The sequence below is a fragment of the Crassostrea angulata genome, chromosome 8, assembly GCF_025612915.1.
Source record: "Crassostrea angulata isolate pt1a10 chromosome 8, ASM2561291v2, whole genome shotgun sequence".
NCBI classification, from domain to species: domain Eukaryota; kingdom Metazoa; phylum Mollusca; class Bivalvia; order Ostreida; family Ostreidae; genus Magallana; species Magallana angulata.
In genome coordinates, this window is record NC_069118.1 from 28,798,579 (window position 1) to 29,086,936 (window position 288,358).

At 33.0% G+C, this 288,358-nt stretch overlaps 18 protein-coding genes and 1 pseudogene across 23 annotated transcripts; 14 read left to right on the top strand and 5 right to left on the bottom strand.

The window, feature by feature from the left end:
- The first annotated feature begins 17,515 nt into the window (after positions 1 to 17,515).
- Positions 17,516 to 59,616, top strand: LOC128158559 (potassium voltage-gated channel protein Shal-like). Of its 2 annotated transcripts, XM_052821438.1 has the most exons (5): positions 17,516 to 19,411; positions 51,018 to 51,180; positions 55,174 to 55,359; positions 56,458 to 56,622; positions 57,777 to 59,616. In XM_052821438.1, the coding sequence occupies exons 1-5, from the start codon at positions 18,306 to 18,308 to the stop codon at positions 58,104 to 58,106; spliced, it is 1,950 nt and encodes a 649-aa protein (XP_052677398.1). In that variant the 5' UTR covers positions 17,516 to 18,305; the 3' UTR covers positions 58,107 to 59,616. The 2 variants fall into 2 exon arrangements, with proteins under 2 accessions (XP_052677398.1, XP_052677399.1); XM_052821439.1 differs by lacking the exon at positions 56,458 to 56,622.
- Positions 59,617 to 60,428: 812 nt separating this feature from the next.
- LOC128158557 (inter-alpha-trypsin inhibitor heavy chain H3-like) lies at positions 60,429 to 123,792 on the bottom strand. Of its 4 annotated transcripts, none has more exons than XM_052821435.1 (13): positions 123,710 to 123,792; positions 93,223 to 93,380; positions 91,951 to 92,061; positions 91,012 to 91,259; positions 90,562 to 90,725; positions 89,982 to 90,247; positions 68,444 to 68,463; positions 66,818 to 67,512; positions 66,380 to 66,464; positions 65,785 to 65,874; positions 63,054 to 63,167; positions 62,093 to 62,452; positions 60,429 to 61,367 (listed from the first exon to the last, which is right to left on the bottom strand). In XM_052821435.1, the coding sequence occupies exons 1-13, from the start codon at positions 123,776 to 123,778 to the stop codon at positions 61,126 to 61,128; spliced, it is 2,622 nt and encodes an 873-aa protein (XP_052677395.1). In that variant the 5' UTR covers positions 123,779 to 123,792; the 3' UTR covers positions 60,429 to 61,125. The 4 variants fall into 4 exon arrangements, with proteins under 4 accessions (XP_052677395.1, XP_052677396.1, XP_052677393.1 ...); XM_052821436.1 differs by lacking the exon at positions 123,710 to 123,792 and adding an exon at positions 109,667 to 109,749; XM_052821433.1 differs by lacking the exon at positions 123,710 to 123,792 and adding an exon at positions 99,696 to 99,795 and having other exon boundaries at positions 65,785 to 65,871.
- Positions 94,070 to 96,157, top strand: LOC128158562 (uncharacterized). The gene is made up of 2 exons (XM_052821442.1): positions 94,070 to 94,130; positions 94,343 to 96,157. The coding sequence occupies exon 2, from the start codon at positions 94,345 to 94,347 to the stop codon at positions 96,004 to 96,006; it is 1,662 nt and encodes a 553-aa protein (XP_052677402.1). The 5' UTR covers positions 94,070 to 94,130; positions 94,343 to 94,344; the 3' UTR covers positions 96,007 to 96,157.
- On the top strand, positions 102,266 to 104,515 carry LOC128158561 (uncharacterized). Its single transcript, XM_052821441.1, has 2 exons — positions 102,266 to 102,344; positions 102,568 to 104,515. Exon 2 carries the CDS (start codon positions 102,570 to 102,572, stop codon positions 104,232 to 104,234), a length of 1,665 nt encoding a protein of 554 aa, XP_052677401.1. The 5' UTR covers positions 102,266 to 102,344; positions 102,568 to 102,569; the 3' UTR covers positions 104,235 to 104,515.
- On the top strand, positions 114,592 to 115,833 carry LOC128158569 (uncharacterized). The gene is made up of 2 exons (XM_052821450.1): positions 114,592 to 115,009; positions 115,274 to 115,833. Exons 1-2 carry the CDS (start codon positions 114,676 to 114,678, stop codon positions 115,600 to 115,602), a joined length of 663 nt encoding a protein of 220 aa, XP_052677410.1. The 5' UTR covers positions 114,592 to 114,675; the 3' UTR covers positions 115,603 to 115,833.
- Positions 117,771 to 119,997, top strand: LOC128158560 (uncharacterized). The gene is made up of 2 exons (XM_052821440.1): positions 117,771 to 117,819; positions 118,042 to 119,997. The coding sequence occupies exon 2, from the start codon at positions 118,044 to 118,046 to the stop codon at positions 119,712 to 119,714; it is 1,671 nt and encodes a 556-aa protein (XP_052677400.1). The 5' UTR covers positions 117,771 to 117,819; positions 118,042 to 118,043; the 3' UTR covers positions 119,715 to 119,997.
- A 3,648-nt stretch (positions 123,793 to 127,440) lies between the features above and the next one.
- On the bottom strand, positions 127,441 to 143,675 carry LOC128160163 (inter-alpha-trypsin inhibitor heavy chain H3-like). Its single transcript, XM_052823434.1, has 12 exons — positions 143,320 to 143,675; positions 136,706 to 136,863; positions 135,666 to 135,776; positions 134,785 to 135,032; positions 134,195 to 134,358; positions 133,371 to 133,656; positions 132,534 to 133,228; positions 131,453 to 131,543; positions 131,095 to 131,214; positions 128,866 to 128,979; positions 128,114 to 128,479; positions 127,441 to 127,898 (listed from the first exon to the last, which is right to left on the bottom strand). Exons 1-12 carry the CDS (start codon positions 143,389 to 143,391, stop codon positions 127,654 to 127,656), a joined length of 2,670 nt encoding a protein of 889 aa, XP_052679394.1. The 5' UTR covers positions 143,392 to 143,675; the 3' UTR covers positions 127,441 to 127,653.
- A 2,926-nt stretch (positions 143,676 to 146,601) lies between these two features.
- Positions 146,602 to 151,858, top strand: LOC128160164 (39S ribosomal protein L46, mitochondrial-like). Its single transcript, XM_052823435.1, has 6 exons — positions 146,602 to 146,736; positions 147,298 to 147,514; positions 149,303 to 149,442; positions 150,216 to 150,358; positions 150,837 to 150,971; positions 151,683 to 151,858. The coding sequence occupies exons 1-6, from the start codon at positions 146,652 to 146,654 to the stop codon at positions 151,833 to 151,835; spliced, it is 873 nt and encodes a 290-aa protein (XP_052679395.1). The 5' UTR covers positions 146,602 to 146,651; the 3' UTR covers positions 151,836 to 151,858.
- Positions 151,859 to 152,584: 726 nt separating this feature from the next.
- On the bottom strand, positions 152,585 to 163,124 carry LOC128161370 (CXXC-type zinc finger protein 1-like). 2 transcript variants are annotated; one of them, XM_052824648.1, is made up of 15 exons: positions 163,058 to 163,124; positions 162,523 to 162,780; positions 162,046 to 162,146; positions 161,674 to 161,780; positions 161,344 to 161,436; positions 160,315 to 160,383; positions 159,730 to 159,815; positions 157,494 to 157,575; positions 157,047 to 157,145; positions 156,628 to 156,797; positions 156,166 to 156,373; positions 155,473 to 155,580; positions 153,868 to 154,011; positions 153,334 to 153,486; positions 152,585 to 152,739 (listed from the first exon to the last, which is right to left on the bottom strand). In XM_052824648.1, the coding sequence occupies exons 2-15, from the start codon at positions 162,645 to 162,647 to the stop codon at positions 152,596 to 152,598; spliced, it is 1,689 nt and encodes a 562-aa protein (XP_052680608.1). In that variant the 5' UTR covers positions 162,648 to 162,780; positions 163,058 to 163,124; the 3' UTR covers positions 152,585 to 152,595. The 2 variants fall into 2 exon arrangements, with proteins under 2 accessions (XP_052680608.1, XP_052680609.1); XM_052824649.1 differs by having other exon boundaries at positions 163,047 to 163,082.
- A 6,524-nt stretch (positions 163,125 to 169,648) lies between these two features.
- LOC128160868 (toll-like receptor 4) lies at positions 169,649 to 179,921 on the top strand. Its single transcript, XM_052824176.1, has 4 exons — positions 169,649 to 169,673; positions 170,460 to 170,507; positions 177,367 to 177,474; positions 179,395 to 179,921. The coding sequence occupies exons 1-4, from the start codon at positions 169,649 to 169,651 to the stop codon at positions 179,919 to 179,921; spliced, it is 708 nt and encodes a 235-aa protein (XP_052680136.1).
- A 5,936-nt stretch (positions 179,922 to 185,857) lies between these two features.
- Positions 185,858 to 190,480, top strand: LOC128161795 (toll-like receptor 6). The gene is made up of 3 exons (XM_052825198.1): positions 185,858 to 185,903; positions 187,233 to 187,340; positions 189,264 to 190,480. The coding sequence occupies exons 1-3, from the start codon at positions 185,858 to 185,860 to the stop codon at positions 189,785 to 189,787; spliced, it is 678 nt and encodes a 225-aa protein (XP_052681158.1). The 3' UTR covers positions 189,788 to 190,480.
- A 3,593-nt stretch (positions 190,481 to 194,073) lies between these two features.
- LOC128160869 (toll-like receptor 4) lies at positions 194,074 to 201,320 on the top strand (annotated as a pseudogene).
- A 7,363-nt stretch (positions 201,321 to 208,683) lies between these two features.
- On the top strand, positions 208,684 to 212,950 carry LOC128160165 (toll-like receptor 4). Its single transcript, XM_052823436.1, has 2 exons — positions 208,684 to 208,884; positions 208,981 to 212,950. The coding sequence occupies exons 1-2, from the start codon at positions 208,833 to 208,835 to the stop codon at positions 211,533 to 211,535; spliced, it is 2,607 nt and encodes an 868-aa protein (XP_052679396.1). The 5' UTR covers positions 208,684 to 208,832; the 3' UTR covers positions 211,536 to 212,950.
- Positions 212,951 to 216,819: 3,869 nt separating this feature from the next.
- Positions 216,820 to 220,026, top strand: LOC128161471 (toll-like receptor 4). Its single transcript, XM_052824748.1, has 2 exons — positions 216,820 to 216,871; positions 216,963 to 220,026. The coding sequence occupies exons 1-2, from the start codon at positions 216,820 to 216,822 to the stop codon at positions 219,497 to 219,499; spliced, it is 2,589 nt and encodes an 862-aa protein (XP_052680708.1). The 3' UTR covers positions 219,500 to 220,026.
- Positions 220,027 to 230,871: 10,845 nt separating this feature from the next.
- On the top strand, positions 230,872 to 232,543 carry LOC128161263 (uncharacterized). Its single transcript, XM_052824517.1, has one exon. The coding sequence runs from the start codon at positions 230,893 to 230,895 to the stop codon at positions 232,489 to 232,491; it is 1,599 nt and encodes a 532-aa protein (XP_052680477.1). The 5' UTR covers positions 230,872 to 230,892; the 3' UTR covers positions 232,492 to 232,543.
- Positions 232,544 to 237,383: 4,840 nt separating this feature from the next.
- LOC128159641 (potential E3 ubiquitin-protein ligase ariadne-2-like) lies at positions 237,384 to 252,009 on the top strand. Its single transcript, XM_052822790.1, has 14 exons — positions 237,384 to 237,447; positions 238,802 to 239,020; positions 239,379 to 239,446; positions 239,648 to 239,711; positions 240,086 to 240,236; positions 240,663 to 240,784; positions 240,901 to 241,010; positions 242,025 to 242,142; positions 242,348 to 242,398; positions 245,523 to 245,696; positions 246,213 to 246,356; positions 247,066 to 247,134; positions 247,423 to 247,506; positions 249,294 to 252,009. The coding sequence occupies exons 2-14, from the start codon at positions 238,802 to 238,804 to the stop codon at positions 249,363 to 249,365; spliced, it is 1,446 nt and encodes a 481-aa protein (XP_052678750.1). The 5' UTR covers positions 237,384 to 237,447; the 3' UTR covers positions 249,366 to 252,009.
- A 2,036-nt stretch (positions 252,010 to 254,045) lies between these two features.
- Positions 254,046 to 256,385, bottom strand: LOC128160870 (uncharacterized). Its single transcript, XM_052824177.1, has 3 exons — positions 256,378 to 256,385; positions 256,074 to 256,267; positions 254,046 to 255,773 (listed from the first exon to the last, which is right to left on the bottom strand). The coding sequence occupies exons 1-3, from the start codon at positions 256,383 to 256,385 to the stop codon at positions 255,442 to 255,444; spliced, it is 534 nt and encodes a 177-aa protein (XP_052680137.1). The 3' UTR covers positions 254,046 to 255,441.
- A 1,951-nt stretch (positions 256,386 to 258,336) lies between these two features.
- LOC128157857 (uncharacterized) lies at positions 258,337 to 259,385 on the bottom strand. The gene is made up of 2 exons (XM_052820515.1): positions 258,603 to 259,385; positions 258,337 to 258,452 (listed from the first exon to the last, which is right to left on the bottom strand). Exons 1-2 carry the CDS (start codon positions 259,131 to 259,133, stop codon positions 258,381 to 258,383), a joined length of 603 nt encoding a protein of 200 aa, XP_052676475.1. The 5' UTR covers positions 259,134 to 259,385; the 3' UTR covers positions 258,337 to 258,380.
- A 7,138-nt stretch (positions 259,386 to 266,523) lies between these two features.
- Positions 266,524 to 277,115, top strand: LOC128159364 (uncharacterized). Its single transcript, XM_052822428.1, has 3 exons — positions 266,524 to 266,925; positions 270,770 to 270,979; positions 276,039 to 277,115. Exons 1-3 carry the CDS (start codon positions 266,592 to 266,594, stop codon positions 276,707 to 276,709), a joined length of 1,215 nt encoding a protein of 404 aa, XP_052678388.1. The 5' UTR covers positions 266,524 to 266,591; the 3' UTR covers positions 276,710 to 277,115.
- The last annotated feature ends 11,243 nt before the right edge of the window (positions 277,116 to 288,358 follow it).

Consider the following 288,358-nt stretch of genomic DNA (forward strand, 5'->3'; position numbering starts at 1 on the left):
GGGGGCTCAAAAGTCAATTGGAAATTTATTGGGAATTTAAAAAGAATTCTTAGTTCTTAAAACTACATTGCTTCAATTTCTGATACTACTATGCACGCATTCATTGTAGATTCTTGATTGTTCAAAACTTGATTCCAAGACCAATATTTGGTTGCCACGAGGGGTTCAAAAGTCAAAATAGATATTAAAGAAAAAAAGTTTAAAAATCGTTTTAAAATAAACTAATTTGTGTTGTAATAACATGTATTAAAGCATCCACATTACAAATAAATTCTGCTAAATCATTCAAACCCTGATCCCAGGCCTAGTATACAGAGGTCCCATTGAGGTTAAAAGTCAAGTAGAAATGTCTTTTAAAAAATCGTTTCTTCTTAATAACTACAATGTAAAAAACATGTAATATTATTATGAAAGCATCCTCAGATAATGCAGTTTCTAAATTGTTCAAACCGTAATCTCCAGGGGTGAAAAGGGGGGGGGGGGTGTAAAAATCATTATAGAAATGTTCATGGAAAATTGTTCAAATATTTTCTCCTTAAAAAACCTACAATTTGTTATGTGTACTATGCAAGCAACTCCTAAACTTGAGATTCATAATAGTTTAAATTGTGATCCTTAGACTAATAATAGTGGTTCAGAGTTCGACAAAGAAATTTATAGGAAAAATGTTTTTTGGGAGTTGATTTTAATCAACTCTCCTATCCAGTTACTCACACAAACCGAAAGTGAAACAGTGTTTGGACCTCAGCACAAATCATCACCGCTGACAAGACTTAGTTCTTAAAAATAATCGATAAATTCAATGTAATGTATGCTGAAGCATTGTTTTTCAAGGAAACTTATTTATAAATAACTTGAAAGTAGTCAGATTTTAAATGGTACGAACAATTTGAATATTTTTTGAAGTCGTATGTATTCCTACGCCAGAATTCAATATTATTTAGTCTCGTTCAACTCGACGCTCGGCTGTCCCCGTAAATCCTTGTCGGAGGTTTACGGTGTCAGCCGAGCGTTTGGTTGAACGAGACTAGAGTTCAATATTGCTTGGATCAATACAATTTTCGAAAAATATTTCTATTACTGATACATAGTTTGATTGAATAATTTTATCTTTAAATATTATTTAACATGATTCATATGGGGGTTTCTCGACATTATTGTCGAAAAAGTCCAAAAATTCATATTATAAAAATGTGCGTTATTCAAATTAGAAACTACATGCAAAATAACATATCATTGATTTTCAAATAAATAAACATCGACAAAATCAACTCCCGTCAGTTCTTCAGTACTTTGATTTCGAGAGTTACAATGCTATAATTTGAGAGATTAGTATGCAAGCATCCTCATATAGTATAGTTTTCAGAGCAGTCAATCTGTGATCATAATAACCATTTATTATTTGGGCCAATGAGGGGTTAAAAAGTAAAATAATCAAAAAATTCAAAAGGGAAAATCTTTAACGAACCTCACACCTCATCCATTTTTTAGATATCCTGTTTTTTTTTTGGTTCGTACCATAAATTTACCTTTTATATAAACAAATCTAATACGTTTTAGCTCATATGAGCTGAAAGCTCAAGTGAGCTTTTCTGATCACATTTTGTCCGTCGTCCGTCTGCCTGTATGTCCGTTACCTTTTCACATTTTCAACATCAAATTTCAACTAAGCTTGGCACAAAGCACCCTTAGGCAAAGGGGATTCAAAGTTGTGAAATTTAAGGACCAAGCTCTTTTTCAAGGGAGGTCATTTGGAATTATTTGAAAATTTTGAGAAATTTCAAAAATTTTCTTCTCAAAAACCATTTGGCCAGGAAAGCTGAAACTTTTGTGGAAGCATCCTCAGCTAGTGAAGATTCAAAGTTGTAAAAATAATGACCCCCGGGAGTAGGGTTGGGCTAGAGGAATATATAGAGAAATTCTTAAAAATCTCTAAAACTAATCAGTCAGGAAAACTGAAACTTGTGTGGAAGTATCATCAGGTAAGGACTGGGTAGATTCACGTTTGTTCTTATTATGATTCTCGGGGGTAGGATGGGGTCACAATGGGGAGGCGGACGCAGACAAATTTTTACATAGGAATTTATGGAGGAAAATCGTTAAAAATCTTCTACAAAACCATTTGCCTAGAAAAGTTTTAACTTTAGTTAAAGGAACTTTAAACAGTGTAGAATGATTTAAATTCGTTGAAATCAAAATCTTAAGAAGTAAGGGTGGGGCCACATTCATGATCCTATTTTACAAAGGAAAACATTTTAATTCACAAAAACTAAAATGTTATAATATATGGGTTTACTTATATGCAAGCATCTTGGCTCCTGGACGATTCTTGGGCCTCACAAGGAGTTAAGAGTTTGATGTTAGTTTATATCCCATGTATAAACAATTGTCTAGGATCTTGTTGAGAACTGCGATGCTTAACATGTGATATAAGTATATTTACATTTTCCAGTGTCTTTGCCTGTGATAACACTACGTATTGATTTTGTACTATATAACCCATAATTTCTAATGACGCCAAATTAAGGCGCCAGCGGAGTTTGCTTATTTTTATTTAAATATATAATCGTACGATGGCTTAAAATCATATAAATATAAGTAATAAGGAATCATTCTTAGAATATGATGAGGTGATAATTTCGGTCGGAGAGTGATCAAATCTATCATAAAGCCCTTCGGGCTTTATTGGATTTGATCACTCCCGACCAGAATTATCAGCTCATAATACACAAAGAATGGTTCCTTATTCCTTATATAAAATCATTCTGTTAGATTAGGGACTTGATTATAAACATAAGAATATCCAAGGGAAAAAATGGTTTTTATTTAAACAGAATCTTCATGTATTATTCTACATTGTCCAGAAATTTTGTATTATGACTTCATTCAACTGATTTTCATGCCCATTGTTGCTCAGGTGAGCGATGTGGCCCATGGGCCTTTTGTTTTAGTGTTAATATTACATGCAAGGATTCAACGATCTGCTTAGCGGTTAGTGGTTTCAGGGAGAAATTCGACCCGTCGATGCAATGATACAACAGGCTTTTTTTTTTTTAATTTGATCTCAACTTGTTTATTCCATATAATATCTATCATGGGCAAAATTGTAATAACTTCGTAAAATGCATGGATACCATCAGTAAATTTCTTTTTACTTCATTCCATTTATAAAGTTTAAAGGATGAAAAACTTTTTTATGATGCAAAAATACTTTGAGGCTGAGGATCGGGGGACCTTAAAAATCCTCGAGAGCTACAATGCTATATTTTGTGATATAAGTAGACAAGCATCCTCCATGTATATAGTGAAGATTCTTTAACTAATTGTTCAAACCCTGACTCCCAGACCAATACTTACGACCCAGGAGGGGTTTAAAATTAAAAATAGAAATTCATAAAAGGAATGATTTTCTTACGCTGTATTTTAGTGCTACAATGTAAGATATTAGTGTATTACATCTTCATAAAGTGTTGATTACAAAATGTTTTAATCGGGACCCTTGGACCAAAATTGGGGACCCAGGAGGAGTGCAATGTTCAAAATAGAAACGTACATAAAAATGTTTCAAAATCACTTAAAAACTACAATGATATAATGTACGATAGTAGAAGCATCTTTGTATATTGCAGATTCTATTTTTTTTTCAAACCTAGCATCCTAGAAGGGGCTCAAAGATAAACTTAAAATCATCAAGGGAATATGTTTAAAAATCTTGTTCTCAAGAATTAAAACATTTTGTTATATTACAATGCAAGCATTATTTACATGTACTTTATTTACCTCATTTTTTTCTACAATGCTAGCTACCATTATACTCGCACGAAAAACCGCAAAAAGCATTTTAATATTACTTAATAAGGAAATATTTTTTAACCAAATCTGCATAAGATCAATTTTTTTCCTTTTAAAACTTTAAAATGAAAAAAGCATATGAATATGGAAATGCAATCAGTTTGCAGGGAGTACTGAACATTTATTTCATCTTTGAATGTCCCTAGAAGTGCTCACAGTGTGTTTTAGCATCTGTTCAGCGGGCCAACATTACAAATTTGGAAGAGGACTTGGGCTAGTTAAAACTGTTATTAGCAATTTATCAGTAAAAATAGATGCAAGTGCAAAACCAAATTAACAAAGGAATCAATCTTACGACAGATCTTTACAATATAGCATCACTTTCATTTTAGATTCTAATTTAGCCCGTTCAACAGAATGACAGTGACAAAATGGTGAATGCTTTAATTTCTTTTTACGACTCAGACCTAAATAAAAACCAATTGAAAGCCAGGTCATTGGTAAATGGTGATGATTACATTTTTAATATTTTGTAACCTTAATTGGATTTATTGGAGAAATGATACAGATAATTATAATATCATTAACGAATATACAATAAAACAGCGCGTCCCTTCCAGCGTTGTAAACATACGGGCATTCACGGATGATAATCTAGTAAATAGTGTGTTTGTCAACAGGGTTGCTTGTGAGTGGAAATTATATTGCGTGCTGATTCTTCTTCGTTGAAATACATTTACAAACAATGCACTTTGGGATAAAACACAATTTGTATCGCCAAATTCAATAAACGGTTTTTGTTTGCGGAGGGACTCGGAGTTGATTATATATGTTGGTAGATTGTATTAAGTAAAGAACGTTTAAAAACTAACGGGGGAAAATGGCCCGGGGCTCCATTTTTGTCAAATAGATGATCACGTGTAGAGATTGCTAGCAGAGAACAAAGAACATTTTGTTTGTAATGTCGATCTTTGCCATGTTCGATGGTATAAACTATCAGATTATTTTTCATAGTTCTGAAATAAATTTTGTTGTTTATAAAGCTTCGAATATTGTTCAAGAAGGATTTAAATCGGGCTCATAATTCGCATTTTAATTAACCCAGACATCGTGTTGAATACAACAAATGCACTAACAACCGGTTAAAAACCGCAGTTCTGAGTGGGTTTTTTCATATTGCCATTAATAACCACAAATTAGCTTAGCTTTAATTTGAAACAGTGGATTTTACACAAAAATTGATGCCCTCGAAAATTGACGAAGCCAAATTTATTAAGTTCATAATAATAAAAAATGAAGTGATTTTGTTTAAATTTCTCTTCTTTCTTTTTTTTTTTGGCAGCAAGTTTATTCTCACCTTAGTAGATAATGAATTCTATTGTTGGGTTTCATGAATAAAGGTTTTTTAAAATAAATTCCCATGGTTAAATACACATCATTATTATGACATATATAGAAAACTTAAAACCTAGTAAAAACATTCGTCAGTGGAATCTTATAAAAAAAAAGCAATATTGCTTTAAAAATCAGAAATTTGCAATAATAGAAATTGAACATACATGTAGGCACTCAAACAATCACAATTAATTTAAAAACCTTATCTATTCAATTAAAGCAGACGAATCTGAGACGAGAATCTCTATTCAAAAAATGTAAGTGATTTATTGTGCAAGAAAAAGGAGCAATACAATTAGATTTTAAAATATTTCACCAGCCTCGCACAACAAAGCAATGGACTATACTAGAACTCTCACTTACATATTAAGTATTTGTCCGTATCTACATCTATTTAACTTTTAAAACCTTTGAAGTTTCATCAATGCTTCAGGTTACAGTTAGGAATTTGGAGCGAAAGTGTTATAGGTATTCGCAAAATATATATATTTTATTTTTCCTCGGAGTAATTCCCCTTGACCGCCATCTTGTGAATCAAGCTTCTTTTGGCAACCAATTTCAAACGAGTATACAGGAAAAATCCAAACGATATCACAAAAAAAAAAATTAAAAAAAATCCCCCAAAATGCCCAGAATGACAAGTTGGAACTGGTTGAATATTAAGGATTCTAGGCAGTTTAGCCTACAACATGGTCGCCAAAGGGGCATAACTCCTGCTAATTTTGTTTTACAGGGAACCATCGTTTGTATGGATCCACAAATTTTTTCCCTTTGGGACATGGTTACACTTTACAAGTTGAATTTAATTTTTTCCGGTTTCGAAAACACATTGTCTTGCTATCGACTCTAGCTCATAGATATTGAATAGTTGAAAGCAGACAAATGAAGTCAAAAAGACACACATAGTTGTTAGGTATTTTTTATTCAATCTTTGTATTAGATTTAATGAAATTAACAAACAAGTTTTATTCAAGACATCTAAATAAGCTTTTAATGTTCTTTTAAGAATAATTTAATTATATTTTTCTAATGGATTTTGTAGAAAGATTTGTGTTCAATAACACTTGAACAATTATGAACGTCACATTAAAAAATAAATTTGGAGAAAAAAAGAAAGAAATCACCACTTTTTAGTGCGTGTATGAAATTTCAAACATTCAGGAAGTCGTTAATTTCTAGCATTTCTGTAGTTATTAGAAGGAAGTTTTTCATTTCAATGTCTCTTGGACCACCAAAGCAATGACTTTGTAATAACGCTTTATATCTTAAACATTATGTGTTCTCCGTTAGAAAAGACTTTAACAATAAACTCAATTCAATTCAATGTTAGTGGGTCTTGTAAATACCACACAATGCAATATTACATAACCTGTCTATTATTAAAAAAAACATTTTTTATTTCATATCAATTTATAACAAGTTATTTTGATTCTGTAGAGAGGAAAGTTATTATATTTTCGACATTTTTGGTTTCGTGATTTCCTCATTAGGAAAAAAAATCCAAAACACATCTTAGTGATATTTCAGTTTAAGAAATCATGTGAAAATCCAATTTTATGATGTAGTCACGAAAATATCAATTAGATTTGCAATTGCAATATAATCCCAATGGATTATCTTCTCCATGTTTTAGAACTGTTGATACTCAAAATTGATTATAATAACAATAGTGGTAGCAGTAGCAGTATGGTATTGAAAGCGGTGGTACCATCAATAGTAAACTTATTTACTATACAGTAGCATTCAAGAGCATAGTAGTATAGTGTTGATGCAAAGTGATTGTATTTTTTTAGTGGTATAACAATATTAAAATGGTATAAATATTGATACCGATTGATGTATTGGTACATGAACTTAAAGAGGGTGATATCTTTAGCTATGGTTATGACAACAGACAAAGCATTTATCTAGTAAAAATTGGAAACAACAGCAGAACATAAATGAAGGAGAAGTATCAAGTCTGTTGCAACAGAGATCGTTCAGTTTTATATACAATAGTTTTAGTATCAATAGGTATATGGATTGTATTAATACGGGTAGTCTTTCAACGCGGTAAAATATATTGAAAGTTTACTATTAAATGTTAAGTATAGGAAAGACCAATCAAATATCAAAGACTTTACTCAATACAACTCAATCCAGTTGCGCATGATAATTTTCGGTTATTTAAAATTTAAGACTGCATTTAACAAAACGGTTTAGGAAAATAAATGAAACGAATAAGTACATGTACATGTAGAAATAGATTTGATATTATCACAGTAACATGATAAACTAATTACAGGGTTTTTTCTATGTTTAATCATGGTTTTCCCTTTATATCTTATGAAATATTTTTCTTTCACTGTTAAATCATATATGTCGCTTGTCGATTTTTCTTGCCATTTATGAAGATTAGACTCGTTGCAGCATCTAAGGGCTTTACTAAATTGTATTTTAGAATTGAATTTCTATCGTTTGCTTTTACATGCAGTTTCATTTTATTGAATCCAGAAAATATTGCAAATGGTTGATAGAATACGGCAAGAAGTTTTTTCCTTCCTCACTATTAACCGACTTCTAGGATAAAGCCAATTATTATTTTTTATCTGACGTACCATTAGCAATGAATGGTTTTGTGCTATTTCATTTTCCACAGAACACGTTTTCTTCAATAGAAAAACACCATTAATTCCAATTCAGTTCTTCAAAGCCCGATTTGCGAGACAATCCTCTCAAAGGTATTTATTGGGAATAATATTTCGTGAAGATTATAGGTGTTTTTTTTTAAATATATATTTTATTGCATATACAGAGTTTTGCATATAAAAAAAGCGATTGCCGGAATTCAGTTGCTCTAGATTTTATGTTTTTATCATCTCCCAGTCTGTAAGCCAATTGTTTGAATTTATAGATTTCTAATTATGTAAAGAGAATACCATCTATAAATTTTAGAATGAGACAAAATTTCTTTTAACTTCGAGAGTGTAGAGCATTTTGGAATTGTACTCCATTTATAACTTACGTACCCTTTTTACATGTATCTCGTTTTTAGGGGTCGGGGGATTTTTTAAGGGGGGGGGGTCAGTCTGAATCAACCAAATCACTGACCGGTTGGGTACTCATAGTTCCCCTAAATAGCAATAAAAAAGGTTTTTACATTTGATAAGACGGGTAGAAGAGACAGATTCAGCAATATGCCACCTGGCCATAAACAGAAGTAAAGAAACATTCCAAATATGTTAACTTTACAATTTGAATGTTTTCCTTTAGTTTTTCACAGAGATCTTCTTCTCACGGAGATTCATATAGTCTAAATTAGCCACGACTATCGGGCCCCCTTTAATTGAGTGCCGTCAGAAATCGGACAGAAGAGAGGAATGTAAGCATTTTTGAAGCGTGTGTAGCTATAAGGATAAGACATATTCTTTTCACATATTCGAGAGTTTATCAATAAAATCGATAGACCTCCATGCAAAACTTCTAACTATACATTGTATATATATACAATATTGATGAGGTCATATTTTATTCAACAAGGTTAGAGCGAGCGAGCGAGCGAGAGAGAGAGAGAGAGAGAGAGAGAGAGAGAGAGAGAGAGCATTGCAATATATGGGTTAATTATTTCAGTCTCCTTGCTTTTTTATTTGCTTTTTTCAGTTTTGTCTTAGTTTCATTTAAATCCTATTATCCTGAGTATTAAAGCTTTCATCTTGACACTGTTGACTTATGATGTATTAATTGGGTCAAAATGTGTGAGCCGTTTGTTGATGGTTCGTTGTTGATTGCAGGAAGGATTTAAAAAAAACTACCTGTATATATTGTATATGTTCTAAACCTGGACGGTGCTAGCTCTAATGTACATGTACATCGTCCAGCATAATAATATTTCTAAAAGATTAAAAAAGAACCCTTTTTTTTTTAAACGTTTAGCATATAGGCATGTGTTGAATGGAGAATTACCACAATTGCACGTTTTTACAGCAAAATAAGGTTACGGAGAAAAAAGATCATACTAGTAGTGTGCAGCCATGTGCAGTGAATAAATACAACATAATATTCGGCATTAAATAAAGAACATGTAACTATTAAAACAATTTTTTTTGCTTTGCCCTGAGAATGAAAATAATATGGAAGCAGATAATTAAAATATGAAACTATTGTGGGAAATGAATCAATGCTTAAAATATAGTATATGTGTGCAAATTCGACCTTGGGGCTCAATATACTGCACAACTACTTGTATTGAGGAATGCGCAGCGCTGAGGTGTAACGCTAATTTGTTCTCAACGAAACACAGCTGTTGTCTTAGATCTATGCAACGTGACAATGAGAAAGAGAGAGTGCATTCCTACATGCAATGAATTTTCTTCGTTATATATAATGTAGAGATCATGTCTTGTTTACAGTATTAGAAATTAATAATAAATCCAACAGATTTGTTGTCAGGTGGTAGGCACCGTTTTAACTATACATAGACAAAGTGTGTGGTGGGGGGGGGGGGCAAAACTCGCGCTTAAGGGTTCTGGTGATATTCAATTATAAACTCGTGGCTAGATTATAGTAACGCTTTTTGTAAAAATATCGACAGGGTAAGATTTGTCAGAAAAAATGCGAAGTGACACTTTCCCGCGAGAAAGAATCACTACAAGCTGTAGCTTGACGTCATCATTGAACGCTGGAGCCGGCGCCAAAATCTACAACTAATTATCCCAGAGCTCCTGTGGGCATTACGAGGAAAAAAGATCGCGCATGTGTTGTAAGATGTATATTTTTGTGATATGGTATTTTTTCGGTGCTTTCTGTATATCGGATATCTATCTATGCTTTTAGTGTGCCTTAGGTGGCAGGGGACAGTTTTTTTGATACAGTTCATTGTAGCCAAGGGATGCATGTCTTCGGAACTCTGTAACTAGAATTTCCTTAGTTCCCATTCAGCACAAATACCTTTAATTCACTCTTTATAAGGCCAGTCACCAATTTCTGAAGAAAATTACTAGTCAAAACCTGTAAAATTCTCCACATACTGGTTTTTATGAGATTTTGACCCTTTCATATTTTGCTAATTTTTCATGATTTTTCAGCTTTTTAGACCTCCCCCAGCTAATTCCCTGCAGAGGGTTGACCTTCCGTAACGCGTGCATGTTGCACTATCACATGTCAGAAACTTACCGGTGTATAGTTTACAATGTCCCATCCACCTAGTTTTCGTGTTATTTTACCTCCCGTCTGTAACTTGCAATTTCACTGTGTAAAGTCAGCACAACAGTCATAGCCGCAGGTTTCGCATTTTACTTCTGATTCTCATGTACCTAACATAAGGGGCCTACATATTGCATATCAATTTCAACAAGAGACACCCCTCTAACTAATGATAATCATTAAAAATCATTTCATGAATTTTAGCAACACTCATAAGCCTTCAAGTACAGCAATTCTCAATTTTACAAAAATATTGACGGGTACTTTATTCGAAACTGTCCCTTGCTACCTTTAACATACACTAACATTCTCTGAAAAGTCATCTTGTCTTAAAATTAAAAAGCTTATGCTATTCTGAAAAAAAGTACACCACATTTTGCCAATTCCATTGAGGTTTAAGAAAAATATGGCCATTTAAGTGAACCCACCATTTCCACTTTCCTCTATTTAACACAGATTCACAGGGCTCTCCATAAATAAAGCATCTTTACCTAATCTTTTAGAGGTCAACTGTTGTTCAACCTCCTTAAATAAGAAACCTTATTCAATACTACATACATCTGCTTGATATTATCATGATAAAAGCATCACATCACTTAGAAATACCCTTACATGTATACCCTCCCCCTATCTTTTGATTTTCACAAGAAGTATTAGTTTGAACACTTTAACCTAATATTATGAAACTTGTGGCAGTTTCCTTGAGTCATTTCTTACACATATTTGAAAACAACCATCACTGATATTTAAAATTGATCTTTTTTTGGTAAATGGATAATTTGTAGCATTTTCATTCACAAAAAGTCATGTCGCCCTACATGTGATTTCTTGTTTTCATGAAAAACTAAGCCTATAATCATATTTAGTGGATATCTTATATATTCTGGTTTCTAGTCTCCTTTTAACTTTGCTAAATTAGTAAGACTTACGAGTGTGATGTGTGCGTTTAATTAAAATGAAATTCAAAGACATCCGGGTACCTGGGGACGGTTGAGAATTCCATGAAAAATGTTCAAATTGTTCATGTTTTTCTACATTTTTGATGCATTTATACAATAAAAGGGTAAAAATATGTTGTTTTTTGTTCATTTCAAGAGTAATTATCATAGCAGATGTTATTTCAAGGTCAAATGTACATTTACATATCCTACATGTAATGGTAATGGAGTCCATTGGAACGAGGGGGTGTCTTTTTCAATTCTGTAAATACATCTAAAATACCATTTTTTTATTGGTAGGAGCAAAAACTTGAGTTTTTTGACATATTGTATACTTTGATAACTGCATTTGTCTACATGTAAAGTTCATTCGAAATAAAAATATGCTGTTTTAAAAATATTCGGTGATATAAGTCAGGTAGCTTAATGTTATTTCATAAAATCAGACAGCAAAATGGCTGCAAATTCATAAATTTAATGATTTAATCGATAAAAACTGTTTTAAATTATTTATTCTTATCTCAGAAGTTAACTTAAGCCTATTAATTGTCATCAGGATAGGAAATACCTACTCTCTTAGCCAATTTACTCTAGTGGTGGTCATTCTACACATTTAAGAGGGAGTTACTCCCCTTGAATATTTTAGCTAATAAATCATGTAATGACATCTATAGCAAAGAAAATCATCCATTTTCACAAAATGTATTACTTATGGTACAAAATCCACTCAAAATTACACTTAAAGGAGAAATATGAAAATACCATGTAGTCTTGAACATACACTAACATTCTCTGAAAAGTCATCTTGTCTTAAAATTAAAAAGCTTATGCTATTCTGAAAAAAAGTACACCACATTTTGCCAATTCCATTGAGGTTTAAGAAAAATATGGCCATTTAAGTGAACCCACCATTTCCACTTTCCTCTATTTAACACAGATTCACAGGGCTCTCCATAAATAAAGCATCTTTACCTAATCTTTTAGAGGTCAACTGTTGTTCAACCTCCTTAAATAAGAAACCTTATTCAATACTACATACATCTGCTTGATATTATCATGATAAAAGCATCACATCACTTAGAAATACCCTTACATGTATACCCTCCCCCTATCTTTTGATTTTCACAAGAAGTATTAGTTTGAACACTTTAACCTAATATTATGAAACTTGTGGCAGTTTCCTTGAGTCATTTCTTACACATATTTGAAAACAACCATCACTGATATTTAAAATTGATCTTTTTTTGGTAAATGGATAATTTGTAGCATTTTCATTCACAAAAAGTCATGTCGCCCTACATGTGATTTCTTGTTTTCATGAAAAACTAAGCCTATAATCATATTTAGTGGATATCTTATATATTCTGGTTTCTAGTCTCCTTTTAACTTTGCTAAATTAGTAAGACTTACGAGTGTGATGTGTGCGTTTAATTAAAATGAAATTCAAAGACATCCGGGTACCTGGGGACGGTTGAGAATTCCATGAAAAATGTTCAAATTGTTCATGTTTTTCTACATTTTTGATGCATTTATACAATAAAAGGGTAAAAATATGTTGTTTTTTGTTCATTTCAAGAGTAATTATCATAGCAGATGTTATTTCAAGGTCAAATGTACATTTACATATCCTACATGTAATGGTAATGGAGTCCATTGGAACGAGGGGGTGTCTTTTTCAATTCTGTAAATACATCTAAAATACCATTTTTTTATTGGTAGGAGCAAAAACTTGAGTTTTTTGACATATTGTATACTTTGATAACTGCATTTGTCTACATGTAAAGTTCATTCGAAATAAAAATATGCTGTTTTAAAAATATTCGGTGATATAAGTCAGGTAGCTTAATGTTATTTCATAAAATCAGACAGCAAAATGGCTGCAAATTCATAAATTTAATGATTTAATCGATAAAAACTGTTTTAAATTATTTATTCTTATCTCAGAAGTTAACTTAAGCCTATTAATTGTCATCAGGATAGGAAATACCTACTCTCTTAGCCAATTTACTCTAGTGGTGGTCATTCTACACATTTAAGAGGGAGTTACTCCCCTTGAATATTTTAGCTAATAAATCATGTAATGACATCTATAGCAAAGAAAATCATCCATTTTCACAAAATGTATTACTTATGGTACAAAATCCACTCAAAATTACACTTAAAGGAGAAATATGAAAATACCATGTAGTCTTGAAGGTGGCAGGGGACAGTTTTTTTGATACAGTTCATTGTAGCCAAGGGATGCATGTCTTCGGAACTCTGTAACTAGAATTTCCTTAGTTCCCATTCAGCACAAATACCTTTAATTCACTCTTTATAAGGCCAGTCACCAATTTCTGAAGAAAATTACTAGTCAAAACCTGTAAAATTCTCCACATACTGGTTTTTATGAGATTTTGACCCTTTCATATTTTGCTAATTTTTCATGATTTTTCAGCTTTTTAGACCTCCCCCAGCTAATTCCCTGCAGAGGGTTGACCTTCCGTAACGCGTGCATGTTGCACTATCACATGTCAGAAACTTACCGGTGTATAGTTTACAATGTCCCATCCACCTAGTTTTCGTGTTATTTTACCTCCCGTCTGTAACTTGCAATTTCACTGTGTAAAGTCAGCACAACAGTCATAGCCGCAGGTTTCGCATTTTACTTCTGATTCTCATGTACCTAACATAAGGGGCCTACATATTGCATATCAATTTCAACAAGAGACACCCCTCTAACTAATGATAATCATTAAAAATCATTTCATGAATTTTAGCAACACTCATAAGCCTTCAAGTACAGCAATTCTCAATTTTACAAAAATATTGACGGGTACTTTATTCGAAACTGTCCCTTGCTACCTTATGTGTTTGGTTGGGGGTCGATGCCTCTTAATTAGGCGTTTGCATGCAATCTTTCGAACCCAACAACACCCAATTTGGCCAACAATGCTCTCTCTTCTTTTGGCCAGACTTGTGGATTCATCATTCCTTGCGATCACTCTGCAGACTCATTTTTGTCAAACAGGCGCAATGTTTTAATCCTGTCTATGGATGTATGTCCATACACGTGTTAGATTTATGCTTCGTAAGATCGAAATATGCTTCGTAAGATCGAACTATACATATTTTTATTTTTTAAATAATGTCTTGATAATAAACAATCAACGCACTAAAAATCCATGAGGTTGGATGGTCAACAAGCCAATCATCTATTACCAGATTACATTTATTTTAGATATGTTCCTTTTTTTAGCCCATAAACCTATTAGTTTTGCTTAAAAATTGGAATATTTCCCTTTTGTATTAGGAAGCTCTCCTTCTAAATGAGGTCAATATGGTCTATTAATACCCTAGATCATTCATCACTCTTAAAATTTAATTTTTTGGAATTCTGAAAACATTCGACAAAAAATGTGATAGAGCATCGACGCTATGGATTTTTTTTAATGTGCATGAAATTAAATTCAGTTGGTTGTAAAGTATACAGAAAAATACATTTAGTCAAATATTTGTGTTTGCCTATCGTCGACTTCGTCTTGCTTCGTTATTTACCCAATTGCAAGCGTGTAAACGAAGTCGGAAAAATACTCAGGCGGTTAATTGGTCGCTGGGAAGTCGCTTTACACTCTTGTCCTACAGTTTGCATTATCATCGTACTCATCTTTCTGACCTTCTTATTTAAGCGACTATTTTTAGTCCTCGAGTTACATAATTTATAACAGTTGTTCGATCGATGCAACTTAGGATTTTCAACGCAATAGATACAGTGAATATACATACCATTAATATGCACTAACGGAAACTGGAGCAAAAACGATCGGATAAAATTGATATTTTTATTTCCGGCGAAATAGAATTAGTAAAGTCTGATGTCTGAATTATTAATCATTAGTCTACTTGTCATTCTATCGAGAAAAGCTGGGGTTTTTTTTACGAAAAAGCTGAGAATATATTTTATTGGTTCAATTCAGGGCATTTGATACCATGCCCACAAGTTATTGATTGCTTGTTTTACCCCCTCATCGGATGTACGACTCGATGTCAAAACACCTGTTTGTATAAAATCCTCGAAGGAGTGTTTCGGAGGAGAAATATTGCTTCGAAATTCGATTAAACGAGATCGGAAACTTGAATTATTTATGTTTGTAAACAAGGTTGGTTCCGAAAATAAAAATCTAATTGGATTCAGGAGAGAGAGAGAGAGAGAGAGAGAGAGAGAGAGAGAGAGAGAGAGAGAGAGAGAGAGAGAGAGAGAGAGAGAGTGAGAGAGATTTTCGAAAAGAAAAGACTTCTACAAGTTCTGAATTATTAAAATCCACGAGCACCATGTGATACTATATTGTTACATTGTAACCCACTTCAAAAAATATGAATTATGCATACAGGGTTCATAATTTTCCGGATTTGCGGATGCCATCTGTGCGGTTCCCTCAATAAGAACACTACAGTGAAGGTGAAATTGTATCAATAAGCTTTCAATTATTTAATAAAAAATTGATTCCATAAATAAAGGCTTAATTTGCCAAGTTATAAATAATGACTTCAGCACCCCCCCCCCCCCCCACCACCACTTTCAATCCCATGAATAGGATCAGTAAACTGGTGACCATATATATACATTTATGATATACATTCACTGTTCTACATGTAGCTGAGTGTTCGATTAATCGTGTGCGTCGTTTTTATCTCTTGGTTTTTTTAATATTATCATTTTTAGGGAGAGATTTGAGTAAAAAAAAATTTTTTTTTTTAAAACCACACAGTACAATTTTTATGTATACATACCGAATTTCCCGTCGAGTTGGAATTTGATTTTGCGGATTCACTCTAAAAGTTCATTCAGGATATCATATAGGATGATGCGATGGTTTAGAAAAATGCGTGATAAACATAATTATCTGTTGTTTATCAAGCACTGTTAACTGTATACAATTCAAAATGATGTCGAAGTAAATTCACTGACATGTACCTAAATTCTTCACAATCTTCACCCACTCACCCATTCACCCAATCCCGTCCCTAGTCAGACAAATGAGCCTAAAAAATACAAACCCCACGATGCAGTGCAACACGCCAGTTTACAATCATGTATTGACAGTCCCAAAAATTAAAGATTTAAAAAATTATATTCATGTACATGTACCAGGTTTATCGTTTATGATTGTTCATACAATATATATTAACCTTGCATTGATTGTTTTCCTTATCTTTACTAATTGATTGACTTGGTTAAAATTATCTATTCATTTCTTGTATTCATGCATTATAAATTAAAGTTGATAATTAGTTTGAACTGACCACTTGTCCGGTGTGAAATTTCGGTTTATATGATATAGATTTTTATTTTTACATTTACGGCGAGGAAAGAAAACAACAACCATATACCCGAAGCACATCAACAAAGCTATTTTCCTCTTAATATTGCCTCGCTGATTTCGATGTGGCAAGTATTGAATTTTCTTTGAAATTAAAAATTGATACTTAGAAAAAAATCGATAGTGTGTAATGTGGTCGCTTGAGTGATTAAATATTCAATGGTTCTTCTTAGAGTATGTACATCCGATTAACAATCAAATAGGTAGACCCAATATATCGGGACTTCGACTTTCTCCGGATAGCCCCGTAATAGTAACGTTATCGATTTTCTATATTATACACCCCTTGGGCAGATGCTACTTCCTGTCTCAAAGTAACATGTAGCCTGCATTTACCAAGCACACTATATACTTTTATTATGAAATATAGATCCACAGACGGTTTGACTGAAAATCAACATGGCGCAAAATCGATAAAACTCTGAAAACAATTTGCTTTATTGAATATTTCGTCTATTCAATTTAAAAATGTGCGAATTTTTCAGCTGACTGGCCCAGGAGCTTTGGGCTAGGATATATATTATATGTATGTATATATGTATCTGAAACTGCCATGTCGATAATATGTCAGAGAATTTGCGCGCTGAATAATATTTGATCCCCTCCTTAATATTTAATCACAGAAAATCATACCCCGCTGAGAGTTCTTTTCACACGACATTTTTTTTTTGGTACAGTTTTGAGACTATGTCCGATAATTTTTATTCAAATACATATATACAGTTTTGTGCCCCCCTTTTTTTTTGAAAAAAAAAATATTGATCGAGAAGCGAAATGTTCCGTAGCAAGCGAACAATAAATAATAGTGGAAAAAAAATCAATGGTTTATATCACGGCGGTGTACATTAGCACTAAGAGCAGCATTATAGCTTAGGCGTCTAAAAATACCGCGCATTCCCTGTATGCTCATTGCTCAGTACCGGGTGCAATACAGAAGTACTTTGGGGGGTGAAGATGAAGGGGATTCCTGGCTGTATGGACATGTGAGCTAGGCTTCTATTGACTCCTTCTCCCAGAGATTAACTAATTGTGTCTACCCCGCCTCATTGTATACGAGCGATATATCGATCGCCTGTCTGTACTTGCAGTGTTGTTTCGTATGGTGTAACGAGAGGCAGAAACTACAAAACAGAATTTTTCCCTATTGTATGCAGAGTAAAGGCTCACGCAGTGATGGAGGCGAACTCTCCTCCGCAACGTCTCAGCGAGGAGTAAAAACGTTCTGAATCCCCGTTCGTCGTGGAGGCCAAGAAATGTTGAGAGATTTCAAACGGAGGGATTTTTACATGTAATCTCAAGTGATTGCGAAGTAGAGAGAGAGAGCGAGTGAGGAGAAAAAAATATATATCAAAAACCACCTTGTTGAAGTTAAGGAATTATGGATACTGCTTCAACCGTGATATGTAGACTGGTACGGGTTAATTGGAAGAATTAATTAATATGAATCATGGATTTCAGCGTTAATGATTCCGAAGCATAAGAGATGGTAAGGTCGACATGTTTAATGTTTTTTGCAGTTATAGGGTCATTTTTTGCATGACCTTTGTGAATACCATAACATATTAATAAAAAAAAACAAAAATTCAAAATTGTTTTCATTCCGCATTTTGAGTCTCTTCCATCGAGTAAGGGGAACGTCATGGCGTCGGTCGCGGCATGGCTACCTTTCGCCCGGGCTTCCGCCATTGGGTGGGTACCAGTCGCCTCAAATCCCCTCCCCCCTCCCATGGTCCGGCAAGAAGACAGACGTGGGGACGAGAAAATCACCATCAACGTCAGCGGGAGGGTTTTTGAAGTATGGCGGACGACGCTCGAAAAATACCCAGATACCCTTCTAGGCTCGAACGAAAAAGATTTCTTCTACGATGAGGAATGTAAGGATTATTTCTTCGATAGGGACCCCGAGCTTTTCCGACACATTTTAAACTACTACCGAACAGGAAAACTACATTACCCTAAGCACGAATGTCTAGCGGCATACGACGAAGAACTGTCTTTTTTTGGTATCCTTCCAGACCTTATAGGAGACTGTTGCTATGAGGACTACAGGGACAGAAAGCGCGAAAATCAGGAACGTCTAATAGACGACAAGAACTCTGAAAATGGCCACTTGGAACCTGTGGCAAATCTCAGGGAGCGAATGTGGAGATGGTTTGAAAACCCCCACATCGGGACCGCTGCCCTCGTCTTCTACTATGTAACGGGATTCTTTATCGCCGTATCTGTGATGGCCAACGTTATAGAAACTATACCATGTGGGGTCATTAAGGGCACCCACGAAAACCCCGCCTGTGGGGAACGATTTGAAGCAATATTTTTCTGTTTAGATACCGCTTGTGTGATGATCTTTACAGCCGAATATTTACTTCGCCTTTATGCAGCGCCAGACAGGTGTAAATTCATGCGCAGTGTCATGAGCGTAATAGATGTTGTGGCTATTCTTCCTTATTATATAGGACTCGTCATTACTGATAATGATGACGTCAGTGGCGCTTTCGTCACGCTTCGAGTATTTCGTGTATTTAGGATCTTCAAATTTTCCCGCCACTCGCAAGGTTTACGAATTCTTGGATATACGCTTAAGAGTTGTGCAAGTGAGCTGGGTTTTCTTCTTTTTTCACTGACCATGGCTATAATCATTTTTGCTACGGTGATGTTTTACGCCGAACGAAATGTGGAGGACACAAAATTCATAAGTATTCCCGAGGCATTCTGGTATACCATCGTAACCATGACAACCCTAGGGTGAGTACAGCATAAACAATGGGTTTTGGCACCATTACCCAAATTGCATGACATTCTCTTATTGTTCTACACGTGAAGTCTGTACGATGCGTAGCACAAACAAGATACAGTATCCAATGCCCGATTCTTGTCCGTCAGATCTAGATCATTATTACGATCCCCCCTTATTTTTTCCCCCATCACCTTCGCCCTACTAACAATAACAATAACACAGTCCATCATTTATGCTTGTATTTCATGACCATGTGAGAAAGAAGCGATGTACATGTTTGTTTGTTATCTTTATACCATGCAGCACAACTCGGTTAAACTGACACATACCAGTTATATACATCCTCTCTTTTTGAAGCTAGATGTCTTCTCTCCTATTGATCACTTAAAATAATAGACCTGTGTGAAGCTTGCGACTTACGACAGGTGTGTACGACCAAATCAAGTAGAGGAGAACATAACTTGTCTCCGCTCGTTGCAAAGGCCCTTTTTGTCGTTGCTGCAAAGAGCTAAAAGCTTTTAGTATCAAATAGACAAGATTAAGGGACTTAAAACATCTGATCCCCTAGAGGCTAATAATATTCTTATCATTTTCAGTGCAGTCTGTCTAAGCTGAGCTTCTTTTTTTTTTTTTTGCTTTTTTTTCATTAGGCCTGGATGAGAGTCACTTACGTACTTGTTATGTGTGTCACACAGAGAGAGAGAGAGAGAGAGAGAGAGAGAGAGAGAGAGAGAGAGAGAGAGAGAGAGAATATGTAATTCAGTTTCATATATTTCTTGCTGTTAAATAAAAAAAACACTATACAAAAATGCACGAAGCTGAGGATATTGTCGTTTTGAATTACAAGTTTGTATTGTCAGATCCAAAAGGAAAATAATGAATTTTTCATTACAAAATAATGAAGGACAAGAACGGGGTTTATAATTCAGAACGATAGCAAATCCAGGCCGTGTATACATCTTATTATTGAAATACGTTTTTCATTTAATTTAAATGAAACTGTTTTTAACGATGAAAAAAGGTTTGGGCGATTTATGTGCTGCACTATAATATAATTGATTATTCTTAATATTAAAAAGGCAATATAAACGAACAATAAATATAGATAAACAAGTAGTTGTTCCTTGTAAAAGGCGGATCAAAGAACCGATAGGGCGGCTAATTAACCTCTGTTTATCGCAAAAACAGTTTTTTCATCGTCTGAGCAAGATTACCCAACCTTGTGCATTAAGATCCAGAGAAAGTTGTAAGTACGTAAATCTAAGACGATGCGTGCGCGTTACAAGCTGGGGGGGGGGGGGGGGAGTTCGATTCATCTTGCCTTTCACAATCTCGGCAGTATATAACGTGATCGAAAGACAGGGAAGAAAAGTTAATTCACAGACAAACTGGCTAACGATTACTTCTCCGGGAATGGCGTCATTAGATTTCTCTTGAATGACTGGTTTTTCAGCCTTTCCCCAGAAAAACAAACAATAATTGTACTATCGGCGTATACATTATTAATTTCTCCGATATAGATGTATATGCTGGTTGGTAATTTACAGCAAAATAAACAAGTGTAATAAATTCAGCAGCGGCAGTTTTGAGCGCCCAAGCAGCTCGGAATCAATAGTGATATTTTTCTGCATTGCATTAACTCAATCACATTTATATTTTATTAGAATAGAAATAATGAATTACTGATTCTGCATACTACTCTCATGCCATTGTCGATATTAGGCTCAAATGACATCATATTCATTTCGATAAGATGGAAGAAATATTAAGATTTCGGATGGGTATGGTGCAGGATGGATTGTGACGTGGTGCAGGATTGTGACGTGTTGAAGTTTAAATAGTCCGTGCAATAAATAATTCGACAAATATATTAATATATATATTTATATACACCTGTCCACTGTTCACTTACTGTGGATAATTCTAGGACACGTATTTAGCACGTCTGGCAGTCCCATTGCATATATGAACAACTGCATAAGTATTTTTGCATTTTCTTTGCGTTGATATTCACTCTACCAATCATGTACAAGCAATATTTTACATATACATATACACACGCAGGTGGTTATTTACTTGATTTTTCCTTTTTCAAGTTCCATTCGATTGTATCCTTGTCAGTGTGTTGCATTCCGATAAATCGATAGATTCTGCTCGTTCTGCAACACATGACCCGCAGATATATTTCATGCAAACAATCCATTTTGTTATGGTTTTGTATCACCCTGAAAATGGCGAAATTGTAAAACTACCCCAAGCAGCATCTTTTAAAAATAAAGAATAGAATATATCAACAGAACTGGGAATCGATGAAAACTTTTAACTGGGATTTACGAATATCAATAGTTAAATTCAATGTGATGCAGCCAGTGTATTTATCACTTATTCATAAATGTCTGATATTATTAGAACTTCCCGTTGCTTTCAATGTGTTGGTGGCGGAGGGGGGGGGGTGCGAGCTGTAACCCCTCTTCCGAATGATTAAGAATAAAATGATTCAAGTCAACATGTCAATTCAGAGAGAGAGAGAGAGAGAGAGAGAGAGAGAGAGAGAGAGAGAGAGAGAGAGAGAGAGAAATCCTTCATTCTGGATGCACCATCATGTCCGGTTCTAGCCTTTAGATGATACCTTTAATCCCCCCGATGTTCGTTAGCGTTTACGCCAGAATTACCAGCGTTTAATTGAATGCTGCGTCTATATTTATCCCCCGAAACATGTGGTTTTCGTCGGCGAGTTTACCTTGAAAGTTGTTCATTATGGATACACAAGATGTGTACTCAGTGGTTGCCGTAATAAGGGGAGCGGTAATTATCACTACCCCGATCTTGTACACAAGTGTTAATTCTGTATCAAGGGGTGTAACGCATCGAAATTTAATCCAGCAATTTTTTTTTCCAATTCTTAATTTTTGATCTATTTTTTTTCCCACAAATTGAAATTATTATTTTTTGTTTATTTCCATGATAAAATACAAAATTTGTTTATTAATATTAAAAAATGTGCAAATGGAGACAGATGCTTGGAATCTCTCCTTTTAAAATACAGAAATAATTGTTACAAGGATTGAATTTAGACAAAAAAGACGTGGTCGTTACTTTTTAGCTGTATTTTTTACCGATTAAATTAAGCGAAAACTCTATTGTATTGTGTTGCAAGCATGGTAGAATGGTTTTGGTTTTAGCCAAGTTTTCCCCGATGTATTCATACGCTGTCAAGGGCCGATTTGATGTAGATGAACGATTAAATTACAGATTTTACGAGAATAGGTTGCTTGTGTTAAGGGAAACTGATACACTTCATATATGCCCTGGGCTTCTTTTATTCAGTACCCAGGGATTTTGTGACTTATGTAAACGCATGTTATCTAGAGCATTGACTCTTTCACAGAATAGAAACTCTTCAAGGTCGTTTTTCACATTGCTCGGGCTCGGAATAAAAACGATTTTCGTTTTATTTCATTCGCTTCGCGATCTGAAAAGGACACTCGAACTGTGTTTTCCCCCTCTACAAATAGTTCGCCACGGCGCAAAGTTTAAGTATCGGTCCTATTAATTTTTATTGATTTTGACACGAGAAAGCAAGATAGAAAACAGTTATTGCAGCCCCGTAAATAACATTGACTTGTTTATACAGTTTTTTGGGGGGCGCTTTTGTAATCTTGTAGCTGATGGTCACTATGCTGTCATGGTAATATCGTTGTTTATTTTATATCCTTCTTCTTCTTCTTCTTGTCAAAGGAAATCCCCCCAAAATTGTGCAATATCTTAATTTATAGATAGAGTAATGGAAAGCAATTTTATATAGGTCAACCCTGTAATAATTGCTTTTAAATTGCGCATCCTCGCACGATCCTAGTAAAAATTGATATCCCGAGTGGCTAATAGATTTCAGTCATGGAAGGAAAAATAAAACATTTCAAATATTCTGCCTTTGAATTACCATGCAGCTAAGGTCTGGAAGCAGTTGGGACGGAAATAGCGGACATTAGGCTCGCCTTCATATTCATTATAGCCTATGTAGGAGTTGAATAAAGCAATGTTTGGTGGGCTTTTATTGATAAAGAGGTTCGGATACTTTAGGGGAAGTAAGGCACATGAAGTTGTACATCTGAGAGATGCGGCGCGATTTGATTGAGTGTTTCCATTGAGTTGGATGAAGTTCCGAGTGCTGGGTGTCTCGCAGAATGGCTCTATAACTCCTATAGTATGGCCTTTAATGCAACGTGTCATGTTGAAGGAAACAATTTCATGTTTGATTGGCAACTGGTGAAAAAATTTATAGTTAAAGAATCTCTCTCTCTCTCTCTCTCTCTCTCTCTCTCTCTCTCTCTCTCTCTCTCTCTCTCTCTCTCTCTCTCTCTCTCTCTTGTAACATTTATTCAAGAATTCATAAGAACTCCAAGGCTCACAATGATATATACCATAAGCCATACCGATTGTTCTATACAGATCTGTGTTAGTGGTATAGAATGTTATCATTCCGCAAAATGAAGGTCATATTTATATAGAATCTTTTGTTGGCAAAGTGGTGGGGGCGCAGCCGATCTTATGCAGACATACATCTATTTCTCTCAGTTTTTCTTTATTGTTGTCTTTAATTTTTCAAACAGTTTTATCCATTGTCGCATTTTAAATAAACTGCACTGGAAAGGCTCGTGGCACAAATCTTTACATGGATAGAATATTATTTACATGTTTAATATTCACTTGTATGTAACATAAGTTTCACGTGAAATATTCTCACTGTCATGTTAAATTCGTTCGAGCGTCCTTCTCACGCGAATAACTCGTGAATTTCATGTGAGACACAATTGCCCCTGTACCATGAAACGAAATTAAATTAATCGATTGCATTATTATATATTTTTTGTCTCTATCCCGAGGAAACCGAATGGAATAGTTTGTTGTGATGCATGCACGCAACCATCATCTCGTATAAATGTTACATAACTGATCGTACCCTATACACTCCCGATAACGAACACAGATAGTCTTTCATCTCGGACTCACGTTCAATGTTCAACAGCAATTTGAAGTAATTTTCTGTGTTAAAAGTACCAATATTCGAGCTTGCAACAGACCGAAAACCGGTAACTGGTGGCATTTAAAAAACTCAAAAGATTTTTTTTTAGTTTTGTGGTCATATGATAGTCCCTTTGTAAAAGAATTTTATGTCGCAGTTTAATGCTAGGTTGGTCAAAACTACTTTTTTCCTCTTTCAAATACAAAGTGGAACTCTTCATAAGTTTCACCTGATCTTTTTCCCACCCAACTGACAACAAATGTCGATATTCAGTGTCGAACTTAAAACACTAAAGAAAGTCAATTGACACAGATCTGTATGATAATACATGTATTTGCCATCTTTGACCTTTTCACGACAACCTTTTGACTGTTTTCGAATATAAAGATTGCGACAATATATGGCGCCCGATTAGACCTTTTTGCGGCAACAAATCTGCTTACTTGACACTTTTTGATCGTTGTCGTGACGTTTCAACAACATTCACACAGTGTAATAAAGCATCATTATAATAGTGCTAGACACCGTATTGTCATTCCATCACTTGACCAAGAATTCGCAGCCACCCTACAACAACACATCGTCTGATAACTTTTATATATATATATATATATCATTGGAATGCGTTTGACAATATAGATGCACTCGTCTAGTGTGTCTTGTTGTCTGTAACACTTCTTCTCATCTTGGAGGAGAAAAAAGGAAAAAAATCGTTGCTCTGTCAAGAGATGTAATCTGGAACATATGTTTCCTCTAATTTTAGTTCTTGTACAGATCTTTTACCTCCTGAACCCAATCCAACAGAAACAATGAAAAAACCGGCGTAGACATTTCATAGTTTGTTGCATTTGACGTAATGGAGATTGCAAAAAGTAAACTCAATGTGTTGTGTGTTTATTTGTTCTTCTGTGTTGGTCCTTGGGTCAGATTTGAGTTTCATTTGTTTTAGATTAAATCTAGAAGCTGTTGGTAATTTACAATAGGCATTTGGAACACATTCATTTCACTACAAGAGGAAATAAGAGATGGTGAACGTTGTTTTGTGTGTAATGTTTTTTTTCCCCTGTATAATAAATATCGGTAGCTTCATGCATTATACTATGTGTTTTCTTGATCAAATGTAAAATATAGCTGATATGAACACAAGTAATTTTGCTTCTATATCTCTGGAATGTTCCTATGAGATTATCCCAAATGGTTTTTCATTTATTATTTATAGTTCATATTCTATATTTATATGCATATGTGATTTGGAACTTTTCCCTCATGGCCCGACATGATATTTATTGCCCACATCCATAACTATAATTAATTCAAATTCGTCAGTCTTGATGAACATTTCGAATATATACACTGTACAACATATTCGTTAATTAAATTTTGCTCCAAAAAGACACTTTTTTTGGGAATAATTATTGAAAGAATAAACTTATTGTCAGTTTGAATTATTGTTTTAAGATATAAAGGACATTAACCGATTTTTATTTTGTTCATGTGCAGGTTCATGAATATTCATTATCGGGATAGGTGTTAAATACGAACTTCCTGTAGTAAAAGATTATGGTGGATTTTTACACCTTTTGGCGGCTGTAGTATTCAGATTATGAAGTCCAAACTATAAAGCAGATTATCACCATACGAGTCTTAGTAATTGTTTTAGAGGTCCTTTCCGGTACAGTCATATAAAATCAGAATGGGTGTTTAAAAAAAATGTGACGTGATTACCAGATTGGTACAACAGCCGTGCTGGATCCGGAATGGGTTCGACTTTTAATTCATTTTGTTGGAATTTATTTCAAGCAAGGTTTTACACAAGACAGAAATTGTAATTGTTTTTAATTGTAGACTGGTTGCAGCCATCGTTGTCCTGGGTTATTTTAATGCAGACTTGACATTTCATGTTTATTTTTGTAAAAAGCCTTCTGAATTCGTAAACCAAAATCAATGGTCCATGCAAAGTGCATATGTGAATAGGGTTGGGTTGTAGAACCAGAAATAGAAGAGATATTTTTTTTCTTTTTAGCAGACCATCGCATGGAACTCATTTGGATTTGTCATCCTTATCTTCTCAATCATCTAAATCTGTTTTAAATGACGAAAGGATAGTCTTTTCATGTCAATGGAAGTCCTCAATCGAAACGTCAAAAATCTTTTAAATTACATGGCAGATCGCAAGAGGTCGTGAATTAGATTTGAGTTGAGCATTGCAATAATTATTATAAAACATGATGACGAATTCTATTTGAGAAGGTGGAACATCATTGTGTGCATGAGTTTTATTGTAAACTGAGCTTTGATTACTCCCATTCTTTTTATTAAAAAACTTTTTTTTTGCTGCCTTGTTTTGGTCCGTTAAGTTTTCTTTTGACTTCAATTTGTAAGTACGAACTTATTTAATTATTTTTGAAAAACATATTGACATTCGAAAGTTGTTCTTTTTCATTTTGTAATTATCTAAATCTAGAGCGTTTCGTAAAAATTAATTTATCATGATGCTTATGTTATAAAACTTGAATACATATCACCCCTAAAAAACTTTCCTGGTTTTCTTTACAAGCAGTATGGTTTATTTCAAGGTGATTTTGGAAGGGGGCGGGGATTATACATGTAGCATACCGGTATGTAATATTGGAATATCGCTGATTAGGGGCAATAGATATGAATTTTTTTTTTTCAAATATTAAATTCTTTACTATTCTTAGAGATGGAGTTTTTTTCTTGAAATCATTATCGACTGTTTGATATCGCATGCAATGGAATGTGCTAGGAATTGTCCGTTTCGGAACAATTTAGCACCATTCGTGCGAGCCATGCATAATTCAAGATTCACCCATTTCTAATTAGTTATTTTTTTGGAACTTAATATGGAAGCCTTCGTGACTTTCTGTTGCATTGCTTCCTTCAGTCTGAGAATGATTGGCTACTTCCTCAGGATCGAAGAAATCTCTCTCTCTCTCTCTCTCTCTCTCTCTCTCTCTCTCTCTCTCTCTCTCTCTCTCTCTCTCTCTCTCTCTCTCTCTCTCATACGTTAAGCTTAATCTCAATTCGCTGGATACGATCATGATCTCGGCAAAACATTTGCAATGGGCTGAGATAGTCTTTATCTGCAACCACATTGCGGCAGCTCCCCATTACAATTGGATTTTTTTGTTTTAAATTCACTTACAGCCAATAAGAATTTCGCATGAGGATATTACGTCAATTCAAACTTGGATAGAATTGTTGCCTCCTTCTTCTCTTCATACCGTCAAAACACGATAAAAGTTCATAGTTGTAATAGATTTGTAATTTTTAGCATGTTTTTATTTCACCATTAAGTGTGCGAATATATTGTTTGTTGGTGTTTTTAAGGACTAGATAATATTGTCGTAGATAAAGGAATAATACAAATCTATACATGAAACATTCCTCCCACGAGATATTGCACTGCTTTTTATATTTTCTTCTAAATATGTTTCAAGAGATAAGCTTGTTTACACACCGTCGTGAATGAAAAATTTTCGAAGCTAAAATTTATTTGAATCATCGTAATTCTTTCATCAGACTGTACTGACCTTATGAATATCATAGAACATATTGGACACATTTTAAACAGTGAAACGTTTATTTATTTGAATAGCTCTCGTGTAAAAAATACACTGTGCTAGTTAAAAAGAAATTGTTTCTCAAGAAAACAAGGTAATATATGTGGACAAATACAAATTTACGGACTTTGACCTTATTACCATCAAGTTCTTGATAAGTCGTACATGCAAAACGGCTTTAGAGCCACTGCTGATGGATTAAATGGGGCTTTTTTGTTTTTCGCTATTTAATTCAAACACCAAAATCGACTTTCAGATTGTTTTCAACGACTGTTCCCATATTGTTGCTATAAGGTGTGTAAAATTCGCAGGTAAAACTGTCCACAGCATGCGTCAACATCAATGGCTAAAAGCTGTCGTCTGTTTACATTTGAGAATGGGTATTTATCATAAACTAAGATTTTTATCCTAAAATGTGATAATTTTAGGGAAATTCTTGTATCTAATGAAATTTTGGATGGTGGATCTACGATATACATGTACCTGCTCATACGCTATTTAAAGAATTTTTTACTTCAATAAACTGCAATACCTAGTCCATCTTGAAAGCAGTATAGAAAACTAGATACGATCTCGTTACGAGTAACGAGTAGGTCTTCCGTTTAATTTTTTAAACGATTCGATTAAAATATCAATGAAATTTCAGAATTCTCCCTCAACCACCTCCTTTTAGATAATGTATACGATTGTCAATATCCTTTAAAATGCTTAACAAAGAGTTTTGCTTTTTAACATACAGCACATTAAAGATTTAAGATTTTAGTCCCCTAAAATCTCGAATTACGTCATCAATGGGTTTGGAAATGAGTTTTACAAACAGATATTGCTGCTATCAACAACTTTGCTTCAATAATGCATTACAAAATCTTGATCATTTTTAAGGTATGAGTAATAGAGTTTAGAAGTCTATTGGCACCTAATTTAAGGGGCCAGCCCCTTTTTCTTGATTTTATACGAAAGGTCTCATGAATACTAACATTTTTTGTTCTTACATCCATCTAAAATTGTTGATCACTTTTGAGATACAAATGATTGAATATTTTAGGGGCCACCCCTTTAGATCCTTAATGGGGACAGAAATTCGTCTTTTGATAAGTGGAATCAATTTAAATCATTTTTTCAAACATTTTCTTTTCTATGATGTCTAACAAAATATGTATACTTCTCTAGTTATTTTTCGTCAAAGTTTAAGTACTTTGGCCCCTTAAAATACCTTATTACGTAATAAATTGGCGTGGCAATGATTTTTTCAAATAGATATTGGTACGATCAACAACTTTGCTTCTATAATGCATTACAAAATCTTAATCGTTTTTAAGTTACTTGTAATAGAGTTTACGAAGGCCTTGGCCCCTAAAAAAAGGGACCAGCCCCTTTTTCTTGATTTGTGTGAAAAGGTCTTAAGACAAAATATTTTTTGTTCTTACACCCATGTGAAATTGTTGATCATTTTTGAGATACAAATGATTGAATATTTTAGGGGCCAGCCCTCTAGATCCTTAATGGGGACAGAAAATCGTGTTTTGATAAGTGGAATCAATTTAAATCATTTATTCAAACATTTTCTCTTCTATGATGTCTAACAAAATATGTATACTTCTCTAGTTATTTTTCGTCAAAGTTTAAGTACTTTGGCCCCTAAAAATCCCTAATTACGTAATAAATGGGCGTGGCAATAATTTTTTCAAAAAGATATTGGTACGATCAACAACTTTGCTTCTATAATGCATTACAAAATCTTTATCGTTTTTAAGTTATTCGTAATAGAGTTTATGACTGTCTTGGCCCCTAATTTAAGGGGCCAGCCCCTATTTCTTGATTTTGTTGAAAAGAACTTTTGATTATCTACCACTTTTGTTATATATGTTTTAACAAAATATCAACTCATTAAAAGATACAGATCAAAACGTATGAAAAATTTGATTCGAAATTCGTACCCAATTTTCGAGCCTATGCGAGCTCATAGAAATGGCGCCACTGGCGCAAAAAAACTACATTGTGCACAACTTCAACCTATAGTCTACCTATCCTGAAAATTTCATATTCCTATCTCTGATAGTCTCTGAGTTTATGTCTGCACAAAATTAGTCGTAAAAACTTACAAAATCGGCCGTAAATCGGAACCGGAAGTGCCGATTTCAAAATTTAAAAAAACTTCTAGAATTATGACCACTGGCAATCATCTGAGAAAAAATGGTCGAAATCGGCCGAATAGTTTTCGAGAAATCGCGTGCACAAAATTCGTGGAAAAAAAAAATAATAATAATAACTAGAGCAAAGCTCGTTGCAAAGCAACGAGTGGGTCTTCCATTAATGTCGAAAGAAAAGCTAGATGCAGAGCTCTAAAACCAATACTAGGAGTTTTAAAACAAAAAGATATAAAAAATCGAATAATTCTTGGTACGACTTAACAAAATCCGAATGACTTTAAGTACGAATTAACAAAAACCTTAACGATTTCAAGAACGACTTGACAAAAAAAATCCGAATATGTTTAAGAACGACTTAACAAATATCGAATCATTCTAGGTACGAGTTAATTTAACTTTGAACATAACACTATTTTCTTAACCAAGAATGTGGAATCAAAATTTCCGGAAAAATCAATTTTTAAACCCCTATATCTTTGTAATGCATCGTCCAATTTTAAAACGGATTTCAGATTTAAATTAAGCTTAAAAAGTTAAACATTTTTGCTTCAATAATATATAACAAATTATTTTTCAGTAAATAGTTATTTCTAAAAGACTTTGTAGCCCTTCTGGCCCCTAATTTGAGGGGCCAACCCCTTTTTCTTGATAACACATGAAAGGTCTTGCAAATATAAACATATTTTGTTCAACAACTGTTCACGAATTGTTAACCGTTCTAGAGATATCTGAACATTTGTGTTTTAGGGGCCGACCCTTAAACTCCTTAATGGGGCCACCAACAAAAAAGGTTTAGGTATTATATTATTAAAAACATTATTTTGAGCAACTTTTCTTCTACAATGCTTTTCAAAATATTTCTCCTTTTCTAGCTATTAGTGATCAGAGTTTTGGACTTCTGGTCCCTTGAAACCCCTAATTACGTAACATATGACTTAGGTATGGTACTGTATAGATAAATAGGTGTACAAAGAATATTTTTGCTTCTATAATATAAAACAAATTATTTTTCAGTAAAAAGTTATTATTGATAGACTTAAGAGCCCTCTTGGCCCCTAATTTAAGGGGCCAGCCCTTTTTTCTTGATATCAAATGAAAGACCTCGCAAATATAAACATATTTTGTTGAACAAGTGTTCACGAATTGTTGACCGTTCTAGAGATATCTGAACTAATGTGTTTTAAGGGCCGACCCTTAAACTCCTTACTGGGGCCACCAACAAATTTTTTTAGGTAGCATATTGTTGAGAACATTATTTTGAGCATTTTTTGTTCTACAATGCTTTTCAAAATATTTTTCCTTTTCTAGATATGAATGATCAAAGTTTTGGACTTCTGGCCCCTTGAAACCCCTAATTGCGTAACATATGATTAAGGTGTGGTAATGTATAGATAAACAGCTGTACAATAAACATTTTTGCTTCTATAATTGATAACAAATTATTGTTCAGTATAGAGTAATTGCAAAAAGACTTTAGAGCCCCTTTGGCCCCTAATTTGAGGGGCCAGCCCTTTTTTCTTGATATCAATTGAAAGCCCGTGGAAATTGAAACAACTTTTGTATAACATGTTTTAACAAAATATTTATACATCAAAAGATATTAGAGAAAATGTTTGAAAATTTCGTGAAAAAATTTGGTCCTAATTTTCAGGTTCAGGCGAGCTTCGAGGCCTTGCGCAAATTTAATAATTGAAAGCAGGGAGGTACAACTTCAGACTTTAATCTACAATCCTGGAAAAATTTCAAGCTTCTATCTTGATTAGTTTCGGAGGAGATGCGTGGACAAAATGACCCTTAAATATTATCAAAATCGTCAATATCTGAAACCGGAAGTGAGGTCATCATTTGAAAATTTAATAACATGTAGCGCCGATGATGCTTAATCAGTCCTGAAAATTTCGTGCAAATCGGTTGAATAGTTTTTGAGAAATAACGCTCCAAAAAAGTCAGAAAAAGAAAAAAAAGAATAACTAGACACGATCTCGTTGCGAGCAACGAGGAGGTCTTCCGTCTGATTTTAGAATTTGAGATATATGTTCTATCTTGATTTTGCTATTTAACAGCTAAACATGATTTAGAATAAAAAACAGGGTCTACATTCTAGGGGACCAGATACTATTTTGTTACAGGTGTAAGAGCTTTGTTCAACAAGCATTTAAACGTCACTGTTCTTGAGATATCTTAGAAGAAAAAGTTTTAGGGGCCGGTCCCTTATATCCTTATTGGAGCCGCTGAACCAAATTTTGAAGATTGCATGTTGTTAAGTACATCATTTTTAGCATCTTTTCTTCTAAACTGTATTTCAAAATATTTTTTCTTTTTGAGATATAGGTTGTCATAGTTTTGGACTCTCGACCCCTAAAAAAAACCCTCAATACATAACACATGACATTACATTGCTTGGATACATAATTGTAAGATAAACATATTTGCTTCTATAGCCTTTCACAAAATATCCCTCAGTAAAGAGGTACAGATGAAATACTTTAGAGCCCTGTGGTCTCCTAATTTGAGGGGCCAGCCCCTTTTTCTTGATATAAAATAAAAGGTCATCTAAATTTCAACACATTTTGTGAAACAAGTGTTCAGAGATTTGTTACCGTTCTTGAGATATATGGGAAAGAACGTTTTAGGGGCCGATCCCTTAACTCCTTATAGGGGCCATTAAACGAAATTTTGAAAATTGCATATTATTTAGTACATCATTTTGACTATCTTTACTTCTATACTGCATTTCAAAATATATTTCCTTTCTGAGATATGGGTGATCAAAATTCTGGACTTTTGGCCCCTAAAAAACCCTAATTACGTAACACACGATAAAATCATTACATTGCTTGGATACATAACTGTAAGATAAACATATTTGCTTCTATAGCCTTTCACAAAATATCCCTCAGTAAAGGGCTACATATGAAAGACTTTAGAGCCCTTTGGTCCCTTAATTTGAGGGGCCAGCCCCTTTTTCTTGATATCAAATAAAAGGTCATTTAAATATCAACACATTTTGTTCAACAAGTGTTTAGAAATTCGTTACTGTTCTTGAGATATATGGGAAAGAACGTTTTAGGGGCCGATCCCATAACTCCTTATAGGGGCCATTTAACGAAATTTTGAAAATTGCATATTATTTAGTACATCATTTTGAGCATCTTTACTTCTATACTTTATTTCAAAATATTTTTCCTTACTGAGATATGGGTGATCAAAATTCTGGACTTTTGGCCCCTAAAAACCCCTAATTACGTAACACACGATAAAATCATTACATTTATTGGATACATAACTGTAAGATAAACACATTTGCTTCTATAACTATTCACAAAATATCACTCAGTAAAGAGCTACAGATGAAAGACTTTAGAGCCCTTTGGTCTTTTAATTTGAGGGGCCAGCCCCTTTTTCTTGATATCAAATAAAAGGTCTTGTAAATATAAATCTTTTTTGCATTACAAGTGTTAACAAAATATTTTTCAGAAAAGAAATTAACTAAGAAAACCATTAAAAATTACGACGTTTTTTAGTCTCAATTTTCGGGACCAGGCGAGCTTAAACGCCTTTTGAGCATGACAAATATGAACGCCAAATAGCACATCTACAATCTCTTGTCTACAATCCCTGAAAGTTTGAACTCAATATCTTTTACCGTTTAGGAGGAGATCCCTGGACAAGCCGACCCTCTGAAAATCGTTAAAACGTCATTTTCTCAAGAACGGAAATGACGTCATCAAAATAAAAAAATGTATATTAAGTTCGGATTGATATCTATTAGATCTGAAAGTTTCACGAAAATCGGCTGAGCCATTTTCGAGAAATCGCCTGCACAAATTTTGTAAGAAAAAAAATAATAATAATAGGGAAAAAGAAACCGAACGAAAACAATAAGGTCTTCCGTTGGAAAACGGAAGACCTTAATAAAGAAAAAGAAACCGTAGAATAACAAGAGGGTCTTCCGTTGGAAACGGAAGACCCTAATAAGAAACAGTACGAAAACTATAAGGTCTTCCGTTGGAAACGGAAGACCTTAATAATCCATCAAATCTTTCGTATCCTTTTGTCCATTTGACAGGGCCGATTTCGACCCTTCATGGGCCTAGCTTTTTGTGTTGTTTATAGGCCATGCAGTATATCTGATACTGTTTTATTTTTATTTTCATGTTTAGCGTAGAAAAGGGGGGTCATGGTGTATTTTGGCCGCGGGTCTATGTTGAGGGCCTGATGATAAAAATTAAAAAAAAAATAGCATACATGCTTAAGGAAATAAAAGCAGGCAAGTTCAGAAAATTAATGGATTCAATTTTGAGGAAAAGCATCGGCTGACCCGAGGGAATTTTTGAGTGGTTTATGTAAAATTGGTTTCAATTTTGATGATGAAAAGCAAGACAATGGGATTATCTGTCGTCTGTATTGGTTCTGAGGCAATCCAAAAAAACAAAACAATGATCTTCTTTTTCCAACAACGCATTTCCTTTTTCTTCCGTTTCTCGCCATTTTTATAGAACTACTTTATTTCAGTTGAGACAAAACCCATGCATAAAATAATACAGTTTTTATAATTCAATATTTGTTTATATGACATGCATACATGTTGAATTCAAAACTGTTGGGATAAAGCGTAACCGTTTAGATAGCTGATATTCACGCTTGTTTTGTTTGTTCTTATAACAGAATTTAGAATACGTATATAAAAGTGTGAAAGGTATTACGAGCGAGCTTGAATATGATGCTGTGAATGTACATATATGTGTATACAAGTTTGGGTGGGGATGTAACAACGGGGGGGGGGGGGGGGGGTGGAGGTGTCATGATCAGTTTTTATGAATTGAGAAGACCATTCTAACAGCAAGATAATTAATTCAAAAACTGCCATACTCTTTTCTCTTTTACGATCTGAATCATCATGCACCCTACAGTCATTTAATTCACCTGAATATGTACTGAAGTATGCTTTATAGTCTTTCACGTCCTGAAATTCAACTCACCCTAATTATGCACTTGAGTATGCTCTTTTTATTCTTTCATTTCCTACAATTGTTAACATGTAAATACTAGTTAGACAACCCATTAGCGGTTTTAAAGACACGTATGCTTTAATCAAGAAATAGAAATTATAAGACTCAGAACTTGTATGCTACTTTTACATTTTACAGAAAAAAACGGGTTCAAACGTTTGTGTTGCATGTTATTTTAAAGCCGAAAGATGAATAATGTTTATATAAATAGAACTTTAAAAGATCTTAATTATATATACTGTATTTCACTTAGAAGGAAGATTTGCTTCAGTATATAGAGCATATAATGTATAGTCAAAGAGTTGTCTGGTATGCCCACAGGTCATCGATTTGTTCGTTATTCAATACTGTGTACATGCAATGATATAACAGTTTGTCTTGCGACATGTGAACACACATTTTCTTTGAACTGAACAAAACTACCACCGTTCTCGGATCAATTGCTCAAATATTTTAATTCACAAAGTCAATGTGAATCTGTCCTCCCACATGAATCTTGATCTTTACTTCTGTTTGTCTAGAAACACATCGATGGTTCAATTTCGAAATTCTTCTAACCCTCCTTCTCTCCTCTCATTCTCTCTCTCGTTCATCTCTCATTCCATCTCTCTCTCTCTCTCTCTCTCTCTCTCTCTCTCTCTCTCTCTCTCTCTCTCTCTCTCTCTCTCTCTCTCTCTCTCTCTCTCTCTCTCTCTCTCTCTCTCTCTCTCTCTCTCTCTCTCTCTCTCTCTCTCTCTCTCCAATGTAATCCACAGTACAGTTCTGATCGTTATTGAAATGTAACTTAAAACATACATTTACATGGGTCCATGTATGTTTGCTTTTGCACCGAATCTACACACTATCTTTAGAAATTGATGAGAATTATTTCCAATAACAGAGGTCGTTGCATTATTGGAAATCTTCCGCTAAAACCAATCTATATAATTACACAACAAATAATAGTACTGGAGAGTAGTTATGAATATACAATTACTGCTTAATATTACAAGTGTCAAGTTATTCCTGCTTCTTCGTTAGGCGCTAATATTAGGTTGGAAATATCTTATCTGTATTCCGTAGTATACGTATGCTGTTGTTACATGCTATATGAGATATCATTAGTGCTTATATTTATATAAAAAAAAAAAGAGATGAAACATATATAGGTCAGATATATAACTTAGGATTTCAACATAATGATTAATTCTGGTTGTATATAAAAACTCAAAATCATGGAGGTGGAAAACAAAATAATATGAGAAAACGTGTATTTGCACAAATATCCCTCCAGGGTATCGAACCTATAGGAACCTGTGTTTTTTTTGGATAAACTAATCAAATAGATGCATATGGCTCCTGCGGCTTAGGAGAATGAAAATGATATATACGGGTCCCTCTTGTAATGTCCGGTAGAACGTTAGTTTTATCATGGACTAACTAAATGCTATGCTAATTTATTGGTTCTTTGGGGGCTAAAGATAAGGATGGTTTCTAACGGAAGTTAGAAAAGGAGATGCTAATGTGCGCGATCCGAGGGAATAGGAAGATGGCGGCCAGATACCTATAGTGGTGATAAACGATTTGTAACATGTTCTGGAGGCGCTCGAATCTACGCAAACAGAATCTTCCTAACAGTCGGATATGCAAAATACCTCCAAGAAATGGAATTATTCCTCCTTGAAATATCGATAATGACTTTAATTAAGTGACCGCTACCGCCCGGGGTCCCGTGATTAGCGCATTAACACGGACGTACGTTGTGGCGTGCTTCGGTCGATAACTCCGCCGTTCGGGGGGACGGATGTGGTATGTATATGAATCCCCGTCACAAAATGTCCTTCATTAATCGGCCTTTATTCTAGGTGTCACAGAAAAATCAATTATCTTGCTTCTAAGTACAGACGAAACATTTTTATTCCGTATGGACAATTTTTTGCACGAGAATTAAGTAGCTCGCTTTTGGGACTATTTTATTCGTGCGGTAATAGAATTCAAAGCATCAGCGGAAACTCTGCGTAATTTGATTATGAATGAATTGAAAGTCGACAATTAAGAATGCAGTGTTTGTATTTAATGTCAATGAAAGGCTATAAATATAATTATATGAAAAATTAATGAGTGACTGAAAAGTAAGCTTTCAGATACCAGTTTACATGAATCTTTAAATGAACCAATGTGAAACTTTTAGGTTATACGTATTTAATTATTTTCAATTGTAAAATTTCATCTCTCTTGATTAAAAAAAAACCCTTGGCACTGAACACAACATACGAGTCCTTTATGCGTTTTCTGTTATGCTCAATGCAAAAGATTCCGCATCGGTTCGGATCTATAGAAACCTTAATAATTCCGAAACCTCATAAATTCCCCGGAACTTTGAGTGGAATGGTGTAATTTATTCTTTTTTCTGACAATTTACGGTGGCAGGCTTCTTAAACCTTTGACAATTTCCATATCAATCACAAAACGAAATAAAAAATACAAATAAAACGGCCAAGTCAGTGTCGTCTGCAAATGAATCAATCTCCCTGGAAATGAGCAACTGTACAAGGACAGAGCCACACATTGAGAGCGAAATGCCAATAGTGTCTGAAATATTAAAGAAAATGGCTCCACCATGCCTTTTGGTTCTTTGTTTATAAACAGGGTGATAGACAATATACCAAAAAACATTAATGTACATTAGGCCAACACGACGGAGAGGATCGAACAATACAAAAATCCCCCAATTCACTTGAAGTTGTAAAGAGAAAGAATGTGGAAAATCATTGCGTGCAGACTTATTGAATGGCTGCTGCAGAATAAAGTTGTTGTAAACATTTCTGCATGTTGCATATTGTCAAATGATCTGGCAATCTGCATTTTTAGGTATAATCGTTTTTGGAGTGTGTATCAATACTGTATGTCAAACAGTTTGCTTCTTTTTACATATATCAAAAGCTTTAATTATTTTTCTTCTAAACACCACCACCACCACCACCATCATCATCATCATCATCACCATCATCATCATCATCATCATCATCATCATCATCATCATCATCATCATCATCACCATCATCATCATCATCATCATCATCATTTTTAATAAAGCCGTAACAGCCCCAAGATGAGGAGAGCATTATAAGTTTGCATGATCTTGACTATTGGTTTAATTGCGATTCATTATTTCTCTGACAAAATAGCTTTAAATTTACTTAATTTAAAGAAGCACTGTTGCAATCTTTTTTCCAAAAGGTATATCATGTTTGTTTTCGTTTGAATACTAGTACTAGTTATTCGTGTTACAGTAATAATTATTCATTGCTTTATCCAATCAAATTAGGCAATTAAATCTCTTCACTCCATTGCAAACCACACGTACCAGAGATAATTCCATTTCCTCGTCGCAATTTGTTTGAAAAAAAATGCGCATAATTATTCTGATTCACAACTTTTCCGTCTTACTATAATTATTATTCCTTTGCTCCAGTTGTGTTGGAATTTCCCCCGACAGGCATTTATCGGTAATCTTCTTGTCGCTAAAATCCTTGAGAAAAAAATTATGATTTCATTTTTTTCCCCTATTTATTAGAACTTCCTATTGGCTGTTGCATTCTCTATAAAATGTTGGTTTTCCATCTATAAACCTATTTACCCATGCGCAACTGTTTTATATCATAGTGAAAGGCGCACTATTTCCTTCCTGGATTTTTCCGACATTTTAATTGTGGAAACCCTGGAAGGTTTTCGTTTTTATATCTCTTGCTGCATTTCCGCTTTGAAAAAAAAAGAAATCGTACTAAAGCTGAAATAAATGCCAGGCGAGTGATGTTTGATATTTTACTAGTTGTCATATTCAGAAAAAAAAATCTTTTCTTTTTGGTTTCATCCAGTATCAGCTATTGCTTTTCTATGATTCCTTCTTCAATTTCGTTTCATGTATGCATATAAGGTCTTCCGTTCTCATCAGTCAAGTGTATTTTCTGTCCTAATGCTTCGTCATTGCAAATATATGGCATATAAATGAACAAAGTAATGATCAAACTGAATAAAACCATTTTTAAATCGAAAATTTATTTCACATATACGTACCATCTATTTACATGTTGTCATTAGTCGTAGATCTACACAAATCGAATTAGTCAGAATTAAGAATCAACATTTCATAAATATGCGTTTTATCCGCAAGACATGAGTATGAAATGTATTATAACTGTCATATTTCCAGACAATTAATTTTGTCATTATCTTTATCTCAGATTATGTGTGTGGTGAAACGTAACATAAAGAAGAAAAATATTGTATTAATCTATTATGCAGTTGTTTTCTTTCATTAATTTGGTTCCACCATCTAGAAGATGATGATCAACAAATTAACCATCTGATTTTTCTTGAATTTTCAGATATAATTTGTCTATTAATAATAGTCTGTCTCAAGTTATTGCTTCCATCATTTTTTGATGATTTTTAATAAAAAATCACATACCTGTGAAAGAAATACAATTGAAATCGATGAAAGGGAATATATCCACGATATCTTCATTGAACAATTATCCCTTTTCACTCATAAAATTTCACAGGAACGAAAACAATTTTCTTACGGAGATTTGTAATGGGAAATGTTTACATCTTTTCTCCATTCGGAATACACTCGTAATACATCGCGCAATTTTTTTAACATTATCATCCGGGCTTATTAATGGCTGATGCAATGCAAAATCTCCGTAGGCTTTCAATTTTTGGATACGATTTGAAACCTGAAACGGTAGAGGGGGCGTTTCAAAACAGATAATCTGAACATTTTTCATATTAGTGGATGAACGTAGTTTGAGCACAAAGGTATTTACTATCATTGAAATATCAAGCAAAAAGTGGTGGTAGCAAAAACTCGGGACATAGTATAGACATAATTTATCATTGAGTAGATAAAAATTTCCGAACATTTGCTATACATACATGTATGTATTTTACCAAAGAGATCTTCTTCTTAGGAGAATAAAACAGTCTACATAATGGCCCATCATCCAGCCCTCTTAATCAAAACTTGAAAGCAAGGTGTAAACAATCTTGTTTTTATTGAATGTATATGAATGTACTGTAGACTGACGTCATAGTTTTTATTTTACCTGTTAAATAGGTTATACAACCACTTATTGGATCACTAGGTTAATCTCTTCAGAGATAAAGGAATAATATGCTTTAATGTGCAATATTTTTTCGAATAAACATCAAAACTGAAGGATTGCTGTAAATTTACCTATTAACCATTAACACCTTGCGATAGTGTGTACGAAAGAAAAACGAAAATATATAATTCAAAACTTGCAATGATAAAGTTATGTAGAATAGACCAAGTACATGTAAAGGTTAGATTAAGAAAAGGTTAAGACAACTGAAGCAGACACGGCATCAGTGTTAATTAAGTCACGTGATGCAACAATTTTTTAGAACAAAACACTTGTACTGAGTATTAAAAGGCATTTATTAAATGAAAAATTAAAGATAAGTGAAATCTTATTTCTGAGAAAAGTGTACTCGATGACAACAAAACCAGATAGCTTTCCATTTTCAGTGCATGATTTTCTAAATTTCCTTTTTGGTTTTATCTAAAAAAAATCAACCTCATTATATTATCTATAACGATAAAACTCTTAATTACCTCGAAAATGACAGATTTAGTGTCAGTTCGCAAAATGAATTGAACATGGATTACGATATCAATCGGATGATGCGCTTGATAATATGTTTTTGCGGAAAAACTACACTTTTCTTTTTTCGGGGCGCTTATGACATTGATCAAAGAGATTTTCCATCTCTGGTCTCCAATCAAGCTGGCGTTACTTCGACGTTGCTACTCCGTGGAGGTCTTTGATATTTATAAAATGTGTTATTACCATGTATAGAAATGCTGATAATCCCCGCAATCAAGGGATAATTATTTGTTTTTGTGGGTCGACACCCATTCTATTCTTCACTGTCTGTCGAGTGTATCATTAAGGCAATCGCTACCCAACTCTCGGCCTCCTATTCCGCTAAATAAAGCTAAATCCGTCATAAATCTATGACACTTCGGATCTGTCCTGTAATGACTATTTATGGCGCCATAGAACATTTACTGACATCGCTAACATTGATAATGACTCTCTCTCTCTCTCTCTCTCTCTCTCTCTCTCTCTCTCTCTCCTAATCAATCAATAGAAAAATCAGGACAAATGACGATTATTACGTGCTTTATGATAACGTTTTGTGTCTTTTCAAACTTGTATTTGCAACTGAAAGTCAGTATATATAACATTTAACCGTTATTGTGTTCAGTACAATCGTGATGACGTCATCACTTATGAAGGAAGCAGCAGTTTGTACATAATATCTAAGTGTAACATACACAAACATACTGCGTCTTTATCTCAATGAGAACCTGAAGTTGCGTCAAAATTATGATATATACAAACGTACTTTCATATGCATGTATAAAATTCTAACAATTTTTCAACTGCGTGTTCTATATACTGCAAGTTCATGCTGTTAGTTGAACATTCCTTGTCATAACCCAATTAATTTTCTTTGTAATATGATGGATTAACTGTCGGTTAATTCACAAATTGTTAAAGAAAGATATGATTAACTGCCTTAGAAGATAGCAGAGATAAAAAAGGTAGATACTGAATTATTAATGCCATGTTAGAATGACACCTGGCATCAAAACAAAAGGTACATCACCATCTCCAATATTCAAATCCATATTTGGCATTGCAAGATAATGTGTAATTGTGCAGATCACGTGAGAGGAAATGAAACATGTGTGTCTACTTTCTGAGCGCATACGATATTGTCATTCCGTATTGATTAACTATAAAAACCCGGGAACAGGTCGCATTACGGTTTATTATTATACACCTATTGTGTTTGTTCGATTATCATCTGGCGTCTGTGTATTAGGTACATTATTATGTCCTCTCCAGCGTGCGAGACAGTCTCATGGGTGCAGAATTAGGGAATTAGACTTGATAGCACCCTTGTTCTTCATGCAAACAAATCCGATTGATATTTCTGCTGAGGCCGATTGCATAATTATGCACGAGATAGAAAACCACCACATGCATTTCACCATAACGAGAGAACTGTATGAGAGTATGACGGTTTCTAGAGTAGCGTCAACAATTCAGTGAAATTTTTGAATGTATATTTTCTTATTACTGATTTTGAAATTTTGAATAAACATGACATTTTTTTCCGAATTTTTAGAACATGTAGAAATTGTAGCATCCAATTACATCTTACAATTTCTGACATAATTACAAAATCTTGGGAAGCTTTATTATGGCAAATAGGTATTTTTTTTCGCTTTATTTATAAGAATGTACATGTAAACATTTGAATTCGTATGCTGATATTTGATCAGTATTTGTTTTTAACAAATGAACGACGTACATGCAGATCTGTGTATAGTGGCGTGACGAATGTAATATTTTGTACACTTGGGTTGTAACTTTAAGTTCTTTAAGTGTATTTTTCTGTCCATCATTATCATGTACTGGAATACTTGGCTCATTACAAATATATTAAAACACATCTTAGGAGCAGACTTCCTTGATGAACGTGGTTAATCTAGATGTTAGGTACACGACATATGCCTCTATACAAAATTGAGTGCAATATTGCGATGGTTTTTTTTTTTTTGTAATGATATTTCACGAACCTCCCCAAAAACATCAAAAGATTTATTGGCTACTCTGTCAAAATAGCCCCCACAATTCTAACTGAAGAAAAACAGAACCTGTATCAAACTTGCCTTTTTCAGATATCTCGAATTCGCAAGAGTCTAAAACTCGTCGGAATATGCGTTCTTATGTGGAATGATGTATGTTTACATATCTCGACATCGCATGAAATTATAAGGTAACGAAAATTAATCAACTAATTAACCAAAATCGGCGAACTCCCTCGATCCGCCATCAATCAGGTCTGAACCTCTTGCTGGTATTTAGCATGCCCCTGGACGTGTCTCCGTTATCGATTTCGCTCCAACGAAACATGCACCCACACTTTGTTTCTCGCTGTTAAGACAATGCGAATGGACAAATTAATCTTTATCATCGTGATTCAATCAAAGACCTGCTTATTTCAGTTTTGAATCCGGTGGGTTGGTATCTCCTATCCTTTATTCTCAAGTTTTTAACGCATGGTACCAGCCAACCTTCGATTCGTTATCTAAAGGTTAATCTTATTTTTAGCACAACGCATCAGACTAGGGGTTTCGTGTACGTTTAAGTGCAAAAAATATTATGATTGTTATTTTTATTTCATATTTTGTATCTTTTTTTTCATAAAGTTGGAGTTTCAAATATAGTAATTGTAGCAAAAATCTTCATCGTCATAAGTATAATTATTAGTACGGATAATTGAATTTGGTGATTTATTTTCTTATCTTCAATATGCTGTTGGGAAATTGAAGGCTTTTCATCCATAATTTTTTTTTCTCTTCTTGAAATATCCATTGTTGCATGATAGTGATCAACGATAAAATATAAAGTTTTCAAAAAAATATATATAGTTTTTATTAGATTAACAAATACGGCAAAAGTTCTAAACCTACGACCTACATATGTATTCTTTTAACAGATTTGATAAGAAAAAAAAAACCCGATTATTGGGTGATAATCCCTCTCAGCCGATATAGCCAGGGGGTCTCGAAAGAAGCGTGGTCGCTATTTGATTCAATAAACCGGGAGATTTTGCAGCCAGTGCTGATTGAGAATTCTAGTGCATCTGCTGAGAAGAATTTTCGATCTTCATTAGATTATACGTGTCTCCTGATCAATGCTAGTATAGAATATAGACCCACAATTTTATTCCGTCCGGCTGATGAAGAGGCATATTGATCTTTCCATGTTTGTCCAGTGTGCGCTCGCAGCGCGCACCTGTTCCGGAGAAGGGGGAGTGCATCGCACGCGCGAAACATCTTGTTTTATGCTGGCCTTTACGACCCGTAAGTCGGGTAACAAGAAACACGTGGGGCATCGTAGGAGGGTGAGGGTGGGGTTATTTTTGGCGATAATAAGGGAGGGTCAACGTCAAGTCAGCCATTAGTCACGTGGTTCATGTTCTGAATTATTTTTATATATGAACTCGAAAAAAAATATCAATATAAATTACAGTTGCCGAGTTGGGCCAGAATAATTAAGTCTCAACAGGTACTGTTGCAGTCAGAATTTGACAAACATCGTACGCCAGTAATTAATTTTGTGTCAGCATGCATGGCTTTAGTGTAAATGTATTAAAAGAAGTTTGGATTCTACATTCTAATTAGCTTCATGAAATACTTGTACAAATGCCGACCACCGATGCTGAGTACATGTACAAGTACCTTAAAGTCAATATCTAAATATCTGTCCTTGAATCGCGTTTTAATTAACCCAGTTTTTTCCCTCTATCCTCTACACGGATATTTCCGGACCTGTTTGTGGTTTTCAGATCCTCCATGTTTTAACTGATTTACCCAATATGTGTATAATTCCAGTTGACGTTGGTAGCCCTCTTTACCCGATCGTCCGGTGGTTTTTAACGAGTTCCAAAGGATAATGTAAACATAGGATACCCGATATTGACTTTTCCCAAAGGTCAGAGTATTTCTCGGAAGGCACCGTTTGATGCCTTTATAAAACCTGGTTAACCCGTCTGAAATTGCCACTGTCTTTCTCTCCACTTTCAGATTGGAAATGCCAGCAGGTGCTCGGGTTTAATGTGGTGTTGGTGCATATTTTAGAGACTCTTCAGTTTACTCTCTTGTTTTTTTTTATTCTCCCGATACCATTAACAGTGTAGAGAAACTCCATTGATTCTCCCCGACTCAATTCAATGGATCGGGATTCGATTCTAGGGAAAGGGAAAGGGATGACTTATCAACAGTTCTAAGCCTCTTTTCCCCTTACTGTCAAGACAAATCTAATAATCTAATATATTCTTATTAAATGTGGAAGTAATAACCGTGTAAAATCGCGAAAATCATTCCTCGCGGATTTTAGATTCTCGCTTTCATTTTTTCAGAGGGTTGTAAAAAACGATATGATTTTATATGTAAGGTTGGTGCTCGCGATTTTGTATCCTCGTGATTTGATACAATCCTGATTGAATCAATAAGGAGTCTACTGTACTTAGTCTAGTCAAGAGCTTGTCAGTACGTCAGAAAAAAAGTTATCGTGCAAACTAAGACCCGATTTCTGTATTGTAGAGAATATTTTAACTTGATGTTAACTGCAAAACCATATGCCTGTCACTTAAATATTTTACATGTACAGTTGCATATTATTTTCACAAATACATTTTTAATTCATCGATATTGTTGAATGAGGTTAAATTACATTATAAAATATGCTATAAAAACCTTGCAATTCAAAGAGCCAACGATTGGGGGAAAATGTAAAATTTATAAGGTAAATCATGCCGTATCTCTTATTTGTATGATGGGGAATAGAGTGAATGAAATATTTATGAAAATGATACAATAGTCACGTACTTATTATTAATTAATAATTAGCGTATGCGATACATGATTGATATGAAAGAATACATTAACCATGCACGTAACATATGCCCTAATTAAGGCATATGACGGAACCTTGACATTTCAACACTGTCTAAGTAATCTCCAACAGATCCATTTCAATGTATCCATGCATCGTGATTTTGTGGTTGTTGCACGAAACATCTGGCCCCCTTGTACATTTGAAAACCAGATAGTTTCCATCGACCGAATACTGCTTGCAATTTGCAGAAACAATAAGGGGGAGGGGGAACGGGGGTGGGGGTGGTTCAATAACATCGTACAATGAACATGGATTTTCTGCTTTGGTCCCAGGTATGTGGATGCTCTATCACCCCTATTCCATGTACCTGTAGTAATTCTCTCACCCCCAGTCCGCATACATACATACGAACAACCTGTAATTTCGGCTGAGACTGTTTACTGTCTGACGTTTGCAAGAGCTTTATTCTATGTATTAACGGGAAACAGACGGATTGCAGGTTTTATTAAGTGGTTTGTGATGAGAATGAGCCTTCTAACGAGTCAGCGATATGTCGGTGGCATATTTTGTTAATAGCGGCTGGTATTTCACCATATGGCTTCTATTTTATGCACGTGCGAAAGAGCTAACCGTAAAATTATACTTGTCCTGGCGTTTCAGCTCAATGCATTCTGTATACCAGTATACTTTTTTTAATTTACCAAAAGTTGTATGATGAAGATATGAATGAATTATTTACATTCAACGTTTCCGAATTTAAAAATAGTATGTGCTGCATGCAAAGTATCTTATTGTTATCTGGGATGCCTCGTAAGATTAAGATTTTAAGTTTTAAGGGAGCTTACTACATCAAGGCTTATACTTGATATGACACAACGTCACAATCAAGATGGCGATTTAAATGTTATATCGATTAATTTGTTCGAATATCATTATAGCTCAATGGTTAAAGTATCGGGCTTGCGAACTGTATATTCTGGGTTCAAGTCCGCCTGAAGCTTTTGTTCATATTCACTACATCAAATTTTGGATAATCCCATTTCCCCGAACATTACTTACTAGTACTTTTCGCCAAGATGACTTACAAACTTCTTTTGCATCATGCTTTCTTTCATAACCAATCGTTTTCTGCTGATTTGAGCAACTATTTCAGAGTGTAGTTAACCGCCTTAAATACAGCTGACACCATGTAGCTAAACAATACCAAAGTTTTATAAGATTTTGATTGATTAAACAACAAATGAAAAAATAATCGTAATATATTTTTCTAAAAAAGTCATCAACCATAAATATCTTTGACATCAATAAGAACGATAAGAAAATATAATGCGCATTAATTGTTTTCATCTTAACTACATGGTATTGTGTTTTCCCCGACTCTGCAATTTTACGATCCAACAGTGGTGTGTATTGTAGTTAATTCTATAGAACGGTTTTTCTTTGCACCGAGCGCTAGTTGCCCTCAATTTGACATCTCATTAGAACTCATTATAAAGAAAAGAACGAGTTTTTCAGCGGGCTGCTAATCATGTACAATCAAGATGTTCGGAAACCCGCGCGTGCACGGGCTTAGTTGGGGAGGATAAAGGGTTCTGTCCATACATAATAGTTGGAGGCAAAGAAATTCGAACCTTTTCTCGATTGCAACAGTTTAATACAATTACTTGTCTACCAGAGTCTCCTCGGAGTATTTGACAATTATCGCGATCGAATTACTCGCTGGAACGTTACAAATATAGAATTTTGTCGCTTTTTGGCATCTCATAAGATTTTTGTTAAGTTCGTTCTGTTGGGGTTTTTCGTGATATAAGGGGCCTCAGGGGCCACTTATGTTTTTGTATGGTATGGTAGTTTTGACGTCATTAAGGGACTATTATGGACGCTGAGTCAATATTAGGAGAGTTATGCAAAATTGTTTAGCATTGACCCAATACAAATACGGTGTAAATTGTATGGGTGTTTTAATTGGCCCCAACACCATATGTCGATTTGATTGTCAATAAAGAGATTTTGATTGTGTAGACCTATTTTGTCCTCCAAAATATCTTGAGGTCTTTGTTAGAGTATTGTTTTCATTTATAAACAAGAACCAATGAGGTATAATATGGGTCAGTAGGATTTCAAACCTATCGAACAATCCATTAATATTGCAAAAAGTACCAGCGATTCAGATTAGTGCAGCGCAATAAATACTAGCATTGTTTTTTAATAATTCTACATGTAATTTGTTAAAAAAAAATTAACTCTAGCACAAATATCGCATATGTACGGATGCAAAAAAATCCACATTGTGCAGAAACTAGATTATACACTCAAGTAAATTACTCTGGTATATTTTCATTGATGAAAGGAATACAAGCACTAGAGGAAATTATTGGCCATTGTTCAATCCATTTTTCTTTGTATTTCACAGAAATAATCTTGGTATCTTTTTTTCATCCTTGAGTTTGATTAAATCATAGGTTTGCTGGAAGCATCTTTCGAAATGAAGACTCAGTTTTATAATCGTGTTCGAATTGCTCATTGCTTTGTAACCCTATCTGTACCGCCAGAAGTTTGCAAACAATTACGATCAAAGAAGATATTGCGTAATTATCAATTCCGAATATAACATCTGCCATCGAAACATACATGCAACATACACTTCCGCAATCTTCCCAGAAGTGTTTCTTTTTGACATCTCAAGACTTTGTTCTGAAATGGTTTTGCAATTGTGTCGTCAATTTCAACAAAAAATCTTGCCTGTTCAACTTCGTATCAATATCTTTTTCTGTAGTTGACATTATTGTAATGCGTCTTCGACCTGCCCTATAACTGTTATATTCAGATCTTTGTGAATTACATGTGGGGTGTAAAGGTCAATTTTTTTTTTCAGATTGAAATGTGTATAATATATTACATCAGGACCACATGTACGCGATAGTGCTTCTAGTGGCATTTGACCCTGGTATATATCACGTGCATGAGTCTTGAATAATGACATTGAAAGACAAAACCAATCTAAATGAACTTCCCTTTTTATCGTGTACATTCGTGCACCGAAGTTAATGTCAGAGTGAAATAAAGCCTAAAGTTTTCTTCGTTGCCCATTTTTTTTATATTGATGAGGCCTCAAAAACATATTGTGTATAGGGTAATCTGACCTAACCTACAAAAAATGCCCCGATACAACGTGTACCATTTTTAGATGTCTGTTTTTATCCTATTGTAATTTTCATTTCGTATTATTCCCTTTAAAAACCCCGTTTTTAAATATGACACAACAACATTCTTAGAAATTTTATATTTGTGTCCTCATGCGAAAAAAAAATATTATGAAATAAAAAAAAGAATCCTCACCTACCTAACCTAAATTTTTCACCAGTGTTACCCTAAACACACAATTTTTTTCTTAGGCCTGACTAGGATGATGAAATCCTGCGGCTTCAGTATGAAGGTACATGTATGAGTAATTACATGTAATTGAGTCAGCTTAAAGTAATTGCATTATCGTTGGATTTCAAAATAAAAGAGTGATCCAATATGCACATTCTTGTCAAAACTTGCAGCGTGTTGGACTAAATTCGTGACTAATGGTTGTTGCTTTCCACCTCCCAGTCTCATATATCTCTTTATTGGAGGCATTGATTTTCCCTCCCGATGATACATTATTTTAATTATTATATGTTCTAAAAGCACCCCCGAGTAGTTGTTACTACCATTAACTATTTGAAATATACATGATGGAGTGGTTATTTTGGCAATCTTAATTTCTAGAGTACTTTTGGTCACGTGGTTTTGGGATAGTTGTACATGTAATTTGGGAATAGAATACGTAAATGTGTAGCAACCGGGAAAATTATTTATAGCTTTCGTTTTTTTTTAGCTCACCAAGTTATATTGATTGTTATCATGAGATATAGAATCAAAAATGATCAATAAATTATGATTTTTTCTGATTTGTTCGATCAAATTAAAATTTCATACATTCTCAGAAATTATGAATATTGATCTTAAACCCTATGTGGATTGTTATGCAGAAAAATTAGAAATCCTTGTGTAATGATAATAAAATGGACACATGTCAAGTTTGAAATAAACCGGAAAAAGGATCTAATGAAATAGTTTTTTTTTAAACTTCAATCAAAAGAAAAAGATTCGAATAGTAACCAATAATATCTACTATACTCTCGACGCAACATGTGATCTTTGAGCCTTATAAAAAATATTTAAAAAATGAAAAAATATCGATTATTTTGTATAACTGAATCAAAATGATGTGAGAAGAGCCATTTTTTATTGGAACAAGAAAAATGTCCAATTCTTAGCGTTCACGTAATGATCACTTGTTATGATAATGTACCTGTAATATTAAATAAGCAATAAAAACGGCAGATAAAACAAAACATATAGTTGCAGACATGTCATTGGATGACATCTGTCCATCTGAACTTTGTCTTCGATCGATCCCCGGCAGCCGCTAAGTAGCGCTGCTGTTCTAACCTGCTATCTGGCGATGTCGATACACCTGAATGGTATAAATATCTGTCTATGTCGGTGACACGTTTGTTTAGATGATTGTGTCAATTAAAAATGATTAATGCCCTAAAGAAAAGTCTCGTTAATCTAGCTAGCGTATTTAATATTAAGGCAGATAATTTTGTTTTGTCAAATTGGGGTTTGCAATATGATTGATTTCGTTTTTTGTAAGAAAATTTGACAAAACGAAAAATGTATGTTGTTAATCAAATAAAGTGAATAATCTCATATTTGATATATATTTATTTGTTTACATTTGACATGAAAATTGCTGGTTGTTTAGACATTAAATACAAGCATTTGGAAAACTAAAATACGATATAATAGTGAAAAGCTTGGTTTTGAGCTCGGATCGACTTTGTCTGCTGTTAAGTGATAGGAGGGATGAATTGATTGTATTGTACAAAGCAATGCATATTCTACGAAGCATGTCTTCATGATAAAAAGAAAAAGTCATAAAAACTCCACAAATTTTTATAGTTGTTTAAGAGTAAGGTTGATTATCTATATGAATCAATATACTGTACTTGTGTGTTTTTTCCCAATCAAACCAACATATTTTCGAACTATCGGCGTATATCTTCTAAAATCTAGTAAATCTATCTATCCATCACCGTCTCTACTCTATTGTCAGTAATGACGAGAGTCGGTATATCAAAACATTGCAACCCAAACCATTTGCAAAAGTGCATTTTCTTCCCCAAATTGCAATAATTGAAGCAGGTCTCTAGCGAATTGCCAGTACTTTGATAATGCTGTTATTTTGTTCCGAAAACAAACTGCTGCATATTTTCTTTCATGATAAGAGTACACTATTTGGTTTCGTATTTTTTTCAGTTATGGTGATATGGTGCCAAAGACGATTGCCGGAAAAATAGTTGGCGGCTTGTGTTCCTTGAGCGGAGTTTTAGTCATCGCACTTCCTGTTCCTGTTATTGTGTCCAACTTCAGTAGAATTTATCATCAAAACCAAAGAGCTGATAAACGAAAAGCACAAAAGGTAATATGTAAGGAAGGCTAAATAAAGATGAATTCACAAGCAAAATAATTAATTAATAAATATGAATCTGCCTTGAATTACAAACTTGTATCAAGGCGCATGATACATGTACAGTCACAGGGGATCGCTTGTCGGATTATGCAGATCTTTATTGTTTGTTTCCAAAGACAAAAGTGATAAATTGGTAATTTTACACGTATTTTTGTGTATTGCAATAAAAACATCCGCTAAACCCCCCTCCTCTTTCAATCATGTTAACCACGTCTTTCTGTGTACATTTAATAAAGCAAAGGGATGACACTCGCCATCTTAAATTGAGGTTCTCGGTTCATGCTATCTTTTTAACAACTTTTCCTATTTGTCCAACGATTTCTGACGTTATCTAGGTTGAATAATGAATTATCCCTAGAAACCTTTGACCATATCTGGTGTAACGCATACTAAACGCATTGTGTCGAGATGCTTATCGAAAGCAACAGTAGGTGATGCAAACTCTTCTTTAAATCACTGTGGATATCCGGAAACATACGATAATTCAAGAGAGTTTTTGGCATTCTCTAGATTTATCATATGCTTTCGGAACATCTCAGTGGTTAAATGGAGAATTCGTGTCACTCGTCGACTTTGATTTTGTCGAGTATCTTGTTGGTTTACGCGCTAAATAAAAAGGCTAAATGCATGTACATGTATCTGACAAACGGAAACTAAGGAATTTTTGTTTTTAAAAATCCAGAGAATGATATATTGAGACCTTAAATATATACTGCACAAAATACTACAGTTATGTGATGAAAGCGGCACGCCATATCTTTGGTAGTGTGAATCTCATTGCGGAGAAAGTGTGTATCAAAGCACAAAAAAATCCCATCGGCAAGATGTTTTCTCTATCCCATTATTGATCAAAGCAGCACTTATTCTTCCCACGAGTCTGCTTAAAATACCAAGTCACAGTTCATTAAAATAATTAGCTTAATAAGCGAATATTGAAGCATAGAAGAAAATCCAGCCAATAATTTTCTTGGATTTTTAAAATGAGACTCCCTGTTAAATTAAGACGAAAATGTTAACGTTCATTAATTATCTTTAAAAGCATTTTTTCTAAAGGTTTGGATTTGGTGAGAATATTATGAAAATGTCAGAAGGAATTATAAATGTAGTCTCTATTTCATAATTTCCTGTCGTGTTTTATTGGACGATGAGAATGGAGATTTATGTAAACTTCAAGGTTTGCATTATGCAACCTCCCTCCCCCTCCCAATAGAAGAAGGGAATACGTTTTGAATTGAACGATTACAACTCTGATGGACTATTCTCGCCTGCCGAATTTTAACAGCCTTTGATAATTAAATCATATTTCGTTAGAGACCCTCCCTTGGCTTTCAACCATAAAAAAAATGCAAAGAAGAATAACACACACAGTCATATTTTTTACCTTAAAAAGTCATTAGTGCGGACCTACATGTAAATGTAGAAATTTCCAAATATTAACAGCTTTCCAATAAAGCAGTGGCGTGATGGAATTTGTAAAGTGGGGCGGTTGGTGGCAGTGGCGTCGAAAGCAAATTGAAAGTGGGGGGGGGGGGGGGGGGGGGGCTAGAGGCTAGACTAATCCTCAGAAATTTTGACAAGCAAAAAAAAAGGGGGGGGGGGGGTTTACCTATTGTTTCAAACAAAATTCTTACCTACCAACAAATTTCCCTTCCCCCCAAATCATGAAATTCCTAATCCGGGGGGGGGGGGGGGGGGGGTAAATGGGAGAAAAAGATAGCGCAAATGCCCACTTGGTTTAGTCGTAAAATACAATTTGAATTTTTTTTTTCCAACTGAATATATTTGATAATGTTATAATAGAAGTTTACAAAAGCACAATTTCTAACGATATTCAGTTTTGAATATTTTGATAAACAATAAGAAAAAAAAAAGAAATTCTAAAGTATCGAACCCACAACCTTAAAGCCCCGACTCTATACTTTTTCCTATTGTCTGGTGCTCTAACCACTGAACCATTTCAGTCACAACATTCATTGTTAAATGCTAGATCCGACTTCAACCACGAATTTACGGACTTGTATTATTTTTCTAAAACGTTCAAATGTGGCGGTACAAAATGACAATTTTAAAGTATAGTGGGTCATCTCTCCACGTTTTTGTTGATTGAAATCGGTTTTATTTCCTTTAAACCTTATATAGACTATGAAAATAATATGGAGCTCAGACCAACTCTATAAAAGAAAAGGCATTGAAGTTCTAAAAATGACACTATTTGGATGTTTTGACACACATACTCCAGTTTAAATCAATATATTTCAAATATTTAACATATTTAAGGGTTATAGATCAATGTTATGGTAAATATACATTGTTTTCAATAATTAAGAAAGAAATTATGAGATTGTTGTCATTTTAATTTTATCATATCTTATTTATCCTCATATAGGCAGTTTACACGCCTTATTCGCCCATCTTCTTTAGGAACAATTATATTTGCTGCGAGAAAAAGTGGGGGTCTGAACCCTCTATGATGCTATGTGCCTAATGGTTAGGTCTAACTTTGCCCCCGGTTCCGACGCCTATGGTTGGGGTTTTTATAGAATAGATGGTTCCCACATGTAATTAGTAAAAACAATACGTTGACAACCACTCAGTATATTGGTTCACAATACAACATGACAATACGCTTGTGAAGAACCCGAGAAAGAATAATTGCAGATGTGATTTTATTTCAAAATTGAATACCAGCACGATCTTGTTTCAAGATAAATGCATTTAATACCCCCTCCATCTTTGTTTTTTTCCTGGTCTTTTAATGATTGCACCACTTTATATATATAAATATTAATATTTTGGGTCTAATTGGATTAAAATTTACAAATACTATAAAGTACAGAAAAACGGCTCTGCGTCAGCTCTTTCACATGTGTGATTTGAGGAATATAAATTAAAACAAGGCGAAACCATCACTTCCGGCTGAATACAGTATAATTTATATTTTTATATAATTATTTTTATACTTGTATGTAACAGATGATTAATAAAGATTCCACTGTACAGTCCACCTTCCTGCTACTATGACAAAGATTTTGAATCTTTCAGGTTGCATATAAGACCTTTGCAACCATATACTATTAGACACATATACATTTGTATATTCATGCTTTTCATAGAAATCAAGTTTCAGGTTAAGGTCCGAGACTACTTTTTTGTTCTATTTGGGCAATTATCTTACCAATCTTTTTTTGCCCCGAATTCAATCGTAACTTCTCGGACCTTTCCGACAGAGCTCGGGAAGTTGTTTTTCTGTTTGTCGGAAAGGCCTAATGAGAAACACAATTCATAAATGTGTATATGTATAATTTTCCGAATTTTGAATGCCAAAATTTGTGACTTTTTTTTTTAACAAATGCAACTATCATTATTAATCTTGGTTATGTGCCTGTACAAAAATTGTGGCATTTCCTTGAATTGATCGATTAAAACCGTTGCATGCAAAGAAGTTGTCAAACGATTTTAAGTCGTAAATTGTTAGAAATGGGATATGCTATTAACATCGACCAAAAAAAACCATACCAGTGCTTTTCAGAACATGATGATATACAAAATAGATCACATATCATTACATTATTGTTTACCAGTATTACATAATCTGTTTTAAAGTTGTTCGCATTTGTGAAAGTTAGCTTGTACATGTTGTTATACGAATGAGGGAATGTATACACAAGAATACTTTTTGGAACGTAAAATATATCCAATCATCATTTATGGACGTGTACTTTTTTCACCTTTGTCAGTTTTCAATATTTCTTCAAAGGGTTCAGGGAAAAATTAGAAAAAGACTTATATGTCAAATTCCTGTTGCACTTATTAAAGAAATTATTAAACACTGCATAAAATTTTAATGTATTGTGCTTTACTACACGTATTTTCGGAATAACTAATAATAATTATCAATTAACTTATTTATGATATATGCATGTACTATTTTTTGTTTAACAGAAAGCGAGAATCGCCCGTATTCGAATGGCCAAAAACGCCAGTGGTGCCGCCTTCATCAGCAGCAAGAAGCGAGCAGAGGAGGCCATGCGAGCCCGCGAGAGCGGACTAGAAGTAGAGGACCTGAAAAATCAAGACACACTGGAGATGCAGCATCACCATTTACTCAGCTGCCTGGAGAAAACCACAGTACGTTCTTATATCAATTGTAAGAGAGGAAAGTGTAACTATCCTCTCTAATTAAGCTTACGTCACTACGTGTTTTAACCCATTACGTCATTTGTATATAATTGTATCTATATAGATCAGCTTGTAGTGTCATTATCATAATCAATATTATTCGAATGGATTATGTTTTAATTCACGTTTTCTCAGTATATTTAATGAAATTAAGGCTTTCTGAAGTTTAAGTTTTTAAATTTTAACGTCCTTTTTGCAAGATAGTATAGTGCTTATTCCCTCCCCTTGTTTTGCAAAGAACTCTTCCATTAGTGCTATTACAGTAGTATAAAGAACCTATCACAACGTTCAAATTCTTACAATCTGAAAAAAAAGAGAATTAAGCAAGAAAACTAATTAGATTGTATTTCCCATTCTAATCAGTGAAGATTGCTTATCACATTTAACAAATAACACGCTAAGAATCCTGCTTTCAAAATTTCGATATAATTGAAACAACAAAGGGTAACTGAAAAAACTGCACCGAATGAATTTTAGGGGCAATGCCTCTAGAGTAATTGAATTTACCAACTCTTGGATATTTGAATGTTTGCCGTGGTTTGCATGTTAGCATTTAACAGCCATTTTGCATAGAACTGAATGAAATCTGACGTGCAACAACTGTATCTGTCTGGCTTTTGCTTGGTCTTATTTAACAGTTTACCCCTCTAGATTTTTTTTAATTGAACCCTTTTTGTTAACTTAATAGTATTTATGTATGGCAAAACTATTCGTCGTCTTCGATCAATCTGTTACTTGATGTCTTTTGCAATTGTGAGTAAAAACAAGAAACCCAAACCTTATAATTTTTCAAAAGTACTAATGACGGCATAATGGAAATGATGAAAAAAAAAAGTCTAAGCTTAAAGTGGCATATTACTAATTCTAAAAGTCGTTATGTGCTACTAATAGATAGGTAGTTCGGTCATTAGTGACAAACATATATAATCTGTGATCTCCCTAAACAATAAATTAAAAGCACTCCCCTCTTCTCTCCTTACCCCAAATCCACCCCCCAAAAAGGTTAAATCTAAAATTTGAGAGGTTGAATAAGGCGTGGTTTTGCAGGACCGAGAATTCGTGGAATTGGATATGGCGTATAATGGGGCTCCTAACAAACCCTCTGAGACACCCCCTCCCTCTCCGGACCCCTCGCTGACGTCACTAGACCGGCGGAAAGGCACTGGGTGCTGCGGTCGTAGGTTTTCTCCACATCGAAGATTTCTCGTAAAGGTAAGCGAAAGACCTAAAGGGAATCCGAAGTGGCTGAGGGACGAACAGCCATGTTGTAGCAACCACAAGTGACCCGAAAACCACTATTTATGGACGCGTTGCATAAGCTCTGCACCTGTTATCAATCAAGCAAACCAAAATAGACATATAAATAAATAATCACGTATATTGCTTTTAATTCTCTCGGGAGCATTAATATTTCCGAGTTCAATGTTGACCTCAAAATGGCGCATGTGCTATGAATGAATACATTTGGAGGTAAAACATTTCTTTGCCAGATCGGCATGGTACTGTTCTAAAAGGCACCACATATCGATATACCAATGTAAACTCTTGCACAAAACTGCACACTTTGTTTATTCTTTCTAAAATAGTGGTTTGTGAGTCTTTAGCGGTTGCTACAAACCCAATACCACACCCCTATTCTTACCTGATGTTGTGAGACACACTGAGAATTTTTTATTTCAATCCAACACTTCCCTGACTAATGATTTTTTTTAAACCCATTTTGGAATGTTACATGTATCTAAATCAAAGTATAGCTAATGGTGCAGGTATTTGCCAGAATATAATAAAATGTTATCTTCAATATTTTCACATTCATAGACCTTCATTATATGATAAAAAATAACTCATGATGCATATATATGGTGACAATTTGTTCATAACATTTCATTTTGACAGAAATCATGTATGCTATTTTGAAGAAGAAAAAAAAATGATTCTGTGTAGTGCCTAAATAAGAGTCCAAACAGTATATTATGCCTCTAAGCTGTATGCATCCACTGTTAAGGGGTTTGGGAGTTTTTGTGTATAATAAATAAAAGATCGTTTGATATCTTTTGGTGTTGTAGAGAAGGGTGTATAGTATGCTTATGTATCACTAACAAGGCTTGGCTTCTAACGCTTTAAGCTGTTGTGTTCAATTTGTAATTATATAGTCTAACATAATTATGTTTGGCTATTGAAATGTATATGTGAAAGTCGTTTTTGTGTGTTGCGTTCGTTTTTCATAAGAGAATATTATGAAGAGGAACTTGTTGGAGGACATATCCATCATCTCTTCTCTAAAGGGATTTTTTGAAAACTGTAAATATATGATATGAATTTTTAAAAAAAGTTATTAAGGATTTATTTTTTCATTTTCCTTGCAGCGAAGAAACACTGATTCTGATCAAGATGACCTGAACGATATTCAAATTCGACTTCCAACCATCAACCGATCCTCCAGATCGAATCTGAACGCCGTCAGCGGCGGCGGCGGCGGCGGCGGGGGCGGGGCGACAACTCCAAACAGTAAATCCAATAATCTGACTGTTACTACAGCCATTGTTACACCACCAACGCCGAGCACAACTCCAGAGACCGAATCACTCCTGGCGCAAACTGATCAGTCACCGCCGCCGTATCCACAGACTTCTTCTACTCAGACACCGTACACTTCACAAAACCCAGGAGATGTGGTTAAAATATCCTCATTGTGATAATTAATCGTGTGTTAGCTAAAATCTTCACGTCTCACAATGCTACTATGATATATTTAAAATGCAACTCTAGACAATTGGACATCGCAAAACATTTGCACCGAATCGGCATTGATGATCATGATGATTTATGACGGAAAATTATTGGATAACTATACCTCAGTGTTAAAGAATGAACAGTGAAGGTGTCAATGAAGGAGCTTCAATCAAAATCTTTATGCGATGACGAAAAATAAGTAAAACGGATAAAAAAAATCAAACACGAAGAGGCGTGAAGTATTTGCTACGAAATCTGCCCAAATAATTCCATTTTATTCATTTTTCAATGGATACTGCACTGACCACAGATATTGCGGAATGTTATTTATAGTGTGATTTCTTTCACCAGTTTACCACGTGATTCTCTTTTCCCGCGGAGAAAATACATGGGATATGACAAACTTATCACGTGATACTTTCCAGAGCGATGAATGGTTGATTTTTTTTTAAATTATGTCTATAGAAAATATTGCTCACGTATAGTGTTAAGTATGTAGGTGTGTAGAATTTGCAATTTTGTATTTGCATCAGATCTCACATCATTTTTTGCAACACATCCGTATTCATGCAAAGTGCGATAACCCCTGAATCATTTCAGCATTTCAAAAAAAAATTATGTCTATCCTACTATGCATAGTAGACTTAGAGGATTGTAGGAAAGGAAAATAAACCAAAGAATAAGGAAAAAAAATCTTTTTCAGAACAAGTTACATACATCAGGATATACAGACGTTTTGATTAATTTACATAAGAATAAAATTGTTTGGTGAAGAAAATCTTTTTTCGTAAGTATATTTAAAGGCAAAAATCAACACTTAATTATACAATCATGTTACATCATTGCTCAGTGTATTAATTGTGGTGTTCATTATCTCGTAAACTTTGCCTAGCGAAAGTTCTAAGTTAAAAGAAAATGAAACAAGAATAGCCTTGAATTTCACGATATCACTTTGTTAGTAAAAAAAAAAAGAATAACATTCTACACTCTACGAACCATTTAAAAAACCACTCATTGACGTATATCGTTATTCATTTGTATATAGACCTCAAATGCGATATCACACTTTGATATCCACCTTTAGTACCAAAAGAGAATTCATTTTGAAATGTTCGTAAGAATGGGATGTATTTATTTACCATATGCGAAAACTGAATGTTGACTTATTCCCGCAGACAGGGCTTTTTTCGACCCTTTATGTTTGCCCAATCACGGTTATAAAAGATTTCGTCTCCTTTTAAATTACATGTAGCTCTTGCGCAGTTGTGGCTGTAGAGAATAGCCCTTTTTTTAAATGCCCCGTTTAAAATTTCCCACACTGTCAATTAGGCTGAATTGGGCAAAAATAAAAAAAAGGGCGAAAATATTAAGAATTGTTTACCCTATATAGTTAACCCATATTTTCAGGTTTTTAATCTTTTACTTCATTTAGTGTCTCATCCATCCAAATCCTCTTTTTTTTTTTTTTTTTTTTTTTACAAAATTAAGCATATACACCAAGCTAGCCTATTTCTATATTATTTACAATTTGAAGCGACGATTCTAAATTCGTACAGCTTAGATAATCATTAAGGGCGAAAAGCGGCACTTATGTATAAAGGTATTTTTTTTTTTGGTTTCAACTCGCAAGTCAAATGAAAATATATAATCTCTTACAAAGCATGAAGTTTTTTAGAACTATGTGATCGATCGCATCGAGTGCTTTTAGATCTGTTTAACCAAAAAAATGATATAGATGTCTCACAAAATGTATTCTTCCGCCGCATGTTTACAGCGCGGATTATTTGAATTGTAAATGTCATTCATGGTATGTTTTTTTTTTCTCAAACGAATTTCTTCATTGTTTCCATTAATATATATGTAATTTTTTCCCCACTTAGTAAGATCAACTTTGTCGGATACTTTAGTAATACCTTAAACACACATTACTTTGTGCAACTCATTTTTTTTTTCAAAATCATCATTTCTGTACAAAATTGAAAAAAACCATTTACCGCGGATGTATTAATCCGCGTTTTGTTTTGAATGCGGACTATTTGATCCTTGTGTGTGACCGAATGAAAGTGAAAAGTCCATCGTGAAGTTTTGTTTCTCTCATTTCGAGGAGCTGCTTCGTATGAACACTTTGGTGTTGAGTGATTCTACTTCGTTATACTCTGCTTTGAAGGACAAGGTCGTGACCTACCTTTGACCCGTGTGTGAAATGATCCGTAACTCGGGGTTATAGAGTAGGTTTAGCACGGGTTTACCCGTTGTTACTGTTTTATTACTACAATAAATTCCCATTACAATATCTTAAGACAAACGTCTTGTTTTTTATTGACTAAGAATTTATCTGGGCTATGATTTCATAATTGATTTATACGAGTATTGTATAAACAATGCACATGTACCTAAGTCCTGTAAGTTTAAGAGCAAATGTATTATACAAAGGATAGCAAGCAAAGAATGAATCTCTCTCTCTCTCTCTCTCTCTCTCTCTCTCTCTCTCTCTCTCTCTCTCTGGTAGGTCACTTGATCTAAGAACGTGTATTTATGATTAAGGGGGCTGGGGGGTGGCTGCCATTTTTGACAATATTGATCTCCTTTAAAAGAAGAGCTCCATATAAAAATAATAGAAAATGATAAAATTTATATCAAAATATATGAAATTTTTCTTTATCAAATAGTAGTTGATAGCTTCAGAAATCGCATATAAAATTTTCAAATAAATCTGATGGTTTTATATTACATTATATTTCGACCCCCCAGCCTCCTTAAATATACATTTCAAATTCAATCACTTTAATGTGATATATACATGAACTGTATGAAGCACAAATAGAGACTGGCATTGTTCAGTCTTTCACTTTCTATCTCGGCATGTACAAATACATGTAGTTCAAAACGAGGATGATACATGTTCTTAATATTGAAATATTAGGAACAGAAACAGAGAGAACAGTTAGGTTCACAAAAGAATCGGCATTTTAATACATGTCTCTACATTTCCATGATGTCATCCACGAAAAAGTGTTGGACACTTTTGGCAGTTTTGGTTATGCCATTGTGAGCATTCCAGCACAGTTCCAGATTCCCTGTGACTTCATCTGGCTTTTCTTTGAGATAAGAACGAACGTGCTTGGTTGGCATCCCGGCCTCTTCGATGAGAATATCTCCGACGATCTGATTTTTCCTGTTTGTCCCCCTTTGGTGGACGGTAACATGTCGATGTAAAAACTGACCTGGTAAAAAAAATCCACTTATTTAAATATTGGCATGTTTTTTGCTTCTCTAGGAATTCGTGATTTTTATTTACAAGGACTTGGAAAGTTTATATAGCCGCACATTAAGCATGTTCTTATTCAATTGTTACAAGATGATAACAAACACATATTTAGGTTATAAGTTGCTCATATAAACACTGTAGTTATTTTTAAACTCTTAATCTCTCTTTAAACACCATACTAGTAAACAGTAACATTTAGAAATAGTACGAATTTTTATCGCCGAAATTTGTGTAAGGATCCCCATATACTACATGTATATATAATGATAGATTGCACTCCAACATGTCCAAAAATCTCTAACTTTGCACTCCAGTATGTCCAAAAATCTCTAACTAGTAATTCTATAATTTTTTTTCCGGTAGAGTGATTGTCCATTGACTTGAATTAACCATTTTCGAAACAGATCAAATTTTGTTTTCAATTCAGGTAATTTAAGTTTTTGCACTAAGCTTCCTATTGAAATATACAAGTCTTACAATTTTGCTTGTGGAAAATGAAAATAACCTTTAAAAAACCTATTATTAAACGTACATGTATTTCTAAACTTTCATTATTTTTAGTTGGCTACTTAATTAACAATCACTTAATGACAATATCATGTTTTCATGAATAACTGGCACAGTGCACATTCATACAGAAAAATACACTCGATTTCTATATCAAGAAATCGTGAAACTTACCAAGCATTCCACTCGAATTTTCCGATAGTCCGGCCTCGTTTTCAATGTACACATTCAAGTAATCGACCGCCATGTTACCGTAAGCAATCGTCCTTTTAATGGCGATCTGTACATCATTACCGAAGTCGATTCGAAGTACTCTGCATCTTTTTATGGTTACAACCTCAACTGTGACGTCATTCAAAAAGTAAGGATTCTCATCACCCCAGAATAATTCCGCACCGTCATACACAATTTTGGTCGGTGTCACTTTCATCACGTGAGATTTGAACAAAATAACGATTTCTCCCATAAATGTTTTCATACGATGATGAGTGTCAAACTTAAATGACGGAACAATCCCTGCGTTTATGAATATGCCTGCAGCAACAATAAAACACAAATGAAAAAAAGTTCAATTTTATCCGATTATTACATTTTGACAATACTACACTTTTTTAAACTAGGCTTGTACAAAGAATAAATGTTACATAACACAAACAATAAGTTTATTATTGATCGAGGTTGATAAGTTTAAGCAAAATAAACCGTGTCTCTCAAAGTTAAGAAATTGAAATACAGTTAAGTCTGATAATAACTATATATCATTAATTCATTGTTCAGTGCTATACTTATTATCAAAGATGATTAAAATTGAAACATTCATCTTGGTTTCTTTTTCGCTGCATGACTTTATGATCTGATCTAAAATGCACCGAGGTAAATATACCACCAAAACAACTGCATTTAATATAGTGCAATGTTTTCTGAAAAGGGCTCTAAACTATATTTCATAATATTATTAAAATAAACATTTGATGTGAGAAATTGCATTTACTAAGCTATAAACGCAATCGGTACCAAGTCTTGTAATTGACACAGGGCGACGACGGCAGGTAAGTGCATGCAGGTATATATAATATATGACGAGATAAAAAGATTGATAGTTGAAAATGAAATGATTTTAAGTTAGTGTGTGTACCTGATTCCTGATCGGCAAGTATACGCAGCACATCCCCTGGGTTGGCATGTAGATCGAAACACAGCGGATACTCCATCCCACGGATTCTTATCATGAAGTGAGGATCGCCACCAGCTACAACAAAAGTCAGAAAGTAGAAAAATCCAATCTTAATTTTAAATGGGCATGGTCACAATTTTGGTCAAATAATTTTTCTGTTTTTATTATTTAAAATGCTTAAAGGTCCATTTCCATTGATCAAATGAAATTTGAGAGTCATTCGTAGATCGAGTTTTAAGCAAGATACAGGGCTCACAATTTTTTGTCATGTAAACAAGGCTCGTGTCCTGTTTTTGTTTACATAGTTTCAATATACCAGTAGAAAACATTTTTTTTAAGCTAATTAGTCTTTTTTTTTTTAAGCATAAATTAACAGTTATTAACGTTTAACACATTCAATTTAATTCTAAAACTGGGATTTTTACTTCAACATTCAAAATATAAACAAAATCCTTGTTTACATAGCGAAGAATTGGAAGTTCTGTAACTCACTTATAACTCAACTAATGACACTCAAATTTTGGTTGCACATCGAAAATACTTTACCAAAGCAGTGTGCACATTTAAAATCGGAAAAATAATTATGATCAAAATCGTGACCATGCTCCTTTTAAATGAAGATAAAAACCATGGAAAAAGGGAATTCAAAGAAGATGGGTGGATAAGGCGTGTAAAATGCCCATACGCGGTCGGACAGGCTACTGAAAAATTAAAGTATTAATAAATCTGATGGGTTTTTTTTTTTAAATCAGTGAAAACAATATATATTTAAGGAAGGAGTCTTTTCTGGTTTTCGACTTGTCAAACGTAAATTTGATTAATTGTTCATTAAATCAAGATGAAAGGAAATTAAAATAGTATATTTTTCTTTCTTTTTTACTATCATACAACTTGGCATAGAAAAATGTAATCAATGTTTAGAATGGAACAAGGACTATATTTTTGGCGTAGGAAAATATCACATGTTGCGCAATTCAGAATTGCTGCAGATTATATATATATAATGAGTCTGTTTTAGCATTTTAAAAACAATAACAATAATGTTGGATTTTTTTTTACTAATGTGAACTAATAATATGATACTTGGGTTTCAGAATATGTTTTTAAAATATGATTTGCCTATCAAATAATATTTTTATAAGCTTTTTAAAGCGCCCATTCTATGCATTGATTTTTGTGAAAAAATCACTAAAATCAGTTTTTCTCTTTTATGAAACGGTCAATATATTAGCTTTTCTGTCAATTTATATCTTTATATAAAGTCTTCATAATACATAAAAATTAGAAATATTTTATTATTGGAAGCATAAAAAAATAATCAAAATTTCTTCAATATTTAAGAAAATTAGAGGAAATGCGGGCTAAGCAATATCAATTTTAGTATAAATATTTATTCCAATTTAGTAGTATAAGCTGATAGACACTCTCATGGTCTATGATTTCATTGAAGATTTGAATCTTCAAATCTTAAACAAATCTCTACAGAACTATAAAGAGCTACACTTATTTTTATCACTCTTTACGTTGAGGAAAAAGGTAGTGACCTTGACCTGACCTTTATCCGAAAACAAAAAGGTCAAATTTAATTAAACTGATATAATCATTAAGTAATATGATCCGTTTGACTGTGTCAAAATTTCATGCATTTCTTATTATAAGACGTATGTTTGATAATAAAAAGACTCCTTCCTTAACGAATCATTGATTTTTAACCTATAGGTATGTTCAATACTTGGAATATGTTGACTCAAACAGGCGTGTACGTAGCAAACCTTGCAAATACTGTCATTTTTTAGAACTTCAGGGCATTTTCTTTTATAGAGTGGGTCTGTGCTCCATATTTTTCTCATTGTTTAATGAAGGTCTATTGGAAAACAAACCGATTTCAATCAATAAAAACGTGGAGAGATGACCTTAAAAATATCATTTTGTATCCCAACAATTGAACGTTTTGAAAAAATAATACAAGTCCGGTAGTTCGTGGCCTTAGTCACACATAATATTTAAAAAGCACACATTGTTGTGTCTGAAATGGCTCAGTGGTTAGAGCACCTTGCATAAGCTAACCTTATATATCTAGGGTTTTTATGTTACGGGTTCGATACAACCAAAATTACCGACAATATTTTTTGTCTTATTTTTTGTTAAATATATCAAAAACTGACTATAGTTAGAAATTTTGCTTCTGCAAAGTTTTATTATAATATATTTGAAAAGATTTAAATTGGGGAAAAAAATTCAAAATTGTATTTCACTACTAAACCGAATGGGCATTTGCGCCATCTTATTCCCCCATCTTCTTTTTTAAGAGGGCTCGATGGGTGTGATAATTTTAAGACTGTATTAATCATTCTCTTTGAAAGAAGAACTCAATATAGACATTAGGTAAAATACCCAAATTTAAAAATTAAAAGTTAAGGATTTTTTTTCTTTTTATAATATTTCATAGGTAATCAAATCAAATATGAGAGTGTTTTGTAGATCTGATAATTAAATTGCTGACCATCGAGCCTTATTTTGCTCTTAAGGTTTTTATTTAATTTCAAAACTTTTCGATTTTTAAAAGTAGTGTTTACAGTATATTAAGTTTCTGTTAATTTAATAATTGATTCAGGCTTAACTTCAAACGAACATGGTTTTTGAGTACTAGTATTTGATAACGGTCAGGATGTTGTGTAATACGTGTACTTACCCCCTCCCCCGTATGAAGTTCCTGGAGGACCACGGTTGTATGATAATGGTAAGCTCCCTCCTTGTGGAGGGGGTTTACTGTCTGCCACTGCTATTCAAATAAACAGCTTATCTTGTATTAATATTTATAATACTAGGTAGCAACAAATACAAAAAACCCCGAAATTGTTGAACTGCAACTTCAGTAAATGTTAAACTTTCTCATATCTTCTGATTTATACCACAATTGATTTCTTTCTGTAGGTACATATAGATTAGTACTGTTTGTGAATAAAAATCAAAAACAAAAGAAGAACGAAAAATCTGAAGTATTGTTACAGTGTATATCCCTTATATTAACATTAACAAGGTAAAGGCGGGCATTATCAATGATATTGGTTTTGTCGCCATCCCATGAAAAAAAATCAAGTTTAAGAGAAAAATTGTGTATTTAAGAGAGGTTGAGATTGTTGGTATTTACGGGTACATGTAAGTATAAGAAACAAAGGAAACATTGAACGAAACATTCGACTATATTTTTAGGGAATTCAGCTACAAGAACTACACGTAACCGTGAAAACAAACAATTTCAAACTCTCTAACAAGATTTCACAGACCGTCGTCTTCTTCTTCAACACTAGAAGTTTCTTTCTTCTCGGGTTTGACGACAACCATCGATGTCAGCGGTGTTACAAACTTGTACTAAAACGACAACAAAATTTTCATTAAAATTTTGTTTGTTTAAAAAACATGATAAAATAGATTGTTTCCAAACATACTTGACTAAAATATATATATTTGACCATAATCAAATCTTTGACCTTCCAGTATTCGCCCTGTCTCGTATTAAGTCAAAAAAGTAGAAACATAATGACAAAGGAGCGAATGCATTGGAGAAAAGGTGCATGGGTGAAGTAAAAAAGCAAACAGAAGCGAGAGGAACCAATTTCAATACCAGGAAAATATTAGATTCAAAATTTCTCTCTCTATCACATCAATAATGAATGGTTTTCGGCTGTCCTTTTTACCAATGAAAAATAAACAGAAATCGTAACCTTTAGAGAGAGCTCCAACGCCTGTTTCTTTATGTCCTCTTTAACAGTTGGATCTGTTTCACCGACTGATTTTTCGAGAAGCTGCTTGATGGTCAAGTACGCCCATATTTTCTCTGTGATTTTTACATAGTCACCCGGTTTGGTAAGCTCAGGAAACGAATTATCATCCAGATCCGCAGAAAGAGAAAGTTCTACTGTACCTTGAGATCCCAAACCTTCTACTGACAAATCAAGCACCTTAACATCATTGTTCTCGATTTTTCCAGCAACAACTATTTCTGATCCCAATAGATATGAAGGAAAAGAAATCTTTGTCAGGTTTTGTACGCTTGATGCATTGTTTAAATATTTGAATGAAACGTCTTTTAACACAGCCGCAGAAACTTCGTCGTAGAATCCTTTAATCTGGAGTGTTGCATCTGAATCCTCATAGATCTTGCGACTCAGACCGTTGTTTTGTATGGCAACTTTTTTGATGAAATTGTAGTCCGCCCCTTGACCAAACGCTAAGCTGTATATGGGAAAAGCATTCGAGTTTGCAATTCGAACATTTTCTAGAATTTTATTTAGATTTGTCTCCCCTGAAGAAGGCTGCCCGTCTGTTAGAAAAAATATGACCTGCGCTCTTTCTCTGAAGTTCTCCGCCTTGTTAAGGAAGTTGCTTCCGTCCAGGAGAGCACTATTTATATTTGTTCCTTAGAGATTAAAGGTAAGAAAGAAAATAAAAATGCAGGATATTTAACAAGAGATTATAATCAACCGTGTTAAAATTTGGACCTAAACATCCTCCTATATCTTAATTTTTTATATCGCTACATGCAAAAAACATTTTGAAATAGATCATTGTATATTAAAAATTTAATTCAAACACCGTGTTGAACATCGATTACTAAAATCATTTTATTGTTTATACAAGCTTGCTTCCTAAATCTTTGATATTCTGAGCAAGAACTATGTTCTATATTAATTCTTGCAGGGGTCATGTTTGAAAAACAAAGTTAATTCAAAACATTAACTACAGCCTCTTTCTAAGTTTAATGTGTAATTTCTTTCTTGCGAAAAAAAGTTTCTCTTACTGATCACAGAACTCTTCTCTAGTGTAACTAAATGCAAAACTGGATAATATTATTAAAATATATCTTATGGCAAATTTAAACCGCTTGCACCGATTATCTAGTTTAGAACAAAATAGGGTCCAAACTCGTACTTATTCTATCTGAAAAACCATTGCATGCTTCTCGGCAAAGTCAGTTACTCCTTTTTGATAAATTTGATAAAAACTTTTCAAACTTTAGTTTTTGTCAAATAAATGGCCTCCATGCTTTCATAAGTGTTGTCATTATTTATACTAGCTTTACATCATAATAAAGTTATAAACAATCGCCTGAAAAACTCAGTTGTCTTAGATAGAATTAACACTGCAAAAACTCTTCAAAAAAGTCTTCAAAAGATCAAAGAGTGCCACCTTTTTACAGAATCATCGCTAATTTGAGTTATAAAAATCCACAAACATTTAATTGATAATTCTTAATGTTTTAAATTCGTCTTTTAAAAAAATGAAATTTAGCAAACTATTTCGACGTCAAAATAAAACACCATACACATTACATGCATTAATTACTGTACCTCCAGCTGCAACCATGTTTTTAAGGTCTTCCGTTTTCAACGGAAGACCTTATACTGATTCTGTTGATAATTCTTTTTATTCTTTTTTTTCTTCTAGACGTTTTTTAAAACTCGAATATCTTGCTTATTTGTTGTCCTATAAAGTTCAAATTTTCAGGGCTTATTGGTGATTACTATTTCTCAATATCTACGGAAAATCGTTGAAATCAACACTTCCGGTACCGAGTTATTCCCCTTTTTAAAGAAAATATAGGCATTCTTGTGCACGCATAGGCTCAGAAACCGTCCATAGCATGTGTTTCAAAGTCATAAATCTTGAAAATAGAAACTTTGAACGTTGTCCTCCGACTTTTGTTTTTACGATTTTCCTCATGTAAAGTATCCAAAAAGTTGTTGAAATTTTATGTTTTAAAAATGCTGATTTTTGGTGTTGTTTTTGATTCGTAACTTTTTAGTTTGAAATATTTTCTTAACAGCTATAGAACAAAAAATGTACAAAATGTCAAGAACTTTCATTTGACATCATTAAAAAAGGGCTGGCCCCTTAAAGTAGGTGGATAGCGCCCTTAAAATTCTTCGCTTTTTAACTAAAAAACGGTTAATATTTCGACATAACTTTCACTGCAAAAGTTTTTCATTATTATCTTATTAATGTCGTTACATTATTATTTTGTTCGATTATTGCGTAATGTGAATGTAAAAAGGTTGACTTGTTAACATGACGCTGTTTTCATTTGGCAAGTAAACGTATAGTCTTTGTACTTATAAATGTTATTAATTAACAACTGAAAGTGTACCAGCATATACGGGATGCTTTAAACCACAACAAAAGGTTTTTTTTAAAGTATCCATGCATGTCTTACACCTTTCATGTTAAAACAATGAGCTACTTTTATTTAGTTTTTATATGTATTATTGACAGTCCTTTAAAAACGAAAAAGAGAAAATATGTATATTCTTTTCTTATCTAGCGAAAAACATTATGGATAAAAGAAAAAATGATATACTTCTATGTAACACATTTTAGTCATTATCTTGCGAGCATTTCAAATATCCCTGGGTTCTGAGCTGTGTGTACAATTACGTAACATATCTCTCGGGAAGATCGGTCGCGGCTGGACTAGCTAGCGGTCAGTGCTTACCTAATACACAAGTGTTGCGTCTTGCGTACATGGGTTTATTTAGCCACAAATACAGAATTTTTTCATTTTTAGCCTTAAAAATTAAACTTAACATGTAAACTTATGCTTTTTTGCATCATATAATTGATATAAATTCGGGATATAAACAAGAGCTTTTCATGAATGTTACTAATATCAAATTACAACAAATAATCTATTTCACAACACAAGATGATATGTTTGTTTTAAATATCAAATACTAGAATTTAAAACTTGTCTTTGTTTCCTTTTCCGCTTGATTTTTCTCTGTGTGTGTGTGGGATGGGGGGGGGGGGTATTCTAAGACAACAATTCGCTTGAAAACGGCAACATGAGATTTATATCAAAAATGAAAACAAACTAATCAATGAATCATTTTTAAATAGATGCGTATACATGTATATGAGTTTTGTTTTTTTATTTGTACATAAGCACTAAAAATTGTCATTAAACTGCACGCATTTACCCATCCAACTCGGGATCATGCGAGAGTGGAAACATAAATTATTATCTACACATAAGATCCGTACGCTTCAATGTGAATAGATTCATCGTGCAAACATAAGTTCAAGTTCTTTATTGAAAGAGACAAATAGATCTGATAGGTTGAACAATATATAACTTGAGTTTTGACGTTCTCGAAATTCAATGGCACAGAATGTAAAGATCGATTAATTATATAAAATATCGTCTAGCTAGCTTTGATGAAGCAAGAATTTTGATTTTGTTCAAACAAACACGTAATAAAACTATTTTTCCACCTTTACTCGTAATATTGTCTTTTTTCTTGACATTTTGTCGCATCTATAGTCATTTGTTTACATAAGCTGCGTATAGCCGGTCTGTGGCTTTTCTGTGTGTAGTTTGTGTGTGTGCGCGCGATACTTCGAATTTTTAAACCTGTGTCCTTTTAGTGGCCATCGATCCTCTCCCGTGTACATACGTATGTAAAGTTTGTCCTTTCAAACTGAGTTATATGGGAATCTTGAATGTCAAATTTTAATATATAAGATATTTTGAATTTCAAATTCAAAAAGAAATTTTGTTTTGCTTTTTACACAACTTTTAGTGTTTTAATTAGTTAATTACTTTAAAATTGTTTAGGTAAGGCTTTCTATTAATTAGCGATGAATCAAAAGATGCAATCATTTTCTGCAAGGATCCTCGCTGAACTTTTCGTAAACAATTATTATGTAACCATGTTGAGTCATTTGGCCTACGATGTTCCCTGTGCTTCAACAGTAGCGACCAACCGTTATGTAATACCCATACCCTAACCAAGATAGCTTTTTAACCTGTATTCCCCAAAGCCGCAGTGAACTCTTCCATTCTATTTCACTTTAGGCCAAAATTGTAATATACGCATGCGTTTCATCAATCAATGCTGTAGATAAAATTCTATGTAGTTGTATGAAACAACTCAAATTAATACAAAAAAATCATTCTGAGACGAAATTCATGTAATTTCTATTAAGAAAAGTAATATTTAAAATCACCTTTACCTGGAAACATGTACTCATGCTCTGATTTCAGTAAATAATAATAAAATGATATTTTATGGTATAATGAAGCATTAAAAAATTGATAACAGTATTTCTATTTAACATTATTTGAGTGCACATGGGCTTTTACATCAGCTCGGTATATATGATACATTCAAATGCATCTCTTAAACTGCACGTTTATGTATGATATTCTTACTTACGGTAAATGCTATGATAAATACATATCATATAAACTGAAAGAAATAAAAATTGTTAATTGCTCTGTACCCATTTCATACGCGAATCAAGAATTTTTTTCAGAGAGAGGGCCTTGGAAAGTGCATGTCTGTCGGACAGCAGACTCACCCAGATTGACAATTTCCTTTTCCAGAGGGGGGGGGGGGGGTCTGAGGCCTTTAATACTACATGCGTTTAAATTGGAATTTTCCAAGAGGGGTTTCGGACCACTGACCGACCCCATCTTAATCCGCGGCATGCAATCCAAGAATGCGTGACACGTGTTTGTAATATGCAATGCGTAAATTGGAGCTGTTGTATATCATCGCCCCTTCAATGATAATTTTTTTTTTATCCAAACGGCTACGTTTTCATTCTAAAATTATTTGTTTATAGCCCATTCAATTATTTTTTTTTAACATTCAATTTGTTATATTGGACAACACTTAACCGGCAAATTTTCCGAGACTAACGTTAAATGGTAAGACTGGTCTTGCGAATATCCAGCAGGTCCTAGCATATTTTTGTCATTAAGTTTATATAATATTAATGATAAAATATTTTTTATAAATTATGGCATTGTGTAATATTGCGAGGGGTTCGAGTGATCATGTGTGCGAGTTATCTAGCGATCTAATGTAGTATTCAGGCGCCATCTAGCGGAGATAAAGATTCAAACTCTGAGACAGATTGAAGTCTGAAACGCCAAACAATTTTACAACGGTCAGTCGTGATAAAAATTGATGATATAACAGAAATATCGTCGGCCAAGTGTTGATATTCACAAGCTGTAAGTCTTCGGTGTCTGTTTAATGATCATAAAGTGTTTATCAACGATAATGTTTCTTGACCATTGATGGTTTACATACACCCCCCCCCCCTCCCGTTGTTTTATATGACAACGTATGCGATCTTGATGCTTTTCTATGAAGGTTGAACGTGGATTTTCAAACAGTATTGTATGAGTTAACTTCTTTATATTCTTGTTATGGTGTTGTATCGCTAAAAGGATATGAAAGTGTTGTTCCAACCTTCACCCCCCATTTATCAAGAATGAACTCGTCCAGAGGTTAACGAAACGCGGGTGGGTTCGGGATATCGTTTTTTGATTAATATGAATTAAATCGATTTATTTTGCATTAAGTGAAACAAATGGAACATATTACAAACCCGTTAGTTGTCTTTGCAGGCTTCACCATAAATACTATGCTTTTCAATAGATGTTGTAATCAGCTGGTAATGATAGATTGCCAGTTTCCCAACATCCCTGACCATTTTGACAAGCAGAAAGTAATCAAAGCTGCTCTCTCTCTCTCTCTCTCTCTCTCTCTCTCTCTCTCTCTCAATCTCTTCATATATACAAAGCAATATATACATATATTTATTACAGGGTTGTCTCTAAAAATTGAATAAGAAGGATGGAATAAAAAAGTAGTAGGGTGTCTTGCTTATAGCTATATTGTTTGAAATGCAGTAATAGCCAGGTAATTACTAATTAAGGCATTATAGGCGGGGGAATTCCCCGCCGCCCGGGTCTTAGAGACAACCCTGATATTATCTGCTAAAATTTGAGCTAAGAGTTCAGTTGATTGACAAATATTATATGTAATATTTTTGTATATATGTATATAGAAAAAATAATATGTAGGCATCCAGGCTGTCTAAAAAAAATGATATTAAGTTAAATGAAATGTCCCTTAGCAGGTTAACTTTTGAAGTTAAATTTTGATCATATTTAGAATACAGCTTTGAACTGTTTGTAAGTATAACTCCTATAAAACTGCACCACAAAGTTTTGTGCAACTTCGTAGCTATTTAGAACACTATGTGCAGTAAATCTGACATTGTTTTTTTACTTTTTTAAAGGAAATACTGCCCTGCTTTGTTAAGCATGCTTAGTTTTAAATATTGTCTGTCCTATAACATGATTCATACCTGGCGTCTTGATGATTTAATGTCTGCATGACCTGATGGGTTATAGGACTAACTGGCAATATTTAAAAATAACCATTCAATGCATATATTTACGTTTATATTTATATTCATAATGATATATTTGTGTGAAATATTTTTGTATCATTGCTTTAAAGCCATGAAACATATGCTCTAGTCTTTGTCTGGGATATAAATAGTTGATGGAAAAGCCATAAAACATGTTACCGGTATTTAGTGAGCTTCTGCAACTAAAAATACAGTGCCAGATATTATGCTGGGAAAACACTTCTTTTTGAGATCGAAAAAATATGATTTAATGATTATTTTTCAAAAGAATTAGCTTTATTTTAAGTTTCATTTGAAGACACACGAGACATTCCTCAATTTTATATAATTTTCCTTCATATTTTACTCCTTATTTATTAACATTTAAACCTGTTAATTTCCAAAAAATTCAGGGTATATTACGTGGCTCTTTTCGGAGCTAGAATATTTCAAATTTTCCTTAAAATAGCATGCAAAATGCATTTGAATGCTTGTAAATAAAGTTATACTATACTATTTCAATTGAACACTTTTTATCTAAATAGAAAAAAGAATCATATAACATGAAAATATAATTATAAATTTACTTAGTGGAAATCTTCAGATTGTGGAGATAGGAAAAAATAGAAAATATGAAAGATAGTCGTGTCTGACCTTAATTGTCCAATTATATGGCAATAACAAATTATTCAAAATTGATGTCACATCTATTTGTGATCATACATGATGTATGATCTTGAAAATTGCATGTCTCAGGTTTCTAATTCTAACATAAGGGGAAATATACACCAAATGTAAATATTTGTTGTTAAGACAGAAATATAGATAGGCATATTTGCAATCAGCATGAAGTTTTGGTATGTTGATTTAGCAGGAGTTATACCCCTTATTTGTTATTTTTTTGTTTTAAATTGGTACGCTGCAATTCATTATGTCTATTATTGTCAATCATCTTGATTGGGAGAATATGGAGTATGTGAAGGTTTTTGTTGTTGTAAATTTCAGTGCTAATATTGAAGTTGGCTGATAACATATATTAAGTTACTGTGCCATATTAATGTTAAAATTATCACAAACCACAGTCAAGACTTCTGTTATCTACAAAATAAAGCAAATACCCTGCATGACAGTTGTAATTGGGTCAAAGGGCAGAAATTTTACATGTACTCTAAAATTTAGAAGGTAATTGCTATTTTTCAACAAAGAATAATTTTATTGCATGTTTTATATAATTTAGGTTTATAAAATGTATCACTATGAACATTTACAAATTACAGAACTTTAAGCAATTATTTAAACAATAAAATGCTTTCTTTGGTGATTCATTTGGGATATGAAGGTAGCGACATTGCAGAAAAAATATGTAATCCGCTATGTAAATTTTTGCTGCAATGATCGCTACCTTCATTACCCAAATGAATCATCAAAGAAAGCATTTTATTGTTTATATTAACATCTTTCTTTTAGCCAATTGATAAATTGATTATGAAAAGTAAGTAAAATTCACTAAATTAATGTTAATGTACGTAAGTATGTTAACTAAAAGAAACAGCCAAATCGTCTCCTGTGAGACTTTGAGTCTGACGTCGCCATGATTATTTCGTGCGGTCCGTGATTTTTCCAAGGTAGTCGTAGGTCTCGACCAATCGATAAACTGGGCGTGTCAAGTTTGGTCCTGTCAGTTTCAGCCGCTGTAGATTTCGACCAATCAATAAACGGGGCATGTAGATTTCAATCTGGCTGTTTCTATAGAGCTGTGAATTAACTATAAGATATAAAGGGAGTAATACTTGGTAGATGTAAATATTTAGCATTGATATCATTTTTGTGTGCAAAGTTGTGTTTATATATTTTTATGTCTAGAACACTGCTGATTTGAAATTAAGTTTAAATACTGTGACAGTTTAATGTAAATCACTAATTACAGAGAATAAAATTGTAAGAAGCACATCTCATATTTTTTAATCTTGCTTCTATTTCTCAGATGTAATCTAAATGAAACTATTGTTAGAACAAAATTTAGCGTTCACAATTTTATATTCTAAGGATTTGACGCAAAATTATTGAGATTATAAATTTAGTCAAATAATAGTAATTGGGGGTCAAATTTTACATAGGAATATAAAGAGTAAATCTATAGAAATCTTCTTCTCAAGAACCTTTGATCGGGGAAACTGAAACTTGTGTGGAAGCATCCTCAGGTAGTGTTAAGTTGTAAAAATCATGATCCCTGGGGGTGGGATGGGGCCAAAATGGGGGTTGGGGGGGGGGGATTGAATTTTTACATAGGAGTATATCTATAGATTAAATCCTTGAATATCTATTTCTCAGAAACCAATTAGCCAGCTAGGAAAGCTGAAACGTGTGTAAAGACATCCTCAGGTACATGTGGTGTAGATTTAAAGTTGTGAAAATCATGACTCCCAGGGGTAGGGTTGGCCCAAAATGGGGGATCAAATTATACGAAGGAATATATAGAGTAAATCCATAAAAATCTTCTTTTCAAAAAGCAATCAGCCAGGATTTAAGCTTAAACTTAATTATATTGAGAAATCCCTAAGTAGTGTAGATTCAAAGTTGTGAAAATCATGACTCCAGGGGGTAGGGCGGTTCCACAATAGAGGGGTTTGGAAATTTTACATAGGGATATATAAAGTAAATTTTAAAAAATCTTCTTTTCAAAAACCAAACAGCGAGAAAAGCTGAAACTTATGTCGAAGCATCTTTAAGTAGTGTAGATTCAAAGTTGTGATAATCATGACTCCCGGGGTAGGACGGGCCACAATGCGGGGGGGGGGGGGGGGTCAAATTTTTACATAGAAGTAAATAGTGAACAGTCTGTTAAAATCTTATTCTCAGAAACTAATCAACCAGGAAAGCTGATACTTGTGTGGAAGCATCGTCAGTATGTGTAGATTCAAGTTTGTTCAAATCATGGTCCCCGGGGGTAGGATTGGGTCACAACAGGGGTTGGGTGAACACATTTTTATGTAGGAATATATAAAGTAAAATCTTAAAATCTTCTAAAAAATCATTGCCTTGAAAAGCTGTAACTTGGGTGAAAGCAACTTAAGATAGTGTGGATTGAATCAAAATTTTGAGGGGTAGGGTGGGGCCACATTGGGGATCTAGTTGTACAAAGGAAGTCATTTTGAGGGGTAGGGTGGGGCCACATTGGGGATCTAGTTGTACAAAGGAAGTCATTTTGATTATTCACAAAATGTATGGGTTACTTATATGCAAGCTTTTGACATATAGCTGATTCTTTAAAATTGTTTTAGTGTGATGCCTCTTGTTCCAAAAATAAAATGCATCGGGGTCTGCCATTTTCAGAGGGGTGGGCGGGGATGAGAATTTAAAAGTAAATTTTTTGTGACATATCAGAGAAATGAATCTTTCTATAACTCTGAAACATCTCCCTATATATTCTTGAGGAAGATCTCTTATTAACCTGGGCATTTTAGAGAAGAATTTCAATTTAAACAATTTACAATTCAATTTTGACAATTCTATAGACCCTGGGCCCTGATATAAAAACTGCTGTCTCTGTTTCTCCAACGTCATGAAAAGATTTAATGAAAGTTTAATGAGAGTAGTATGAAATGTTGCATTTATTTCATGTGCAGACCTCAAAAGAATTGTATTGTTTTATATCAGTGCAAACAATTGAAACATTAACATCAACGATTTGATTCTTTGTCGATGGCAGTCTTACATATACATGTATGGTACATTAGATATGGTCCGTGGGGTTATTCCCATAACAGTCAGGTTTGGGAAAATGCCTGTAGCTCAAAAACTTTTGACATCCCCACCCCTTAACAATATATATTCTTTCTCCTTGTGTAAAGGGAAATCACATGGTATATAGTTTATGGCCATATGGGGTGATTTCTTCCTCCAGAAACAGGAAGTTCCCTCATATCTCAAAATCCATTGAGATCCCCACCCTCAATCTATATATATTCTTGTTCATTGTATTAAGGTGGTATGGGACAGTTCCATGTTGTGACGTATTGTTTATCGAAATAAACAATAAAATAATGTGTAATTATATACATTAATTATATAAGTAGTTTCTTTCCCAAAATGGTCACCTAACTCCGTAGCGCAGTGGGTTAGGGGGTTTACTACGAACCTGTAAGTCATGAGTTCGAATCCCGCTGGGGGTTTTACAATTTTTACCTTTTAAAATATTTTTAAAATCTAATTTTTGGGTTAAATATTGTAAAATTTGAAAATTCTAAACCGGTTAAAGTTTTTCAATTACATAGTACTTTAATCCACATTTATATCGACAGATGTCCCATACCACCTTAAGGGCCAACAAATGATAAGTAGTTCATGGGTGGTCCTGACCCCCCACAAACAGAAAGTGCCCAAATATCTTAAATACGGTTGATATACCCACCCCTAAACCATATATATATATATATATATATATTTATATATATTGTGTAGGTCATGGACCCCAGGGTGGTCCTGACCTCCCCCCCCCCCCCCCCCCCCCCCATAGGAAGTACACAAATAATCTTGAAAACAGTTGAGATCCCCACCCAGAAATCATATACATTCTTGTTCCTTGTCTCAAATGGCATATTGGTCATGAGCCCGGGAATGGTCTTGAACCCCCCTTTGAACAGGAAGTGCCCAAATATCTTGAAAACAGTTGAGATCCCCACCAATACTTATTTATATTCTTGTTCCTTGGATCATGTCGGCTCACCAGATAGACAGTAAATTACCCCTGGGGAATATCATCAATCGATATCATATAATCAAGTATCAGCAGTAAATTATATTGTCTGTAAAGTTTAACCCATGTGGGTAATCCCTACCCCCAATGATGTCCTCATTCATTTAAGAGACTTTATAATTGCTCTGATTGCAATTACTTCTTGTTGTGGAAATGTTATTAACTGTAACGTTACACGTATCTAAGTAATGATTGTTATGTGCCATCCTTTCCAGAAGGGTGTTTTCCATAAATTAGTAAAGCAAACTATTGCCTGTTTTCCTTTACTTGTTTGTAGACAATTTCATTTGTCTGTGATAACTAAAAAAAATGCATTATTTACCCCAAGAAAAATTGGAAAAAAACTTGGTCTTGATCTATCATCCAAAGTTAGAAAAAATCTTGTGATTGGTCAATTTAATCATAGATTGTTTATTTGCCCTTTTATTTGCATTGGAAATCTGCTATTTTCAATTTCCTGTAGACACACTTAGCCTTGTCATGACGCATGAGCACAAGTATAAATGTCATCATGCGTTTTGAATATATAAATTGTAAGATCAAATGAAACATTTACACCTACATAATCAACTTGTAAGTATTTATGAAAAACAATCGTCAAATCATATCTATTCTTTGATAAAAGAGATTTCTCTTGACAAAGTTTAAGACTTGGCACTTTATCTTTTTAGCACAGAACCCAACTAAATAACATGGTTCACATTAAATTACAATAATCATTTCATGTTAACTCACAAACATGAGAACTGAATTAATTTTCACTAATGTTATACTACCTGCCCTGCAAGATGCTAAAAGTAAAATTGAATTGTTTTTCAGTGAAATGTCCACAAATGTACATTTATAATTTATTCAAATATATATATTACAATAACATATTAATAATATAATACTCCAACCACAGTTTGCAGTTATTTGTATAGTCAGACTTCAAATCTATCTTGACTAATGATAGTGTCAAACCCTGTCATAGTGCTGAAATGGAATGTGTCAAGGCTTTCTAAAATCATCATATCAGTCCTGTATCTTTATTTCTATCATACTTTTATTTTCAGATGCCCCCAAAAAAGAAAATAAACCATAGATCCAAAAAGCTGAAACATAGAGAGCAGACAAGAATCAGGAGGTTTGGACCAAAGCTCCATGAAGAATCCTGTAGTTCTGACCATGACTTTCATGGGAAAGTCTCCACAGATTTGTGTACGGACACAAGTAATCCCAAAGCCCAGATTCAGGCTTCTCCTAGTGAGAAAATGTTTCAATCAAATGCCTTGGGGGTTGCATCATCCCAAGGAAGTCTGAGTACCGTATACGTGTGTACGACACCGATCTCTGATTCCGTTTCATTGAGTACTTCTGAGGAAGTATCTGTCTCTGACTCGGTCTGTACTCCTCTGAGGGTACCCTGGCACAATGATGGCTTAGCGCCATGCCTTGCAGATCAGACGCAACCATTACTATCATTGCAAGATAGTATGGTTATGAAAAAAGATGCTAAAATGTCTAACTTGGTAACAGAAACTGAACAGTCTAACTTGGTAACAGAAACTGAACAGTCTAACTTGGTAACAGAAACTGAAAAGTCTGACTTTATGATTAAAAAGAAACAGTCTTACATGGTTACAAATTCAGAACAGTTCTGCAAAGATGGAAAAGAGTGTATATCTGATGATACAAACAATTCTGAAATTATGATGCAGATGAGTAACATGTATACAGCAGTTCAAGGTAATTTTCATCAAGCAAATGGTATATTTGGCTTAAATGCTGGGTTACAATGTGTTCCAAATTGTTTGTCAGCTTTGTCATACCACAAACTTAAAGAAGCCCAGCTTTGGCAGCCCCCAGACTTGGACAGAATTCTTACCACTGGCAATGAATTGTACGATACATTACAGAGATATACAAACATTGGCCATCGATATTTGCTTATATCAGACCTACCACGCATCCTTGACATTCACTCTAAATTGTTTTCCATGTCATTTTCTGAATCAGTGGCCAGTTTGATAACCACATCAGAGGTAGAAGCTTTGCCAGATTTAAGTTTATTCAATGCCAAACCATTGCAAGAAGCAATTCAAAGGGGTCTTGAAAACACGGATGGATGTTTTATCTGCTTTGGTGGAAATACATTGCTGTGTGGTGTTTTAAAGCATGGGTTTTTCATGTTTGATTCTCACTCCAGAACACCCTCTGGAAAAATGACAGCAAATGGCTATAGTTTATGCAAAAGTGTCAAAACTGTTGATGATGTACAAATGCATATCATTGAATTGGCGCAATCTATGGGTTTGTCTAATGCAATAGAGTGTGAAATAACTGGAATTTCCATCAAACAGATAGGTTCTCACGAGGATACAGAAAGCAACTTTCTTGAAGCTCATTCTCAAACTTCCTCTTGTGAGGATATCATCAACATAGAAGATGGGGATTTTCCAAATACAGAATTTGTACTGATAACAGAAAACTCAAAACTGAAGCTATGCTCCAATCTTCAAATACCAGTTTTCCAAAAAAATGCAAGTCACGTTCAAGGTGTAAGCAAAGAACCTGCAGGGTCACCATTGCAATGCCACACAATTATAGGTGATGGTAATTGTTTTTTTCGAGCTATATCTTTTAGCTTGACGGGGTCTGAAGATGCACATGGAATTTTAAGATCCAAAATGTGTAAACACATAAATAAAAACCCTACATTGTTTAAAGGACTTTTGAGGTCATCAAACCAATCCCTTGAAAACTACATTAAAAAAATGAGTAATGTTGGAACATGGGCAACTGAATTTGAAATAATAGCAATGTCGCATATGTTGCAAATCAATATTTTTACATATTCTGATTATGCTTGGAAAAGATATTCAGGTAGTCTCGTAGACAGTCATTTTTCGCCCATTGAGGGAGGCATTTACCTGAATCATGTTGATGGAAATCATTACAACGTAGTTGAATCTGTGTTGAACTCAAATGTTATTTCAAATATCAACACAGACAGATGCAACCCAGTGGATGATACTACTGACAGAAATCTTAAAAGGACTAAAGGAAAAGAAACTTTTGAAGATGATGCAAGTTTAAGAAATGAGCGTGGAAAGAAACGAAGGAAATTGTGGTTTCAAAACCAGTACACAAACAATGATCAATTTAGAATGAAAATTTTGTCTCAGAGAAAAGTTGAATATCTCTGCCAGAAAGAGAAAAAATTGAACAAGTTGAAAACTAAATACAAGGAGATGGAAGAATATAGAAGTAAACTAAGGAAGTTCAACAGAGACAGATATAACACGAATGAAAAACACAGAGAAAACTTGAAAAAACACAGTGAAGAAAAGTACAGAACAAATGCCAAGCATAAAGAAAAAAAGAAACAAGCTAGTAAGAAAAAATACAGAAAAGATATGAAGCATCAGAAGCAACTGAAGGAAAAAATTACTGCAAAGTACAAAGATGATGCATCATTTCGAGAAAATGTTAAGAGATCGAATAAATTGAAATACCAAGATAAAGATTATCAACTTAGAAAGAGAATGTACACCAAAAAAAAATACGAACAAAAGCCAGACTTGAAGGAAAAGATTCAGTTATGCATTAAAAATAAGAAAGAAGTAAAACAGAAGAAATGTCAGGAGACCAACTATGTTTTGGAAAATTTTCAACATAAAGCTTCACAGGGACCAAATTATGCATGTTCTTCATGTCACAGACTTCTCTTTCGAAATCAAGTGCAACCTTGTGTGCTAGACAGTTATAAAGAAAAATCACAAAGCATATGGCGTGTTGCAAAGCAATGCATTTCCAACAAGTATAGACATGAGTGTGTGCAATCTTGTCCTCAAAATTGTACATTATCTTCACATTGGCTATGTAAAACATGTCAAAGGAAAATTGTAAAAGGACAAATTCCAGAACAATGTGCTGCTAACAATTTGCAGTTATTTGATATTCCCGAAGAGCTTCAGATTCTAAATTCATTAGAAAAGCATTTGATAGCACTACACATACCCTTTATGAAAGTTGCTTCATTGCCAAGGGGAGGTCAGAATGCGATTTATGGCCCTGTTGTTTGTGTGCCTTCGGACACAAAGAAAGTTGAAGCTTTGCCAAGAAAGACTGAGGAAGACATGGTAATACGAGTGAAGCTTAAACGTAAGCTAACATACAAGGGACATTATGAGTACCAGTTCATTAATCCATCACATGTTGACGCAGCATTAACTTACCTTAAAAAACATAATGACTGGTATTCTGATATAGCTGTAACTGAAAACAACATATTTGAAATTGAAAAATCAGATCAAAGTTGTTCAGAGGGTGAAAAAGAACAAACAGATGTTGAAAATGATCCAGAACATGATGATGAAATACAATCTGGAGTACAGTATGACACCTGTCTTCAGCCTGTTGACATTGGCCAGGAAGTTCTCGACCACTACTTTGATGACATTTACAATATAGCACCAGCAGAAGGAAAAAATCCAGTGCGAATGCTTCAAGAGAAAGGTAATGAGGCAAAGTCATTTCCACATTTATTTCCAAATGGGAAAAACACATGGACAGAAAGTAGAGAAAAGAGGATAACACTTTCAAAATATTTCAATAACAGGTTGATGAGTGCTGACAACAGGTTTGCTAAGGACATAGATTACATATTTTTTAGTCAATATCTGTCGGAATTAAAACAAGTAATTGATAAAACACAAATATCAATCCGAAAGTCGACAGCTCGAACAAATCAAGGCTCAAACATTACAGTTGAAATGCTGCACGATCCAGAAGTTTTGAAGAAAATGTTTAGATCTGATGAAGCTTTTCGTTTCCTTCAACCAATACGTGGAACTCCATCATTTTGGCAAGGTGTTCAAAAAGACTTGTTCGCTATGTTAAGGCAGTTAGGAATACCAACTTGGTTCTGCTCATTCTCATCAGCGGAGTTCAGATGGCATGACATCATTCATGTTTTAATGCAACAACAAGGAGACACTAGACAGGTTGACGAGCTAGATTGGACCCAAAAGAGTGAAATACTGAAGTCAAACCCTGTGACTGTCGCACGCATGTTTGAACACAGATTTCATATATTCCTTCATGAGGTAATATTAAGTCCAGCAGAGCCGATAGGGAAAATTCAAGACTACTTTTTTAGAGTAGAATTCCAACAGAGAGGCTCACCACATGTTCATTGTCTGTTTTGGGTTCAAAATGCTCCAAATTTAAGTCAACATGGAAAACAGGCTGTGTGTGAATTTATTGACAGGTACGTCCCCTGTTCAATACCAAAAGCGGATGCTGATTTGAAGTTGAATAATTCTGTTCTCCAAGTCCAGCAGCACAGTAAAAATCATTCCAAATCATGTAGAAAGGGTGGTAAAGAATGTCGATTCAATTTTCCAAGACCACCATCAAGCAGAACTTTTATATCATCTCCTCTTGAAGATGAAATTTCAGAGAAAGATTCCATTGACACTCAAGACAAAATAAAGCTCCAAAAGACAGAAGCAAGGAATATTCTGCAAACTATTTGGGAAAAAATTCAATCCAATGATTTTGACTGTTCGAAAACAACAACAGAGTTACTGAAAGATTTAGAAATTACACAGGATGTGTATGAACAAGCTTTTCAGATGATAACAGCAAAGCAATCTATTGTTCTTCAAAGGAATCCTAATGAATTATGGATCAATCAATACAACCCATTTCTTTTAAAATGCTGGGACGCAAATATGGACATACAGTTTGTTCTAGATCCATTCAGTTGTATTGTGTATGTTGTGTCATACATATCAAAAGCGGAGAGAGAGATGGGCATGCTTTTGAAGCAGACTAAGATTGAAGCCAGTGAAGGAAACTTGAATGCTAAAGAAACAATGAAAAAAATCGGATCAGCTTATTTATCTCACCGTGAGGTTAGTGCTCAAGAAGCAGTATATCGGATATGCAATTTGAGAATGAGAGAGTGCTCCAGAAAAGTGTTATTTGTCCCTGTTGGTGAAAACCCGACAAGGTTGAGCAAACCACTCTCACAATTGACCAAGAAAAAGGGAAATGACCATGAAGCTAGAGACTATGAATCGGACAACCAGGAGGAAGAGGAAGATGATATATGGATGACAAATATTGTTGAGCGATATCAACTGAGACCTGCCTGTGACCCATTTCCAAATATGTGTTTAGCTACCTTCTGTTCTGAATACAGAGTCCTGTCTAAATCACAAATTCCAAAAACGAAAAAAGAAGGAATTTATATGTTGCAAAACGGCAAAGGTTTTGTTAAGAGAAGAAGTAAAACAGATCCTGCCGTCATTCGGTATCCAAGATTTAATACTGAGAAAGACTCTGAAAAACATTACCAATCTCTGCTGCAGTTGTACTTGCCATACAGACAAATGACTCATCTTAAACCACCAGGATTTGACTTGTACAGGACATTTTATGAAACTGGGTATGTTTCCCTAGAAAAATCTGACAAATTGGAGTCTGTAAAACAAATAGTAGACTCAAATTGGGCACAATTTGCTATCAGTGAGCAACTGCTAGATGAAGCTCAACAAATATATGAAACAATTGGTGATGTTCAAGATGCTTGGGCTACACTATGTCCAGAAACAGAAGTTGAAAGAGAAAATTGTGACATTGAAAGAAGAAAGCTTAAGAACCATGCTGATAACCAGGCTGAGTTCGTGGCTGACCTTGAAAACTGTGAAGGTAAATGTAATATTCCATACACAGTGACGGTTATGAACAGTGTCAAGGAACAAATGGTACCTCTGTTAAGATCGCTAAATGCTAAGCAGAAACAGATTTTCTATTGTTTGAGGGAGTGGTGTTTGAAAAAAGCATCAGGAAAGAAACCAAACCCATTCCACTTATTTGTGACAGGGGGAGCAGGAACTGGTAAGAGTCATCTAATCAAAACCATCAATTATGAGGCTTCCAGAATATTAAATAAACTCAGTCCTGGACCAGAAGATACTACAGTTTTGTTGACAGCGTTTACGGGAACAGCTGCATTTAATATAGGTGGTTGCACACTTCACCATGCATTTTCCTTGAATAAGTACATGCCAATTCCTTATGAACCTTTGAAAGAGCAAAGTTTAAGTCAGATCCGTGCTAAACTGGAGAATTTGCAAATACTGGTCATAGATGAAGTTTCCATGGTTTACAAGAAACTTCTGTACTACATCCATGAAAGACTAGTACAGATTAAAAAAAATAAGGATCCATTTGGAGGTGTGTCCATACTAGCTGTTGGAGATTTCTTTCAACTCCCACCAGTAAAACAAAGCAGAGCGGAATGGTTGTTCAAAGAGAATCCGTGTTATCCATGTGACTTTTGGAATGAATATTTCCAACTAGTAGAATTGGATGAGATCATGCGTCAAAGAAAAGATCTAGAATTTGCTGAAAACCTCAATCGTTTGCGCACTAGAACTTCTAATGAAGAATTAGGAGAACACGTTTTACAAATGCTGAAACGCTGTGTCAGAGGTGGAAACGAAAATTCCTTGCATGTGTTTGCAACAAATGTTGAAGTAAATGAGCACAACCTGAAAATGATAAACAGTACGTGTACAGATTTACGGGAAATAGTGGCAAAAGATTTTGAGAGGGATAAAACAAGCGGTAAAATGACATTAAGGGAAAAACCCTTTGTACGACATAAGACAGATGGGATGTCAAGTGTACTTGTTCTATCAGTCAATGCAAGGGTAATGTTAATTCGCAACATTGATGTGTCAGATGGACTAGTGAATGGTGTTATTGGAACGGTCTTAGAAATCTCAGAGGAATCCAATGGAGACATCAAATCAATAACAGTTTCCTTTGACAACAAAAAAGTTGGAGAAAAAACTGGATTTAAGAGAGGTTCATATTTTGCTGTTCAGATTCATAGATGTGAGGAAGAAATGAAAACAACATCAAACAAAAGTTTCACAAGACATCAATTTCCACTTCGACTAGCATGGGCTTGCACGGCACATAAAGTCCAAGGATTGACAACAACAGAAATAGCTGTTGATTTAAATAAAGTGTTTTCTGCTGGCCAAGCATACGTTGCATTAAGCAGAGTTACTTCTGAAAAAGGTTTAAGTATCTCGGTTTCAAATGATGGTGTGTTAAAGAGCAAAATCTATGCTGATAAGGAAGTGTCTGAAGCTCTGTCAAAAATGCCGCGGTTTTTCACTGAGAATAACAAGGACTTGTTGTATAACAAGTATATCAGAAAAATAATTTTGCACAATATTCAGAGTCTTCGCCAACATTTTAATGACATGACACATGATTGCAGATTTAAAGACACAGATGTGATCTGCCTAACTGAAACTTGGTTGTCAAATATCGACCCTTTAGAGAATTTCCATTTGGAAAAATTCCATCTCCATCACTTGACAAGATGTGAAGCTTATGAAGAAGCAGATGAGATGTTCAGAAAGTTAAAGAGGTCAAAAGGAGGTGGCATTGCTGTATATTTAAAAGATACATGCAATATCACACGAAAGCAGCTTCCAGTTCAAAACATTGAGGGAATTCTGTTAGAAGATCACTTGCATAGCATTATATATGTTGTTCTTTACAGACCCAATGTATATGCTTTGCAAAAATTTCTAATGAACTTAGAAATGCTGCTAAAATCATTGGATAAGAGAACAGAGGACAAGGTGGTGATGGGAGATTTCAATGAAAATATATTAGCTTCCAATATTTCAACGATCAAACTCATGAAAAGCTATGGGTATCAACAGACAGTAGATTTTCCAACTACTGAAAATGCTACACTTATTGATCATGTTTACACAAAACTTCAGATGTCAAAAATTCAAACAACACCGTTGCCAACATATTATAGCTACCATGAGGCTATCTCCATGAACCTTTATAATGCAACATGATCTGAATAATGGCTTGAGGTCTGTAGAATAGTATGAAAAGGAAAGTATCAATGTACAATTTAAGGTAAATATGCCAGTGCATGCAAAATGAAAGACTTCAGAGATATTTATTTCTGAATCAGGTTTTCATTTCACGTTCTCAACAACTGGTGCAAGACCAAGTTTAGAAACAACAATCGATGCATAAAAAAGTAGAGTACCAAAATGAAGAAAATTATATCATGCGAAAGAAAATTTAAAAGTTGATGAGACAACGAAGTTATTTGCATAACTTTATCCATGAATGTTGATAACCTGTTTTAGGCTAACATCCATCAACACTAGCAACATTTTAAATTTATTGATATACTCATTTTTCTTGAGGATGGGTGAACAAAACAGCATGAGACAAACCCCAGTATTCTTAGTGCCTGATGTCATTCCATCTGAAATTTGGAATAAGCTACAAGTAAATAAAAAACGCCTCAATTGAAATTGATGCATCCAAAATGATTGAATATGTCATTGAAAAATGAAATGGGGAGACTTATAAAACTGTGTGTTTTAGATTAAACCGCCACCCTTCCGCCGAAAAGAAAATGGAGCTATTATTTTCTAAACTCCTAGTCAATTATTCAAGTGAATTTATAGTTTTTGCATTAAAAATACTGAGTTCTTTCAAGATACAGAAGTCTCATTCTGGCAGTAAGTAAAATATAAAATTAATACAGCATAAGAGTCAGCGGGTACCAAATCGGCCACCGTTTTTTTCTTACTAATTCGCAACCTGTTACATCAAATAGTGTTGTCACTTTAGGCATCACCATTTTTGCTGCAATGTTTACCTTCAAATTTGAGTTGCAACAATAGGTTTCCTTTAACACAATTATTCTAATTACATACACCAATAAATTTTATTAATATATTTTGCCGTTATGTTCTAGTTCATTCAAAACACTTTTTCACTCCAAGTTTGCTAGACAAACTGCATTGCTGAGTCAATTAAAATCAACCATCAAATACCATGAAATTTACCTATTAAATTTCAATATCTCCCTATGTTTCAAATGGAGCTCCCCTTTCAGAGAGAATCAATACACAATCAGAGTATGGCTTCAATATGGAGAAGTCTCATACCACATATCAGGTAAACTTTGATGAAAGTTCAAAAACAGAACCGATTTCAATTTAAAACGTTCGGGCATATTTAATTAGTGATTGACACTTTTCGGACTCTATGTGTGATTACAAGGAAACAGAGTGTCACGTCTCAAGGACTGCTAATTCCTTAAAACAACATTGTGCAATTATCAGTTTTTCATGTTTTGGACATCAAAGACTCATAAGAGTTTATTTCATTATTTTATATCTGTGAACCTTTCACTCAGATTTCAAATGTCATCACCTGTCAATTTATACTCATTGTTCAGATTCTTATATATAGTTATGTACAATTGTCAATCGGCAGTCCATCACATTCCATTATTTGAAAATGTTTCATAAAATGGTAAGAAATAAAGGACTATGTGCGGTATGGTCAAATATCTGCCCCCGATTTCAACCAATTTTTAAATTGTATCGTATAAAAATAAAATCTTCACAAATCATTGTAGAGAGGATTCCTATAACTTTGATGTTGATTTTAGTCATCATTGCTCATTCGCTGTTTATCTATGACGTCACCTAAATGACCCAATTCCCGCAAATTTGCAAATAAATGAAAATATTCTCATTTTTGCTCTATATTTTGCATTCGGAAGTATAGAGCGCAGGTCTGCTCAAGTGCGATTTTAACATATGTTTTTCTTCAGATAGTTATACACATTATACTAAAAAATGGTACTTGAGCAAGCCTGCGCTCGATGATTCCTAGTCGAAAAACCATCGGAAAACACCCATATTTTGCCACAAATCATCAATTTATCAAAATAATGCAATCTTCATGACGTCATTTCTACATTATGATGTCACTGTGGTGATAACCATTTACACATTTATTTCAACATGATTTTAACTATCTTGTACCTTATTTTTAAAGCTCTTTCTTAAACTTTGATTTTGGGGGCAAAAAATGCATAAAACCGCACTTAGTCCTTTAATAATCCATCACATTCGAGTATCGAGGAAAAGTATCGAGATAAAAATTGACCGAAAACCTTCATCAATTCAATACCATAAATCAAGATTGACGTCACGATCTGCATTTTATTTGATACATCTCCGGGAACGTATCGTAACATAAAAAGTAAATTATATGGAAACAGTTCTAAGCTCTCATTTCCTTTATATAGATGCTGAAGCAAATGCTAAATGTACAGAATTCATTTATATCATTAACAGTACCAAATAATAGACTGATTAAAAGCTTCAAGTAAAAAGACTATTTATAAATCAGTGGTTTGGAGACTCTCCCTGCTGTATGTAATCAACTAATGAACTGATGATTTTTTAAAACAACTAGGCACCGGTGAAAGATCAATACAATTCTTTAAATACTTTACTTAAAATTGTCAGAGAATATAAATACCAATGTGAATCATGCTTGGGAAAACAACGGATATACCCCAATTGTATCTAAATTGCTTTTAATAAGTAAAAATGTTCGTACCTTCGTTTGATAATTTGATGAAATGTTTTAATAATATCTTTAAAAAACAAAAATTCCATGTCAAACCCAATTGCAAGCAAGAACCTCAAAGAATATGACATGACAAGGATATTATTAAAAAAATTATGATTTAATGTAATCAATCACCTGCACCGCTGCGATATAATTAGATAAATTGCAAGGTTATGATATGCTCGACACGTGATAACGAAGTCCATATGACGTAACAAAAAATGCATGAAATATAATGTTTAACATTGTTGTAAATATATGTTATTCAGATTTTAAGGAATACTCCCTGACAAAGTATATTTATGTTGATCAACAAAGTATCGTTTTCCAGCCGTATTTTAGTGCCAGGACACCATAACATTACTGCGCCATTTAACCACCCAGCTCCGGCGGAAGACCTACTCGTTGCTTTGCAACGAGCTCGTCTCTAGTTCACGTATATTTTTGCCTCCCTCACAGTTTTCTTGTTCGCTATCACTGAAGATTCCTTGTAGAAGGAAAGACTAGAACTGAATTTCAAGATATTAAAGCGGTCACCTTCGTGCAGGTCAATCAAAATACCCAATACTGCGTCCTTCATCTGCTTTAACTTGGTACCATACATTGATCCACTAACGTCCAAAATCAAGAGTACGTCCTTTGGAATTTCTTCCATGTCCGAAGGAGCAAAAAAATGTACGAAATAGCCATCAACAACCTGAAATAAATACCTGAGACCTGAGACTTGGACCATCAATTTGAGCTAGATAACTGATGATCCTCGCCTGTTTTTTTATATATATATATAACTTTTGTTAAAATGGGACTTATATCAGTAGTGGGCTTAGTTACGGTTTATGGCACCGAAGTATGAAATATTATCATTTTAAGATACGATTAATGTTTGCATTACAATACTATTATTTGTAGTTTTAAAAGCTATCTACATGTATTTTCTTATTTTAAAACAATAAACAATGTAAGAAATCTATATAACTGATTTTTAAAGTAAGTTGGGTGAATTATATTTACCATAACATCGCCAGCGCTTGTTTCCCTGTCTATGTCGTATTCAACAATGAAGAGCCCGGATATTCCCCGCTCCGAATCCTGCCTTTGATCCGCCTCTGAAGGACTGTATGAAATCCTAGCAGATTTTGTGGTTGGCCTACTTACAACCGCTAATGAATTGTCACCTGTGAATGGTTTATTTACTATTAAATTAATTTTTTACAAGTTATCGCGCCGTAATTATTATTTGTTTTAGATAAAAGAAAATACAAAAGGCTTTTTTAACATGCCAATCTTAGAAATGGGTCCAAATTCTTCTTTTTTTTTACCCACACATTCCTTTAAATATGGATTACTGTATTGCACAGGGAAATTATTCGAATCGGAACAGAAGTTTATCTTTAGAAGTACATTTGTTACAGTGTGAACACACTAACGGTTGACTGAGTGAATCGTTTTGCACAACCATACCTTTGATTTCCAAGTTTTGCTCCAACTCATTACGTATTGGAGGGACTCTCACACCAGTCAATTCCCTTGATTCTTCAATAGAAACGTGAATTTGAAAGTCGGCCACTATCTGTTTGGGATTGATGTATATCACGTGTTCATACGAGCCTTGTTTGCGTTTTAAAAGCTCCTGATAGGTCAGATTAAAGACAACTTTTTCTTGAGCCCCAACGTTGACTTCCACTGAGAATCTGTTTGTATTTCGTGGTCTGAAAGAACATATATTATGAATCATTTACAATTGGAATGTTATTCATATTCTACTATTTAAAAAAAGATGTCCAATTAGAACACTAGAACCAACCACGTCCTGTAGTTAATAAAATTGGTGTCCAGTTTACACCAAAACTTTGAGGTATTAGTAGTTTTAGAATAAGTTCAGTAGTTTTGAAAGATCGCCATAGAAACATAAGTACTTACATTTCAAATGATAAAATGATTTTTTATTATTTATTACTTGTGTGGATTAACTTTACTCACTTTGGATTATATATATATATATATATATATATATATATATATATATATATATATATATATTCGAATGTTAATATTTGATTTGAATATCAATATACGCATACATTTGTACGTAATCATTTGTACAATGTGTTAAAATGTGGCGGAATATGGACTTATAGTTTTTAAAATATCAAAAGAACCCGTGAATTTATCACTTTGTTTTGGTATTTTAATTTTGTTGTATTTGGTAGTTAAATGAAATAACATTGTATAGGATTATATCAAGAGTGTTATTAAAATTGTTCGACGGAATGGATAAGAAAGATAAATAGCGAGAAAGAGGGACTCTAACCACCTAATTCTATCGCAGTTCTCAAAACGATCGCAAATTTTACTCATCCAACGGCTCAATATGGGTGACGGGTGAATATTGTGACCTACTTTTGTTTGACCTGTCCAGCACTCTGTCCCTTTTTCTTAGCTGCGTCATACTTCTTCTGTGCAGCAACTTTCTCGTTTACCTCACCGGGATAAATCTTTCCCCCAATCTCCCTAAAATTTCGAGAGCATATTGCAATAACTATAACATCTTTTCTTTTAAATACAAAATTAGGTTATCATGATGCACATTACAATAAATAGACCTTCGTTCAATTTATGTTAGAAATTTAAAAGTTCTTCTATACAGTCATACGTATGTTGTAAAGCTAAATGTCATTAGATCAATTTTTATAATATTGTTTTAAACTTTAAAAAACACCAACATTTAATCATATACTTAAATGTAATAGTTTTTTTTTGCTAATTACTAGTATTATAACTCAATCGACCATGCAAAAATGCATCCAATGGTTATAATTGTTAAATTTGTAGTTTATCTTTAACTCTAAAGCTGTAATCTTTTAGAGGGGGTATAAACTAGTCCACTGCTTAATATGTCTCATTACCAAAACCTGTTGCATTGGTACAAGGGTCGACATCCCACTCTCTTGAGATTTATTTTTAGACTTCTCAATATTGACATGTATTTGCCTAGGTCAAGATTATTTCTAATAGTCAACCAAAATGTCAGTGTCAGTTGTCAAGATACATGCATTTATAAGCGAGATACAGAGCTCTTAATTTAATTCTTAAATAGGTAAACAAAGCACACTCCAGGTGATGTTTTTGTTAACTTTTTGAAAGTTGATAAGAAAATCCCAAGTTTAAACCTAAAATGAATGTGACAAACGCTACAAAATGCGTTTAAAACGGATATTAAGCAGATAGGAAAATCAGTTTTTAAAAGAACTTTTACCGGTATATTTAACCAATGTAAACAAAAACATGACACAGGCCTTATTTACATATATAACGAAGAATCGTGAGATTTGAATCTTGCTTATAACTGTACGACTGATATTCAAATGTTGTTAGATTATTAGAAATGTAATACTAACGCATTCAATTGTAAACAATAAAAAAACAAAACGATTTTAAATGTAAAGTCGACAATAATGTATATGTAGTATTATATACGCTTATGAAAAAATGTAAGTCAATAGATGAATTTTGTAATTAAAAATATTATACATAGCTGTTAAGTCATCAAACATTTAAGATACAGTGCATTGTTAATGAAACTTTTCATCCTTAAAGAATACATTCAACAACCAAAAAAGATCAGTAAAACAAAAGAAAAAACCCAGATGATCAGTGTAAAATCTGACCTACATTTGGAAGTCTGATATGAAAGCTTCATTTGGAAGTGTGACGTCAAATCTGACTTCTTGTGACGTGTTGGCAGGATTAGCAACTTTACTGGTGACCAACGTGGTGGCAAACCGAAACCGGATGTCAGACATCACATGAAGGTAATAAATCCGTGGCTTCTACAATCGATAAAATTTAGAGATATACTGTAGAATCATCATTGTTTGTTGAGGACCAATAACGTGTCTTTCGTTGGTAACCATTGGTATTTATCTACAAAATAAAATAACTACAAGCGAAATTGGGTCCTCACGACCGAGGAAAATTTTGGCTACCCACAAACATTGAGCCCCACGAATATAAATGAGTAAGTAGTATTAATATATTACATGTACATTGTAATGACTTTGCTTGATTTGATAAGCATTGCTGTTTTTAAACCGTGATAATATAATAACCAAGCTGACTAATTTTGAAAAAAAATATTTCAGAGATCGATAAAACTTTGAAATCAATGCATCAGACGGAGAGTAAATGTTTCTCTTCTTTTTTTAAATATATATATGTTTCTCTTTTTTTTACTGTGTTTATTTCTTCGTTGGAGCGGCGATGACAACGACAATCTGTGGGATATATGAAAATTGTTCGTTAGAAATTTAAGAGGGGGGGGGGTGAACAAAAAAGCACTTTTTGACCATTTAGTTATTTAAATTAAGTTTACAATATTACTTAAATGTAACTACACGCCCCTCTCTTTGAAGAGCATTCGATCGTTTCTGATATTTTAATGTAACTGGGATAAAAGAATGGAACAGTTCTAAAATCGAAAGTGAATTGTGAGACACGGGAAGTAACTCTAAATAAAACTATAAAGCTACCGTCAGGTGACATGTCCAGCCATGTTTGAGACAACGGACCTGTCTGATTAGGTAAATATATGATATCTATCATATTTTTGATTTCGATGTAATCATATCCTACTTTTTTTATTTTAGCAAATCAAGAAAGTGTGATGCTGTGTATATCCAAATTGAAAACAATGTGAATATAATATATGGGTGTACTTTCGTTTTAGTGTTCTAAATTATAACTTTTAAATTTTTGTAATCATGATTTAATTTATTTTGATTTTTTTTTACAGCCATGGATCCTCGCTCTAGTGCCCAGGATATCCATCGATGTGACCTTTGTGAGACCGCCATAGTACACAGCTACTGTGACTTTTGTCATGTCAACCTCTGCAAGACTTGTGTAGTAGATCACATCTCAGGTGAATATGATAAGCACAAAATAGTCCGATTTCAGGATCGAAGATCAACCTTGATTTATCCAAAATGCGTAACGCACACACACAAAAACTGCAAATATCAATGTAAGAATTGTGGTAACATTTTTGTTTGTTCTTCCTGTACTGCATCCGAACAACACAGGGGACATATATTTGTTGATATTTTAGAAGTTTACAAAGCGAAAAAAGAAGTTATTGAAAAGGACACAGAGAAGTTACAAGATCTTATTACCCCTAAATATGAAGAAATTGCACTCGACGTGGAAAATCAGCTTGCTAGTCTTGACGGAGGATATGAGAAACTTACAACAGAAATTTTAAAACAAGGAAAGGAATGGCATAGAGAAATCGACATCGTTATCAACAAGATGAAAACCGAATTGAGCGAGATAAAAGTGATACACATAGAGATTTTACAGAGACATTTGAATGAAATTAAACAGACGCAGTCTTTCATAGAGAAAGCGTTACTGGCTATGAAGGAAACTAAGGAATCTACAGAAGTATCTCCAACCATTGAGTACAGCTGTAAGATCAAGGAGTTCAACAAGCTTCCACCCAAAGTTAAGGTTACATTGCCATCATTCATTCCAAAACAAATAGACCGTGAGAAGCTGTATAGCGTGTTTGGATGGATCACCCCACTATCTACTGATACAGAACAAGACCCCCAGTCACCAAACCAACTGCAAACATTAGTCAAGGAATTACTGAGTGAACCTGTTCTTGTTACCACAATACAGACGGGGTATGGCTCATTATATAGTGTCGTACGTCGGAATGAAGACAAGATATGGACGAGTGGATTGTCCAATGAAATAAAATGTTTCAACATTAATGGTTCACTGCATCAAACAAACACCACTAAATCGAGAAAACGGCCTAAAGATATAGCTGTAGACGTTAATGGAGATCTTCTGTACTCTGATGATACGTCTAATACAGTAAATATACTAAAGAATGGTCAGACAGAAGAGATGATCAGATTACATGGATGGGTGCCTCTCAATCTGTGTGTCACATCTAATGGTGACCTCCTGGTTACCATGAACGGTGATGATAAAACTCAATCCAAAGTTGTCCGGTATTTAGGATCTACAGAGAAACAAATAATTCAATTTGATGATAAAGGTATACCTCTGTACTCGGGGAATAGTTATATTAGATACATCACAGAGAACAGAAACCATGACATCTGTGTAGCTGACTATAAGGCTGGTGCAATTGTGGTGGTTAATCAGGACGGTAAACTTAGATGGAGATACACCGGTCATTCTTCAGTTACCAAAAACAAACCATTTGAACCTTGTGGTATCACAACGGACAGTCAGTTTCATATTCTGACAGCCGATAAAGACAACAATTGTATCCACATTGTGAATCAGAATGGACAGTTTCTCCGTTACATTGATAACTGTGATCTGAAGTATCCTTATGGTTTATGTATGGACAATAATGACATTCTGTTTGTGTGTGAGTGTTACGGCAATGTCAAGAAAATTAAATATTTACAATAGGCAAAATGTTTGACAGTGTTTAAATTAACTTAACAATATCATATCATTGAGACCTAATACCGGGCATTTAGTGAAATTAATTTTATATAAGACATATAAAGTGATTTAGTTTAAAAAAAAATCTTTGCGTTGTGAAAATATCTTCTTGAACATTTTTGCTGTCTTTCAATAGTGATTTACAAGGAAACCTGATGTATAGCAATGTTAAATGGAAAATTCCTTCTATGTATTTGTTTTCATTCGAATTCAAAGATTTTTAAAGGGGTCTAATCATTTTTTATTCAAATTCTCTGTTTTTTTTTATATAATAATATTTACAATGCCCAAAGGTAATATTAATGGTCTGCCAAAATAGTAGCACCAGTTCTCTCGCGCTCATTACTTGACAACTGACGCTGCAATTTAGGTTGACAACTAAAATGATTAGTTAAGCATTGTTAACGTTCACATTTTAAAAGTAAAAATAAAATCACCCTTGCCATTCCCCTTTAAAATCTAAGGTGTAAAATTAGATATCTTTAGTCGAAGAGTTCACTGGTATACTGTGAAATCATCATTGTTGTTTGGGGACCAATGTTCGTGGGTTTCATGGGTAGCTCTTGCCCAATGACTTACATCATTAATCATTATTTTTAATACAATCGCCTTTATCCACAAAATAGAATTGCTACTGATGAAATGACCTCCCCAAAAAACAAAAAAAAGTTTGACTACACACGAATATTGACTCCCAGGAAAAAAAATGATTCCATAGTAGCTTGTTAAGAATAGTTATATAAGGAATAAGGAATCATTCTTTGAGTATTATGAGGTGATAATTTCGGTCGGGGCGTGATCAAATCCAATAAAGCCCGAAGGGCTTTATGATAGATTTGATCACGCCCCGATCGAAATTATCACCTCATAATATTCAAAGAATGATTCCTTATTACTTATATTTATATAATTTTAAGCCATCGTACGATTATATATTTAGATATAAATAAACAAACCCCGCTGGCGCCTCAATTTGGCGTCATTTGTATTATGAGTTATATAGTACAAAATCGATACGTAGTGTTATCACAGGCAAAGACACTGGAAAATGTAAATATTATGTTTTAAAGTCTTTGAATAAAAAGTAAATTTAAAGAGAAGATTTATAACGATAATGTTTTTTTGCAGTGTACAATGCAAAGGTGTCTGTTGAAGCCAAACATTTAGAATGTGCAAATATCATAAAGTCTGTTTTGTTAATGTCTGACTGGATTATAAATCCATTTACAATCTATTACTGTATACAGGGGAATATTGGCCACCATTTTGTTTTCGCCCTTTTTGCCTTCGCTGGCAGCTTGGCGAATTCAAATATATAAAACTTTTTCTCAAGTGTAAAAAGGTGAAAATTACATGGGGTGAAAATAACCCTGTATACAGTAATAGACAGACAACATTGCTGGGTTAGTTTTAGTGTGTCATATCACCATTGATAGAAGTTATTATTTAAATTTTATTCTCAGAGATAGTTACTCTCAAAGTAAACATATTCTACTGGAATTCAGACGGTAGTTTGGAATAATTCTTTTATCGAAAGTCATCAAATTCCGAAAAAAAATCCCTGTCGTTTTTGAAAGACAGTTCTATGAGAAATATTTTTCTATTAGGTTTATATATCACCTGTATGATTTGTGAATAATCTCCTACATTGTAAGGCGGAGATATTTTCATAAACCCTAGGTTTTGATAGGTTCATGGCAAATGTTTGAGGGTGAAAATAAGTATCAATTGAGTCAAACAACAATTATTTTGTATGTATGCTACAAACTTGTCAAATTTTCAAAATATAAATGTTCATCTTCTTTAATGTCATTGTTCTACGGTTTTGCTATACCAGTAAGAGTTAGATGCAGTTAGATGCATAGTCGATGTAAATAGTCAGCAGCTTGCAAATAAATTTGTATATCTGTTGTATTATATTTTGAATAACTTATTCATTTCTAGTAAAATTCTGTGATTTCCAGTGTACCTGGATGGTTAGTGTGTTACCTGTTGATTTCATCGTCTTGTAATTATTGTGCATTTTTGTTAATACTAGTAATCAGACTCATAAATTAAAAAAAAACAAAAAAACAAAGACAAACAAACACACACAAAAACCAATACGCGTCGTATCTTTGATATTTATTGTATACTGTAAAACTTTTGGAATTTACTTTGTACATTTTATGTTTCAGCACCTAAGGTCTAAACAATTTTTAAAAGCAAATTATAGAATGATACAAACAAACAATATTACATATGCAAAAAAGTCATAAGCGAAATACTTGCAAAGAGTTCTCTATATAGATGAACAATAAAATTTCCATAAATTTAAGTAGGTCATTGATAAAGAAATGAAGATCTACATGTATAACGGTGCCTGATGATAATTTCGAAGCAATACTATGCAAAACACAGAAGATTGCAGTTGCAGAATAGGAAATAATTTTGTAGTAATTTACACAAAGTCAGAAAAAAAATCCCCTAAATTTTCCTGTCCAAAAAGTCACATCTGAGATTGTAACCCATGACCTACTTTGCAGTACATTTTAAACAGTGATGTTATGGCGTCTTGGTCCTGATAATACTTATCTAAAAGGCATCAATGTGTTGTTTAGATATTAACGCTTTCTCACGTATTTAGTTCAGACTTCAAGGTTAGTGTTTAGAATAAGGGCGCTGTTATATTAATGATACATATCCTACTTCAAAGTCAGTGTAACATGTACTAATCTTACACTTGATCTACTTAAACTTGTGTCAGAAGGCGCTTAATGAGCATCATTCATGTTCATGTACAAAGGATTTGTTGCAGTGTAAGTACAAACAATCGAAGAAAAAATTGTAAAGCAAGTTCTGTATTTCACGATGTAATGAGAGATTGCAAGTTGAAGAAATTGCGATAAAATAACAGATAAAGTTCCAAACGTGTGACGAGATCAGGCAAATAAATAACTGAAATTTCTCTGCTCTGATTGTGGAGTTTTAAAGTTTGTAAACAAATGCAGGGGGAAAAAACTCACTGAACTACGGAGGCCTATCTAGCTCTACAAACATTGCTGTCCACTTTTTCCTTTAGGTTAATTATGGAAAATTAATACTTAAGCCGAGATATACTCAGTCAAGCGTATAGCAAGTTCTAATTACAATTTGATTTGCCATACAAACAATGAGTTTATTCGGAATAACAAGCTAATACATGTAAGTCCTTTTAATATGCTAATAATTCGTACTAACGGCATTACATGATGTGTGCACAATACATATAAAAGCACACGTCTGACATAATAAGTTAAAAATCGAGACCATTCTTAGTCATAACTACAAGATCTTTACACAAGCTTATAAGATCTTTTATAACATTACTCGCTGTTTTAAACATTACTGATCATCTAATTCAATTGGCAGAATTAAGCTTTCGTATATAATCTCCATAAGATATATTACATTTTCACGGATAGTTATACGATGGTTTATTTCATAAATCAAATGAAAATTTTCGTTTACTTAATAATACAGTAAAAAAGAAGTCGTGGTTACTCTTTACAGTCAAATACGGCCCAAAGCTTGTAATGTATTGTATTACATAGCCTGCATTTAATTACAACAATAATTTAAGTCGTCTTTGAATCAGGTTATATTTCAGATGCTACATGTATAATATTACATACCTTTAAAATCTGGCCAGCACATTGATGCACATTGAAAGCAGCAATACAAAGGTAAAGTATCACTATTTTTGACATATTCGTTGTATCATGGAATTCGATGAGATGACTATTGTGTTGTGTACGCAGGTCTTACAGCAAAACAGTACCAATAACTCTTGCATGCATCTGTTTATCAGCCTGAGAGTTTATTATCAAATATACGCATGTTTATCTTATTACTTACTCTTATGAATACCTACTCCAAAAATTAGATCTTTATGAGAATAAATCCGATACGCAATAATTACATGTACTTCAGTCTTTCTTTTTTAATAATGTAATTTTCTTGGTGTACAGTTAAACTTGTTTAGTACGAACACAGATTAAGCGATTTCTCGGATATATCGAAGTTTTGTTGAATCCCCGATCAAATTCTTAACAAATCTTTGCAAACTTTTACAGTTACAACGAATTCAGATATAACGAATTAACGGATATAGCAAAGTGATTTTGAGTCCCGTAGAGGTGAATAATAACGAAATTTAACACTATTATAACAAATTTCTTTACAGTTAAAAGGTTTGCATTACCATTTTGCATAATAGATTGAATGAATATATATATATATATATATATATATATATATATATATATATATATATATATATATATATATATATATATATATATATATATATATATATATATATATATATATTTCGATTCACAGTCTGATTATTGAAAGTATCAAAGTTACTGTAATGCATTATCATTATTTTAAGCTTCAGTGTCTAGTGAGAGAAAACATGTAAATAGTAAATTCGCAATACTTATTATTACGAATTAGTTATACGGATATATCAAATTTCGGATAAGACGCAGTAAATCCATTGGTCCATAGGACTTCGCTATAACCGAGATTTATTGTACTTAGTTCATTTATCAATTTTGTTGAAAATGATCGAGTTTAATAGATAACTTACAGGTCATTTCATGAAAATCACTTGCATTGCTTATATATGACTGTTGATATGAAAAAAAAACCAACATTTTTTTTTAATTAAAAAAGTTAAAAATGAGATTCGTTTTAAAACAAAACAAAACAAATATTCAAATTAAAGAAATAACTTTATAATAATATGTTTAACACACTTTATTTCAAGTGCATCTGTATTTAAACATAATTTTTTTTTTACATCGCTTTAATTTATAATGTCATTTCTATCCGATCTCGAAAACAGGTTAGTTGAAAAAACAGTACTACTACTTCTACTACTACTACTACTACTACTACTATTACTATTAATTGTTTAATGTACACTTAGTAAGAAATGCGAGTTATACCCTTTTCAAGATGAATGAAATCCCTCAATTGATCGAAAATCGGATCACGCCTCCCGTCGGCGATATAGTTCCTCAAGTAAATATTCCAGCTATATGAATATATACATGTTTTAATCCAAACTGATGATCTTCTGGGAATGATGATAATACAACACCAATTATTACTTACATTGTACTGTGATAGACAATATGTAACAACTTGTTGCGATGACTCCCTCCTTTCACCGTTTAAATATGGTTAATCTATTTTTAAATCAGGAGTACACACGTGCATGGTTAACAGCCCTTTTATTTGAAAACTTTGCTTATTGTTGCTTAATACATTTCAACATTTTCATCAATTGTGATTGTAAATGTTGACAAATATGAAATTAGACATGCATCGGTTTACCTGTTTTTTGAAATTTCTTGATATTGTTTGCTCCCACTGTCCTCACTGTTTCAGAGAAGGCAGCTTTCAAACCTTAGATATATGCCTGATGTCACGCAATGACACATGCTAAAATGTTGAACCATATCTTTTTTTTCGTATATATACTGTGTCCGAATTTTTCTTAATTGTTTTTAACCTTTTTTAAAAATTGAAAAAAGATACATAGTTGGATATTTATACCGAGGGATGAAAAAATATAAACTGTAGTGGAAGATAAATGTACATCAATGCATTTGACGGGCAGTATAAGTTTCTCTCATGCAGAAAAAGCCATTGGCTATCTTTAAATCAAGCACGGTTGTTTTGCAGGTATTTTGTGCAAGACCATGTCTGCAATAGCAAATGTTGTATTATTTTATGCATAAATGAACATGAGTGACACTCGCCGCCCCAATGATTTTGACAAAAAGAAAAAAGAAAATGAATTTAATTTAAAAAAAAATAAAAACAAAATAAATAATATTTATGCCATAAATGAAGATCGATATCAAATAATATTACGGTGTTTATTTGCTCGTCGGAGCGGCGATGATAACGACAATCTGTGGGATATTTGGAAATTGTTCGTTAGAATTTCTTAGGGGGGGGGTGGTTTACAGAAAGGCACTTTTTTTTTTACCAATTAGTTATCATAATTAAGTTTAAAAATATTTCTTAAAAGTAACACATGTCCCCTCGTATTGGAGAGCTTTCGATCGTTTCTAATATTTTAATGTAACTGGGATATTTGAATGGAACAGATCTAACATCTGCAACTCGTATTTGTATTAAAAAAACTCCATGTATTTACTTGTTTAATTGTGATAGACGGGAAGTAACTCTAAATAAAACTATAAAACTACCGTCAGGTGACAAGACCAGCCATGTTTTAGACAACAAACCTGTCTGATTAGGTAAATATATGATATCTATCATATTTCTGACTTCGATGTAATCATATTCTACATTTTTACTTTAACAAATCAATAAATTGTTATGCTGTGTATATCCAAATTAAAATAATTGTGTATATATCTAATTTAAAATATATATGTGTGTACTTTCGTTTTCGTGTTCTAAATTATAACTTGAAATTTTTGTAATCGTAACTTAATTTAATTAGATTTTTTTTTACAGCTATGGATCCTCGTTCTAGTGCCCAGGATGTGCACCGATGTGACCTTTGTGAGACCGCCATAGTACACAGCTACTGTGACTTTTGTCATGTCAACCTCTGCAAGCCCTGTGTAGTAGATCACATCTCTGATGAATATGATAAACACAAAATTGTCCGATTCCAGGATCGAAGATCAACCTTGATTTATCCAAAGTGCGTTACGCACCCACATAAAAACTGTAAATATCAATGCAATAATTGTGGCAACAGTTTTATTTGTTCCTCTTGTACTGCATCTGTACAACATAGAGGCCATATATTTGAAGACATTTTAGATGTTTACAAGGCGAAAAAAGAAGTTATTGAAAAGGAAACAGAGAAGTTACAAAATCTTATTACTCCTAAATACGAAGAAATTGCACTCGACTTGAAAAATCAGCTTGCTAGCCTTGACAGGGGATATGAGATACTTACAACAGTAATTTCCAAACAAGGAGAGCAATGGTACAGAGAAATCGACATCGTTATAAACAAGATAAAAACCGAATTGAGCGAGATAAAAGTGAAACACAAAGAGGTTTTACAGAAACATTTAGATGAAATCAAACAGACGCAGTCTCTCATAGATAAAGCGTTACTGACAATGAAGGAAACTAAGGAATCTACAGAAGTATCTCCAACCATTGAATACAGTTCTAAGATCAAAGAATTCAGCAAGATACCACTTAAAATTACGGTAAGAATGCCAACGTTCATTCCAAAATCAATAGACCGTGAAAAGCTGTATAAGTTATTGGGACAGATCACCCCATTATCTACTGCCACAGAAGAAAATGCCCAGTCGCCAAACCAACCGAAACCTTCAGTCAGGGAATTAATGAGGGAACCTGTTCTTATTACCACAATACAGACGGGGCATTCCTTTACAGGGAGTGTGGCATATGGAAGTGAAGACAAGATATGGTTAGGTGGATTGTCCAATGAAATAAAATGTTTCAACATTAATGGGTCACTGCATCAAACAAACACCACAAAATCGGGAAGCCTGCCTAAAGATATAGCTGTAGACGCGAATGGAGATCTTCTGTACTCTGATGAAACATCAGATACAGTTAATATACTAAAGAATGGTCATACAAAAGAGTTGATGAGATTACAGGGATGGAAACCTAAAAATCTGTGTGTCACCTCTACTGGTGATCTCCTGGTTACCATGTACAGTAATGATAAAAGACAATCAAAAGTTGTCCGGTACTCAGGATCTACACAGAAACAAACAATTCAGTTTGATGATGAAGGTAAGCCTCTGTACTCGGGAAATAAAAAAGTTAAATACATCACAGAGAACAGAAACCATGATGTATGTGTAGCTGATTTTGAGGCTGGTGCAATTGTGGTGGTTAATCAGTACGGGACACTTAGATGGAGATACACCGGTCATTCCTCAGTTACCAAAACTAAACCATTTTTACCCCGTGGTATCACAACAGACAGTCAAAGTCGTATCCTGACAGCAGACAGTGACAACCATTGTATCCACATTCTGGATCAGAATGGAAAGTTTCTCCGTTACATTGATTACTGTGATCTGGAGGATCCTTTTGGTTTATGTGTGGACAATAATGACAATCTGTTTGTGTGTGAGTTTTTCAGTGGCAATGTCAAGAAAATCAAATATCTACAATAGGCAAACATTTTTGACAGTGTTTTAATTAACTTAAAAATATCATTGAGACATAAAGACCTAATCTTTAGTGAAAACTATTTCTATATACAAAAAAACGTTACAACAAATTCTATTTTACAAAAAATCTTTGCATTGTTAAATATTAAATTTTAATACTGATTTACGATCAAGCAATGAAACGATATCTTCTTGAACAATTTTGCTATCTTTAAGTTGTTATTCACAAGGAAATCTGATGTATTGCAATGTTGAATATGTTTATATTATGTAGATAAATGGAAAATTCCTTCTATATATTTGTGTTTCTTTCGTATTTAAAGATCAGCTTTTTAACGGGCCTAATCATTTTTTGTTTATATTGATTTCAAATAACATTTACAATGCCCAAGGTAATATTAATGGTCAGAGAAAATAGTAGCACCAGTTCTTTCGCGCTCTTACTTGACAACTGACGCTGCAATTTCGTTGACAACTAAAATGATTAGTTAAGCATTGTAAACGTTAACATTTGAAAACTAAAATTTATAAAAATCCTGACTATTCTTCTTTATAATCTAAGGTGTAATATGAAACATCTTTAGTCGGAAAGTTAACTGGTATACTGTGGAATCATCGTTGTTTGGGGACCAATGTTCGTGTCTTTCATACTAGGTAGCTCTTGCCCAATGATTTACATCGCCAAATATCATATATAAAATCATTAATTTAATACAAGCCTCCTTATCTCCAAAATAAAATTACTACTGATGAAATTACCTCACCACAAAACAAAACAAGGTTGGACTTCGCATGATTATTGACTCCCACGAATTAAGATGATTCCACAGTAGCTTACTAAGGATAGCTGTAATGCTTTAAAAAGTCTTCGAATTAAAAGTAAATATAATGAGAAGATTAATTACGATAATGTCATTTATAAGATATTCTAATTTGCAGTGTACTATTCAAAGGTGTCAGTTGAAGTCAAACATTTTGGATGTCCAAATATCATAAAGTCTGTTTTATTAACGTTTGACTGGATTAAAAATCCATTTGTATCATCAAGTAAACATATTCTTCTGGAATTCAGACGGTAGTTTGGAAACATTCTTTTATCGAAAGTCATCAAATTACGAAAAAAATCCCTGTCGTTTTTGAAAGTCAGTTCTATGAGAAACTCTTTGCCGCTTTGGATCATTGTGACGTTACAGCAATTTTACGTCAACCTTTGTTGTATGACGTTACCCTTTCCCCCACAGTTCACTCGCGATAACGTGTAGAAGAAACGTGATTTTTTAAAGTGAAGTGTGTCGTGCGTATTTAACAAATTCAATCTAAATATAGGTGGTCTTTTTAGCTCGTAGTTTATGAGATCATGTAGAACTTGAATTTGAGTTAATAAAGTGTTTATTTGATAACATTTGTATTTGTTCAATAAGTTGTCCATTTGTTTTTGTTTTCTAAACGGCACAAGTTATTCCAGTTAAATTTACTTGGAAAAATTGAGTAATGTGTTTTGTAAAAACTCAGTACAATTTTAACGTTTCTAAAAAAAAATTGATAAATAAGACAAAAAATTATGAGTTATCGGAGCCGTAACAGTCAACAACAAAAAGTGCGTTAAAGTGCGTGATTGCAGGGAAAAGGTATATGCGTCAAAATGCGTGATTTTGGGGCAAAGGTATATACGTTAAAGTGCGTTACTGCGGGGAAGGGGGTTAGTTAAAAAGCCATTTAAAATTCATTACAGTAAGCATGGAGATATTGGCCACCGTTTTGTTTTTACCCTTTGTGTTTAATTCGCTGGCAGCTGAGCGAATTCCAATATATCCAACTTTTTTCTCTTTAAACACAAAAGTGTCTGAGCGAATACAAGAGGAAGCGTAACAGTTTGCAAGTCTAAAAAGGTGAAAATTACATGGGGTGAAAATAACCCTGTAAACAGTAATAGACAGACAACATTGCAAGATTGTATTCTCAGAGATAGCAACTCTAAAAGTAAACATATTCTGCTGGAAATCAGACCGTCTTACCGAAGTCTGGAATAATTCTATTATCAAAAGTCACCAAACTCCGAAAGAAATTCCTGTCATTTTTAGAAATCAATTCTATGAGAATTTTTTTTCTACTAGGTTTAGATATTACCTGTAAGATTGGTGAATGATATATTTTCATTAACCATAGGTTTTGACTGCAGGTTCATGGCATATGTTTGAGAGTGAAAATAAGTATCAATTGAGTTAAACAATCATGCAATGTTTGTATGTATTAATTTTGTATGTATGCCACAAACTTGGTAAATATTCACAATATAAATGTCATCATTCTGATATAATTGTTGTTTGGCTTTGCTATATCAGTAAGAGCCAGATGCAGTTAGATGCATATTCGATGTTAATAGTCAGTAGCTTGTTATTAAATTTGTATATTTGTTGTATCATATTTTAAATAACTTATCATTTCTAGTTCTGTGTTTTCTTTCTAAATTAATCTTTTCTTTTAATGAACAGATTTAACGAAGATTAAGTCTCATTTATTCTAACTCCTTTCAAAATAAAAACAGCAATAACGCTTGTTGATTAATAGAGATATGTAACGGAACGTCCAGTGTACCTGGATGGTGAGTGTGTTATCGGTCGATTTCATTATCTTGTAGTTATTGTGCATCAGAAACATATAAAAATCTAAAAAAAAAAATCAAACCAAAAAAAAACAAAAACAAAAAAGGTCAATACGCGTCATTTCTATGATATTTATTGTATACTCTAAAACTTTTGGAATTTACTTTGTACATTTTATTTATCAGCACCTAGGGTCTAAACAATTTTTAAACGCAAACTATAGATACATACAAACAATATTACATATTTAAAAAAAGTCATAAGAAATCAGAGGAAAACGAAGTTCTGCACAGTTCTAGTAAACCATAATTTTGAATGAATCATAAATCATGATTGCATTTGCGAAATGCTTGCAAAGGGTTCTCTATATAGATGAACGATAAAATTTCCATATACTAGTATTTAAGAAATTGATAAAGAAATGAGGATCTACATGTATCACCATGCCTTATGATCATTTCGGCGCAAGACTGCAAAACATAGAAGACGGCAGTTGCAGAATGAGAAATGATTGTGTAGCAATTTACACAAAGTCAGACACTAATTATAGAATTTATTAAATTGGCATGTCCAAAAAGCCAAATCTGACATTGTAACACATGATCTAGTTTGCAAAACACTTTAAACAGTGATGTTTTAGGGTCTTGGTCCTAATAATACACATCTAAAAAGGCATCAATGTGATGTTAAGAAATGAACGCTTTCTCGCGTATCTAATTCAGACTTTAAGGTTAGGGCTCAGAATAATGAGGCTACCATTTCTAGGGCGCTGTTATAATGATACATATCCTACTTCAAGGTCAGTGTAACATATACTAATCTTACACTTGATCTACTTAAACATTGTGTCAGAAGGCGCTTAATGAGCATCATTCATGTTCATGTAGAAAGGATTTGGTGCAGTGTAAGTACAAACATTCGAAGAAAAAATTGTAAAGCAAGTTCTTCTCATATATTTAACGATGTCATGAGAGTTTACCAGTTGAAGAAATTACGAGAATATAACACATAACTTTCTAAACGTTTGACAAGATTAGGCAAATAAACAGCTGAAATTCCTCTGCAGTAGTAGTGGAGTTTTAAAATTTGTAAACAAATGCACGGAAAAAAAAACTCGCAGAACTACGGAGGCCTATCTAGCTCTACAAATGTTGCTGTCCTATTTTTTCTTTAATTATGGGAAATTAATACTTAAGCAGAGATGTATAGCAAGTCGTAATTACAATTTAATTTGTCATACAAACAATGAGTTTATTCGGAATAACAGGCTGATACATGCAAGTCCTTTTAATATGCCAATAATTCGCACTAACAGCATTACATGATGTGTGCAAAATACATACACATGTATAAAAGCACACGTCTGACATGTTAAATTAAAAAAAAACCAAGACCATTCTTAGTCATAACTACAAGATCTTAACACAAGCTAACAAGATATTTTATAACATCACTCGCTGTTTTAAACATTACTGATAATTCAATTCAGTTGGTAGAATTAAGCTTTCGTACATTATCTCCATGAGATATATTACATTTTCCTGGATAGTTATATGGTGATTTATTTAATAAATCAACTGAAAATTTTCGTTTACTTAAATAATACAGAAAAAAAAGTCGTGGTTATTCTTCACAGTCAAATACTATGGTGTTCCGATGGGGCCACTTCGACCTTCGCACTTTCGCATTTAGGTCGAAGATGCGAGAGTGCGAAGTTGCGAAGGCGAAAGTGCGAGAGTGCGACGGCGAAGGAGCGAAAGTGCTACTATTACTATCTATATTACTATCGCTCCTTCGCCTTCGCAACTTCGCACTCTCGCCTTCGCCTTTTTTGATAGCATTCAAAAAGTCTCGGTCGATTACGTAGAATTTGATGCAGACATCGTACTCGCCAAGGTTTTCCGATTTATCCATGATATCATTGGTATGCATGCCCTAGGCCATTGTGCTTAGTATGAATGTTTATAAATATTTAAATGTGTATATGTGACATATATCATAATGTTTACCAGTGCTGGCTATGTCTTATCATTAAATACTCCATTTAAAATGTTATGTCCGCCATTATGTATGCATATGCACTTCCATACTCCTGTCACTTACCAGCTGTCTGTTTACCGTCGATCAAACTAATTTCATTATGCGACACTCCTTGCTGATGTATGGATCCAGAGGGGGAGAGGGGGTCCGCCCCCCCCCCCCGGAAAATTCAAAATCAATTACTTCACACATGCAGTAAAGGGAGAGAGAGGGTCCGGACCTTATCCCCCCCCCCCCCCCCGCAAAATTTAATTTTATTAATTATATATAATAAAATCTCCAAAATATGTCTCGGAACCCTCCCCCCCCCCTCCCGACAAAAATATAATTATCCATCCACCACCCCCCCCCCCCCCCCTTAGAAAAAGTAATGGATCTGCGCAGGCTGTTGAAAATAAATTCTAAAAAGTTCATCGTCTGCCTCAGATGTCCTTTTATACAGCTAAAATTGTCTTTAAACGATAGAGAGCTCCACAATTATAAAAAGGCGAAGGCAATGCAAAAGTGCGAAGATGCGATGGCGAAGGTACGATAGTTGTATCGCTTCTTCGCCTTCGCAACTTCGCACTTTCGCCTTCGCATCTTCGCGCTTCGCCGTCGCAACTTCGCACTCTCGCACCTCGACCTAAAGGCGAAAGTGCGAAGGTCGAAGTGGCCCCATCGGAACACCATAAAATACATTCCCATATCAAATACTTGCAGTGTATTACATAACATAAATTGAATTACAACTAACAATAGTTAAGTCGTCTTTAGATCAGGTTATATTTCAGATGTTATATATTTACATACCTGTAACATCTGGCCAGTACATTGATAGAATACAGCAAAACAGTGGTAAAGTATCACTATTTTTGACATATTCGTTGTATCATGGAATTTGAAGAGATATATGATTTCTTTCGTTTGAGGGACGAATTAGACAGAAATCAATTTCTACTTGGTATAATAATGAATTAATTATCCGGATATATAAGGTTTTCATTCGAATACCTGTTTGTGTCACCTGGTTCTTAAGAACCGGTTTATTAGCAAGGCTATATAAAGAATTGCTCAGGTGTTAAATACCAGTTTAGGACGACACGTACAGCGGAAAGTTTAAATTCGGCATGCAGAACGAGGAGATGTCGGGCGGGGCTCAGGCAGACATGCTACAAGCCATTCTCAACAAAATGAATGAACAGAAAATGGACATGGAGAATACTATGGCAATGCAACTTGATAATTCTAAAAGAGAATTACAGGGGGCAACTTCCTCCGTATCGTCTGAAGTGAAGAAGTTAAAGTCAGAACAAGCGATAGTCTGGAAACATCCAGGTAACAAAGATCAATTTGAACATAACGAGAAGATTATTGATACGTTGACGCAGGCTTCATGGGCCTTGAATAACAATAAATATGATTATTGCAAGGAACTTATTCATGAATCAGTTGAACTTTGTAATAAACGTAACAAACTTATCAAAATGGCTGATGCATCACCTTGTGGGTGGAGTACAGTGAAAAATTATGTAACCAATCCATTGGCTGATGATTCGGATGACGAAAAACGAATGTTTAAAGCGGAAAATAAAGCCATGAAAGAAAGAAAGAAAAGGAGAAGCAAAAAGAAAAACTGAAATCTAAGAGTAGCTATTCTAATGTTAGGAGCAGTGCTCCTTATTTTCCTTTTCCAGCTAGACAGCCTTTTCGTGGCCCAACGCCCTTTGGCTTCCCCATCATGCCAGCTGCATCCAGATTTCCCATTGGCTGTTTCCACTGCGGAAAACCCAATCACCAAAGAAAAGAATGCCCAGAGCTTAAGTCCGCTAAATAGAGAGGCTAAACAGTCTAAAGAATCATCTCTGATAAAAGATAAGTATTATGATGGAAAAAGTTGTGTTGATGAGTTTAACGAATGCTATGAGTATAAAGAAGGTGGCAAAGTCTCTGTTAGAGGGCGATTAAAATCAAATATTAAATTTTGGAAATGCATTGATGCTTGTCATTATATCATAGATACTATTCAGGATGGTTATAAAATACCTTTTTATTCTTTACCACAGCAGAGCTTTTCGCATAATAATAAATCTGCTTTACAGGAAGATGTTTTCGTACATTGAGCAATAATGGAGCTATTAGAAAACGGTTTGATATCCGAACAAAATACAGAGTTTTTGGTTACTACTCCTCTTTCTGTTTCAGTGAACTCCAGTGGGAAAAGAAGGCTTATATTAGATTTAAGGGAAGTTAATAAGCATGTATGGAAACAGTCTGTGAAATATGACGATATAAGAACCGCTCTTATGTATACAAATAAAAATAGTTGGTGTTTTAAATTTGACATCACAAGTGCATATCGCCATGTAGATATTTTTCCTGACCATAGAAAATATTTAGGATTTTCATAGAAATTTGGTGTTCAAGATCGATATTTCTGTTTTAATGTTTTGCCATTTGGTCTCACATCTGCGCCATATATTTTTACTAAACTCACACGACCCTCAGTTAAGAAATGGCGTAGAGAAGGTAAAACTGTACTTATGTACTTAGATGATGGGTTTGGCTGCCATAGTAAGTATGACGAAGCATGCAAAATATCCAAAGAGGTACAGTATGATTTAGTTTGTTCAGGTTTTGTGCCTAAAGTGGAAAAGTCCATGTGGATCCCTTGTCAAGTTATCGAGTATCTTGGTGTTGTTTTGGATTGTAATATGGGAAAAATTTACATTCCTGAAAAGCGTGTATTTAAGATTCAAAAAACAATTTTCAAAATTGAGCATTTTATGAACCAGAATTGCAGAATAAAGGTAAGACGACTAGCAAGTTTAGTTGGACAAATCATATCTATGTCTGTTGTTATCGGAAGTGTAGCCCAGTTAATGACCAAATGTCTTAGTATTGACATTGTGTCTGCTCCAACATGGAATAGCATGATTTTAATTTCTGAGGAAAGTAAAAAACAGATAAGTTTCTGGAAATCGTCTTTAGATATGTTGAATAGAAGGGATATGAAAGTTAAACCAAGTTCTAATCTGGTAGTGTACACAGATGCAAGTGATACTGGTTATGGCGGTTATTGCGTACGGACAGGTAAAAATGTTTCTCATGGTTTATGGGAAGAATCTGAGAGAATTATGAGTTCCACATGGAGAGAATTGGCCGCGGTGGATAGAGTTCTTCAGTCATTTGTACAATTTCTCAAAGGTGAGAATATAAAATGGTTTACAGACAACGCAAATGTTGTTTCCATTGTTCAAAAAGGGAGTATGAAAAATAACTTACAAGATCTTGCAATGAACATTTTTCAAATTTGTTTAGAATATAAGATTGGTATTGAAATTGAATGGATACCAAGAGAACTCAATGAGCAAGCAGATTATTTGAGCAGAATTGTCGACTTTGATGATTGGGGTATCGTGAAAACTGTTTTTGATGACCTATCACGGGAATGGGGTCCGTATGATATTGATTTATTTGCTTGTGATTACAATGCAAAGGTAGATAAATTTTGTTCCAGGTATTGGAATCCTTTTACGTATGCAGTTGATGCATTTACTATTAATTGGACAGGTTTGAATGCATGGATCGTACCGCCATTTTATCTTATTCCAAGAGTTTTGGAGAATTTGAACGAATGCAAAGGATATGGAACATTAGTAGTTCCGCTATGGGAATCATCAGCCTTTTGGCCAATATTAATTTCTGAAGTTTACAGGTCACATATTGTAGATTGGAAAGATCTTCCAGTAGCAAAGGAGTTTTACACACGTGGTAAACTCGGATCTGGTATTTTTGGTAATATAACCGCCGGGTTTGTACCGTATAGGGTATTTTCCGTACCGGGCGATTCACCATGTAAAATGTATATTCTACATGTTGCGAACATTTTCTATAGTTTAGCTTGTTGGTAAATTATCGTTATTTACTCTTCTTAATTATCATGAAATTCCTCCTGACTGTGATGTGATAGAATGTAAATTAGTGTTTATCAAACGTCTTAACTGTAACAAAGAAATAGGACATCAAAGTAATCAAGTGTAGCTTTGGGAAAGATACTTATTAGAAAGGCAGGATTGAAGGACAATGGTTTCAGCTAAGAAATGTGTGTTTGACACTAATAGAGTTAATGCAATTACATAACAATTAGCGGATTAACGCAGGTGAATAAATGGGCGTTTACCTGGACGATGGTCAGTTAGGATTAAGAAATATATTCTCTGATTGGGTGATTTATATATGTCAATTATTTAGAGGGTCACGCCAGTAAAATAATAATATAGGTTTTAGAGATGATTTCAAGTTAGTTGAATAGAGTAGAGGGTCAGAGTTCGATAGTTAGAGGTTAAGAGCCAAGGTACAAGTCGTCCGTCTAATCCGTTACGTTTTCCCTCACTGTAATATGTAGGTTAACATTAAGTTAGAATTATTTATAAGCGAGTTTCCCCTTTTTAATGTGTACGGAGTGGAGAGTAACTGTTTATATAATTGTGTTATTAACTGGAATAAATGTGGAAAATACAGCGAGTGTTGAGCTAATTCCCTAGTAATCGCCCGGTACGGAAAATACCCTATACGGTACAAACCCGGCGGTTATAATTGGTGGAGAATCCGGGTATTTTCCGTACCGGGCGATTACTAGGGAATTAGCTCAACACTCGCTGTATTTTCCACATTTATTCCAGTTAATAACACAATTATATAAACAGTTACTCTCCACTCCGTACACATTAAAAAGGGGAAACTCGCTTATAAATAATTCTAACTTAATGTTAACCTACATATTACAGTGAGGGAAAACGTAACGGATTAGACGGACGACTTGTACCTTGGCTCTTAACCTCTAACTATCGAACTCTGACCCTCTACTCTCTTCAACTAACTTGAAATCATCTCTAAAACATATATTATTATTTTACTGGCGTGACCCTCTAAATAATTGACATATATAAATCACCCAATCAGAGAATATATTTCTTAATCCTAACTGACCATCGTCCAGGTAAACGCCCATTTATTCACCTGCGTTAATCCGCTAATTGTTATGTAATTGCATTAACTCTATTAGTGTCAAACACACATTTCTTAGCTGAAACCATTGTCCTTCAATCCTGCCTTTCTAATAAGTATCTTTCCCAAAGCTACACTTGATTACGTTGATGTCCTATTTCTTTGTTACAGTTAAGACGTTTGATAAACACTAATTTACATTCTATCACATCACAGTCAGGAGGAATTTCACGATAATTAAGAAGAGTAAATAACGATAATTTACCAACAAGCTAAACTATAGAAAATGTTCGCAACATGTAGAATATACATTTTACATGGTGATAGTAAAGAAGATTTAAAGTTTAGAATGCTTGCATTTGTTTTTGATTTCAGAGTTTGATTTCAAAATTGTTTTTTGGCAGTTTTAAATTCTTTAAAATAAACAGATTTATTGATTAATTGGGAATTATTTCCCATAAACTTGTATGAGAAATATCAGGCAATTTGCGCTATGTTGTAATAGAGATAAATATTTTATCACTATGGATTTACTGAAGTTTCTTTCACCACATTTGTGGTTTGCCATTTGGCAAGTTTGGTTTTTTATCAAACTGATATCTTCATTTCTGAAGAAAATGTGCTGAATATCTTAATTAAGCTGATATGTAGATATAAATATATGTATTTTTATACATATCCGGTAGATAATTTCAAAGCGAAAAAATATTCATTGGTGTTACTTTACAAATTTGTTTTTTCAGGTATTTGAAAGAGATTTGATTCAGTTGCCTTCAAAGTTGCGTGAAAAGGTGTATGCACTTCCTGGGATTATGCAAGCGTCACGAGCGGATTCAACTATAAACAAATATTGTAACAGTTTCCTGAGATTTAAGAAGTGGGCAAAAGAACAAGGAATCGAGGAAAGTGAATTATTTCCTTCAAAACCTTTACATGTATCTATTTATTTAGCATGCTTGGTTCAACGGGCAAACTCTCCATCCCCTGTTGTTGACGCATTCTATGGAATCAAATGGGCTCATGATCTTGTGGGATTCAATTCTCCGACTGACAATCAGTTTGTTAAAAACATTATGGAAGGTGGGAAACGTATAGTGGCAAAACCTGTTCAAAAGAAAGAACCAATAACTGTTGAAAATTTACGTTGTATGTATTTGAAACTGTTTGAATGTAATAATCTTTATAATCAAAGAATCATTTGTATGGTCTTGTTGGCATTCGCTGGATTTTTACGTAGCAGCGAACTCATAAATATCAAGAGATCTGATATTAAATTTTTACCTGATCATATTGAAATATTCATCGAGTCTAGTAAGACTGATATCTACAGAGACGGTACAAGAGTTGTTATAGCAAGAACATTTTCATATATGTGTCCTGTTTCTAATTTTGAATTGTGTCTTCGTTTAGCTGGGATTCAAGACGATTCAGAGGAATATGTATTTTGTGCTATTTCGAAATCGGGAAGTGGTTACCGGTTGCGTAATCGTGAAAAGCCTCTGTCTTACACCAGGGTTCGTGAATTATTCATCGAAGCATTTACAGGAATTGTAGATAACATCAAAGTTTATGGACTTCACAGTTTGCGGTCAGGTGGAGCGACTACGTCGGCAGTGAGGGGAATTCCGGACAGGATATTCAAGAGACATGGACGTTGGCGTTCGGAATCTGCTAAGGATGGATATGTCCAGGATCCGCTTAGTGAACGTTTAAGTGTTTCCAAAGAACTTGGTTTATAATAGTTGTAATCATGTTGTTTATTGATTATATTGTATTTTTTTGTATTGATTTTTCTGAAAATATATGAAGTTGGATTACGTTATTATATCCTATATTAATAGTAGCATTAGTTCCCCGTTCTTTATATTTACATAGCTGCAGCGTGTCGTTGCTAATTCCACACAATGTGTTGTTATTTACTAGTATCATAGTATTCAGCTTTCATTTGGAAAGTAATGAATGGATTTAAAGGAGAAGACTATTGTGTTGTGTTCACAAGTCTTCATGCAAAACAGTAACAATAACTCTTGCACTCATCTGTTTATCAGCCTCAGAGTTTATTATCAAATATATGCATGTTTATCTTATTATTTTACTGTTATGAATATCTATTCCAAAAATTAGATCTTTATCAAAATAAATCCGATGCACAATAATTAAATGTATTTTAGTTGTTGTTTTTTTAATAATGTAAATTTCATGGTGTTCTTAGTTCTTTAATCAATCTTGTTGAAAATGACCGAGTTTAATAATTAACTTACAGGTCATGTAATGAAAACCACTTGCTTATATATGACTGTTGATATGAAAAGACCATTTTTTAAAATTAAATAAAGTTAAAGATGAGATTCGTTTTAAAATAAAACAAAACAAAAAAAACTCAAATAAAAGAAATCATTTTAAAATAATATAAGTTGAATTAGTACACTTTATTTGAAATGCATCTGTAATTAAACACACATTTTGTTTTACATCGCTTTAATTTATAATGTATTTTCTATCCGATCTGGAAAACAGGGTAGTTGAAAGAACAGTACTTCTACTACTACTACTACTACTACTACTACTACTACTACTACTACTACTAGTAATTGTTTAATGAACACTTAGTAAGAAATGCGAGCTATACCCTTTTCAAGATGAATTAAATCCCTCAATTGATCGAAAATCGGATCACACCTCGCCTCGGCGATATAGTTCCTCCAGTAAATATTCCAGCTATACGTATACATATTTTAATCCAAACTGACGATTCTTTGTGAATGATGATAATCCAACAGCAATAATTATTTTAACTTATATTGAACCGTAATAGACAATATGTAACAACTTGTTGCGATTACTCCCTCCTTTCACCGTTTAAATATGGCTAATCTATTTTTAATTAAATCAGGATTACACACGTGCATGGTTAACGGCCCTTTTATTTGAAAACTTTGCTAACTGTTGCTTAATACATTCAACATTTTCATCAATTGTGATTGTAAATGTTGACAAATATGAAATTAGACATGCATCGGTTTACCTGTTTTTTGAAATTTCTTGATATTGCTTGCTCCCACTGTCCTCACTGTTTCAGAGAAGGCAGCTTTCAAACCTTAGATATGCCTGATGTCAGGCCATGACACATGCTAAAATGTTGAACCATATCTTTATTTTCGTATATATACTGTGTCCGAATTTTTCTTAATTGTTTTTAACCTTTTTTTTAAAATTGAAAAAAGATACATAGTTGGATATTTACCGAGGGATGAAAAACTCTGAACTGTAGTGGAAGATAAATGTAAATCAATGCATCTAACGGGCAGTATAAGTTTCTCTCATGCGTAAAAAGCCATTGGCTATCTTTAAATCAAGCACGGTTGTTTTGCAGGTATTCTGTGCAAGACCATGTCTGCAATAGCAAATGTTGTATTATTTTATGCATAAATGATCATGAGTGACACTCGCCGCCCCAATGATTTTGACAAAAAGAAAAAAGAAAATGAATTAAATTAAAAAAAAAAATAAAAACAAAATAAATAATATTTATGCCATAAATGAAGATCGATATCAAATAATATTACGGTGTTTATTTGCTCGTCGGAGCGGCGATGATAACGACAATCTGTGGGATATTTGGAAATTGTTCGTTAGAATTTCTTGGGGGGGGGGGTGGTTTACAGAAAGGCACTTTTTTTTAACCAATTAGTTATCTTAATTAAGTTTACAAATATTTCTTAAAAGTAACACATGTCCCCTCGTATTGGAGAGCTTTCGATCGTTTCGAATATTTTAATGTAACTGGGATATTTGAATGGAACAGATCTAACATCTGCAACTCGTATTTGTATTAAAAAAACCCATGTATTTACTTGTTTAATTGTGAGAGACGGGAAGTAACTCTAAATAAAACTATAAAACTACCGTCAGGTGACAAGCCCAGCCATGTTTTAGACAACAAACCTGTCTGTTTGGTAAATATATAATATCTATCATATTTCTGACTTCGACGTAATCATATTCTACATTTTTACTTTAACAAATCAATAAAGTGTGATGCTGTGTATATCCAAATTAAAATAATTGTTGTATATCTAATTTAAAATATATATGTGTGTACTTTCGTTTTCGTGTTCTAAATTATAACTTGAAATTTTTGTAATCGTAACTTAATTTAATTAGATTTTTTTTTACAGCTATGGATCCTCGTTCTAGTGCCCAGGATGTGCACCGATGTGACCTTTGTGAGACCGCCATAGTACACAGCTACTGTGACTTTTGTCATGTCAACCTCTGCAAGCCCTGTGTAGTAGATCACATCTCTGATGAATATGATAAACACAAAATTGTCCGATACCAGGATCGAAGATCAACCTTGATTTATCCAAAGTGCGTTACGCACCCACATAAAAACTGTAAATATCAATGCAATAATTGTGGCAACAGTTTTATTTGTTCCTCTTGTACTGCATCTGTACAACATAGAGGCCATATATTTGAAGACGTTTTAGATGTTTACAAGGCGAAAAAAGAAGTTATTGAAAAGGAAACAGAGAAGTTACAAAATCTTATTACTCCTAAATACGAAGAAATTGCACTCGACTTGAAAAATCAGCTTGCTAGCCTTGACATGGGATATGAGATACTTACAACAGTAATTTCCAAACAAGGAGAGCAATGGTACAGAGAAATCGACATCGTTATAAACAAGATAAAAACCGAATTGAGCGAGATAAAAGTGAAACACAAAGAGGTTTTACAGAAACATTTAGATGAAATCAAACAGACGCAGTCTCTCATGGATAAAGCGTTACTGACTATGAAGGAAACTAAGGAATCTACAGAAGTATCTCCAACCATTGAATACAGTTCTAAGATCAAAGAATTCAGCAAGATACCACTTAAAATTACGGTAAGAATGCCAACGTTCATTCCAAAATCAATAGACCGTGAAAAGCTGTATAGTTTATTTGGACATATCACCCCATTATCTACTGCCACAGAAGAAAATGCCCAGTCGCCAAACCAACCGAAACCTTCAGTCAGGGAATTAATGAGGGAACCTGTTCTTATTACCAAAATACAGACGGGGCTTTACTTTACAGGAAGTGTGGCATGTGGAAGTGAAGACAAGATATGGTTGAGTGGATTGTCCAATGAAATAAAATGTTTCAAAATTAATGGGTCACTGCATCAAACAAACACCACAAAATCGGGAAGCCTGCCTGGAGATATACATGTAGCTGTAGACGCGAATGGAGATCTTCTGTACTCTGATGAAACATCAAATACAGTTAATATACTAAAGAATGGTCATACAGAAGAGTTGATGAGATTACAGGGATGGAAACCTAATAATCTGTGTGTCACCTCTACTGGTGATCTCCTGGTTACCAAGTACAGTAATGATAAAAGACAATCAAAAGTTGTCCGGTACTCAGGATCTACAGAGAAAGAAACAATTCAGTTTGATGATGAAGGTAAGCCTCTGTACTCGGGAAATAAAAACGTTAAATACATCACAGAGAACAGAAACCATGATGTATGTGTAGCTGATTTTGAGGCTGGTGCAGTAGTGGTGGTTAATCAGTACGGGACACTTAGATGGAGATACACCGGTCATTCCTCAGTTACCAAAACTAAACCATTTATACCCCGTGGTATCACAACAGACAGTCAAAGTCGTATCCTGACAGCAGACAGTGACAACCATTGTATCCACATTCTGGATCAGAATGGAAAGTTTCTCCGTTACATTGATAACTGTGATCTGGAGGATCCTTTTGGTTTATGTGTGGACAATAATGACAATCTGTTTGTGTGTGAGTTTTTCGAAGACAATGTCAAGAAAATCAAATATCTACAATAGGCAAACATGTTTGACAGTGTTTTAATTAACTTAAAAATATCATTGAGACCTAAAGACCTAATTTTTAGTGAAAACTATTTCTATATACAAAAAAAACTTTACAAAAAATTCTTTTTTACAAAAAATCTTTGCATTGTTAAATATTAAATTTTAATACTGATTTACGATCAAGCAATGAAACGATATCTTCTTGAACAATTTTGCTATCTTTAAGTTGTTATTCACAAGGAAATCTGATGTATTGCAATGTTGAATATGTTTATATTATGTAGATAAATGGAAAATTCCTTCTATATATTTGTGTTTCATTCGTATTTAAAGATCAGTTTTTTTAACGGGCCTAATCATTTTTTGTTTATATTTATTTCAAATAACATTTACAATGCCCAAGGTAATATTAATGGTCAGAGAAAATAGTAGCACCAGTTCTTTCGCGCTCTTACTTGACAACTGACGCTGCAATTTCGTTGACAACTAAAATGATTAGTTAAGTATTGTAAACGTTAACATTTGAAAACTAAAATTTAAAAAAATCCTGACTATTCTTCTTTATAATCTAAGGTGTAATATGAAACATCTTTAGTCGAAAAGTTAACTGGTATACTGTGGAATCATCGTTGTTTGGGGACCAATGTTCGTGTCTTTCATACTAGGTAGCTCTTGCCCAATGATTTACATCGCCAAATATCATATATAAAATCATTAATTTAATACAAGCCTCCTTATCTCCAAAATAGAATTACTACTGATGAAATTACCTCACCACAAAACAAAACAAGGTTGGACTTCGCATGAATATTGACTCCCACGAATTAAGATGATTCCACAGTAGCTTACTAAGGATAGCTGTAATGCTTTAAAAAGTCTTCGAATTAAAAGTAAATATAATGAGAAGATTAATTACGATAATGTCATTTATAAGATATTCTAATTTGCAGTGTACTATTCAAAGGTGTCAGTTGAAGTCAAACATTTTGGATGTCCAAATATCATAAAGTCTGTTTTATTAACGTTTGACTGGATTAAAAATCCATTTGTATCATCAAGTAAACATATTCTTCTGGAATTCAGACGGTAGTTTGGAAACATTCTTTTATCGAAAGTCATCAAATTACGAAAAAAATCCCTGTCGTTTTTGAAAGTCAGTTCTATGAGAAACTCTTTGCCGCTTTGGATCATTGTGACGTTACAGCAATTTTACGTCAACCTTTGTTGTATGACGTTACCCTTTCCCCCACAGTTCACTCGCGATAACGTGTAGAAGAAACGTGATTTTTTAAAGTGAAGTGTGTCGTGCGTATTTAACAAATTCAATCTAAATATAGGTGGTCTTTTTAGCTCGTAGTTTATGAGATCATGTAGAACTTGAATTTGAGTTAATAAAGTGTTTATTTGATAACATTTGTATTTGTTCAATAAGTTGTTCATTTGTTTTTGTTTTCTAAACGGCACAAGTTATTCCAGTTAAATTTACTTGGAAAAATTGAGTAATGTGTTTTGTAAAAACTCAGTACAATTTTAACGTTTCTAAAAAAAATTGATAAATAAGACAATAAATTATGAGTTATCGGAGCCGTAACAGTCAACAACAAAAAGTGCGTTAAAGTGCGTGATTGCAGGGAAAAGGTATATGCGTCAAAATGCGTGATTTTGGGGCAAAGGTATATGCGTTAAAGTGCGTTACTGCGGGGAAGGGGGTTAGTTAAAAAGCCATTTAAAATTCATTACAGTAAGCATGGAGATATTGGCCACCGTTTTGTTTTTACCCTTTGTGTTTAATTCGCTGGCAGCTGAGCGAATTCCAATATATCCAACTTTTTTCTCTTTAAACACAAAAGTGTCTGAGCGAATACAAGAGGAAGCGAAACAGTTTGCAAGTCTAAAAAGGTAAAAATTACATGGGGTGAAAATAACCCTGTAAACAGTAATAGACAGACAACATTGCAAGATTGTATTCTCAGAGATAGCAACTCTAAAAGTAAACATATTCTGCTGGAAATCAGACCGTCTTACCGAAGTCTGGAATAATTCTAATATCAAAAGTCACCAAACTCCGAAAGAAATTCCTGTCATTTTTAGAAATCAATTCTATGAGAATTTTTTTTCTACTAGGTTTAGGTATTACCTGTAAGATTGGTGAATGATATATTTTCATTAACCATAGGTTTTGACTGCAGGTTCATGGCATATGTTTGAGAGTGAAAATAAGTATCAATTGAGTTAAACAATCAATGTTTGTATGTATTAATTTTGTATGTATGCCACAAACTTGGTAAATATTCACAATATAAATGTCATCATTCTGATATAATTGTTGTTTGGCTTTGCTATATCAGTAAGAGCCAGATGCAGTTAGATGCATATTCGATGTTAATAGTCAGTAGTCTGTTATTAAATTTGTATATTTGTTGTATCATATTTTAAATAACTTATCATTTCTAGTTCTGTGTTTTCTTTCTTAATTAATCTTTTCTTTTAATGAACAGATTTAACGAAGATTAAGTCTCATTTATTCTAACTCCTTTCAAAATAAAAACAGCAATAACGCTTGTTGTTTAATAGAGATATGTAACGGAAAGTCTAGTGTACCTGGATGGTGAGTGTGTTATCGGTCGATTTCATTATCTTGTAGTTATTGTGCATCAGAAACATATAAAAATCTAAAAAAAAAATCAAACCAAAAAAACAAAAACAAAAAAGGTCAATACGCGTCATTTCTATGATATTTATTGTATACTCTAAAACTTTTGGAATTTACTTTGTACATTTTATTTATCAGCACCTGGGGTCTAAACAATTTTTAAACGCAAACTATAGATACATACAAACAATATTACATATTTAATAAAAAAAGTCATAAGAAATCAGAGGAAAACGAAGTTCTGCACATTTCTAGTAAACCATAATTTTGAATGAATCATAAATCATGATTGCATTTGCGAAATGCTTGCAAAGGGTTCTCTATATAGATGAACGATAAAATTTCCATATATTTAAGAAATTGATAAAGAAATGAAGATCTACATGTATCACTATGTCTTATGATCATTTCGGCGCAAGACTGCAAAACATAGAAGACGGCAGTTGCAGAATGAGAAATGATTGTGTAGCAATTTACACAAAGTCAGACACTAATTATAGAATTTATTAAATTGGCATGTCCAAAAAGCCAAATCTGACATTGTAACACATGATCTAGTTTGCAAAACACTTTAAACAGTGATGTTTTAGGGTCTTGGTCCTAATAATACGCATCTAAAAAGGCATCAATGTGATGTTAAGAAATGAACGCTTTCTCGCGTATCTAATTCAGACTTTAAGGTTAGGGCTCAGAATAATGAGGCTACCATTTCTAGGGCGCTGTTATAATGATACATATCCTACTTCAAGGTCAGTGTAACATATACTAATCTTACACTTGATCTACTTAAACATTGTGTCAGAAGGCGCTTAATGAGCATCATTCATGTTCATGTAGAAAAGTTTTGGTGCAGTGTAAGTACTAACATTCGAAGAAAAAATTGTAAAGCAAGTTCTTCTCATTTATTTAACGATGTCATGAGAGATTGCCAGTTGAAGAAATTATGAGAATATAACACATGCATAAAGTTCCAAACGTTTGACAAGATCAGCCAAACGAGGAGCTGCAACCCCTTTGCTCTGTTTGTAGATTTTTATAGTTTGTAAACAAATGCAGAGGAAAAAAACTCGCAGAACTACGGAGGCCTATCTAGCTCTACGAATATTGCTGTCCACATTTCCCTTTAAGTTCATTATGGGAAATTAACACTTAGGCCGATATATACTCAGTCAAGCGCATCGGAAGTCGTAATTATAATTTGATTTGCCATACAAACAATGAGTTTATTCGGAATAACAAGCTAATACATGTAAGTCCTTTTAATATGCTAATAATTCGCACTAACGGCATTACATGATGTGTACACAATACATATAAAAGCAGGTTATATTTCAAATGTAATATATTTACATACCTGTAACGTCTGGCCGGTACATTGATAGAATGCTGGAAAACAAAGGTAAAGTATCACTATTTTTGACATATTCGTTGTATCATGGAATTGAAAGATATGACTATTGTGTTGTGTACGCAAGTCTTACTGCAAAACAGTACCAGTAACTCTTGCATTCATCTGTTTATCAGCCTGAGAGTTTATTATCAAATATACGCATTTTTATCTTCTTACTTTACTCCTATGAATATCTACCCAAAAATAAGATCTTTATCAGAATACACAATAATTATTCAGTCTTTCTTTTAAATGAATAAATGTAATCGAGTTTAATAGATAACCTACAGTTCATTTCATGAAAATCACTTTTACATAAGTGACATTGGAAAAGACGATTTCACAATTAGGAAAGTTGAAAATGACATTTTTTAAAATAAAAAAAAACCATTTAAATAATACTTTAATAAAAATAATTAATATATATATATATATATAAATATAAGTTTAGTACAGTTTGTTTAATATGCATCTGTCTTGTTGACACTTCAAAAAATGGCTTGTCAAAACATTTAAACTGTCATTTAATGGCAACAGTAACATTCTTTACATCAAATGAATGAGTGAATAATAATTGAAAAAAAAACCCACCATTTATCGCAAAAATCAATTAAAGATATATTTATCGTTGATAAGATAAATAAAAATTAATATAATTTCTCCCACATCCAGTGTTTTTTTTATATAAAATTTGATCATAATTGGGTCACATACCATTACATTACCATACCATCGATATCGCTGACCAGGAATTGTACTCATCCCTATATTAAGAAAGATATTTTCTCCACATTATCCCTAAAATTTTTACCTTTAACACTGATAATCCTTAGACTCAGGTACACTTATATGCTTGTGACATATATTGCCTTTTAATATTTTATTATATTTTTTGCAACAAAACAATGTTCACACATATGTTGCATCTGTTATATTTCCATGTCACGTGTAGATGAAACTGTCTTACAGCCCACCGATATGAGTAATTTGCATTGTTTATTCCCCAGTCCATTGACATCAATTGTTTTATAACTAAATCAACACACAACGTACGGTTTTGAACTAATTCTTTTGTTTTAAACTAATTAAACAATTTTAAAACATTTTGATTAAGATGCCATTTCTTTACTTGCCTTTAATTTTAAACACCCTTCCAGCCCCGTAGGGTGAAACAATGTGGTTTTGTTTTGTTTTCAAGATAAATTGGCGACTCTTGATTCTAACGTGAACATACTTCAAATTCGAAGTTCGTGTAAGGTGAAAACATTCGAGAAAAGTAAATTGGTGTATCTGTAGGTTTACGGTTCGTCAACCAAAACTACCATAAAGCTACAGTTTTGCAGCTACACATTTTTTTAAAACAAAATATTTGCAATCTATCAAACTCAAAAGAAGGTATAATTATAGAGTTTACAAATAAATCTGACACTGGAGTAAGTAAAATGTGTACCTATTTCATTGTTAAAAGTTTTTTTTGCATTTTAAAGAAAAGGTCACAGAGTTGTAATATTCTTAATGTCTAGACGTTTAATTTCACAGATCGTTCACACAAATACGATTATCAGAGTCCGTCGATAGAATCAATCTTTGGCTAATAGCTACCATTTCGACACAAAGGTTGGTGATTCACTGAGTTGTAATTGAAGGTGTTATATTTACATTTCTTTAGATGATACTATCTAATCAGTTATTATCCATACATGTAGCTTTAAATTAAATGCAATTATTATCCGCAATTATCTCGAGCTCATGGTAATTGTAAGAAAGGACATCAAGCAGTTCTATACATAATTTATTTTGATATTGACATTTTAAAACCAAAGGTCGTTGAAGCTGCATTATAAAATGTAGAATTTCAAAATTAGTAATCGTCAAAGCACAGAAAGATTTGATAAACTAGACCTTAACCTCCAGATGAAATTATTCTTTTCAAAAGAGAATAACTGTTTATAAGTAAAAGACGCAAACTTGTCTTTGGCCTTTTTCTGCGTACATCTATCATAACATTTTTGTAAGTGTATAAGAAAATAAAAATTGCTATTAACTATATAAAATCAAACAAAGTTCTTCATTTTTCAAAGCAAAAACGTAAGGTTCAATGCGAGCGGGAATATTAATTTAAATATTATTGATATCTTAGATTTGATCCTCGTTAAAAGTGTACACGATAGGTTTTATTTTGTCAGTAAAGAATATATGCAATCAATTGATCCGCTTTTTCTACGCAACAAATTTTGCAAGTGGAATCATAAACATAAATGTATGTTTAGAATACTTGGGAGTAACAAGTTTCAATAAAAGCCACAAAATTCCCTTTCATCCTGGCAATTGTGCATTTCGCAATTATTAACACGGCGACCTAATTGACGAAATCTCGGAAATAGTTAGTTGCTGAAAGTAACAATTTCCGGTTTTTTTTCTTTAAAGGTGCATGTCAACAATTTGTTTTTATATACTCACAAAAACAAGATGATGGTGTTTTTTGCTATTTTATTTCGAAATGTTTCAAACGACAATCTTCATTAGGTTCACCAGAAAATCTTGTAATCTCTCTTGAAGTAAAAAAAAGAAATTTCCCTCGCTGTTCCGCATTTGATTTTATTTGTACTCACCATATAACGTTGTATTTTTACGGAATCTTGTCTGTTTTCATTGTGCACTTTTTTGTAGGGCAAGCTGCATCAAGTTCAAGGCAAATGAGAGAGTTTCTCTCACTGCTCTCCAACTCAACAACACTGTAGAGTAATGTTTGTCTGCAGCTATGAGTGTTTTTTAGCATGTTTTGACACATAAAAAGGTTACATAAAATAACATCTATATAATTTCAATTTTGTTGTAAAAGTTCACACTCAAATAAATGAAAGCATGCCAAAAATGATGTTGTAGCGTATAAAAGATTGGTACAAGCACATTTCCATTGCGTTACGTCTGAAAGTACAAAAATGATTGCAATTTGAGGAAGGTGATACACCACGAAATTACGAGTGAAAGACCTTGTGCTATTGTTATCCTATAGGATCCTATAGGATCAAGTGTGTCTGTGGTTATTTGGCAAGAATAAGTATTCTAAGCAACGGTATAGTTTAAGTTGTATTTAAAATATAATTAATATGTAACACAGGTAAAATACCACCCAGGAGTTTAATATATACGGATTTTTTTTAGGAAAGCGTAAAAAACAATATCTCGCTGAATCTGATTTAAAAAAAGATTCCCACAGATCTAGAACATTTAGGTTTTACGGTGTGTTAAATCGAAATGAAAACTTTTGTGGGATGCATAGCAAATGTAAACACTTTCAAAATAGCTTTTGCTTTTTTTTTATTCTTAAATGACACAAAGTACAGTAAGATGATATTGTACAATCATGTATTTTTATGAAAGCCAACAATATCCATGTGCATCTAAACATTTTGGAACGTCCCCGTGCCTGCAAATTCTGACTCTAAAATAAAGTTATTTTTTCTATAATTACTTTAAAGCAAATTATTATATCCATATATTGGTTTCTGTGTCAGCCATTTGATTCGAATTACTTGTAATGTAAATGTAAATTCAAATGTAATTTAAAATGTTATTTGACATGTACAAACATATATGTATTTGCAGTTGATGGATGCAGAATGTTTATTATCCGCTGGCATTCATTATGTTCAAAAATTGCTCAGACAAAAACAAAAAACAAAACCCAGAAAGTTGAACACAGTTTTTGCAATTATTCACAAATACATAAATGAAACATGATAATGGGCCTAAAATGAAAACCGAACGTAAACGTGGTTTATTATAGATTACATATATTCTCATTTCATGAGTGTCCAATACAAAAACTATTATGTACATACATGCAAGATAAAACTCGACTATAAACAAATAATGAAAGAAAAAATGTAGGAACGTAACGGGTATTATGTTTGCATAATATCTTTTATGTAGAAATCTTGGACATTTCTATCAAACACGTCTTTTAATTTGGAATGAATATTCCAACACGGTTCTCGCTTGGCCGTGATTTCATCTGGTTTCTTGACGAGGATGGCTCTCATCCTGGTGGTGTCAAACCCCGGTTCTTTGATTTGAAGATGGCCGACAATTTGATCCTTTTTATTACTGCGTTGTTTGTAAACCGAAATATATCGATGTAGAAATTGGCCTAGAAAATCAATAAATGAATAATTTAAACTTACACTTACTTATCTTAATAAATTTAAAATTGATGTTGTGCATAATGCATAACAGTTAACGTTAATAGTATAACTGTTTAAATCTTCAATCATTAATTTAAAATAAAAAAATCATTATTGAGTTTTCATTGTTTTTATTGATTGGAAATAGACCAACTTAATCACTTATCATTGATTGACTTACCAAGAATTCCGTCAGATGCTTTGGAAAGACCAGCCTCGTTTTCGATGTACATATTCAGGTACTCTACACTGGAATTGTGAAACCTTGAGGCGTTAGTTTTCTTGATGGCAATTTGTACATTGTTTCTGAAATCCACATTCAGAACTCTGTATCCACCCACTGTAATGATTTCCACCTTAACGTCATTAAAATCATACGGTAAGCTATCTTGCCAAAACAGATGAGCACCATCGTAGATTATTTCTGTTGGTGTAATTTTCATCACATGACTTTTGTATAAAATAATTATTTCTCCCATAAACGTTTTCATTTTTCCGTGTCTGTCAAACTCGAACGAAGGAATAATTCCAGCATTTACGAATAAACCTGTCAATAAAAAATGCATATTATTAATCTGCACTTCTTAAAAATATAGAAACATCTTCATATTTTTATGAGTTCAAGCAAATAATTACTTTGAATAACTTATTATTGAAATTTTAAAAAAGGCTTATAAAATAACCAATAAATTAGAAAGGACGCCATCTTCCCAATTATAATGTATGTGCATGTTAATGAATAAAAATCAATCAAACTCAATTACTTATTTTCATATGTAAATACAATAGATAATACAATGATGATTTCTAAATCATTTTTTTTTCTTTTATAGGATCGTAATTTGTGTTTGGCAATTTTTTTTTTGTGAAAAGTTAAAAAAATTATAAAATAGTTCATTTATGATAAAATGTTGAAGCGAATTTAACACGAACCAGACTTTGTATCTGAAAGCAGCCGAAGAACGTCTCCAGGTTTTGCAGGAAAGTCAAAACAAAGAGGATGAGTCATGCCTTTAATTCTGATCATGAAATGTGGGTCACCGCCACCTAAAACAGAATTATTTACATTTATATACGTCGTATGCTGGTATTGTGATACATATATAGAATAACGATAAACCATGATTAATTACTTGCTTTTTCGTTGTCTATATGTCTAATTTCTAAAAAAAAAAACAACCCAAAAAACCCAATTCCTATGGATGAAATGTCACCAATTCGAATGTGTTATACTTATAAGAAATATATTTAACAAAATGTGTTTGCCTTTTTAACTACAACTTTTGCTTTGTGTTTCTCTGTCAGAGATGAAGAAATAGATGGTTCTTTTTTATGTTTTATCTCGGGAGAAGAAAAAGATTTTCTTCAAAATTGAATTTCTTACCAACATTCAAAATATTCAACTAGATAAAAAGCTTAAATCTTTTTCCTGGTTTTTAAATAAGTACATATACTTTATACATGTATTCCACAGATACTTTCAATGGTCTATGAAGTATTTTTTTTTAAAGTTACTTCAAAAATATTACGAATATTATAAATATATCAAAAAATAATTAATATTTGAGTTACTAAAATTGTTTTTTCTGTGACTTTATATAAATAGTGCCTGTTTGGGAGGGTAAGAGTTGAAATTGACACCCCGAGAAAACCACTGCTTTTATATAGGAATGACGTGAATACCGCGCATGTAACAATTCGTTGTGTTACCCGTTGCCAGGTGTGTTGCTAACGCTGAGGGTAATAGAACGGATTATCAACTGTGTCTAAACCAATACGATTTCAGTATTTAACATGAAAGTATAATAATATGTGATATTATGTGTTTATGCACAATCAATAAAAACACGATTCTGCCTTGCATTGTGCAACATGTTTACCTCCTTTAGCAAAAAATTCTCAAAAATACACTTGTGTATACTCCATGGCCCGTAGGCATACCAATTTAAAATTTCGAAATGCATCTAAGAATCTTTATTTATTTCGCAACGCATAAACATATACAAGACGACCTTCGTTTAGTTGTCGGAGAATCCTGAAGGAATGCATAATTATTAACGCGAATGGGGAATTTCCTTGGTTTTTCCTTCATCAATCTGATAACCATGTCTAAACATTGATTTCTTATTTGCATTGCAAATACTTCATTCAGTGCACTTTTCAATCCTTTTTATGATACAGACCAACATTATTGGTTTTATTTTTCGAAAAAATTGACCAAAAAACTTTTTTTAAATTTATAAAGAAGTTGTTATTATGGTGTTTGTTTGATTTTCTGACTCAGTATTTGTAACTTTTCCTGGTGAAAATTTGATTTAAATCATACTTGATATTAACTACATTGTTTTTTTCTTCAGATTTTATTAATTTTTATCATATATAACCGATTGTTTTCATCATAGCGTGTCGTTTTGATTAACGGCAAACGAGAAAAAAATAGAAGATGCACACATTGACTTGATTTATTTTTTTTAAAAATAAATAGAATGTAGTACTATTTGCTTCTTTGCGAAAGGGTGGTGCGTCTGTTTTTGTACATATCTTGTAGCCATTACTACCAAAATTCGACTTAATTATAAATGTTATCTATTAATATTCAAATAAGTTTTTAATTATACTTGATGGCATAGGGAACAACTCATAATTAATGTTTTTAGTCTTATAACAACAACTTTTTTTTATTTTTTTCTGTCAGAGATAAAAAAGATTGTATCATTTGATTTATTATGCCGTGCCTTGAAAGAAGAAAAGGGTTTTTTTTAAAATCGAGTTGGTTACCAACCTTTAAAATATTCAATTTACGATTGTATAGCTTATCATATTGTTTCCTGGCTTTAAATTCAAACTTTGTGATTAATCATTCATCTCGGAAATGAAGAAGCGCTTTTACTAACAAATTGACTTTCAAAGCTTTCAAATTCTCTGAGTTAAAATTCAAACGTTAAATGATTAAGCATAAAGTATCTCGGCAGAAGTTTAAAAAAAGTTTTCATAATTGAAATACTGTATACAGAGAAATATTCGCCCCCATTTTTTTTTCGCCCCTTCGCTCTCGTTGTCAGCGGGCGAATTTATGACTGAGCAAACTCCAATTTCTAATTTTATCTCTCAAGGGTGAAAATAACACGGGGCGAAAGTAACTCTTTTTACAGTATAGCTCACCTCCCCCTCCGTATGATCCGCCGCCTCTACCTCCACCTCCGCCGCCTCGACCACCCCCGCCGCCTCTTCGGATAGGTGCCGTTAAACTATTGCCACTTTGTGAACTATCTTCATGAATCACTTCAAAGTAAAAGATTTTAAAATCAAAACTATGTCTCTATGATGTAATGTCTTCTTTGTTTAAATATGAATTAAGAATATGTTGCAAACTGGAAAAAATTTAGACTGAGGTATTTGCGTGATATTATAACGGCTCGTATATGACAAGAACAGTTTACCGTCGTTCATCGAATACATTTACATATCTAATTACTAAGAACACATTTTTTGTCATTTATTTTAAAAGAAAACAGTTTACGTTCGGCGTCCTCCCCTTCTCGAAGTGTCCCGACGCTTTTTTCCTCGGGTTTAGTAACAACCATTGATGTTAGAGGCGTAACAAATTTATACTGAAATCAAAACAGGAAAAAGTCCAATTTTTTTTATACATGTAATACTTCCAGGCAAAATTGACACTGTCAAAAAGAACTACGGTTAATTCTGATAGACGTCTTGAAAATTGATAAATAGTAAGGCTTTTTAAACATTCATCTTCCTATCTGCACTTATTTTTAAATTGACACGAAACAGGTAAAATCGCAATCTCTAGTTCATAGCAAAAAATATTACAGTAACTCAAAAATAAAAAAGATAAAATGTGTGAATAATTCATTATAGAATGCATTATATCAACTTAAATGAGTAAATTAATGATTAATTATCAGTGACTTTGTTTTAGTGGATTTATATTGTACTTGATTGGATTAAAATGCATTGTGTCTACTGGAAATTGACCAATATTAACTCCAAATGCACGCCTTAGTGCGATACAATGTGATTTTAAAATCATTATCGTCTAAAGAAAAACACCTTATGTCATCAAATTTCATCTATTCTCTGTCCTGAGTTTTTGCTTCCACCACTTTTTGCTTGATATTTCAATAATAGTAAATACCTTTGTGTTCAAACTACGTTCATCCACTGATATGAAAAATTTCCAGATTATCTGTTTTGAAACGCCCCCTCTACCGCTTCAGGTTTCAATACACATCCAAAAATTGAAAGTCTACGGAGATTTTGCAATGCATCAGCCATTAATTAGCCCGGATGATAATGTTAAAAAAATGCGCGATGTATTCCGAGTGTATTCCGAATGGAGAAAAGATGTAAACATTTCCCATTACAAATCTCCGTAAGAAAATTGTTTTCGTTCCTGTAAAATTTTATGAGTGAAAAGGGATAATTGTTCAATGAAGATATCTTGGATATATATTTCCTTCCATCGATTTCAATTGTATTTCTTTCACAGGTATGTGTATTTTTATTAAAAATCATCAAAAATTAATGGAAGCAATAACTTGGGACAGACTATAATATATACAATCTAAACTGTCTATTACCTGCAAAGAAAGCTGTAAAGCTTTGTTTTTTAATTCTTCTTTTGTGGTTGAATCAGTTTCGCCGATTGACTTTTCGAGGAGTTGCTTGATGGTCAGGTACGCCCATATCTTTTCTGTAATTTGCTCATAATCCCCCGATTTTGTAAGCTCTGGAAACGGTTTCGATTTGACGTCAGCCGAAAGAGCCAACTCTACAGAACCTGTGGAGCCAAGACCTTGCACCGAGAGATCAAAAAGTCGCACTGCGTTGTTTTCAATTTTTCCAGCAACCACGATTTCTGATCCAGTGAAATAGGAAGGGAAATTAACTGTGGTCAAATTTTGAACGCTTGACGCATTGTTCAAATATTTAAACGTTACGTTTTTCAGAATGGCAGAAGACACTTCGTCGTAGAATCCTTTTATCTGAAGTGTTGCATCTGAATCTTCGTAAATTCTGCGACTTAGCCCGTTGTTTTGCACGGCCACCTTTTTGACGAATTCATAATCTGCACCTTTTCCGAACGCTAAACTGTATACAGGAAAAGCTTTCGAGTTTGCATTTCGAATATTCTCGAGAATTCTACTATTATCTGTAATTCCTGATGTAGCCTCGCCATCGGTCAAGAAAAATACTACTTGGGATCTTTCATTGATATCACCTGACGTCTTCAGAAAATCAACTCCTTGTAACATACCAGCATTTATGTTTGTCCCTTAAAAAACAACAAAATTCCTTGCTTGTACATTGTAGATTCAAATGACAAGTGATTTTTTTTAAAGTTTTGAATAACAAATAGAATATAAAAGGACCTTCACATTTTTACAATTTTTTTTTTGGAAGACTTTGACATGTACCTCCTGTTGCCGACAAAGATTGCACATATTTCTTTGCGTCATCTATTGACTTCTTATTAGCATAAACCATCGACTTTTTGTAGTATTCTACACTGTCAGAAAACACCAAAATGTTGAATCTGTCACCCTCGTGAAGATCCTTAAGGACACCAATGACCGCGGCTTTCATTTGCCCGATTTTCCTCCCACCCATTGAACCACTGCAATCCAAAATCAGGAGAACATCTTTCGGGATTTCCTTCATATCCGATGGAGCAAAAAAGTGTACAAAATAGCCATCAACAACCTGAAAGATAGTCAATAGTACTAAGTATTTAAAATATCATTAGTTAATAAATGGAACAAAAAAATATACACATCAATGAAAAAAAGGTTTTGTTTCTTGATCTTAAATTTAGTATTCTTTTCGCTTCCTTAATCACTGGAATGACAAAACTTTGTTTAACAGTTATATATGCATGTGCATTTAAAAATAAATACACCAAATTCACTTGCGATGAGTGCACGATTAAAAGAGTGATTCGAATCAATATATTTGTGAATATTTTGAAAAATCTCATAGGTTCCTTATCAAAAGTAAGAAATTGATATCCTCTTCAACTGTGTTTTAAATAAGCACTCCTCGCGGATATAAAACCCCATTATTGTGGATTTTATTATCGGTCAGTTCTGAGCTGTATATGTACTGTATTAAAATACTAGATGTTTCGCATCTTTAATTTTATGTTCGAATTTCTCGATCGTGACTTGAAATAAAAAGGTGGGATTAGGTATTCGTGTAAAAAAAGGTAAAACTATATAAAGTTTCAATGTTTTCAATTTACCAATACGTCACCGGCGTCTGATTTTCTGTCAATATCGTATTCCACAACAAAGAGCCCGGATATTCCTTGACTCGAGCTTAGCCTCTGATCTGCTTCCGAAGGGCTGAATGAAACACTTGCTGAGCGCTTAGTGGGTCTTTCTATCACAGCTAGAGAATTTTGACCTTAACCAAAAAATAATTCTTTTTCTTATTTTGTGTACATGCCATCATCATTATCATCGTCATAAAATGTGGATAATAAGATGAAAATCAATATTCGCTTCAACAATTAAAAGAAAATAAACTATATGGAAGTGATCACTTTTATACGATCTAAAATAAATATATATTATTTAATCTGATACCTAATATTTATGTTGTTTTTATTAAATTGGCCACTGAAAAAATAATAATAACGATAATGTTATAAATTGCTTAGAAATAAAAAAAAAAAAACCTGAAGACTGAAAGTCTTAAAGTATTAATTGTTGGCATTGATAATAATTTTAAATTATTAACATTGAATATGAATGAGGGGAAATATTAGTATTTCTTCAAATATTTTAAAGCAAGTGACACCGGCTATCTCATCCATTAACCAATCTGTACCTGTTTGATTAACAGCTTGCTCCAAGTCGTTCCGAAGTGGCGGAACTCGAACAGTAGTTATGTCCCTTGATTCTTCTATGGAGACGCCGATCTGAAAGTCTTTAACAACCTGTTTTGGGTCTATGTAGATCACGTGTTCATAAGAGCCTCGTTTTCGTTTCAACAGTTCCTGGTAGGTCAGATTGAAAACGACTTTTTCTTGAGCACCAACGTTTACATCAACCGAGAAACTGTTAGTCTTTCTTGGTCTACAATTTTATCATTGAAATTAAGGTTTACATAAAAAAAAGTATGACGAAACAAGAACAACACTGACGCAAGCATCAAAAGAACGGCCGCAAACTATTTGTTGTTCTAAACAAAAAAATATTTGAAGTTATAAAGATCGAGTTTTTGCTGTACATTAAAAAGTCCACTCTCAAAATATGGACACATGTGTAAATCACTTAATTGCTTGTGGAAATGAATAAAAAGTAAAAACATACTATAACATTTTTCACTAACACATTTTACATTTCATTGGTTTTGAAAGGATTTTTTTTCAGTTTGATCTTGTTCAATTACACGTTCTTTCTGGAAAAAAAAACAAAGTGTCTGGGTGAACTTGACGTTTACATTAATACATGTAGCTCCGCAAAAATGCACAACTTCATATCACATATGTTCCTTTGAATTCATGATGTCATATATGTTTTTTTGCATGCAAGAACAAATATATTTTTGAACAAAATGTGTGAACTCGAGTTTGAACCATATCGAGTGTTGCTTGATGCTAGATTAAATAAATGCGATTCTGTCCATTTTTTTTTTTTGGTTCTTCGTATTTCAATGATAACATAGTCGCGTGAAGTATTAACCTTGACCTAGTGTTTAGTACTTACTGTTGCTTGACCTGTCCTGCACTTTGACCTTTCTTTTTGGCGGCGTCATACTGTTTCTGGGCTGCCGCCTTCTCGTTAATTTCTCCAGGATAAATCCTACCCCCGATCTCCCTACAAATGTTAAATGAACACGCCATTAATTTCATATGCTAACTTACAAATGTAGACATCATCAAACTCCCATACTGTTTAACATAGGATACAAGCAAAACCTTACCAAATTAAAAGTTTGACATTAATTAAAAAAAACTACAATCTATCAAACTTCCAAATATAGGTCACCATTGTTGACTAGCTATAAGGACCGCCATATACTTAATGATGTGTACTTCCGATCGAAATAAACAATGAAATCAAGCATAGTTTCATACAGTTGTCCTTTTTCGAAATAGTTACTCAAAACGTAGCGCAATTGGTTCTATGAATCTGTAAGTCATAAGTTTCTGCTTAGGCCTTTCAAAATTTTAAAAAACAAAAAACATATTTTTTGGTCAAATTTTGTAAAATTAAAAAAAAATTAACGATTAAAGTATCATGATTACAGTGTACTTTTATTCACGTCAATATCGACAGGTGTCTAAAACCACCTTAATCAGACATCGTTTATTAAACAGTGAATAGAGTCAAACGGGGGGAAAAAACAAAGAGAGCTTAAAATTGCATTGTTTAAAGGACTGAGGTTGTTGTCTTGTGATAATGTACTTAGTCTAGTATATTACTTGAATGGTTCAAAATATATCTGCAAAGATTAAATCATCTCATATTTGATCCATTTATTAAATCTTTGATATTGATTAATATCATGTTTAAGTTTTAATAACCAGGTTAACTGGATATTACTATGAAATAATACCGAGGCGCCAATAGATTTCTGACTCAATCAACCCATTCTTAATTTAAACTATTCGGGGATATTAAACGAAGAATATTACACACGCAACATTAGCCCAGTATTTCAATCCTTAAATATTCGTATTAAAGATTGTTTGGATCTCAAAGATAATTTCTTAACCAATTTTTTAAATGTCCAGTGAACTCACATTTTGAAATCTGATATATAAGCTTCATCTGGAAGTGTGACGTCAAATTTGACCTCTTGTGACGTGTTGGCGGGGTTCGCTACCTTACTCGTGACCAGGGTGGTTGCAAACCGGAACCGGATGTCGGATGTTACGTGCAAATAGTATATGCTTGGTTTCTGTAGAAAAAAAAAAAAGAAAGAAAAAAAAGGTGAAATATTAATAGCAATCCATTTTTATTTTTTAAGAAATACTAGACTTTTTGAAATTAACATCAATCCTAATAACAGGAGAGAACTGTTCATTCTCATTCAATGTATTCTTATATACTTGAATAAAATACTTATGAAATTAAATTAGAAACATTAACATGAATGCGTTATGTTGTTTTTGTTGAAAAAATCACTATAATGTTGTGTACAACATTCACATCAAATACGGTATATAGATCAATTTATGCTTTATACTGTGATTTTTAAACTGATAATTTAGTGCTAGTTTAATGATTAATTAAAGATATGATATACACAGAATTTTTTTTTCTAAAACAAACAAAATAGAAAAAAGTGAATATGCTACCGTTGTCTTTCGTGAATCGTTTGAAGAGAGAGTGACATAAACCTAAGACATCTTTCACAGACTAAAACATCATAGTATTTCTGGGAAACAACTTATTGTATTGTGAGTTAATTGCGTGACAGAATGCAGAAAGTTGTTCTTAATACATATATCTTTATATCAGCTTCAGGATCCACCAATTTCTTAAAGGATTCTATAGGCACTTTTTATTCGTATCGTATTTTGATGACATATACACATAAATTATATGAAAAAAAACCCAGTATGACTCTGCTGGTTGCATCTTCAATTCAATGTTATCAAAATATATCGTTTCAAAATCGGGTTTAATGGTTTTTAGCTAAGTCTGCATGGCAATACGGGGTCTTTGTAACACATAATTTATAATAGAATCTAATTGTCCGGCTTTAAATATCAGGGTTTTTTTTAACGAAAGCATGGTGTGTCTTATGAAGTAAACGGGCCAGAACATACTTATTGAGCTAATCGAACACTACTCATGGACTCTTTCAATCGCAACTTCTCGGGCCTTTCCGGCAGGCTCGGAAAAACACCTCGAATATATTACCTAGGCGTCCATGACAAACCCCCTTTTTTATAAAACTTGATATAAATACAACACATTTTACGATCTGTTGAGATGTAAGCTAGACTTCATTAAAGTAAATGATATACCCTAAAATATAACACAGAAGCGACTTATAAGGCTGTCTAGCCGATATATATTTTAATGGGAAGCGACTCCATTTTGTATGAAATTCTAACATCCGGTGATGTTGATACATTCGAGGTGTTTTTCCGAGCCTGCCGGAAAGACACGAGAAGTTGCGATTGGGACTCTTTATCACTTGGCTCGTATATCTATTTCATTGGACAACTTTTTTTTTTAATCTACAACACATTAAATTAACTAATCTGCGTACCACGAAATAGCTTCTAGGAACTTGAGGTAAACAAAGCTATTGTTTGAATCAAGTTACAAAGTATGCTTAGATATACCGTGTTATTTACGATGTGTATTTTTTAAAACAATTTAAAAGAAATATTTTTATAAAATGTTTTAACTTTTCTAATTTCCAGTGTTGGTTTTTAAGCTACTAGTATTGGTTATACATCTAGATATATAAACATTTTTAACAATCAATCAAAAAAAGGTCTCTGTTTTGCACTTTGCAACATTTCAAACTTCTTATGTCAAAAATTCTAGTGAAAATCTACTTCAATCTACAGTGGTCCTTAGAACTGAAACAATTAACAAGTCTACAATTTCGAAATGAATGTTAGAATCCTGAATAAAGAATTCATTTCGCAACGCCTATACAGGGCAACCTTTATCGAGTAAAGTGCAGAAGCTCGAAGGAATGCGTATCAAATCGAAAGGGGAATTCCCTTTGGTTTCCCCCCTCATCAACCAGATTCCTCCTACAAACCATTGCCTTTTTAACAAGTACATCCAATGTTTGTATTTTTCGCTGAAAAATAAAATCATCGGCAATTTTCTTTTTTTTTTGGCATTTTCCCCTCTTTAAACATGCAGTTTATTATCTTTTTGACTGAATAAATTTTATAAATTTTAAACAGTCATTACGATCCTATTTATAGGTTCGAGACTGTTTTTAATTTAATTCTCTTACAAAAAGTCTTATTTAAATCGTGCCAGATATTAACTCCAACGTCTTATGAATTAATTAACTTATATTTATATCCACGACAAACATCGTCAAGGCGTTTCGTTTTGGATAAAGTCACACGAGAATATAACCTCTCTCTCTCTCTCTCTCTTGAAAAAAAAAACTAAACGAGTGGTAGCATTTTAGAATTAAAAAATATCAGGATGAGTTTGTCGTTCCTAAAGTAAATTAAAATATGAAGGAATGAAAATGATAAATTAATATAGCGTACTTTACATGTAGATGTACGTCGTTATTTGTTTTATTACCTAATCAAAGGCATTTCATATTAAATATTTTCGTCCATTTTATGTGTTTGAAAGTGATCTATTGAACTGACAGTCAATATACTGCGATCTATCATAGACCGCCGGTCAATAGACTGTGATCTATTAGACCGTAGGTGCAATAGACTGCGATCTATTGGACCGGCAACGTATTTTAGAAAAAGTTAAACTGCTACAAGATTAAAAGATAACATTATTATGTTTATTTTACTATTGTTCTTAAAATTTATCTTTTAGGTCATCTTGGTATTGATTAGCAATGACCTGATGCATAATGGTATGAAAACCTTATTAAATATGTAATTTATAATTGTGAACACAAAAAACAAAAAATGGAATTAGGTAATAAAACAATTATTTAATGCCTGAACAGTCAATAGACCCGAATTTTTCCCTTGGTGCAGGGAACAGCTCAGTATGATCTATTGCCCTCGACCGTTGACTTCGGGCGATAGATCATACTGAGCTGTTCCATGCACCTCGGGAAAAATATTCGGGTCTATTGACTGCCCAAGCATTAAATAATTGTATAATATTTTTTAGCCATAACTCTAAACAAATAAACAAAACAAAACATAAAAAAACTCGACTTTATGTTAGGGCTTTAACGTTATCTAGCTTTGTTGAAATTAAGATATAACTGTGTCCCAAGGTTTTTACAAAACTCCTAGTTGATTTTACATACTAGTAGTCCCAATATAACAATATAAAACTTGCATCAGTCAAAATCGAACTTTTCCTTGGACAACCCCTATAGAAATAACACAGTTACCTATGGTCTTAATTACAGTGAGTAAATGAGTTTGTCCTAAACTTAGATATATGTACACCCGTCTTTCATGCAAGGCAACAAAATATCATAGATGAGCAAATGCGGGACTAAATCGTTCTTAAAAAAAACAATGAATTTTTTTTTACAGTTTTAATGACATCAGATTATGTACACAACAAAGTGTTACGTGTAATTTGAGGGTTGCACATGAACAATTTGATGTTGGATTTCATCCTGGTGTTTTGCGAAAAAAAAATTCAACTTACATACAATTTTTATTTTCTTTTGAGAGTCCTTGAACATGTCGTGAATTAACCTGTTTTTTAGCCTTTAATTAAACTTATCTGGGCTACTGATCGTTCCACGACTCAGACATTGACCTTAAGTTCTCTTCCTACGTTCTGTTTTTTTTTTGGCCCTCTGATGATTTTGAAAACTGCATCGCAGGTCCAGAATATTAAAAACAAATGTCTGCAAATCTATATAGTGCAAATCGGTTGAATAGTTTTTGAGAAATAACGCTCCAAAAAAGTGAGAAAAAAGAAAAAAAGAATGGGTTTAATGTTACTTTCCATGAAATAAAGTTTGAATGAACTATATCTTGTTTTTCTTCGCAGTTTGTTTGACTTTATTTCCTTGTGTGCAAGTTGCAAAGGCAAACTTTTTTTTCAATATATCATAAAAGAACCCATCACTGCCTTTTTTTCATTTGCATTTTTTCAATGCAAAGATTTCCTGGACGCTAGAAATATATCGATCCATACTGTAAAGAGCCTCGATCTCTCTGTATTTAATTACTCTTTGAAGACACTTGGGATAAAATTCCGGGCGTTTTGTTGTTGTTGTTGTTTAAAATTTATGTTTTTTAACATATGACTGTATAATGGTTTCTTGAAGATTAATTTCTCTTTTTTTTTTAAAGATAAACATTAATATTTTGCCTGCCATGATAGAAATAAAATTTGCTAAGGATTGAATTTTACGGAAGCTTATTGAGGCCAGTTCAGTAAATAAATTAATTTATATTGCGTTAAATCGCAATAGTTATTGCGTTTTAATGCAATCTTTTGCGTTTATTCGCAATGTATTTTGCGTTTAAACGCAAAAGATTGCGATAAAACGCAAAAAGTTATGCGATTAAACGCAAAGTGGATTGCGTTTAAACGCAAAGTTCTGCGTTTAAACGCAAAGTATTGCGTTTAATCGCAAAATCATTGCATTTAAACGCAAAACAAATATTGCGTTTAAATGCAAAACTATTATTGCATTTAAACGCAATATATTTTGCGAATAAACGCAAACGTTTTCGCGATTAAACGCAATAATTTTTGCGATTAAACGCAAAAATTTTGCGATTAAATGCAATGATTTTGCGATTAAACGCAATGATTTTTGCGTTAAATCGCAATTAATTCATTTGCTTATATACATTTAGTATATGTACCAAGTATGTGAGGCACTTCTAAGCACACGTATCCTAAAATGAAGGATCGCGCTATAATAAATACAAGAGAGAGAATAAGTCTTTGCTTATGTTTGTTTCCAAATTCTTCCTTAGAGATGACATGGAAAATGGCTATTGATGGATTCACCAGTGATGTTTGCTTGCCGGATACTTTGTATCTAGACTGTGAGAAATAGTTGGATTGAAAAAACGGAAAAGACTCCATCGCAAAGAGCATTATGCCAAGTTTCATTTGCATTTGCAACAGTTGCATTGACGGCTATACTATGAAAATTTATTGTCTCCAAGATATTACCAAATTGAATAGGTTATATAACCTTTTCAAAAAGTAAAATCATCAATTTGAATAGGTGATTCCATCTATTCATACTGAAAGAGTGATACATGTATCATTGTTTTCAAATATGTGATATCCCTTGTTCACATCACGAGATAAATAAGTGATTGATAGGTAATAATTCCAATTCTAATAAATGCTATCACTTTTTCAATAGGTGATATCAGAGATATAACAATTACAATAAATGCCAAATCAGTTCGTCATATTGAATAAACAGTATCACTTTCATTTGACAATGATATAATAAAGCATTATGGATGGCAGTAATACAGTGTATGCGCGGACTATTTGATTTTATTGAATAATTAAGATTCGATTTATGAGAAACAATATGAAAAACCATTAGAAATAGAGGAGAGAGCACGACGAAAAAAGCGAGAAATGTCTAACATAACGTTTAATGAACAAATTGACGGATGATTGTGGCATAACATTAATAGTATGTCCTACTTATACATAACATAAGTATGTCATAAACCCCTTCTTTTGGTCTGAAAAGAAAAAAGTCATGTTCAGATTTTAAAAAAAGTTTTGCAATAAAACGCAATAACTATTGCGTTTAAACCCAATACTTTTTGCCATTAAACGCAACGATTATTGCGTTTAATCGCAAAATTGTTGCGTTTAACCGCAAAAGCGTTTGCGTTTATTCGCAAAAATCATTGCGTTAAAACGCAATATTACCTTTGCGTTTAAACGCAATAATTTTTTGCATTTAAACGCAATACTTTTGCGTTTAAACGCAAAACTTTGCGTTTAAACGCAAACCTTTGCGTTAAAACGCAATTGCTATTGCGTTTAAACGCAATTGCTATTGCGTTTAAACGCAAAACTTATTGCGATTTAACGCAAAAGATTGCGATTAAACGCAATAACTATTGCGTTTAAACGCAAAAGAAATTATTTTTTCTGCTAAGCTGGCCTCAATAAGCTTCCGTAGAATTTCGATACACACTACAATGTATAAATGTTATCAACGGTACGTATTAAATACCCCATCGAATACGTCTTCTTTTACACTATTTGTGCCTAAAATTTAACATATACATGTATATATACGCGGTACCAGGAAGTTATAGCATGCATTTCAATATGTACAACCCTTTTTTGCTTTATGCAGAACACATTTACGGGTACGGGTGCAATGAATAAAGTTTGTAGCTCGTAGCTTGAACCTCGGTCGTTAGTAAATGTCATATGAATCTTGAGTTTTATCATGATCGTAAAATTTCTACCATTCATTTATAAGAAAACGCCGATGAACTCTTTCAAGACTTATAATTCGATTTATTTTGAAAGCATTGCAACTCAATGCAAATTGATACATTGAAATTAAAATATATTCTGTGAATAACAGGAAAAAATACAACTTTGCGAAAGTCATAAATACATGTATCTAAGGTACAGGTATTGGGATTACATTCATCTACATGTGAATGCGTATTAGAGCTGTACCCACGGGCCACTTGAACAAAAATCTACAAATGCGGTCGTTTTTATTCAAATTTCATTTTTCACATACCTGACTTCCGAGTCCCAAACTTAAAAACGTAATGAATAAACAGAGACGCAAAATATTTGGTGGAAACATCATGAGGTTAAAGTTTTCGGGCACTTCGAATCAGGATCAAAAATGTAGCAGTGGTTCAAATGTATGGTTGCTGGTATGTTATTCAGAATCATTCACTGTGAAGTAATCAAAATCCCTATCCAAATGTCAAGGCAACAATCACGGGAGTCATTTTTCGCTGCACACTGTTCGCCTCCGTTTTCCACTGTTTATATATTGACATGGAGTGGGGGAAAGTCGTCTGCTCGAGGCCTTTCTAAATAAGGACGTTTCCGTTCTGAGAGCCACCTGTTTGTGATTTAAACTGCAGTTTTCTTGGTCATTTATCCTTGATAAGATCTGATCGAACGACTTATCTTTTTTACCCGCGCTGAGGACACAATGTGATAAGCGTTTAAAGTATTGATTAATGCAGTTGATACGTTTAATAGGGGGCAAGATCAAGTGTCTTAAGCATTGTTATCAAATAACTCAATTGATTTATTAAGAAACGAAATATGTAAAGGTATACCCCAAGTTACATCCAATTTATGAATTGAACTTGTAGAGATCTGTTTTGATAATTGGGAAACAAATAGTTGGGGTTGGGTTTTGAATTAAACTCAGTCCATCGGGAGTAGTATGGAATCATCAAGTACGTGTTCTCTGCGTTGAATTGCTGTGCTTTTTACGACAATCTAGCTAGATAACGTAAATGTAAATTATCACATAAAATTGAAGAATTTAAGATTCCCGTCATCTTTCTTTTGCTTAAATTCTTTTATTAGACAATTATTAATAATATATTCATTAATTTTTCTTCTTCTGATATCTCCAGAAGAAATGGAATGGACGTTTGTGCTTAGATATGTTGATATTCATTATCGTCTGCTACAGTGCATGTCTAAGAAAACATTTAATTTCATTTTCCCCTACTGCATGGGTGGGTGATAACTGATGTAGTCTCGTTCATTTTCATACCAATTTTTTCATACTCCCAAAAACGTTGGGGGGGGGGGGTGAACTCCATGATAATTCAATTTTTTATACGTAAATTTAAAAAAATAAGTTACTGCGAGAAAAAGGGGAGGGGCCAGCCTCCCCCCCCCCGCCGATGCTACGTGCCTGTTATTAAGGAGTCTTGGGGGAGAATGTTTCAAACATACGATTTCCTTTAAAAAAGATTTCCAGTGAAAGGTCAACTTATGAATAGACTATGTCCAAATATAAAGTAAATTGACCAGACAGTTTATCTGTTTATCGAGATCAAATTTTGGTCGTAAGTCCGAATCATCCCCGACATTTTCTATAGGAATATATAGAAAAAAGGGGGTTATAATTACAAATATATGATTTTCTTTTAATTTTCAGCGATGGAAGGTTAATGTATAAGTAAACGTTTTGCCCAAACGAAATTGACCGGATAGTTTTTATGCAATCTGCCGTCATAGTTTGGTCCGACATTTTACATATAGAATTGTATGGAATAAAAAGATGTTTACGAATCAAATTTAATTTTATTTGTAATAGATAAAAAAAATACCTTTCCACTCACCTGGAACATGAATTTTTTTTTATCCCAACTGTTAACTCATATTTTCAGTATTATATATAATTGTCTATTGTATCTCACAATATTTCATATGATGTATTTATATATAAAAGTTGTATGTTGTTCTCCATAGGGAGAATGCACGCTCTTCAGAGATTCTCTGAAGCCTACTGGCTCCGCATTTTGCGTGCATCGCATATGTTTATACTTGTAAAATACTGAGGAGCTTATGGCTTAAAGTTGAATAATTAATGATAATAATAGTAGGTAAATGTGAATGTTATTGTTTAAATCATTGTTTCTTAATTTGATTTACTTGTATATAAATGTATATTGATTATCCCGAATCAAATTCCATCGTAAATGCAAAATGGCAGTTGTTATTTTCTTAATAGATGAAATATCGTTAAAAAAAACAACTTTCGGTTCATTCACAACAGTAACTTCTACTAAAATTGGTCTACAGAAAACTATCTAATTAAGCTGTCAAAAGAACAAAGAAAGGCTGGGACAGATGTTACCCATCCGGAAACCCTGGCATTTCTAAATAAATGCAAATGCAAAAAAATACATTTATTGCAATAAAAAAAATTATAGAGTAGAACTACAAATGAGAACTATACAATTCAGATGGAAAATTACAGAATTAACATGGAAGTTATCGAATACAAATATAAAATTTATACAATATACAATGGAAAAGATCAAATATTGCAAACTTGGACATGGCACTGATATTTTTTGTAAAAAAGAAATTCAACTACCTTAAATTGTTTTGAGTGTTTGCCAAGTTATATAATGGCCACGCAGGAATTTAGCAATTATTAATACAGTGTAAATTGCATTTAGTTGCTGTTTCCGTCTGTTTTGGTAGTCGGTCCATTTTAATAAGCTATATATAGGCCTAGATGACCACTGTTAAATGCAGGCAATGGCCTAGATATTCACATTACAAGTGCTATACATCTTAATGTACTTACTGATTAGGAGAACTTGTACTGAAAACACCGCGTATTGCGAAATAAAAGTAAGTGGATGGAGATGCCTGAAATGCTAACAAACTGCAGTACATGTACATCAATTATGTCCAATGACTATTTCTTAAAGGTTTAAATATTTTTATTATGTAGTTACATGTATATATGTACTGTATAGAGTGTTTCAAGGTTGCAGAGATATTAGATTTTATTAAAAAAAAAAAACAAAAAAACAAAAACAAAAACAAAAAAAAAACCCACAAAAAGCACACCCCCCCAACAAACAAACAATTGCAAACAATTTACATATATTTGAAATGATATAGTTATACTCTGTACTGTATAATTATATATTCGATAGATTCTAGATATTTTTTTCAATTTCCAATCGGTAAATTGATGATCTAACGTTCCATCGATTGCCGATCTCTAGTGCTTGATAAATCAAAGCGTAAAATGAAAAAAAAAAAAACAGAGAAAAGATCTATATAACAGACATAGTATCCCCCCCCCCCCCCAAAAAAAATAGAGGGGTGCGTGGCATTCGTGTTTCAGCCCCCCCCCCCCCCCCCACCCACCATGTTACCATTTTCCCCCAGAACCCTAGCCATATGTTACGGAAGAAATAACTGGAGTGAGGTGTGTATTTATAAATCGAAATACATTATTTATCGGTTCCAATCTATATTCCTAAATGATATGTACATCGCACCCCTAGATCCGCCATTATCTAACAGAAGAGTTCCTCTAAAAGGGAGGTAATTCAAATTTGTGTTATGAAAATGTCTTCGTCGAGAACACAGGCTGTGCTTGCAGCGATACCAAAACTTATTAAACACAGACCAAGTTGCTTGGTTAGAGGTAAGCAATTTCAAAATTTCATGCTCACAAATTGAATACGTCGAAGATGATATTGTGTGGCCACGCATAGGTGTGCAATGTGTAGCCCGAATTTTCTCTACTCGCTTGCAACCGATGATTTTTAAACATGCCGATAGAAACATGATGGAAAATAAAAGCTCAAAATGCTGTAAAAATTATTTTGAAAATAAATTATAAAGGAAAAATTAGCGACACCAATCAACAAGACCTTTGAGAGGTTATACATGTATATACAGTGTAATTTATTATAATTACTGGCGTGCCAGTACAGTTAAACTTAAAGATCCACAGAATTTTTAAAGAATGTGTTCAACATTTTCTTATCTGCAATAAAGTAGCTCTCTCCCTTTTTTTTTTGGGGGGGGGGGGGGGTGCAGGAAACGTCAGATAAAAAAATCAGAGAGGGGTACTTTAAGTTTATTGCAGCAAAGACATAATTTACAGGGACATAACTAACGTTATTTGCAGATGGCATTTTCATTTTGAATGTACAGATAGATCCCTATATGTGGTTGTTTGTATCATAATTTTTTTCCCCAGCCTCACAACACAGAAACTACAGTCAGAGCTCAGCTGCAAAGACAACAGAGGCTACTGCAGAGAAATGGGGACTAGCAGGGGCACTATACCTAGAGAGACTGCCGGTTATTACCCCAAAAATGACCAGGCTCGAACAAGAATACAAAGAGTACAAGTTACAACAAGAAGTTGAACAAAGTCTGCTCTCGGAGTATGAGATTACTAAAAAGGAAGAAGAGTAAGTCTTTATCACAATGTGGAATTGTAAATTATAATGTATGTAAATCTTTGTTACAAATGAACTGAAACATAATTGGCAAATTTTATTTTATAAATGAAGAATTTTATGAGGGAAAATTTTTTTAAAAATCGTTGACCTCGAAAACGTACAAAAAAAAATTAAGGAAATCTGACTATGGGTAAAATTCAGGGGGCCCTGGTTTACATTCCAGTCTGATCTGTCATTATTTCACCCATCCCATTACTTTTATGCCATGCCAAACCCTGGAACTAACAGGTTACCTCCTGCTAGGGGGAGATCATTGGGTGATCTTCGAAGGCAAAGATCATTTTAGGGGGATGAAGATGACGGTCAGACAGGCTCGAATTTTGGCGCCAGATAGCTCTGCATGCAGTTAGTAACTTGATTGAGCACCTGACTAGAGGTTCAGGCAGGGTTTGACATTATGTTTTTGAATTACTAGACCAGTCGGGCTATCTCAGCAATGTTTTACTAGCCTGACTGCTTTACCACTAGCCCTGACCAATTTTGACAAAAATAGACTAAAAGTAACAACAAACCCCAAATATTAAAGACTTTTTCCTGTAATTGTATTGGTTTATCTTTACCAATAATGAATCATTCAAACCTTATTTAAGATTCAATTTAATCAACTCGTATGTTGAGGATCTTTTTTTTTTTAAAATAACTGTAATCAAACTTTATGATTATTTAGCATTAATTTGGCAGAGTTATTAACTAATTACAACTTACCAACCAACTGAAAGATCAACACTGAGTCTAGCCTAAAAGTAATCAACATCGTTTTGCACAGCATGTGGTTGCATCACCCGTCTCGACTTATTAATCACAACAGGCGTTAACTTAGTCTGAGAAGATGTCTTTAGAATTAGATAATTATTAATTTATTGCATCTGGGTTAACATACACGATTGTGAACTCAGTGTACAGGGTGACTTGAGCTTTTCTTTCGGAGGAAATTCCGGCGAAGTAACCGATCAAAAAGGGAGTATTTCGCCTACATCATCTCCTAGGTTAGTCATTGGGTTGTACTTAAATTACGGTAGTTTGTAGAATTTATGCCTTTTATAGGAAAAGGTGCTTTTAAAGTTATGTGCACATTTATTTTTTTTTTCACACGACCAGTCGGTCTAGTGCACAGACATTTTACCCCAACCGGACCTATCATTTACTAGACAAAGTCGGTCGGACGTGCCTTAGTGTCAAACCCTGTCAGGGGACTTGGGTTAGAATCCCAGTCTTTCGTGTCATTATTTCTTTCATCCTGATACATTCGGTGTCTTGCTTAACCCTATATAGAACTGACATGTTAACTCCTGCGAGGGGAAAAAGCTGGGGTGATCTTTGAGAGCAAAGATCATTTTAGGGAGAGGAATGTGACAGTCAGACTGGCCTGAATACTGGCGCGAGTTAACTCATTTAAGCACCTAGATAATCAGGGGGTTTGGTTTGATCCCAGTCTGGTCTGTTTTTATTTCTCACTTCCCATGTAAAAACAAAAACAAAAAGGAAAATTCATTGTAACTATGTAAGCCATTAAAAAGGTAGCAAGTGTGAAATCATGAGAAATTTTATCATTATATTCATTGGACAATACATTATATTACAGCTAATTTGAATAAATTTTTTCTTTCTTGATTTTCACTCTTTGGCCTAATGGCCATGTTGGCTGCTAAAACATACATGAAAAAGTAGAAAATGAAATGTTTCGTAACAATTGGATGAAGCCATCAGATTAAAAAAACAGTTTCTTCCTGGTTTCAGAGAAAGACTAGCAATACAGAAGAAGAATGTTTTAGATACCCCACTCCATCTCAGAAACATACCCATACAAACTATGCAGGATAAAGAAGAGCTTTGGAGCAAGGAACTAGCTCAGTTTACACCTGCAGATAGAGAGACTGGTATGTTTAACAGGCCAATGTTTTCTTATTTTCATAATGTGCTGTGCAGCTTAACTGATACCTGATATACTGTAACTGATAACTGTCGTACTGCTCTTTTGCTGAGTTAAATTGATACTTTGATACAGTAAAACTCGTTTAGTACGAACACGGATATTGCGAATTTACGGATATAGCGAAGTCATCTTGGATCCCCAGCTATGTTAATTTAATGAATTTCTTATACGGTTATAATGAATTACGGATATAGCGAAGTAATTTCTTAGGTCCCAGTGACTTCGTTATAACCGAGTTTTGCTGTATATACATGTACATGTAATTTGGTGATATTTTTAAAACAAGTGGATAATCGTCATGTTCGGATCCAGAAATTTTTTTTTACGGGGGCTGGGAGGGTCTGAGTATGAATATTTATTTGTACTAAGTAAATTTGTCAAGCAAAAGAGCAGTTCTGTATAGCAGTAATCGTAAAGGGGTGAATAATAAGTTTTGATATGCCAAGAAAAACATCAAGATATGCAAGGATTTGAGACATTTTTAAGTTGAAATTCATATCAAGAAACAGTAGTTTGGACTTCTAATGAAATATCTGATGTTCAAGAGAACAAAGTTAAACTGTATAAACAATTTATTATTTTTTGATGATCAATTTTATTACAGGTACCAGCATTAATCGAAAGTGTATCATTTTTATTTAGAATATCAAAAGGCACAAGTTGAATTTGAAAAAAAACCCAACTTTTTAAATTTCTGAATTTACCTTTTTTTCTCAGAGGCTGACAAGAGTAATGATATGAGGTCGACAGACAGAAAGCTGGACCAGTCACTCGTTCTCTTACTGAAGCAGGTCGTAGATGGAAAAGAGTGGTGGTATTTACCCACCATGAATTACACACCGGGCCTTTCCATGAGAGAAGTAAGGGTGTCTGGGTGTACAGCATTTAGGCTGTTTATAGCTTTAGATTTACATGTACAAGTTCACTGTAGAAATGTGAACTCAAAACTGAATGTAGGTAACAGGATTATTTTTGTTCACATGGTTTTGTTATTCATATGAAATACCAGGGATTTTTAATGGTCTCAAATTTTATATTAATTCTTATTTTCCTTTAAAATGGGAAATTATTTAATTATTAAAATTAATGTACCCAGTACCAAAAAAAAAACCAGACTGAACTTAAGTAACAAACTCTATAACACAATTTTGATATCCTTAATCAACTGTGGACAAAAACGTTTAAGAGTATTGAAAAAAAAACCCTGTATTAAATAATACACCAGGTACATAAGATATACATGTACTTTGATTATATACTTTTATTTTTAATGAATAATAGTTATTGAGAGAAGCATTTGTCAATGAGTTGTTAACAACAGAAATTATTATTTACAAGGTGGCAGAACAGGCCCTCACCAGTAACTGTGGAACCGACTTAAAATTCCGAGTTTTTGGGAACGCCCCAAGTGGTTACCAGATCAAGAATTACGGAAGAGAAAAGAGGGAAGAAACTAAATTAAATGGTCACAAAGTGAGTACCAGTCATCTCCTGTTCCTTTGTCTCTGTTTCAATGGTCCTCCTCCATGTGTCATTTTATAAAATAACTTCTTTTAGTGCTCTCTATACCTGTACAGTCAACGTTGGTTATCTCAAACTAGACAGGACTGTTTAAAAACATTGAGATATCAGAGTACGGTATTCAAGATATTGAGGGTAAAATACTTAAAAAATAAGTGGTTGGGACTTAAAAATCACTTCGACATATCCATTGTATTTGAGATATCAGTGTTTGAGATATTGAAGTTCAACTGTATCACTTCAAATAACAAAGACCTTTGAGCAGTTTTTAAAACCTAACTGTTTACAGCTTTCAATGTCTTTGTCTTTAATAACACTACAAATCAATTTTTGTAATGTATAGTTCAATACATTTTAAAAATCATTATTTCAAATATTTATTTGTTCAATTGCTGAAAATTATATATTAAATATAAGTAATAGGGAATCATTCTTTGAATTATATTAGGTGATCAAATACAGTCTGGCCTGATCAAATCTACATGTATCACAAAGTCCTTTGGGTTTTATTTAATTTGATCACTCCCGACCGTGTTTGATCACATCATAATACTCAAAGAATGATTCCATCCATATTCCTAGATTAATATGCTAGGTACTGGGTACATGTATATAGATTGGTATAATTTTAGCAAATTTTGACAGGAATGTTTTCTTTTCCAGATCTTCATCTATAAGGCCGAATACAGAGGTGGTCCAGTGATTCCAGATGAGGATAATAGTGTATTGGATTATGCCTGGGTGACACCCAAGGAATTAAGACAGTATCTTGGTCGAACAACTTCTCGAGTGTTAAATAAGTTTATCATTTATTAATAGAATAAATTCATGTAAATATTCTTGCCTTGTTTATTCTCACATTTCTATTTAAATTCACTTTGATCAACAAATACCCAAACCAAGTCAAAATTCTATAAGGAAATTCTGCTGATTTTGTATTTCAAACCCACAAGAAAGTTTTTAGTACATATACTGTGGAATCATTAAATTTCATGGCAGTTTTTGTGGATAACTTTAATTTTATAGGTTGGTGGGGGCGTTATTTCGTATATTCTCTTTTCTCTACAAAAGGAAATGTTACTTATTACCTTTTTTATTAATTCTTGGATGAGAGGCAGCCCCCAAATTCCACAAAAAATTAGGCACCATGAAATCTAATGATTTCACAGTAACCTGTATCTCTATGAATAAGATGACTGGCGCACCTATTATTGAGTTGATGCCCACCATGGACCTAATAACATGGATCATTTACATGTATTTCAATAGTGAATGAGGATATATATCAGGTTATGCACGATTAATTTAGAAAAAAAAAAGATGACAACTTTTCTATTCAATATCAATAATTTTAATGAAAAAAAAACATATGCCAAGCAAAAAATACACATGTATTTTCATTATAGTACATGTTCATTGATTTAAAAATTGAGACCTTCATGAATGAATGAAAAAACATATATATAATATATATTTTGAGTCAATATTATTAAGTAAAAGGTGAACACATCATAACGAGAGTTAATGGACTGGATGCAATGCCCTTATCCGCTGTTGGATTAATGTGGATTGGATGTTATTCCATGGTTGGAGGGCGGATCGGATTCATTGGATCGTGATCCACCGTCTGATGGAGCATCAGCCCCAGTACCCCTACGCGATTGGCCATGGACACTCGGATGTTTCTCTCCTGCTCAAATAGGTCGTCCAGCTTCAGCCACTGTTAAAGAGGAAGAGAGCTTTTGTTTTACAATCAAGATCAAAGAAATCAAGTCCTGTTGTTGTTGACATCTGTGTTGTGTTGGTTTAAGTTTCAATCTAAAGTTGCTTTTTGTTGATAAAATTATTTATAAACACATTGAACATGTTCAATCACTATTCTTGTTTGCTTTAGTATTGTTTAAGGTATTTTGTCAAAGAAATGGTAATTTCTTAACTTTACATTATTTGTAAACAAATATAAGACTCAAGCTTTGTTTACATAACAACTTCTTTCCTCATTCAAATTTTAGTGAATCGTTCAAAATAAACAAGGAAACAATTTAAAAAAAAAAAATGAAAACAAAATTTTCATCTCAAATTGTGTCCAGGTCCCTTCAATAGAGACCACAGTTTTTTAAATTAAGTTGACCTTGAACTCAATGACCTTGCACCTCCATGTAATCAGTATGTAAATTTTTCAATATAAGTCAGTATAAGCAACACACAAGATTGTCTTCTCCTTCAATATCTACATATTATAAAGTTCATAAAGTAGAGAGTTAATCCAAATCAGTCAATCTTTGGGCAAAAAGTTGTCATCCACAAACAGTACCTGTCTAACCCGCTCCAGATCTATCTCGGCCCTCCGTAACTTCTCCCAGCAGTAATGTTTGTTACACTTCTTCTTAGGGATCCTGCAAATCTCTCCTGTTTCTTGAAACACCTGTATAACAAGCGGGCAACCACACACTTCCTCTGGTCCCACCTAGAACAAACGACACGGGGGTCAAGTCAAAATACAGAGCTAGCATTACATGTATTAGAATAAAAATCAATGTATTGGATGGTAATGCTTTTTAATAGTGGTCTAACATTGCTGATGAAAGCTTAATAGTTATAAACAGAACTATTACATATGCTAGCAACAGCAAGAAAATCATGATTTAAAAACTCACATTGCCTTTATTTCAAGAACTCAACAATTAATGCCATTGCATTCAAATTTAAGCAGTATAAATCTCTTCATGTACATGTACCTATATATTGTCAGGCACCAACACTGTACTACAACTTTGTGCATGCACAAGGTAAATTTTGTTCCAGTATCAAATTTTGTCTATGAATCTATCCAGCAAAATACATATACCTTCGGTTCTTTTGTGTGCTCTGGACACAGGACCTTCAGTCGTTTACAGTAAACCTTCTGTTGCGCGTTGTAATAGTCACAAAACATGGAGTTGCCCTCGATTCTCGTCTTGTAGATTGAACCGAACGAAGTCTGGGCTTCAAACTGTAAATATATCACAATAAGACAATAAATAACCTGAATAGTGTATAAACGTTTAAAACTGTCAAAGGTATTCAATTTTGTGTGCTCCTTTACTCAATATTTTGGGATCCAGAACATTCCATTATTTTCAATTCATTAATTAAATGAAAATTACATATTTTTGAAGTTTCCAAGTATAATTTTGGGTCTAAGTGTCACAGTTCATATTAATTTATTTATTTAATGTTCATCAGCGCGCATTGCTGATAGAACGCATTGCTGTATGTATGAATGAGTGCATGTGTGAATGTTGTGATAAGTCACATGGTTTTTCCATTTTTAGGATTTGGTGACCAGATACATGTATATATGTCTTATTGACCAATGACGACTTTTAGCTCATTAATATGCATGTTTTACTTACTTCGCTCACTATATAAGCGCAAGTCCCGCCAAATCCAGTACCCACAGATTCTACCCTTTACGGCGCTAGTATCATTTACTGTTATATTCTATTCCTGATCTTCAAAGATCCAGTTATTTATTTATTATTTAAAGTCCTGGATACCTGGTAAGATCACTGTTAAACATATTATTGTAACATCATATTCAGTGATATTGTCGGTAAATCACCGGTATTATAATTGGGAAAACCATTGTGTTTGTAATTTAATTTAATATGTAGTACATTTAATTGTCTTTCGTCAACGTGTGTGTGTTGTGTCGTGAATGTGTTTTCTGTGTTTTCTAGGTTTCTTTGCATATATAATATAAAAGCAAAGTACGAATCCAAGTCTTTGATCATTATTATTTAACGACCCTGTGACATAAGCATGCTTAAAATCAGTTTCTGTAATGGAACATAAAGCTATACCATTCCATGATATGATGACGTCAATAAAATTTAAAAATGGGAAAGCTAAAATACAGGTACATGTAATAGCAGATAAATCAGGACATACTTGTAATTGCTTGTAAATGTACATGATGGACAAATCTTTTTGGTATTGCACCTCTACCATATCAGGAGTATATTAATACTGACACCATTTAAAGAAATACATGTACACATAAATGATTGCCGGTCTAAAGATGAGGAGCAAGTTCATATACTGTAGATTCCAAAATCTAATTAAATGCGAAGAATTAATATCCGCATAAAATCGTGAGAAGCACAGCTCATGAATTTTAAAATCTCGCTTTTAATTTTTGGACAGATGAAAACTACATTAAACTATGATAAAAAAAAATTGACGTTCGTGATTTTATATTCTCGAATTTGACGGAAAATGGTTGAATCGCGGAATTAAGTACACGCGTAAAATAAGGAATCTACAGTACATGCAAATAACAATAAAGTGTGACATGCACTTGTGAACATGTAGATGAGGAGAAAGTACATATGGAGTGTAATATTACTGTGTTATTACGAAATTACTAAAACTTCATGTATTTCTGTGTGACGCATGTATATATACAGACCTTGGAGAAGCATTTCTCCATGTGGCGTAGTGCTCCTTTCTGATTTAACTCGGCTCCACACGTAACACAGTACAAACTCAACTCCAAATCATCTTCATTGTCTTTTTCCTGATAAAAGAAAGAAAAAAACTTGTTAAATCAGATACCAATTATTCCTTTCATTTCTATGATATGAAATGATAGCAGAAGTTCAGAATTATAAAACTTTATAATTAGAAGTCTTCAATTGGAATACTGAAAATCCAATGAATTTCTATAATATGCTTTTTGCAAAGAGTAGATGCCACTTAATCAAGTACCAAACAAAATACCATACAGTCATTTAAGTATAAGAATCGGTACATTCAGAAATATGCTAATTCAAATCCCACACTAATTTGTTAAAAAATCAGTTTTCACTAAACATTGTACACATTCAGTTTGTTTACAGTATATCCCCACATAAACAGATTGGAAGTTCATTTTTTTGTGAAAAACAATAATATACATGAATATGTATTTTCTACACTTTGACACTATACTTTGAGTTACTGCAAACATTACTCTTACACATTTTCTGAAAGTGTAAGCTTAAAAACAATGAATCAAATTATTTCATACTGATTTTATTTTTGAAATATTACCCATACTTACACAAACTCTAAAACTTAAACGTAAATTTTAAATTTATCAAATTCCTCCATGCTGCCTTACGTCTTGTTCCGGGGCGATGGAGACGTTCTTGGCTCGTTCGATGACTCCGTCCAGTTCCTGATGTTTGAGATCCAGCTGCGCCAGTTTCTGCCGACACTCCAGCTGTTCGCGCCGTATTTTCTCCAGCATCTTGTTGTTGTTCTCCTCCGTCACGCACGGACTGCTCTGCCATTGCTGTATCTTTGGGGGTAGGAGTTCATATATCCGACTGGAAAAAATAACACGCGTAATTTAATACTAGTACATGTACATCACAAGAATTCTTATTTTGAACATTTTCAAATTAATTTTTACATTTTCTTTTGCCAAGTTGGTGATAGAATTTTATAACAAAAAAAATGTTTATGGACAAAAGACCCATACATTAATATAATCCTTAAGCAGTAGAAATTTTTTAGATAACAGACACATAGTTATAAATTACAAATCTGACTAAAAATATGCTACATGTTTTTATTGTACCTTTTTGCTAGTTTGAGACCACACTCATCGGAACAGTATTTGGAATTCGATCGAGCAGGCTCGATACATCCTGGTCCGAAACACTGCCGGGGCTCATCTATTTCACTCTGCCTGACTTCTTCTATTTCTGACCTCTTTCTCTTTAATTCTGAAGCATTTTCTTTGGCTTTCTTCAAAATGTCAAGAACACATTCAATAACATAACATAAAAACAATCAAATACAATGTATCTGTATATGTATTGCTGTTAATAAACAGTATCAAAATTCAACACTACGACTTTTAAACACAAAAATTATCTAAAATTGCCCGTCCCTCTTGATAAAAGTGGTACGTTTATTATATGTTAAACATTTGCCAATTTTGTCTAAGGATATTTAAAGACATTTTATTCAGAAGAATTTCCTCTGTAATCCTACCTTTGTTTTCTTTTCTGGTGAGTGCTTGCGTCCCCGTTTCTTATACTTCTTCTTAGCAGAACCACTCTCTGACATGCTCTTCTTTCTTCCTCTCTTTCCCTGAAGAAGAATATAAACACTTTTCCATTTCCAGAACTCAAATGACAAAAAATTTCATTAAAATTTGGTTGTTTTTTTTTCAAGTGAGCAAATTTACATGCATTGTACATAAGTATTTACTAAGATTAGAAATTGGTGCTTATTTGGCCATTCTAAACTCCAAAAGACAAATTTTTAATACACAAAGCAGTAAAATTTGAAGGTAAAAAAGAGATCTCCTGTCTATGGTTATAATATTAGTGTACTTTCCATCCAGTTACCCCACACAAGAGTCTGAAGTTAATCACCTTTACACAGGCAGTATCATTCATGAGGATAAAGTTGTATACATGTATGGGATTTAATTACCTTAGGAGATTTCTCAATGTTTTCTGAGCTATAATCTGGGTCATCATCCACATCCATAAAATCATCGTCATCATGTGGTCCACTGTGGAAAAAAAAGTCAACACCATACTTGTACATGTATATTATCTTGTAAAATATGCCAGATCAATTTATGTATCAATAAATATATTAGTACATGAAGGTTTAATCAAAAATACAATTCTAGCCTTAATTTTATATGAGATACACATTAGTTTTTTTATAAGAGTTGTAATAGAATTCAAGTTCTCTCTCTCTCTCTCTCTCTCTCTCTCTCTTTTAAAAAAAAAAAAAAAATCTTTGAGTATTCGAAAAAAAAATGCTGGAAACTTCCTTACAGGTACATGTTTTATTCAAATAAATTGAAGTAAAAAGAAAACAAAAATATTCTACCTCAACAAAGAAAACAATCATGCAAATTCAATCACCTTTTGCAACTGTTACAATAAAAAGCCCACAGTTATATGTAAATTGTGTGTGATTTGAGAGCCTGTTTCTCCCATTTTACTGCATAAAAAAAGAATACATTGTGTTGTCTATTTGCATGTATATAATCCCTTCCTTTATAACTTCATATCAAAAATAAAATGAAAATAAAATGCATTAAATGATCGAAAGCAACGCACAATACTTTCCAATGTTTGAGTACAGCAAAGTACATGTAAATCAAAACACAAAATTACATGTATACAGCTACATGTACAAATACATTGGGATATGAAAAATTGCAAAATAATATTAAACATGTTAAAGATTAACTGCAAGTAAATAAAGTGTGAAAAAATTGTACGCAGCATGCACATTTCAGCAAATTGAAAACAATATTTGAAAGCTGTAAAGAATATTTTAAAATGTCTACTAACCAACTAATGACTCTACAATGTGGATAAAAAAAAATAACTAAAATACTACAGTATACAAAGATTAACATATTACCCATGATGTTGAGATACTGGTATACAGTGTACATGTATATGACACAGGAAGTACGTATCTCAACAATGAGAATCGTCATGATGTGTAAAATACTAAAGGTTGCACCTTAAGGGTCCTCGACACCCAGTGACTCTTACTTTTTACCACAGTAGTTCAGAACATGGCAATTTCAACCCACTGCAAAATGTTTATAAGGCCAAATTTCTGTCTTTCTCTGTATATGGATATAGTGTTGGTCTACTGAACTGCAGGTCTCTCGTTCAATACCGCAGGGACTTGAGATTTTAAGAATACGGTATATAATTTTTTTTTTTAAAGTTCAATACATGCTAGAATTCCTTACCTCTTTAGAATATTACCTCCATATAGAATATAGAAGTCTACAAGAAACTTTTCCTAAAAATGTTGAGGACCCTTAAGTCTGTTTCTAAACAAATGATGATAAAGAGAAGAAGTGGTGAAAAAGCAGCTATGAATGGAATTTGTGGGAATTGTTTTATAAATTGATACAATGGTTAATAAAATGTGAATGCCAGATAGCTGAGCTACATCTAGAGTACCTGTACATAAACATAAGTATCGGTAGAAGCAATGTTTAAAATGATGAAGTTGAACCATTGAATGGAGCAGTGTATTTTTATGAGTGCATAAAATGGTGAGTTTGCAGACTCAACGGACTAAAGGAACAGTGAATCAGAAAGTATAAAATGATGAATTTATAAACTGATGGCCGTAATGAGGTAAAAATTGTTTTATTAATGGGCTGTTATAAATAGAGGTGGAATAGTTAATATGTATTCATCAATGAATGAAATATTAGTCAACACATACATTTTTAGTATGATAGTATAGTAAGATCAAGACCTAACTATTTTTATGAAGAAACATTGTAGGACTTTCTATACCAAATTTCAGAAATCTGTAGCCTCCTTTCACATATTTAAAATCTTGATTTTTCATTTGTAAATTTTGGTGACAAATGAAAAATGTATTGAAGTATGTATAATGAAAAATAATACCGTACTGGATAATGAGTACTGTATAGACGGAAATATTCACCCCAGTTTTATTTTCACCCCTTTCAACCTTGTTGTTAGTGGGCAAATTTAAGACTGGTGAATTGTAACGAGACAGAGGTATCTATTTCTGTGTCTGGGCAAATTTAAGATGGGGCAAAAACTATTTACAGGTGTGGAAAGGGCAAATATAACACAGGGCGAAAATAACTCTGTCTACAGTAATACATTTTTCTGTGACGCAGCAGCGTGACTCCAAGCCTCACCTGTAGTATTCTGTTCTGATAGACTCTGTCTCTGTGGTCAGAACACATTCTTGTTTTTCTGTTCGTTTGCTTGTCATGTTCAATCCCTGAAAATAATTAATAATAATAAGGACAATCTTAAATACTAACATAAAAAAGAAACATTTCATTGAAAGTATAGTTTCTTTATTTATATATACTTCTATAATAATTTATATTCAGTAATATATACTTAACATCTGTTATAAAGAAAACATTGGTTTTCTTCCATCATCCAGTTATACATGTTCCATTTATTCCTTTTTCACACTGTTTTTAATGTTGCTTTTTTCATAATCACTTTTTTTTTATAATCACTTTACATTTCAAAATATAAAAAGTCCAGAAATCAACATAGTTAATGGGTATTTTGTGCCAGAAAGAGTCTAGTGAAATATCCAAAAAAAAAAATTGACTAACAAGAATATCGCACATTACACACTTTACTTGCATGTATTTACATGTAATTTAAAAAATGCTGAAACCCCCCCCCCCCCCCCCCACATAGATTTATGATAATTTTATAAATTATAAAGATTATAGATTCTGGATAAATTATTCACTTACAAAATTAAGACATTGTCTGAGCCTACACTTCTGTCTGATTTTGTTTGGTCCACCAAATTTCTTCATATCCTGTCAGAGTAAAAAAAAAAATATGCATTAAGCAATCCAAGGGGGAAAACTCTTTCAACATGAGTGTTTGATATGCATGCACAACACATTTGAAATACAGTACTGATCAGACCCAACCTAACAGAAGGAAACCCCAACTAAACCCTAGGTTTACTTTCTGTGTTTACTAGAGTTGACCCAGAGTAAACCCCAAGTAAACCCAGAGTGGACACAGAGAGTAAACCCTAAAAGCAGACGCTACATGTGTATTCGGAATATCAGAAGTATCAGAAGTATACTCTAAAAGCAGACGCTACATGTGTATTCGAAATATACAAGGGGCAGGAATCACAGGCAGTAGGATGATAAGATAAAATACAGGTCTGCTTCACACTTCAGTGCGTATAGTTGACTTCAAAAGCAATTCTCGAGTAAACCCAAAGTAAACCCCAAGTGGACCCAAATTTTCAAAAAGTAAACCCAGAAAGTAAACTCTGCTGTTAGGTTGGGTCTGACCGGAACTGTAAATATGTGTATATTACTATGACACCATACATGCAGCAATAAATTAATGTTCATCACTAATAGTTTTGAACTATACTGTGCAATCATTTGAAATTTTGTGGATTGTCAATTTTTTAAGGGAGTTGGGGGAGATAAAATTTTGTGGATATTTTTTAATATATAATGCCAGTAAATTAATACTGTGTTTTCATAATTTGTTTGGGAGGTTAACTCATGGGTGAGGGGCACCCATGAAATCAAAGAAAACTGAGTCACATGAGTAAATTCAGAGTTTGTATTCAAATTAAATCAATATTAGAATTTTTCTTAAAACTGACATATTTTCACTGGTTCAAGGGGACACAATTCTGAAAATTGCCATAACCATTATTTATTATGAATTATATCATATCTTATTTTTTATGTAAAATTCCTGAGTGATGGTATTAATGAAATTAAAAAAAAAAAGAAGCTTACTTTGCAATAGTCGCATCTTGCACAATCCTCTGTCCTGTGACAAGCTGTACACTCACCGCATCGCCTCGATGATTTCTTTTTATTGCTAGAATCCTTCAGAATAAATAATAACGTAATAATAGAAATTTTTTTACTGTTGCTAGAATCCTTCAGAATGAACGTAATCAGAGAAAATCAAACAGAAAATTTTCTGAAAATCTTTAAACTCATTTATAATATTTTCAGTTACTTTATTTAATTATTTGCTGAAACACATTAAAAACGTTCCCATTAACTAGTCTGCATTGCAGACAGACAATGATAATCAGCGAAACCAAAATGAACATTTACATCTCGGCTTCGGAATTCTCTGTCACTTGAATGTTTGTGGGAAGAGTGCTTCTCTTTGGATGAACTTTTCTTGTGTTTGTATTTGATTTCCAGGCTTTGGTCTTGTTCTGAAAGTGTAACAAACATGAACAAAATTCTCATAAAGAATGTCAAGTTTATGGAACATCATACATGTTGTTAGTATTTGTTTCCTCTAATACACTATTAATACTGATCTGCCTAATTCAAAATCATTGCTTAAATTATGAAAGTGTCTGCAAAATATTTTCAACCTTTGATATTATGTTATATCATTTTTCAAACCATTCATCATATTTTTATCAAAATTTTGCTTTATAGAATAAACCAAAATTAAAGCTACACAGATCTAACCTCGGCAAGATGCACAGTAGAAATGCTTGATCTGCTCAGCATCTTTCTGGGTCACTCCAATACAGTCACCATGGTACCATTCCTCACAATTGTCACAACCACTGTTGGAGAGGAAAGATAAAAAATAAAACCTCCATACATTTACCAACCACAGACAATGTTGTGTGATACAGAATCTTGTATTGTCACTATTATATTACCATGAATTTAAATCATATGCTTAGCAGCAAATTTATTCAGAATACCTTGGAAACTGCTTTAGATAAAGCAAAATACTAACTTCAGAAAAAAAATAATTTCACAGAAGTGATTTAAAAAAAAAAAAAAATTGCAACATGCAACCCCCCCTCCCCCCAAAAATGTACACAAATTAATTGATAAATCACAGCTGGTAGAGGTAGCTGTTTATGTAATATATACAAGTTACATGTTAAAAATGCTTATTTTGAGGCAAAATCAAAACCGTGTACCACTTACATCATGAATCGGGTGCTGTCCTTGGAGCGACAAATACAGTACTCTTGTTCATACGCCCCTCCAGGCCCCTCGTGGTCCATGATTCGGATCAGCTGTTCTACCTTGGCTTGTCTTTCTGGCAGCATTGTTGACAGTTGGATGACAACACTGACCAACGACAGATAAGGTAGAGTATATTAAATCTTAAAATTATATGTATTTACTATTTCTCATCTGAAAAGAGTGTCCATTTCTTGGTATGCAGACATCTGGATCAACCTGAAATTATGAAGATCACAAATTTCTAGTGAGATAATGAAAATAAACTGGTTGGTCAATCCAAACACTTAATACAATTAGTTCTGATATAAGTACATTCAAGCAATTTGTTTTCTGACATATGAACACTGATGAAAACGACCAATGCGTCTCCTAAAATGAAATGCTTCCTTTACTTAGGCTTTGTATGATCAAATTTGTTCATAAAAGAACTGTGAGCGTCGGTTTTAATTAACAGTCTAAAATAAGGGAGAAAAAATACATACATTACATGTACCTAATATTTTGGATTTCCTGAGACTCATAAAATCGACGTCATCATGGTCAAAACAGCGTTTTATTTTCTTAAAATCTGAACCGATCTCGATATTTTTCCGGGATGTCCACTGACTATACATGCATGTATGCTTACGGAGACTAACCCGAGACTGACTTTCAAAATATAACAGAGAGACACGATTTGATGAGTAAAATTTAATTAAAACCCCTTTCCTCTTTTTATTCTCGGGTTGGGGTTGTTTTTTCTCTTTTGGACAAATCTTGTAAGTGTTACCTGTGGTATTGATTTATAAAAAAATGATTTGTATCTTGTAAAATTTTACGAAAATTTTTTTTTCATAAATTTATGTAGTTCACCGTTTTACTCATCAAGAACAACACCATATTGAAACTTTTGTATAACTAATATATATTACATGAACTTCAATTCTATATTTTTATTTTTGTGTATATATGCAGCATACTTACTCCTCACTCCTTAATTTATTAGTTACTACTTTTTTGGTAAGGTTCGGATCCCGAAAAGAATGGGCTTTGTTGCATTTGGTCTTCGTCCTTTAACAATTTTACATTAATTTTTGAACTTCCACTTGAAAAATACGTAGCCGATTGTCGTCATTTTCGGTGTGAATTATCTCTTTGGTAAGAGGAATTTTAATTGTCAAATTCATGGCTCTATCTCCCCCGGGTGGGGCCAAACATGAAAAAAAGCCAATTTTTCCACAATCTGCTTCTAATACTACTCCAACACATGTGGGGAAAACGAATGCATGCATGGTTATAATGTTTATTAATCCCTTACCAAACTTGTGATATTCCTTGTCCCTGGGTCACAGCTTCATGTCGGAGGACGTGGCCAATGTGACCATATAGTAAAAATATATTAAATCTTAGACAATCTTTTCTCCCTCTCTTTTTGAAATCAAATTTTCCAAGAATCTGTTGGAATTCCCATAAGTACCAATTATGCTCCATTGTTAGCAGACCCATTTCTATATTTATATTCAAAGATTTTTACTTAAAAAATAAATAACTCGTTGTAGCCTTCAACTCGACATTTAGGGATGTCGACGACGTATGGTCAATTAACAACTGCTATTCCATTCTTACTTCGACTCGATATATCCCAGTAAACTTTATAACATAATAAAAGACACCAAAGAGTCTGAGTCATTTGTTTCATATTGAGTTATTTTACTACAATAAGACAATAATTAATGGTAACCTAAAACAAAAGTTGATGATAAACGTGATGTCTGAAATTTCCATACTTCTGAAGCAATATACCTACATCACCTGCATATGGAGTTTTTGTCTCTCAGTTGATTCGATACGCAAGGGCATGCTCTACGTATAAACAATTTCTAGATCGAGGCAAGCTACTGACAAACAAATTAATAAAACTAGATTATCAGTTGGAAGACTCGATTGCAGTCTTCATCTCTTAAGTTCTATGGTCGATACATCCGCTAGGTCGAATGCTAACTGACGTTTTTAGCTCACCGAGGCGAAGTCGGGGGCCGAGCTTATGCTATATAACGGCGTCGGCGCTGTCGTCCGGACCTAGTAAACGTTTTTATTGCAGGTCCTGTATCTAAGTTATTGCTTGTCCTAACTTCACCAAACTTGCATGGATGATGCATCTGGTCCTACTTATGGAGTTGAAAGACTTGGATGCTGAATCTGGGCCATGAGCTTCAGATGCTGAAGGAGATTAAGGTTTTAAGAGCAAGTTAAGCTTTTTGGTGAAGGTGCCCTTTGATGGCAATTTCTAAGTTACTACTGGTCATAACTTCACCAAACTTGCATAGCTGGTGCGTCTTATGATATTAATGAACCAGACTGGCTTGAATGCTGATTCTGAGCCATAGATTTCGGATGTTGGAGGAGGTTTAGGTTTTTAGAGCTGGTTAAAGTTTTTGGAGCAGGTACCCTTCTTACTTCTTACTGATCCTAACTTCACCTAACTTGCATGGACGGTGCTCAGGTAAGCTTAATATCATAATTATTATTTGAACCAACGAAAAATACTACGACAAACTTTTAATTTATGACGTCATAATCTTATGAAGTACAGACAAGTGAGTTTTTACACATCGCTAAAAATTCAGAAGTCTTAATATACCCGTTTGGTAGACGGAGCTCAAATTGTCTTTATAGGTACATATTCATCTGCAAACCCATCTTTCTGTAGTTAATTTAGCTTACCTTACTTTGTAAACCTACTGTAGCAATGCTATGTCTCAACCTAAAACGTTTTTGTAGAATATAGAAGAATATGGATTTTGCGTTCATTTATCATAAAACATGCTTTTTCATGTTAAAAATTCCCACATTGGATGTAACATCCAGATTCAAAGACACAATGCTTCAGTTTTGTAGCAGGAAATAGGGGAAATAAAATTACATCAGTTAATCCACAAGATGAGGCCCCTTTTGAAATATAAGGACGGATACCTTACATCATCCACTGCGGAGGTATAGACAACGGCCAAAGCATTAAGATCCACTGTAAAGATCATATTACATGTCGATAAGCTTGCTGTGCTTTTGTGCAATACGATATTCGTGTGGTAACAGATCCGACCGCGGCTTCACTGGGGAAATGAAATTGACCATTAGGCCCAACAAAAAGGTTAGAGTACGTATCAATAGTCACGTGTTATACAAAAATAGGGTTAAGAACATAAGATACTATGAGCTTGACATTGAAGAACCTGATTTGAACAGGGATGCTGTTCACCTTAACTATATATTTAGGCAACGGTCTATATCGTTATAGGTTACAACAACTGAAGGCTTGCACTCATTTTTAGAGGACGGGGACTTGAAAGTATCGCCGAATTGGAATGAGCATGGGCCTTTGCTGAAATTTTAATTGTTGATCACTTATGATTTTTATGTACCTGGGTTCACCTTGAATAACCTCAGTTAACCCAGCAAATTTATTTATTTTTCAAGCTCAGCAAGCTCTCTGATGGCAATGTTTAGTTGCATGTGTACATCAGGCAAATTTCAATTCTTTAATTCTGTGATGTTATCCCAATATTTATTTTAATTTTCAAATTGTGACTTTAAAATTTATCTGCAGATCTGAAAATTATATACTGTAAACTATTTGCAAATCATTTAAACATAAAAATGCTCAAAAACGTTAAGCTGGTGCATAAATTACATCAGCAAATCTAAGTTGATTTGGGGTTTTTTCTGACAAAATGTTGCATATCAGTTTGTAATTACACATCATTTATTTCTTTATTTCACGATGCAAAAACATTATACATAAGATACTTTATAATAGAACATACAATGAGCAAGATGACGCCCAAACGTGACTTTAAAACATTCAAACAACCGCTTAGAATAGGCGCAGCATGTCCATGGGAAAAATAGGTACATGATAAATGACATAATGACATCGACTAAATACGGTCTCTACAGTTCCATTCAAATTGACAACAGAATTTGTTCTGAAAAATATATTAATGATGAACTCTTTATTTCTCGTCGGATTCTTTGTCTTCGTGGGTAAGAAAATAAGAGCTTTTTTTTACTTAATTGCAATATTTCTCTTGTTGTTCTTTAAATGTATCTCACTGGTCATGATATAATTTCATTATGCGCATGATCATTACATTTAAAATGATTAATATGAGTTTATTTGTTTAAAAATCGCAGAGAAATCATTTCATAATTACCCATCAGAAATCAATTAACAAATAAGTTTTGGGAAAAGGTACTTTCCGAAAGTTTTTTTTTAGACGAAAATGAGACAGAAACAAGCAATTTTATGAATTTCAATACACTTTTCTTTTTATTCTACTCTACTCGTTACTCGTATTTTTAACATTTGATGGGTTTGAAACATATAGGTTAATAGGTGTGACATGTTTAAATTTAAATTAAATTTTGAGAGTGATAGACTTTCAACATTATACAATGCAAATATATATTTAATGCAAATTGTAACTGTGAAAGAAAATGTCTATTTTAAGTGCAAAAAGGTCACTATAACTTTATGCCGATCCATACATTTTTTTTTTTTGTAATTTCTACATTTCAATCTGTTCATTCTGCATAACTGAAAACAATATTCGATGAAATTATTTTGCTAGATTAAAAATACTGGCAAAGAATTCTAATCGGGCTGAAATTGCATGTGCAACAATTTTGAAAATAAAATGCATGGGTCATAACTCAGAGGAATGACCCCATCTTTCTGTGTATTTATTTGTTTTGTCTACAGATTTTAATGATATATTTTTAATAATATTACATTTTTTTTTCAAAGCATATACCTGCATTTAAAATTTACAGTATTTGAACAGTAAACTAAGAGCTTTTATTTCTCATTCTGTAGATAAAATATGTGTTTCAATAGTCACGATTTGGTTCATTGAGCATTTGGCATTATATTTAAAAAAAAAAATTAGTTGTGATTTGCTTTTTTTTTTTTTTATTTTTTATCATCAGATAAAGATTATAATTGAATAAATGCATGACGTTTATAAAGAAAGGGTATCTAAGTCTTAGATATCAATGAGTGTTTTTTTTGAATGATTGAAAGTTACTAGTGAAAAAAAGTAATTGCTTTTAACTCAACAAATAATACTTAAATTTTGGTTGCCTATTAAACATGCCTTACTGAAGCATTACATTCAATTTGGGAAAATAATTTTTGACCAAAATCGTGACCATGTCCCTTTAAAATTAAACAAATTTAATGTAAAATGATCAGACTCTGTGATACTTCTCGGTTAAATAAACAAATAGCCTTTACATATGTTGTTAGTCAATTTTTAAAAATTGACTATATTGGCGTATTTTGAATGACAGAAATCTGAATTTGAACAAAACATGGGTACAATTCTCAGAGATTTAGCTTTTTATGAGTAAACCGTGAAATGATTTTAGGCTAAATATTATAAAACATAAGTTATTCATTCAAGACATACAGAAAACATTGATTTTTGCATGCCATGCTAAGCAGTTGAGTTTTAGAATCTATTTTGCAATGTTTTGTTTAAATAAATGTGTAATTATATATTGGAAATAAGAATAATAAGGTATATGTAATTACAACTTATTAAGGGTTTGTGCATTATCATTTCACTTTAATACAAGATGTAATTATGATCGGGGCGATAATAAAATCTCCCAAAACAAACATGACCATCGTTGTAGGGATGACCCACATGGGTCAAACTTTACAGACAAAAATATCTAAAAACTGATTATTTCTATTTCTGGATTCATGATGTTACATGTACCCAGGGGTCACTGAAAATATATCAGGTGAACCTACATGACCCAAAAACAAGGATACATATGGCTTATTGGTGGTGGGTGGGGATCTCAACCGATGTCAAGATAATTGGGTACTTCCTGTTCGAGGGGGTCAAGGAAACCAGCAGAGTCTATGCCTTACTTAATATTTGATGCCTCTTAACGCAAGGAACAAGATTTTATTTGGTTTTGGGGTGCGGATCTCAACCGTTTTCAAGATATTTGGGAACTTTCTGTTCGAGGGGGCTCAGGACCACCCTCGGGCCCTATGACATACATACCTTTTGATGCCACTTGTCATAATAAACAAGGAAACATATGGTTACGGGGTGCAAATCTAAAGCGTTTTCAAGATATTTGAGTACTTCCTGTTCGGGGGCCCAGGAACACATTCGGGGACTATGACACAGTCACACGGTGAACACGATGCCCCCTTGTCACAAGTAACAAGAATATATATGATTTAGGGGTGCAGATCTCGACCATTTTCAATAAATTTTGGTACTTCCAGTTTTTTTTGTTTTTCGTTTTGGTTTTTTTTTTTTTTTGGGGGGGGGGGGGGGGTTATGACGACCCTAGGTGGCAAATGACCTATCTACCATTTGATGCCGCTAAACACAGGAAACAAGAATATATATGGTTAAGAGTTGGGGATCTCAACAGTTTTCAAGATATTTGGACACTTTCTGTTCGAAGAGGGTTGGGAACACCCCCGGGGCCTATGATACTGTCATACCATCTGATGTCCTCTGACACAGAAGAAACAAGAATATATTTGGTTAAGGGGTCAGGATCCTAAGCGTTTTTGAGATAAATGTCCATGCTTATTTCCAGTTCCGGGGGGGGGGGGGGGGGGAGGTAAGATATAATAAACCCAATCTATTATCTGTGCCAGTCAATAATATGATTTTGAATAATCTCTGTCCGATTTCCAGTTACATTGTATAACCATTTACAAAAGAGTGGTTGGTCCCAAGCGTAAAAATAAAATGAAAAGAGAAATACCAACCTAAAATATCCTAGAGTTTTGTCTAATTTCATCTGGCCGCCTCTGAGAAACGCGATGGACAATTTCAGGATTAAGATAAAAACCCAACTTTCCCCTCTTTTGGCAACCAAATATTTGGACATCCTGTACATGTGATGAAACATATTGGAATTCAATTTATTCCTGTGATGTCCGGTTTGCCCATCCAGGGGCAATCACAATACACAATGGAAAGAAATTCTGATGACAAATGACAGTTACAAACCAATAAATTACAATGGCTACTGTAAGAATTTTATGGGTTGTTGCCCAAAGATGGCGGCCAAGAGACATCACTTTTGTAAAGTGGGATTGGTTTATTCTGATGCATTTAGCTTGCCTCAAATTGATTCATGTTTTTCAAAAATACAAGTATAATAGCCGGCAAGAGACACATATTCTAAACGGTCAGCTACGTTAAGTATTATTCTTTAAATAACAACGGTATTTAAAAATTCCATAAATGTAGTATAGCATGCCGATTGGGCCATGGGATGATTTGTTAACTTAATAACATTTTATAGGAAAAATCGGGAACTTGAAGTTTCTTAAGAAATTCGAAATATGTTTAAAAAACCCCAAACAAAACAAAAAACAACAAGAGGCCAATAGGCCTAACGGTCACCTGAGTAGAATATAACCCATTCACAAACTTGTCGAGGAGTCTCATATATTCATTTAATTGGGTTATTTTGGAGTAGACAAATTATGAATTTGTCAAAATGGATGTATAGGTGTTAATGCATATAATGTTATAATGTTTAATAATTATCTTCTTTACTCCCACACACCTGAAAGGAAAACTGAACTCATGATTTTGTAGACCAGATCTTTAAGTTTTTCGCCAAAATTATAGGTTTCATAGTTCTTTTTGAAAGATTTCATGCAGGGAGGTGGTCGTCATTTTCCCATTGATAATGTTTACATGGTTATGCCATTCTGTAACATTTTCAGACCTTTCAGTGAGGATTTAGTTGATTGAATGGTAGAACTTCATCCTGTATATTGTGTTTTCTTAACATTGATATAATACATGTATCATTTTTCTGTTGTTATATTTTCTTTTATCATGACTTTGTGTGTATAGGTACAGGAATTGTTCCGGAAGTGACAGGAGATGCCCTTAATGCAGATAGTAAGTAATGTTGACTTCTTAATTTGTACTTATTATGACTCTATTTCAGAACGTTTTACTTTAATGATTTGGCAAAACAAATGCATTTTACAGATATCAATATCATAATGATCCATAGGCTGCACAGGTCTTGTGTAATTCAAATTTTACAAACACGCAAACAATTTTAATTTGTAACCTCATATATATATATATATATATATATATATATATATATATATATATATATATATATATATATATATATTATTGACCATTAAGGGGCTGTTGGTATATGCACAATGATAAAACATATCCGAGAGGTCTATGGATTGGTGATAGTTTTTGAATCTGTAAGTACAAAATTAATTCTAAGATAACGAATTATTAAAAAGCAATTTCATCGTTGGCATTTCTCCATAGGAAAAAAAGTCATTGATCATAATTCTGAGATAAACCTACACCCATAAATATAAATAAATTGATATGCACATCAACGCGATTAAAACAAAAAAGTGCCAAAAGAAAAAAAAATTACAAACTAAATATAATAATTTAGCAAATTGCTAAATTCGATGGTTGATATATTCTTTTTTTTTTTTCAAGAAAAAACATTTAACGCTTATGTTTTACTTGTGTTAAAGAAAAATGAGCTCTTTCTTCGTTACAACCTTCAAATACCTAATTCGATGAATATGGATGAATTAAGTCTTCAAATACATGACCCTGCACCTGAAACATCTGCAAACAGATGCTCTGCATTTGAGAGAAATTATTACAAGGGAATACACAAAAGGGTTGAGTATGTATTAATTTTTTCATATGAAAACTATTTACAAAAAAAAAACTATGTGAAATACATTGCCTATGTAAAGATGTTAATTTATCTGTGCCCGCCTAGATTTTTACGGTGCTAAGGAAATCCCTCCGGAACTGCACCGGCGTGTGCAATACAAAAGGGGTGAGAAAATGTATACGTAGAGGGTTCAAGGTATACAATTGAGGTGCGCTGCGGGGCGTAAGATAAATACAAAGGATAGGTATTCCGTATTCCCTAAGGTCCAGCAAAATGCGATTCCAGAGAAGGAAAAGCCAATTGATGAAGTGTTCTGAACTTATTAGACGAGTCTCAACGATAGCAACAGTCTCATGAATTGACAGATATGTTTCTTACGAGACGGATATGTACAGTATTCGCCTTCGAACTTGGACTCTGGGCCGAGGCTGGTCTTGGTGTTAAAGACTGACGATTAACATTTGTACATAAATACTGGTCAATGGATGTAGGCAAGTTTAAAAGCTTGCCAGAAATGAATAAAATAATGTCAGAAACTTCAAAATTTCACGATAATTGAAGGTTTTTTGTTGAAATTTCAATGATTGGGTCTTTTTTCCAAGGAAGTAAGAGTAATTGTTTCAATAATTTCCGAACGTATATATAAGAATTCGAACAATGGGAATAAAATGACAGGTGATACATTAAGTAATCTGAGTGAAACTTTCACAAATATAAATAATAAAATAAACTCATTGAATCTTTGATGTCTTGGATATGAAAATGAGATAATTGCATAATGTTGTTTTCACAGATTAGCAATTCTTGAGACATGACAGTCTGTCTCTTTGAAATCGCACATAGAGCCCGAAAAGTGGCAATCACTAGTTGAATATGTAACGTTGTACGAAATAAACTGTGAGAAAATATTCCTAAACAAATGTTGAATTTAAAAAGTCAAAATAAAATAAACTATTTGAACAGTGAACTTTGCACAGTGATACATCTACAACTGACATGCACACAAAACATAATTGGTTTCTGAAAATAAAGAACCCTACTAAATCAAACAGCATATATTTGAATTTTCAGCATGGGGAATTTACCAAATTTAAAATCTGATGAGAAAGAAGAAACATTTAAATTTTAAATTTCAATGCTCTTAAAATTATTATGTTGTAGCCGAGTTCTGAAAGTCCTTATTCGACGTCCTTACAATATGACAGACGGTAAAAGTATAGGGACTACGCCACTGTTTAGATATCCGCTAGCAGACCTCCCTGGGCTTATTATTGCTGTTCATGTAAGGATATTCTTCTTTTGCAATAAAACAAGTTTTGAATAAACATATTTCACTTCAGTTTAGGTAAAATATCAGCTTTATCGAATGATAACAATGTCAATGAAAAAATGTCAGAAGTAGTTCTGCGATTATATATACTAGACAACTGTCAGAGTGTATGAAATTAAAAAGCAACAGCTGCATTTCACAGCATATTTCTGGCTCATTTAACAACTACATGTAACATCTTGTCTAAATATCAATAGATTTTAAGAGCGCAAATAACACAAAAGATAAACAATTTTCAATAATAATTTTTATTGTAAGAATAAATAATCATCTTAATATTCTCTTTCATTTTTTCAGCAGGATAGCCACAATACAAATGAGGACACAATTGTGGGCTGCTGTGCCCTAATACCCGTACACAGTTTTTAAATGTGATAGCAAAATAAGAAAATAAAAGCATTTATTGATTTATTCATCATTCATATTTGCTAGGGTAAAAGTACATTAATATCCTGAATATCTTAAAGAAGAGGTTTTTGCAATTACAACAAATACCGTAACTTTTGGGTTAAAAATCTAAACAGCCAAAACTCAAACTAAAGGCCAACTGTATTCGAACAACTGCATTATTGAGACTCGATATATATCGACTGACCAAGTCACACAACTTTGAACTTAAACCCATTAAAAGTAGGAAGCTTGCACTAAATTAAGGAGAGTGCTGAAAAAATTTTACGTGTGAATACAGACAAACTGTTTGGAACGCTTTATATATATCTAAATTCTTTTCTTTCTATTATGAATATAATGCAATTCTCTGTATAGTTATACACATTAAAAAAAAATATCGGGGGCGTTTTGCTCGATACGGTACCAGGTATATAGCTTAATTTTCATAGGTAGATTACGGTCTTTCGTTCTTTATTCAAATAGCAATCTGTTTTAACTACTATTCAATAAATTTATAAATTGTTATAAATAGGTAAAGTTAGCTACTAGTTATTGGCTACTAGTAACTGGCTACGAGAAGTAAGAAAAGCTAGCTACTAGTGACAGGCTACAAGATTAAAAAAAAAGTTGGCTACTAGTAACTGGCTTCGAGAAGTAAGAAAAGCTAGCTACTAGTAACTTGCTACGAGATGAGTAAACTTGGCTTCTAGTTACTAGTTACTGTCCAAGTGAGAAAACATACCTAGGATTTCTATTTGTATTCTTAAGATGTACATTGCACTATATCATTATTTACCCATATTCCTCTCTTACTTTCATCGTTAATTGGTGCACTTTGTTTAAAATATCTCTATTTTAGACAATATTGTCCAGTTGACTCAAGTAGCTGTACTTATAGATTGAAATTATCAACAAGTGTTATTATTTTAAACAATCTATCAAGTAAACCGCATGATATAACAACAAAATTACTCAGAAATCTCTCTTAATCTCGTCAGCTACCAGTGCATTTCGTTTCAACTACTTAGTATCTCTATTTTAAAGACAATTTTCCCATGCAACTCAAGTATCCGTGCATAAAAATTGAAGAAATCTTCAAGGGTTGTTAATATCAACATTGTATCAGATCATCCACAAAATATTACGACACAATTACTCATATATCTCTCTTTATGTATTAAAATAATAACACTTGTTGATATTTTTAATCTATAAGAACAGCTACTTGAGTCAACTGGACAATATTGTCTAAAATAGAGATATTTTAAACAAAGCGCACCAATTAACGATGAAAGTATGAGAGGAATATAGGTAAATAATGATATAGTGCAATGTACATCTTAAGAATACAAATAGAAATCCTAGGTATGTTTTCTCACTTGGACAGTAACTAGTAACTACATGTAGAAGCCAAGTTCATTTCATCTCGCCAGTTACTAGTAGCTAGTTTTTCTTACTTCTCGAATCCCGTTACTAGTAGCCAGTCACGAGTAGCCAACTTTGATTTCATCTCGAAGCCAGTTACTAGTAGCTAGCTTTTCTTACTTCTCGTAGCCAGTTACTAGTAGCCAGTTACTAGTAGCTAACTTTACCTATCTAATTGTTATTGCTAAATTACTTACTTAACAATGCGTGTGTTCTGATGCGGTTGGTGCAGGGGGTATCGACACACGATTCATTCACTCAAATTTGCCCTCAGTTCAGCGGTGAATATTTCACAGTTAAACATTCAATTTACCATGTAGTTTTCCTCCCTGTTTACAGATAATTACCGTTTTACATTCCTCATGTTCATTGCACCATCTTCGTTAATGACAGTCAGCATGGCAGCATCGAATGTGAGACTGAGTATTGTGTCTTTGAAAGAAAATTAGAAGTAGAAAAAGTTGCGTATGAAAAATCCTGATTCTTATATCAATTAAATATGAAACGGTTTTTAAAAATAGTTCGTTAATGGCAGACAACATGGCAGCATCAAATGCTAGAATTTGCGGCTATCTTGATAAATGTGTTTTTGAAACAGAAATAGAAGTAGAGAAAACTTCATACGAAAAAATCGTGATTCTTATTTCAATTAAATATGGAGCGGTTTAAATACTTTAATAGAAGGAGAAAGGTATTTGAACTTAGGAAAAAAATATATACCGTTACAACACTAAATTATGACTAAATTAATCTAACATGTGATATGGGAACTTTTAATTGAGACATATCCTTAAATATTTATTAGATTTATTTATATCAACTTATTCTCTTTGATAAAGATACAAAATCAAAAAAGTCATTCATTTGTTGTCTGAAACTGGTGCTGAATGTGTTAAATTTCTAAAGTCTTAATTCTGGTACAGTTTTGGAAAACAGAGTAAAAGACAGAAAGTCTGTCTGTGGTAACCTTTTGGCAATTTTTAGGAGTTTGCCAAATGTTTGCCACTACTAGCAAAAGAGCTGCAAACATAATTAAGTGTTTTGTAAGCTTTTGGCAAAGTAGAAGAGGTTTAACAGACGTTTGCCACCTCTGGTAAAGATTTGCAAACACGTTAAAAATTTTCGGTGAACTAATGAGTTTGCAGCACAGAACAGCAAATTTGCCGAGACTCTGCTGTAAATACTTTCTTCCAATGAAGATTATACTTTCTAATTTATGTTGATGAAAGGTTCAAACTGATAGTACTGAACAATAAACTCTGAAACCTCCTTCAAATCCTCCATTAGGAATAAATATAATTTCACTTTTATTTACAAGCTGATAATGTGACGTCACAAAATCGGAAATTCAAGAACAATAGTCAGGGAACAAATTTCTATAACTAGAAACTTTGTACCTTTGTTTTTAAAGTGAAATTAATTTTTTAAAAATGTCCAGTATTTCAATGAATGTATAAAATTGATAAAAAACTGATCATGATATTTATAAGAAAATCAATCTGAGCATCATTGACAGAACAAACAGGTATTCGAACCGAATATCTAATATCAAATCTGATATCTTATATCAGATCCAATATCATTTTAGTTAAGATTTGGTCCTGTTCGGATATGAAAATAAAAGAAAATTTAGATAAATCGAAAGAAGCAACAAAAAGCTATCAAAGATGGTACATTCGAACACATAATATAAATAACAAGCACAGGTATAATATGCTAGCTAGTATTTGTTTCTGATTTTTGAAAGTGTGAAACACACTTCAGCTTTAATCGTGTTAAGTAAACAATCCGTTAGAAATAATGATATCAAAGTGACTTTAAAAAATAAAATTGTTAAGAAAAAAAATAATTCTGGATTTTTTCTCCACCCACATTCAGAGAAAATAAGATAGCAGACAGGGTACATGAATTTACGAGGTTGTGCATTGGATCTTGAGATTTAGAATGTTTAAATTATATTTCATTTTAAGTCGATATAGCATTACGTTACTTTCGATTCTTCTATTAAGAACACCTGATACATATTAATTTGTCGACGAAAAACTGTGTGAAGAGAACATGTACAATCATGTATATTCTAAAATGAATGTAAAAAGCACAGTATTTTGAAGCGTATGGTAGTTAAAGAAAAAAATTCAATAAGCAGAAAACAACACAATGCTCTGCTACCAATGAAATATAAATTCATTTAGCTCAAGTTCTAAATAACTGTGATAATTTTATATTTTCAATGCAGTGTATACAGACCTTTCAATTGAATGAAAATGTCCATCGAGTAGGGACTCACCCAAATTTTTATTTTCTAAATCGTGTAAGGCGAAATATCAAACTTAAAATTGTGGTCCAATAACGTGCACAAATGTTCATTAACAAGATATGGATTCATTGAATATATATTCAGTGCATCTATAAAACGCCAAATTATTGAAAGAATAACATAGACTATAAATTACTGTTGTGAATTCTTTAAGAAAAAAACCCCCACTTTTATACATAAACAAACGCAAAGCAAAATGAAACGGACAATTTGAATTGAGAATAAATCAAATAAATAATACAGAAATAAAAAATACAAATCAAATGGGCGGCGTCACAGAACAAATGTTGCAATATGGACGATCTTCCTGTTATTTCGATCAATTAGTATTAATGCTACACGAATGCATTTTCCGTCTACGTGCAATTGATTTATTTATTCAATTGATTTTCGCTATCTCCACTATTTAAACGTTATATCATTTACACAATAGTACCATTATCTAGAATAATTTCCATTCATACAGCTATGCGGAACCTTTTACTCCTTTGCTCTCTTAACTTAATTTGCAGGATTTCAGGTTCGTTTTTTATCACACATTTTTATTCAAAATGACCATATTTTTGCTCATGTTTTTAATAATAATAATAATAAAAAACGAATATCATTTTATAATTTTCAGTCTGCATCACACCGGAACCTTGTTTGCTTTCTCCGCATACCGATGGATGTGGAAACCATGGCTGGATGTGGCAATGTGGACACCGTAACCTATCCGTGATACCTCATGGTCAGCACATACCACCAGAATATACAAGGACACCATTGACATTGGACTTATCCGAAAACAGCTTTACTGCAATAGCCCTGGAAACATTCAATACCATTGGCCCACTTCTCCGACCACGCATTGCATCTCTTTCATTACGAAGTAACCCTATTCAATCTATTGGAACTTTTTCTTTTCAAGCTCTACCGAATCTTTGTGAATTGGATCTTTCTAGCTGTCGTCTGCATACGGCGTCTTTTGAAATTAATTCGCTTGCAAACCTTAATAGATTACAGATTTTGTGTCTGCATAGTAATTCATTTCAGGTCAGAGGATACCCCGATGTTGCTATTTCAATGGCAAGGACAATAGAAAACTCGACAATTGATGTGTTTGATGGATTTCAGTTTGGTTCGCCGTTTCAAAATTTGACTAATTTGAGGATTATCAAATTTTTCACCGGAAACTCTAAGTTCCATTTAACAAATTCCACTTTCCGCGGGTTGATAACATCTCCAATAAGGAATTTGGACTTGAAGTTCAGAAACATGGTATATTCTGATGTAAGTGATGAAATATTTTGTTCGTTTCCTTTTTTAAGAGGTGTACATATTGAGTTTGGAGGAATGTGTGATCTGAACGTAGCATTAAATTCGTTGAAGTGTCTTCGAAATCGGTCAATGGACCACGTTGTTGCATACGAAAATAAACCTAATGTTGTTACAAAGGCAGTATTTCTCAATAATGAAAATTGTAAATATCTATTCAATATTTGTTCCAAAAGAGTTGAACTAAGTGAGAATCGTATCGCAGGAATTTCTGACAACCCTTTAGTTACACTTATGGGTCAATGCATGGAATACTTTGATATTTCATCAAACAGGATTGAATTCATTAACCCTTGGTACATGGTGGATTTAGTGACACGATATCCAAATCTACAGGTCATAAACATAAGCTCAAATGAAGACCATTGCAATTGTGAGACTTCCTGGGTTCGCAATCACCCACAAAATTCCGCTTTAATGACAAACAATGAAGAAATCAATGAATTCCCATTCAACGGATTTGTCTCAAATATGTTTTTCACCAACATTTCAACGATGATACATTTCAAAAAGAGAGGGGTAATTACATTTAAGATTTCCGAAACAATAACAGTGTTGCAGCTTTCAAAAAATTACTTACACCCGTTAAATGCTCTCCCTCGTTTTAATTTAAGACTCAGTATCAATGCCAAGAATTTAAAAGAATTACACTTAGTACATACTACTTTGTCATGTGAAACATTGGCACCTATTGAGGCTCCTTCGTTGGAGATCATTGACATTTCCAACAACGACTGCAGCATTATAAAAAGAAACATTTTTATCTTTGCTTTAAAATTGAGAATTTTTTTGGCATCTAATTCCAATCTACGTTTTGCTAGTAGCTTTGAACACGGAACACTTTTCCGTGGCCTGAAAGAATTGCGGAAAGTTGATGTAAGTCGCAATTTAATAACATATATGCCACCAACCATGTTTGAAGATCAGGAAAATTCACTATCAACTGTAAATTTTGATTCTAATTTGTTCTCGATAATTCCCGTGTCAAATTTGAAAAACCTTACTCACTTATATATACGTCAAAATAAAATTTCTTTTTTTACCAGAAATGATATTGAAAAAATAATGTCAATGAAAAAAGCCATTATGTTCATTGAAGGAAATCCAATAAGTTGCGAGTGTGCACACATTCGGTCATTGAAATGGATGAAAGAAAACCAAGACAAGTTTGGAGATTTGAATAAAACTCTATGCATCAATAAAAACGTGCTGCTGTCGACATTTGTTCACCAAGAGGTATTTAAAAAGTTTGAGTTGATGTGTCAGTCAGATGCTTGGTTGATAGGTTCCACATTTGCTTTGTTTTTTGTTTTGACTATTTTGCTTACAACAGCAGTTGTTAAAAGGTATCGTGTCCATGTAGATTATGTTATTTTACGCCTGCGTAGTCGATGGAAAGGCGTCATTCACGTTTCAAATTCTGACGAGTTTCGGTTTGATGCTTTCGTCACCTACACCGAGGAAGACTACCAACTCGCCTGCATTACTTTTTACCAAGCTCTGACCAGTCTGGGTTTCAAAATCAGCATACCCGACAAAGATTTTTTACCCGGAATATCTGAAGCGGAACAACTACTCCAATGCATCGACCAGAGTCGAAAAGTTGTCATTATTGTTACCGAAAATTTTCTAGAAAACGGCTGGAACTCGTATGCTGTGCAAATGGTTGTTACTCATGCTTTTCACAACCAAAGGGAACAGTCAATTATAGTGATAATTAAAGATGACATTCCCATTGAGCGATTGCCGAGGGATCTGAAATACATCTGGTGGACCATTGTCAGCTTGAGATGGCCAAATGGAATCGAGAACATGGATTTATTCTGGGAAGAGATTGCTGCTGCTATACGCACTTGGTAACTTAATTTAGAGTAAAGATAAGTTTGTAACTAGTCAGTTGTGTCCATATTGTATTTAAAGACAACTATACTCTACTTTCACTGCACACATAGATCACGAAAATCAGTAGGCCATTGACGACAATGTTCCTGTGAAATTGTTCACCTCTTGTGTACATGTTTAATATAAAATATTTTGTTTTGACGTATTTTCTATGCCGAAAATTAGATAAACTCTGTTTTTTTAGTAACCCCCCCCCCAAGATTTGTTATACTTTTTTGTTCAATATTTATTTTACAATGTCAGAGTAATGGTCACAAAATGTGAAAAAAGATAACAGACGTAGTGTCTTTTTCTTATCTCGAAAGCTCGAAAGAATTCACAGAAGACGAATCACTGTATTGTCTTTATTACTATGGCTTTATTACTAATGCGTCTGATATAGCTAAATACATAATTATGTACAGTTAATTAAACACATTTGATGACAGGTTACACAAGTTACACAAGCAATGCAGAGATTACAATTGGCATTTGGCAGCCAACAGTTCAATTCAATGTCAATGCGCCATAAATTGCTGGTAACCCTGGAAGGAGGACAGCAGTTAACCAGCGATGGCTTGTATAGCTATTCTGTATCACTCGCAAGGACCGACGCAGAGATAAAGCCATGATGTTAAGAATACTGGATTCTCAGCTGAAAGCATACAAGTAAACCAGCAGCAAAAAAATGAAACAAAATTAGTTAAAAGTCAAGATGACAACATATGTGTGCAACATAACCTAATAGTAGGAATTATCATTAAACACATAATCTAATAGAATTTAGGTACAGGAAAGGTGTGTGTTGTCTTGATGAAAAAGAGGAAGATGCTATTTCTGGCATGCGTAGGTGCGCTAGGATTGGGTAGAGCAGGAATACCAGAGTCGGGGGAGTTATCTCGCTTGCCATCAGATGCACATTCTTCTTCGATAAATGGAATTTACCACACAGGGTTATAAGTTCACTTGTTTTAATGAGGTCGCTACATATTAAATGACTGGATATTTCCCTTTCTTTCATCACTTGATCATAATACCTTTTGATTTGGGGCAAACAACAGGCGATTTATTTACTATGATTAGCTTCCGTGTATTGACAGTGATTTTGATCTAAAAAGTACATATTTGCAATGAACTTTTGGGCTGAATCGGTATAATTTGCAATTGACAAATGTTCTAAAAACTGCAGTGTGAGAATGTGGCACTGCGTCTGTTTACAGAATGTTTAAAAGGAGCTAGTCGACATACTTGGTCTTGTTTTGCCTCATGAATGAAGATTATCGTTTGAGAAAGAAAATGGCATTGTTATTTTACTAACCTATCACCTGAAGTAAATTAAGGTGGTATGGGACATCTGTCGATATTAGGTGGATTAAAGTACTATGTAATTGGAAAACTATTACCGGTTTAGAATTTTCAAATTTTACAATATTTAACCCAAAAAAATAGCTTTTAAAAATATTTGAAAAGGTAAAAACCCTTAGCGGGATTCAAACTCATGACTTGCAGGTTCGTAGTAAACCCTCTAACCCACTGCGATACGAAGTTATGTGATCATTTTGGGAAGGAAATTACTTATATAATTACACTTTATTTTTTTGTTCATTTCGATAAACAATACGTCACAACATGGAAGTGTCCCATACCACCTTAATCTAGATTATTGCCTAAGGCATCGTCAAGGCGGTGAGTGTCGTGAATTGGTGAAAATGATGCATTATCTGACTTAGATGACTGAAAAGGAAATCGAACAGCTGTTCTGCTCATTAAACAGAAGAAATCTTGTAGTGTTTCTTTCTGTATAGGACTTTTGTTTACAAAATTGATGTATTCTTTCAATTGGCACCGGTAGGTTTTGAAACAAATTGACCAGGACAATGTTGCAGCCGCTCTATCACTGTGCTTGACACATCGTCAAAGCCGAATAATATGACTAAGTATTAATTGAATCTCATTGGATTATTAATTTTACCAGTATACCTTGATTAGTAATAATTCTGCTTTTAATGTCTTAACCAATAACCATATGACTATCATGTACATCGTATTTTGAAATCCTTGTAAAAATTGCAAAATATATCGTGGATGAATGCCCTCAACGTTAATGTATTGGTTTTACTGAAATAGCCCTTTGCAAATTTGATAAATATACTTCAGAGAACGAAGTTACACCTTTTTATTTTTTTTAAATATGAATTGTTTTGGCATCTCAAAAGATACAAATATCGATTACCTACTTGTATAAAATGTGTCCATTGTTTGCTGAATGTAAACGAATGCTTGTTTTAATGCTTGGCCAATGAATTTGGTAATATAGTTCTAATAAAGTTTCATTTACACATATCTGTATTCATTTGTTCTAGCGTGTAGTTTAAAAAAGGACATGATTGTTTCTCCGGATCGAGAAGTGTTATAGATAATCTAATATATGAAATATATAATTTCTCTGCATTAGGTGAAAACAACTATCTACACTCATGTTCTCATTATGAACCTGAAAACAATTTCATTTTATCCTAGATTGTTTGAATACAAATGTTTATCATATTGGTTGTTTTTACAAATACTTTGAAACGTTTTAACAGGTCAATAACTTCTATTTAAAAAAAAAGACAACCTAATCAAAAATATAAATCTCTTAATTGCTTCTCTCTGTTTAAACAACTAATCTATTCTAATAACAATACAGGCATGCTTTTTAAACAAATAAACAATTGTATTGTGAAAATGTATATAATTAGCGTTACATTGTTTGTCAGATTCAATATGATAATAAATAAAACTCTCCGCACTTGTTATAGCAGTTTTGTATTCTTTTGTATTCTTATGTATCTTTATTCCTAATTATAAATATATGTCTGTTGTATGAATATTTGCTTATAAACTAAGGTTACCTAAACTGTTAAACTGTTAATTGAATGGACTTTGGTCGGACGTAGGAAAACAAGGACTTGTAAAAATTACCTGGAAATAAATGAAACCCAGAAAATTCCCAACAATAACACATATGAAATATTTCCTGTATTAATGCCAACTTTCTAAGGTATAAAATTAATCAAACTTTCTCTTGTCAGTTCCTCGTCATTTTATCTTCCTTATTTTGTGAAATAATAGATGGCACATCTCATCGTCAAGCATAACAATTTTTTTCTTTCCGATTAAAGTTAAAACATCATTAATATATCTTGACAGACAAAAGCTCATATCAGACAAAGGAGATCGTAATGAGTAAGAGCCTGTCCAATGATATCGCGGTAGTTAAATCATTTTGTCGAAAAATCGATCATTAAGGAAATATTTCAAGAAACTAATGTTATTGTGAGTTTCCTCTATTGTATACCTCAGTGATGTTCAGCGTGTCTCTGTTTACTTTGTTAGCAGAAATAACGCGATACCATAGAACTCCCGATATATAGGAAACAAGTATATTTAAGCGATTTTTTCACGTAATCAAAAAGAGAAAAAATACAACAACAGATCACAGATATTATAGATTGGAGTGTCAACCCTTTTTTACGTCTATGCACACACATATATTCAAACACTAGCACTACCTTGTCATATTTACGTTCCACATACTATGGATTGCGTGTTAAGTGAGTGGAGAACTACTGCAGATATACCATCATAACACAGACAGTGTACTCAAAGATTAAAATGAGTTTTATAATGAGTTTAATAATGACATCACATCATAGTCTCAAAGTGCAACGTTAAAAGCAAAAATCAAAGTTCACGCAGCCGGTTGTTATTACTGTGGCTCTTTCATTAATATGAACTTACCCTTAGGATGACAACGTGTGAATGAATCACATTTGTAGACAAGACAAAAAGCTAAACATAAAGCATGGAATTCTTATTTTCGAAAGATATCACCTTATTACAGCAACGGAACTTGCAAACAAATTTTTTTATGAACTAACGCATGTTTCCCAATTTGCATGCAAACACCACTGCAGTTTTCTGACTATATCTTAAAAATGATTAAAGGCTTAATAAGATCGCAACTCTTCTTTCTTTTCCTCTGATCTCAATTCTATATCTCACTCTAATCCCATACCCACCCTTTGAAAACATAAACGTCATATGGCGTCAGTCTAAAAGAATTTACCTCGATAAACGTTATCACCTTTAACGTGCTTATTGCAATGTATTTGACAGATGTAATTTTGAAACTAATCTATTTATATAACGAAAAAGGTCCTTAAGACACTTTCAAACTAAGGATAACTTAACATAATTATTTATTCTGTAAATATACATACAATCAATAAAATGTTTGTCAGTGCTCGAATGATACATGTAGTTTCTTTTTTTTACTTGAAAGAAAAATTTCCTAATCATCTACATCAACATCTTTAATTTTGCTGTAAACTCTTGCGTATTTTTTTTATATTAACCTCTTTTGTAGGTAAGTAAAGCATTTTCACATATATTTCATTATTTTCAAAGCTTAGTACAAATGTTTGCATCAAGTTTTGTTTTGCATTCAAAATAAAATAGAATCTGAAACTAATAACTAAAGTATTCTTTCGAGCTTGATTATCGAATTTTATAAATTCACTTTATAGATATCCTCTTATTCCTTGTTTCCCCAGAAAAGTAAAGTTAATCATTAACATCAAAACTTCCATCCGTGGCCTGGGATCGTTTGATTTTTATAATTTACTGTAATTAATTATTTATTCAATTTTGAAATAAAACCGTTAAATGTTACTCATCTTTAAGAAAGAATCTCGGATATTGAATAAGGGCAGATACATTTATGATTATAAATTGTCAGCTAAACGTTTTATATTTCTTCCAAATTTATTTTGATACAGTTTATAATACAAGTAAAGTAAGTGTGCGTTAAGAAAAAGAAAACCAAAACAGTAATATTTTTATGTATATAGTTCTAAAATGTTTAGTCTGATTAAAATAAACATTATTGTTCATAATTTTTAGAACAATTTTTAACACCATTATTTATTCTTTACTACAAGTATTTGATTGGTCATGCAGGTATCTGTCAATTTACACAGAATTTTAAATACATGCATGTTAACTATGCACCATTTGAATTTCCTAAATGAACAGAAACTCTTCTAAATTTTGAAGCCTTTTGCTGGTTTTAAAATGGTTCCCGTTTGTAAAGAAACATAAATTGCGCATACTCAATATCCTTTCTCAACAAACGAACGTAGATAAACACTTAAAACGAAAAACCATCTACTAGTATCATTCCGCCATGCTACTTCCTTTCTTTGGTTTTTATTTGTAATTTTCAAGGTTCTTGTTTATCAATGGTTTTGTATTTTTTATATTAACTTCTCAGCTATTATTTGTTTAATTATTTTAAAAAAATATAATGTTTTAGACGTAATCAAAAAAGCATTAGAACTTTGTGTCAGGTCAACGCAGTTGATAGATTTGGAAATGATGGATTGCCTTGGCGATGTGGCAACCGGAACCTATCTGAATTACTCGATCACATACCATTAAAATTCTCTTGAATCTTTATCGAAACAAAGATTCAGATAAAATATGAGTACTGTAAATGCCTAATTTTACGCGAGTTCTTAATTCGGTTTTATTTTGTATTAAATCGCGAAAAAATGAAATCATGATAACCAATTTTTGCAATAAATTCCTTTAGTACAAAACTGTCTGAAGAATAAAAACGAGATTGTAAAATCCGCGACTGTTGCTTTTCGCGATTTTAAGGAAAAATTAATTCCTCGCGTTAAATTAGGAATACTGTGGTTTCATCAATATTCGTTGAATACCAATTTTCGTTGTTTTCGTTGTAAAATTTATCCTTGAAATTAAATATTCATTGAACTGCAAATTCTACTTAAATTTTGTACTGATAGGGTCATTGGCCACGAATTTACGTATCCTTGAAACTGTGATTTTCCCTTTATCCACGAAAAATGATACCCTTGAATATTAATGAAACCACAGTGTACAGTATTCTAGGTAAGAATGGACGAAGGCAACATGTATTTTTCTTTTTTATCAGAACACATCTCTTTAAAGGACTGAATGATAGTGGCTATTTTTAAAACCATTTTTTAATCCACTGAGACCTCCTTGATTAAAGGAAATTAAAATCTACAGTCATAAAGTGTAAAAGAAAATGTTCAAATATTAAAGCAAAATTGTATAGAATTTTTCAAATTAATGTTTATACTGAGCCTTAAAATAATTTCTTAAAACTTCAGATAGATCTGATTGTATATATTGTTGACCACCCAGTACAATCGGACACTTTAAAGGTTTGCATTGACAGAATATTAATCGTCTATATACAAGCTTTGGCATGGATACAAAATGCACATATGCGATTTTTATTGCATTTTTATATATGCATGATTTCTTGATTCAGAAAGGAAAACATTGCAAATATGATAGAAGATTAGAGAAAATCCCGTTTAAAAACTAATGTTTCTTTTTGAAAGAAAAAGGAGCAGAATTTTTCCGTTACTCTACAGAACATTTAAAAAATGATTAGATTAACAAATTTTGACAGCATGATAGTATAAGTGTATGAAGAAATTTCATTCTGTATTTGCCATCCCACAGCAATATATTATTCAAACGATGTACTCAAAGCTGAATTCTTAATTTTCTCATAAAATTATGACATCTTTTATCAAATAATAAAATTCCATAGTTTCAAAATTATTTTGAATAGAGGAAAAGCTTGGCTTATCTTTTATTAAATATTATCTTTAATCTTAAAGCGATAAACTGGAAATAACATCATGCCCCAAAACCTTCCCTAATTATTGACAGCTGATAACTACTAGTACATGTAAAAGCCGATTACTAGACAAGTACATTAACAAAAGCATGGACGTATCTTATATACCGTGCATCTGCGTCATGCTGGCTTTAAAATCTCAAATATTCAAACACACAAAGAAAAAAGGATATTTGAATTCCGAATAGATAACACAAAATTTATTTTGTTCAAGGAACTTTGTAATTTATTGATCTTCCTGCTATTCTTATAAATGCATGTAAAATGTGCAGTTCATTTATTAATTAAATTGATTTTTGGTGTGATCTATCTAACAGGAATAATCAGTTTTGTCTGTTAAAACTGTTAAGCCATAAAAAAAACATTATTTTGAAGAACTGGTATTTTTACAGCAATGCGGCTTCCTCTATTCCCGTGCTCTCTTTACTTAATTTGCAGGATCTCAAGTTTGTTTGCTTAATTGTATATTTTGATTTAAAAGGATATTCTTTGTTAATGTTTTTCAATTTAAAATCAATTTAAAATTATTTTATAATTTTCAGACTGGGTCACACCAGAACCCTGTACGTTTTCCCCGCACACTGATGGATGTGAAAACCATGGCTGGATGTGGCAATGCGGACACCGTAACCTATCTGTGATACCCAATGGTCAGCACATACCACCAGAATATACGAACACATCATTGACCATTGATTTATCCGAAAACCGCTTTACTACAATATCCTCGGACACATTCAACACAATTGGCTTTGTTCTCCGGTTGTGCATCACATCTCTTTCCTTACGGGACAATCCTATTCAATCTATTGGAAATTTTTCTTTTCAAGCTCTACAGAATCTTTGTGAATTGGATCTTTCAAGCTGTCGTCTGCATATGACATCATTTGAAATTTATTCGCTCGCAAATCTTAATAATCTGAAAATTTTATGTCTTCATAGTAATTCATTTCAGGTCAGAGGATACCCCGATGTTGCTATTTCAAAGGCAAAGACAACAGAAAACTTGACAATTGATGTGTTTGATGGATTTCAGTTTGGTTCGTCGTTTCAAAATTTAACTAACATGAAGCTTTTAAAATTCGTCACCGGAAACTCTATGTTCCATTTAACAAATTCTACTTTCATCGGGTTGATAAAATCTCCAATAACAAGTTTGGAATTGAAATTCCGAAACATGGTATATTGTGATGTAAGTGACGACATCTTTTGTTCGTTTCCATTTCTAAGAGGCATACATATTGAGTTTGGAGGAATGTGTGACATGACCGTAGCATTGAAATCATTGAAGTGTCTTCAAAATCGGACCATGGACCACATTATTGTACAAAAAAATAAACAAAGGGTTGCCACAAAGGCAGTGTTCCTCAATAATGAAAATTGCAAATACCTATTCAATATTTGTTCCAAAAGAGTTGCACTGAGTGAAAATCGTATCGCAGGAATTTCTGACAACCCTTTAAACACAGTTATGGGTCAATGTGTGGAATACTTAGATATTTCATCAAACAGGATCGAATCGATCGATCTCCGGTATCTAGTGGATTTTTTGACACGATATCCAAACCTACAGGTCATAAACATAAGCTCAAATTATGAATTTTGCAGTTGTGAGACATCCTGGCACAACCCGTACCCACAGTTAGTAGCTTCAAGAATGACTGACAATAATGAAACCAATGAGGTTTCATCAGATGTATTTGTTGCGAATGAGTTTTTCTCAAATATTTCAAGTAAAGCACTTTTCATGAGGAGAGGTGTAATAACTATTCAGATTTCCAGAATAATAACAGTGCTGCAGCTTTCAAAAAATTACTTACACATATTTGATACTTTACCTCGTTATAATTTAATACTAGGTATCAATGCCAAAAATTTAAAAGAATTATACATGGTACATAATAATTTGTTATGTCAATCTTTGGCACCTATTCAGGCTCCTTCGTTGGAAATCATTGACATTTCCAACAACGACTGCAGCATGATAAAAGCAAATATTTTTATTTTTGCTTTAAAATTAAGAATATTTTTGGCATCAAATTCAAATCTTCGTTTTGCTAGTAGTCTAAGATACGGAACCCTTTTCCATGGCCTGAAAGAATTACAGGAAGTTAATGTTAGTCGCAATTCAATAACATATTTGCCACCAGCCACGTTTGAAGATCAGCAAAAGTCACTGTTAACTGTGAATTTGGATTCTAATCTGTTCTCAACAATTCCCGTGTCAAATTTGAAAAATCTTACTCACTTGTATTTGCGTCAAAACAAAATTTCATTCTTCACAAAAAATGATATTGAAAGAGTAATGTCAATGGAAAAGGCTGTTGTTTTCATTGAAGGAAACCCAATAAGTTGCGAGTGCACACACATTTGGTCATTGAAATGGATGAAAGAAAACCAAGACAGATTTGTTGATTTAAATAAAACTTTATGCATCAACACAAACTTGTTACTTTCGACATTTGTAAACCAAGAGGTATTTGAAAAGTTTGAAATGATGTGTCAGTCAGATGCTTGGTTGATAGGTTCCATTTTTGCATTTGTTTTTGTAATTGTTGTTTTGCTTACTTCAGCAGCTATCAAACAATATCGTGTCCATGTCGATTATGTTATCTTGCGTATGCGTAGTCGATGGAAAGGCGTCATACACGTTGCAAATTCGGACGAGTTTCCGTTTGATGCTTTCGTCACCTACACCGAGGAAGACTACCCCGCATGCATTCCTTTTTACCAAGCTCTCACCAGTCTGGGTTTCAAAATCAGCATACCCGATAAAGATTTTTTACCCGGAATATCTGAAGCGGAACAACTACTTAAATGCATGGATCAGAGTCGAAAAGTTGTCATTATTGTTACCGAAAATTTTCTAGAAAACGGCTGGAACTCCTACGCTGTGCAAATGGTTGTTACTCATGCTTTTCACAACCAGAGGGAACGGTCGATTATAGTGATAATTAAAGATGACATTCCCATCGAGCGATTGCCAAGGGATCTGAAATATATCTGGTGGACCATTGTCAGCATAAGATGGCCAGATGGAAATGAGAACATGGATTTATTCTGGGAAGAGATTGCTGCTGCTTTACGCACTAATTAAAAGAATTTAGCATAAAAATGAGTTTGTGACTTGTCCGTTGTGTCCATATTGTATTTCAAGACAATAGAGAGTTTAAGCATTTGACCTTTTACGTGTATCCATACGTGTAGAGTTAGAAGAATGATTACAAATACCCGCTCTAACAGCACGTCTCGTTTAACAATCTGCATATGTATGCATATGTTTAGAGAAAGACGTCACAAACTAATTAATTGGATGGATATTTGAAATTAACTAATCAACATTATTGTTTGATAAGTACGATCGTAAATAAAATGGTTCAACACTATCTTGCTTGCATCGTTGGAAGGTGATGATGAACTTTTACTTCTTTCATGCATAGATGACGACAAAGAATCATCAATTTATCATAATTTAGAGATAGATGAACTCAGAGATGAACAATTCCATATATTATTCATATATTCACGAAAGAAGACATATGTGCTTTGTGCAACGCTTATGTTTCCATGAATAGAACTGTATGCCCTGGAATAGAGGTGTTGTGTATTCCTATACGTTAATTAGCATACCCGAATAGAATGCAAAATCTTTCACATGTTTTTCGGAAGATCAACGGCTGAAATGTCTTATATTTTTAACATGGTTCTAGACTTTATTGGTTTAAAGAACGGGCACAAATAGGAAAAATGTATCAGCTGTGATTGTCTCATTCAAAACTGGACAAGGTGGTTGCAGCTGTCAACAACTGGGGATTTATAGAAGGAACCGTGAGGCCGATATGCAGACCATAATCTCATCAGCAATTGATGTCCAATGGTCAAAAATGTATTACGACCCCTGATGAAATGATTGCTCATATGTTTGGTCCAATTGATGGCCGCCGTAATGAGGCAAGTATGCTAAGGGAAAGCCATGTAGAATAACAAATGCAAAAACATATGAAAAATGCAAAGTCTACTCCGTCTACGGCGACCCCGCCCATCCATTATCCCCATACGTAGAATCCTCCATTTCCAGGAGCTGTAATATCAGCGAATTAGATGCGCTTCACCAAAAAATAAAAAAATAAAGTTAGCACTGGGAGTTTGTGTAGAATAGATTTTCAGCAATATTTTAACTTTGTTTGCTTTTTTGGACTATAAGAACAATAAAAACTGAATTTACAGTGTTTTTGAAAATCGTATAGCATAGCACCTATTCTAATCAACTACTACTCCATTTTGTATGGTAGTGAAACCGGTTCATTCTTTGATATTTCCCCGCCATTTCTACCCGAATTTATATCCGAATTTAAAAGAATGCCATTTTTTTATACAGAAGTCTTTATGAATATATCAAACGCAGGAAATGATGTTTCATTTACGCGTATATGTATCATTCAAGTGGTTTAACTTGATGTCTTAGAAAAAGTACGCGTTTCTTTGGATCTAAATTGTTATAGATAAACTAGTGAAATTTTTTTTTCTGTGTATTGGCTGGTAAACAAAGCTTGTTATGGTCAAATCAAACGATAACAATGTATATAACTTTCTCATGATAAATTCGAAAACAAATTTTATTATTCTTTTTTTTAGATTTTCCCTTATAGAATAAAAATTTATTTATTTGTTATTTTGTCCTTTTCTTTCTTTCTTTCTTTTTTTTTACAAAGAATATTAAACATCTAAAACTTTAAATCGCTACAATGTTTAAAGAATTTATTTCAGTTAATAACGATACAACTACATTATTCTTCATACAGTCATGCAAAATGCTTGTGATTAGTAATGTACCTTTTTTCACATGCAAAAAAATAAATAACAGATAAAAAACTCTGCACATTTGTAAAACTACTTGCGCATTGTTTTTTTAAATAATTTTCTTTTATCAATGCTTGCTGTCATATGATGAATTGATTGGAAATTGAGTTTGTCTCAAATTTGTCATTGAAAAAATTTAGGTCTGACGCAGGAAAACAAGGACATGTAATATGAACCTTGAAATCATTTAAACCCAGAAAATTCCCAACCACTATCACATTTGAAATATTTCCTGAATTAATGAATACTTTCTACGGAACAAAGCAATCTTTCTCTTGTCAGTTCCTTGTCATTTTTAAAATTAATTTTGTAAATTCATAAACGATATTTCCCGTAATCAAGCCTCGTAATTTCCTTTCTTTGTATTTACAGATAAAACATCATAGATGTACAGATGTAGCTATAATTCACTCTAACACACAGAAGAGAAACAAGTTCTACCATTACCTTATTAGAATAAAAGCGATATTTTAGAAAAAAATTACATGTAAAAGATTTGGTAGATTATAGTGATGACTTTTTTTCAACCCTTTCAACTTTCCACTCAAAAACTACACAACCTCATCTGATATCGCATCTCACTTTTTTCGCACCTATTCGCAACCCTTTCTCCCACTTAAATTAACTCACCCTCCTGATAACTTAATCGTCAACTATAACTTCGGCCTGGATGTAATTACCATGATAAACGAAATCGCCTTTAAGTGCAAACATTTAGATACATGTATACTTTATTTCCGTGCTGAAAATTGTACATTTGCATTTAACTTGCTAACTGCAATATCCTAAGACAAACCTATGATTTGTATATAGACCATTATACTTTCTATGACATGAAATGTTAAGACTATTGATTAACTGAAAATTCACTGCAAATAGTTCAACCCCAAATTGCATATAAAGTGCTGCTCATATGTATTATCATATGAGAAGGGATCTCACCCTTCAGTTATGAAAATTTTAATTTTTAAATGTATTACCGGAGCTTGCATGTGGCCTTCATTTTTAATTAAACTGGTACAAAACAGTGTTATTTAGGGGCAAACACTTGGTGCGGGTATTACTGTCTAATGACAGCATCTAGTTTTGTTATTGTTGTTGATATCATTCTATATAACTAATACAACATAATTTAAGTTAGAGTCCATTGAAATAATGAAAAAGACCGAAATTGTAAGATGAATATTGAGTTTGAAGTCTTAATTGACTAAATAAAATTTATACCTGTCCACTTTTCTTGAGATAACAGGAATTACGCAAATAATGCAGTTATAATCTGTCCAAAAAGAGATTTTGCTTAATCATTTCTTATTCGTAAATACCTCTAGTTTTTAACAATACTTATTTTCTAGGTACTAAAAATATCATAAAATTTTTAATTTAATTTTATTATTATAGACAATAAAGACAAACAGAAAAGTTCATGTAATATTTTTATTTTTGTGATTTGGCGATTGTGGCTATGACCTACATAATACAATGATGTAAAAACTTACAAAAATGGTATGCAATTACGCGCAAAAAAAAATTGGCACGGATCATAACTACAGCAATACCGGAAACATCGGTATAATGATAAGATTTTTTTTAATAAATAAAATAAATCGTATTATAATTTATTGCGTATTAATTAAGACAAAATTTCATTATGAACATAAATCGATTAATCAGACACCAGGTGCTGCTTATAGAAGTCCCCGCCAAGATCAGTCATACGATTTCAATATGTAAATGTATAAGAGAATCTGCAAAAATATATAATTTGTAAGAGTACTTGTATAATTAGACTGTACTGTAGATTATGAACAAAAATCGATTAATCAGACACCAGGTGTATATATAAGTCCCCTTAAATGTCAGTCATACGATTTCGATATGTAAATGTATAAGAGAATCTGCAAAAATATAAATTTTGTAAGAGTACTAGTATATTTAGACAGTATTGTAGACGTTTCATATGAAGAAAGTAAAATATATTTCAGAAATATAACCATACATTTCCAACTATGACCTTCCTTAACAAAATGGTTAGATAAATCAGGATTTAATATTGCAAGCATTGTTTTGCAAGTGGCAGTGCAGTATATTTGCTTTACAACCTTTTGATCTTAAGCAGTAATATATCATAGCAGATTTTAATAATAAAGTATCCAAAGACTGTTGAAATGAAGAAGTAAATGATGTTATAGCCTTCATGCTGAAAAAAGAAAATTTTCATAAATGTAATCACTTTAGCATGTGGACTATGAAATTTAAAAGGCACTGATTTCTCTTATAAGGTTTGGCATTTATATTGTTTTCATAAATTTTTTTAGTTACCGTGGAGCTAATCTATAAACTATTTTATATAACAAAAAAAGTATAATTATGTATTATTATTATTATAGTTTCAAGGGTACCCTTCCGTATATCTTTATACAGAATGATCTAGAGAACTTTATTATCAAACCTGGTATCAGTGTGCGGCCTCAACCTGGCAAATTTTAGTTCTTTTGAATCTTTAACGGAACAAACATTCAAACAATGTTTGAGCATTCTAGACAGAAAGAACAAAGGAAACTTTTTTCATCAGAGTACCTTTGTAAGTGAACTTAATGGTAGTGGCTTTTTTTTTTCCAACGGAGATCACAATAGAATTCTATTGTTACATCCCTCAGAAAAAAGATCTATCTAAATATGCAAGTTAGGAAAAAAAATGAAATTTTAAAGCCAAAAGATATGGAGCTTTTCAAATGAAAGTTTATTTATAGCAAAAAATCCTTTCTAAAGATCTAAGCAGGTGTTGTTGACCATCCAGAAGCTTTAATGCTATGGATTGGTAGAATATTATATCGACCACATGCCTTGGCATGGATAACAAATGCATGGCTGCAAGTTGGTTTACATTTGATTGTTGAAAGTTCTATTACTTCTTGACTCAAATACACGTATGAATACCTTACAAATGTTAAGGATTACAGATATCTAGCATTCTTGAACATCTTTTTCTTTTTCAAATAGTAAAAGAGAATAATAAATTTCCCGTTACTTAGTTTTTTGAACGTGCGATCAACACATTTTTTTAAGACGGTATGATACTTTAAGTGTATAAAGATATTTCCTTCGATATTTGCCATTTCACAGCTATATATTTTTTCTTTACATTGGCGGTGTACTCAAACCACATCTAAAGACATCTCTTTTTTCAAACAATCGCGATATCTTATATCAAAGATCAAAATTGAGGCGAAAATTGACTAATATTTGTTGAAATTTACCTGAAACCCTTTATCATAAAATTAGAAATGAAACTATTTTCAAATTATCTTGCGTGACTAATTCTTGAAAACTGATTACTACATGACAATGTTAATTCGATAAAATTAACAAAAACATTGAAAGTATCTTATAAACTCTAAATCTATGTTATGCATGCTTTAAAATCTCTAGGAAATAAAGATTTGAATTAAGAATAAATAAATAACTAGATAAAAAAGTAAATATCCCAAGAAATAGATATTACTATATACAAGAGCGCATTTCCATAAAGTGAACGTTGTAATTTGTAATGATCTTCCTGTTATTCTTATCAATTCATGTAAATCGCACAATCCATGTATTTATTTAATTGATTTTTGTTGTGTTTACTATCTATAAGAAATAGTTAGTTGTGTCACATTGAAACTCCCACAATATCAGCTTGTCTTGTTTAATGCAACAATGTGGATTCTTTTACTCTTTTGTTCTCTTAACTTAATTTGGAGGGTTTCAGGTTTGTTTATTTATAAATTTTAAATTGAAGTGTTTTCTTTGTTCATGCATTTTAATTTGAAATAAGATTAAATCCGTTTTATAATTTTATAATTTTTAGACTGCATCACAGCAGAACCTTGAACGTTTTCCACGCACACCGATGGATGTGGAAACCATGGCTGGATGTGGCAATGTGGACACCGTAACCTATCTGTGATACCCAATGGTCAGCACATACCACCAGAATATACAAAAACATCATTGACCATTGATTTATCCGAAAACCGCTTTACCGCAATATCCTCGGACACATTCAACACATTTGGCTTTGTTCTCCGGTTGCGCATCACATCTCTTTCATTACGGGGCAATCCTATTCAATCTATTGGAAATTTTTCTTTTCAAGCTCTACCGAATCTTTGTGAATTGGATCTTTCTAGCTGTCGTCTGCATACGGCGTCTTTTGAATTTAATTCGCTTGCAAACCTTAATAGGTTAAAATTTTGTGTCTCCATAGTAATTCATTTCAGGTCAGAGGATACCCCGATGTTGCTATTTCAATGGTAAGGACAATAGAAAACTTGACAATTGATGTGTTTGATGGTTTTCAGTTTGGTTCGTCGTTTCAAAACTTAACTAATTTGAGGATTTTAGAATTTTTCACAGGAAACTCTAAGTTCCATTTAACAAATTACACTTTCCGCGGGTTGATAAAATCTCCAATAACAAATTTGGATTTAAAGTTCAGAAACATGGTATATTCTGATGTAAGTGATGACGTATTTTGCTCGTTTCCTTTCTTAAGAGGTGTACATATTGAGTTTGGAGGAATGTGTGATCTGAACGTAGCATTAAATTCGTTGAAGTGTCTTCAAAATCGGTCAATGGACCGCATTGTTGCATACGAAAATAAACCTAATGTTGTTACAAAGGCAGTCTTTCTCACTAATGAAAATTGTAAATATTTATTCAATATTTGTTCCAAAAGAGTTGAACTAAGTGATTTAAAGTTCAGAAACATGGTATATTCTGATGTAAGTGATGACGTATTTTGCTCGTTTCCTTTCTTAAGAGGTGTACATATTGAGTTTGGAGGAATGTGTGATCTGAACGTAGCATTAAATTCGTTGAAGTGTCTTCAAAATCGGTCAATGAACCGCATTGTTGCATACGAAAATAAACCTAATGTTGTTACAAAGGCAGTCTTTCTCACTAATGAAAATTGTAAATATTTATTCAATATTTGTTCCAAAAGAGTTGAACTAAGTGAGAATCGTATCGCAGGAATTTCTGACAACCCTTTAGATACAGTTATGGGTCAATGCATGGAATACTTTGATATTTCATCAAACAGGATTGAATTTATTAACCCTTGGTACATGCTAGATTTTTTGACACGATATCCAAATCTACAGGTCATAAACATAAGCTCAAATGAAGACCATTGCAATTGTGAGACTTCCTGGGTTCGCAATCACCCACAAAATTCCGCTTTAATGACAAACAATGAAGAAATCAATGAATTCCCATTCAACGGATTTGTCTCAAATATGTTTTTCACCAACATTTCAACGATGATACATTTCAAAAAGAGAGGGGTAATTACATTTAAGATTTCCGAAACAATAACAGTGTTGCAGCTTTCAAAAAATTACTTACACCCGTTAAATGCTCTCCCTCGTATTAATTTAAGACTCAGTATCAATGCCAAGAATTTAAAAGAATTACACTTAGTACATACTACTTTGTCATGTGAAACATTGGCACCTATTGAGGCTCCTTCGTTGGAGATCATTGACATTTCCAACAACGACTGCAGCATTATAAAAAGAAACATTTTTATCTTTGCTTTAAAATTGAGAATTTTTTGGCATCTAATTCCAATCTACGTTTTGCTAGTAGCTTTGAACACGGAACACTTTTCCGTGGCCTGAAAGAATTGCGGAAAGTTGATGTAAGTCGCAATTTAATAACATATATGCCACCAACCATGTTTGAAGATCAGGAAAATTCACTATCAACGGTAAATTTTGATTCTAATTTGTTCTCGATAATTCCCGTGTCAAATTTAAAAAACCTTACTCACTTATATATACGTCAAAATAAAATTTCTTTTTTTACCAGAAATGATATTGAAAAAATAATGTCAATGAAAAAAGCCATTATGTTCATTGAAGGAAATCCAATAAGTTGCGAGTGTGCACACATTCGTTCATTGAAATGGATGAAAGAAAACCAAGACAAGTTTGGAGATTTGAATAAAACTCTATGCATCAATAAAAACGTGCTGCTGTCGACATTTGTTCACCAAGAGGTATTTAAAAAGTTTGAGTTGATGTGTCAGTCAGATGCTTGGTTGATAGGTTCCACATTTGCTCTGTTTTTTGTTTTGACTATTTTGCTTACAACAGCAGTTGTTAAAAGGTATCGTGTCCATGTAGATTATGTTATTTTACGCCTGCGTAGTCGATGGAAAGGCGTCATTCACGTTTCAAATTCTGACGAGTTTCGGTTTGATGCTTTCGTCACCTACACCGAGGAAGACTACCAACTCGCCTGCATTACTTTTTACCAAGCTCTGACCAGTCTGGGTTTCAAAATCAGCATACCCGACAAAGATTTTTTACCCGGAATATCTGAAGCGGAACAACTACTCCAATGCATCGACCAGAGTCGAAAAGTTGTCATTATTGTTACCGAAAATTTTCTAGAAAACGGCTGGAACTCGTATGCTGTGCAAATGGTTGTTACTCATGCTTTTCACAACCAAAGGGAACAGTCAATTATAGTGATACAGACCCTGAAACGTGCTACTACACCTCTAAAACGAACCGTACCGTTCCGTGCAAGAAACGAACCGTACCGTTCACAAAACGAAACGTACCGTTCACAAAGCGTACCGTACCGTTCACATAACGAACCGTACCGTTCACAAAGCGAACCGTACCGTTCACAAAGCGAACCGTACCGTGCAAAAAGCGTGCAAGATAATTTATGCAAGACCCGCCTCCAGACGGAAAAAAAAGCGTACCGTACCGTGCAATAAGCGTGCAACTTCCATATATGGCTTATTGACCTAATGTCTTTCGATGAATACGGACGGAGATAATCGCTGACCAGATAAGTTCAATATTTTGCTAGATTTTCTATACGGGATTAGATAACACATACTAAGATTTATTAAATGCAAGCATTGAACGGAAAAAAAAGTACACGCATTCCATAAAATAACTTTATTTCCCGCATAGCTGGTAATGGCGTCGTGATTTCACTTGAACAAAAATCACTCCAGCGAAACACGTGTACAGAAGCTGATCTTTGGTTCTATACACAACAGGTGTTATTGTCTTTCTTTGGTTTTTAGCAGTTATTGTATTTTACAACTAACTCTGTATATTTGGACGCTTAAATAGGTGTACACGAGATGCTGGTATTCACACCTTTCCACGGGCACCTGTGAGGTTACTCATCACAATCTGTCGTGTGTATAGTCTGAATATATCTTACTTCTACTTTGTTAGTTTCATGGCTTTTCTTAACCTCTAAAAAACAAAAGAACCGTCTGTTGAAATGGACACAAACAACTACACGAAAGACTATCGGCACGTGGATCCGTGGAACAATTCAGCGACTCTATACATGCGGGATTTTCACATATTAACTTGCGATAAAAATATCATTTACCGGGTACATTTATGTACCCCAAAAAAATGATTAATTAAATCATAAATTGTTGAATGAGATAACAAGTACATGTTAGCACAAACACAGCTCTTTTAAAATTTATTTTCACTCTTATATGTGTGATGTGAAATAGCGTCGAAATTATAACCGTCGAGATCAATCTAAATGTACATCATCCGCTGTACAAACTTTTAGTCATTGTGTTGAAATCGTTTTGAAAACCATGAGTCTAAAATAAATGAATTCAATTCATACAAATAAAAATCTAATAATTCCAAATGGCTTGCACACAATTACATACACCCTCAGAGAGAGAGAGAGAGAGAGAGAGAGAGAGAGAGATTATAATACTTAAATTAAAATTTTATCACTGAACTTTATTATTTAAAATTTCGCTATAGGTTTCTATAGTTGGTCATTTGAGCGGGATTTTATCTCAGGACACCACGTGCTTCGCCTGTCAATCAGTAACAGTACAGATCACGCCACGCGCCGCGTGCTACTTGGCTCCTCCTATATGACTAGAAGAAAATTATCGACTGAAACGTTTTTGTTTTATGTTTTCTTATATCCCTATTGAAAAGAGTGTTCCTATCTTAAATTATTCAACAATAATTTCTCTCCGATTTCATGATTATAATTCATGTACTGGCGATCAGAGTCGTTTTCCCTCGCTGTCGTATTATTTTTGTTACTAGATAAATTCTTATATATTTATAACTTTTAACATTGAATTCATTTGTTGATTACCGGGTATTTTTTCGTGTCCTGTTTACAACAAGTATGTGTGTAAAAAGGTAAATAAAATATAAACAGGTTAGTCAGCATTTGTAAAACGTCAGCTAAATCGCATGCATACAGTGAAGAGTGGACACTTGTTCAACAGAATGATAAATATCGCCATTATATAAATAAAAGTGAACATGACTGTATAGTTTAACGGAAAAACAAAAACTAATAGTCATATTTTGACTATACACGCGATCTTAGTTCAGATAAGAGAGGCGATGACGGGTTAGATGTAGGTATGATCTATGTATACAAACAAGTGCAGAAAATCATAGAATTAATATTTAAATGAATAAAAATTCGTTTCAAAAAACTATATAACAGTTGATTTCAAGATTTCTTATCTATCCATTAATTTTACATCGTCTATTCACTAAGGCAATCGGCGATCGGCAATAGTACTACAGTAGTACGCAATAAAGAATGATCATACGAATTATGAATAATAAAAACTAGCCGAGCATCAAGACAACGATAAAGGAAACTAAACTAAAAAAAAATATCGGAATAAAGTCGGGGTAATTTGTTATAGCAATTTTAAATTGATTAGAAGTATTTAATGACTTCAACTCAAGTACATGTATAGAAATAAAAACTCAAGATGCTTTGTAAAATTATCGACAGCTCGCTGAATTAACAAAAATATATCGGATTAAAGTCAAACAGTTCTTTTAATCTATCTGAATGATTACATTAATCTAAATTAAATACTAATAATAACAGACTGATCAAAATTAAAATTACCCCCGCTTCCCAGTTGTCACTGAGTACATGGTTCACACAACGTATCAAAAACGGGGGAACGGATGGACGTTCTGATTTTAAATAGATCGATTGAAATTCTTTTGTAATATATCATATAAAAAAAGAAAAATTCTTGTCATAATTACCACCTTGCTGAAGTAGATCGGGCAAAAACTAAACAAAATTATATGGAGAAAAATCAAAGCGTTCAGGCCACGCCTACCTCATTAATAAAGCGCGCAAACCGTTCACAAAGCGTGCAGCTATTTTTAGCAAAGCGTACCGTGCAAGAAGCGAACCGTTCCGTTCACAAAGCGTACCGTACCGTTCACAAAGCGAACCGTACCGTTCACAAAACGAACCGTACCGTTCACAAAGCGAACCGTACCGTTCATAAAGCGTAACGAACCGAACCGTGCAACTGGTGTAGTAGCACGTTTCAGGGTCTGTAATTAAAGATGACATTCCCATTGAGCGATTGCCGAGGGATCTGAAATACATCTGGTGGACCATTGTCAGCTTGAGATGGCCAAATGGAATCGAGAACATGGATTTATTCTGGGAAGAGATTGCTGCTGCTATACGCACTTAGTAACTTAATTTAGAGTAAAGATAAGTTTGTAACTAGTCAGTTGTGTCCATATTGTATTTAAAGACAACTATACTCTACTTTCACTGCACACATAGATCACGAAAATCAGTAGGCCATTGACGACAATGTTCCTGTGAAATTGTTCACCTCTTGTGTACATGTATAATATAAAATATTTTGTTTTGACGTATTTTCTATGCCGAAAATTAGATAAACTCTGTTCTTTTAGTAACCCCCCCCCAAGATTTGTTATACTTTTTTGTTCAATATTTATTTTACAATGTCAGAGTAATGGTCACAAAATGTGAAAAAAGATAACAGACGTAGTGTCTTTTTCTTATCTCGAAAGCTCGAAAGAATTCACAGAAGACGAATCACTGTACTGTCTTTATTACTATGGCTTTATTACTAATGCGTCTGATATAGCTAAATACATAATTATGTACAGTTAATTAAACACATTTGATGACAGGTTACACAAGTTACACAAGCAATGCAGAGATTACAATTGGCATTTGGCAGCCAACAGTTCAATTCAATGTCAATGCGCCATAAATTGCTGGTAACCCTGGAAGGAGGACAGCAGTTAACCAGCGATGGCTTGTATAGCTATTCTGTATCACTCGCAAGGACCGACGCAGAGATAAAGCCATGATGTTAAGAATACTGGATTCTCAGCTGAAAGCATACAAGTAAACCAGCAGCAAAAAAATGAAACAAAATTAGTTAAAAGTCAAGATGACAACATATGTGTGCAACCTAACCTAATAGTAGGAATTATCATTAAACACATAATCTAATAGAATTTAGGTACAGGAAAGGTGTGTGTTGTCTTGATGAAAAAGAGGAAGATGCTATTTCTGGCATGCGTAGGTGCGCTAGGATTGGGTAGAGCAGGAATACCAGAGTCGGGGGAGTTATCTCGCTTGCCATCAGATGCACATTCTTCTTCGATAAATGGAATTTACCACACAGAGTTATAAGTTCACTTGTTTTAATGAGGTCGCTACATATTAAATGACTGGATATTTCCCTTTCTTTCATCACTTGATCATAATACCTTTTGATTTGGGGCAAACAACTGGCGATTTATTTACAATGATTAGCTTCCGTGTATTGACAGTGATTTTGATCTAAAAAGTACATATTTGCAATGAACTTTTGGGCTGAATCGGTATAATTTGCAATTGACAAATGTTCTAAAAACTGCAGTGTGAGAATGTGGCACTGCGTCTGTTTACAGAATGTTTAAAAGGAGCTAGTCAACATACTTGGTCTTGTTTTGCCTCATGAATGAAGATTATCGTTTGAGAAAGAAAATGGCATTGTTATTTTACTAACCTATCACCTGAAGTAAATTAAGGTGGTATGGGACATCTGTCGATATTAGGTGGATTAAAGTACTATGTAATTGGAAAACTATTACCGGTTTAGAATTTTCAAATTTTACAATATTTAACCCCAAAAAATAGCTTTTAAAAATATTTGAAAAGGTAAAAACCTTTAGCGGTATTCAAACTCATGACTTGCAGGTTCGTAGTAAACCCTCTAACCCACTGCGATACGGAGTTATGTGATCATTTTGGGAAGGAAATTACTTATATAATTACACTTTATTTTTTTGTTCATTTCGATAAACAATGCGTCACAACATGGAAGTGTCCCATACCACCTTAATCTAGATTATTGCCTAAGGCATCGTCAAGGCGGTGAGTGTCGTGAATTGGTGAAAATGATGCATTATCTGACTTAGATGACTGAAAAGGAAATCGAACAGCTGTTCTGCTCATTAAACAGAAGAAATCTTGTAGTGTTTCTTTCTGTATAGGACTTTTGTTTACAAAATTGATGTATTCTTTCAATTGGCACCGGTAGGTTTTGAAACAAATTGACCAGGACAATGTTGCAGCCGCTCTATCACTGTGCTTGACACATCGTCAAAGCCGAATTATATGACTAAGTATTAATTGAATCTCATTGGATTATTAATTTTACCAATATACCTTGATTAGTAATAATTCTGCTTTTAATGTCTTAACCAATAACCATATGACTATCATGTACATCGTATTTTGAAATCCTTGTAAAAATTGCAAAATATATCGTGGATGAATGCCCTCAACTTTAATGTATTGGTTTTACTGAAATAGCCCTTTGCAAATTTGATAAATATACTTCAGAGGACGAAGTTACACCTTTTTATTTTTTTTAAATATGAATTGTTTTGGCATCTCAAAAGATACAAATATCGATTACCTACTTGTATAAAATGTGTCCATTGTTTGCTGAATGTAAACAAATGCTTGTTTTAATGCTTGGCCAATGAATTTGGTAATATAGTTCTGATAAAGTTTCATTTACACATATCTGTATTCATTTGTTCTAGCGTGTAGTTTAAAAAAGGACATGATTGTTTCTCCGGATCGAGAAGTGTTATAGATAATCTAATATATGAAATATATAATTTCTCTGCATTAGGTGAAAACAACTATCTACACTCATGTTCTCATTATGAACCTGAAAACAATTTCATTTTATCCTAGATCGTTTGAATACAAATGTTTATCATATTGGTTGTTTTTACAAATACTTTGAAACGTTTTAACAGGTCAATAACTTCTACTGAAGAAAAAAGACAACCTAATCAAAAATATAAATCTTTTAATTGCTTCTCTCTGTTTAAACAACTAATCTATTCTAATAACAATACAGACATGCTTTTTAAACAAATAAACAATTGTATTGTGAAAATGTATATAATTAGCGTTACAGTGTTTGTCAGATCCAACATGATAATAAATAAAACTATCCACACTTGTTATAGCAGTTTTGTATTTTTTTGTATTCTTATGTATCTTTATTCCTAATTATAAATATATGTCTGTTGTATGAATATTTGCTTATAAACTAAGGTTATCTAAACTGTTAAACTGTTAATTGAATGGACTTTGGTCGGACGTAGGAAAGCAAGGACTTGTAAAAATTACCTGGAAATAAATGAAACCCAGAAAATTCCCAACAATAACACATATGAAATATTTCCTGTATTAATGCCAACATTCTAAGGATTAAAATTAATCAAACTTTCCCGCGGCAGTTCCCTGTCATTTTATCTTCCTTATTTTGTGAATTTATAGATGACACATCTCATTGTCAAGCATAACATCTTTTTCTTTCCAATTAAAGTTAGAACATCATTAATGTATCTTGACAGACAAAAGCTCATATCAGACAAAGGAGATCTTAATGAGTAAGAGCCCGTCTTATGATATCGCGGTAGAAAAATCATTTTGTCGAAAAATCGATCATTAAGGAAATATTTCCAGAAACTAATGTTATTGTGAGTTTCCTCTATTGTATACCTCAGTGATGTTCAGCGTGTCTCTGTTTACTATGTTAGCAGAAATAACGCGATACCATAGAACTCGCGATATGATAGGAAACAAGTATATTTAAGCGATGTTTTCACGTAATCAAAAAGAAAAAAAAATTACAACAACAGATCAAAGATAGATTGGTAGATTGGAGTGTCGACCCTTTTTACGTCCATACACACACATATATTCAAACACTTGCACTACCTTATCATGTTTACGTTCCACATACTATGGATTGCGTGTTAAGTGAGTGGAGAACTACTGCAGATATACCATCATAACACAGACAGTGTACTCAAAGATTAAAATGAGTTTTATAATGAGTTTAATAATGACATCACATCATAGTCTCAAAGTGCAACGTTAAAAGCAAAAATCAAAGTTCACACAGCCGGTTGTTATTACTGTGGCTCTTTCATTAATATGAACTTACCCTTAGGATGACAACGTGTGAATGAATCACATTTGTAGACAAGACAAAAAGCTAAACATAAAGCATGGAATTCTTATTTTCGAAAGATATCACCTTATTACAGCAACGGAACTTGCAAACAAATTTTATTATGAGCTAACGCATGTTTCCCAATTTGCATGCACACACCACTGCAGTTTTGTGACTATATCTTAAAAATGATTAAAGGCTTAATAAGATCGCAACTCTTCTTTCTTTTCCTCTGATCTCAATTCTATATCTCACTCTAATCCCATACCCACCCTTTGAATACATAAACGTCATATGGCGTCAGTCTAAAAGAATTTACCTCGATAAACGTTATCACCTTTAACGTGCTTATTGCAATGTATTTGACAGATGTAATTTTGAAACTAATCTATTTATATAACGAAAAAGGTCCTTAAGACACTTTCAAACTAAGGAAAACTTAACATAATTATTTATTCTGTAAATATACATACAATCAATAAAATGTTTGTCAGTGCTCGAATGATACATGTAGTTTCTTTTTTTTTACTTGAAAGAAAAATTTCCTAATCATCTACATCAACATCTTTAATTTTGCTGTAAACTCTTGCATATTTTTTTATATTAACCTCTTTTGTAGGTAAGTAAAGCATTTTCACATATATTTCATTATTTTCAAAGCTTAGTACAAATGTTTGCATCAAGTTTTGTTTTGCATTCAAAATAAAATAGAATCTGAAACTATTAACTAAAGTATTCTTTCGAGCTTGATTATCGAATTTTATAAATTCACTCTATAGATATCCTCTTATTCTTTTGTTTCCCCAGAAAAGTAAAGTTAATCATTAACATCAAAACTTCCATCCGTGGCCTGGGATCGTCTGATTTTTATAATTTACTGTAATTAATTATTTATTCAATATTGAAATAAAACCGTTAAATGTTACTCATCTTTAAGAAAGAATCTCGGATATTGAATAAGGGCAGATACATTTATGATTATAAATTGTCAGCTAAACGTTTTATATTTCTTCCAAATTTATTTTGATACAGTTTATAATACAAGTAAAGTAAGTGTGCGTTAAGAAAAAGCCAACCAAAACAGTAATATTTTTATGTATATAGTTCTAAAATGTTTAGTCTGATTAAAATAAACATTATTGTTCATAATTTTTAGAACAATTTTTAAAACCATTATTTATTCTTTACTACAAGTATTTGATTGGTCATGCAGGTATCTGTCAATTTACACAGAATTTTAAATACATGCATGTTACCTATGCACCATTTGAATTTCCTAAATGAACAGGAACTCTTCTAAATTTTGAAGCCTTTTGCTGGTTTTAAAATGGTTCCCGTTTGTAAAGAAACATAAATTGTGCATACTCAATATCCTTTCTCAACAAACGAACGTAGATAAACACTTAAAACGAAAAACCATCTACTAGTATCATTCCTCCATGCTACTTCCTTTCTTTGGTTTTTATTTGTAATTTTCAAGGTTTTTGTTTATCAATGGTTTTGTATTTTTTATATTAACTTCTCAGCTATTATTTGTTTAATTATTTTTAAAAAATATAATGTTTTAGACGTAATCAAAAAAGCATTAGAACTTTGTTTCAGGTCAACACAGTTGATAGATTTGGAAATGATGGATTGCTTTGGCGATGTGGCAACCGGAACCTATCTGAATTACTCGATCACATACCATTAAAATTCTCTTGAATCTTTACCGAAACAAAGATTCAGATAAAATATGAGTACTGTAAATGCCTAATTTTACGCGAGTTCTTAATTCGGTTTTATTTTGTATTAAATCGCGAAAAAATGAAATCATGATAACCAATTTTTGCAATAAATTCCTTTAGTACAAAACTGTCTGAAGAATAAAAACGAGATTGTAAAATCCGCGGCTGTTGCTTTTCGCGATTTTAAGGAAAAATTAATTCCTCGCGTTAAATTAGGAATACTGTGGTTTCATCACTATTCGTTGAATACCAATTTTCGTTGTTTTCGTTGTAAAATTTATCCTTGAAATTAAATATTCATTGAACTGCAAATTCTACTAAAATTTTGTATTGATAGGGTCATTGGCCACGAATTTACGTATCCTTGAAACTGTGATTTTCACTTTATCCACGAAAAATGATACCCTTGAATATTAATGAAACCACAGTGTACAGTATTCTAGGTAAGAATGGACGAAGGCACCATGTATTTTTCTTTTTTATCAGAGCACATCTCTTTAAAGGACTGAATGATAGTGGCTATTTTAAAAACCATTTTTTAATCCACTGAGACCTCCTTAATTAAAGGAAATTAAAATCTACAATCATAAAGTGTAAAAGAAAATGTTCAAATATTAAAGCAAAATTGTATAGAATTTTTCAAATTAATGTTTATATTGAGCCTTAAAATAATTTCTTAAAATTTCAGATAGATCTGATTGTATATATTGTTGACCACCCAGTACAATCAGACACTTTAAAGGTTTGCATTGACAGAATATTAATCGTCTATATACAAGCTTTGGCATGGATACAAATTGCACATATGCGATTTCTATTGCATTTTTATATGTGCATGATTTCTTGATTCAGAAAGGAAAACTTTGCAAATGTGATAGAAGATTAGAGAAAATCCCGTTTAAAAAATAATGTTTCCTTTTGAAAGAAAAAGGAGCAGAATTTTTCCGTTACTTTACAGAACATTTTTAAAAAATTTAGATTAACACATTTTGACAGCATGATAGTATAAGTGTGTGAAGAAATTTCATTCTGTATTTGCCATTTCACAGCGATGTATTATTCATACGATGTACTCAAAGCTGATTTCTTAATTTTCTCATAAAATAATGACATCTTTTATCAAATAATAAAATTCCATGGTTTCAAAATCATTTTGAATAGAGGAAAAGCTTGGCTTATCTTTTGTTAAATATTATCTTTAATCTTAAATCTATAAACTGGAAATAAAATCATGCTCCAAAAACTTCCCTAATTATTGACAACTGATAACTACTAGTACATGTAAAAGCCGATTACTAGACAAGTACATTAACAAAAGCATGGACGTATCTTATATACCGTGCATCTGCATCATGCAGGCTTTAAAATCTCAAATATAAAAACAAACAGAGAAAAAAGGAGATTTGAATTCTGAATAAATAAACAAAAGGACTATGTGCGGTATGGTCAAATATCTGCCCCCGATTTTAACCAATTTTTAAATAGTATCGTATAAAAATAAAATCTTCACAAATTATTGTATAGAGGATGCCTATAACTATAATAATGATTTTAGTCATCATTGCTCTTTCGCTGTGTGTCTATGACGTCAACTAAAAGGCCCAATTCCGACAAATTTGCAAACAAATGAAAATATTCTCATTTTTGCTCTATATTTTGCATTCAGAAGTATAGAGCGCAGGTCTGCTCAAGTGCGATTTTAACATATGTTTTTTTTTCAGATAGTTATACACATTATACTAAAATATGGCACTTGAGCAAGCCTGCGCTCGATGTTTCCCAGTCGAAAAACCATCGGAAAACACCCATATTTTGCTACAAAACATCAATTTATCAAAATAATGCAATATTCATGACGTCATTTCTACATTATGACGTCACTGTGGTGATAACCTTTTAAACCTTTATTTCCAATATGATTTAAACTATCTTTCACCTTATTTTAAAGCTCTTTCTAAAACTTTGATTTTGGGGGCAAAAATTGCATAAAACCGCACTTAGTCCTTTACTTTGTTCAAGGACCGTTAGAATTTAATGATCTTCCTGTTATTATAAAAGCAAGTAAAATGTGTAGTTCATTTATTAATTTAATTGATTTTTGTTGTGATCTATCTAACAGGAATAATCAATTGTGTCCGTTAAAACTTTTAAGACATAAAAAAACATTGTCTTGAAGAACTGGTATTGATACAGCAATGCGGATTCTTCTACTCCCGTGCTCTCTTTATTTAATTTGCAGGATCTCAAGTTTGTTTGCTTAATTGTATATTTTGATTTAAAAGGATATTCTTTATTAGTGTTTTTCAATTTTAAATAAGATGAAATTCATTTTATAATTTTTAGACTGGGTCACACCAGAACCCTGTACGTTTTCCCCGCACACCGATGGATGTGGAAACCATGGATGGATGTGGCAATGCGGACACCGTAACCTATCTGTGATACCCAATGGTCAGCACATACCACCAGAATATACAAGGACATCATTGACATTGGACTTATCCAAAAACAGTTTTACCGCAATATCCAGAAAAACATTCAATACCATTGGCCAATTTCTTCGATCAAGAATCGCATCTCTTTCATTACGGGGCAACCCTATTCAATCTATTGGAAATTTTTCTTTCAAAGCTCTATGGAATCTTTGTGAATTAGATCTTTCTAGCTGTCGTCTGCATACGGAGTCTTTTGAAATTAATTCACTTGCGAATCTGAATAAATTGAACATTTTATGTCTTCATAGTAATTCATTTCAGGCCAGAGGATACCCCGATGTTGCTATTTCAAAGGCAAGGACAATAGAAAACTTGACAATTGATGTGTTTGATGGATTTCAGTTTGGTTCGTCGTTTCAAAACTTAACTAATTTGAGAATTATAGAATTTTTCACCGGAAACTCTATGTTCCATTTAACAAATTCTACTTTCATCGGGTTGATAAAATCTCCAATAGCAAATTTGGAATTGAAATTCAGAAACATGATACATTGTGATGTCAGTGAAGATGTATTTTGTTCGTTTCCTTTTTTAAGAGGTGTACATATTGCGTTTAGAGGAATGTGTGATCTGAACGTAGCATTAAATTCGTTGAAGTGTCTTCAAAATCGGACCATGGACCACATTATTGTAAACGACAATAAACCAATGATTGTCACAAAGCAAGTGTTCCTCAATAATGAAAATTGCAAATACCTATTCAATATTTGCTCCAAAAGAGTTGAACTCAATGGAAATCGTATCGCAGGAATTTCTGACAACCCTTTAAACACAGTTATGGGTCAATGCGTGGAATACTTTGATATTTCATCAAACAGGATCGAATGGATCAATCCCCAGATTTTAGTGGATTTTTTGACACGATATCCAAATCTACAGGTCATAAATATAAGCTCAAATAATGAACTTTGCAATTGTGAGACATCCTGGCACAACCCTTACTCACAGGTAGTAGCTTCAAGAATGACTGACAATAATGAAACCAATGAGTTTTCATCCGATGTATTTGTTGTGAATGAGTTTTTCTCAAACATTTCAAGTAAAGTACTTTTCATCAAGAGAGGTGTTATAACTATTAAGATTTCCGAAATAATAACAGTGCTGCAGCTCTCAAAAATGTACCTACATATATTCACTAGTTTACCTCGTTATAATTTAATACTGACTATCAATGCCAAAAATTTAAAAGAATTATACATGGTGCATAGTAATTTCTCATGTCAATCTTTGGCACCTATTCAGGCTCCTTCGTTGGAAATAATTGACATTTCCAATAACGACTGCAGCATAATAGGAGCAAACATTTTTATTTTTGCTTTAAAATTAAGAGTATTTTTGGCATCGAATTCAAATCTTCGTTTTGCTAGTAGTCTTAGATACGGAACCCTTTTCCATAACCTGACAGAATTACAGAAAGTTGATGTTAGTCGCAATTCAATAACATATTTGCCACCAGCCATGTTTGAAGATCAGCAAAATTCGCTGTTAACTGTGAATTTGGATTCTAATCTGTTCTCAACAATTCCCGTGTCAAATTTGAAAAATCTTACTCACTTGTATTTGCGTCAAAACAAAATTTCATTCTTCACAAAAAATGATATTGAAAGAGTAATGTCAATGGAAAAGGCTGTTGTTTTCATTGAAGGAAACCCAGTAAGTTGCGAGTGCACCCACATTTGGTCATTGAAATGGATGAAAGAAAACCAAGACAGATTTGTTGATTTAAATAAAACTTTATGCATCAACACAAACGTGTTACTTTCGACATTTGTAAACCAAGAGGTATTTGAAAAGTTTGAAATGATTTGTCAGTCAGATGCTTGGTTGATAGGTTCCATTTTTGCATTTGTTTTTGTAATTGTTGTTTTGCTTACTTCAGCAGCTATCAAACAATATCGTGTCCATGTCGATTATGTTATCTTGCGTATGCGTAGTCGATGGAAAGGCGTCATACACGTTGCAAATTCTGACGATTTTCCGTTTGATGCTTTCGTCACCTACACCGAGGAAGATTACCCTGCTTGCATTCCTTTTTACCAAGCTCTCACCAGTCTGGGTTTCAAAATCAGCATACCCGATAAAGATTTTTTACCCGGAATATCTGAAGCGGAACAACTACTTAAATGCATGGATCAGAGTCGAAAAGTTGTCATTATTGTTACCGAAAATTTTCTAGAAAATGGCTGGAACTCCTACGCTGTGCAAATGGTTGTTACTCATGCTTTTCACAACCAGAGGGAACGGTCGATTATAGTGATAATTAAAGATGACATTCCCATCGAGCGATTGCCAAGGGATCTGAAATATATCTGGTGGACCATTGTCAGCATAAGATGGCCAGATGGAAATGAGAACATGGATTTATTCTGGGAAGAGATTGCTGCTGCTTTACGCACTAATTAAAAGAATTTAGTATAAAAATGAGTTTGTGACTTGTCCGTTGTGTCCATATTGTATTTCAAGACAATAGAGAGTTTAAGCATTTGACCTTTTACGTGTACCCATACGTGTAGAGTTAGAAGAAAGATTACAAATACCCGCTCTAACAGCACGTCTCGTTTAACAAACTGCATATGTATGCATATGTTTAGAGAAAGACGTCACAAACTAATCATTTGGATGGAAATTTGAAATTAACTAATCAACATTATTGTTTGATAAGTACGATCGTAAATAAAAATGTCTCAAAACTATCTTGCTTGCATCGTTGGAAGGTGATGATGAACTTTTACTTCTTTCATGCATAGATGACGACAAAGAATCATCAACTTATCATAATTTAGAGATAGATGAACTTAGAGATGAACAATTCCATATATTATTCATATATTCACGAAAGAAGACATATGTGCTTTGTGCAACGCTTATGTTTCCAAGAATAGAGCAGTATGCGCTGGAATAGAGGTGTTGTGTATTCCTATACGTTAATTAGCATACCCGAATAGAATGCAAAATCTTTCACATGTTTGTTGGAAGATCAACGGCTGAAATGTTTTATATTTTCTACATGGTTCTGGACTTTATTGGTTTAAAGAACGGGCACAAATAGGAAAAATGAATCAGCTGTGATTGTCTCATTCAAAACTGGACAAGATGGTGGTAGCTGTCAACAACTGAGGATTTATAGAGGGAACCGTGAGGCCGATATGCAGACCATAATCTCATCAGCAATTGATGTCCAATGGTCAAAAATGTATTACGACCCCTGATGAAATGATTGCTCATATGTTTGGTCCAATTGATGGCCGCCGTAATGAGGCAAGTATGCTAAGGGAAAGCCATGTAGAATAACAAATGCAAAAACATATGAAAAAATGCAAAGTCTACTCCGTCTACGGCGACCCTGCCCATCCATTATCCCCATACGTAGAATCCTCCATTTCCAGGAGCTGTAATATCAGCGAATTAGATGCGTTTCACCAAAAAAAAGGTTAGCACTGGGAGTTTGCGTAGAATGGATTTTCAGCAATATTTTAACTTTGTTTGCTTTTTTGGACTATAAGAAAAATAAAAACTTAATTAATTAACAGTGTTTTTTAAAATCGTATAGTATAGCACCTATTCTCATCAACTACTACACCATTTTGTATGGTAGTGAAACCGGTTCATTCTTTGATATTTCCCCGCCATTTCTACCCGAATTTATATCCGAATTTAAAAGAATCCCATTTTTTTTTATACAGAAGTCTTTATGAATACGTCAAACGCAGGAACTGATGTTTCATTTACGCATATATGTATCATTCAAGTGGTCTACCTTGATGTCTTAGAAAACATACGTGTTTCTTTGGATCTGAAATATTATAGATAAACTAGTGACATTTTTTTTCTGTGTATTGGCTGGTAAACAAAGCTTGTTATGGTCAAATCAAACGATAACAATGTATATAACTTTCTCATGATAAATTTGAAAACAAATTTTATTATTTTTTTTTTAGATTGTCTTTTATAGAATAAAAATGTATTTATTTGTTATTTTGTCCTTTTCTTTCTTTCTTCTTTTTTTTTTTTACAAAGAATAATAAACATCTAAAACTTTAAATTGCTAGTCTGTTTAAAGAATTCATTTCAGTTAATAACGATACAACTACATTATTCTTCATACGGTCATGCAAAATGCTTGTGATTAGTAATGTACTTTTTTCACATGCAAAAAAATAGATAACAGATATTGCGCATTGTCTTTTTTTATCAATTTTCTTTTATCAATGCTGTCATATGATTAATTGATTAGAAATTGAGTTTGTCTCAAATTTGTCATTGAATAAATGTAGGTCGGACGCAGGAAAACAAGGACATATAATAAGAACCTTGAAATCATTTCAACCCATAAAATTCCTAACCACTATCACATTTGAAATATTTCCTGAATTAATTCATACTTTCTACGGAACAAAGCAATTTTTCTCTTGTCAGTTCATTGTCATTTTTAAAATTAATTTTGTAGATTCATAAACGATATTTCCCGTAATCAAGCCTCGTAATTTCCTTTCTTTGTATTTACAGATAAAACATCATAGATGTAGCTATAATTCAGACTAACACACAGAAGAGGAACAAGTACTACAATTACCTTATTAGAATAAAAGCGATATTTTAGAATAAAAATTACATGTAAAAGATTTGGTAGATTGGAGTGATTACTTCTTTTCACCCCTTTTCACTTTCCACTCAAAAACTTCACAACCTCATCTGATATCGCATCTCACTTTTTTCGCACCTATTCGCAACCCTTACTCCCACTTAAGTTTTACTCACCCTCCTGATAACTTAATCGTCAATTATTCGTCAATCGTTAATTACCTTGATTAACGAAATCGCCTTTAAGTGCAAAAAATTAGATACTTTATTAGGTATACTTTATTTCCGTGCTGTAAAATTGGACATTTGCATTTAACTTGCTAACTGCCATATCCTAAGACAAACCTATGATTTGTATATAGACCATTATACTTTCTATGACATGAAATGTTAAGACTATTGATTAACTGAAAATTCACTGCAAATAGTTCAACCCCAAATTGCATATGAAGTGCTGCTTATGTGTATTATCATATGAGAAGGGATCTCACCCTTCAGTTATGATAATTTTAATTTTTAAATGTATTACCGGAGCTTGCATGTGGCCTTCATTTTTAATTAAACTGGTACAAAACAGTGTTATTTAGGGGTAAACACTTGGTGCGGGTATTACTGTCTAATGACAGCATCTAGTGTTGTTATTATTACAACATAATTTAAGTAAGAGTCCATTGAAATAATGAAAAAGACCGAAAATGTAAGATGAATATTGAGTTTGAAGTCTTAATTGACTAAATAAAATGTATACTGTCAACTTTTCTTGAGATAGCAGGAATTACGCAAATAATGCAGTTATAATCTGTCCAAAAATATCCTGGCATCCGATTTTGCTTAATCATTTCTTATTCATAAATACCTCTAGTTTTTAACAATACTTATTTTCTAGGTACTAAAAATATTATAAAGTTTTTAATTTTAATTTATTTTTATAGACAATAAGGACAAACAGAAAAGTTCATGTAATATTTTTGTTTATGTGATTTGGCGATTGTGGCTACGACCTACATAATACAATGATGTCAAAGCTTACAAAAATGGTATGCAATTACGCGCAAAAAAAAATTGGCACGGATCATAACTACAGCAATACCGGAAACATCGGTATACTAATAAGATTTTTTATAAATAAAATAAATCGTATTATAATTTATTGCGTATTAATTAAGACAAAATTCATTATGAACAAAAATCGATTAATCAGACACCAGGTGTATATATAAGTACCCTTCAAGGTCAGTCATACGATTTCGATATGTAAATGTATAAGAGAATCAAAGAACAAAAATATAAATTTTGTAAGAGTACTAATATATTTAGACTGTATTGTAGACATTTCATATGTAGAAAGTAAAAATATATTTCAGAAATATAACCATACATTTCCAACTATGGCCTTCCTTAACAAAATGGTTAGATAAATCAGGATTTAATATTGCAAGCATTGTTTTGCAAGTGGCAGTGCAGTATATTTACTTTACAACCTTTTGATCTTAAGCAGTAATATATCATAGCAGATTTGAATAATAAAGTGTCCAAAGACTGTTGAAATGAAGAAGTAAATGATGTTATAGCCTTCATTGCTGAAAAAAGAAAATTTTCATAAATGTAATCATTTTAGCATGTGGACTATGAAATTTAAAAGGCCCTGATTTCTTTTATAAGGTTAGGCATTTATATTGTTTTCATAAATTTTTTCAGTTACCGTGGAGCTAATCCATAAACTATTTTATATAACAAAAAAGTATAATTATGTATTATTATTATAGTTTCAAGGGTACCCTTCCGTATATCTTTATACAGAATGATCTAGAGAACTTTATTATCAAACCTGGTATCAGTGTGCGGCCTCAACCTGGCAAAACTTAGTTCTTTTGAATCTTTAACGGAACAAACATTCAAACAATGTTTGAGTATTCTAGGCTGAAAGAACAAAGGAAACTTTTTTCATCAGAGTACCTTTGTAAGAGAACTGAATGGTAGTGTTTTTTTTTCCAACGGAGATCACAATAGAATTTTATTGTTACATCCCTCAGAAAAAAGATCTATCTAAATATGCAAGTTAGAAAAAATGAAATTTTAAAGCCAAAGGATATGGAGCTTTTCAGATGAAATTTTATTTATTTAGAGCAAACAATCCTTTCTAAAGATCTAAGCAGGTGTTGTTGACCATCCAGAAGCTTTAATGCTATGGATTGGTAGAAAATTATATCGACCACATGCCTTGGCATGGATATCAAATGCATGGCTGCAAGTTGGTTTGCATTTGATTGTTGAAAGTTCTATTACTTCTTGACTCAAATACACGTAGGAATACCTTACAAATGTTAAGGATTACAGATATCTAGCACTCTTAAACTTATTTTTCTTTTTCAAATAGTAAAAGAGAATAATAAATTTTCCGTTACTTCACATAATAGTTTTTTCAACATGATCGAATCAACACTTTTTTATAAGACGGTATGATACTTTAAGTGTATAAAGAAATATCCTTCGATATTTGCCATTTCAAAGCTATATATTTTTTCTTCGCATTGGCGGTTTAATCAAACCACATCTAAAGACATCTCTTCTTTTCAAACAATCGTGATATCTTATTTCATAGATCAAAATTTAGGCGAAAATTGACTAATATTTGTTGGATTTTACCTGAAACCCTTTATCATAAAATTAGAAATGAAACTATTTTCAAATTATCTTGCTTGAATAATTATTGAAAACTGATAACTACATGACGAAGTTAATTCGATAAAATTAACAAAAACATAAAAAGTATCTTATATACTCTAAATCTATGTCATGCATGCTTTTAAATCCCTATTATTCAAACACACTAAGAGAAAAAAGATTTGAACTGAGATTAAATAAATAACTAGATAAAAAAAGTTAATATCCTAAGAAATAGATATTACTATGTACAAGGGCGCATTGCCATAAAGTGAACGTTGTAATTTGTAATGATCTTCCTGTTATTCTTATCAATTCATGTAAATCGCGCAATCCATGTATTTATTTAATTGATTTTTGCTGTGTTTACTATTTATAAGAAATAGTTAGTTGTGTCACATTGAAACTCCCACAATATCAGCTTGTCTTGTTTTATGCAACAATGTGGATTCCTTTACTCTTTTGTTCTCTTAACTTAATTTGGAGGGTTTCAGGTTTGTTTATTTATAAATTTTAAATTGAAGTGTTTTTTTTGTTCATGCCTTTTAATTTGAAATAAGATGAAATCCGTTTTATAATTTTCAGACTGCATCACACCGGAACCTTGTTTGTTTTCTCCACATACCGATGGATGTGGAAACCATGGCTGGATGTGGCGATGCGGACACCGTAACCTATCTGTGATACCCAATGGTCAGCACATACCACCAGAATATAAAAGGACATCATTGACATTGGATTTATCCGAAAACCGCTTTACCGCAATATCCTCGGACACATTCAACACAATTGGCTTTGTTCTCCGGTTGCGCATCACATCTCTTTCCTTACGGGGCAATCCTATTCAATCTATTGGAAACTTTTCTTTTCAGCCTCTACAGATTCTTTGTGAATTGGATCTTTCCAGCTGTCGTCTGCATATGACATCATTTGAAATTAATTCGCTTGCAAATCTTAATTATCTGAAAATTTTATGTCTTCATGACAATTCATTTCGGGGAAGCGGATACCCCGATGTTGCTATTTCAAAGGCAAGGAAAACAGAAAACTTGACAATTGATGTGTTTGATGGATTTCAGTTTGGTTCGTCGTTTCAGAATTTAACTAAAATGAGCATCATCAAATTTTTCACTGGAAGATCTAAATTCCATCTAACCAATTCCACTTTTCGCGGGTTGATAAAATCTCCTATAATAAACCTGGAAATGATATTTAGATACAGGGTATATGGTGATGTCAGTGAAGATATCTTTTGCTCTTTCCCATTTCTGAAAGGGGTGCATATTCAGTTCGGAGGAATGTGTGATATAAGCGTAGCATTAAAATCTTTAAAGTGTCTACAAGGTCGAACTATGGACCTCATTGCTGCTAACGGAAATGAGCCAATGATTGCTAAAAAGGCACTCTTTCTTGATAATGAAAATTGTAAATATCTCTTTAATATTTGTTCCAAAAGAGTTGAATTAAGTGCAAATCGTATTGTTGGAATTTATTACAATCTTTTGAACACAGTGATGGGTCAGTGCATGGAATACTTTGACATTTCATCAAACAGGATCGTATATATCAACACATGGTACATGGCAGATTTTTTGACTCGATATCCAAATCTGCAGGTCTTTAACTATAGCTCAAATAATGACAATAGTAATTGTGAGGGTTCTTCGCAGTATCCTTTCCAACAACTTGCAGCATCGAGAATGATTGACACCGAAAACATTTCACAGTATGCATCCAATATTTTTGTATCCAACAATGCAAGAAAAACACATTTAAAAAAAAGAGGGATAATAACATTCAAAATGTCCGAAAAACTAACAGTGTTGCAGGTCTCCAAAAATCATGTGAAACTGTTTACTTTTCCATCACTATTTGATTTCGCTATCATTGCCAAAAATTTAAAAGAATTGTATTTAGATCATATTAACTTGCCATTTAAATATATGTTACCTATTCAAGCCCCTTCCTTGGAGATTATCGACATTTCGTACAATGATTGCAGGGAAATAAAAGCAGACTTGTTTATGTATACTTTGAAACTGAGAATATTTTTGGCATCTTATACGAATTTAAGCTATGCTGGTTCTCTTAAAAATGGAACATATTTCCGTGGATTAAATAACCTTTGCATAGCTGACTTAAGCCGCAATTTGTTAACTTATATGCCAGCAAAAATGTTCGTAGATCAAAAACATTCGCTATTAACTATCAGTTTAGATTTTAACTTGTTCTCGACCATTCCTGTGTCAAACTTGAAAAATCTTAAGCGCTTATATTTACGTCAAAATAAAATCTCATTTTTTTCCAGAAATGCTATTGAAAAAGTATTGTCCATGGAAAATGCTATTGTTTTCATTGAAGGAAATCCTATAAGTTGCGAATGCACACACATTTGGTCACTGAAATGGATGAAAGAAAACCAAGACAGGTTTGGAGATTTGAATAAAACCTTTTGCATCAACAAAAAAATGTGGCTGTCGATGTTCCTTCGCCAAAAGGTATTTGAAAAGTTTGAGTTGGAGTGTCAGTCAGATGCATGGTTAATAGGTACCTTAATTGCATTGGCGTTGCTCATGATTGTTTTACTTACTTCAGCAGCATTCAAACGTTATCGTGTTCATGTGGATTACGTCATTTTACGCCTGCGTAGTCGATGGAAAGGCGTCATGCACGTTTCGAATTCGGATGAGTTTCGGTTTGATGCTTTTGTCTCCTACACCGAGGAAGACTACCAACTCGCTTGCATTACTTTTTACAAAGCTCTGACCAGTCTGGGTTTCAAAATCAGTGTACCTGATAAAGACTTTTTACCCGGAATATCTAAATCGGAACAACTACTTCAATGCATTGACCAGAGTCGAAAAGTTGTCATTATTGTCACCAAAAGTTTTCTAGAAAACGGCTGGAACTCGTACGCGGTGCAAATGGTTGTTACACATGCTTTTCATAACCAAAGGGAACGGTCAATTATAGTAGTAATCAAAGACGACATTTCCATCGCGAGATTGCCTAGAGACCTTAAATATATTTGGTGGTCTATAGTCAGCATCAGATGGCCAGATAGAAACGAGAACTTAAATAAATTCTGGGATGAAATTGTTGCCGCTTTACGCACTGATTAAAAGCGGGACCATTTACGAGTGACGTCATCAAAGTACTGTAGTTTGACAGTTTTGGACGTATTTATCATAGTTTGACAATCACGAAGTTTTTGTATGTACCTTGCTTTAAAATTGTTATGCTAGCTAGTAGCAAAGCAATAGCTAGTTCTTTGCATGTTAAAAATTCAATGTTTTAATTTTGGATTAATTTAATTACGCTTTCTTTTATATTTTAGATGTACATACCTTGGAGTGTATTTATTCACTATTATCTACGACAAATTGCTGTGAAATGATTCATATACTGTATCTAATATACATCTTTAGTGTTTCGAAGAATTATTAATTCAAGGGTGTAAAAAACCTACATTACAAATGAGCATATAATAATACTTCCGAATCAATATTTTTATTTTAATAAAAGAATTTAAGATTATCACAGTATCACCATTAAACGCGTCGAAATTAAACGAAACATAAAATTCTGTAAGAATTTCGCTTTGCTTTTTATAAACATCTTGAAATTTCAGTGTAAACTTAAGGTAGAACAATTTAAGACAATAACAAAAATAAATACACACACAATGCCAAATTTTCCGTGTTTTTTTTCCTCGATCGCAACGCTATTAGAATATGCATAAACATTCTATACTTACATGTATACATGTTTTTTATCAAGAATATATTTCAAAGCCTGTTATCACTGGGGGAAAAAAACACCCGAGTTCATGAACCACAATTAATTCCAATGCACGTCCTGTAATTCTGATCCAGAACAGGGCAAGTCTGAAATAGACTAACCATCCAACTGATCCAATTAGGGACAATTATGGATAGTAACGTACGAGGGTCATAAAAAAAATACGAAGACAATGTTGCTGTCTATCATATATTTTTCATGAAAGTCATACTTAACAGATCAATCTGTGCACCAACACTTATGTTATTGATATGCGAAGTTTTAGTCTATTTGATAAAACGGTATTTTTGTTAACACTTTTTGTCACCACGGCGCACGATAACGTTCAAAACATGACGTCAAGGTTAAACACAGTTTACATATATACCCAATCATTATATAACGCTTAGTCTTTTGTACCTTAAATTTTTAAAATTTATTACAGTTAAACACAAACTTGCAAAATAATTGTTGACTTATTTTTTGCACCATTAAGCATTTTCACAGCTTGTATCGGCTTCTTCCTGAGTTAATCCATTTTGTTTGTAATTCTCGTTGCGCCGTGACGTCCGGCGACGTCGATGTTTTTAGTCAATTCTAAAGAGGACTATCTGTCTTTAGTTACTAATATCTGTTGGACAAAACAATATATCCCGTCATTATTTGGAACATAGAATACCAAGACAAAACTTAATTTAAGGGTTTGATATTATTTGGTTTTAAGCCCAATTTTTAGAGATATTACTTTCAACATTATATGGTTTATTGTTGACATAACACAAATTTTGACCGTGTGCCGTGACCTCATTTTTGCAGGATTAGATTCTATACAATTCTTAGAAATAAAGGAATTTATAAACTTTTTTCTTGCAAATTGTTTGAAACTTATGCCAAATTATGTCTACCAAATTAAGTAATGACATGACGTTAAGTATCATTGCTATGACAAAAGTCTTCGTATTTTTTGATTGACCCTCGTGGAATGTGAACAAGGATGTTATTAACAAAGTTTGTTAGTCTGATCGAAATTCTTTGGAAATTTAAAAATATGTCAATTTTTTCAAAGCACTAAAAGACTAATTCTGAGATATTGCTTATTTATTATATTGTCTTCTATTTGAACGACTTAGCTTTACCCATGAGACATTCAAAAAATAAACTAGTACATATGTAACAAAAGTAGAAAAGTGTTTGAAATATATGTATGATATGAAATACATCCAGATCTGAGCTTATACAGCAGAAAATGCTGGAACAAAATGGTCCGATAACTAAGTCTTACTTAATTAAGTCACATTACGGTATAACATATATTTACTCTCAAGACTGGCATAAATATGTTTACAATTGAGTTAACAAGGATGGTGATAGTTCTGCTTTTTAATGACCCCTTCGTGAATTATTTTAGGAATGAACAAACGATGGTGCCTTTTAAAGGTCAGCATTTACATCATAGTAAACAGATAGTAAACAAGTCTAAACTGTTAATTTTGAAAAATGAACTTTGATCGGACACAGTAAAACAAAGATTAGTACTATGTACATAAAAGCCAATTAAACCCAGAAAATTCCCAAATTTATCAAATACGAAATATTTCCTGAACTTTCCTTCCGTATATTGTGTTTAACTGATAATGTCTCTCGTAAAAGTATACTCTTCATTTTTTTTTTATTTACAGTGACCCTTAAACATTTAATTTCCTGCATTAGGCAGAAATTACATTTGATTAACAACCAAATTTTTTTAAGAAATCCAATGAATACCTGAAAGCTGATAGAAATACAAAAAAAATGATATCAACGGAACTAAAATATATATTTATGTCATATTTCATCATCATTTTCTTTAACGGTTTTTTGGCCGGGTAATGTAACGAAGAAATCAAAGTTTTGAAAGTGTTAATGCAGTAATGGAATTGGAATAAAACTAAAACGGAAATGTTTCTTTAGTCTTAAAATGTGTCACATTGATCATTTTTTTACCGTACACAACAAAAAAGATACGAAAATGCATGGACATGCAGGACAAAGTTAGAAAAGCAAGGTGAAGGATTTTTTTAATAAAATGAATGGTAACCGAAAATAGGAAACGGCTAAAAAAATCACTATTGTACGTTGAAAAAATGTCAACAAAGATAATAATTTATTTTTTAAAAAGGCGCTTTTGATCCGTTAGCGTTGTAAATTTTATGGTTAATCTATCAAACTCTTCTCTATTTAAATGAAATTCACATTTCATAATTGATTGATTAGGTGTGGGCTTTTCAAGACCATACATGTATTTAAAGAATATGGACCGATTATTTGTAACCACTGATGATTGAAACATATTTTGCTTAACAAAAAGATCTGACGAAATAAAAAGAAAACCAAAGTGAAGCAAAATATGGTTGTGGTATAGGAATATTGACAGCGTTAGATACAATATTGAGTCATATTATTTTATTAAATATGGTAAAATAATGTAAAAGATGGTGCATTAAATTTGATCTGAAAGCTCAAGTGAGCAATTCTGATAATTTTTTTCCGGTGTCCGTCTGTCCATCTAGTTGTTCGACGTTCTGTCTGGTATGCCTGTAAACATTTTTACATGTTTGACTTCATCTACAGAACCACTGGGCCGATGTCAATCAAACTTGGCAAAAAACATTGATAGATAAATGGAATTCAAATAAAGTGTTTCATCCCTTTTTAAAGGGAAGTAATCAAGACTTATTTAACTTTATTGGTATCTTTAAACAAAAAATTTTCCTCAAAAACCAATCGGTCAAAAAAGCTGAAACTTATTTGAAAGCATCCTCGGGTAATGTAGTTTCAAGTCTTTGAATATCAAGTAATCCAATAGGCCAGAAAGCTGGAAATTGTATGGAAGTATGCTCAGGGACTGTCCATTTCCTTAGAGGTAAAGTAAGCTACAAAACAACGAGGGTTCGGATTTAACATAGATATATTAGAGAAAAACCTTTTGAAAAAATTTCAAAAATCAATTGGTCAGAGAGGTTGTACCTTGAGTGAGAGCAACTTTAGATTTTGCAGATTCAAGTCTCTTAAAGTCATAATTTTCGAGGTACATGTAGGTTGGAGACATTTGATTTTCAATTTAGCTATTTTTAACTATTTTCGGAAACTTAATTAAATAACATACTATATGGTTTTTTTTATGTACTTGACGTATATATATACGTGTATGCAAGCATATTGCAATTGACATTATGTTGAGAACCGCAATGCTTATAATGTGACATGACTATAAAATCATTCTGCTACAAAAGGGTCGGACTCATGTTTAACATGGGATCTTGGGACATCCTCCCTCCCTCAGGGTTTTAAGTATAAAACAATATGAGCTGTAACAAACATGTTTTGTGTTTATAACTATTCAAATATATATGATATTTTCTCGATGATATAGCCCATTCATCTCTACAAACTTTTTTTTTTTTTAAATCACGTTTTCCAAATAAAGTTTTGTGAGAAATCCTGTTAACATCAGATTAACTAAAAGATCAATTGTCTTTTTAAGTCTTGTTTAATGGTGAAATGGCAATAATTCTTTTCATTTTCATAGAATTAGAATTTTATCGTATTCAATACGACAAATCGGGTTTGAACGAAATATTTTTCAATATTAATCAAGCTACTAAATCACTGTGTGTATTCTTTTTAACGTCATTTCCGTAAAAACACTCCAGACTATTGTGTTTATTCTGTATTGACAAAGGTTTGTGATCCTTCTGGTTGTTTTCCTCTGTGTTTGTAGCTATAGCAGGGTGGTATTAATAAGTGTAAATTAAGAAAACTACCCGAATACATATGATTGGTAATCATTTGTAAAGATGAGGAAAAATACTAAATGGATTTGCGCCATTCATGTTGGAAACCATTGCTCTGTTGAGTTGTTTAATCTAGCGGAAAAAAGACAAAGAACTGTATCAGCTAACATTCTTTATTATTAGTGCTATGGTTTAGTTTAAGATATAGCAGATGCATATATGTGAATTGTTTTTCACTCACTCAAAGTGATTAATCCTGCTAAAGATACAAAGTGTGTTATTCATTGATTATGATGATTTAAAACAGAAGAGAACATTGCTTATATTGTTTATGCATATAAATGACAAGCACCGATTCAGAATACAATTTCAGTTGAAACTGCTGCTGGATTTTCATAAACACTTTAGAACAAATATATATGATAATATGTAAATGATACGTTAAACATTGTCAAATACACCTGTATATCTATTATATCAAATCACTTAATTACTGTATATAATTTTTTTTTTAAATTACCCCTTAGCTATCACGTTCCTGAAAGTATTTACCGGTACTGTACCTCATATGCAAATAAGTATATATATATATATATATATATATATATATATATATATATATATATATATATATATATATATATATATATATATATATATATATATATATATATATATATATATATATATATATATATATATATATATTTATTTATCTATATTATATATCTATCTCAAACGTGTGGTGTATATTACCCGTGTGATAAACCTTTGCTATATCAAACGGGTGATGCTTTATCAAATACTTCCGGTCCGAACTATTTTTGACACAAGCCCTCGCTTCAACGCTTCAGTGACCTATTTTCGAAGATATGCTATAGTACTTTCAACATAACTATATCTATTACAAAAATTAGTATAAAATATTTTGTCAAAGATTTAAATTACAAATATGAAGTAAAACACATAACTGCAAGGCACAGGCGTCGGAACCGGGGGCTATTGTGAGTGGGGCCGGGGGGGGGGGGGGGGTTAGCCATTATTTTTTACCGTAACCACAAGACCCTTTTTTCTTGTTTGTCAAGATTTTTGATAAGTTTAGCCCACTTCCAACTTTCAATTTGCGTTGTGAAGTTTATAAAACTGCAAATTACGTTAACTATCAAGGAGTTCATCCTTACGACGCGATGAAAACAGAGCGCTCTGGTTGTGTTTATATACAAGAACTTAACGAAATAATGTTTCATAAGACTTTTATTCCACCACCAGTAAGCATCCTTATTCACTATATTCAATTTCGAATCATAAGGCTAGGCTAGTGTTTGTTTTATTAAACATCAACAACTGTTCCTCGTTCGAGTCAATTCAAACTAACGAGCATTCGCAACTTTGTGTATGTCAACAACCTTGATTATTCAAGTCTTCTAATCGGAATTTCCATTTAATTTAGAGAATAAGCGCTAAGAAAAATTATGTAGAGCTAAAAAATTATTTTAAGGTTTATTTCAGTGAAACTTTACATTAAAACAGTTAGATTTATCTCAGGAATGCCGGTATTGTTTTAACTTAAAACTTATTTTCCTAAATCCTTTTCTAATAAATAACTAAAAATGCAGTAACTAGAAACATTTCTGGTTAAACAAGCTGAAAGAAGCCAGTAAAAATATATCTAAAGATAAGACAGATGAAAGTCTGCAGTTCTGCACTCATCTCACCGATTCGGTAAATACATGTATTGTTTAATTTCTCATAAGTTTAGATAACAAGTGCTTGTATTTCCTAACACACTCTTGATATTAAGTAAAACGCTGCATTTACAAGTACAAAATGAATCTGATATGCCCTTAAAAAACACAATTCCTTATTTTTATTCTTAACTAGGCGGAGTCTAATTATTTCTACCCTATATATTTGGATGAAATATCTTGCATGTAGTTTTACCGTTATATCAATTGTTTTTAGATAAAACAAAAAATTAACGGCCCCTATTTCCTATGTAGTCTTGAATGTTATCAAATTTTTAGAAGGCACTATACGGGAATTTGTTGAAAATGCGCTAAATCTCACTTTTTCCGCATACATATTTTTTTTTATCTCTGCCCATGATTTTTTTCGACCGATTGATTTAATGTTTAGAACTGATCGTGAGGGTTTCAGCTCTGTCAGTATCTATAGAGCTATGATTCACGCTTGGTTTTTTATGAATTGGAGAGACACAACTGGGTGTGTAAAGTACAATATAAGCCCAAATCAAACAAATAAATGCTTTCTCTGGTGATTTATGCACGATATGAAGGTGGCAACATTGCAAAAGAATAAAATAAAAAATAAATGAATAAATATAATTAACATAACACGCCCTAGCGGTAAATGTAATTTTTTTCTGCGATGATCGCTACCGTCATAGCCCGTATGAATCATAAATGGAAGTATTTTGTTGTTTCAATTTACATCCTGCATGATTTCTAAATATACGTTACAAACAAAAACTAAACGATAAAAAAAATTGTACATTATGTTCATGCATGTTTTTAATACTTAATACTTTAAGTCGCACGCATTATGTTTAAAAAAGTGAGAAACTGTTATCGTGCCAGTACCTACGGTGTCGCAAGTGTTCGGAATATTTTTCTAAACATGAGTAGTTAGTGATTGTGTATTACTAAAAATGTTTGACATCATAATTACAGCTCATATTTTTACAACCATATATAAAATTATTGACTCCCTATTTTCTGCTATAATACCGATAAATCCTGATCGAAAAAACTGTATAATATTATAAACGTTGAACCTACCACATATTTTTTATCGGAACTTATTCTTTAATTCGATTAGCATTACTTAATCAATTACTCTGTTTGTGAAGACCAATCTCGATATATATTCATTTTCTTGTGACAATTACTGAAGAACTTGCAATTGTGAATATCAGACGGTTTCACGATCCCGTCCGAACCTTGGCTTCATTTTCGGATTCATTTAATTATTTACGGCTTTAATGAAGTGTGTAAAATTTACAAATGATTTTGGAATGTAGGATACATAACGACTTATTATGTAGCTTGAATACAGCGCACTGACGGTGTATTTATATGACTGCATAAGGTTTGGATTATGGGTAATGGACGGTTGAGAGTTATCTTAAACCGATGGTGAAATATACATTCAAAACACGGGATCAATCTCTGCATAACGCATGTTTTCTCTATGATACTAAACCTACATATTTGCTGTGGAATAGTCACACACAGATGAAAAGTGTCTGGATGTTATTTTTCAGGTGTGAGCACGCCCGAAATGTGAATAAGCAAAAGCGGTTGGGGGGGGGGCTTAGCAATTGTAGAAAAACAATCACAGTAGTTCGAAAAAAAATGTTTAGAAGCGACTGGAAAGTAAAAATATCCCACATACACTAAAAAATACCTTTTTAAATTATGTGAAATTTATCAATATTGGATGGGGGTGAATATCATCCGATCTAGGAAAGGGCGCTCTTTTCCATAAATTCTGCATAAAGTCGAATGGAAAAAATCTTTTGAACAGAAAGGGTGGTGTAAAGGGCATGATCCTGACAGTGGTAGAATTAACTACTTTTTCTTATTGTGTTTATCTGTGAATATACAGGTTAAAGTTTAGTTACCGTGGTGATTACTTCAAAAGAATAATTCAGTGCTGCTACTATAATTGCATCAATAAGTTGTACAATGGATCATGATTAAACAAGATTGTATGATACGTTACTTCTGATATTGTTTTCAAAGTTCATTACTAAAATATGACAATTTAATAATTTCTACTCGATGTTGGTAGATGCTGATAACAAAGTGCTGTATTTTACGTTTATTAAACAAATTTATTCACAGTAATGATTGTTGACGTTGCGTATGCGAAACACGACGTCATGATTTTCCTATTGAAAAAGCATCACTGCAAATGGGCAAAAAACTCTACTTAGAATAAGCGTATAGCCATAAAATTTTAAATTTGAGAACTTTAAGATGTGTTTAATTCAATTATGTAAAAATCTAAAAATGTGAAAAAATGTCATAAGCACCCTGTTCTCATGGGTGCAATCATATATATATATATATATATATATATATATATATATATATATATATATATATATATATATATATATATATATATATATATATATATACCTTGCGGATTAATGAAAATGATCGTCGTTTTGTTTTTCAGATTAATCCGTACTATGCCAAAATGTTGCTTCAGGGTCACGACTGGCAAAAAAGTTTTAAGACTCGATTAATATTAACGAACAGTAGGTGTATATACATCTACAGCTGTGTCCAGATATTTTTTATCCTCTCTCTTCTTAATTGTTTTTTTTTTTGAATTGGTAAGTAGATAACGCGGTTTTAAATTTAATACTTAAGTTGTTTTCTTCCTGCATGAATACATTACTTTATTTATGTAAAAAATCATACGTTTTCATTAATGTTGGTTTTATTTAACAGACACAAGAGGAACCCTCACAAGTTATTGTTCCATTCCAAGGACATGCCTGTTTTCAAACAGTGAGTGTTAAGCCGTGGGAAGTGAAATACTGATCATAGTACTTTATTAGAGAAAAAAAAAACATTCATATATAAAAATCATTTCAAATGTTGTACGTTATTTTGTTTAACATGTAATTAATATCAAATTGCAAGAGATTAAGATTTCCCAATTTTTAAAGTGTATTCATTTGTGTTATGGAATTTCAGTAAATAAATCAAAAGAGAGCGAGCTCATCCTAGTTTTATGGCCCAGGGGACTTGCATTTGAAAATATGTAAGTAAGGTATGAAATGGTAACTTTTGAGAAATGTATGCTTTTTTCACTGCTTTGACTGTTGTATGCCTTTAAGATCTTATGTAAAGAAAAAAAAACATTTCATTTGTCCTCTCAGGAACATGCTTGGGTGGGCCAGAAAGAGTGTATTATCGACGTGCAATGAAGCGTAGTTTTATCAAATGATTAGCGGAAGGAAATTAAGACAGAAAAACCAGATTTAAAAAATACAAAACCCTATTTTTATTTCCTGTTTCCATCGGTGCTTAATATTTTAAGCATTGTGAAAAAATTGAAATACTTCTGATTTAATAGATTGATCATTGTGATTTGAAACATTAATAAACGCATACATTTTACGAATAGAAAATTTCCTACATATATATAATATGGCTGCACGTGCGTTTTTAGTGGCGTTTCGGAGTTAGAAAATTGATCATCGACTGATAATAGGAAAACGAAAACCGATAAAAAATGAATTTGCTGATATGTCCTGATTGTAATTAGTATATGTATAAAAATAGACATTCCAGTAGTTTTTTCTAGTCAATTAAGCCAAATTTCAATGAAGAAAAATACGTACAAAATTTGCTAACAAACGACATAAAAGGGTACCGCGTTATTTGGCCTCATGTTAAATTTCACCCCTGACGACGAGACGGGTAAGGTTGTATTAGGACCTTGACGTCGCATTAAATAAAGGTCAAAATAATCAAATTACAAATAAACATGTGTACGTGTTGTTCGCATATATTTTTGAAGTTTTCTTTCTTTACAATCGATGCATAGCATGCGGGTTGAAAAACCCCAATCATCCGGGGGACAAAACCAAACGGTTTCATTTTTCTAAAAATTCCCGTGATGCCCTTCGGTTTGTTTTTTTTTTTTTCGTTTGTCCAAAAAGAAATTATATTTATTTACTTTGAATATTTCTAAATTTGTGAATAAGACTGATTCTGCTCGTGTAAATAGGAGAAAGTCCATAACTTTCTAAGATAATTGGTTTGTATGGAAAAAAATTGATGCTATTATAACAAAAAAATCGGACCAAGCAGCTTTAACATGTTATTTAGTAGATATATCTTGTTTATTAAGATTAAAATTTATATCCCATTTGGGTTATTATATCCCAAACCGGCTATTATATCCCAATTGGGAGAGTGGTCCCAACCTGTTAAGTAGTAGATATTTTAATGATTTTTTTTTCAAAAGTACATTTCAAATTGGTTATGTAAGGTTGAACGTTTCATTTTATATTACAAAACTAAATATACTCAAAACCCCTGGTGACGCTATATTTGTGCTCATGGCGCATGAATTAGCAAAGTGTATGAATGGGAAATTGAATGTAACAGATTTTCAATGCAAACATAAGGGAAAATATACACTGAATGTAAATGTAAAATTGTTAAAGTAACTGTGCCTTTTTCATGTTTTCATTTTATGCTAATGGATAAAAACATTCTAGTGTTCAAACGTTTGTGTATGTCCGCAACACACTCTAGTATTCTAACTTTCAAATTTCAGCAACAATAATTTTTTAAATGTTTGTGTCATTCTTCCCTATATAGGAGTGTATAAAATCCCCATCAATTAAGTATAAATTGCAAGAAAATATTTCTACCTTCAAATTTCAGCAACAATAATTTTTCTAATGTTCGTGTCATTCTTCCCTATATAGGAGTGTATAAAATCCCCATCAAATTTGCATCAAAATTAAAAAGAAGCATACAATCCTGCAGATATGTGATTTATCATATCATTGTGGTTCCTTTACTTGTGACTTAAGGTTGGTGAACATAATTTTCATGAAATATTAATTTTAATCCTTTTTTACAGTTTGTATTATTAGAGCATTAAAGTGTTTTAATAAATTTGTTTTCATGATTTTAGATTTTAAAATATAAAAACCTTGTACGTTTTTTGATGAACCACAGTAAAGAGAAAACCAACGATCATTCCGTCATGCAAATTTCTTTACTTTTTGGCTTGTTATCTTTAATTGGTAACGATTTTAGTTCAGGTATGTTTTTTATCTATATTTTCATATAATTATTTTTCTCAGATGACATTTGTTTAATTCAACTTAAAAATAATGTAACTATACAACATTTTCTTTCTTTGATAAAGAAGTAATCAGAAATTCATCAAAATCTTGTATCATGTCATTGCACACCGATGGATGTGGAAATCGTGGACTGATGTGGCAATGTGGCAACCGTAACCTATCTGAAATACCTGAGCACATTCCATTGAAATATAAAGGAGAATTTGTGACATTAGACCTATCTAAGAATCAGTTTACAAGAATCACAATGGAAACTTTTCACAATATTGACCCACGTGTTCGATCTCGCATTACATCTATTTCATTACGGAATAACCCTATTAGATATATAGGAAACTTTTCTTTTCAGTGTCTTTGGCGTTTATGTGAATTGGATCTTTCTACATGTCACCTTCAGAGGACGTCTTTTGAAATAAACTCCTTTGGAAATTCCCTTCTAAATCAATTAAAAATATTAAGACTGCATAATAACTCATTTCGTGGCAATGGATACCCTGATACTGCTATTTCGAAAGCGAAACTGTTAGAAAACTTGACCCTCGATGTGTTTGGTGGTTTTACTTTCAGTTCATATTTTCAAAATTTAACGAAACTAAAGAAAATTGAATTCATCACCGGAAATTCTAAATTCCATCTAACGAATTCCACTTTCCGCGGGTTGATAAAATCTCCTATAGTAAACCTGGAAATGATTTTTAAATTCAGGGTATATAGTGATGTCAGTGACGATATCTTTTGTTCGTTTCCATTTCTGAAAGCGGTGCATATTGAGTTTGGAGGAATGTGTGATTTGAATGTGGTATTAAAATCTTTGAAGTGTCTTCAACATCGGACAATGGACCGCATTGTTGCATACAACAATAATCCAATGATTGCCAAAAATGCAGTATATCTCGATAATGAAAATTGTAAATACCTTTTCAATATCTGTTCCAGAAGAGTTGAACTAATAAAGAATCGTATTGTGGGAATTTATGACAATCTTTTGAGCACAGTCATGGGTCAGTGCATGGAATACTTCGATGTTTCATCAAACAGGATTAGAGTTATCAACCCCTGGTACATGCTGGATTTTTTGACACGATATCCAAATCTGCAGGTCTTCAACTTTAGCTCAAATGCTGATCAATGCAATTGTGAATCTCCCGGGTATAGCCATCGCCCAACACTTGCAGCTTTGAGAATGATCGACTGTGAAAACGATAAATTTTCACAAATTGCTTCAAATATGTTTGTATCCAACGTTTCAGGTAAAACATATCTTAAAAAGAGAGGGTTAATGGCATTTAAGATTTCCGAAAAAATAAGAGTGTTACATTTTTCCAAAAACTATTTAAACCGATTAACATATCCTTTACCTTTTGATATCTCGCTTAATGCCATGAATTTAAAAGAATTGTATGTAGTTCGTACTAACTTCCCATGCAAATACATGGCACCCATTCAAACTCCTTTCTTGGAGATTCTCGACATTTCCAACAATGACTGCAGCGAAATGAAAATGCGAATTTTAATGTTTGCCAAGAAACTACGGATTTTTGTGGCATCTAATATAAAACTAAGCTTTGCTGGTAGTTTAAAATATGGAAAACTTTTCCGTGGTGTTATGAGCCTTTGCAAAGTTGACTTAAGTCGCAATTCATTAATATATTTGCCACCAGCCATGTTTAAAGATCAGGAAAATCTTTATTAACAGCGAATTTTGATTATAATCTGTTTTCAACAATTCCTGTTTCAAATTTGAGAAACCTTACTCGCTTGTATTTACGTCATAATAAAATTCCATTCTTCACGAGAACGGATTTTGAAAAAATATCGACATTGGGAAAGTCTGTTGTTTTTATTGAAGGAAATCCGATAAATTGCGAGTGTACAAACATTTTGTCACTGAACTGGATGAAAGAAAATCAAGACAAGTTTGGGGATTTGAATAAAACTCTATGCATCAACCAAAATGTGTTCCTGTCGAACTTTTTTCAGGAACAGACATTTAAAAAGTTTGAGTTGATATGCCAGTCAGATGTTTGGTTGTTAGGTTCCTCATTTGCATTGGTTTTTGTTATAATCATTTTGCTTACTACAGCAGCTATTAAAAGATATCGTGTTCATGTTGATTATATTATTTTACGCATGCGCAGTCGATGGAAAGGGGTTATGTGCATGGCGAATTCTGAAAAGTTCCGATTTGATGCTTTCGTCACATACACTGAGGAAGACTACCAACTCGCCTGCATTACTTTTTACCAAACTCTCGTCCGTCTTGGTTTCAAAATCAGTATGCCTGATAAAGACTTTTTACCCGGAATATCTGAAGCAAAACAACTACTTCAATGCATCGACTAGAGTCGAAAAGTTGTCATTATTGTCACCGAAAATTTTCTAGAAAACGGCTGGAACTCGTATGCTGTGCAAATGGTGGTTACTCATGCTTTTCACAACCAAAGGGAACGGTCGATTATAGTGATAATTAAAGATGACATTTCCATCGAGCGGTTGCCGCGAGACCTGAAATATATTTGGTGGTCCATTGTCAGCATAAGATGGCCAAATGGAGACGAGACTATGGATAAATTCTGGGAGGAGATCTGTGCTGCTTTACGCCCCGATCCATAAGAATGATGTCAATTTTTTTTCAAATTTATTTGTGCATGATAATGCTATAAAATACAAATATGTTTGTTTTTAAAATGTCAATTTCAGTACTATATTTCCTCCTCTTATCTAATAAACGTTGAGAAAATCTTAGTATCAGAATTTGAAGTGGACTCTCTAACAAACCTTTAATTGTCATCAATCCGTTGTCTATTTTTTTTTCTTTGTAACATTTTTAATAATCACCAGAGTCACACAGGTCACGTGTTATTAAATACAGGATATTCATGGGTGAGTCACTGTTCACTGTTTGTGAATGTTTGTACAGTCATCTAATATACTTTCTACTAATTCTAATTTTGACTTGAATGTTATGCAGTTTACATCTTTATGGAAATTGAAAGTTTACCTTTTGACAATTCTTAACGAAAATACACGTAACTGTCAAAGAAATACATGTTAAATTATTATAATTATTAAAATCGATAGGAGGAAAAATAGCAAGATTTCTCAGTTGACATCTCTCTCTCTCTCTCTCTCTCTCTCTCTCTCTCTCTCTCTCTCTCTCTCTGAGGAATGAAAACGAATTTGTTTACATACTCATGGAAATACATGTAATGTACTAGATTCTAAATTGTTAAAACCACGTGACCTCCGGAATAAGTCTTGCCATGAAGCCCAACAATCGAGGGATTCAAAGTTTAACAAAGAATTATATACCGAAAATGATTAAAAGTCTTTCTAGCTCCTCAAGAACTACAATAGTACAATTTGTGAGATTATTACGTATGCAAGCATCATCAGATATTTTTACTAACAAACAATTTCGAAGAATGAAATCTTAATTTAGTTCATATCAACAATAATTTCATAAATAACAACTCGCAGATGGTGTGTAACTTCTTTCTGTATGTATATATATACCCCCCCCCCCAAAAAAAAATAATTGCAAGATTAATATATAAACATCTTTCCTGTTGCTGCTTCCAGCCCTTAAAACGTTTATATATATATATATATATATATATATATATATATATATATATATATATATATATATATATATATATATATATATATATATATATATAAAAGCAGTAGATGTAGTTATTGACATTTCATTGAAAAGTATTAAGATAATAATAATTATTAAATAAAAGTCAAATTGAAAACAAATGGTTATTAATATGTCTTTTTAAACGATTATCATCAAAGAATTTACAAACTGTTACTATTTTTTCTTGGACTTAATTTTTTTGGTTTGCTTTAAAATAATTATATTCATTTAATTATTAAAGAGATTTGATAGCATATGATTTTCGGCATAATGATTGTGAAAACTTGTTAAAATAACCAACATTGTCAATGTAACCCCCCCCCCCCCCCAAAAAAAAAAAACCCCAAAAAACCCCCCAAAACCCGGAGATAGTCAAATAGAACTCGCTAGACATTATAAGGCACATACACTGTAACATTAAGGGTGTTTCATTCAATCAGAATTATGCCTTAAATCTTTATTTTTATTCCCACTGTTTGAAAAAAAACAAACATGTAGGGACCATTTCTTCTTAATACAACTTAATTTTACTCTGGAAGTGATTAGCTTATAACACATTAATGGTCGATTGGCGGTTGTACATCGTTTTAAATGTAGACTATCAAGATACATACTATGTATATTTACACATACAATTGTACACAAATCTCTGTATAATAAATAAATTGCCTGCTTATTTACTTACTTATTAATTTATGTATCTTATATTTGTAACTTTTTATTGATTGATAATTTATTAATTTGAAAAATATTTAATTACAAAAAGATCTGAAGAAATAAGTTCCTAAGAGTAATCAATGGTATTTGATAAACTCTGAGGAATATTGACAGCGTTTTGTCGCAATCGGAACAAAAAAAAGTCAGAGGACCTTGATTAATCATTTGACTGACCAATGCTAAAGACTAGGTAAAAAAAACCATCAGTCTGAGATAAGCGGTGTGAAAGGGACTTATGAAAAAAAAAATGTTCGGACGAATTAGGATTTGTTCGGACGAATAAGAATTTGTTCAGACGCAAGTAGCTATTTGTTCGGACGAATTAGGATTTGTTCGGATGAATAAGAATTTGTTCAGACGCAAGTAGCTATTTGTTCGGACGAATTAGGATTTGTTCGGATGAATAAGAATTTGTTCAGACGGAATTAGCTATTTGTTCGGACGAACTATATATATAGGATTTGTTCGGACGAATAAGAATTTACTCAGACGCAATTAGCTATTTGTTCGGACGAACAAGGATTTGTTCGGACGAATAAGAATTTACTCAGACGCAATTAGCTATTTGTTCGGACGAACTAGGATTTGTTCGGACGAATAAGAATTTGTTTGGAGGCAATTAGCTATTTGTTCGGAAGAATAAGTTATTTGTTTGGAAAATATAACTAGGATTTTTGCGGACGAAGAAGTTATTTGTTTATATGAAGAGTCTGTGCTCAAGCCACCCATTTCCTTCAGATGATAAATTACAGAAATGATACATGTAAATTAACTGAAAACTATACAAATGTCATGTAAATTTTGAATTTACTGGGTGCGTGGGTGTAAATACAAAATTTACAACATGCATATGACAACTTTTGTATTTACATCCACCCAATAAATTCAAAATTTACAACAGGAAACAATATCTGACATATTCTACTGTAAAGCTGTAAAGCTCAGTTCTCAAAATCTATCACAATGTTGCATGTCGGTAAAGGGTTGGAGTTAGGTTTTCCTGGCGTCTTGGGTTTCCGATGATCTAAAGCTAAACGTTAATCCTAATTATTGTCTCTTTAATCAACAATTTTGAATCTGTTTGATTTTAATTTTAACCTTTGACAACATCGAAAATCACCGAAACAAAATCAAAGTTAATCGTCATCATATGCATTTCTAGCTATAGATAAAAAGGACCAGTTCGACCAATAAGAATGGGCGTGATTTTTTTTTCGATAGTATGACTCATTAACAATATTTTTCAATAATAGTGAAGATAAATTTGACATAACCTTTTGAATATGTATTCTATAACATAAACTTTATCAATATACAAACCTAAAATGTATATTGGTTAATTGTTTTGTAAGCTAAGTTTATTTCAAATTAAATTGTCAAGTTTTTAATTTTCCCTAGAACTTAGTGTTAACACCAATGAGTGTTACAATACCGTCATTTGTATGATTATTAATAATTTTTTATTTGCCCTTTTATGATTCTAGACAATGGAAAAAATGTAATCTTTAAATGCCTCATCATAATGCAGAGGTCTATTTGACTGACGATCAGTATTTTATTATGAAATCATATTTCATTTTTTTTTGTGTGTGTATCATATCATAGTTATGGTGTTGGGCAATTTAAGTGACTTTAATTATAAAGTATAAATAAAAATCCTTTTTCTTTTTTTATTTAAATAAATTATTTAAGTAACAGCATGATTATAACAATTCCACGAAACATAACTTTGATATATCACAGGCACCTGAATTTTTATCAATCAGTCGCTTAATAAGTCATATATCAAAAAATTCTACCCCTACTATATAGTAGGGGTAGAATTTTTTGATATATGACTTATTAAGCGACTGATTGATAAAAATTCAGGTGCCTGTGGATATATAAACACGAAAGAAGATTTCGTTTGTCAAGTCTCCCAAGAAATAATTTGTCTATACATAAAAGCTGATTCTTTCAAATCTATAAGTTATTGAACGAACAAAAAGCTAAGGTGAGGACGGAAAAAAATCCTAATTCGTCCGAACCAATAAGATTTATTTTTTCGTCTGGCCCTTCCACGCCGCCGTACATTTCTAATCTGAATGATTAAAAAAAAACTAAAGTCATTTGTCTTCCAGGTTTTTATATAAAAAAAATACGAAATGGCTCTTCAGTGGATTAGAAGTTGATCTTATTCAAATAGCATATACGAAATATTTTTTGATCAACCTAATAAATCCCTGTGTGTTCTGACGTCATTTCCGTACAAAACAGACAATTGTTGACAAGAAACCCACAAAGGTTTGTTAGCCTTCTTACTACTTTCTCTTGTGATTTGGCTATGACAGAATGGTATTTATTGGTGTAAATTAAAGAAAATGACACAATTAGATTTGGTTGGTAATCATTTGTGAAGATGATGAAAAATACGAGATCGATTTGCGTCATTAATGTTGGAAACCATTGTCCCAATCAGCTGTCGAATCTAGTGTAAAAAAGACAAAGAACTGTGTCCACTAACATTTTTTTTATCATTAAGGGTAAGGTTTAGTTTAAAATATGGCATATATTTATTATTTCAAAATTGTGTCCTAGTTCTTGAAAGTGATCAATCGCGCTGTAGATTCCAAATGAATTCAATTGATTTTTATCTGGTACATGTGTTGATGTATTAGGTTTCACCTTCCCATCATGCCAATAACGTTAGTTATGAAATCTGACCCTTCAGCTTTGCTGAATCTTTATCTCCCTCTCATTTCACTCTTTTTTCTCTAACTGGTCTTGACCTGATTTTGTAATTAACAATGAATCATTTGCATTGGTTACTTTGAGCATAAACACAAATGTCACTTGTCGCATAAAATTATAATTTATAGTTTAATACTGTAACAGTATCCTCATAAATATTATTTTGTTGGGGTTTTTTTGTATTTATATATACATAATCAAATGAAATGCACACACTATAGCTATGCTGTATTACTGCTTGCCATGACATCAGAGATGTTTATGTAAAATGATTGAGTTAAATAGATATATTAAAGCAAAATGAGCTGTATTTTTTAGAAATTTATTTTGCTGCAAATACCTGCTAGTATGTTAAGTCTGCATGTTACTTAAACTTTTATCATAAATAAGATTTGAAAAAATCATTAATTTTTTTCAGAAGAAATATTTCTCTTCTAAGGAATATATAGCAGTACAGGACAACAATAATTCAATTTTGCTTCAATTTAGGCTTCTTATTGGCTTTTCCCACAAAAGTAAGGCTAACAGAAATTAAAAAAAACCATATTTTTGTCAATTTAGTAGAAAATAACATTTTAGTAAAAAAAAAAAATTCAGCTTGAAAATTGCAGCTCATATTGCTTTAAGCATAATCAGGTATATTCTTCAGCATGTTGAGTGCTGCAAGTTAGACTATTCTGACACATTAATGACTTTATTGAAGGTCGGATTTTAACAATTGTCGCAAATCATGAACTAATTTTAGACCTTAACTATTGTGCCTTGTGGACTTGGCTAATCTATGTTAAGCTACATATAATATTCAGTATTTGCTCCAATTTCATACAGCAAGTGAAGTGATAATGAGGACTTTCTAGTTAAACGGATGGTAATAAAGCAATCAAATTGTTTGTTTCCTTATTAACAGATGTCGATGTCGGAAGACTCCGATTATGATCACTCTGATCACATGGAAGATGATGATTATGATTTTGGCGGTTACTATGACAACGACACTGATGACCTTGACATAGACAAGCCCAAGAAGAGTGAAGATCCTGAGTACTTTGAATATGAACTTCTGCAGGTAGAGGATGTGGAACGTCTTCTAAATGAAGAAGTGGAGGTCTTGTGTAGTGAATTAAAGGTTTGTTATTTATTCCTTGATGATTTTTAACAGAAAAAATCTTGCTTATTTATACATTCAATGGGCAAGCACAGATTCAGAATACAATTTTTAGATGAAACTTCCACTGGATTTTCATAAACACTTTAGGGAGAGAAATGTATAAAATGATAAGTTTATTATTGTCAAATTCCCTGTTTATTTATTTCATCAAAGCACTTACACATATAATGTACAGGTATTGGATATAATAAACTTTAAAAAAAAATTTCCTACCACTTCCTTACAAGCAGTTACCGGTAATATATCTATCTAATATGCAAATTAGTACACATGTACTCTGCAGTTTAATTAAAGATATCATCCTTTTGTTTTGCAGATTGATCCATACCTTTCCAAAATGCTGCTTCAGGTTCACGACTGGCAAAAAGACTCGATTATTGAACAGTAAGTGTTTATTCATGTACAGTCTTATCAACAATTTTCTGTCTTCTTCATCTGTTGAATTTGTAAGCAGATAAACATGATAAAGGAAGAGGTTTTAACTTTGATACTTAATTTTTTTTTCTTGGCAAGTTCCTGCATGAAAACATTACTTTATACATGTAAGATTTAAAAGTGTTCATTAATGTTGATTTTATTCAACAGACACAAAAGGAGCCCTTCCAAGTTATTGGTCGATTCCAAGATCATGCCTGCTCTCAAACATCAGGTGAGTGTTAAGCCTAGGGAAGTGAAATACTGATTTGAGTAATTTGATAGAAAAATCTTTCACAAATACAAAACATGTCAATCTTTGTATGATATTTAGTATAACGTACATCGTAATTAATATGAAATTGCTAGAGATCATTCCCAATTTTTCAAAAGAGTATAAAACATACATTTGTGTTATAAAAAAGTAGGATGGATCAAAAAGAGAGTTTGTTAAAGTGTTCTGCATGTGAAATTTAAATCTGTAAGTAATGTATTAGATATGAGTTAACGAGAAACAGCATGTTGTTTTAACTGCGTATGACTGTTACATGCATTTATCATAAGATCCTACATGTGTGTATATAATAGACTCTATTTTTTTTCTTTCAGGAGGATGCTGGGGTGGGCCAGAAGGAGTGCAGTGTGTGTTTCGAGCAGGCAATGGCCGACACGTTCAGCTGTCTGACCTGCGGACACATTTTCTGTAAGAACTGCTGGGATATCTATTTCCAAATACAGATCAAACAAGGGATCACTACAGGTCGGTTACAATTGCAGATACATGTATTTATCAGGTTATTTCAAATTTATTTTTTTGATGTGAGAATTTTTAGGAGAAAAAGTGAATATATTAATTGATTTTAAAAGATATTGTAGAAAAGAAGTGGATTTTTTTTTCTTTCCAATTTGCATACACCTTGAAGAACAAATTAAAATTTGTATTTTAATATTTTAGAAATTTACATTAATAAGGGGCAAATTTTTGGTTATCAATTTCCTTACATAAGGATGAATAAGGGAAATCATCATCAAACTTTCAGTATTTGTATGGTTTCATGTTTACTGTATAAGTAGTAAATTTACATGGTTACTTTGACAATCTCAATCATCTTCCAAGACTTTGAAGCTGTAATTTAAGATTTGAAAACATGTTGATAAACGGTGATTATGAATAAATTTTTGACAGGCATTGAATGCATGCAGAAGGACTGCCATATTCTGGTCCCTGAGGATTTCCTGTGCAATGCCTTGTCAAAGCCTGAATTACGAGACAAATATACACAATTATCCTTCACAGACCATGTCAAGGTAAAATCTGTGCACATTCAAAGAAAAGATTACTCCTTTCTTCCATGAAATCCTAAGGCTTTTACTTGTATATGGCAGGCATTGAACATGAATCTTTTGATTTTGTGGTTTTGTAGGGCCATCCTGAGCTGAGATTTTGCCCTGGTCCAAACTGTGCAGTAATTGTCCGCTCTAGAGAACTGAAATCAAAGAAAGTGGAATGCAGTCATTGTAAAACCACGTTTTGGTGAGTGGGCAGGTTGTCATATCTGTTTGGAATTTGATCATTTAGAGTAGGGATAAAATGTAGGGAAATTGTGAAAAATTGAAAAAAAATGTTTGGTTTAATACAGATATAAACATTTTGGCCATCATTTAGGTCACATAAAAAAAACCCAACCCCACCCAAATATTACCCTCAAATTTATTTACTTTTGACAAGGTTTTTTGAAATCCAGGATGTATATATTAAGATCAGGCTTTATTATCTTTTATGTTTTAATAAGATATAATAAAATGCCCTCACAAAGGTTTTGAGGCCTTCCTCTTTGTAATTGATCAATGTAAGATTATAATCTACTTGTAAAATCTGAGCAGCTTGTTCTTTAAATAATGTAGTCACATGCATGTGTAAGTTTAAATTGTCCTGACAAGTGAAGATGCTGCAATTTATAATATACCATACTTGTACAGTGTATATTCCTGTGTATTTGCTAAACAATTTTCATAAATTGGTAAACATTCTCTGTTCATTTCTTAATGTATGTAAACCTTTTAATTAATGAATACAGCTGCAGCTTAAAGCCCAAGTCTATTTGAGATCAAAAACCAACCTTCTATAGAAAAATGTGACATTATATAAATAGTGCCTGTTTGGGAGGGTAACTGTTGAAATTGACACCCCGAGAAAGCCATTGTCAACCGACGCGAAGCGGAGGTTGACAATGGTTTTCGAGGGGTGTCAGTTTCAACAGTAACCCTCCCAAACAGGCACTATTTATTTCATTATACTGAATGTCTTAATTTTAGAGAAAATTTTACTGCTTTTATATAAAAATGACATGAATTCTACTGCGAACCGTACACGCATAATTTACGCGCATGTAACAATTCGTTGTGTTACCCGTTACCAAGTGCGTTGCTAATGCTGAGGGTGATAGAACGGATTATCAGCTGCATCTAAGCCAATCAGATTTCAGTATTTAACATGAAAGTATAATAATATTTATTGTTTCTAATTGAGGGTTCTCTGTTGTTGTAGTTTTCGCTGTGGGATTGACTACCATGCCCCCACTGATTGTGGAACAATAAAAAAATGGCTCACAAAATGTGCTGATGACTCGGAAACTGCCAACTATATTAGTGCTCACACCAAAGATGTATGTACAAATGATATCAGGAGTGAAGCATTTTTAAATGTTAAATTCAGTCATGATCTTCTTTAACAAACTGAAGACTTGCAGTTGAAAACAACCAAAGTTAGAGTTTAATATTGGATTTGCAGATACTTCACATATACCACTAGGTGTATTGTGTTTTACACGTATTATGCATTATGTCTTAAGTGTTTTCATTTCCTTTCAGTGCCCTAAATGTCATGTGTGTATAGAAAAGAATGGAGGCTGTAATCACATGGTGAGAGAACAAGAATTTAAGATATGATTTCCATTTATTTTTTGTCAGATGTCTTTTACATGTCTATACTGAATGAAATAGTTTGTTTTGCTGTGGACTAGATTGATGAAATTACATCCTCAACAAAAAAATACATCATTTATTAGGTTTGATAATGACTGTCTTCAGTCTACATGGTCTTACCCTCACCTTTCATTAACTTTAACAGCTTGACACATTTTCGTAAGCAGTCTGTAATTAACCTAACAATGTGTGCATGTTTTTAATATTAATGATACAAAAAACAATATTGTGAATCTATTACTGCTTGAAATATTCAACGTAAACAGTGATTTAATAATTTCCCTATTCAAAGATGCGTATGTTAGACCAGCATATGCAAAGATGGTCAAACTACTCCAATTAAGGTCTTCCGCTGGGAGCGGAAGACCTTACTGTTATTCTGAAAGATTTTCAGAATTCTTCTTATTTTTTTTTTCTTCTAGACGCCAACATTGATCCTTAATATCTCGCTCGTTTGTTCACCGATTGTTTTGAAATTTTCAGGTCTAATAACATGCCGCGCGATGTTGTCATTGCATATTTTAGTTGATGAAAATCCCCATCTGGTTTGAGTTATTCTCCTTTTAGTAAAATTTAACGACCTCTTTTGTCCGGTGGGTTTAGCTTTAACGATGACTGGCAGAGTCTCAAAGATGGACTGGTTTGGAAGCTGAAACATTGAATTTGTGCGAGACATATTTTATTTGTTATTTAAATGCAAATAAAAGGAGTGGTATAGATGTTGAAACAAAGGCTAGAAAAAAATGCAAAAAAATTCGCGTATTTTCCGTTTTAGTTTTCTACTTGATAATAATTTGTTATAAGATGTATTTTAAAAGTTCCTGGCCTTACTATGACCTTTCATTCGGTATACAGAAAAAGGATCTGGCCCCTATAATTAGGGAGTTAGAGGCGTCAAAACTTTTTTGTCAATAACTTGTAAAGGAATAAGAATTTCTAATGCATTATTGAAGCAAAATTGTAAAGAAATTAATTCCGAATCCTTCCGTACTATTCATTTGATTTTTTCGTAATTTATAGTCAGTATTTGCAGAAACAATTGTTGTAAGTTCTGTCCATTTTTGTGGGGGTGTGCACGTAAATGAGGTTACGAAAGGGCTTCTTGTAATGCACTAACTGATACATGCAGCGAGTAAAGATGATTCCACATAAAACTCCCAAATGTTTTTCTTCATATGTACATTTTCATTTCATAAAGATGAACCTCTTTGACCTTATTTTTGTTGTTTGTTTCATAACTGTGCCCCTTTCTGTATTTAGATGCATTATGAGACTCAGGTAACCGATCAATAGTAGAGCCGCTAGCTGTATTCAGGCCGTTGCCCAGACGACAGTGCATGTGCTTGTAGAGCTGGGCGTACACATGCTTAACGCCCCACTGTTTTACTGTAATGGAGACATTTTGAATTGATTCAGTACTGGGAGATGTGTTAATAAAATAGTTCCAATGCATGGTATTTAAACTCAACTTTTCTACAATACACGGCCGTCATATAAAGCACAATGTGTATTACTGACATGACAAATGTACGCTGGCAATTTAAACAAACATGGGATTGCTTCCGATAACACATTTCTTTTAAAGCAAAACAAAATACTGATTTACGATGAAGATAATATTATCATCGTGGAGATGAATTTAAAAAGTGAACTTAATATTCGCATACGATAATATTTGAATCCAAAGCCGCTTATTTTAAGTTACGATTATGGATATTAATTATAACTTGCCCCGCGTTTCGCGTTTTTTATTTGCAAAACATCTACAAATGAAAATACCAAACAACAGCAGCAATTTATAAAAGATTTATTACATACATAGTTCTCAGTCTCTCTTTATGCCTGTTTGTTAGCGGTTAATCTAAATTCATTTTGTATATCCTTTTGTGATTAAAAAAAATGCGATGGAAATCTTTTTTCCATGCAATATTTTAGGATAAAGCAATGAAGAGTTGTTTCTTAAAATTTTATTAGACCATAAAATTGTAAAATGCCAACATTGAAAATTGTGCCTGATTTCTTTTCTTTTTTTTTTAAGGTAAAACTTTATTGATTAAAAAAAACCTGATTCTTTGAGACAAAAAAAAAAAAAAAAATTGACATAATCAATAAGAGTTTGACAATCTCTAACTGCAGGTCTGTAGCTCTTAGTCTGAAAGAGAATCAGATGGACGACCTAGGACCCAGATCGTCCATCCGAATTTCTTGAAAATTGCCATTTCTTTCGAACACGGACACAATACTCACCGAGACTAAATGGTTCATATCTTAAGTTTTAACTGCTTTGAAAGGTAACATTGGCATTCCGATAATTTAGAAAAATTAATGAATAATTAAATAAAAATGGTAAAAATTACAGTAAAATTACCGGCATCGGTCTTCTCCATGCGCGGATCTAGAAGGGAAAGGAAAAGGGTTCCAGACCCCACCCCCCCCAGCAAAATTTCTTTCAATTACGTGTACATTATAAACTGACCAAAAATATGCCTTGGACATCCCTTGGCAAACTCAAATAACAGTTAGACTCTCAACCCCCACCTCAGAAACATTTTCTGATCTGTGCATGCTCCCCCTCCTCGAAAAACAAAATTATTCTTCAAAACCCCCCTGTAAAATTTCCTGGATCTCCGCATATCTACTAAAAGATTCATTGGCGCTTGCGTTCGATAAAAATGCGTGTAAAATGTTTGCCAATGGTCTTTTTACCTTCATACCAGGCATAACCACAGTCCCACTGTGTGAATAAAATGCGTCGAATCAAACTATCGACAACGTGTTAACATCTGTTATTGCTTACAAACATGTAGTATAGTACTTTGTTTCTTTTACTCAGTGTTTATACATCTAATATTGTACCATGGTCAGGTATCAATTTTTGTGTTACGTCACAAGTATGACGCAGCTACGACGGAAGACCTAATTGTTGCTTGCAATGAGCTCGTCTCTTGTTTGCAAGATATGCTTCTGAAAAATTTTTGTGGAATCCAATATTTATTCTTCTAACTAAAGGAGGAATTTACAGTATCTGTTCCTCATATTTTAAATGTTTTGTTGCTTGCAGCAATGCACCAAGTGTAAGTTTGACTTTTGCTGGATGTGCCTGGGGGACTGGAAGGCCCACGGCAGCGAGTACTACGAGTGCAGTCGCTATAAGGAGAACCCGAACATCGCCAACGAGTCAGTCCACGCTCAGGCCAGGGAGGCGCTCAAGAAATATCTCTTCTATTTCGAAAGGGTATGTATGGCTGGTTTGCCGGATTATATGCTTTTGATTCATCAGAGAATGAGGTGGCACAATTTTGTTGGTCCACCTCACTCACAATTGTACATACTCATTGAATTATGAATAAAAGTAATATGAACAATGATTCCAAGATATTTGCCATCACAAATTTTTGTGATTTCAAAGTTAATGTTTTTATTAGGTTATTTAGGTTTCACCAAATTTGTTAAACGCCAATTTAATATTTGTGGATTTTGTCATTAAGTCAATGATTGAAATCCACTGTTCAGTGACACACATGTATGATACATGATACCAAATTCTGTTTTAGTTTTACAAAAGCATTGTTGATGAACTTGCATACAAAGTGTTCATAGTTTCTTCTTTTTTTAAAGATAAATCTTACTGATGTATCACCAAAGTTGATTCTTTTTAAGCTTATTGAGTGTGCTGCTGATGGCATTTTACCACACAGATCAATGTTGGTATCTTCCTAAAATGTATATCTGTTCTATAACTCTATAACAGTACGAGAACCATGCCAAAAGTCTTCAGTTGGAGGAACAGACCCTGCAGAGAATCACATCCAAAATCCAGGACAAGGTCATGAAGAACACAGGGACCTGGATAGACTGGCAGTACTTGCTGGACGCTGCCACACTGCTGAAAAAGGTACAAAACCACCCTTCCCCTTTTTTTCTGAACTTGGTTTATTTTACAACGATTGATAAACAAGTTTTGCAACTTATATTAATATCTCTCGTAGACACGGATGTTAGCGCGAGGGATGTCCAAGTAGCGTAGTGGACAATGCACTTGTTTCTCACCGCTGCTCTCAGGGTACTCACGCTTCTTCCCAAAACAATGACCCTCCCCCTTCCCTTCTATTGTCGTAAACTATGTGCATATTAACCTTATTAGTGATTGTACATTTAACAGGGGGTGTCTAAATGCAGAATCATTGGGTAGTTTAAGCCTATTTTCCTAGATTGTTAAATGTTTTAGACGTTTAGTTGGAAAGTTATTTTGTGGACTAGCCATGTTGCATCATTTGTTGGGGATGTAAATCTATGGCTAAAAATACTCACAGAATCTATCAAAAACTGAACCCTTGAATATTAATTTAATGATTTAAGAGTATTTGGCATTTTCTATGTTATTTTTTTTTATTAGCCATGTTTTATTATTTGATTTGGATGTAAATGTTTGGCTAAGGAAAACATTGTACATACAAAATCTATTAAAGTTGATTTAGTGAAACAATATTAATTTTGATGATGTAAGAGTATTTTGCATATTTTTTTTTTAAAATTCAATACAGCTAGGGATTTATGTTTCTGTGCTGAGCTTGTTTTCATACATTATTTTTGGTTTATTTCAGTGCCGGTACACACTGCAGTACACATATCCTTATGCTTACTACATGGAAAAGGGAGCTAGGAAACAGCTGGTATGTAATTTTGAAAATGTAGAGTGTACACATTGGTTTGTAAACTGTTTCATAATTAAGTGCTGTGTTTAAAAATCAAACAATTGTGATTTTAAACCAGAAACATGACACTGCATAAACACACGTAATCAATGTATCTTTATTATTTAATTTGCAATAAATGTGTACATGAACTACTTCGTGTGAAATTGCAAAATTTGAGTTAATGAAGATATCTGCAAAATTTAATCAGAAGTGCTGTTTTACCATCAGTTGAGTAAAAATCTAATGGTTGGTCTCTTTCCACAGTTTGAGTACCAGCAAGCGCAGTTAGAGGCGGAAGTGGAGAATTTGTCATGGAAAGTGGAGAGAGCTGAAATTACCGACAGAGGGGTAAGATACAGAGTTGGCAAAAAAACGGGAAATACTCAGATTTCCGTGGACGGTGGGAAATACTGGTAATTCCCAGGAATTACTGGTATTTCCCGAGAAATACTGGGAAATAAAGTACAACTACATGTTATAGTACTTCATACTTAGACATTAGTCTTAATCAAATCTGTAGGGATGTAGACAATAGTACACCTTGTCAGCTATATGACATTTTACAGTGTTCTTTGATTTTAACAAGTTTTGGTCAGTAATGCATAATTATCCTCTTATGAATACTCAAAACATGGTTCATTCATACACCATTGTTATTTTAATTGTTTTTAAGGCTTTAGTCAGGTATAGGCGCATCTGTACAGTTATCATAAACATAATATCAAAAGTTCCATATTCCGGTTATATGGTAAATGTGAAAATGGGGCAAGAAAATTGTGAAAAATAAAGTGTGACTGTGTCACTACCTCAGTATGCAACACATCTAAGGAGAAGCCAATCAGCCCCACTCATAGTAAATATCTCCTCAAAACAGAAGCACAAAACTGTCAAGTGTCAATTATTTGTTAAAACAACATGTGTGATTATTAAATTTTTACTTGTAACACAAACACTAATTATAACAGTTTATTTTGTGCTTTGAATCATAAATCTGTAAAACACAAAACTTGAAATTCAAAAAGCTGGACAAAATATAAAATTTGTATATTAGCAGCTATAGAAGTCTTTGAGAATAGGTGATCTGGTGAACTTAATAAACTGACCGTGAAATGGGAAAGTATGATAAATTGGTTTTTGATGCTTATTGTTAATATCTTATATCCGAAACATAAGTTTAACATTGAACTAATTAAAGAGATGAAGATTATAAATTTGTATTTCCCAGTTTAGTGAAAAACAGTAGTATTTACCGGTACGGGAAATACCGACATTTACCACCGGTATTTCCCACCACTGGTATTTCTCGGCCAACCCTGGTAAGATATGATTAGTATGATGGATTCAGTGCTGCAAGCTCAGATGCCAAATTGATATGAATTGTTCATTGAAAATCAACAACAAGTGAAGCATTTGGTTGAAAATTGTTTGAAATTCAATGTTCTCTCCCTACTGACTGTAGCTGCAATAATGTAGCCCCCTCCCGATTATTTTTTTATATTTTTTTTTTTTTTGTGAGAGGAAAACATCAGATATAAAAAATCGGAGAGGGCTACATTATTGCAATTGTACTGACTGGTGAAAAAGAATTTGACTCAGATAACTTTTGTCCAGCTTTGAAAAAAAAATTAAACCTACTTACTCAAAGTTTAAAAACTGAATCGAGTGAAGGCAAACTTTTTTTTTCATTATTGTGCTATTATAGATTGTCAGTAATGTAGGTTATTATGTACTTACCGTATTTTAAATTCTTAAAGTCAGAATGATGATATTTATACATTTAAAATTGGATGAAATGAAAGTTGGCAAATGAATGAAATTGCTGTAAATTTGGATGTTTTTTATTCAGACTGAGTTGATACTAATCATGGGAGTTCTATGTGAAAATATATATTTTTTTAGAAGTGTGAAATAATTACTTTTAAAGAAGTGTTGTAGAGAACTAATTTATTTTCGGATATTATTCTGATATTATGGTGTAGTGAGTCTGTTTTTAGAAAGAGTAAATGAAGACATCCATTTCTAATTAATTAAAGAGCAAAAAAAAAATACATGATCAGTAACTTAGTAAACTTTTAAATGAAAGATCTATAATTTTACTTCATTCGTCATATGTTTTGTTTTGTCTCTGCTTGCAGGATCTAGAAAACCAAATGGATGTGGCTGAAAAACGAAGACTAACACTGTTAAAAGATTTCTTGGAAATATGAACCAACTTTATCTTTTGTTTGGGAACTGTGTGAAATCTGTGAATAACAGGTGAAAATTTTTTCTTATTTTCCTGTACGCAAAACCATGACGCCAGGAATTCTACCACTACAAGCTAGTGGTGAACACGATCTTCATTCATGTCATGAAGAGAACAGATTGATATATGCATGTTCACAGCTGTGTAAAGATGTGAGGTAATCAAGAGAGGAATTTAAGATAATATGTGTGTCTTGCTTTTAAGATATCTAGTTCCAAAATTAACTTTGGGGATCTTTTGAAGTGTTTTTTTTTTGCTACAATATCAGAAAGTGTTTTCCTGTATCAAAGTGCCATGTGACAACTAATAAAAATACTTGGCATCTGTGACTTGTTACAGACATAGGCAATTTTTTCTGGTGGTCACAGTGTTGATTTTTTTTTTCATAAGAGCTGGTTCATTCATGATGACATGCATTCGTTTTAGTTGGCATTTAACACTATAAAATTCTGGGTTCAAGTAACAGTAAAATTAACAGGATATGCTTCCCACATTGGTGTAAATGCCAACTTTCCATGCTAAGAGGTCCAGGTTTTTTTTTTTAAATCTCTTGAAACAAATTTCCAGTGTTGCACTTTTTCAATTTTACTCTGAAGGTGCCCTTGAGAAAATTATTACTAAACTGACCTGCTTAGAAAAACAAGATATTATGCTGTGATCTCCTTCATCATATTGAACTTTGCATTCACAGAATTTATTCTGTATATCCCTAATTCTGTCAAAAATACGAGTCATACTTCAGTTCTATGAGAAAGGGAGAAAAAAATATCATCAGTTTGCATGCATTCATGTAACGTGTCAGGTAACTTTCATTTTCGTTTTTCATTTTTGCACGAGGTCAAAGGGATAATGTGTAAGATGAGGTGTAGTTGTCAGAGAGGAATAAATGAAAGCCAAAAAAAAAGGTTATTGTGAGAAAATGTTGTCACATCTGTGAAAAATACTAGTCACATGACATTTACTGTATGTATATTGTACTTATTGTGTGTATTTATTGTATTTATTAATGAGCTTTATGTATTAATGAATTTATTTATTCTTATTTATAGAATAAGGAACTGTCTTTCTTTTAGCTACAAGATAATATTGTTGTGAATTTTTTTTTAAATTGTGCATGTTAACAATTTTTTATGCTACTTTAAAAATAGAAATCATGTTCTTTTTTTTCCCATACTTTTCCATACCTCTCATGTACTAATAAATCGTGTGTTGATTTAGAAAAAATATCATGATTGATTCGCTAAATGCATTTAATAAATAAGATAAAATTGATGGTAACTTTGCTCTAGCCATTTAATATTTGCGGAAGGATGTACATATGGTAATTGCAATATATCAGAAGAAATATAATGTAACATTGGAAAACCATAACATTCCAAGTTATATCAGTATTTTTCCATACCCAAGAAAGAATTGTTCTCATAAAACTGCTGTAAAAATGGGCTACAAGAAGATTCATGTAGCTTATTTTGTACATGTACTGTAGTTTACGTAAGATGATTTTTTCCATGGACTGGAAAGCCCATACTGTGGATGCACAGTGTACACATATAAAATTGAACTTGCTTGACAAGTCAAGGTATATTGTATAAAAAAAAGTTGTGACTTTTCTTTTACATGTATATCACAAATATTTTTCTTTAATTGATATAATCATCCCTTAGAAAGACGTGCTAAATATCTTGATCTGTAATTGATCCATCAGACATTTTTTTTCTATTTGATGAGTGATGCGTAAATTCAGAACATGTAACAATGGAACTTTCTTTAGTTAATATAAACATGATTTACCCTAATGTATAATTAAGATCTTCAGATCTTAGCAAAGTTTTAACACAGTTTGACAGTTAATGCATTCTCACTGAGACAATGGTCAATGGTTTCAATCATTTCATTTCCATGAGTATCTCAATTGGTATAAAATTCATTAGTTTCATGTATGAGTGTTTTCACTCCCATTTAAAAAAGTCTCCGGGTCAGAACACGTTTCAAAAAGGAGGATGTGTATTCTGAAAATGTGTGTGTTCATGATACCTGTACTTAAATTATAATATGCTTCTAATATGATTTAAAAGAATTGAAATTGATGATTGATGATTGATATGTATTTAAATTCATTTTTTGAATACAGATTCTGAATAATTTGAAATTATTATGAAGATTAGATTTTCAATGTATAAAGGAAAATTAATGCACGTGTTGAAATGAAAAAAAAAGCCGATTTATTTTGTTTGAATTCAAATACATGAGATGTAGCTACATGTACATGTTATTGTTAATAAATACTGTAAAAATATGAATGGATTTTGGTACCATTTCGTTATGCTCATAAGCATAAGTTAATTTTTCATTTTAAGATATAACTTTAATTTTAATTTAACAAATGATAAAATGATGGTCGTAATTTTATTTTTTCTTTGGAATTTCAGAGAACTAAAGATAGGTTCTGTACTTCTGTTCTCCGTTTTTACAAACTTGCAAACTTATTTAAAATGGGAATATGATATTAACACCATGTGTTTATACGTCTACTATATAACCTTAAAATGATATTTTTCAAGCATTAAACATGATTACATTTTCATCAATAAACTTATTGTACTTATTTTAGTGTTTTTTTTGTGTCATTCCTTTTGTGCTGTGTTTTATTAAAGAAGATGACTGGATAAGACATGTAAAATGTCCATATAAAGAAGGATAAAATGCTGTTAAATTTAAATATTAACAAATGGGATGATTTTGAAAAAAATAATTATTTAAACCAATGTATCTTTGAAATAACATTGATTTGTAACCCTTAGATATGTTCAATTATACTTGAAATTTATTGATCTAAACCAGCGTGTTTGTATAAAAAACCTCCAACTGAAGAAAAAAACGAAAAAGTAAACCGAACCAATTTTAATCAACAAAAACGATGATGACCCATTATACATTAGACATATTATTTTGTATTCCAACAGTTGAACGTTTTAAAAAATTGATGCATGTCCGTACATTCGTGGCCAAAGTACATGTCGAATATTTGTTGCTGTGTGAAATGTGTAAAATAGCTCAGTGGTTAAAGCACGACACTTCAGCTTAAGTTGTGGAAGTAAGCTTTTTAAGTTGTGGGTTCGATATTACCAACATTTAAGGCACTTCTGTCTCGTCGTTTGTTAAGGATCGACATGTGAACCTGAGATGAAAATAATTGAATAGTCAAAAATATTGTCTAAACAGACAGTAATAGTGTTTCTTGTGTTAATAAAGTTATTTTAAACATATGTATATGAGTTCGTTTCCATGGTAACGAACTTCAAACATAAGCATATTAAACAAGTTTAAATAGGAATAAAAATATCTGTGCAAGTCAAAAAACTATATAATTAAAAACCACACTGTCAACTTTAAAGATTACATTTCCTTTGTAAATTATGAAAATATAGTGGAAACATTTTTATATATGGATTTTTTTTTCATCATCACTTCTCATAAATCAACAATCTTAGTTCGAATTTTCTCTGTTCAGCTAAAAAGTGACCTTTTTTTAGCCTAACCTATGATAGAAATAAGTCATAAAATAATACTTCTTATAATTACACCCAATTTTTTAAAACAATTATTTAAAGATATGACATATAGCAACAAATTAATGGGGGGAAAAACATATGTTCCTGGATTAGAAAAAAAAGATATGAACGTCCAAATCTCCTCTGACCTATTTTAAAATAGCTGTATATAAACCTATTGATGTGAAATTTAAGTTGTAAAACTTTGCTGCGAATGGATAATTTTTTACAAAAACTTATATTGTATGTCTACTGAAGTTTTTTTTAAAGAAAAGAAATTAGAATTGTGTTCGAATATCATTAGTAATTAAGGTTTTAGTCCAAATTTCCTCTGTTCTAAATCTAAAAAATTACACTTTGAGCATTAGAAAAGTTTTATTAGCAAAAACTTTTTTTTGTCAAGTTGACATACAACTCGGACAACGTAATAGTTGGTACTATTCTCGGATCCAAGGACAATGACGTCATTCCAGAAGAAGAGTGGGCAAACTACATGTTGTCAGTCTCGGAAGGCATCACAGCGATGATAAAGGACATGCGGACACTCTTGTAACGTTACTCTGTTTACATTTGTGTGATTGAAAATGAGCATTCTATGATCTATGAACATTAATTGCGTTTTGTATGGAAGTAATTGTATATATGTGTTCGTGATAATATTATGCTTGAAATTTAAGCACTCTTAATTGTAAAAACCTTGCACCAAACACTTGTTTGATAGATTTAATCTCTAACACATAGAGGAAATAAAGAATGTCTGTCTGTCTGTCTGAATATGAAGATATGACTTAGTTTGTTTATAATATTGTATTTGAGATATACTGGTATGTCGAAGAATTTATTTAATGATTTTAGGGTGCCAACAACCCCAAAACAATGTTTTATAGGTGTATGCGACTTTCAATGCTTCATGAATAGTGCAAACAAAAAAGTGCTTCGTGAATAGTGCAAACAAAAGAGAAAAACTATGCTTATATTTTTCACATGAAGTTTATTTAAATTGCTTTAAAGACTAACTGAAACATCAGTCTGTCAAAATATACTTGATATAATAATAACAAAGCAAAATCTGCTTAGAATATCCTCTGGCTAATTAGAATAATATTAAGATTATTTCAAAATATATGGTGTTGAAAAGTAGGAAGATCATACAAATTGTTTCCAAATTCACATAGAATTGCAGGTTAGAAGTCATGATGGTAATATTAATTACAATACCAGTAATTTCAATTACAATATTTGCACAGTACAAGATTTTTTCATTGACCATTAAAAAAAAAATTCTCAACTTTAAAATCATATGCTCATATGTCACTTCAGTAATTATACAGTAACTGACTGTACACAAGATCTGACAGTAAATGTTATATCCAAATTATAATTATCATACAGTCATGAACAACATTATGTTTACACTCTTCTAGTAATTCTGTTATACATTGCAAGTTATGAAATCCAATTTGCAACATCATCACAGTTTTAATATGATATCAGCTCAACTAATATTTGAATGCACAATCTGCATTCAAGTTATGCAGCTGAATAAATACACATTTACATGTAAAAGGAGAATCTTCTATCTGCAAACAATCTAAAAGCTATAACAAAATTACATAATTTTAAGTTGCAGAATCTATACAATATATGACAACTTTCTATATCCAAACTCTGATCTTTCAACCAATTAAGAAAATTAATCACTATTAAATATCAATTCAATGCTTCAGTTATATAAAACTTAAAAGTAAAAAAATTCGAGGCAGCATCATTTCAATAAAATATCTGAACTGATTCATAATAATTCATAGTCAAACCACAATCTGTATGATTATGTGACCTCCTGACCCTTTAAAAAATCCACACAAAAAATTGTACCAGTATAAGTGCACTTTAGTTCCTTCATATAAAAAAAAGTATTTGCAAATACAAAAATGTGATAAATCTGAATACAGTATACATTTTACATGATTTTTAAAAAGCACAACTATTATTATACTACTCTTCTGAAGAATGCATGTACTGAGATAAGGATTGAATAATCATCTTTGACTTGGTCACTCTCTGACTTTTGAGTTTTCACAAATTTCAGACAAGAGGTTTTCCAAACCCTGTTGGCCATCTCTTTTAAAGGTTAAAATGATATGGGAAAGAGACAGTCCACTATTAGCTATTTTGGAGGCCATACATTTTGAAATTAATTTTTTTTTATTGAACCAAAGGAAGCAGTGAATCACAACGGGGCTTTGCATCCTTTCTGAACCTAAAAATCGACACAACAGATGGCAATGAAAAAGAAAAGCTGGAATTGACAATTATGCTGGGCTCTTATAATCTTCTCTACAAATCTAGATAAAGCAATAACATCTTGCAAGGAATCATGAGCATTGTATTAATCCTCAAACACTGTTTTATATACTTTAGGTTGGGAGTAAGATGGCAAGTTAGGAAGACATTCTTTAAAAAGAGGAAGAGTATCAATTACACCAATTACTCCAGTTGACATGAATTTAAGCTTTCGAACAAATTGTTATTTTCTATTGCTGAAAGTAATACTGGAATGTCAAAAGATTTACAGTTATGACCAACTAAAACCACTTTCTCTAACTTTGCCAAAAACATAAAAAGTTTCTGTAAAGCCGGTTGGATTCTGGAGTATTCAACTTCCTTGTTACTGTGGTACATTTTCCCGTTTTCAAACTGTATACCTGTAACTGTTGAAGCAGCAGGAGAAATTTTCTTTCCAGGCTTAATATAACAGTTGAAAATTTCTTCATTAGAGTCTACACTAATTGACAACTGTATGATATGGGAGTCACGACCTGAAAAAGTTCAAAAATGAATTTGCATAACTGAGGAAGTGGATTAAATATTTTATTCTTTGAATTTGAAGCAATCATATATCATGGCAAGTGTCGAACCATGCATTCCTTGGACAAATTAATACATGTAATACAAATTAAACTAACAGCACTTATGACGCGTTTAGTTAAATATGGTTTGTGATCGACTTAGGTTTTTTTCATGGTCAGTAAATTTATGTATTAAGTTGAAAAATCATACCAGGATAATTGAATGCATGTATATTTATTAAATTTCCATTAAAGTTGAATAATTCATACCAAGTCCAGTTGTTTCAACATTAAAAAAGGCAAAATAACATTCAATCAGTTGCTCTATCTCAATAGGTTGGTATTCAGGTTGTAAAAGAGGTGCTGGTATCCTCTGAATATCAGTGGATAGGTGATCCACTAATGAACATCCTGACTGGTATGAAGTCCCTTCTCTCACCTCTGAGCTTGCATTTCTTTTGTACCTGTTATGAACAGAATTATCTATTTAATATATGTGCATACATCTTCCAGCATATCTTTTATTTCAAATAGTTTACCATAAAGAATGCTAACTTTGGAACTATAATGAAACTCAGTCATCAGATCATTAATATAAGTCCTTAATAACTCATTATTACTTCGTCGATTTCTTTGCTAGTCTTTTTAGCTCACCTGAGCCAAAGGCTCAAGTGAGCTTTTCTGATCACAATTTGTCCGTTGTCTGTCGTCGTTGTCGTCGTCGTCGTTGTAAACTTTTCACATTTTCATCTTCTTCTCAATAACCACTGGGCAGATTTCAACCAAATTTGGCACAGAGCACCACTAGGTGAAGGGGATTCAGGTTTGTTCAAATGAAGGGCCACGCCCTCTTTAAAGGGGATACAATTGAGAATTATTGAATTTTTTTTGGTATTTTTCAAAAATCTTTTTCTCAAAAACTACTCGGCCTGAAAAGCCTAAACTTGTGTGGAGGTATCCTCAGGTAGTGTAGATTCAAGTTTGTTCAAATCATGGTCCCCGAGGGTAGGGAGGGGCAACAGGAGGGGGTTCAAGTTTTACATAGGAATATATATAGAGAAAATATTTAAAAATCTTCTTCTCAAAAACTATCAGGCCAGAAAAGCTCAAATTAAAATGGGAGCATCCTCAGATAGTGTAGATTCAAGTTTGTTCAAATCATGGTCCCCGGGGTTAGGGTGGGGCCACAATTGGGGGATCAATTTTTACATAGGAATATATAGAGAAAATCTTTAAAAATCTTCTTCTCAAAAACTATTAGGCCAGAAAAGCTCAAATTAAAGTGGAAGCATCCTCAGGTAGTGTAGATTCAAGTTTGTTCAAATCATAGTCCCCGGGGGAAGGGTGAGGCCACAATAGGGGAATGGATTTTTACATAGGAATATATAGAGAAAATCTTTAAAAATCTTCTTCTCAAAAACAATTAGGCCAGAAAAGCTCAAATTAAAGTGGAAGCATCCTCAGGTAGTGTAGATTCAAGTTTGTTCAAATCATAGTCCCTGGGGGTAGGGTGGGGCCACAATGGGGGGATCAAGTTTTACATAGGAACATATAGAGAAAATCTTTAAAAATCTTCTTCTAAAAAAGTATTAGGCCAAAAAAGCTCAAATTTGAGAAGAAGCCTCCTCAGATAGTGTAGATTCAAGTTTGTTCAAATCATGGTCCCCAGGGGTAGGGTGGGGCCACAATTAGGGGATAAATGTTTAAACATGAATAAATAGAGAAAATCTTTAAAAAAAATTCTTTTAAAAACGATTTGGCCAAGAAAGCTCAAATTGGCGTGAAACCATCCTCAGATAATGTAGATTCAAGTGTGTGGGGGTAAGGTGGGGCCACAATGGGGGATAAATTTTTATATATAAAGAAAATCTTTAAAATTCTTCTTCTAACTATTAGGCCAGGAAAGCCCAAATTTAAATGGACGCATCCCCAGATCGTATAGATTCAAGTTTGTTGAAATAATAGTCCAGGGATATGGTGAGGCCACAATCGGGGATGAATTTGTACAAAGAAAATCTTTAATAATCTTCTTTTTAAAGACTATTTGGCCAAAAAAGCTTAAACTTTTGTAGAGGCATCCTCGCGTAGTGTAAATTCATGTTTGCAAAATCACAGTCCCTAGTGATAGGGTGGGGCCGTGATGGCGGTTTGAATTTTCACATAGGAATATATAGAGAAAATCTTTAAAAATATTCTGGGAAAGTTTTCGGTCTAAAACTCAGTACTTAGTGTGAAAGCACAGGTTATGCAGATTTAAGTTTGATGAAACCATGATTCCCTAGAGAAAAATGGGGCCACGAAATGGAAGGGGTGGGGTATATAGGATAAGAGAAAAATCTTCTTACAGGTACAACAACAAAAGGGGCTTGGTATTTACCCCCAAAAAAAGAGGTGGATAAAAATTGGCAGATTTTCTAAAAAAATTTAAGCAATATCTACTGTACTTATTTGTCAAGATATTTTGATACTGTAATGCTAATTTGATCAGAATTAAGACAATGGTTGCTCAGGTGAGCGATGTGGCCCCTGGGCCTCTTGTTTTCTTGAACTTGTGGGAGTTGGCAACAGCTCTTTGCTTTATACGCTGGGAATCTCTAAGGCAAGGCGCTCAGTGAAGAAACCTGATGAAAGCCCCAATGAACGATTCACCTACAAAATGAATATTTCATTTTCATTTTCTTTATACTAGCTCCTAATTGTTGCTTATAAAAATATAGTATAGCAGTGGCACATTTTGCCATGATAAAGTTGCAATATTCAAAAACTCTAATATATGTATGACTTAAAACTTGAACTTACACTGACAAGGTACTTATGGCCATTGTTCTTTTGTGCGACACAAGCAGCAACTTTGTAGGAAAGGTTTCCCGAAGAACTGAAATGAACGTTATTTGGAGCCTTAGCTGCCACCATGTGATTGAAACTTTCGTTTCCTTGTGTGATTCCAAGAGATGAGAGCTTATTACTATGACCAGCATAAGCGGTAAAAACTTTCTCCAGATATGACTGCAGATGTTTGGTTGACAAGGGGTTTTCTATGAGGGAACGATTTGTATTGGCAATCTGGGTTACCGATTTAATAAATCTGCACCATCGAGATGAACAGCAATGATGGTCTCCGAATGGATGTTTTGAGAGTGCATCAAGATCAGATGAAATCTGTGAAGGATTCTTCTTTCCTTGAGCAATGTAGTCAAAACATCTCTTGAGATATTTGATAACTTTCACTGTTAGCATTGGGTGTTGTTTTTTTAGTGCATACAGAGAGTTTCCCAGCAGCTTACGTATGTGATTCTTGTCAGATATCTTCTCAATCTTCTTCATTAACATTTGCACGTAAGCGTCCTATAGTGGTAGAATCTTCATTACCAACAACTGCATCAACTGTGAAACCCTTCTCCCCAACATCTTTGACCATCTGGGTGACCATGTCAGTCTTCATCGCTTTAGCACTTCCTTCCCAGTTTTGATAGCAGTCGTGAGGTTTAGGTGGCTCATTTCTTGAAGCTGCTGAAGAACAAACTCTACAATCTTTGGACCGCACAGCATAGTGTATTATCTGTCCTGTCTGTGTGCCTATCATAGAGCAGTGTCCTTGAAAATAAAATAAAAGTAGCTATAAAAATATGTAAGACCCAAATTATGGACAATGAGTTGTATGCTTATAGTTTATCGATATATGAAAGATATATATTATATCAAACATGTTTCTTAGTTTTCAAGGAGTTAAAATTGTTATTACACAATAGATGTTGAGCAATGCGCACGACTGACAAAAACCAATTGCAATAGGTCACATGAGTGACTCAGGTGACTTAAAAATTTAGCTCCATTTTGCCTAAGAGACTGTCATAGGATCTTCCACTCCCTGTTTTCTGCAAGCCTGTATCAACAGCAACTACAAATTTTCCATTTGTCCTAAAATAATAAATCAGGTTTATTAAGGAATGAATTTGATTTTGAAATATGTTATACGATATAACATAACTTGGGACAGTTTACGCTTTATAAACCACGAAGCGTCACTATAAGTAATACCCCCGTGAATATACAAAATAAGCAAAGTCAACAATTATTTCTGGGTATTAAGACTTTATATGTATAGTGCTAGTGTTATTAAGACTGTATATGTATGGTGCTAGTGTTTTATGGCTGTTTATGTATGGTGCTAGTGTTATTATGGCTGTATATATATGGTGCTTGTGTTATGTATGGTGTAAGTGTTATTAAGACTGTTTATGTATAGTGCTAGTGTTATTATGGATGTATATTTATGTTGCTAGTGTTATGTATGGCTCTAGTGTTGTTTTTGCTGTATATGTATGGTGCTAGTGGTATTGTGGCTGTTTATGTATGGTGCTAGTCTTATTAAGACTGTATATGAATGGTGCTAGTGGTATTATGGCTGTATATGTATGGTGCTAGTGTTATTATGGCTGTATATGTATGGTGCTAGTGTAATGCATGGTGCTAGTGTTATTATGGCTGTATATGTATGGTGCTAGTGTTATGTATGATACTAGTGTTATTAAGACTGTATAGGTATGGTGCTAGTGTTGTTATGGTTGTATATGTATGGTTTTAGTGTTTTTATGGCTGTATATGTATTGTTTTAGTGTTATTATAGCTGTATATATATGGTGTTAGTGTTATGTATGGTATTGGTGTTATTAAAACTCTATATGTATGGTGCTAGTGTTATTATTGCGTATAAATATGGTGCTATTGTTGTGTATGGTGCTAGTGTTATTATGGTTGTATATGTATGGTGCTAGTGTTATTATGGCTGTATATGTATGGTGCTAGAGTTATTTAGACTGTATATGTATGGTGCTAGTGTTATTATGGCTGCATATGTATGGTTCTAGTGTTATTATGGCAGTTTAAATATGATGCTAGTGTTATTTTGGCTGTATATGTAAGGTGCCAGTGTTATGTATGGTGCTAGTGTTATTAAGACTGTATATGTATAGTGCTAGTGTAACTATGGTTGTATATGTATGGTTTAGTGTTATTATGGCTGTTTATATATGGTGCTTGTGTTATGTATGGTGTTAGTGTTATTAAGACTGTATATGTATTGTGCTGGTGTTATTATGGCTGTATATATAAGGTGCTAGTGTCATCTATGGCGCTAGTGTTATTATCGCTGTATATGTATTGTGCTAGTGTTATTATGGCTGTATATGTTATTTTTTAGTGTTACTATAGATGTATATATATGGTGCTTGTGTTATGTATGGTGTTAGTGTTATTAAGACTGTATATGTATGGCGCTAGTGTTATTATGGCTGTATATGTATGGTGCTAGTATTATGTATGATGCTAGTGGTATTAAGACTTTATATGTATAGTGCTAGTGTTATTAAGACTGTATATGTATGGTGCTAGTGTTTTTATGGCTGTTTATGTATGGTGCTAGTGTTATTATGGCTGTATATATATGGTGCTTGTGTTATGTATGGTGTAAGTGTTATTAAGATTGTTTATGTATAGTGCTAGTGTTATTATGGCTGTATATATATGGTGCTAGTGTTATGTATGGCTCTAGTGTTATTGTCGCTGTATATGTATGGTGCTAGTGTTATTAAGACGGTATATGTATGGTGCTAGTCTTATTAAGACTGTATATATATGGTGCTAGTGGTATTATGGCTGTATATGTATGGTGCTAGTGTTATTATGGCTGTATATGTAAGGTGCGAGTGTAATGTATGGTGCTAGTGTTATTATGGCTGTATATGTATGGTGCTAGTGTCATGTATGATACTAGTGTTATTAAGACTGTATATGTATTGTGCTAGTGTTGTTTTGGTTGTATATGTATGGTTTTAGTGTTATTATAGCTGTATATGTATTGTTTTAGTGTTATTATAGCTGTATATATATGGTGCTTGTGTCATGTATGGTATTAGTGTTATTAAGACTGTATATGTATGGTGCTAGTGTTATTATTGTGTATATATATGGTGCTATTTTTATGTATGAAGCTAGTTTTATTATGGCTGTATATGAATGGTGCTAGTGTTATGTGTGGTGCAAGTGTAATTATGGCTGTGTATGTATTGTGCTAGTGTTATGTATGATGCTAGTGTTATTAAGACTGTATATGTATGGTGCTAGTGTTATTAAGACTGTACATGTATGGTGCTAGTGTTATTATGGCTGTATATGTATGGTGCTAGTGTTATTATGGCTGTATATGTATGGTGCTAGTGTTATGTATGGTTTTAGTGTTATTATGGCTGTTTATATATGGTGCTCGTGTTATGCATGATGCTAGTGTTATTATCGCTGTATATGAATGGTGCTAGGGTTATTATGGCTGTTTATGTATGGTGCTAGTGTTATTAAGACTGTTTATGTATGGTGCTAGTGGTATTATGGCTGTATATGTATGGTGCTAGTGTTATTATGGCTGTATATGTATGGTGCTAGTGTTATGTATGGTTTTAATGTTATTATGGCTGTATATGTATGGTGCTAGTGTTATGTATGATGCTAGTGTTGTTAAGACTGTATATGCATGGTGGTAGTGTTATTATGGCTGTATATGTATGGTGCTAGTGTTATTTATGGTGCTAGTGTTATTAAGTGTGTATATGTATGGTGCTAGTGTTATTATGGCTGTTTATGTATGGTGCTAGTGTTATCATGGCTGTATATGTATGGTGCTAGTGTTATGTATGGTGCCAGTGTTATTTAGACTGTATTTGTATTGTGCTAGTGTTATTATGGCTGTTTATGAATGGTGCTAGTGTTATTATGGCTGTTTATGTATGGTGCTAGTGTTATTAAGATTGTATATATATGGTGCTAGTGTTATTATGGCTGTATATGTAAGGTGCTAGTGTAATGTATGGTGCTAGTTTTACATTGCGCTGTATATGTATGGTGCTAGTGTTATATATTATACTAGTATTATTAAGACTGTATATGTATTGTGCTAGTGTTGTTTTGGTTGTATATGTATGGTTTTAGTCTTATTATGGCTGTATATGTATTGTTTTAGTGTTATTATAGCTGTATATATATGGTGCTTGCGTTATGCATGATATTAGTGTTATTAAGACTGTATATGTATGGTGCTAGTGTTATTATTGTGTATATATATGGTGCTATTTTTATGTATGAAGCTAGTTTTATTATGGCTGTATATGAATGGTGCTAGTGTTATGTGTGGTGCTAGTGTAATTATGGCTGTATATGTATGGTGCTAGTGTTATTATGGTTGTATATGTATGGTGCTAGTGTTATTATGGCTGTATATGTTTGGTGCTAGTGTTATTATGGCTGTATATGTATGGTGCTAGTGTTATGTATGGTTTTAGTTTTAATATGGCTGTATATGTATGGTGCTAGTGTTATGTATGATGCTAGTGTTATTAAGACTGTATATGCATGGTGGTAGTGTTATTATTGCTGTATATGTATGGTGCTAGTGTTATGTATGGTTTTAGTGTTAATATGGCTGTTTATATATGGTGCTCGTGTTATGCATGATGCTAGTGTTATTATCGCTGTATATGAATGGTGCTAGGGTTATTATGGCTGTTTATGTATGGTGCTAGTGTTATTAAGACTGTTTATGTATGGTGCTAGTGGTATTATGGCTGTATATGTATGGTGCTAGTGTTATTATGGCTGTATATGTATGGTGCTAGTGTTATGTATGGTTTTAATGTTATTATGGCTGTATATGTATGGTGCTAGTGTTATGTATGATGCTAGTGTTATTAAGACTGTATATGCATGGTGGTAGTGTTATTATGGCTGTATATGTATGGTGCTAGTGTTATTTATGGTGCTAGTGTTATTATAAAGTGTATATATGCATGGTGCTAGTGTTATTATGGCTGTTTATGTATGGTGCTAGTGTTATTATGGCTGTATATATATGGTGCTAGTGTTATGTATGGTGCCAGTGTTATTAAGACTGTATTTGTATTGTGCTAGTGTTATTATAGCTGTTTATGAATGGTGCTAGTGTTATTATGGCTGTTCATGTATGATACTAGTGTTATTAAGACTGTATATGTATGGTGCTAGTGTTATTATGGCTGTTTATTTATGGTGTTAGTGGTATTATGGCTGTATATGTATGGTGCTAGTGTTATTAAGACTGTATATGTATGGTGTTAGTGTTATTAAGACTGTATATGTATGGTGCTAGTGTTATTATGGCTGTATATATATGGTGCTAGTGATATGTGTGGCGCTAGTGTTATCATCGCTGTATATGTATGGTGCTAGTGTTATTATGGCTGTTTATGTATGGTGCTAGTGTTATTTAGACTGTATATGCACGGTGCTAGTCGTATTATGGCTGAATATGTATGGTGCTAGTGTTATTATGGCTGTATATGTATGGTGCTAGTGTTATGTATGATGCTATTGTTATTAAGACTGTATATGCATGGTGGTAGTGTTATTATGGCTGTATATGTATGGTGCTAGTGTTATTTATGGTGCTAGTGCTATTAAGTGTGTATATGTATGGTGCTAGTATTATTATGGCTGTTTATGTATGGTGCTAGTGTTATTATGGCTGTATATATATGGTGCTAGTGTTATGTATGGTGCCAGTGTTATTAAGACTGTATTTGTATTGTGCTAGTGTTATTATGGCTGTTTATGAATGGTGCTAGTGTTATTAAGGCTGTTTATGTATGGTGCTAGTGTTATTAAGACTGTATATGTATGGTGCTAGTGGTATTATGGCTGTATATGTATGGTGCTAGTGTTATTATGGCTGTATATGTATGGTGTTAGTGTTATTAAGACTGTATATGTATGGTGCTAGTGTTATTATGGCTGTTCATGTATGGTGTTAGTGTTATTAAGACTGTATATGTATGGTGCTAGTGTTATAATGGCTGTATATATATATGGTGCTAGTGATATGTGTGGCGCTAGTGTTATCATCGCTGTATATGTATGGTGCTAGTGTTATTATGGCTGTTTATGTATGGTGCTAGTGTTATTTAGACTGTATATGCATGGTGCTAGTCGTATTATGGCTGAATATGTATGGTGCTAGTGTTATTATGGCTGTATATGTATGGTGCTAGTGTTAATATGGCTGTATATGTATGGTGCTAGTGTTATTATGGCTGTATATGTATGGTGCTAGTGTTATTATGGCTGTATATGTATGGTGCTTGTGTTATGTATGGTTTTAGTGTTATTATGGCTGTATATGTATGGTGCTAGTGTTGTTATGGTTGTATATGTATGGTTTAAGTTTTATTATTGCTGTATATTAATGGTGCTGATGTTGTGTATGGTGTAAGCGTTATTAAGACTGTATATATCTGGTGCTAGTGTTATTATGGTGTATATATATGGTGTTAGTGTTATGTATGGCGCTAGTGTTATTATCGCTGTATATGTATGGTGCTAGTGTTATGTATGGTGCTAGTGTTATTAAGACTGTATATTCATGGTGCTAGTGTTTATATGTTTTTTGTAATTTTGTTAATTAGATTATGATTAATTTCAGGTCTTTTAAAATTTTATTAGTCATTGATGCGCAGCTCTAGAATACGCTGGCATCATTTTACTTTGAGTTCACATTTCATCTTGTCCCAAAACGACATGCGCACTATGATTTTATTTTAAATTTTCGCTGTAACCAAATCATGTTTTATGCAAATAAGAAAAAAGTTTGTGAAAATCTAAATGCATTCCTATTTGATTTTTTTTTTATTTGAGAAGTCCTCATCCTTGGGATTCTTATTTCAATAGTATGTTGATTTTACTTTATCATTTTTACATTGCGCTGCATATGTCGAAATTATGAACAAGTATACTTTAATTAATACAAAATTTGAAATCGAAAATTTAATTTAATGTAAATTATTTGAATCCTTTGTGGCACAAACAACTCCCTGTGTCTTCGATTTACTGAATGCCACTTGTCTATGCTATTTAGGGACAATAACCCTTGTATATCCTACATGTATTTAAGAATCAATTTGGTGCTAGTGTCTCACAGGTCACATAAACATGGTGCATTTAATTTTAATTCTTTATCTCATTTTCAAAAACTTGTTTTGAAATATATGAAAAAGAGATTGTGGAAATCAGGATTGTTTATTGAGTATTATGATAAGTATTATAAGTCTTTCTACAGTCTTTCATTCAGTAAAACAAACATATACATGTATACTGTCATCTTTTCAAACTACTAAAAAGTAATTAAACTTAATGATACCACTAGTTGGCATTCAGTCAAGATGGCAAGTAAAGTGGCAGACAATGATAAACCTAGTTTATCGGTTGTGAAACTATGATTAGCTTATTTTTTTTTATTTGGCGTGACATATATACCCCCCCCCCCCCCCCCCCTCACACCTCCCGAGATGTCAAGATCGAGGGCTTGTATGATGATTTAATGATATACAGCGACCTCAGCTAATATAGGATGCGATATAAAAATTGCCATGTAGTAATCCAAAAATATTTCATTCATAGTATACGAAATATTTTACCTGTATACTTTATAGTTACAAATCATTTTTGTTCTGCTTGCAACATTTCCCGGTGAAACCGACATGTCAAACTGAGATACACAGGTACACCAATACTTTCCTTTTCAATGAAAAAAATATACGCTTAATTATAAGTTGATATATTTATATATATTCATGACATTAATACACGGATGTCTAGTAAGGCTAACGTTTAGAGAAAATGAAAGCGGAAAATAAACAGAATTTTGGCGCATGCGCAGTGAAGATGGTGCTTAGGCTGGTGCTAAAATAGTAATATAGAAGACTACATGAAATGTCGTCTGGGTCGAAAAAAAGACGCACGGAGTCAGAGGGAGACGTGGAAAAGGAGTTGTTAGATGCCTTGATTCAAATTTGTGCTGACATGAATGATTCAAGTATTATCCTTACTCCGTTAAAAATAGAATGCTGTAACGCAACATCGTCGCATGCTGCATCGTTTTCCAAGGCATTTTGTGATACAAAACCCTACGATACTCGTGTCTTATTTGGCGATGTGTTCCGAAATGGCATATCGATTTTAAGAGATTTTGAAGTGAGTAAAAAGATTCCTAAGGAAAAACAAACGCTTTTTGTCTTTAATAAACTGATGGATCTTCTAAAAGGCGGTAAGTTACGTTAAATTTTTAAAATCATGTCCATTTTGCAAGTACTCTTACATGTATACCATGTTTACTTTTAAAATAATAAAATATTATATGTGTCCATCTTTCCGCATGGGTGTTTAAAAAAAAAGTTCGAAATGATATGCATCCCTGAAGTTGGGTTTAAAGAAAGTGTTTCTGTATTGAAAATGATATATTTTATTCAAAGCACGGTTATAATTGCCTCCTTCTTTGGACTCTTAACTTTCGATTCCTATCATCAGTGCAAGTGGACAACAGCTGCAGCTAATAAAAAAAGCGTTCTTTATATTAACGTATTCAAAATTATCTATACATCATAGAAATCAATGTTCATTCAGTTGTAAAGTTCAATAGTTATGTAAAGGACTATATATGATAAGGGCCTAAAATGGCCCCCTAAAATGAACATCATCATTTTACTATCATTCTTTGTTTTCTTAGTACAGATATGTATGTGATGTGTTTACATAATATTCATTTTGGTTCAAGTGCCCACAATTTAGAAATATGACATTGTAAATACAGCCTTTTCCCGCCATTTTTTGCATTTTTAGCGTAAAACAGCTTGTTTTCAAGCAGTTTTTCATTCCGAAAACAGAGAGCGCATTCTTGAACAAATAAAATATTTTAATCAGAGATGTATCTAGCCAAGACTAATAAGTGACAAAAAATTGTTTCTTGTTCAAGCATGCGCTCTATATTTTCCATTCGTAAATAGATAAGAAAAATGTAAATTTTTGGCTGATTTTGATTGAATTATAGAAATGGCGTCACTTCTGACGTCATATACTGCCAGTAAGTGCAAATAAATCAAATGAATAGATGAAAAATATATTTTATATCAACTCTTCTAAAAAGTTAGTTAACATTTTATTGTACCCGAAACACTTAAAAAATGGCGATTTATGGGGGCCAAATTTAACTCTTATCATTTATAGTTCTTTCTTAAAAAACTGGCTACTTGTTCCTAAAATAGTGAAATTTTGTATATTTTGATTAAAATTACATAGTAATCCTTCATCTCTCAACAAATGAGCATCAGTTTTCATTAAGAACTCGTAAAACGGAAGAAAATCATACCAAGTTTAATAATAATCTATAGTCGCATTGCACTTGAACTTTTGCATTTAAATTCTCAATCTGGAAGGTCTGTCAAATCAATACACATTTCAAACGCACAAGTGATCCCAAAAGGGGAGGGAACTCTTTAAGCAATAACTCTTCTGATATAGGCGCGATCTCATTTTTTCACCTAATCCAAATTAATTTTAAGACATATTTCAACAGTTAATTATGTAAATGGTTATTTAAACATAGTTTTTTCTGTTTTATTAGCTCACCTGAGCTGAAAGCTCAAGTGAGCTTTTCTGATCACATTTTGTCTGTCGTCCGTCTGTCTACCGTCCGTCTGTCTGTCCGTAAACTTTTTACATTTTCAACATCTTCTCAAGAACCACTGAGCCAATTTCATTCAAACTTAACAAAAAGCATCCCTAGCCTAAGGGGATTCAAAGTTGTGAAAATTAAGGACCAGACCCTCTTACAAGGGGAGATAATTAAGAATTAATGAAAATTTTCGAGAAATTTTCAAAAATCTTCTTCTCAAGAACCATTTGGCCAGGAAAGCTGAAACTTGTGTGGAAGCATCCTCAGGTAGTGTAGAATCAAAGTTGTGAAAATCATGACCCCCCGGGGGTAGGATGGGGCCACAATGGAGGGTCGACTTTTTACATAGGAATATATTGAGTAAATCTTTCAAAATCTTCTTCTAAGAAACCGTTAGGCCAGGAAAGCTGAAACTTGTGTGGAAGCATCCTCAGGTAGTGTAGATTCAAAGTTGTAAAAATCATGACCCCCGTGGGGGGGGGGGGGGGGATAGGGTGGGGCCACAATGGGTGGGGGGGGGTCAACTTTAAAAATTACATAGGAATATATAGAGTAAATCTTCTTCTCAGAAACTAATTATTAGCCATGAAAACTGGAACTTGTGTGGAAGCATTCTCAGGTAGTGTATATTTAAAGTTGTGAAAATCATTACCCCCAGGGGTAAAGTGGGGCCACAATTGGGGATCAAATTTCTACATATTAGGAATATATAGAGTAAATCTTTAAAAATCATCTTCTCAGAAACTAATAAGCCAGAAAAGCTGACACTTGTTTGGAAGCATCCTCAGGTAATGTAGATTTAAAGTTGTAAAAATCATGATTCCTTGAAAAATCTTCTTCTCAGAAACTAATCAGCCAGGTGATTATTTAATAAAGTTTAGATTTTGGCTTCTGGATGATATCTGGACGATTGGGTCTTACAAGGGGTTCAGAGTTCGATGTAGGTTTATGTCCCATTTATAAACATTTTGAGAGCTGCAATGCTCAATATGTGATATTACTATAAAATCATCCTGTTAGAAAAGGGAGTAATGATAATAAACATAAGAATATCCAGTGGAAAAAATTATTTTTATTTATACAGGATCTACATGTATTATACTACATTGTATTATGACTCCATTAAGCTGATTTTATCATACCTACTGTTCCTCAGGTGAGCAATGTGGCTTATGGACCTCTTGTTCTGGTGGGAATTATATTTTAAAAACTCTGTTTTACCTCCTTATATTATAATATTTTCTGCTTTATAGAGATAGGGTCCATGCAATGATAAATTTATTATTTACCCTTCCATTAAGAATGGTGAACCAGTGTGGTGCACTGAAAGATCTATCACACTCTTAAAAAAGAATGGTTTTTAAGGCGTCGAGCTAATGCTCGGCAGCCTTCTAGCGATCGTCTGGATTGGCAATCGTCCAAAAATTCACGCGCTGCACCGCCTTTTAAATGCGCATAAGAAATAAGTTCCTAAAAGTATTAAACGTATTACAAGATTATTTTTCCATTTATTCAACTAAATTGTGTACAAAAAACCCAACTTTGCCTCCCTGGTGATTGACAACTCATTGCATAAGAATAAATTTGCTTAATCAAGAAATGGCAGATGAATACAATCAGGCCTAAGTGTTAAGATTCACTAGATATTATTTTAGTTTATCGCTTACATTTTAATTGGAGACCGTGCCCGATAGAAATAACATTTTAGATGTAAATTTATTTGTTATCGGGCACGGTCTACAAAATAAATGTAAGCGATAAACGTATCTAGTAATTTCGCTGCAAAAATAAACTCGATAATGCATTTAGTTTGGTCGAGCATTTTAGATAGCACGTGTTGTGGATTTGTTTGTAAACAACCATACCATAAGAAATCTTGTTTCAAACGGGAATTGAAGTAAATAAATGTATGTTTTATTATTATAATTAGGGACACACTGTTAATGTATTCAAATTATGAACCTGTGAAAGTTGTTCAAAGACTGTTTGAAGCAGAAAGAAACAAATTATTTTTGAACTTTGAAATTTCTTCGATTTTTGCAATTATGATGAGTTATTGTATTAAAAAAGCACCACTACCTATTTTATAAGAAAATATACTGATTTTTGTTTTTAAAGCAGCAGAAAACATAATTCATTTACTTTCTATTCTAAGTCTAGTATCATTTGATATGAGTATTAGTACAGAAATTCAAATTATTGGTATCATTCTATATATAAAAAAAATGTCAGCTCGACGCCTTTGTGGCCGTTCCGGCCTTTGATTATTAATTAAGGAATATTGATGGGTATAGAATAAATAAAAGCATGTATTTCCACTTGGGGACATTTGTGTTTATTATTACTATGTTTATTATTGTGTGTGCCAACAAAACCATAAAAAGGTATGTCAAAAGTCATTATCACAAATTAATCCTTCTTGATCGATTTTTTGTAACAGATAGACGCCTCAATCTCTCTGATCCTCTGAAATTTCGGTCCATGTCAGGAACTGAACTGACAGTACTTGTGGCCAATCATCTGTTGGGAAAATTAGCAACATCTTCCTGCTATCTGGTTGACAAAAATTGTAATGGAAAAAAAGGGGATCAATGTTTTTGTGGAGAAGATTCTTGTACAATGACAGGAACCTATGGTGATACCAGTATAGGTGAGGTTAATTATATCTATCATTTTTAGCCATTAGAATTTTTTTTAAAATAGTGTTCTTTTTAAGGATGAAAAGTTTATAATGTGTTTGAGTTACTAAATATATATATAAATCAATACAAAAATAACATGAAAATTTAATCAGAGTTTAAGTAGTGACCATTACAAAAAATGTGTGCATTACTTTTCTTTTTCAATTGAAAAAATGTGGAAAAGCGTTCTTGTAAGAGAAAAAATAATTTTAAAAAATTCTGGAATAGATTTCTATCCAAATTGAAATATAATACTTATATGATGATTTGAAGTAATATCATTTAAAAAATCATTGAATTTGTGTTTTTGGGGGCACATGTCAAAGTGTGATGACATTATTTTTCTTCAATTGTTTATGAAAAGTACTGTGCAAATTCTAAGAAAAAGGCTTTGTACATCATTTCTTAAGCTTTGTCCATACTAAAGGTATGCTTAATTAGCTTAAGTGATTTTTAAGCGCTAATCGTACGCAGTAAGCAAAGTGCTTATTGGCATTGCTTTTCGGGGATGCCACTTCCGAATAAGTGCCACCTATAATCATCTAAAAATAATCTGATGACTCAAAATCTAATAATAGAATGCAAAGAAGTACTCAGCTTCTGTATCGGTGTAAAGGCAAATGTAGCAGCACACAAATTATCACAATATTTTTTAGCTCACCTGAGCTGATCATGAATTCCAGGGGTACGGTGAAGCAACAATTGGGGGTCAAATTTTTTACAAAGGAATGTATTTAGAGAAATATCTTTAAAAATCTTCTTCTCTAGAACCAATTGGCCAGAAAAGCTGGAACTTGCGTTGAAGCATCCTCAGATAGTGTAGATTCAAGTTTGTTCAAATCATGATCCCCAGGGGGTATAGTGGGGCCACAATTGGGGGTCAAATTTTTTGCATAGGAATATATAAATAGAGAAATATCTTTAAAAATCTTCTTCTCAAGAACCAATTGGCCAGAAAAGCCGTAACTTGCAAGGAAGCATCCTCAGTGTAAATTCAAGTTTGTTCAAATCATGATCCCCTGGTGTTCAATGGGGCCACAATTTGGGGGTCAAGTTTTTACATAAGAATGTAAAGAGAAATATCTTAGTTTTGAAAATCAATTGATCAGAAAGCGGTTACTTGAGTGAAAGCGTTCTCAGGTAGTGTTATATATATAGAGATAAATCTTAAAATAATGAAATAAAAAAGGATGAAACTATAAAGGTGGGGGATCAAATTTTTACATTGGAAATAAATTTGATCATTCTCAAAAATATTAAGTATATTGTATTACTAATATGCAATCATATTGACATTTGTTGATTCTCAGTTGTTTAGACTGTGGACCTGGATAATTATTGGGCCACACGTAAGGTTCAAAGTTTGATGTAGGTTTATATTTAGCTGATTTTATTATGTCTAGTGTTGTTCAGGTGAGCAATGTGGCCCATGGGCCTCTTGTTTTCTTAAACATCAAAGATTTAAAATAAGAGAATATTTATCAGTGCATTTAAAAGGTCAAAGAGCATACGTAGTTGTGTAAACAGCATGTTGCGATGGGGTTTCATTCATAAGTACACAGGCTGTGATGTTGGTAAAATAGGCTAGCTTAACATTCAATAGACATAAAGTAGATATCTATAACATAGCGGCTATGCACGCATCACGGTTATTGAATGCAGTTCTGGATATTGTTTGCAGTTCAATTTATACAAAAAAAGCAATATCTTGGCTATATATATGACGTATATTAACTTTTCAATTTATTCATAATTACACATGTAGTATAATGCTATTATTTTTTGCTCTTGTAGGGACAGCTTATCGCTTTTCAGGACCTTCAATACTTTGATTATTAATAACAACAAATTTTTAGTATTTTCTTCACTTGGATTTTGTTATTATTTTTTCACATTTTGCAAGTTAGATACGCAATATATTTCAGCCAATGTACTTGTCCTTAAATAAATGTCATTCCTGTTACCAGGTTGTAAAATAAAGAATAAATTGATTACAATATAATCAAACTCTTCTAAATTATACAAATATAGTCCACTTTATTCATTAAGTTTGATGGTAGGGAAAATATAACCCGTTCACATCAAATAAATGAAAAAAATTTCTCTCAGAGGAATCACTGCATGGTTATCTTCCCCAAGTGTCAATACTGTTACCAATGTAACTCCCTAAATAAACAAGAAATTTACCTCTTTTAACTTGCAAAGCTTATCAATAGCATACCACTCTAGTGTCCATTTAGAATCTGAATATCAGCAGTAGTTGTCTATATAATTTACTGTACAATATATAGTGATTTTGTCATTTCTGTTACTGTCATTTCTGTTACCTAATTTAAAGGTACCAGGAAGGACACAAATGGTTACAGTAATGACATGATGGGATAGTTTGACATTATTTGTGTGCAAATAACTTGTTTTAAGCACATCAAGTATGTTTGATAACGTTAGACACATCAAATATAGATATTGAATTTAGAAGCAATCATATTATTCAATAAGCTTATCATAAACACTTCTGTGATTGGTAACAGGAATGACAAGTAACAGCAATGACATTTCATTTTGTATAATGTATAATATAGGAATATATGGTAATTAGAATAAAATATCATATATAATTTCCATCATATATACATTTTGGTATACAAATCATAAAAACGGTTTAAAGAAATGATTTATGTAAAGAAAGTTGATTCAGGTGTCAGGTCCTCATCCGTCGGCAGACGTGGTGCCGGGTGGCAATTATTTTTACACTATGGAAAATGTAAATATATAATTATTTAATCTCTATCAAAAATCAAAATTTAAAAAAAACCCACTAAAAACCCCACAAATTATCTAAGGCAAGTATCAAAGTTTATACTGAAATAGCTACATGTATAGTACACACATTACAGATGTTTGATCCACCTGTAATGTTTTAAATTTTGAATTTACCAGGTGGCATTAAAAACAAAATTTACAACATGACAACTTAATTCATGTTGTAAATTTTGTATTTACTGCCACCCGGTAAATTCAAAGTGCTTTCTAGATCTGGTCACAAACCTTATAATATAAATTAATGTCGAAAATCAATTCTTACCCCTTTATAAACATTCACATTAAGGACAGTATGGACAAATCTTGCAGCAATATCACTTAGCTAATAATGCATGTAAAACATATTGGACGTCCAATACCCCGTCTCAAATAATGTTTAGACCAGTTGGGCTATTGGCTCAACAGTCCAATTTCCTTATTATTGACATATACGGACAGTATGTGTTTGTGAAACGATACCCTGTAAAGCATTTTATGGCCAAGATTAGTCTTACAAGAGTAGGCTAGAATCCAGGATCAATGTTGTATTAAACATTTAAAATATTACATGGTGATGTTCACTAAATTGAAATAAAAACTCTAACCCCTCAAGGTTATAGCAAAATAGAACAAAATCCAAGGTGAAATCATGAATTACAAATGAAATACAAAAAATTGGTTTGCGACGCTAGGGAATAAATCTGCGATGTTCGTGTATGAAAGCTCAACCACCCACCGTGAAAGCTTTTGTTTCAACTGAGACAATGTAATTACTATCGGGCTCGATATTTCTAGTCATTAATATAAGCGATAATGCTTTATAATAAATAAAATTCGACGTCATTTGAATGTTTAACTATGGGAAGATTTTAGTTGGAATTAAAGAGATGAGATTGACGCGCGGGCGCACTGACGCGCTGAATACAATTAGCCTATTTACGTATCTCGACTCAATACGAAGGAATGCGCTATTTAAAAAGTGTCTTCAAATCTCAAGGCACCGTTAATTACGAGTTAAATGTTAGCCATTTTTGGGTATAGCAAGGTGAACGCACTTTGAGTGCACGGTGAGCGCACAATGAACACACAGAAAAATTTGAAAGTAGAACATTTCAGAGACTGTATGATGTCCATGAAGCCCTCAACCAAAATTGTAAAATTCATAGCTGGTTCAGGGGTTTAGGCCCTAACGTGAGAACAATGTGGCCAATTATGAAAATGTGTATATCTTCTCTACTCCCATATGTAAAGCAGGGTAGGGAATAGATAATTAGAGATTTTTCTGACTCTTGCCTTCCCCCTCCCCAATTTATGAATTGATATTTGCAAACGTCAATCAAAGCGGGGGAGGAGTCTCAGATAAGGGTTTAGACTCAAACTTAACATGCAAACATGAGACTCCCTGACAGGTCCATTCAAGGGTGAAGGTACTCAAGTGACCATCAAAGCATGTTGGTCTATTTTTTCCTGTCGAAGTAATTCATTTCTATTCTTAGTCTTTTCTCTGCCACTTGCTCTGTTGACAGAATATGGCATATTTGAAAGAATGACAATCAGTTAGATTACCTATTTGTAACTTCCTTTCTTTGATTCTTGCTGACACCAACTTCATGTAAGTTTTCAGCTATATATTATCATTCTCTCACCAGAGGTCGTGCTACACAAGTTTCGCTTACACCTCTGTTAACGCCGGAAAAATAGTCTGTCACATGATCAAAACAAGCATGGCGAGCACATGGCATTGTTGATTCGTTTCTTCTGTACAATCAGCTTGAAGAGTCATCGACGGGCGAAGACTTTGAGGACACGTTTAAAAACATCACATGAGATGACATTGCTGCTGATTAATGTAAAATCATCGATAAATCGGTAGCGTACAGAAACTGATTTTTCAAACATCTGTCAAACTAGATCATGTGATCATATTTTAATTTTTACCTCTGCAAAATAGTTCTTCCAGTAACTTTGAATTAAAAATAAATAAAGGCGTTAAAGATTTAAATTTAATTATTTATAATCATATTCATAGATAAAAGGAATAACTACATAGATTTTAATTACATTTTGCCCATCTTTTAAGTTTGTACAAGAATCTTGTACATCGGGCGTTGACAGAGGTGTAAGCGAAACTTGTGTAGCACGACCTCTGGTGAGAGAATGATATATTATTGCAACGAGTAACACTCTAGTGGAAAGGTAAAAACTTCTTATTTTACTACTTTTCAGGAAATCCAGAGGTGTGGCATGGAAATTTAGATATCATCATCAACAATGATTTGGCAGTGGAATCACTTGATGAGCAGCCAGATACTCCAGAGACCCCTGGTGAAAAATCTCCTGTTGAAGTGAAATTGAAGGCTTCTTTGATAGAAAACCCACAAATCATTGCACAAACCATTGTTTTTTCTTTTCTCCAGAAAAAAAGACACCCAAATCGTGATCATTTTTTAACCCCATGCATTGGAATAGGAAGTTCTGAGCTTATAGTTATGCTTTATGATTCAGAACATGATGTTTTGCTTGAGAGTTCTACTATACCCCTCTTTGAGAATGAATTGTCATGTAGGTTTTCTTACTGTGCAATTCTTGTTTGTTGGTTAACAGTTAACTACAGATATTTTTGTAGTGGTCTAACTGAAAGATACAAAATGTTCAAAAGCAACTTCTTTAACATTGCCAGAGAGAAAATCAATGTGTATGAACACAAACTGCAATTTCGGAATGTCAGGAGCAGTAATTTTTCTAAGCTTATAGACCCTCCTGTTAAAGTGAAAGCTTATATTTCATCATTTATGCATGAAACCCATAAAATGCTATTCGAAAATTACGCAAAGTTGAATAAATCTGATGAAGAAAGTTCAAATGAAATAAATGAAAGTGATTCTGCAGGAAGTTGAATAGACATCTAGCCCACCTTAAAAAAATGTTTATAATGTGAACAAAACCCATTGCTTTTAATCTTTTGGAGTTTAAGGGTCCCGAAAAAAAAAGAACCCAGAGGTCCACATTTGTCATCTACCTTGATGGATTTTCCAATACTTTTAGTTCCAGTGTATTGTATGCAAATGTCCCTTAATTCGCGGCTTTTAATGATAACACGACATACGATTTTGATCAAAGTGTTGAAGAGTCCATTAAACTAGTGGCAAGTATATATCTAGGTCACTTGACTATGTATGAGTCACACATGAACACTCAAGTTTTTTTCTGATTAAATGTATTCCTTGTTTTTAAAATTTGATGATGGGCAATTGTTTGCAATAAATAAAAAGATATTTGAAATAAACAATTTCAAACATGGCATTATTCACGTTGGAGTAAATATTATGATGATTTTTTATTAAAAATTTCAGATACATAGGAAATGTTGTGAATTATACGTTCTATATGATAGAACAAATTACACTTATGATTTTGTTTGTCATTTTCAAGAACAGCTGTTTGATAAAATACCTCCAGTAATGTTGAACCCTATCATTAATGAAGTCATTTATTAAATAAGGAAAAGTTGTTAATCAGGGTTAGCAATTATTATGCCCCCTTCGAAGAAGGGAGGGCATATTGCGTTGCTGCTGTCTGTCGGCTGGTCTGTCGGTCGGTCGGTCGGTCCACCAACAGTTTCCGTTCATTTTCTTCGCAGAGGATGAACATATTGAAATGATATTTGGTACCCAGGTTTATCATGATAATATCTAGGTCAAGTTCGATATTGGGTACGATCGAGCCATTTTCAACAGAGTTATGGCCCTTGGACGTAGAAAAATTCTAGTTTTTAGCAGTTTCCGTCCATTTTCTTCGCAGAGGATGAACATATTGAAATGAAATTTGGTACCCAGGTTTATCATGATAATATCTAGGTAACGTTTGATATTGGGTATGATAGAGCAATTTTTGACAGAGTTTTGGCCCTTGAACTTAGAAAAATTCGAGTTATTTAAGTTTACGTTCATTTTTTTGTGGATGTTTCCAAGGGAGGGGGGCATAAGTGTTTCATAAACATCTCTTGTTTCTTTTGTTAAACACAGTCTATTGCTGATAGTTTAAAACGTATCTATTCTGTGCCTTTAGTATATTTAGTAGGATAAAATACTGTAAAATTTAAATATTAACAAATCGGATGATTTTGAAATTTTTTTTATTTAAACCAATGTACAATGTATCTTTGAAATAACATTGATTTGTAACCCTTATATACATTGTATGTTCAATAATTGAATTTTTTTGATTTAAACCAGCGTGTTTGTATATAAAACTCCAAATAATGTCATGTTTTAGAACTTCAATGCCTTTTTGTTTTTAGAGTGGGGCTGTGCTCCATATATATTTTTGTCATAGTCTAAATAAGATCAACTGAAGAAAAAACGAAAAAAAAAACCGAATCAATTTTAATCAACAAAAACGATGTTGACCCATTATACATATTATACATAGTATTCCAACAATTGAACGTTTTAAAAAATTGATGCATGTCCGTACATTCGTGGCCAAAGTACATGTCGAATATTTGTTGCTGTGTGAAATGTGTAAAATAGCTCAGTGGTTAAAGCACGACACTTCAGCTTAAGTTGTGGAACTAAGCTTTTTAAGTTGTGGGTTCGATATTACCAACATTTAAGGCACTTTTGTCTAATCGTTTGTTAAAATATTTCAAACTGAAGCAATCAAGCTTTTGCAAATTTGTATTTTAATATTATTTAATTGATAACTGAAAAAAGGAAATGAATTTGAAATTGTATTTTACGAGTTAACCAAATAAGCATGTTCGCTATGTTATCCCCCCATTTTCTTTCTCAAGGTTTTTTTTAAGGTTTTCGTTAGTTGTTAATCTGTGTTTGTTTGTTATATTAGTTGGCCCATAATACTGTAGTTTGTAATATTGGAGATGAAATGCATATTTAATATTTTCATCCGAGCCTCTGTTAGTCTCTTTATTGTGTACATTCATACCAGAAAAGTGTTCGCGATACCAACAGTGAATCCCCCCCCCCTTAAAAAAACAAAACAAAAACAAAGCCAGAACCAAAAAAAGTCTATTCCAGTTTGACAATGACGAATTATATGGTAAAGTCGACAAAATCCTATTCATTCTGAAAATAAATCCATATTGTTTTGGTGATTCAGGATATCGAACAAGGCATACAGTTTTTAATGCATAAGAGGTGAAAATCCATTACTTTTACACAGATTTGTAATAGAACCATTTTTACAAGGGCTTGGGCTTTTGGTTAGAAACCAATCTGTTTCTTGAATTAAAACAAGTTAAAATGACGCTGGTTTTGTTGTTTTTAAAGAGCCTTGCCTGAATGACCCAAATTGAAATTACTTTTACACAGATACATAATAGAACCATTTTAACTAGAGCTTGGACTTTTGGTAAGATGTAACAATCTATTTCTTGAACTAAAGTAAGTTAAAAATGACGCTTGTTTTGTTGATTTCAAAGAGCCTTGACTGAATGGCCTACAATGGATTGGACAGGGGTACGTCACATTGCTGTTGAACATTACTACTTAAAGTCCAAGCTCTTGTAAATGTGGTTTAAAATTTATGTCATATAATGTGCATTGCAACATTACGACACGGAATGTTATGGACTTGTTAAGCTTTCAGCTCACCTTTTCTGTAGGTTCATGTCAGGTCTTCTTATCTAAAAAAAGTATTGTGTCCTTTCACATAACTTTCCTGATTCAGATTTTTAAACAGGAAGGTATTCTGTCCAACAATTAATCTGTTTTAAAACTTATCCTATTTATTCCTCATATCTCAATTGCAAGGCACAAACCTCGAGAAAAATTTACGTTGAAGTCTTTTAAATAGTTTAAATGTTTTCTCAGTTAAGTGCTTTTACTTCCAATAATGCTTTTACTTCCACTAGATTAACTACATATGATCGACGTGAAGGAAATTGTACGAATTAAATTCAGTTTAAAAAACAAATTCCCTTGAAAATCGCACCCCTCACCCCCTCCCTTCCGAAAAACGACAATCTTTACCACTCGGTGTATACTGAATTACGCAACAAAAATTTCAGTTTCAACAGGAAGTACTGTAAAGGCAAAGTTTATTGTTCCTTGAAACGAGGTTCTAGTTTGAACAACTTCGACGATCGTACATAGAACCAGTCTGTCTTTTTGTTGGATGCCAGGACTTAGAAAGTATTAGTTTTAAACCAATGCCCCGCATTCTTGTCATAATTTAAAATGCAATATACATGGTAAATAGATTGATAATCAGACTGCGTATACTAACATATATTTAAACTTTCAAATATTTTGAAAGATAAACGCACAAACCATTTTAGCTTTTATAATTGTCGGAAACATATCATCCGTTTTAATTAAAAGCGCGAGTATTGATATGCTCACTCTTGTCTCTTGCTCATCCTCACTCTTGCCATTTGCTTTGTCCTTTAAAATAATTGATTCAATGTCTTTCATTCTTTTTTTCTTGCATTTTTTAAAAATACTTCCAACTCACTCAATATAGTCAAATCCCGATACATGTATATTCTCAAACTAAACGCCATTTAAATGGAAATTGGACCCCCTCCCAATCGACATTATGATATTTTCTTCCCAATCCGTCTCATGGAAAAAATTGCCTTTTGAGAATCCAAGATTACATAAAGTGTCTTTTGGAGGTATTTATTATTTACACTTTGTGAATTAACGTCTCAAACTGAGCTAAATGGAATAAACTGTCCTCAGTTCAGTAAAGTTCAAAGTCCTTTCTCTTTTAGACGGGGTCACGTGACCCAGTCTATTAGTTTACTGTCAGCCGAAGTCTCAAACCGGAAGGCACGCGTAGAACACATGAATTGAGTCTACGCGTAAGAAAATAGTGCAGAAACTTTTCATGCATTCCAGTCAGGGATGGGGTCAATTACAATGGAAAGTAATTAATTAAATTACAATTACATGCTTAAATCCTTCAATTAAATTACCATTACCATTACAAGAGTTTTCAAATGTAATTAATTAAATTACAATTACTTTGTAGATGTAATTAATTAAATTACACATTACATTTGTCATCAAAATTAACTAAAACCATGATTTAGCTACAACACATAAGCATTTAAGGAGGTATGTCTATAATAAGAATAAAAGTTCGTCATACTAGTAATCAAAATACTTTTACTGTATTAGAATTTGCTAACCAACTACTCTGATAGGTAACAATTTTGGTAAAGAAAAAAAATTATAAATTTGGTTTTATTGTTTATTTCAAAACGAAGGTAGTCTTAATATGGAAGTGTCCCATACCACCTTGATATTCAATAAACATTTGAAAGTCTCATCCTAACCTACACCTATCATGTCTTAACTTAAGTACTTCCTGCATGGAAATCTATTATCTAAAAATTTTCTCCTTTGCATTTATATCAACTATTTTTTCTTTATAAACACAATGCCAAAATACAGGTTAATCTAAGGTAGAGGGGCAGACTATTATAATAATTGTTATCAAAACACAATTCACACCTGTTCCCACTGTTCTGTACCTTCATGTAGTTATCTAATGTTTTCAATGAGGGAACACACCCTGTGGACATGTTTGGCATCAAAAACTTAAAACCATATATTTTAGCTCTATGTATTTTAAGCTATCAATTACAAAGTATGACTTATTAGATTATATAATTTATATAACATTGATTTTATTTGTAAATTAAAAAGTGATTGTTTTAACTAATTCAATGATAATTGAGTCAAATGACAAATTAACTATTCCAATAAGAATGGAAATAAGTATTTTTTAAGAAGAAGAGATCAAGCAAATCATTAAATACATGTACTTATTAAATTTGGGAAACTTTATAGTAGATAATAAATCACTGAAAAAAAGTTTATTTTGAAAAGTATTAAATATGGTAAATATAATAATAGTTCAATGCTTTTTAAATTCTCCTACTACCTTTACCTGGTACCATTGATACCAACGATAGAACAATGGGAACAATGGGTAGTGAACAGCTTCATATTTTTATGTACATCATTGTGTAATTGAAAGTAATTGAAAAGTAATTGGAATTGGAATTACATGCCTTTTTTGACAGTAATTAATTAAATTACCCTTATATGTAACTGAAAATTTGACCAATTACACATTACTTTCAATTACATCAAAATTTGTAATTAATTACACTCAATTACCATTACAAATTACCATTACCCCATCCCTGATTCCAGGTAATATCTATACTACTATATTAAAATAATAGACTCGAATTTTTTGTCTTTAATACCGTGAAATCGGAAGAATACTGTCTTTTGTTTTATGTATTTTAAACATCATTGGTACTTGAAGATTACCAATTTGTTTTTATTTTTTCTCAGTTAAGCTTCGCTAATTAATAATCAACGAAAATTCCTCAAAACATCCCGGAAATTACCTGAATATTTTGGATTTTACAATCTTGCGCTTGCGCAATACATTCACGCTAACGGGATCTTTAGTTTATGTTTCCAAAATATCACATCTGCATGAATAAACTCAGAAATGATAATACAAATACGGGTAAATTTTCATTGGACTTTTGCTATATATTCTGTTCATATATATTAATGATCTCTTATGAGAGAAAGTGTAAAAAAAAAATATACCTTTCAACTAAGTACTTACTTTTGTCTTCGTGATGACAAAAAATATTTTATTACATGCAAAAAAGTTACATTATATTTGTTAGGAGAGTAAAGATAGAATATGTTTTATCGTTAAAATGAATGATGTCCTACGGACCCAGATTTACAAAGAAAATACGTGTACGTTGGTGAAAAGGTGTTGAATTCTTCCATTCTATGCATAAAAATTTTTAGTTCAAAGGTATTTGCAGTCTCAAAAAGGTTTGTTGTGATGAATTTGACTGTTATTTTCAAGGCAACTTTAACTTTCTCCTAAATCGTTCCGGAGCGATTCTGCAATTTTCTGCTACATTACGGGTATAAGGGAGGCATTCTAACTGTGGTGAAGGCCTTTCCCGAGTCACAGTTAGATTATTCAAACTAAGCGAAAAGTGTAGTGTAATTAATAGCATTATTGTAGGCTTATATCTTTGTTATGTAAATGTAAATAATTAGGTGTGTCGATGTACCTATTTCGTAAATGTCCGATATGCAATGTCAACCCGTGCACGCACGGGTCAAAGTCTAGTATATTTTAAAAACACGCATTAAATCGTTTTAAGTCCTCTATGTATAAACTAAATTCTATAAAGAAAATAAACAAATGTCTTTGGTATATTCAGTAGTAAATTCTCACTATTCAACTCTATATAGACGAATTGTCAATAATTATATTAGCTTCTCCGAAAAATATTGACCGGTCAATATTTTATAAATATTGACCGGCTAGGAATAATACCTTGAGAATATTCCCTCTATTTCAATTAATCGCTTCTGATTTGTTGATTCGTAAACGATGACGTAAATAACTCCTCGCGACTCCAAAACAAGGTGACGTCATAATAGACAGTCAGTCAAGGCAAGCAAACAACAGATGCGCAATGCGACGGTTTGCTATCATAACGGATATAAGGATTTGCGAATAACTTTGAAGTAAAATCAGGTAGAACATCTGTATGTTAATTCTTACAGGCGGCGGAAAATCACCAGTGACCGTTTGATGCTGAGGATATTTTGGAGATGAAATTTGCACAAAATTGAATTCGTGCATTCTTTGGTGAGCTGAGAAAATCACGGCGATCTGTTTTTAAAGACTTTCTTAAATTTTGGTTTGTTTCTTCATATACAAAACAAATGTTGACTGTGTTTTCGGGCAACATTGATTATATTAGTCCCTTTGGGACGAAAATATTGCCCTCCGCTTCGCGTCGGGCAATATTTCGTCCATCGGGGGCTAATATAATCAATGTTGCCCGAAAACCCCAGTCAATATTTGTATATTATTGATCAAAATACTCTTGCTCGGGTTCAATAGTTGTAGTGATTTTGCTCGGGTTTAATAGTTGTAGTGATTTCTGGAAGGAGTTACGTAACTGAATGCACAACGCCGTCGATGATTCAGTTGGTGGACGAGCTCATTTATCAATAGAAGAGGTTGAAGGTTGAATCGAAAGTACAGTTCCCAAACGCAATGTTCTATCACCTGAAAAATACCGAACTTCATGCGTGAGCCGAGGTTAAAATCTGGACGGGTTATACACAGATATCTTACATATTAAATAGGAGTTTCATTGGCTTTGAGTCTACTTGCGGTATGACTGTTGTTCATCTCTAAAGGAATTTTGTACATAGAAAATAAAAACAAGTCTGAATTTGCCTTCTCGTTCATTAACTCTTTAGTTAACTAAACCTGAATTTAAATTTTGAACAATGCATTGTAAGCAAATTCTATTTAGATTATACATTTTGGGTGACCAATAGATGAAATAATATATACAATCTTATCGATTGAAGAACCAAGTTAAATGTTAATGTTCATGTTGTCAGGCTTAGTTGGAATATATAATCATGTAAAATTTTTTATGTTATGAGACATCGGTTAACACTTTTTTCTTTTTAAAAATCCTTTATTGTAGCTCTTCGAAAGAATTATTATTAAATCGCTTTCAAAATTAATTAAGTTCATTTTTTCTAAGACACGCATGAAAATGTGCGCCTGATAGACGAGAGTGTTTTGAAAGGACACAGAACCTGAAATGACAATGTCCTACAGCATTTGTTAATTTTACTGTTAAAAGTGTTAACTTTGCATATATTACAAATTTTAAAATCAAATAATTCTGAATTAATAGCTAAAATTAACAATTTACAATTATCATACATGTACAATAACTATTGTTTTATCAATTGTCTGTAAAACTTATAACCGCCAAGTGAATACTTTTTCCTAGACATGAAACCAACTCTCCTTCTTTAGCACAAAGTAACTGATCTGGACATTTTCCTTATTTTTTTTCTAACCAGTCCTTTAATTGATTTATCTTTGTACATTTTTCTGTTAATGTCTTTATTATTCTGTTGCTTTATTTTTAAGGACATATATAACAGCCAATCAGGAAAGGTCTACCCGAAAATATGACGCGATTCATTCACTTTTGGTCTCCATTTTCCAGTTTTATCGATTTGAAAAGCAGTTGACTAAATTCGGAGTATGATTTTTAATGACGGGAACGGTTGTATCGTAACTCGTGTAGATGATACACGAATTTACACAGAAAAAGTAGAAAGTGGCGAACAAATTTATCTTTACCTATTTATTTTATATGAAGCGCTGCAAAAAAAATCGTGACAGATAAGTTGGTCTAAAAAGTCATGAATAAAGTGTACGTGATTTCTCCATATGTGTCAATTTTCTACAATTATGAGGAAAGTCCCGGCCGGAATTTAGTATAATTTAGTATCAGGCAAATGCAAAAAGCCGAATTTTAACATACTAGGTTGAAACAACTAATTCAAACTCATAATCTTTGGAACATATTCGAGGAAAACGTAGACATTTACAAGACCTCGTCTTTCAGTACTCTCAGTACTTTGATTTTCATTGACTTCATTTAAAAACGAAGGTGACAAATGCTCATTGTTCTAAGGTTTGATTGGTATAATTATTATGGTAAGTAAAAACTGACGATTGTAAATGTAGAAAGAATAAACGGGAGAAAGGAAAAATATATCGTTTTTAATGAGGAAACCATGGCCCTCGAAGCAAAGAGCTTATAAGTTAAAAATAAAACTTTGACGGTATTGCTCAATTAACATTTGGAATGGAAACAAAACACACACGCTCAAAGCAGTTGTAAATTCATAATAAATTTCACATAAAACGGATATTGGCAATCAAGCAATTATAAAACAATGATTTGGGTTAACGAGGCCGAGTACAGAACGAGTACGCACGCTTTCGCGCAGCGTTTCATTTGTATTGTGACGTCATCTTTTTGCTTTGTTGACGCCATGGCGGGATAATTACAACTGCAGATATTCAGCGAAGTTTGTTGAAAATAGCTCGTTTGATGTGTAAAATTGATATTATATTGTGGAATAAACATAAATGTCTCGAAGTATAAGCTTTATTTGGGCTCGGGTCGAAAACGTGAAGAGGGTTCAGCAAGCCTAACCCTCTGTCACGTTTTCTTAACCCGCCTAAATATCGCTTAATTCATTTATTTCAAGACATTAACTATGTATTTTGTATTAATTACCCTTAATATGTGATGTTATATATTTATTTATTACTTAAATATGTCTTAATGTTTTAATAATACAATAAAGATCACCATTTCCGTCTTTGTCAAATAAAAAATAGCCATTATCTGAGAAACTGGGAAATTGGGCGTACAAAAAATAACTTTGATAAGACCCCTGGAACAAACCAGGAGGTAAAAGGTTATTTTTATTTGACAATTTTATGTCTTTTAGCAATAAGTTTAATATGTAGAACAGAAAAAGAAATCCCTAGGGCAGAAGTTTAAAAAATGTGCAAATTTGATACATTTCAAGCAAAATCCCATAGGGTCCTATGTTAAAAAATAACAAACTTTGAGATGACCCCTTAAACAAACGGTGTGGTAAATGTCTTATTTTTTTTATCTTAAAATAATAATTGTATCAGTAGAAATTCATGTAAAAAATTTCATTAAAAAATCTAGGGCAGAACAAATTAGACCCGGCCTCGTTAAATTATGAAATTGCTAACTTGTACATATGTATTGGTTATTAAAAAGGCTGGATAGTCAATGCATTAACCATTAAGATCTTTCTTTGAATTTAAGATATAGCTTTATATAAGCTTTACACAATTTTTTTTATATCTTTAATTTATAAATATTTTATTTTTGCCGATGTGACATAAAAGGCGAATCACGTGATAGTAAGAGTAAGCCAAATATAGCATTTATTTAATTAACTTAGGATTCCTAAAAAATTGTTGTCATCAAAATTGTGTAATTTAAACGTTACATATATAAAGTTTGGTAAGTGAAACTTTTGGCTTATTTATAAGTCAAAAAAAAAAAAAATACGTTCTCAAAATTAACACGTTTTCAGTATGTAAAAGTTTCAATTTCATATTCACAAATGTATTGAATTTCATACTTTGCAAAAACCATATATTAGATATTAGATTGTATTACATGTAACAACAATATGGGTCTTTCAAATTATACATTATATTACATTTTGCAATGAATGGAGATCAAATGCTCATTCCTTGTGGTCCTTTTACAAAAAGATGTTGAAGTTCGACGGCATAGGGGTAATTTTAGTTTTCGGTGAATATCATACTATATCTGCAGCAGGATTTTAATTCATCAGCCTATATTACAATATGTCGATGCTGCTAATTTCTCAGTTTTCTACGTATGTTTCCCAGTACATCTGTTACATATACAGTATATTAATTATATAGTCATGTATTTCTAATAAGGTTTGACCCGCCATAAATGGTAGGATGGTTGAATCACTATATACGATTAGATCCTAAAACATTATTCTAAATTTGACTTGTAATAAAGAACAACAATCAGATGTTATGTTTTACCAGAAAAGCGGATAATATTCAAGTAGATGCATCCGGGAAAGTTTGTGTTTCAACATGACGGTCTTTGAAGTAACATGACGGTCTTTGAAGTAACATGACGATCTTTTAAGTGTTTGTCTGCATTTTGCTGCCTTATGCCTTATTTAATTTCCTATCTTCTTCTAAAATAGAAATCAATAAACAGTTTGACATTGTTCTAGAAAATCCCACAGAAAACTTTTCTCTCCAAAACATGGAAGTCGGCATTGAAGCAAAAAACATATATGTTAAGTGGGAAGAATATCTTTACAATTAAGTAAGGAGAAATTTTTAACATTGATAAAAAGATATCCTGGACCAAAAGCAAACTGCTTTAAACCCGAATATGAGGAGTACTGTACTGTGGGGACGAGTATAATACAAATCAAGACACTTAACATGCTTAATCATTATTTATTGGTGATTGATTATTAGATAGATAGATAGATAGATAGATAGATAGATAGATAGATAGATAGATAGATAGATAGATAGATAGATAATGTCAACGAAGTAGTCAACAGCCTCACTGAGTTTCTCTCTCTCTCTCTCTCTCTCTCTCTCTCTCTCTCTCTCTCTCTCTCTGCGTATTGAAGTAATTAACAGAGGCCTCAGTTTGGACTCAGAGTTACTTCACTTTCTGTAATCATTCAAACGATAATTAAAAGTGTTCTTATGCTTTAACAGACAGCCGAATTAGTTTGTTTGCAGATCTACTTGTATAGTAGTATTGTGAAAAATAGAATCTGTCTGTATCGTATGTAATTGCAAAATATTGTTTCTTAAAGCTTATAATGAATCTCCGAAATTTTCATCTTTTTCACTAAAGTTTCGTAGAAATTTCATTTTTCCCCCCCTACAATATATATATATATATATATATATATATATATATATATATATATATATATATATATATATATATATATATATATATATAAAGCCTTGGTACATCAAGAAATACTTAAATAAAAAAAACGGAATGCGACAGTCCAAATTAACGAGGCCGGGTCTAATTTTTTCTGCCC

What these genes read in the sequence shown, in the direction of transcription:
- LOC128158559 (XM_052821438.1), top strand. Translation starts at nt 18,306, where the DNA reads ATGGCGTCGGTCGCGGCATGGCTACCTTTCGCCCGGGCTTCCGCCATT. An exon ending in GTAACCATGACAACCCTAGG is followed by an intron (nt 19,412 to 51,017) that starts GTGAGTACAGCA and finishes TATTTTTTTCAG; the next exon opens with TTATGGTGATATGGTGCCAA. An exon ending in GCTGCCTGGAGAAAACCACA is followed by an intron (nt 55,360 to 56,457) that starts GTACGTTCTTAT and finishes GTGGTTTTGCAG; the next exon opens with GACCGAGAATTCGTGGAATT.
- LOC128158562 (XM_052821442.1), top strand. Translation starts at nt 94,345, where the DNA reads ATGGATCCTCGCTCTAGTGCCCAGGATATCCATCGATGTGACCTTTGT.
- LOC128158557 (XM_052821432.1), bottom strand. Translation starts at nt 99,770, where the DNA reads ATGTCAAAAATAGTGATACTTTACCTTTGTATTGCTGCTTTCAATGTG. An exon ending in GTGCTGGCCAGATTTTAAAG is followed by an intron (nt 93,381 to 99,695) that starts GTATGTAATATT and finishes TATCGATTGTAG; the next exon opens with AAGCCACGGATTTATTACCT. An exon ending in GAGGCAAAAATATACGTGAA is followed by an intron (nt 68,464 to 89,981) that starts CTAGAGACGAGC and finishes GGAAGACCTTAA; the next exon opens with AAACATGGTTGCAGCTGGAG.
- LOC128158561 (XM_052821441.1), top strand. Translation starts at nt 102,570, where the DNA reads ATGGATCCTCGTTCTAGTGCCCAGGATGTGCACCGATGTGACCTTTGT.
- LOC128158569 (XM_052821450.1), top strand. Translation starts at nt 114,676, where the DNA reads ATGCAAGCGTCACGAGCGGATTCAACTATAAACAAATATTGTAACAGT. An exon ending in AACTGTTGAAAATTTACGTT is followed by an intron (nt 115,010 to 115,273) that starts GTATGTATTTGA and finishes GTCTTCGTTTAG; the next exon opens with CTGGGATTCAAGACGATTCA.
- LOC128158560 (XM_052821440.1), top strand. Translation starts at nt 118,044, where the DNA reads ATGGATCCTCGTTCTAGTGCCCAGGATGTGCACCGATGTGACCTTTGT.
- LOC128160163 (XM_052823434.1), bottom strand. Translation starts at nt 143,391, where the DNA reads ATGATGTTTCCACCAAATATTTTGCGTCTCTGTTTATTCATTACGTTT. An exon ending in GCAGGACAGGTCAAGCAACA is followed by an intron (nt 135,033 to 135,665) that starts GTAAGTACTAAA and finishes ATAAAATTGTAG; the next exon opens with ACCAAGAAAGACTAACAGTT. An exon ending in AGCATCTGACGGAATTCTTG is followed by an intron (nt 127,899 to 128,113) that starts GTAAGTCAATCA and finishes TTGATTTTCTAG; the next exon opens with GCCAATTTCTACATCGATAT.
- LOC128160164 (XM_052823435.1), top strand. Translation starts at nt 146,652, where the DNA reads ATGAAAATGTCTTCGTCGAGAACACAGGCTGTGCTTGCAGCGATACCA. An exon ending in ATTACTAAAAAGGAAGAAGA is followed by an intron (nt 147,515 to 149,302) that starts GTAAGTCTTTAT and finishes TCCTGGTTTCAG; the next exon opens with AGAAAGACTAGCAATACAGA. An exon ending in ACCTGCAGATAGAGAGACTG is followed by an intron (nt 149,443 to 150,215) that starts GTATGTTTAACA and finishes TTTTTTTCTCAG; the next exon opens with AGGCTGACAAGAGTAATGAT.
- LOC128161370 (XM_052824648.1), bottom strand. Translation starts at nt 162,647, where the DNA reads ATGCTGCCAGAAAGACAAGCCAAGGTAGAACAGCTGATCCGAATCATG. An exon ending in CTACTGTGCATCTTGCCGAG is followed by an intron (nt 161,781 to 162,045) that starts GTTAGATCTGTG and finishes TTACACTTTCAG; the next exon opens with AACAAGACCAAAGCCTGGAA. An exon ending in ACATTGAGAAATCTCCTAAG is followed by an intron (nt 157,146 to 157,493) that starts GTAATTAAATCC and finishes ATTCTTCTTCAG; the next exon opens with GGAAAGAGAGGAAGAAAGAA.
- LOC128160868 (XM_052824176.1), top strand. Translation starts at nt 169,649, where the DNA reads ATGGCGGCCAAGAGACATCACTTTT. An exon ending in AGATGCCCTTAATGCAGATA is followed by an intron (nt 170,508 to 177,366) that starts GTAAGTAATGTT and finishes TATAATTTTCAG; the next exon opens with TCTGCATCACACCGGAACCT. An exon ending in CCTATCCGTGATACCTCATG is followed by an intron (nt 177,475 to 179,394) that starts GTCAGCACATAC and finishes TGCTTACAACAG; the next exon opens with CAGTTGTTAAAAGGTATCGT.
- LOC128161795 (XM_052825198.1), top strand. Translation starts at nt 185,858, where the DNA reads ATGATACCCTTGAATATTAATGAAACCACAGTGTACAGTATTCTAG. An exon ending in CACAGTGTACAGTATTCTAG is followed by an intron (nt 185,904 to 187,232) that starts GTAAGAATGGAC and finishes TATAATTTTCAG; the next exon opens with ACTGGGTCACACCAGAACCC. An exon ending in CCTATCTGTGATACCCAATG is followed by an intron (nt 187,341 to 189,263) that starts GTCAGCACATAC and finishes TGCTTACTTCAG; the next exon opens with CAGCTATCAAACAATATCGT.
- LOC128160165 (XM_052823436.1), top strand. Translation starts at nt 208,833, where the DNA reads ATGCGGATTCTTCTACTCCCGTGCTCTCTTTATTTAATTTGCAGGATC. An exon ending in TTTAATTTGCAGGATCTCAA is followed by an intron (nt 208,885 to 208,980) that starts GTTTGTTTGCTT and finishes TATAATTTTTAG; the next exon opens with ACTGGGTCACACCAGAACCC.
- LOC128161471 (XM_052824748.1), top strand. Translation starts at nt 216,820, where the DNA reads ATGTGGATTCCTTTACTCTTTTGTTCTCTTAACTTAATTTGGAGGGTT. An exon ending in CTTAATTTGGAGGGTTTCAG is followed by an intron (nt 216,872 to 216,962) that starts GTTTGTTTATTT and finishes TATAATTTTCAG; the next exon opens with ACTGCATCACACCGGAACCT.
- LOC128161263 (XM_052824517.1), top strand. Translation starts at nt 230,893, where the DNA reads ATGTCATTGCACACCGATGGATGTGGAAATCGTGGACTGATGTGGCAA.
- LOC128159641 (XM_052822790.1), top strand. Translation starts at nt 238,802, where the DNA reads ATGTCGATGTCGGAAGACTCCGATTATGATCACTCTGATCACATGGAA. An exon ending in CATTGTAAAACCACGTTTTG is followed by an intron (nt 241,011 to 242,024) that starts GTGAGTGGGCAG and finishes CTGTTGTTGTAG; the next exon opens with TTTTCGCTGTGGGATTGACT. An exon ending in ATCTCTTCTATTTCGAAAGG is followed by an intron (nt 245,697 to 246,212) that starts GTATGTATGGCT and finishes ACTCTATAACAG; the next exon opens with TACGAGAACCATGCCAAAAG.
- LOC128160870 (XM_052824177.1), bottom strand. An exon ending in TGTTGAAACAACTGGACTTG is followed by an intron (nt 255,774 to 256,073) that starts GTATGAATTATT and finishes GAACTTTTTCAG; the next exon opens with GTCGTGACTCCCATATCATA.
- LOC128157857 (XM_052820515.1), bottom strand. Translation starts at nt 259,133, where the DNA reads ATGTTAATGAAGAAGATTGAGAAGATATCTGACAAGAATCACATACGT. An exon ending in GCCATAAGTACCTTGTCAGT is followed by an intron (nt 258,453 to 258,602) that starts GTAAGTTCAAGT and finishes TTCATTTTGTAG; the next exon opens with GTGAATCGTTCATTGGGGCT.
- LOC128159364 (XM_052822428.1), top strand. Translation starts at nt 266,592, where the DNA reads ATGTCGTCTGGGTCGAAAAAAAGACGCACGGAGTCAGAGGGAGACGTG. An exon ending in GATGGATCTTCTAAAAGGCG is followed by an intron (nt 266,926 to 270,769) that starts GTAAGTTACGTT and finishes TTTTTGTAACAG; the next exon opens with ATAGACGCCTCAATCTCTCT. An exon ending in CTATGGTGATACCAGTATAG is followed by an intron (nt 270,980 to 276,038) that starts GTGAGGTTAATT and finishes ACTACTTTTCAG; the next exon opens with GAAATCCAGAGGTGTGGCAT.